Below are 286803 nucleotides of genomic sequence, written 5' to 3'. Positions count from 1 at the left end.
CCACAGGTAAGTAGATGAGTAAGTGAATGGATGAATAGTGTTCCTTTCAACATATAAACATGTAATTTCTCCCATCTTAAAAACAAAACCTCAAAAAAGAAAAATAAAGACCTCCCCCAATCCCACACCCCCTCCTTCTCATTATAGTTCCTTAGAAGAGTCGGTCACTATACCAGTCTGCATTTCCTCTCCTCCTGTGCTGTCTTGTGCCCACTCCAATCAGGCTTTCACCGCTCTACTGAAACTATGCTAGACCAAGCTGGTCACTGGTCACCGACGATCTCCACATTGCTAAATCAACAGTCGATTCCCAGTCACCAGCTTATGGACTTTTCACGGCATTTGACACACCCCTTGTCTTTGAAAGGGGTTATTGTCTCAGCAAAGTTCCTGGTGTGCATCGCCACTTGGGGCCTGGAGCTCAGTCTATGAATAAGTCTCTTGCCGGAGGCCCCTCACTAGTAAGTGGGGCCCCTGCACCCAACCTTCGAGTGGATGTTGTTTTCACCGCCCCCACGCTGTCTCAGACTAGCCTGTGGGGACGAAATGCCAAGGGGGGAAAATGCCAGGGGACTTCACACAGTAGGGACACCATGCCGGCCATCTCCATGGTGATCCCTGACACCGGTGACCTCCACGCAGGGAAGAGTCAGGGGGCAGGACAGCAGGTGGGAGGCTACACCGTGGGGAGGGAAGAGTTAATTTATTAGTCATACGGGCCAGCCAAGCTTTTCACTTAAGCCCCTTTGTCTCCTTGCAATTGCCTCCGATCAAGCAATAGAAAGCAATTTGGTTAAGTGGGGGATTGAATCAAGCTGCAGCCATTCAGAAACCACTTAACGCCTTAGACTGCAATGGTGCTCTGCTTACTTGGAAAGCACATTTCTTCAAATGCAGGGCTCTCGTGCTCTCTGCCCCTGGGTTTGTACGATGATACAGACTAAAGAACGTCAGCGCTGATAAAGGCAGCTCCAGAAACGTCTTTCTGGGTCAGTCGTTTCACCTTGAAGGGACAAGAGAGGGGGACCGTGGTGAAGTCTTGTCCGTCTCTTCCTCCCAAGGATCCCCTAAGCGCAGGCACGTCTCATCTCACAGACGGGGAAACTGCCTCTCAGAGAGGTGAACTCGCTCACTCGGGTTCAAATCCCGAGCTTGAATCAGCTCTTTCTCTTTTCTTTTGATTTTGAACCATTTCTTCATAACCGTATCTTCGCGTATTACCTTTATTTATTTTGAGAGACAGAGCAAGCGGGGAAGGGGGAGGAGAGAGAGAGAGAGAGAGAGAGAGAGAATTCCAAGCAGGGTCCGCATTGATGCGGGGCTTGAACTCACACACCATGAGATCATAACCTGAGCAGAAACCAAGGGTCATGCTTAACGGACTCAACCACCCAGGCGCCCCTTACTTCTAATTAAAAAATTTTTTCCATTACAATACTCAGCCTCCTGAGTTTTCCCCATTTTATCTCCTAATCTCTGCAACTGCAGCCACTGAGTTCAGGCCCACATAACTTTGCGCCAGGGTCACGGCCACCCCGCCCCACCCCTATGATCGCTCAGTCCCCGATCTTGATGTCGTCTGCTTCTCTGCTACACCGCTGATTGAGAGGCCTTTCTAAAGAGCAGATCTGGCCCAATCTCTCCTCTGCCGAAAACCCCGGTGGCTCCCATCACCCACCACAGCCCCGGAGCCTCAAATGGTGGAGAAGGGACGGTGACCAGGAAGGCACCAGGTCTGCCTTTCTGTCAGATTTACTCTAAAGCTCAGCTCCTCAGTTCACAGCATAGTACACAGCCCTCATCCTGCCTCTCCTCTGTGCAAAACCCTTCCTCGCTGCCCACTCCCGGCAGGATACAATCTAAGGACCTTGGTCCAACATTCAAAACCCTTCACTATTCAATCCTGCCTTGGCCCTCCCACCCGAGGGACCCACTCACCATTTCCCAAACAAAATAAGCGCTTTCAAACTTAACAAGCCTCTTTCTACCTCAGGGCCTTTGCGTATGCTCTTCCCTCTCCCCGCCCCCCCCCCCCCCCCCCCCCCCCCCGATCCAGCCCCTCGTGCTCACCCCTCTCCAGCTCTTCCCAAAACTGGCCGCTTCTCACATTTTAGGTGTCAGCTTCAGGATCATTGCCTCAGAGAGGTTGTCCTAGGTCAAGGTCACGTAAAGCCAAACCCTGAGTGGGGAGACATGGGTGAGTGATTGATTGAGGAAGTGCTGGAGTTGGGAAGGGAGACTGAAGAGGGTCAAGGAGACAGGACAGGCAAAGGGGATGTGCCAAGCAAGTGTGTGATCTCTGCTCTGACCCCCTCACCCCCACCCGGGAGCCTTGGAGAGTAAATTACAGCTTGGAGTTTTCTCTGACTCCAAGCAAGGGCTCTGCTTTTGTACTTCTGCACATGGTCAGTGGCAGGAGCCCCCAGCCCCTGGGGGGCAGAGGGGGGATAACCCCAGGCACTTCCTGTTTTTCTGGGCAGTTTCTCTGAAGAACCCGAAGAAGGTTCTCTGTGAGAAGCCTAAGAAGCAGAGCCAAGGTGGAGAATGGGCCACGGAACCAGCTGGTGGGATCTGAGGGCTGTGGGCACAATGTCTGCCCCAGAAGCCATCCTCGGAGTGCCTGGATGGCTCAGTCGGTTGAACATCTGGCTCTTGATTCTGGCTCAGGTCATGATCTCAGGGTTGTGGGCTCGAGCCCTGCATCAGGCTCTGTGCTGACAGCATGGAAACTGCTTGGGATCCTGTCTCCCTCTCTCTCTGCCCCTCTCCCGCCTGCTTTCTGTGTCTTCCTCAAAATAAATAAAAACTTAAAAAAAAAAAAAGGCAACTTATCTCTCTTCCCGTTAAAAAAAAAAAAAAAAAGAAGCCATTGTCAACTACCCGCCCAGAGAGTCTTTCCCCATATCCACAGTCTCAGCCCTTTATTTCTGTCTTACAAAAAAACCCTTGTGGGGTTTTTTTTGTTTGTTTTGTTTTTTTGTTTTTTTTTTGTTTTGTTTTTGTTTTGCCTGTCTGTGGTCTCTCTCCTCCTGGAGAACGTGAGGGCTTTGAAGGCAGGGACCCTGTCTGTCTTGTCCACCATTTTATCTCCAGTGCTCAGGGAAGTACTTGGCATTAGTTGGTGTTCATGGGCAGCTATGGAGTGAACAAATGAGTGAATGACCAGACACAGCTAGTAAATGATAAAGCCCTAATTTAGGGCTCCAAGCCCAACTCTTTCTACTTCAGAAATCGAAAACCTGTGAACCAATGCAAAGAAAGAAACGGGCAAAGTTATGACAAAAACGTCTTCATCTCAGATGTTTTAATGGATGAATTCTTTCAAACTGCCAAAGGACAAATAATTCCAGGGAACATACACACTTTGGGGGGGACATAGAAAAAGACAGACAGCTACCTAATTTATTTTACAAAGCCAACAAAAACCCTAGATAACATCTGAAGTAGACAGAGCGAAAACTATAGACAGGTCATGAATACAGACAAAATTATATTCATTTGCCCCTCTTCCCTTAATAATAGAGGCCTGAGTTTTAGCCGACCACATTGATGTCTGCAATAAACGTCTACATTTCTCAGTAGTTAGGATTCAATTGTATATTAAGAGGCTAATACGACATAACCAAGTGGGATTTATCCCAACGATGGAAATCTACAATCATGCAAGAAAAAGCACACTTTGCTTTTCTCAAAAGTTTTTTTTTAATGTTTGTTTATTTTTGAGAGAGAGAGGGAGAGAGCACAAGCAGGGGAGGGGCAGAGAGAGAGGGGGAGGCGGAGGATCTGAAGTGGGCTCTGTGCAGAGTGGAGAGTCAGCACAGGGTTCGAACTCATGAACTGTGAGATCAGGACCTGAGCCGAAGTTGGATACTTAACCGACTGAGCCGCCTGGTACCCCAGCACAGTTATCTCAGTAGATACTCCAAGCACATTCGATGAAATTTAGGTCTTCATTTTAGAAACTCTTAAAATTAAAAATACAAGGAGATTGCCTTAACGCGATAAAGAATAAGTATCCCAACTTCTATGCTTAGATCACGTTTTATGATGGAATACTGGAGGGATTCCCATGAAAATCGGGATTAAAATGAAGTGACCTCTGTCACTGTATCAAGTGTGAAGCTTATGAATGAAAGTGACCAGAAAAAAAAAAAATGACTTACATGAGATAGAAATTTTCCTCTCCGCCAATAGAAATCTGGACGTAGGACATTCAGGGCCACTCCCTTGTTATTTGGGCACAAAATGTCTTCTGTTTTCCCACCATCCTAGCGTTTTCCTTCCATTCTAGGTCTGTATTCGTTTCCTGTTGCTGCTGTAACAAGTCGCCACAAACTTCCTGGCTTAACGCAAAATGTCTTATGTGAGCAGTCCGGGGGGTGGAAATACTCGGGAGTCTCCCGGGCAAAAATCAAGATGTGGGCAGGGCTGCTGCCGCGCCTGGAGCAGGCGGGCTCAAGGGGAACATCCATTTCCTTTCCTTTCTCAGCTTCCACGGGCTGCCCGCGTACCTTGGCTTTTGGCCGTGTCATTCTAACTGGTGTTTTCGTGTCGTCTTCCTCTTCCCCCTGTGAGGACCCTTCTGATTACACTGCGTGCCTCCCGATAACCCAAGGGGGATCTCCCCATCTCAAGATCTTCTGCTTAATCACGTGTGCAAAATCCTCTTTGCCATAAAGCCAGTACACTCACAAGTCATCTCCCAACGCGAGTATTTGTTTACAGGTATCCATGTTTACCAATATATTTGATGAGGCTTTCTCTCTCTCTTTTTTTTTTTTTTATTTAAAAAAATTTTCTTTTAACATTTATTTATTTTTGAGACAGGGCATGAACAGGGGAGGGGCAGAGAGAGAGGGAGACACAGAATCCGAAGCAGGCTCCAGGCTCTGAGCTGTCAGCACAGAGCCCGACGCGGGGCTCGAACTCACGGACCGTGAGATCATGACCTGAGCAGAAGTCGGACGCTTAACCGACTGAGCCACCGGGCGGCCCAGTGAAGATTTCTTCTTAAATCTCTCAGACCGGAGAGGGAAAGCAGTTACCTGGGCCAACCTTATCTTTATAAATAATAGCACTACTGAGTGTTTCGTATGCACTGGCCTCCGTGCTAAGAGCACTGTCTTCTTTAATCCTGTGGCACAGCGACCCGCTTCTTTTGCTGGTGACGTAAGCTCAGAGAGGGAGGGCCTTAGGACCAGGGTAGGGATTTAGGACCACGCGCCTCACCCCTGGAGGCCGGAGAGAAGGAGCACAGCTGGAGGTGGCAGAGCAGCACTTGAACCCAGAGCTCCTGGCCCCTCATCTGTGTTCTGGGGGTAATGAGGCCTTGCTTATTTATGCAGCTGTGGTAACCCAGCCCTTCCCCAGGGGCCTGAGGGCGGTTGTTCCTCGTGCTGAAGGTCCCTGTGGGTTCTGTTAAATAGCAGCTCCCTCTAGTGCACTGAAAAATGACTAGGTTGATTATTAAAGAGGAGGGGGAGGAACAGAGAGAGAAGAGAGGAGGTAGGCAGAGAGAAGAAAGGAAGAAAAAAGCCCTTTGTAACCAAGTCTAGGAGCTGGGGACGGCGCAGGAGGAGGTCTGCGAGAGCCAGCTCTGGAGTTATTGGAGAAAGAAGCTAGCATCCCCTGGGGGCCTTGGGAACAAACATTCAGGTAGACGAGGAGCCAGGTGGAGGAGCCAGGAAGATCTAAACACAATCGGGAAATCTGCGAACCGGGCTGGCTTCCCAGCCCCCGCCCCTGGGTGTCACAGTCAGGGTCTGACTCAGGGAGCGCGATCTCCTGGTACTGGGAGAACCTGCGGCCTTCAGTTCCCAGAGTAGAGAAAGAGCCGAGCTCACTGCCACCCACAGGCGCCTCCTGTGCCCCCTGGAGGCCTTGTTACCTGATTCCAGAATGTCAGCACCATGGAGGAGGCCTGAGACCGCAGGTCTGGCTGCCCTGCTTCTCCCAGAGGGCCCGTGTCCCACTCGCGGGGCAGGCCAGGAACAGAGTTGGGTCTGTAATGTCCCAATCTCTTTAATCATCTCTAAACCTTTCCAAAATCATCCCTAACTTCCCTTAAAGAGTTCATAGTGATTGAGAGAGGCATCTGGAGACAGCCTGTCTTCGATTGTCAAAACACCTCCCGGTCTAACTACCAGTTTGCGGGAAATGTAGGGGGCAGAGGAGCACGAGAAGACAGCACAAAAATGCAATCAGATAAACACAAAACACAAAACCCCTGCAGGACAAGTGACCCAGTTTCTTCCACAAGTGAATTGCAAGGGGAAAAAAGAGGGAGGCCTAATACAGAGACTTTACAGACACATCAACCCAATGCAAAGTGGCAGCTTCCTTTGGGTCTTGATTTGGACAAACCGACTATAGAAAAATAGAGCCTTGAAACATTGGCATTCATGATACTTAGAAATCATTGCTATATTTTAGGTGGGATGTTAGGATGATGTTAAAAATAAAGGAACCTCGTCTTTTGCAGACACGAACTGACGTGTTTACAGAGGAAATTATACCATGTCTGAAGTCTATTCTCTACTAATCCGGGAGGGGTGTGTGGAGACCAGACATGATGATAACTGCTGGGGATTCATTATCTTATTTCCTCTAAGTTTTGTACTGAATTTTCCCTCATTAGGAAAAATTGAGACCTGAGAGAAGGAAAAAATACAGGTGATTCAGAAATAGACCCTGAATATTGAAGAAGTTCCTTTTTCTTACAGTCTCCTTTTCATGAGTGCAGAAAAGAGGGAGAACTGATGGATAAAATGACACTTATCAGTGGTACGTGTCACCGTGGCATTGGCTGTGGTTTCCCTGTTGGTGTCTCAGAGTCTGTGAGATTCAGCATTTGCTGGCTTTCCATGGTGGAAGCTGTCTTGGCTGCATTAAGGGGCTGGTCAGGTCAGGCAGGTGAAGCCGGGTTCGGGTCCAGCCCCGGCAGTACTCAGACGTCCTGGGGCTTTTCCACTGTGCCCACGCCCTTCTCCCGGGACACAAACTGGCCTCGGATGCCAGGAACCTGCTGGAGCGGACAGTGACCCATAGCCTCCGTGGGGGCCACTGACACTCAGCAGGTGGCCTCCCAGAAACAGAACCAGGGCCGGTGGGGGGGTCACATCCCCCAGGAAATGTCAAATCCAAACCCAAACGGGAATCATGTTTGTCCTCACCAGAGTTTGAAAGGATGGATGGGGAGCGGACAGCTGTGCTATTTCAAAAGCCCCGTCCGAGAGGCTGATCGGGGACGGGGCCTCGAGGAGGGTCCAGGGGACTGCGTGTCAGCTCTGTTGCCAGGCCAGGGTCTGCTTGCGAAAGGCCGTGTCTGTTCCCTAAGCTGCTGCTCTAAGTCCATGACAGAGGGAGGCCCCATCAGGCACAAGAGACAGGGGCCGGTGGCAGATGGTGTGGAAGAGGAGTTCTACACGTGAACAATCCACACAAGAAGAAACAGGCGGTGAAGACAACACCAGGCTATCACCTGGGCCCGTCAAGCCGACAAAACACATCCCGCATTTGGACCCTGGAGTGGGAGTTTGGGCGGCACCCACGACTACAGAGGACATTGTTGAAATTATCGGTAAATTTTGAATAGGAGTCGGAAAAGAGCAGTATTGGGCGCCTGGGTGGCTCCGTCGGGTAAGCGTCTGACTTCGGCTCAGGTCATGATCTCACGGTTCGTGGGCTCGAACCCCGCGTCGGGCTCCGGGCTGACAGCTCGGAGCCTGGAGCCTGCGTCCGATTCTGTGTCTCCTTAGCTCTCTGCCCCTTCCCCGCTTGTGCTGTCTCTCCCCAAAATAAATAAAGCGTTAAAAAAAAAGTTACAAATAAATTGTAAAAACCAGCAGTATTGTATCAAGGCTGAATTACTGATTTTTCATACTTGTACAGCAGTTATGCAGATGTTGTTAGGAAACACAGTGAAATATTTTGAGGTAAAGGGTCACGAAACCTGCAACTTACTCAAATTGTTCAGGAAAAAGCGTGGGGGGAGGGAAAGAGGAGGAGGAGGGGGAGGAGAAGAGGAGCAAATGGAGGAAATGTCAGCGCTTGGTAAGTCTGGGCAAAGGCGGGGTTCTTTGTACTATTCTTGCAATCTCTGTAAATGTGAAATTATAGGTACGCCTTTGCTTTTGAAAGTGCGCATTCCGCCTCTACGCTTTTACGAAAGACCTACGTTAGTACCTGTTTTTGCTAACGGAGAGAAATCTGAAAAGGATTTGCACTTTCACAAGAAATGGCGAAAAGCCAGAAGAGCGCTTGGCCTTTGTTTTGCTACAGGCCGAGCTGCTCTAGGGGCAGCGGAGCGGAGGGGCCCCGCCAAGCTCCTTCCTAGGAGCTACGGCCAGCATCTCAGCATCAGGCTGCCAGCTTTGACCCGTGTCTGGGAGCATCTGGGCTTCGTCTCGATTTATCTTGTTGCTTCCGTTAGCAAGATGCCTGAGAAAGATTATGTTCTGGGTCCGGAAAGGCTAAAAAATGTTTTCATCTATATTAATGGTAATTGCTTCTCTGCTTGACGCCATTTCTGTGAAAGTTTGCACAGCACCCCCCCCCCCCCCCCCCCGCCTTGCTTTCAGATTGCAGGATTGGGGGGCAGGGGAACTGATACATCAGAAAGGTTTTTTTTTTTTAAGTGGAAAAAAAAAAAAAAAGCTGATACCGCTCAGTGCTGCAGGGAAGCCGGGGACATGAAATGCCTTGTCCTGCCAAAGGGAGAGAAAGCCGGCATATGTAATCGGGAGGATTAAGCAATAAACATCACAACTTTTGACCCAGAAACTCTGCTTCCGGTTAGCCTAAAGAAATAGCCATAGATGTGTACGGAGATCAAACCACAAAGATTTTCACTGAAGCCCTAAACGTTCAACAATAGATTGGTTAAATAAACGATGGGCATTCACAGGATGGACCACCGTAGTCGTTTAGATGGTTCTGTGAAATAATACTTAATCACAAGGATAAGTGTTCATAATACATTGGGGGGGGGGGGCGGAAGGTTCCAGGACATTATGTTCAGTGTAATCATTATGGTGAGTAACAGTGAAAACCAAACTGAGTGTGTGTAAATGTGTGTGAGTGTATGGGTGTGTGTCTTCACATACAGCTTCTTGAGGTCAAGTATCGAGTCTTATTCATTATTGTATTCCCTGTGCCCAGGACCATGCCTGACACGCAGTAAGTTGTAGTAAGTGTTTAGTGAATGGGGGCACCTGGGTGGCTCAGTCGGTTAAGCTTCTGTCTCTTGATCTCACAGTCCTGAGATCGAGCCCCGTGTCGGGTTTCGTGCTGAGCATGGAACCCACTTAAGATTCTCTCTCTCTCTTTGCCTCTGCCCCCTCCCCTGCCTGTGCATGCTCTCTCTCTCTCTCAAAAAAAAAAAAATTTTAAAAAATTAGTCAATGAATTAAGAGCCATAGTAAAAAGAGCCAGATGATGTACTTTAAAATGTCCATAACAGTATTTCTAGGTGGTGTGAATATAGGTGATCTTCACTGTCATTTTTCTGTCTATCTGTATGGTCTAAATGTTCTGTGTAGAACATTGATCAGCTTTCCAATAAATTATTTAAAACAATAAATGCAACTATTCAAAAACGATTGTATATTCTTTCAAACAGTAAACGCAATTCTTTAAAAACAATCGTGGGGGCACCTGGATAGCTCATTCGGTTATGTGTCTGACTCTTGATCTCAGCTCAGGTCAGGATCTCACGGTTCATGGGATCGAGCCCCGAGTCTCGGCACTGACAGTGAGGAGCCTGCTTGGGATTCTCTCTCTGTCCCTCTTTCTCTCTACCCCTCTCCTGCTTGCGCTTTGTGTGTCTCTCTCAAAATAAATAAATAAACATTAAAAATAATAATAATAAGGGGCGCCTGGGTGGCTCAGTTGGTTAAGCGTCCGACTTCGGCTCAGGTCATGATCTCGAGGTTCGTGAGTTGAAGCCCCGCGTCCGGCTCTGTGCTGACAGCTCAGAGCCTGGAGCCTGTTTCAGATTCTGTGCCTCCCTCTCTCTCTCTGGCCCTCCCCCATTCATGCTCTCTCTCTGTCTCAAAAATAAATAAACGTTAAAAAAATTTTTTTTAAATAATAAATAAAAATAACTGAAAATTATTTCAAACAATATATAATTCTTTAAAACAGTAATGCAAATAGGAAAAAAGTAGCCTTAATCTCAGGGCCCTTGGATACAGGATCTCTCTGGGGAAAGGGTGAAGGTTGAGGAAGTTACTCCAGCCAATCCTCACAGGGCACGAGTGTTCCCAAAACCCAGTCACGCAGAGGTGGGAGGGGCCTGTGACCTGAAGTAAGTCATTGGACCCCTCGGTGGCCCCTGGTCTCTCCCCTGTGGAGCCGGCAAGGGTGCCTGTAGCATTCAGTGTTCAGCCATGTGGTCAGCACCCCCTCCAAGCATGCCACAGACCCAGAGAGCTTTGGCAGGGGTGGGGAGCAGATAAATATTTTTGTCCCATTGAAGACGAGAAGACTGAGGCCCAGAGCCTGGAATCCAAGGCCCGGGGGGGCTGGCTTTCATTGCATCTGCACCTACACCCCGGTGCCTGATAGCCAGGACCCCTTCTGGAGCCCTGCTCTCACCCTGCCCAATGGGACCTGCCCCAGACACTCACAAGTGCCCCGTCCTGTTTGTGCGTGTCCCTGGAGAGGGCACAGTGTCCCAGTGGAGTGACAAATGGCTGCTCTAAATTGGCTGAGACTTGTCACCTCTCTGACCCAGAAATGAGTCATCGCTAACCCTTCCCCCGGCACAAGACCCTGCCCAGATCTGTTGGGAAGACACACAGCCTGAGGTTTGCTCCTTGCAAGATGGTGGATGGCAGGCTTTGTTTTCATGAAAAGCAAGTGAGGCTTTTTAAAAACGAACACTTCTTTTTTTTATTTATTTTTTAAAAATTTGTTAGTGTTTATTTATTTTTGAGACAGAGAGAGACAGAATGTGAGCGGGGGAGGGGCAGAGAGAGAGGGAGACACAGAATCCAAAGCAGACTCCAGGCTCTGAGCCATCATCACAGACCCCAACGCAGGGCTTGAACTCACGAACCGTGAGATCATGACCTGAGCTGAAGTCTGATGCTTAACCGACTGAGCCACCCAGGCACCCTGGAAGACTTCATTTTTTAGAGCGATTTTAACTTGCAGAGAATTGAGCAGGAAGTGCAGAGAGTTCCTGCAGAGCACCCACCTCCACCCTCTCCCAGAGCCTCCCCTCTGAACATCAGTGTGGCTTATTTGGTACAGCCTATGAGCCAGTTCTGTGGCGTTATTTTCACACGAAGCCCACAGTTTACAAAGCTCCTTCTTTCTTGTAGTTGTGATAAAATACATATCACATAGAATTTACCACTTTAACCAGTTAAAAAAAATTTTTTTAAATGTTTATTTATTTTTGACAGAGAGAGAGACAGAGCATGAACAGGGAGGGGCAGAGAGAGAGAAAGAGAGAGACAGAATTTGAAACAGGCTCCAGGCTCTGAGCTGTCAGCAGAGCCCGACGCAGGACTTGAACCCATGAACCACGAGATCATGACCTGAGCCAAAGTTGTATGCTTAACTGACTGAGCCACCCAGGAGCCCCTGGATGTCACAGTTTCTTAACCATGCCTCTATTTCTCGACTCTGGGATTGTTCTCAATTTGATGCTAATGTTAGTAGGTCTATCGAATTATAGGTGCTTACATAATCGTATAGATTTTTCCCCCACTTGCAAAGAATGGAATAGCTAAGCCAGAGGGCACAAACGTCTTAAAGATATCCTAGAGATTTCTTTTTTTTTTTTAATGCATTTTTAATTGTGATTTTAAAACACAAAATTTGGGGTGCCTGGCTGGCTCAGTGGATAGAGCATGTGGCTCTTGATCTCGGGGCTGTAAGTTTGAGCCCCACGTTGGGTATAGGGATTACTTCTTAAAAAATCTTTTAAAAAAACGACATGAAATTTACCATCTTAACAATTTTTAAGTGTACAGATCAATAGAATTAAGTATAGGTTTACTGTTGTGAGAAAATCTCCAGAACCTTTCATCTTGCAAATCTAAAACCCTACGCACTGAACAACAGCTCCCCAATCCTCCCTCCCTCAGTAACCACTCACCATTCTGCTGTTTCTATGAATTTGATTACTTTACACACCTCACATAAGTGGAATCATGCACTATGCATCTTTTTGTGACTTATTTCACTTAACATAATGTCTTCAAGATTCATTCATGTGGTTCTTTTTTTCTAATATTTATTTATTTATTTTGAGAGAGACAGAGAAAGAAACAGCAAAAGAGTGCATAGGGGATGGGCAGAGAGAGAGGGAGAGAGAGAATACCAAGAATCAGGGCTTGATCTCATGAACCATGAGATCATGACCTGGGCCTAAACCAAGAGTCGGATGCGTAACCAACTGAACCATCCAGGTGCCCCCATGTTGTTCCTTTTAAAGGCTGCATAATATTCCCTTGTATGGACACACTGCATTTTGTTTAAGGCATTCATTTGTTGGTGGATATTTGGGTTGACTACACCTGTTAGCTATTGTGAACACGCTGCTATGAATATGTAACAATGAACACATGAACAATATCTGTGTTTGAGTCCCTGCTTTCGATTATTTTGGGGATATACCTAGAAGTGGGATTGCTGAGCCATATTTTTAATTTTTGGAGGACCCTCCATCCTGTTTGCCATCGTGGTCACACCGTTTTACATTCCCACCAACAGCGTACAAGCATTACGATTTCTTCACGTCCTCGTCAACACTTGCTCTTTTCTGTTTTTGTCTTAAATTTAAGAGCCCAGAGGGGTCAACTGGTGAGTGGTTCCCAAATGTCATGACTTTCATTTGAGCTCACGCTTCAAGAGTTGTTTGTCTCTCAAACACATTTACCAAGAATTCATTACTTTCCTGTCTGTACCCTTTGGTCCAGCGTGTCCAGGTCTGGGGATTTCCTGGGAACTGACCACTAGCTATCGTCCCAGGTCTGTGCCCTCTTCTTCCTGGGTCTGCTTCCAGCTGGATACTCTTCCCCACAGCCAGCTGTGGCCATGACGGTGTTCTCACCCATTGCAAGGGGTGCAGAACTGACCCACCCAACTTCTGCTCTTGGCTTGTTAAAGGCCTTGTCCACCCTGAGCTTTCTTTCTCCTTCCTGCAAACACAGCACAGGACAGTGGCCAAAGGGAGGGCAGAGCATTCTGTCTTGCCATCCAAGGTCTCCAAGCATTTGACCTGGTCCCCAACTCCTACAACCCTACAGGCACACCACCTGGGACGTCTATTGTCCCCTTAGTGTCATTCATGGGGGCATTGTTTGTAACAGCAGAAGATTGGAAGTGAGCTCAGTGTCCACCAGCAGGTGACTGGCTAAAGAAATGAGACACATCTGTCCAGTGGGACTCCATGCAGTTGTTTAAAAAATGACGAAGTTAAAAAAAAATTAATAGACAATTTTTAGAGCATCTGTAGGTTCAGAGCAAAATTGAACCAAAGACACAGAGATTTCCCACATGCCCCCCTTCCCCCACATGCACAGCTGCCCCCACTATCAACACCTCCCCAGAGTGGTACACGTGTTAACAATTCATGAACCTACGTAGGCACATTATCACCCAAAGCCCATAGTTTACGTTAGGGTTCACTCTTGGCATTGTACATTCTGTGGTTTAGACAAATTTAGACATTCATCATTATAGTATCATACAGGATAGTTTCACTGCTCTAAAGACATGCTCTCTTATTTAAAAAAGAAAAGGCAAGAATTAAAACAACGCAGTTGACCCCCTAACACGGGGGTGGGGGGCACCAATCTTTCATGCAGGTCAAAAATCCAGTATGACTTTGACTCCGCAAAAACCTAACTGCTAAAAGCCTATTGTTCGCCAGAAGCCTTACTGATAACAGTTGATTGACGCGTATTTTGGATGTTATGTGTATTATGTACTCTATTCTTACACTAAAGGAAGCCAGAGAAACACTGTTATTAAGAAAATCATAAGGAAGAGAAAACACATATGCAGTACTGTATTTATTGAAAAAGTCCATGTGTAAACGCACCCACAGTTCAAACCTGTGTTGTTCATGTATATGCTAATATTTGGTTTTTGTTTTTTTTAAGTGGGAGACAGAGTGCATATTTGGATTTGCTTGTATGTGGATAACACAATTTCTGAAAAGGACCCAAGTTGCCTGTTTCACCCTTAGGTGGGGACAGGTGGGGGTACACGGCAGATGGGAGTCAGGGTTGGGAGGTCAGTTTGTCTTTTCGTGCCTTTTTTAAAGTTTATTTATTTATTTTGAGAGAGAGAGAGAGGGGGAGGGATGGAAGCAGGGAGCAGGGGATAGGCAGAGAGGCAGAGAGAGAGAGAGAGAGAGAGAATCCCAAGCAGGCCCTGCACTATCAGAGCAGAGCCCGATTTGGAGATCCCACGAACTGTGAGATCATGACCTGAGCCAAAATCAAGAGTTGGAGGCTTAGCCAACTGAGCCACCCAGGTGCCCCTTCTCACGCATTTTGACGGTAGAACCACGTGAATGTATTACCAGTTTAGAATTTAAATAAATACAAGGTAGAATTTTTAATAATCTGCTTTTCCATTTTATTGTAGTTCAAAGTTCAAACACACTCCATCCAGGCTCCTGATAACGACTCCCTGAGCTGAAAGATGCCAGCTGAAGGCAGAACTGCTCGGGGTTCGAGCTGCCGAGGGCCTCCACGCACCAAGGGCAGCTGGGCCACAACCTCTCCCAGGACTCCTGTCCCCGTCTGTCCTACATCCGGCCCGCTATGCCCAGCTGAGCCCCAGCCCTCCATCTGCTGCCCAAACACCCAAGCTGCTCCCCCACTTGCTGCCAACTGAGCATCCTAATTACACGTTAATAGTAATTGCCCGTGACTAGAATCTTCCACAGTCATAGACGTTAACCAAAGTCACGCCTAACGAGCCTCACCGTTAATTATCTGTGCTCGCTGCTCCAGGATTTAATTAAGCCTTGTTGGCAGGAAATAGCAATCCACTAGGAGGAGCGGGGAGAGCTGGCACAGATGCCCTCTTCCCGTCAGTGGTCTGGTAAAGCTGCTCCGAGTCCCGGGGTTTCCCGGTGAGCAGGAGGGGACGCTGGGGGAGGGGGGCTGCATTCACCCAGTGCTGGCTGTTTGCCAGGCAGACCCAGACTGCATACTCCGCTCGTCCAACCCGTGCAGTCACCGTGGAAGCTGGGTCTCCATTGCGCAGATGAGGAGACAGAAGCTCAGAGAGGCCCAATGACCTGCCCAGCAGTAGACAGAGCCAGGGCTGAGTTGCAGACTCCTACATTTCCACTCCTCGCTGGAGGAATGATCGTGAGGCTGGTTTTCGCTCTAACCTTGAACTTGTGCGGTGGTGTTTCCTTTCTCCAAAGTGTTCCCAAGCATTGTTTCATCTCAGTTCCACGTTCGTTTATTAGGAAAACAAAAAGTGGGGTGCCTGGGTGGCTCCATCGGTTAAGTGTCCGACTTCGGCTCAGGTCATGATCTCGCGGTCGGTGAGTTCGAGCCCCGCGTCGGGCTCTGGGTTGATGGCTCAGAGCCTGGAGCCTGCTTCGGATTCTGTGTCTCCCTCTCTCTCTCTGCCCCTCCCCTGCTCGTGCTCTGTCTCTCTCTGTCCCAAAAATAAACGTTAAAAAAAATTTAAAAAAAAGAAAACAAAGAGCTAAAGTAGCTGAAACTGAGACAGAATGTATTGCACACACAACCACCGCCAGGGCCTCACGCTCTCAGTGTCACGGCCAGGAAGGCAATGGAGTGTATGGGTGAGAGCGGCCCTGGGCCCCGACTGCCTGGTTCCAGTCCCGGCTCTGTTACTAGTGGCCGAGCAACCTCGGTCAGATTACTTGTCCTCTCCACCAGTGGTGCCTAACTGGGCGGTTAAAAGGACTAAATGACAGACACACATACCCCTTAGCACAGGGCGTGGCACGTGGACTCTGTTTCTCGCGTGTCACTTTTCTTTCAAAGTCACTTTGATTGGAAAAACTGGGGTCAGCGATTCACGATTCCCTGCCCTGCCTTTTGCAACGTGACAAGAACATCAAGAGTGTGCATTTAGTTCCTCTTTTGATCTGTCTTCCTGCTAACATGGCCTGATTTTATAAAACATATTCAAATAGTAAATATGAAAAATGTTCTTCCTGACTATACTCAACCTGACTAGTAATCAAAGAAACGAATGTTCAGCCAACGAGACACCACGTTCTCTGTTGGACTTCTAGAAATGTTCTCTCTGTTTTTAGTTCTAACGCCTACTGCTGGTGAGAGTGCACCAGGAATTGGATTCACTTCTGGGGGGTTAGGGGGTAAGCTGGTACTCTCTCTCTCTCTGGAGGGAAATCAGGCAATTTGCAGAGAGAGTTTGAAAAGTGTCTCTGCCCTTTTACCTACTAGGTCCACCCTAGGATATATCCTTAGCCACTCATTCTCAATTAAAAAAAAAAAATATATATATATATATATATAGAGAGAGAGAGAGAGAGAGAGAGACAGAGGCAGAGAGAGAGACACGCACACAGAGAAAGACACAGAGAGGGACAGAGTTGCACACAGCTTTCCATCACTGTGTTATTTTGAATGGTGAAAATGTTCTTTCCCTCCAAAATATCCAACATTAATAGAATAGTGAAGTTATAGTCCAACCACCCAGTGGACATATTATGAAACAATTTAAAATGGTGCTTAGCAATTTTTAAAGCTTATTGCAGAAGAGTCCCATGTTGAGATCTTTGTTTCTAAATATATCATTCTCCACTGAAAGGAACCAGGGGGCTTTTTGCAGAAATGGTTGATTCCAGATCCAAGGCAGGGAAAGTTCCAGGTTAGACTGGAATGTCTTGGTGTTCCAGAAAGCAAAGAAGTGCTTCAAAATGCATGGAGACAGGTGGACAGGATGTGGGAGCTGGCTTAAAGGGGCTCCCACTAAGCCAAATCTGGGATAATTTAAACATCAAGAGGTTTAATGACGAGAGTGGAGTTTATTTTGATTTTGATTTTTAAGTGTTCATTTACCTGTTTTGAGGCAGAGCGAGAGTGAGCAGGGGAAGGGCAGAGAGAGAGGGAGAGACAATCCCAAGCAGGCTCTGCACTGACAGCACAGATCTCACGAACCGTGAGATCATGACACGAGCCAAAAGCAAGAGTCGGACGCTTAACCGACTGAGCCACCCAAGTGCCTGAAGACTGGATTTTAATACACTGAGTTAAAAAGAAACCATGAGTACAGAGTGAGCAAATTAAAAAAAAAGAGGAACAGAGGGAAAGAAAAAGGCCAGCTAACAATGGTAGAAAAACGACAGATTTAGAAAATCACCATTTTGCAATTAGCGTTATAAAAATTCAGGCCAGGATTGTCAGTGCCTTTTAAAACCACTGTTGGGAAATAGGACATTTCCATGGTCTCAAGGTATCACCCCACAAGACACTTATTCACAAAAAAGGGGGGAAAATACGCCTCTCTGATGGCGCGGTCTGGCAGGAACCATTGTAACCAAGTGGTCAAATACAGCATCACTGACACCGTGTGCCTCCCGAATTGATGTAATGACCCAACATCGCCCGCATAGTAGTCTTCCCCCAAACAGTAAGCCTGCATCTAATCATGAGGAAACAGACAAACCCACAAAGGACAAATGAAGGGAAAGGAGAGCTGTTTAGGATTAAAGGGATTGAAGAGGTAGGATGATCCAGTGCAACCTTGGATTGGATCCTGGATCAGGAAAAAAAAAACAAAAACAAAAAACACTTACAAAACAGCTCACAAAGAACATTTTTTTTGGACTCTAAGAAAAATGTTAACAGGAACTGGACATTAGGGAATATCCGTGCACAATGTTAGGTTTCTTGGGATACGTCAGTGATGTTATTAAATAGGAGACTTTATTCTTAGATCCCAGCTGAAACATCCTTGGACGAAGTGTCATGAGGTCTGCAATTTACTTTGTCATTCAGAACAAAAGAAGAAAACAGGTGGGGCAACATGTTAACAATGAGGACATCTCGATGAAGGGTCTATGGATATCTATTGTGTTATTTCTTCAACTTACCCGTGAGTTAAAAATTTTTGGAGCCTATTTTCATCAACATTGGCAAAACTTGCGTGGGGGGGGGGTATTTATGACAATACTGTCAGATGCTTGTGTCATCAGAGTAGTATAGAAACTTGCTTATACATGTGGATATACAGATATGCACACGCCCGTGGTGGTTGGCTGTGATTTTTATCACTCGGCTTCCATTCCACCTTCGTCAGCTAGCAGCACCCTTATTTCCTTCTGGAACTCATCCCTTCCTCTCTTGGTTCATGAAGTTTGGATGGGGGCGTAGGAACCACACTCATCCGTCCCCAGGGATTGGTGGGCACATGTTTTCAGTTAAGTCCAACCAGACTCGCAGAACAGTGGACATCAACCCCGGCGCTTTTGCGGGACCTATGGGGAAAAAGCAGTCCTCTTTTCCGCTGAGGTTTTCCTGTCCACCTGATGGGATGTAAACAGAAGCAGGGAAGTCATCTTTTTTGGGGAACAGCTGCCTGTGAATCAAGCCGACATTGAAGGAAACCTAAGAAGGAAGGAAAAGGTACCAGTTTACAGTATCTGATACTTGTGGGAATGCAAGCTGGTGCAGCCACTCTGGAAAACAGTATGGAGGTTCCTCAAAAAGCTAAAAATAGAACTACCCTACGACCCAGCAATTGCACTACGAGGCATTTCTCCACGGGACACAGGTGTGCTGTTTCAAAGGGGCACACGCACCCCCATGTTTATAGCAGCACCATCAACAATAGCCAAAGTATGGCAAGAGCCCAAATGTCCATCGATGGATGAATGGATAAAGAAGATGTGGTATATCTGTACAATGGAGTATTACTCAGCAATCAAAAAGAATGAAATCTGGCCATTTGCAACTACATGGACCGAACTGAAGGGTATTATGCTAAGCGAAATTAGAGAAAGACAAAAATCATATGAGGACTTTAAGAGACAAAACAGATGAACATAAGGGAAGGGAAGCAAAAATAATATAAAAACAGGAAGGGGGACAAAACAGAAGAGACTCATAAATATGGAGAACAAACTGAGGGTTACGGGAGGGGTGGTGGGAGGGGGATGAGCTAAATGGGTAAGGGGCACTAAGGAATCTACTCCTGAAATCATTGTTGCACTATATGCTAGCTAATTTGGATGTAAATTTTAAAAAATAAAAAAAAAAACAGTATCTGAATACTTGGATTTAAACGTGAAGTTAGGTGAACCTGTAGATCTCCTTTTTGCTTAAACCAGTTTGAACTGGTATCTGCTGCTTACACCCAGGGAGTCCCGACCACTATGGAAGTGCTTAGAAAAGTGTATCAGCTTTCTCTCACCGTATAACAAATTACCACAAGTCTAGGGGCTTAAAACAATACATACCATTATTATCTCATGATTTCTGTGGGTTAGGAGTCGGCACGGTTTAGCTGGGTGCTCTGTTCTGGGTCTTACAAAGCTACAATTAAGATGTTGGCCAGGGCTCCTGGGTGGCTCAGTTGCTACGCATCTGATTTCGGCTCAGGTCATGATCTCATGGTTTGTGAGTTCAAGTCCCACATCGGGTGAGCTCGAGCCTCGCTTCGGGTAAGCATGAGCCCTGCTTCGGTTGAGTCCTGCTTCTCTCTCTCTCTCGCTCTCTCTCCCGTCCCCCCTCTCTGCCCCTCACTCGTACTCTCTCTCTCTCTCCAAAAAAAAAAAAAAAAAGATGTTGGCTGGGGCAGTGGTCTCCTCTGGAGGCTTGCCTGGAGGAAGAATTTACTTCCAATATCATTCACCTTGTTAGCAGAATTCATTTCCTTGTGCTTGTAGGACTGAGGGCCCTGGGTTTTTGCTGGCTGGAGGCCGGAGGCTGCCCTCAAGTCCTGGGTGCTGCCCACAGTGGGCTTGACACATGGGCTTCCTCTAAATGCCACACATTTCATCATCAACAAGGAGAATCCAGTTCGCTAAGATAGGATCTTATGTAATGTAATGTAATGTAATGTAATGTAATGTAATCACAGGGCTGACACCCTATCCCCTTTGCCATGTAATGTAACCAAATCAAGAGGGTGACATCCCATCACATTTGCCGTGTTCTATTGGTTAGAGGCAAGTTGTCGATCCCAGCTACACTCATGAGGAGGGAATTACCCAAAGGCATAGATGCCAGGAGGTGAGAAATCACTGGGGGTCAGCTTAGGGTCTGTCTGCCACAAAGGGGGTGAGGAGAATCTACTTAACAAGTGCCACATCTCCACCTACCCACCCCTAAACATTTATTTGCTCTTTATGAGCAGTAAAGCACCATGTGTATCATCCCATTTCTTCCTAATTTCACTGTGGTTGCTACTGCAAAGAGTCTGGATGGGGAGGTGTTGAAAGGACACGAGAATGTTCTATATACCTTGTTGCTTGGAATTTTTTTTTTTCAATGAGCATGGAGTCATTTGAAACTATGACTTCAACTATACCTGTTCTGTCTCCACTTCTGGATCTTCCTGCACATACGCAAGTGGGGGGAAGAAAAGACTGGAAGGAAATAGGCCAAAATGTGGAGGCTCATTCGTTTGGAGTGGTAGGCCTATGGATGAATGATATTTTCTTCTTCACACTTTTCTGTGTTTTTCACAATTAAAGAATATTATTCTAATAATCGGGGGGGGGGGGGGGAAGTCCAAGTGATCTGAATGTTTTTCAGGTCCAATTTTACAGTTAAAAATAACGCCAACCCTCTTTGTTTACCTTCTGCAAAAAGGCAATTTCCTGCTTGGGTGGCTGATGGAGTGTCTGTTCCTAGAGTTTGGAGAAATAAATCAGATGACAGCAGGGAACACACACCTGCTTCCTCTCACACTGATAAAGAACAATTAACTCTCATCAGAACATATCTGGCTTTGCCCCAGGACTAAGTGCTATTTGAAAAAATATGGCAGGTTTTCTCCAATGACTAAAAGCTCCTGGAAGGTTCTAGCCAAGATGGGAAATAGAAGACTTGGTTACCAGAAAGATTTGGTAAGCTGACATGTTCCATAACCAAATAGTTTAACCCCATGACTATACGAAAACAAACAAGCAAAAGATATATTTGCTGTCATGTTTGTAACTAGCGGGAGAACCTTTATGGGTCTCTGAACTCGTTTGCTTGTGTGCGGAAGTAGAGAATTTAATAAGGAGGGTCTTATATCAGAGTCAATTGACCAGACCATATCTGTGTTCAAAACAAATAAAACACAAACACCCAAAGTTGAAGCTAAGCTTGCTGCAGCAAGGGAGAATGTGTCTCAGGAGCACCTCCACAGGGGAGATGAAAGGGACTTCTTAAGGGTTTAGGCTTGTGTTGAATGATGGTGAGGGCATTAAAGATTTGGAGCAGTTCTTGGGGGGATACCATCATGGGGCAGGCGCGATCTGGTGACTGAGTATCACAGTGATAGTTGTCTAGAAGGAGAGCTAAAACGGGGTTTGAATTAATATCGGTGATAGAGCAGCAGATGCTCAGAGAGGAGCAGTGCTGGTTGGAAGAAGGGGTGTTTAGTAATTTTTGTGCTCACAAGAGTGGCCTTGTCATTATCTTGCTCTAGGTACTGTTTATGTTCTGCTGGGAACACGATCAACTGATTGTCAGCAGGATTGGTCTCCACTTTCTTGGTCCATTTCAACTTTAAAACAAACATACCACAAGGGACGCCTGGGTGGCTCAGTCGATTAAGTGCCCGACTTTGGCTCAGGTCATGATCTCATGGTTTGTGAGTTCAAGCCCCGCTTGGGCTTTCTGCAGTCAGCACAGAGCCCACTTTGGATCCTCTGTCCCTCTCTCTATCTGTCCCTCCCTTGCTCTTGTGCTCTCTCTAAAATAAATAAACATTTTTTTAAAATCTTACAAAATAATAAACACGCCACCAAATAAAAAACTAATATTTGAATACATTTTCACCTTAGAAACTGCTGTTCCTTTTTTTTTCTTTTCTTTTTTCTTTTTTTTTTTTTTTTTTTTACCTAGGGGGAACTTCTTTGTGAGTCTTTCTAGTTTCCCCATTCTTAAAAATGAGGAAATGGAGGGTCAGAGATGTTTAGTGACTTTGCCACAGCTAGTTAAGCAAGTCAGAAAGTAGTAGCATCCAATTTTTGGTTAGTATTTCTTCAAGGTCACACATCACTGTTCCTCCTTAGTCCTAGTTTCTAACGTTGCATCCGTTCCAGAAATCTGTATTGAATACTCAACTGCCATGCACCCTTCCAGGCTCTGAAGATATAACTGAGACAAGATGGGGTCGCAAGCTTGGAGTCTGGTTGGGGTGATGGAAAGTGGTGAGGCAGCTCCATTCAGCATGAGTATTAAGAGTAGAGATTTCTATGTGCTATGGGAGCTCATAACCAGGGAAGGACACTATTGGTCATCTACTGTCACTGTAGCAAATTACCACAAACTTAGTGGCTTCAAACAATTTAAGTTACTTTCTATAGTTCTGGAGGTCAGAAGTCTGCAGTGGGTCTCACTGAGCTAATATCAAGAACTTGGTAGGGCTGCATTCTTCTGCGGAGACTCTAGGGGAGAATGTTTCCTTTCCTTTCCCAGCTTTGAGAGGCTGCTTGCATTCCTTGGCTCATGGCCCCTTCCCCATCTGCAAAGCCACCAGTTGAACCACTCTGACTCCTGCCCTCACATCTCCTTCCGACTCTTCTGCCTTCTTCCATCTTTTAAGGGCCGATGTAGGATTACTGGGTAATTCAGGATAATCTCCTTGTGTCATGATCCTTAATTTACCAGTGATTTGTAGTGTCCCTTTGGCTACAAAATGTTCACAGGTTCCAGGGATTAGGACACGGACATCTTTGGGGGGCCATTATCCTGCCCACTATAGATACCCAGCTTAGTATTTCTTTTCTTTTTTGGAGGGAGGGAAGGGAGGTGTTCGCCCTTCATAGAGAAAGTGGCATTTAAGCTGGAGGAGTGTGAGTGGAGGAGATACATGCCATCCTCAAGCAGGAGGGGACAGGAGGTTAGAAGGGAAGTGTCCTAAGCAGAGGGGAGGTCCGGAGGCTGAAAGGAGGCATGGTGCATGGGTGGACACTTAGTTAGCTATCGCTGGGTTACGTTGCACTAACAAGCAACCTCCCAAGTCTCAGGGTCCCACAGAAGCAAAGATTTACTGTCCATTTAAGCCACATGTCCACCTTGGATACACTCCATGTTTGACTCTGCTCCATGCCTTCACCCCATAGGACCTAGGCTGCAGGAGCAGCCACTGTCTGGAACATGCTGGGCTCACGGCGGAGGAACAAGCAGGGCCCAAACCACAAGATGATACTTAACATGCCTGCTTGGGATGGCACATCCCTCCTCCACTCACATTCCACTAGCCAAAGAAGTCAGTCTGTAAGGCTAAGGCAGACGTCAGAAGGACAGGAAGTAAAATCATCCCACAGGAAGAGGAAGTGAGTCATTGGGGAAGATCGGACTGGAACGGTACAAGAGACCGGAGTGCAGAATATGATGTGTGGAGCGGCTTGAAGCTTGGAGGTGGTGAGGACCAGACCATGCAAGGCTGCGATCTGCATCCTTTCCCCTTGTTGGAGTGCAGGCTCCACGGGGGCAGAGCCGGGTCTCTGCTCCATCATCCAGCTCGGTGTTGCCCAGCCTCTTCCATTATCACCACTCCCCTCCATGAAATCTCAATGTCAGATCGCCTGGTGCACATTAGGTGCAAACCTGTCTTTACATACGAAAACAGTAAGATATTTCTGCCCTCCTAGGAACCAATTCTTACCCCGTGGGTGGCGATATCGGCCCGTGAGGAAGCATGTTCTAGCTGCAATTACATTTAAGGTTTGAATTAATTCTTGAATTCCATTGATTTACACCGAATATTTGAGTTAAAGCAAACTGCCAGTAGCTGAAAATTTTGCATGCATAAACCTTACTTTAGGTAAACTTACCTTAACTAGCACTCCTCGAGAGGAGAGTGGTACAGTGAGCTACAGAGGAAAACATGATATGAGGAAAGAGCCTGACTATATGTGGGTGTCGCTTGGCAGAACTTCCAGAAATTGAACCTAAGCCTCTTTCTGCTTCCAGAAATCTTCTCCACTATCTTTTGGGAAAATCCATGAAGCACCACTGAACTTCCTCTGATGATTAAAGCTCTTCACTATGTACACCTCGGGTCAGCAGTGTCCTCGGGTCACCTTTTGTTTCTATATATTATTTATTTATTTTTGTATTAAAACTTCTGTAATGTCTATTTAGTTTTGAAAGAGAGAGACAGAGTGCGAGGTGGAGAGGGGCAGAGAGGGAGAGGGAGACACAGAATCCGAAGCCGGCTCCAGGCTCCGAGTCCATTGCGGGGCTCGAACCCACCCATTATGCGATCATGACCTGAGCCAAAGTCGGACGCTTAACTGACTGAGCCACCCAGGCACCCCCTGTTTCTGTATTTTACATACTCATGGCCTGTCCCTTTTTGGGAAATCCTGGCGAGTTGCCTTATCGGAGTCCTCACTATTGTCAGTGCACCTGGCCAGCTAGTTTCTCTTCTTTGCTGTGGTTTTAGGAACTAGATGCGTTGCATGAACAGGAGAGATGCTGAGTGAAGGTCTAAGGCGCACTGGAAGGGAGGACCAGAGCTTAGGGCTTTGCCGGGTAACAGTGAATGAAGCTCAGCGAACATCAACAGAAGGCCAGTTATGGGCCAGGCATGGGTCTAGGCACTGAGGATACAACAGTGGATAAAAAAAGTACTGTCTCTGCCCTCTGGGGATGACAAACGTCCGAAGACATTTGAGTCTATGAGTCTGACAGCGTGACAGCCGTAACACCGCGCAGTGAGTCATGCTACGCTTGGTTAGTCAAACATGGGATACGTTTGTCTGCAGCTGTACTCTTGGATTTCATTTCAGTTTTGTTTGTTCTTGACTTGAACAAACATGAAGAGTTAACTGTGAATGTGGAGGTTGAACAGTTATGGGGGAAATGAACAAATTCGTCGATCTGGTATTCCTTTCTTTTTTTTTTTTTAAATGTTTATTCATTCTTGAGAGAGAGCAAGCAGGGAAGGGTCAGAGAGAGGGAGACACAGAATCCGAAGCAGGCTCCAGGCTCTGAGCTGTCAGCACAGAGCCCGATGCGAGGCTCGAACTCACCAACCGGGAGATCCTGACCTGAGCCGAAGCGGGACACTTACCTGACTGAGCCACCCTGGCGCCCCCATCTGGCATTCTTTGTAACTACATAGGAAAATGTACTTCCTGCCTCGGGTTCAGCCTGCCGTCACCTCAACGAAATGAAATCTATACTATTCATCATTTGTATGTAGAGCAATGGTAGTCTGTGGATTTCTAAAATACAGATTTTTAAACGTTTTCCCTGGTTAAAGACATTGGTGATTCAGGGTCGGAGGCGCTTACTAAGGAGAAACAAAAAGGGATTTCAAATTCCAAGTCCTTCCCTTGGACTACGGGTCCCTGCCACACCGGCCCTGCGGCTCTCCCTTCCCGAATTCTGCTCCAGCCACGCTGGCTTCCAGGGGCTCACCAAGCACACTCCCCGTTCTGGAGGCTTTGGCCTTGCGTAAGGCCCACCCACCCCTGCACTCGGACCCTGTGCCAGCCAGTGGTCACTTCTGCGGAGGATTCCCCCCGCCCCTCCCGCACTTCGTGGGACCTTCACGTTGTTCTTCCCAGCATTTAACACCAAGTGTCTCGTGAAGAATGTGTTGACAGCCTGCCTTCCCACTTAAATGTGAGCCCCACCCGGCCACTCCCAGTTCCTAGAAGGGACCAAGAATACCGGGCACTCAAAATGTGAATTACTTTGTAGCCTCATTATAGCTTAAAATACAACCTTCTGTGAATAAGGCTTCTGCACGTAACACACTTGACCCTCCAATGTTCTGACAAAAGAAAAAGTCTTACCTATTTTGGGGTGTCTGTGTCTGGAAAGCAGGTCACCCATTAGAAGTGTGATGTTCATAGGGCACCCGGGTGGCTCAGTCTGTTAAGCAGCTTTCGGCTCGGGTCATGATCTTGCGGTTCGTTGAGTTCGAGCCCCACGTCGGGCTCTGTGCTGACAGCTCAGAGCCTGGAGCCTGTTTCAGATTCTGTGTCTCCCTCTCTCTCTGCCCCTCCCCCGCTCATGCTCTGTCTCCCTCTCTCAAAAATAAATAAAAGCATTAAAAAAGAAAATTAAAAAGTAAATAAAAACAAGTGTGATGTTCATTTAGTCCGTATTCTTCTCATTCAGGAGTCAACGGGAATACTAGTCAAACGTGTTCAGAATGACCTCAAAGACGTTTTTCTCAGTAATTTCTTTCTTCTGACCAATCACAGCCCGAAGTGCCTGCCTTAGGCCATCGGTCCCTGACTATGCTCTTCGGCTTTTCCAGTTCTTTCCTTCTACTTCCACCTCCCAAGGTGCCCATGTGGGCCTTTTTCCAACACAGCTGGCCTCTTGCAACAGCTAGCGGGAGCCCAAGGAGGCGACTTCGAGTAGTTTGGGTTTTTGCCCCCACAGGGTGAGTTGGATGTAAGCCTTCTTAAACTAAGGCTGGACCGCCCAGCCTGGCAGCCTCCCCCCTCCTCCACAGACCAGGCTGTTTAATACGTGTTAACAAAACCCCTGCTTTCCTTCGAAGGTTTTATTCTACAGAATAAACTTCAACAGAAGTGGTAGCTTTTGGTAAGCACAAAGTCTAGAGAAAGAGAAATATTCCTATAATAATAAAACAATCTTATTTTCCAATTGATGGCTGTAAATATAAAGCAATGCAAGCGTTCTGATAATATATGTGTATTTGCATGTATATAATGTATATATAATAATATACCCTATATATGTATTACGCACACATAATGTCTTTAAATGAATACACTGGATTGAGAGGGAAAAAGATCGACTCTCATGCAATCATTATTTTTTTATTACTTTTTTAATGTTTCTTTATTTTGAGAGAGAGAGACAGAGCGTGAGCAGGGGAGGGGCAGAGAGAAACACACACACACAGAATCCGAAGCAGGCTCTAGGCTCTGAGCTGTCAGCACAGAGCCCGATGTGGGGCTTAACCCTATGAACCGCAAGACCATGACATGAGTCAAAGTCAGATGCTTAACTGAGCCATCCAGGTGCCCCTCATGCAATCCTTTTAGTCAAGGTTTCACACTATCTGAGCATAAATGAAAGGAAACACTGTTTAGAACTCCCTAGTTTGTTAGTGGCTAAGGATGGTGAAACTGAAACTCAAATTAAAAAGTAACCGCAGAAAAATAGTCTTGGAAACACTTTGTCAAACTATTCCCAAAGCCAAGAATGTACAAAGCCTTAAAAAAGATGTCAAGGCATCCCAACAAAAGCCAGGAAGACACGCAGAGACGGGAAGTCTGGCAATACACGATGATGAAGCATGTGCTGTTTTCCATTTTAAGTATGTAACCTGGTTTTAATCATTTTCCAGAAAAATTTCCAAATTAGAAGAGAGGGAAAACCACCTTTAAAAGATATTAACAAGATTAAACCCTTACTTTATTCTGGTTGAGCTCAGACCTGACCTCACAGCTCACGCTCCGACAAGCTATTACACCCGGGTAAGAGCTATGACATAAAACCTACAGGTTTAATAATGTGTCTCCACCCCAGTACCTCATATCCACCTTTAGATGATGTGCCATTTCGGCCTTTTTCGTTCATGCTAATGTGAGAAAAAGCTCAAACACACATAAGATAACCTTTAAAACTTCATTTTCTGATGAAAAATAAGAAACATATACATCTGCTAGGGTATTAATTTTGAAGAATTTATAGGTCAATTAAAGTCATAGTACAGATGTCATTAAGAACGGAAACTCTGCTCAGGTGTTTGGTTAAGCACCAGCAGACTGCTTCGGAAACATTCCTGATAGAACTGCACCCCTGCCCAAGATCTACATGAATTAATCACATGCGAAGAGAGACCACCAGTAACCAGGGGACAAAATAAGAATTCAGGCATGTGGGGGAAAAGGAGTGCCAAAAGAGACATTATATTGAACTTCAAGCAAAGAAAATGTCTCTTTTCAAAGAATAACTCCATAATGTCTTTGCAGTGGAGTGTTTTAAAAATGCAAAGGTTGAAAAAACATATCTGATTCCTAAACACTACACGCAGGGGCTATGGACGTCCTGAGCTGACTGACCCTAGGTCCAGGCTAGAGGAAAGGAAAAGAGGACGGTGACCGAGTGCCCAAGAACCCGAGGGAGCTGGCACACTGGGACAGGAGGGAGTGGGGCGTCCCCGGAGAGGGGGCAAAGCACCAAGAATCAGTGACCGGTGACGTCACTGCTCATTTCTGCTTTTCTCACTAAAGCCTGTTCGGAAAGGTCCTATTTAATAGGGGGTGAGAAAATATTTTACAAAAGAAAAATGCACAGCAAATTTTATGTATCAATACAAAGCCTCAGACCAATCAGGCCTTTAACATGTAAGAAGCAAATCCATATTTGCAAAGCTAAATATATGAAAATACGAAAGCAGACCGAATTATCAAAAAGAAAACGTTTTATTTGTATCAGTAAATACAATTAGTTTCCCTGATTATAACCCATAATGCGTGTCACCTAAAATATAGGCTGGCCTGTACAGGGGTGAACGAGCCCAGCACGTCTGTGTGCATGCGTGCGTGTGCACACGCGCACGCGCGCGCACACACACACACACACACACACACACACTGAATCTTGGACTTCAGAGAAAGCAGAGCTGAGCTTGTTATGTTACTGTCGGTTTCAGAAACTCTTACCATTTGAAAGAAATGGGGGGAGGACTTAGGCAGCAGAGCACTTGTATAATAAGTGAACGAGTTCAAAGCTTGTAGTGATGAGATGAACTTGTACCCCGTTCTCCGCAATTTTAGGCCACTGGTCCTTCTGCAGATCCCAAGTCTGAAAACAGATGACCAGTCACCAAAACAACTGGGTTCAGTTCATTTGCCATGCGGCTGGTCATGGTGCATTTCTGGTGTGTACGTCAACAGAACGATCATGACCCAGAGGTGAAGCAAAGCCTAAAGAAAAAGAAAACAGTTTCTAGATTAGCCAAGAGATCAATCTGCACCAAAGGCCTACTGTGTAGTGCACTGAGGGCAGGAAGCATGTCGTATTTGTGTCCGTATTCCTGGGGCTGGCACCGTGTGTGCGACATCACAGGAGGTTAGTACGTGTTTACTGGGTAGAGGATGAAGAAACAAACGTGCAAGCAACTAAACTAGCTAAATGTAATGGACAGTAATAGTTGTGATGCCTGAAGAATTCTCAGTTGAGAGTTATCAATGTCCTTAACACATTCGTAATATGCGCAGGTATACATAAATAACCAGTCGGGTGATTATAACACAGAGTAGATGGCACAATGAAAATTGCAAGATATATATGAAGTTGGTTGGAAAGGCTGGCTTTATTTATTTTTTTAAAGTAGGCTTCAGGCCCAATGCAGGGCTTGAATTCACATCCCTGAGATCAAAAGTCTCACTCTACCAACTGAGCCACCCAAGTGCTCCCGGTTGGAAAGCCTTTCTGGAACAGAGTTACGGTTGGTGTTTTGAAAAGGGTGTAGCCATCATCTGGTGAAGGGGAGATGGGAAGACATTCCTGCAGGAATAACGTGCTGAGCTTCAGGAACTGATTTAGGGTCTAGCACGGGACCTACAGTGGTGAATTCCCACCAGTTCCCTCGTGGCAGCACTAAGGTTACGCGAGGCTCCCTTTGCTACGTGCCTCGCCATTCTGTCGTGTGCCATCACACCTCGTGCTGACAGAGGTGCCAGCGCTCTTCAGTCTCTGACACCAGGAATCGACTCAGTGTAGGCCTATTCTAAGCCTCTGTGATGCCATCAATTTTTTTCTCTTGTTCGCTCCATCCCTCACTTAAAAACTTTTTTAGTTAGAGACAGAGAACCAGCGGAGGAGGGGCAGAGGGACACAGAGAATCGCAAGCGGTTTCCACCACCAGCACAGAGCCTGACCCTGAGCCTCAAGACCCTGAGATCATGACCTGAGCTGAAATCGAGTCAGACACTTAACTGACTGAGCTACCCAAGTTCCGCTCCTTAAAAACTTTTTATTTAAAGGAATAACTCTTCCCTCTAGTGGATCACAGAGAAATTTCTTTACTAAGTAAGCTTTTTTTCTTTTTCAGGAAAACTGCTTGTCTTAATTACTCTTAGCCGCCCTCACTCAGAACAGTTAGAGGGCTTTTTAGGGTCACAAGACACATGAAACAGTATCCCAAACTATGGTGACCATTTTATTAGAGCTAAGAAATCTGAAAGAAATCAACCTTACGAGCCTTTCAGAAAATAAAGCAAAACACATGAAAACAATCAAAGACACTTTACATAAAATGAAATCGATTGTTTTGCATTGCATTTTTATCATCAGAGGGGCTTAGAAATGGAGGTAACTATAAGGGGCGCCTGGGTGGCTCAGTTGGTTGAACGTCTGACTTCTGCTCAGGTCATGATCTCGCGGTTCTTGAGTTCAAGCCTGGCGTTGGGTTCTGTACTGACAGAGTGGAGCCTGGAGCCTGCTTCAGATTCCATGTCCCCCTCTCTCTCCGCCCCACCCCTGCTTGTGCTCTGTTTCCCTCTGTCTTTCAAAAATGAATAAACATAAAAAAAAATTTTTTTTTTTTTAAATTTTTTTTTTCAACGTTTATTTATTTATTTATTTGGGACAGAGAGAGACAGAGTATGAACGGGGGAGGGGCAGAGAGAGAGGGAGACACAGAATCGGAAACAAGCTCCAGGCTCCGAGCCATCAGCCCAGAGCCTGACGCGGGGCTCGAACTCCCGGACCGCGAGATCGTGACCTGGCTGAAGTCGGACGCTTAACCGACTGTGCCACCCAGGCGCCCCCCAAAAAAATTTTTTTTTAAAGAAATTGAGGTAACTATCAAACTTCACTACAATTTTATTGTAGGAAAAGCCTTTGAGCAATTTATATTTTAGATGTAATGAACTGTAAGTATACTTGCACACCTGAAGAAAAAAATCTTAATTTCCAAAAATGAGTTCTATTCTCTTTCAAAACTGATTGCTAGATTTTTGGTCAAAATGATCAGCAGCTGGAAAAAACTCATTAAAAATCAAGTGCAGCATTATTTTTTCAAATAGGTTTACTTACCATATATATAATTACAAAAACTCGTGCTATGGGGTATCTTCGGAGAAAAATTCCCAGGCGGATGCTGTGCAAATGGAGGGTGGGGACGAGAGGAGAGAGTTAACACTCAAAGCACATCTTCCTGTGGTAACAGCTAATGAGGCTTTTTAGGAGTCCTCTCATTTAAACTATTTATATGGCCACCATAACAGAAAAACCATTTTACAGTAGATATGTTAAATGATTACTTGGAATAACCATAGAAACATCACAGTAAGCAAATATTTGCTTTATTGATTGTGGCTTGACTGTTAAATATATAGCACAATAGTTTCCCTTAAATCTCCAGCTACAACTACAGGAGGCAAGTTGGTCCCTCTCTAAATAATTTTTCTTTCAGAGACCAAAGAAGTTACAAAAGACAAGCCAAGTGTCAACACGTGAACAGGGAAAGAGTCTGGTTGGTTAATACCTGCAAAGAGCTAATCTGGAAGCTTCTGCACAGACGCATGCGTCTAAAAGGCAAAGAACTACAGAAACTCAAGCAAACACTCAACCACAGTAAACGCGGGAGCAGCGTGACGTTAGACCTTGTTAGGCCTCTTTGAAACTCTTTTTCCCCATCAAGATGGCACATATACAAGCACATACACCCTTCTTCTAGGCCTTTCTGTGTCTTTCACTGCCATCAGCATCACGCCTCGCATATAGTTTCTCTAAAAATTATTATGTACATTGAATAAATGAGTAGCTGAAATAAATGTGCTTAACAGCCTGGAGATAACAACTATGGCATCTTTGGCCCGTGGCCTCAGCAACCTTAGCAAATCATCCTCCTGATTTTTAACACCATAGCTCTGACACAAAAAGGTAAGAAAAGACCGCTCTATTTTGCAACAACTCATTATAATTGTGTTTAATTATAAACACTAAGAGGCAAAAGACTTTAGGGGGTTATTGAAACATGAACTTTAACAAGGCATACATAAACTGTTAAAACACTTTCTTTGTAGGGTGGATGTATGCTAGTATAAAGAAGTTATTAATATGTAATAACATGCATATAAATGGTATATTACTTATGCAGTATATATAAATATACATTAAAATGCGTACTGTTCATTCATATATAGCAGCATCTTTTATTCTCATCACACGATAAAATGAAATAAAGCATTCCAGTGGATGCATTTACATGAGACAGAAGTTTTCTCAATGGAATTTAATTAAGAGTTTTTAATAGGGTTTATTGTAAGAAGAGAAATGATCAGGGTTAATAATCTTCAATAAAATACAGGCACTGGCAGAGCACATAAAGCAATTTCATGAGACTGAATGAACTATCATGAGAGGAAGTAGGGAAATGTCACTTTAAATATCAGCTCTGCCTGATGGGACTTACTGTGACTGAAACCACCAGAAAATGGTACAAAAATAGCTGAAGATCCATCATTCGTCATTACTGTCCTTGCTTACCTAAACTGGTCAATTGAACTAGCAGCTTTTCGGACTTTTCCATACATTCCTGCCAGATTAGTTTCTGTATCATTAAAAAGAACAGGAACGTTTCGCAGCCGTGTGCCTGCTTCAACAAGAAAAGAATGAATTAAGGTACAAACGCCAAAATCAATGTCCTAACATTTATAGTTGAATATATATCGTATTAAAAACAGATCTCAAGGCTAACTTTCAAATAAGCATTACATCCAAAGAAGGCGAGTCCATAAAGAAAGGACATAAATTTGATTATATAAAATGCTTAAACTTCTATATCCACAAAAATAAAAATTAAAACCTAAAACAATTACTTCCCTATAAAACTAGCAAAAAAAATGAAGTTTACAAATACCATGTTGCTGAGAATGAGCATAATGTGTGCGGGCAAGAGAGAGGCCAGACACACCCTTTCTACAAAGCTGATGACTCCCAGCTCTGTATCTCCAGCCCAGACCATCAACTCCAGACCCATCCAATCGTCTTGTTTTGTTTCCATCTGGATATCTAACAGTCATCTCAGGCTTAGCATGCCCAAAGCCATGATTCTGACGTCCTGCCCTCCCTGCCAACCTACTCACCCTGCTGTTTTCCCCATTTCAGTACACGAGAGCATCGTTCCATCAGCTCAGGCCAAAACTCCTTTCTTTCTCTCAAACTCCACAGCCGATCTGCCCACTCACCTTTAAAATAACCCTCCGAACCCCATTCAGGTCCTCACCACCACCATCTCTCACACACGTTAATACGATGGTTCCTCCCTGGTCCCCCACCTCCACTCTCAGCTCTCTACAGTCTATTCTGGATACAGCAGCCAGAGGCATCTCACTAAAACACAGTCAGAGGACTTATCCCCTCAGGGCCCTTCAATGGCTTCCGACTTCATTCAGGCCAAAACAGTCTCCTCCAAGTTATCTGAATTCCCCTTAGACTACTCTCCCCCCCACTCAGTCTTCTCCAGCTGTACTGGCCTCCTTGCTGTTCCTGTGATATGCCAGCACCACTCCTGCCTCAGGGCCTTTGCACCTGCTCTTCTCTGCCTGGAAACTCTTCCTGTAGAGCTCCTTCTAGTCTGTCTTACCTCCTTTGGGACTTTTAATAAAGTGCCACCTTTCCAATGAGGTCTATTTAAATTACAATCCCATCTCCACACTTGGCACCTTGTCTCTCCCTTCTCTGCTTGAGTTTCTTCTGTAGCACCTATCACCATCTCACATAATTTACTGTCTAGCTCCCCCCACAGCACCAGAATGTAAGATCCACAGGGCAGAGATTTGACCTCTTTTGTCAAACACTGTATCTCCAATGCCTAGAACAGTAGCTGGTACTGAGTAGGTGCTTAATAATTACTTGATTTTGGCAACAAAAATCAAAAGCCTTTAAATGTGTATACCTAGGACTCAGCAAACTCCATTTCTAATAGCTTATGTTAAGAAAAATAAAAGATATTTACAGAGAATAGTTTCCTCAGAACTGCTTATATTAGTGACAAAATTGGCAACCTAAATCTCCAACCAGGAGGAATTTATTAAACAAATTATGCCATTTCCACAATGGATGTATATAAAGCAATAGACATAAACTACTGTAAGAAAATACATAATAAAAACTGATTTATATGAAAAAGTTAATAACCAATAAAACAGATACTACAAACATATATAGGAAAAAAGTCTGAAAGGAGATACTCCAAAATGTTATCTGAGAGTAAGATTACTGGGTGATTTAATTTCCTTTTTTTGATATTTTTAACAGTAACCATGCTGTTAAAAAACATACATACACACACACACACATATATATATATACATACAACAATGTGTTATTTTTTAAAAACTTAAAAAAACTTTTAATAAAACCAAAGAACTGTGAGGTTTGCTGAATGACTACTTTGTAGACTTTATGAAGCTCTGAGATTAAAAACCTGATCTGCTGAAGTTATACTAAAGTCTTTAACATTCTTCTTAGTTATGTATTTGGGAATCTACAGATTTCTTCATTAAAATTATAGAGCATGGATATACTTACATGACTAAGTATTAGCTTTAATATTCATAATTACAGATAAGATTAAATTTTTTTTAATGTTTATTCATTTTTGAGAAAGAGACAGAGCACGAGTGGTTAAGGGGCAGAATTTAGAAAGAGAGACACAGAAACCGAAGCAGGCTCCAGTCTCTGAGCTGTCGGCACAGAGCCCGACGTGGGGCTAGAACTCATGAACCACAAGATTGTGACCTGAGCCGAAGTCAGATGCTTAACTGACTGAGCCACCCAAGCACCCCCAGATTAGATTATTAAACTAAATCTTTCTTTAAGTCTTCATGAAAGCCCCTCTCTGCCAAATTATCTGCCTTGTCATCAAATCTTGATGAATGTCCTACATATTTCAATATGATCATCGGTCTTTGGGCCTCCCTTCTCTAAGACCCAGACTAGCGAGGGATATATATAACCAGTCCATTGTCCTGTTTGCTAAGATCATGTCAAACAGATGGCTCAGGCCTCGCATCAGAAGAAAAGTGGGTGCTTTGCTGGATCAAGGTTCTTTTCTTTCTTTTTTCAAAGTTTATTTATTTAAAAAATGTTTTTAATGTTTATTTTTGAGAGAGAGAGAGAGAGAGAGACAGAGCATGAGCGGGGGAGGGGCAGAGAGAGAGGGAGACACAGAATCTGAAGCCGGCACCAGGCTCCAGGCTCTGAGCTGTCAGCACAGAGCCTGATGTGGGGCTCGAACTCACGAACCACGAGATCATGACCTGCGCTGAAGTTGGATGCTCAACCGACTGAGCCAGCCAGGTGCCCCTCAAAGTTTGTTTATTTTTGAGAGAGAGAATGTGCACGTGCGTGAGTGTGTATGCACACACAAGCAAGGAAGGGATAGAGAGAAAAGAAGAGAGAGAATCCCAAGCAGGTTCTGTCAGCACAGAGTCCGATGTGGGGCTCGATCCCATGAAATGTTGAGATCATGACCTGAGCTGAAACCAAGAGTGGGACACTTAACTGAGCCACCCACGCTCCCCGAAGCTTCTTTACAAATAAAAATGGTCTTTCTGTAACTTTTCAAAGTCACGTCTGAATTAGCAAGGTTGGAATTAAGGCAATGAAAAGCTCTTTCGAAATTCCTGTTTTTGTTACCTTCGCCATTGTCAACTCCAGACATATTAATGGAAGACCCGTTATTGCTACTTCCGCTGGCAGAGTTCACCTGCTGCTCAAGGCGCTCCAGCTGAAAGACCAGAGAGTTCTTCTCTGTGCTGAGACTCTCCAGCATGGTCTGCTTCTGGATGAGAGTCTCTGTTAGCTGATGGAGCCGGTTTTCTAACTCGGACTGACTGCTGTTGCTCAAAGTTTTATTAGTAAGCTGAAAGGCAAAGTATTCACAAATTACATAAAACTAAGGTTATACAACATAGAATCCACATTCCCACAGGTAAAGTGTGGCATTAAATCAACATCTCAAACCTCTGTGATCCTACTTTCACTGCTACAGAAGAGATTTTCAAACTGTATTAATGGGCCACAAAATCAACTTGGTGGGTCATAATCCACATTTTATGGGACAGAGTATACAGCACATAGTATGTGAGAGGACTGTTTTGTGAAACTTCTGTTTCAGTTTTGTACTACTAAGTACATGTGAACACTGGGAAACAACGTGTTCTTTGCTTCTTGCTGTGGCCTCGTGGTCAGAAATATTCGAGAGCACTGATCCACGATCCACGACAGTTTGAACTTCCCCACCTGGATTCAAAACCCCCCATAACTCAGCAGTTGTGGTACAGCGCAAAGACCACAGCCTGAGGTTTTCACCTCTGCTCTGCAACCCCGTGGCCAGTCCGACTTCGGACGACTCACTACACTGCTCTGTACACGGTATGTACGATCGCTGATCACCGTTCTGATGGTGTAGTCACAGCTGTATCCCACTGAGGTTTTCGTTTGCATTCCCTTGATGACTGATGGTTTTGAGCACCAACTTATGTGCTTATGTGGCCGCTCATTTATGGGTGGTTGTTTTGGGGCAAGATATTAAGATGCTGATTTCTTTTTAAAGTGTATATTGATTGACTTTCTTTTAGGAGACAAAGGTTTTCCTCTGCTCCACTTAGATGAAAAACCTTTTAAGAGATGTCCTCCTACAGGACATCTGTCCTCCTCCTAATTCTTAATTAAAATAGCCCAATTATCGTAGGCTTAGTAGGCACTCAATAAACATTTAATAAATATAGGAATCTCTAAGGATTAAACCAATTGGTGGTTTCTGCTCCTCTCTTTTCTTTGACTTTCTGCTAGCAAAGTCACGTTACCGTTTAGGCACTTCACAACGGCAGGCGAGGGAAGAATAGAACACTGAAATCAGTTAGCTGTTTCCAACTTTTTTTTTTTAATTTTTAAAAATTATTTTCATGTTTATTTATTTTGAGAGAGAGAGAAAGCAAAGCAGGGGAGGGGCAGAAAGAGGGGGAGACACAGAATCTGAAGCAGGCTCTGCACTGTCAGTGTGGAGCCTGATGCAGGCTCGATCTCATGAACCTTGAGTTCATGACCTGAGCTGAAATCGAGTCAGATGCTTAACTGACTGAGCCATCCAGGCGCTCCTATTTTCAACTCATAAAAATTAAAATATTCTAAAATATCTTAAGTTACAGACTACTATGAAGTCTGAGAACTTAAAAACCAAAATTATTTGACTTTTTATGTTCAAACTAAGTCATTAACCAGCTAAATCTTTATATAAATTATTTAAATGTTCAATGGGTTCATTGCTTATTAAGTCAATAAATATAAGGGAGAAAAGGATAATGTAGTTACAGGGTAAGTGAATGCATGATTCTGTCACAGTTAATGATAAATATGGGTAAATCTGGGTGGTGGGCACATGTTATTTCCCATGTTTTACATTTTCAGGGTTGAACATAAGTCTTGGTGGCTTTATGAAAAACATATCAATTGTTAATAAGAAGATTTATCATTGGATTTTTCTCAGGAAAGAAACCGTAATTACGAAACTGGCAACTGGCACAACCATCACTGAAGTTAGAAGACATGAAATTTGAGGTAAATCACGTGTCCTCGGATGGCCTTGGCTACAAGACACTTGTAGGAGAAGCCACAGAACACAGCAAATGCAGCCTCAAATGGCATTAGAGGAATTTCTGTATCAGACTGAAAGTAACACCTCACTACTGCAACAGCAGAATTCAGGTGAAAATATGGGAAAAGAAGGCCATTCTGTAGCCTCTACAAAAAAATTAGCTTTGCAATGGTATCTCTTCCCAAGTTGTGAGCACTCATTCATACCTGATTCCTAAGTTTTTGAATTTCTTCTTCCCGATCCTTAATCCTGCTTTGCAATGTGTTCTTTGTTCGATACAGATCTTCTTCTATGTAGTGGAATTCCTACAAAGTGAAACATGAATAAACAGAAGCTCTATCAGTGTCCCCCGTTTCATCCCCAGTACCTAAAACAGTGCCTGACACACAGGAGGCCCTCAGCCAACATGCGCTGTGTCTATCCTGAATGAACAAATGAACAGACTTGGACGGGTCTGATGAACGGTACTCCACCGTGCTGTATCAATTCGTACATGATGAATAACCAAGCACGATTCTGTAAGTGATCGTGTGTCTTCATTCTTCTTGGGTAGACGTGTAGGAAGAGATCTACTTGATCACGTAAGTGTTGTCTAACTTAGAGGAACAAAACCTGCCAAATTATCTTGTGAATTGTTTTCAAAACACCTGCACCAGTCTGGATTCCCACGCAATGTGACAGAGTTCTAGTTCTTCCACATCCTTCCCAACATTTGGTACCGTTAGTTTTGGTAAGTGTAGCTACTCTATGGGTACGTACTGGCATCTCAGTGTGGTTTCTATTTGCATTTCTGTACTGATTAATGATGCTGAGCAGCTCTTCGTGGACTTATTTGGACCAGGCAATATCGTGCACCTGTTTTGCTCTATCATCGCTAAAAGGGAAAAAAAGAAATACCTCCAGGGGCACCTGGATGGCTCGGTCGGCTAAGCATCCAACTTGGGCCCAGGTCATGATCTCACAGCTTGTGGGTTTGAGCCTCACGTCAGGCTCTGTGCTGACAGCTCACAGCCTAGAGCCTGCTTCCGATTCTGTGTCTCCCCCTCTCTCTGCCCCTCCCCTGCTCACACTCTGTCTCTCTCAAAAATAAATAAATTTAAGAAAAAAAATTAAAAGAAAGAAATACCTCCAGATTCATTAACAACTGCACGAATGTGCTGCTGGTTTGTATAATGCATATGATGAGTTGGTGTCAGTTGCAATTTAAGACAAAGCACATGCCAGGGAAGACAGAGTAATGAACTAAAAACCTTCAAAAGCATTATGCTTAACCGTGCAGACGAAATAAAGGGAGCTACATGAAGAAGTAAACGTGAGACAGGATCAAGCTGCTAGACTATGTTAAAACATTTAGTTCAGCCTGCTTAGTTTACTGATTAAAAAAAACTGAGATAAGTGAGAATAAAGAAAATGAGGCAGTAATTAGGGTAGGGGAATCTCAATTTACAAGAAGGTCTGATTTCTTTTAAGCTCTTAGGCTAGCAAAAATTTAAGGCTGAAATTACTTAAATTAATAAGGAGCACCATAGGACTATTTAATCCCAAGATTAAGCACTTACACCCAGAACATCTCATGACTAAATAAACAGCCTAGAGCTACATTCAGCTGCACTTGCCTCTACTTAATTATATCATTTTAAAGACAGGCACTGGCAGTGGATGCGGTAAAACCATCTGCCATAATAAAATGAAAATTATCTAACCATCAAGGCCATCAAATTTTTGCCTTTCACTATATAATAATAGCCCCTTGAATAAATTAAAATGCAATTTCTGAAAGGGTGGCCAATTTTATAACTAAATTATCTAAGACGGACTATGATGTATCTGCAGGCTGCTACTTGGTGAATTTTTTTCCTTCCTTACTACTCAGGAGACAGCTCCGAGTGGTACGTTCATAATAAAAACAAATATTTCTCTGAGAATAGAACAAGTTTCAGAAATGATAAATCCTAATAAAAAAGATCTAAGGATATAAATGCACAAGGCTGGAAATGTTATAAGTGATGCACAGATAATTCTAAGAATAGTTTTCTGTAAAGTAAATACAGATTTTATTGTAAGGATAAAATAAGATAATGTGTACTATGTGCTTACAACAATGTCATTATTCAGTAAATTACAGATGTTATTAACATTAGATACAGCATCTTGTTCTGAAAATGTGGCTGTAAGCATGTTTAACTGTTTTAATAATGAAACTATTACGTAAGTCTATTAAAGTAAAATAATTTGGCTTGGGGAGCAAACAACTGCCGAGTAAACAAAGAAATACAATTATAAACATGACTTATAAGAACACTGTATAAATATTTCTTCTCAAACAGAAAAAACAGCTTAATATGGCAATAATGTATTTTGTATTTCTAGTAAATAATATTACTGTTGTTCCTAGAAAGTACAAATGTAATAAAACGTGAGAATCAACTGATGCTTTTTAAGCTTTCTGTACATACACACTGTGACGAGGAAATACACCAAAATACAGGTGAGGTAGAGAAAGAACTCTGGGATGGGAATTCTGGGTTCTATTCTGTTCTCTAGTTAGCTGTGTGCTAAGAGGCAAGTCCCATAACCGTTTTGTGGTTCTATTTTTCATCTGTCAAATAAACAGTGAAGGGGTGGGTAGTGACAAGGCAGGAGGGACCCAGAAGGTCGCATTTACCATCACTACTCCAAACCCATCCTACAAGAGTGTCAGTGAGGTCCTTTACTAGAAGAGTAGCCTCACGGGACCGCCAGCAAAGCGCCTTCCTTGGTAATCTCCCATCTAAAATCTTTACCTGCTTCTGTCGCTCCAATTCTGCCTCCAGTTCTTGTTTAGATGCTTTTTGTCCAGCTATTTGGTCCTGCAGATCTTGTAACTGTTCTCTTGCTGATTCTGCTTCACTAACCTGCTGAGCCTCCATATCCTAAAACGATGAGCCTTATATGTGAAAGCAATAATTAACCGTTCATTTCAACATTTATTGAGTTATCACTGTGCACCATGCCCTGGGCTCAGTGGGCACTAGAGGGATACAGATGAGAGGACATGGTCTCAGCCCAAAAGGAGTAGATAAACGGACGCTTCACTGTATAATATGGCAAATGGTGAGAGACACGAAGAGGTTACCATAGCTGCCGCAGCACATGAACCATGTGATTTAATGAGCATGCGTAAACAGTGGCTCCCTGGGAGACTTATAGCTCTAATCAAAAGCTAACAATTTCAAACGGAACAGAAGCATAACATCAAAAAGGACTTTGCTGCACTGGTCCCGTGGGAATGCAGGTTATAGTTAGTTTTTGCATGTGTGCTAAGTACTCAACAGAAACTAAGAAATAACTGTTCTCTCTTACCCTCAGGTTAGTCTATTATTTCATTTTTTTTAGCTTTATTACCATTATGTTTTTATATCTTTCTATATTTCTCACTCCTTCACTTAGCATCATTATTCTCACTTCTTCAAACTCAAAAACCACCTTCTAGATTTCCTATCAAATCTGCTAGTGGCAAAGAAGAGAACTCTAGGTTTCTCTATTTCCCCTGTATGGGTTAAGCATGCGTCCATTCATACAGGCCCACAAGAGATGAAATCAGCATCTCAATCTGCTTTTGATCTTTTGGCATACTCTGTCTTGAACTCCTCTCCACAACTCCGCACTTCACATACTGTTTGGGAGAACGGACAGATTAATGATACTTCCAGATAATAACAGATATTCCCAGATAACACAACTTTGTGTATTTAGAGGAAAACAGCAATAAGTACAATTATTTTTCCCTACCCCTGAGTTTTCGGGGTGAGTAGTAGGTAAATTAATCTTGCCATCAATTTGACTTAATCAAATGAATTCTTGAGCAGCAGGTGGGATGGGCAGTGGTTTAAGAACGTGTTCTGGGGGCGCCTGGGTGGCGCAGTTGGTTAAGCGTCCGACTTCAGCCAGGTCACGATCTCGCGGTCCGGGAGTTCGAGCCCCGCGTCAGGCTCTGGGCTGATGGCTCAGAGCCTGGAGCCTGTTTCTGATTCTGTGTCTCCCTCTCTCTCCGCCCCTCCCCCGTTCATGCTCTGTCTCTCTCTGTCCCAAAAATAAATAAACGTTGAAAAAAAAAAAAAAATTTAAAAAAAAAAAAAAAAAAAAAGAACGTGTTCTGGAATCGGACAGACTAAGGTTCTAACCCCGAATCTGCTACTTTACTAGTCACAGGGAAGCTACTCTCCTTCTCTATGACTAGATTTCTTCAAACTACAGAAAGAGAACGCACCATACCTCCCTTCCAGGTTTATGGTGAGGAACAAGTGGAAGGATGTACGCTCAGAGCTCAGCGCGATGCCTGGCACAGAAGTGCTGAGTGAAGGATAGCTATTGTAGGCCAGTAACAATTCTCTCATTCTGATGGATATACTTTAATCCTTACTATAGATTTCATCAACTTCTTGAGAATAGTCAACGTCATCAGTGATGCTGGGGTAAGGATGAGATATTAAATACAACAAGTCCTATTTTTCATAATCTCATCCAAAATACATGTATAAATAAGACAAGGTGTGAATAGAATTAGCATCCAGTCCATTTCTAAATTCATGGGACTGAATTTTTGGAATTCAAAATTACACGAAAAAAAAGTCCTACTTTACAGACTATGAGGACAACAGTCTTTATCAGCTCTTCTACTTGGCCAATATGAAAAAATCCAGAAGTAACATCAGCTAACAGTTGCTGAGGGCCTAATCCATGTTGGGAACAATGCTAGGCCCTTTTACACATATCCCTTATCCTCAAGAGCAGCTCTGTTTGCCTTCAGTTTACAGATGAGAAAACTCAGGCTCAGTGAGACCAAGTGTTTGGCACGGGTAACACATCTGCTAAGTCTGATATCCAAGCCACACGCCAGACAAGAAACCCTACCCTCACGACTTCCACACCTTCCTTTGTAGGTCATCTCACAAACCAATCACTTGCTGAGTTCGCGCACGGATGAATATTCTTTGCAAAATGTTTTTTCTTTTTTCTTTTAAAGAAGGCTTGTTAGCCAGCACTTTATGTTCTCTCGCTCTCAGAGACTCCGCCTAGGATATTTACATCAAAGACTCCATGTTGAATCTAAATGAAAGGCCCCATTTACTTGTGGATTAAAAACAGCAATTCACATAAGCCATAAATTATTAAGATTATGCCTGTAACTCTAATGAAGAGACCGTCCTGTGTCCATTCCAGTATCAGAAAACATCCCAGTTTTATAGACAAGCCCAAATCTCATGTGTGTTTTAACCACTAGATTGTAAATTCCATAAATACGAAGGTTCTGTGTGGTTCCTTGCTGTTACTCTAAGCCTACAGGATGCCCAGCACATGGGGGACGCAGGGTAAGAATTTGTTTAACAAACAAATCTAGTTACCTATGTTTGTTATTCCCAGAACTTCATGGTCAGTGGACAAGAAACCTATCGCTTTAGATTCACTTCTACCTGGTCACTGCTGGTCCCACACAAGTTCCACTCTCTGTCTCCCTCTGTCTTCCCTCAAAGCACAGACGCCCCCTCTCCTCACCTGCCGACAGCTGGGGGTGGGTGGTTGTCTGTGCAGCCGACCCGCAGTGAATCTTACCTGTAGTTCAGACCTCAGCTGATGGATGTGGCCCATCAGCTTCTGTATCTCCTCCTTTTGCAGCTCCTTTTCATGGCGAAGTTCTTCCAGCTCCACGCTGTGGGCAGTACTGCTATCGAGGCCTTCAAAGCCAGAGCCTTCCTTCAAGCTGTTAATCAATTTTTCTTTAGACTATTACAAAAAAAAGGAACCTCTTTAAGCAAAACTGAGATTAGCTTGAATACCGAACACCATCAATCTTGCACTACCTAAGCCACTGTGCAAACAGCCCAATTACATTCTCCGCCAAAGAAAGTCCACATTGGGATGAAAATGCACTAGAGCCTTGTCACAGACCGTCCTTGGGTTTTGGTCCCCAGGCCCACGTTATTGTTGAGAACTTGTTATTAACAAGATTCTTCTCATATGTTCTTCTCCTCCCTCATGCTTTTTTCCTCCATCACATGCTACTCAACAAATATTTACGGAATGCCTACAGAGGGTTTGGCACTGTGCTAAGTGTCTGTGTCATGAAGATGTCCCCCGTTGGGATGGTACCCTCAGCCTTATAAACCAGAAGGGAAGTTACAAGTATCCAGTAAAAGGCAATAAGCAAGTTGAGAGAGGCATCTGCCAAGACTACCTGCAGAGTTCCAAGAAGGAAAAACCACTTCTGGGGAAGAGAAGGCTTTACCAGAAAGCAGCAGTTATGCTGATCCTGAAAAATGGCTAGGATTTGGACAGGTATAGAGAAGACAGGGCAAAGCATAAGAATGCAACAGCATCAGGGTGAACAAGGGTATACAAGAAACAGCATCAGGGTATTGAGAGATGTGCTGAGGTACTATGTTAGGCCCAATCTGTGGGGGCTTCAGATGCCAGGCTAAAATGTTTGACTTATTTGGCGGGCCAAAACAAATGATCAAAAAGTAGACCGGGAAGTGAGATGACCAGAGCTGTATTTTAGGAGGGCTAATCTGGCAGGGGTATAAAGTAGGCATTCACAGACTATGGCTGACGGGCCAGATCTGGCCTGTGGCCTGTCGGTGGACAGCCCATAAGCTAAGGAGGGTTTCTACATGGTTATAGGATCATAAAAAAATAAAGAGTATGTGATGGTGACCACAAAGAGCCTGCGAAGCCTGCAATATGTACTATCTGGCCCTTTACAGAAAAGGTTTACCAACCCCTGGTAGAAAAGAGGAGTTGGAAAAAGCGATTTAATGTGGGAAGACTAGTTTAAAAAAAATTTTTTTTAATGTTTATTTATTTTTGAGACAGAGAGAGACAAAGCATGAATGGGGGAGGGGCAGAGAGAGAGGGAGACACAGAATCGGAAGCAGCCTCCAGGCTCCGAGCCGTCAGCCCAGAGCCCGACGTGGGGCTCGAACTCACGGACCGCGAGATCGTGACCTGAGCTGAAGTCGGACACTTAACCGACTGAGCCACCCAGGCGCCCCATGGGAAGACTAGTTTAAAAAGTGCTATTGTTCTAGGCCAGCAGTAATGACCATCACTCTTCCATCAAAAATAGTCTTTCCTTTTTATGTGGTAGAACTCTGGGCGGCTTCTTCAAACTTCTCTGTATTTTTTTCAATTTTCTATAATAAACATAATTCTCCCTCTCTCTCTGGGCTAAGGCCCAGACCTCTGTGCTGAGCTCCAGACCTGTATTTCTGATCGCCTTCCAAAAACTTTCACCCCAATGTCACATCAGTTTTGCAAACTCGTCATCGCCTGTCCTACCCTCCAGTGCTAGCCTACCGGCTTCCCTGTTTCTCTGCCACACGGCAGGGGAGTATCTCTTGTGCACTCAAACCAGAAAACCGGAGTCCTCCTTCCTTGCACTTCCATTCCCCCCCCTCCTCCAGTTAAATCTCTCCATGTCGCACAGCCCACCTCCTCCAAGTCTGCCCCGTCTGCCACCCTCACTACCACAAATTAGACCAGTCCTCACTATTCCTCACCATCCGTTCTGATACCCTCCTCTTTGCCGTCTCCATCTCGCCATCCCGTCCCCACCCCTCAACATCCGTGGCAATTCACTGAGCACCTCCTAAGAGCCGGGTCCCGTGCCAACTCTCCCCTCGCATCCTCATCACGGCCAGTCCTTCCGCTCCTTCTCTTTCTCGCCTCTTCATCCCTAACCGTCACGGTCAAGGTAACTAGCTGCCGTCCACCACATATGCCATGCCATGCTCCCTCAGGCCCCCTTTGCAAGGGCACAGGCTGTCCTATCAGAAATCTCCTCCCAAGTCTTCCTACTCCTCCTCCAATTCCTCTTTATACGGCATCTCCAGTTGCCCCTGACTCCCCCCGGCAGATTTTAAGGGCTTAATGCATCGATAACTTCATCCCGCCAATTACCTCAGGTTTTGTTTTGTTTTGTTTTGTTTACTAACTTAACTGCTCTTTTCAGAAAGAAGACATACCCTCAGCACCTACCATAATGCCTCGTGAATAGTTAAGTACTCAATAAGGACCTTTTAAATGAATTAGAGTGACATAGCAAAAATAATTGGAATGGTTTGGAGGAGACAGACATGCTGTCTCATGAAAGAGGAATCAAAAAGGTGCTCATACCCAACAGGAGGCAGGAGCTAAAGGAAAAAGGTAGAGTCAAAATGTCATTGTGGTTCAAGCTCTATTGCCTGGGAAGAAGGCATGATATTTACCGAAATAAGAGAATGAAGGAGAAGCTGGTGTGGGGGATGGGACATCCCATGTAGAGAAACACGGCAGGCACTTAGAAACAGGTCAGGAAGTTAGGCTTGGAGACAAGCTGAAGTCACATCAAGGTGGCAGGCACAGGCAGACCACGGGATATATACATGATAACGCGAAGAAAGGAGTTAGAGAGGGCTTAGGGTGGAATTTGGGAGGACTCTCCTCTTTGGAGACTGGGAAGAGGGCCCAACAGAGACAGAAAGAGCAGTGAGAGAGGATAGGGAGAGAAAAGGCAGTGCGAGTGGCACCAGAGGGCAGGAGTTTCAAGAAGGGAGGGGGGCTAACAGTGTCCAATACTCCACCAAAATCAAAGTGGGTGGAAACTAAGAAAGGAAGAAAGTACATATTCAGGTCCTTAAAGGCCTCTGGGAAGACAATTTCAGAAATGTAGCAGGGACAGAAATTATAGGAAGGAGTTAAAGTTACCAGGTCTAAAATAGAGACAGCATATTTACAAAAATTCTGGTAAGTCTGACATTGAGAGAAAGGGCAAGGAAATGGATCGAAGTGGTCAAAAAAGCCAAAAGTATGGTTTTTTTCCTTAGGCAGGAGTTCGAAGACCTTGTCTGTTCTTCTGCTAAGCAACCATGCGCTCTTGAGTTTGCTGAGCCAGAAGAAGGCAGCAGAGAGGGGAAAAACACGGAGAGGACAGACTCAGGAGGAGGAGCTTAAATGAGGTGGAGCGGGAACCAGGACAGACTCAGGAGGAGGAGCTTAAATGAGGTGGAGCAGGAACCAACGCACAGGCTGAAAATGCCTCCTGATGAAAGCAGACGTTTCCCTCCGATAGGAGGCAAAGGAAGGAGAAGCTGAAGACTACATTAGCTGGAGACTGACACAGTGTTTTTCAGCGGAGTGGAAGGGAAGGTCGGCTGAGATACCAGGTGGGGGAAGCTGCCTGAAAAACCTGACGGAGGATCAGCAAGGAAGAAGGAAGTGACTGCTTAACAACGATCATCGATATAGCAGTGGTTAAGATGACAGGTGGCGGGCCTGGCCTGGGCAGTGGCAGAATGAATTTTAAGCAAAAAGAAAGAAAGGTGGTTGGAACAAGCGACATTTTAGCCTTTTACAAAACCTCTGAGTAAGGCACCTGACGTGAGCCAACCCAGCCAAACACGAACAAATCCTCTCACAGATCAACGTGGAGTCAAAAAGTGTCTCCCAACTGGTGAATCCCAACATCCACAGTGTACATCTCAAGCTTACTTGGAGTATTCTAGTAGCTTTTTGCTTGTAGTCGATGAGTTCCTGCTTAGAGGACTCCAAGTTGGACTTAAACACTTTGACTTGTTGCTGCAGCTCGTCAACTCTCTTCTTCTCGTCCGAGTATTTTCGTTCAGCCAGAGTAACCGCTTCTGCCAAATTCTGCCGTTCCGCTTCCATGTCATTAAGGCGTGCAGCAAACTCGTTCTGTGACAAATTTTTATATCTGCTTACATCATTTCCTTTGAGATATATTTTACAACCACCTAATCAGATATCTTATGGGATTTTTTTTAGCTCAGTCCAACAACCTAACAGGGAGGTTTAAAAACAAAACAAAACAAAACATACCACCTCATTTGTTAAGAACTAAAGAATAGAGAATTTAAGGTTGCTGGCTCCCAAACGTGGCAATGCATCAGAATCAATTAGGGAGTTTTAAAAAAAAATGCAGCCACCGAGGCTTACTTCCCCAGGCTTACTGAATTGGAGCTTCTAAGACTAGGCTTGGAAATCTGATTTTTGGGTTTTTTTTTTTTAATTTTTTTTAAATGTTTTTATTTATTTTTGAGACAGAGAGAGACAGAGCATGAGCAGGGGAGGGGCAGAGAGAGAGAGAGGGAGACAGAATCTGAAGCAGGCTCCGGGCTGTCAGCCCAGAGCCTGGTGCAGGGCTCAAACTCACAGACTGTGAGATCATGACCTGAGCTGAAGTCGGACGCCCAACCGACTGAGCTGCCCAGGCGCCCCTTGGAAATCTGTTGGGTTTTTTTTTTGGTTTTTTTTTTTTTTGAGACAGAGAGAGACAGAGCATGAATGGGGGAGGGGCAGAGGCAGAGAGAGAGGGAGACACAGAATCGGAAGCAGGCTCCAGGCTCTGAGCCATCAGCCCAGAGCCCGACGCGGGGCTCGAACTCACGGACCACGAGATCATGACCTGAGCTGAAGTTGGACACTTAACTGACTGAGCCACCCAGGCACCCCAAGAAATTTGTTTTTTAAGAAACTTCCAAGGTAAATCTGGTCACTTGGATACAGGTGAATCTGGTCAGCCTGATACTAAGCTGATCAATGAATAAAAGGCCTACAGAAAACAGAAAAGTCTATCAGAAAGCAAATGAAAGACGTAAGTAAATAGCTACATCTTTTCTAGCAGTATGGCTAATGTTTTCCTTTTATTTCACATTTTTCTAATCAACTGCTCAATGTAATTTTTTAGCTTAAGAAACTTTTAAAGCCACTGAATGACTGAATTAAGTATAAAATATACCATATTTTGAAAATTAAGTATACAAAAAAGAATGTAAAATATCTCATTAATGATATTTATTGTTAACTATATGTTGAAATGATAGTACTTTGGATATACTGTATTAAATAAAATACACTCATAAGATTTTCAAAAAGCCCACACTAGCTGATAGTTACTTTCAGGACTGAACTATTTTCACCTGTTGAAAAGACAGCCTGGCCCAGTGGTTCTCAACCTCACTGCCCAATGGACACACCTGTGAATCTTATAAAACTCAAATACCACTGCTTATGCCTACCTCACACAATGTGATCAGGCTCCCTGGAAGTGGAGACCTGGCATCAGAAAGTAGTAAAAGCTACATGATCCTAATGTATAGACGGGGTTGAGAACCACAGAACTGGATGCAAAAATTAATTTAAGAGTAAAATTTGGGGCACCTGGGTGGTAGTTGGTTAAGCATCTTTTTATTTTTTAATGACTTCAAATTGAAGTCATACTATTCTTTTTTTTAATGTTTATTTATTTTTGAGACAGAGCATGGGGAAGGGGTAGAGTAAGAGGGGGAGAATCCGAAGCCAGATCCAGAGCCAGAATCCAAAGCAGGCTCCAGGCTCTGAGCTGTCAGCACAGAGCCTGACGTGGGGCTGGAACCCACAAACCTTGAGATCATGACCTGAGCTAAAGTTGGACACTTAATCAACTGAGCCACCTAAGCGCCCCTAAGCATCTGACTCTTGATCTCAGCTCAGGTCTTGAACGCAGCCCTGCGTTGGGCCCCGCACTGGGCATGAAGCTTAGTTAAAAAAAATTTTTTAGGGGCACCTAGGTGGCTCGGTCGGTTAAGCGTCCCAACTGCAGCTCAGGTCATGATCTGGCGGCTCATGAGTTTGAGCCCCATGTCAGGTTCTGTGCCGACAGCTCAGAGCCTGGAGCTTGCTTCGGATTCAGCATCTCCCTCTCTCTCTGCCCCTCCCCTGCTTGCACTCTCTCTCTTTCAAAATAAATAAACATTAAATTAAAAAAAAATTTTTAAGAAAAGGTTTTTTTAAAGAGTAAAAGTATATATTAGGTACATTTCTCTAGAAATAAATGAAATCAGATAAAATGGAATCAGAAAAGGCTTAAATAAAAACATAAACAAGATGCCCCACATCAGCAACTTTTTTCTAAGTGTTTTATTCAAAAGCTTCTCAGCACCATCTAGTTGTAAGAAAGAAGCCCCAAATCAGCTTTTAATCAGATAATGGTAATGTTGGTTGCACACCAAAATTAAGTGAGAAAATGTCTGTCTCTAATGAACATTAACTATTTTAATTGTATTTCTTTTTTTAAGGGGTGCTGAGGGGCTGCTCCCCTTTTATTATCTGACAGAGCTTTCTCTCAAGAGAGTGTAACACCCCTCCCCTCTGGGACCCTTGTCCGACCTGTGCGTCGTCCCTTCAAATACCCTCTCAGAAGAAGAGCCCCCACGTCCCCCTGCCGATGCCTTGTCAATCATAAAGGATACTGAACTTCATTTTAAATGTATTTCAATACGTAGGATTAAATTTAGCGAGGATCAAGCTAAATTTCCAAGTACTTGGATTTTGTCACAGAAAGAGAATTTTCTGAAACGCACTGCAGAATTTTATTTGGCAGAAAATGTGTTAGGAAGGCCATGCCTCCTCTCGAACCTGCATCTGTTTACAGCTCTCCTGCTCTCTCTTCCGGGCGGCGTCCGCTTCATGCAGTCTCTCCTGAAGGGTTTGCAGAGCTTGGTTCTGTAGGCTACTACCTTCGCTGTGATCCTGCATTATTCTAAAAGACAGGACATCACTCGAAGAGGCTCGTTTCCACAGTGTACAAGTGGTCAGGTAGAATAATTTTTAGAGCATTGGCTTATAAGCACAAAAAAGATGGCTTGACTAAAATATTCTTAAAGAAATCTTTCTGCCTTTTAATGGAATGTAACCTATATTTTTAGGCATCCAAATATAAGCACACAGCACATATCATCATATGTCAAAAGATTAATGACCCGACGTTCTTCAAATATTTTTAAATGCAGACTCTGCTAACAATGCATCTCAAGATTCAACTAGTAAGTCGACTTTCAATCACACACATTTCACATTAAAAAAACCATAAATTTCCCCTCTGTAAATTTCAAAAGCTAAGTTTCCACAAAGTGGGATATACTACAGTGTTTATAATTACTTGTATTGGAAAGAAACGTCCCAGCCCCCTTGTTCATGACTTCTAGAGTGAGCTACCTCGATTTTTCGCTCTGTAAGGCTTCCAGGGCTTCTGTGCGGGAGCTCAGTAGCTGGTCGGCTTCCTGCAGCCTCACTTTCAGCACACCCAGCTGCGAGTCCTTTGCGGCCACTGCTTCAGTCAGATCGTCGACCTGGGCTCGAAGTTCTCGAGTTATTCGATCACTCTTTGAGTGGTCAACATTCCACTTTTCAACTCTTGCTCTTGCTTTGTTTAATTCTAAAAAAGACAGAGAGAAATGTCTCTATTCAAGCAGACACGCCTTTCTCACAGCACACACAGATTCTCCTCTGCGCCTTTAGGACTGACTGCCAAAATTGGGGGCTTAGACGTATCTTCAGATTATTTGCTCCAAATGGGATACCCACTTCTCAAGGCCAACACTCACATCTACATTATAGTTAACAGGCTGGAACGGGGCATGATAATAGCTGCTCTTCTACAAAAAAAAATTTTTTTGAGACATAGCATAAAGTATTTGGGAGCCAAACCAGTATAGAGCAGAATTCACAACACTAAAATGGTCGGTGGATTCGTAGAGTTCTGCTAGAGACAGGACGAATGCAAATCCAAACCAAGGGCATACACTCCAGTAAGACCAAACAAACAAAATCAAAACCTGAAGATAAACACAGGAAAGAATCTGTTTCTCTCAATCATCATAGCAAAAAGATGCTGCTTTTTTTAATGTTTTATTTTTTGAGAGAGTGCAAATGGGGGAGGGGCAGAGAGAGGGAGACAGAGGATCCAAAGTGAGTTCTGTGCCGACTAGAGAGAGCCCGATGCAGGGCTCGAACCCACAAACCATGAGATCATGACCTGAGCCAAAGTCGGACGCTCAACCAACTGAGCCACCTGGGCACCCCAAAAAGATGTTTTTCAAAAAATTTTTTTTCATCCTTATTTATTTTTGAGAGAGAGAGAAAGAGAGAGACAGAGTGTGAGTGGGGGAGATGCAGAGAGATGGAGACACAGACTCCAAAGCAGGTTCCAGACTCTGAGCTGTCAGCACAGTGCCCAACACGGGGCTTGAACTCACAGACCATGAGATCGTGACCCAAGCTGAAGTCGGACGCCTAACCGACTGAGCCACCCAGGTGCCCCCTATTCTTTAAATCTAGAAAGAACAGTGCAGTAAAGATTTCCACATCCTTACATATGATCTGTAACAACAGTCTGCCGGCAAAACAAAATTAACATCAAAGCAAACTCTACATGGTCTCAGGAAAGGCTCTATTTCCATGTCCACGTTAGTTTGGTAAAGTGAAGTTTTTTCTAAAGTCAGCCCAACAAGTCTTAAACTTCCTTCTTCTTGTACTCTTCTGGGCCTCCATCCACGTCTTGGCCAAACTTTCCCACTGTCCCTACACTCCTTTCTAATCACTGCCAGGATCCAGGGCAGAGACTTCTCTTATTTTCCCTTGGCCACACTTACATTAACATTAACATACTCCCCACCACTACCTCACTTGTGGGATTTTTTTACTTTTAAATTACCTATTTCTGAGGAATCCAAGGGTTTTCTACTCTAGGGCCATTTCACTGCACATTTCGAGACAGTACTTTTCAAACTGAATTCCATGTTTGCTTTACAGCCCCAGGAGCAGTGCAATACCGTGACCTCGCCCACTGGTGCCCACTACTTTGTTTAATCACACCTTTGGCTCATGAGCAGCTCCCCCTGAATGCTCAGAATAAATCGATCAAATGAATCAGATGATTACTGATGTTCCGTTCTCAGTCCCTAAATTTCATGATTCCTAAAGAATGACCAAATAAGCCAATGTTCTGGTTCAGGTCGGTGGGAGGATGACTGGCCTAAATCTGGGCCCTATTTCTATGAAAATGCTATTTTATAAGTCTCATCTGAAATATTTCTAAGTTTTGATGTAATCAAACCTTCATTTATTTTTGAAATGTTAAATTCCTAACCCTGCACAATTGAAATAAGGCTCTACCTTCTTGAGTTTCCTTGGATCTTTGAAGTAATGAGGCCATTTCTTGATTTAAAGACTGAACCTCATTCCTCAACAGTTGGTTCTCCAACCGAAGATTAGACAGTTCGTGTGATTTGCCGTCAGGAGTAGGTGCTGGGTTGTGGTCAGTGCAGGCAGCACTTGATGATACATTTTCCTTTGAAGAATCCTCTTGAACTTCATGGCCAGAATCTGAATTATTAGAGGTTTCTGTAAAAAAAAAAAAAAAAAAAAAAGAATACACTTTTGTTACACCAGAACAGGCACTACAAAAAAAAAAAAAAAGAATACACTTTTGTTACACCAGAACAGGCACTACGTACACATTAGTAGCTTACTTTGGTAGAATGCCTTTTGGCTCAAGCTGACTGCTACAGCTAAAATGACGGCTTAAATTTAAATAAAATACAGGTTAAATTTTCAATAGACTTCCTTCTGATGAAATTTCATGCTCCTACTTGGAGGCTACAGACCTCTAAGGATCTCAAAGTCTGGATATACTGAATGAATGGTGATGCAGAACAGACACAAGAATACAGTTCTGGGAAGGAGAAAACCAGAGAGAATTTAAGTGGCTGGGTTTAGGTAAAAAGGGTTTCAGTCTCCCTTTGGGCTTTAAAGTATTTTCTTAAAAAAAGAGACAAGTCCCAACAGTGAAAATACTGGAAAGGCACGAAAGAACAGCTGTGGGTTTCAAGGCAAGGAGAGTAATAATATGTGGGAGCAATTTGTTACATACCAAACTTGAGTCTAAAAGGTCTTACTCAAGAAGATAGACATTCATAAATTCAGATTCATCCTGCTTTTGTTACAAAATGTGATGCAGATGCATTTTTAACTTGCTCTAAAAAAACTAGGTACAGTTATATAGCTAAATGATAAAATGGACTAAAATAGTAACAGTACAGGCAAAAGAGCTGACACTTCAGAAAGGAAGATAAACTACTGACCAATAATCGTATAAAAAAGTTCTCAACATCATCAGTGATCAAGGAAAAATGCAGATTAAAACCACGAGAACCAATGCACACCCACTAAAATGGCTACAATTAAGAGGACGATGCCAAATGCTGACAAAGACATGGAGCAGCCAGAGCTCTCCTAGATTTTACTGGTGGGAGCACAAAATGGTATAACCACTGTGGGAAAAGGTTTCAGTTTCTTATGAAATTAAATATGCAGCTACCATTTCGCCTAGTAATTCCCTTCCTAGCTTTCCACTTCCTAGAGACATGAAAACATTTTCCCGCAAACAGACAAGAACAAAAATGTTCATAGCAGCTTTATTTACAATAACCCCAAACTGGAAACAATCCATTGTCCATAAAAGAGACTAAAGTGTGGTATACTCAGAACAAATTACTGATATATCCATGGATCTTACTAATGTGGTGAGGAAAAAGATAAGAGAGTGGACATACTATATGATTCCATTTATATGGAAGTCTTAGGAGAAAAACTAAGGTGAAAAAAATCAGAACAGCGGTAGCTGGGGAAATGGGGTAGAAAGATGAACTGGAAAGAGACATGAGGCAAAGGGACAAAGGAAATGTTCTTTATCATAATAAAAGTGTGGGTTACATAGGCATAGCCATTTATCTGTATAGCTAAGATTTGTGCATTTCAATATACAGAAAAAAATTATGAGAAATCGAAATCTGAACAATGATTAGGTATTAGGTGATACTGAGGAATTATTAAAATTTTAGGGTGATTATGGTGTGGATGTTTGTTTTTAAAGCTTGCATTTCTCTAGGGTCATCAAATGAAATATTTCTAGAAGAAATGATAGGAGATCTGTGATTTGTTTCAAAATAATTCTGTGGCAGGTAGAGGAAGGGATGGAAAACGGGAGGGTATAAAAGAAATAAGAACGGCTGTAAAACTGTTTAGATAATGTAGCCAGATAATAGGTATTATTGGAGGGAGTCATCAAAATCTACTTTGATATATCTGAAATTTCCAAAATCAAAATTAAAAAAAAAAATTTTTTTTTAATGTTTATTTATTTTTGAGACATGAGCAGGGAAGGGGCAGAGAGAGAGGGAGACACAGAATGTGAAGCAGGCTCCAGGCTCTGAGCTGTCAGCCCAGAGCCTGACGCAGGGCTCGAACTCACGGACCGTGAGATCGTGACCTGAGCTGAAGTCAGACGCTTAACTGACTGAGCCACCCAGGTGCCCCAAAATCAAAATTTTTTTAAAGAAATAAAGTATATATCCAAAATTGTGGGATATATATAAAGCAGCATTTAAAAAGACATTTATAGGGGCACCTGGGTGGTTCAGTTGGTTGAGCATCCGATTCCTGATTTCGGCTCAGGTCATGAACCCAGGGTTGTAGGATTAAGCCCTTCATTAGGCTCTGAGCGGACAGCACAGAGCCTGCTTGGGATTTTCTCTCTCCCCATTTCTCTGCCCCTTCCCTGCCTGCTCTCTCTCAAAATAAATAAATAAATACACATTAAAAAAAAATAAATAAAAAGACATTTTTTGTATTTAATATATACATCAAAAATGAAAGGAAGAAAAATTAATGAGTTAAAGGCTATAAAAACAGAATAAACCCTGGGGCGCTTGGGTGGCTCAGTTGGTTAAGCGTCTGACTTCAGCTCAAGTCATGATCTCACGGTTCATGGGTCTGAGCCGGGCCATTGGGTTCTGTGCTGACAGCTCAGAGCCTGGAGCCTGCTTCGGATTCTGTCTCCCTCTCTCTTTGCTCCTCCCCCACTTACACTCTGTCTCTCTCTCTCTCTCAAAAATAAACACACACACACACACACACACACACACACACACACACACACAATTTTAAAACAGAATAAATCCCAAAGCAAAAATTAACAATAAAGACCAGAAATTAACAAAATAGAAATCTGCTAGAGAGAATTAAAATGGTCTTTTGAGGGACATATCACAAACATTATGCCAATAAATTTTTAAATGTATATGATGTTGAAACCTATCAAATTGTATACCTAAGTATGTGTAGTTTATTATACATCAGTTATACTTCATTAACACTGTTTAAAAAAATAGGCATTCATCACAGTGCCAGATACTGATATTCTTCTAGTAGTATCTGTGATCAAGCTTTGGTTTCTGCAGGGTTAGTATGAATGATTAGGTTGGTGTCCAACTGGGTTAAAGTTTCAGCTATGACCCTTTTACTATTTTCCTAAAATTAAGTAAAATAAACACAATCCCCCAAAGTACATATGAAATAGACAAACTCTTAGGAAAAAAAATGTAACTCACCAAAAACAGAGGAAATAGAAAACCAATAGAATCAATAGTTAAAACTCCAGACCTGATGGTTTTACCAGTGAGTTCCAGCAAAATTCAGGGAATAAATAATCGCGGTTTTACATCAAATAATTAAGACAACAGAAAAAGAGGGAACACTTTCAAATTCATTTTATAAGGCTAACATAACTGTAATACTAAAACCTAACAGTATTACAGGTCACTCTCACTTATGAAATAAATGCAAAATCCTAACTGGAATATTAGCAAACTGAAAGTCAAGTCTGGTTTTAGGTTTTAAAAAAGTCAATTGATTTGTATCCCATATTAATATTAAGGAACAAAAAGCATATTAAAAAATCACATCATATCTCATACATACAGGAAAAAACACTGTAAAAATTCAACATAAAAACTCAAATTAGAGGGATGGCTGGGTGATTCAGTAGGTTAACCGGTTTCACCAGCTGTGGGTTTGACCCCTACGTTGTGCTAACAGCTCGGAGCCTGCTTGGGATTCTCACTCTCTCCCTCTCTCTGTCCCCCTCGCCCGCTCGCTCTCACTCTCAAAATAAATAAACTTAAGAAAACACAACTCAAACTAGATACACATAGAAACAGTCTTCACCTGACAAAAAGTACCTATAAAAAAACTAACACAGACATTATATTTGGTTAAACTGTAAACCATGGTTAAGACAAAGAACAAGATACTGGTTCTCAGCCCAAGCCAATGCAGTGAGGCAAGAAAAAGATTCTTTTTAAAGATTAAAGGGTTAAGAAGGAACCAAACTGTCACTATCCACAGATACTGTGTTGTTGAAAATCTGAATGTACAGAAAAATAAAAGATGAAGAGCTATGTAGGCAGCTGTGTGTCAAAAGCCAATACATCAGGAACAGAAAGTAAAACTTTAAAAAGGATGCCATCTACAAGTTTCAAAAAATATAAACTACCAGGAATAAATCTGACAAAAAATATGCAAGACTTTCATGAAGAAAATGATAAAATCTTAAAGAAAGACACTTACAAACTAAGTTGAAATTGTACCATGTTATTATGGGTGAAAAACCTCAGTTTTGTAAAGATGCTGATTCTCACCCAAACGGAAGCAATAGACTCCCAATAAAAAGGCCAAAAGAATTTTTGTGAAACTTGGAAAGCAAATTCTAAAATGAATGTGGATGTACAAAAAAGTCCAAGAATAGCCAAAACATTCTTGAAAGACCAGATGGGAGAAATTGCTCTAGGAGATATCAAGACACTATAAAACTACATGAATTAAGACAGCGTGGCATTGGCACAAAATGCCAGGGGTGATATTGCAGATTGACAGGGAAAGGAAATATTTTCAATGACTAATGCTGAGATAACAGTATGGGGGAAAAAAATGGAACTAGATAGGCATCTACCTTACACCGTTTATCTAAAAAACCCCAAAATTTTAAATAAACATAAAATACGAAAGGCAAAACTATAAAACCTTTAGAATACAGGAAAATATCCTTATGGCCTTAGGACAGGAAAAAATTTTCTAAGACACAAAAAAAATACCACAAAGAAAAGAATGCTAAATTCATGTACATTAAGAACTCTACTGAGATACCACAGAGAGAAGTGGGGGGAAACCAAGGTAAAACAGAAGGAGGTGTAGAAAGAATCACCATCTGGAATATATAAAGAATATCTATGAATCAATAAGGAAAAAGACAAATGATCCATTGGAAAAAATTGATCAAAAGACTTGAATAGCACCTCCCAGACTGAAAAGATGCTCAACCTCATTAGTAAGGAGAAAAATAACAACACACCTGATTAACAAAACACAAACAGTCACTGAAAATATCCAATGTTGGTGAAAATGCAGAGCAGAAGCAATATTAACCATAGTTGTTCAAGTATAAATTGGTACACCTCTTGAGAAAACAATTCTGGTATACTACCGTACCTGGAACCCTGTCACACCCTACAACCCAGCAATTCCATTTATAGACGTTTCTAGGCATCCTAGGGCACTGCTTCTCAACCTAGGGTGATTTTGCTCCCAAGGGACATTTGGCTATATAGATATAGATAGATACACAGACAGACAGACAGACATAGAGAGGGGGGCAGGGAAGAGAGAGACATTTTTGGTTATCACAATTGGGGATGCTACTGGCATCGAATGGATTAAGAGGCCAGGGATGGTGCCTCCTACAACAAAGATTTATTCCACCCAATAGTCCCAAGATTGAGACCCTGCCCTAGAGAAACAAAACTTCATCTTTATAACTCCCATGTATTAACTGGTTCTAACTCATTTCCCTGTCAACAGGTTTCCTTTGACTCATCCTTTACAATCAAATGTAAGTGGTTTTCCTTAAAAGTAGAAAAATATCATCAACTTTCTTTGAAAGACCTCTATTAGCATGCCATTGCTATGGCACTTACAATTTATCTGGCCCTAGTAATCACCTGGAGAACAACAACAAAAATATCATATGCCCTGCCTCCAGCCCCGGAAAATCCGATTCAAGAAGTCTGGGGAGGCACACAATAATTCACTTTTATTAATCACACAAGTGCTTCTAACGCATGTTGTCCACGGACCACTCTTTAAAAGAGAATGATGTATACGAATAATGGGTTTAAACATGTAAACGGAGGCAAACAAGGGCCTTCACAAACAGCTCCCAACTTTCTTTGCTACCTTCATTTTCTTTTGCTGTCTCCTACACACTGTGCCCACAACAACTACTCTACCAAACGTGTACAGAATCTCTGCATTGAATGCTGTCTCCAACCCCTCTTCTTTTTCACCTGGAAAACTTCTATTCATTCTTTGAGACTCAACTCAAATCACAGAGCCCCTGTGAATCCTTACCTGAATACCTTAGTTACTTTCTCCTTAATGGCTCCACAATACTCTAACCATATTTCAATTTCTGTATTTACTATACTATATACTAATATACTATAGTTTTGTTGTTGTTGTTGTTGTTGAGAAAGGGGGGGAGGGGCAGAGGGAGAAGGGGACGGAGGATCCAAGTGGGCTCTGCACTGAGAGCAGTGAGCCTGATGCAGGGGCTCAAACTCACGAACTATAAGATCATGACCTGAGCTGAAGACAGACCCTCAACTGACTGAGCCACCCAGGTGCCCCATAAATTATGTTTACATGTCTCTCTCGCCCTCTTGACCCTGTTAAAAAGAAATTTAGGAGTGTGTGTACATAGTCAACTGTTAACTGCATGATCCTGTCTTGAAAGCCCCAAACGCTTGCCTCTTTACCACTTTATCTTGACAGATTTTATTCACCAACAGCCAGGACTACGGGAGAAGCTTTAATATTTAAGAAAATAACAAGCTTCCAATAATCATCAACTTTATAAAGAATCTCTGCAAGAACCTACCATGTTTGCTATTTTAAAATGGTTAGTAGGTACCTGAATTAGCCATATTACCACGTTAACCTCATTTTTGCAGGTGAGAAGATCTATATATACAGGTAATTTCACAGCAATGAAAACCAGAATTCTAAACTGTTACTTCACTACCAGGTCAATGCCTTCAACCCTTCAACTCGGATCGAAGTTCAGTCTCTCAGCTTTATTTCTGAGGGATGCAAGGGGTAAACACACACACACACACACACACACGCACACACGCGCGCACACACACACACACACACACACAGAAAAAGCCCTCACAATCCAGAATAAATGTGAAGTACAGCCTCCTATTTTATCATCCCAAAAAGAAATGAATTGAGATAGTTCCAAGTCCAAAATTATGTTTTCTTTCAGATTTCAAAATTGTCTTTTTTTTTTTTTTTTTTTGTAGTTTAAAACACCTTAGAGAATCATCCTGGGCAGAATTTCTTAGATGCTAGGCTGGGTAAAGGTACCCAACAGACAACATTCAAAGGTCCCTATTATAACTGTACGCTGACTAATGGCTTCCGTGTCGTCTACCACATTCATTCCACATTTTAGAAGCTGCCTTTACACCAGTGGGGAAAGGTGACATTAACAGAGGATGAGAAACACTACCAGAACACTTCAGGTTATGACACGTCCCATTTGCTTAACTCTAAAAGAAACCAGAGGGCTGATTAACTACCATCGCCTTGGCTCCTAGAAGGATTTTCCTCAACGGTTTTGACGGTGGTCACGCTGGTGTTCACAGAACCGACACTTGCTGTCCGAGAACTCTGAAGGACAGGTGTCTTGCTCCTTTCTTTTTTGATTTCCACCCTCCCGGTAGGCTCCTTCTGTGAACTATTAAGAAAGTCAAACAGCAGCTCATCATCAGGTTCTGACTTTTTTCTTCGAACAAACTGGGATGAAGGCCTAGGAACAGACGTGTTTTCAACAGAATGAGAGGTCTCCACTGATGTCCTAGATCCTACTTTTACATTTGCTGTGCCAGCTAAGAGAGTGGCTTTCTGATTTCTAATGTTATCAGCTGCTGAGGAAATATAAGCAGCTTTAGATCCAGTCTGATAAGTCAAATCTGTATTTTGCTGAAGTTCAGGATAGTCAGCATTTTTGTTATATGTGATATTGCCGGTGTTCTCTTTTCTACTGAGAGCTGTTGCAGCCCCTTGATCAACTCGATTTAAAAGATCTTCTGCCTTCCCAGCAAGATCAGCAAACCAGGACATGATGGTAGCAGAATAATCCTATTGGTGAACCTGTAAAAAGGACATAAAGTGGTCAGTATGGCATAACAGCAGAGCACAGCAGTGAAGACCAGGCTCTGGAGTCAGACGGTCCTGGACTGAAAGCCTAGCACTGCCCCTTACTAGCTATGTAACCTTGAGCAAACGACTTCACTGAAACTGAGAACCTTTACCTGGAAAATGAGGAAAATAAGTGTATTCACATTATAGGACGGCTTTAAGATGAAGTAATCTATTAAAAAAACTCTGCAAAAGGCCTGACACACAGCAGACACTCATTTTAGTAGTTGCTATTACCATAATAATTACAGCTATCTCTACTGTTATAACTCCTGTTTCAACAATAGGCAAATGTTACTGTAGCAAACATAAGTAGCAAATAATCAATATAGTAAAATTCCAGCTCAACCAAATAAAAAGAATTCCCTGAAGTTTGTTTTAAGGTGCTAAAACTTGAAGAAACTTCTGATTGATACTAAATCTCCATGTTTAAATGCAGCAGTATGATGGATAATTTAGATGTGCACATATATAATCTGTCTAAAGTACACTTACGATAATTTACATTCTCAGTACCTATTATGTGCACACTGGCTCAGTTCAGAATAAAAAAAAAATGACTGCACAGCCATTTATTTGATAAACAGATCTGAGTACTTTTTGGTGTGCCAGAATGAATCGGAATGATGAATTAGTCCTTACAGATACAGAAGTGTACTAAAAAAGTCAACAACCATTTCTCGAATGTGCACATTGTGGTGCCTGGCATGCTCTTTCGTCATTAACTCTTTCTTGTTCTTAAACTTCACCTGAATGTCATGAGCTCCAAAACACAGTTCTCTTTCTCTCCATCTAGATTAGGTTCTATCATTCTCTGTTCGCATGCTAGGCTTTACTCTCACAACCTTCCATGTTTTATATGATTTTTTTTCTGTCTCTTCCTGTTGGAAAGAGGAGGAGGGAAGTGGCTGGATGAAGGCCAGGTCTGTTTTGCTTACCACTGAATTCTCCGTAAATACTGCTGAATGTAGTTTGTATGTCAAATGCCATACAATCATTACCTTTATCACACATAATTTTCACAACCACATTACGTAGTAAGTAGCAATGTTCTTTTTTCACAAACGGGGAAAAGATTTAGAAAGATCCCAGAGTTTCGATGGCAGCTTAGCAACTCAAATCTAAGTCAGCCAAACCCAGCTTTTTTTTTAACCGCTGCCTTTCCCATCTAGCCTCTCAGTAACTGAATAACCTCAAGAAGAAACTCACCCTCTAAACCTGTTCCTTACAAAATGGGACTATTATATACCTGTATATTTCACAGCTTATGTGACCTCAAATGAAAATGGAGGTGCAATGCTCTGCAACATATAAACCTCTTTACAGATGTCAAGTATTATTCTCAAGCAGACATTGATGGCGATTGGGCGGCAAATGATCCTTACTAATTAAAGGAGTCAAAGCATACTTATTAACCCTATATCTCGCCTCTTATTTTAAAGTTAATGGGGCTTTAAAACAAAACCCCATGCCTTAATGTTGATTATCCAATTAAATACAAACAGCGGTCCTGGGCATTTGCCCCACTGACAACTCCAGCGGACTTCAGAGGTGCAGTGCCCCCAAGTAATTAACTTCTCAGGCAATGCCCCAGGAAATGGCCCACAGGGACGGAGATGAAGAGAGGGTGACAGTGCGTGGGCTGGGGATGGGTCCGCAGACAGCAGTGGCAGGGTCTGCTTCGAAGGCCAGGTGTCAACACAGAGGAAGGGAGGCTGGGGGTCAGTCGGTCGGTCCCAGGGACTTTGTCGTCCACAGATCTCAGGTAGGCGAGTACAGACCCCCGCTTCGCTCCCCACCCGCCAGGCTGAACCTCTGGAGGGGGAGGAGCTGCCACACCAGGCTGGGGGCGGGGGGCGGGGAGGGAGGAGAGGGCAGGGCACTAAACAATGCCGGCTGAAGCCCGAGGGGGCTCTCCTGCCCTCTCCCGCAGCCCCCCAAAAACGCAGAGACCAGAGTCTCCGCTTAGGGGACGCCAACCCCGCGCCTACGGCCGTTAACGCCCTAGGCGGACCCGTCCGGCCCACTGGGCTCACGCTGCCGCCTCACCTGAGGACTCTGGAGCGGCTGCACCGCGGCCTCGTCGCCCGCCAGGGCCGCCCCCCACCTCGGCAGCCGGCCGCGAGAGAGCCAGGCAGACGAAACCTGGTCCCGGGCCGGCCACGGCCCCGCGACTCTTCCGGGAGACGTGGAAGGGCGGCGAGGACCCCAAAACAGAGTGGCTTCCGAGCTGCCTGAGCGGCCCGGGACCGGCAACAGCCACCTGGAGGCGACTCAGGCGGTGGCGCCGGCGGCTGCGGGGGCCTCGCTCTTGGCCACGCCCTTCTTCCGCCTGGTGCGTGCGACGTAGCTCTCCTCCCTTGGAGGACGACGGTCTGCACGCGGCCGGCATAACATTGTAGGCCACGCCCCCAGGGGGCGGGACCCTGGGCTGCACCGCGGGGTGACTGAGGCGGTACCCCGCCCGGAAGGAATTTGAGGCCTGAGTTGGGCGGGGCGTGAGACCTAGGTGGACCCCCAGCCTTCACCTTTCCCTCTTCCCCTGCCAGTTTTTAGGGTAAGGATGCTGAGGACCCAGGGCAGGAGATGGGAATACAGAAAACAAGATCCCTGAGTTCCTGGAGATTCCTTTCTAGTGGCAGAGACGAATTTTAAATAAACCAATGACTGAACAAGACGATTTTAAGAACGCTATCAAAGTTGTACAGACAAAAAGGGAGAAGTGACTGGAGGTGGAGGAAACACTTTAAATGGTGTGATCTCTCTGAAGAGGTGACCTTTAAGCTGAGACCCAAACGATGGAAAAGACCCATAATGGGTCTTTCTATACAGCAATATTGTAGTTATGTTATGCATACAGTTCCTAGAATACTTGAAAATAGTCTAAAATCCACACTCAATAATTAAATACTCAGCTCCTGCTATGGTGCACAGGATTGGGCTAATCTGGCTCTAACTGTTGACAACCCTACAACAATAGTCCCATACATCCCCATTTTCAGGTTGAGGAAACTAAGGCTCAAAGAGGTTAAGTAGCTTGTCTAAAATCATCTGTCTTAATGAGGAGTCCACAGTTCTCGAAAGCTTATGTCCTTAGACTCAGTGTTTTATGTTCTCCAATTGAATATTGGGAGTGATTACAATTCCTGTTTCTTTTCTTCCCAAGTCAGGTTCAGCCCAGTCTAGCGAATGGAAACACTTTCAGCAGCAGCTGGAAGTGATGATAATATCTAACAGTTTCTGAGCCCTTATTAAGTGCAGAATACGGTTATGCATCGGATGTGCCTCACCTCATTTAATTCTTGGAAGGCAGCTGTGCTCACCACTATACCACCAACGCTCACCTCATTTAATTCTTACAACAACTGTAAGGAAGGTGCTGTTGTTATCCTGTGATAGGTGGTCTTGTTCTCAGGTTTTATGTAGCTTTTCCAGGTAAGGATTATACATCACTACCTGTTGCCAGGTGGTTGCAATGTTTTCTGTAGGAGGAGTGTCCTTTCTAGCCTCCCTGAGGTCAAGCCTGATCCTGTGACTTGCTTTGGCCAATGAAATGTGAACAGAAGGCCTTTCACCACATCTGGGCAAAAGTGTTAAGACCCATTATATTTCTATCAGCTCTCTTGATCCTTTTCCTCTCTCATGAGAACGGCTAGTCCAGTTAGGGCTGCTCCCTCCCCCTGGGACCTGGAAAGAAAAAGATGCGAAGCAGCCCACATCTAACACATTACAGGAGTGAAAAATAAACCTTCACTTTTATTTATTTATTTAAAAATTTTAAATGTTTATTTTTGAGAGAGAGAGAGAGAGAGAGACACAGGATGAGCATGGGAGAGGCAGAGAGAGAGAGTGGGAGACACAGAATCCGAAGCAGGCTCCAGGCTCTGAGCTGTCAGCACACAGACCGACGCAGGGCTCAAACTCATGAACCATAAGGTCATGACCTGAGCTGCAGTCAGAGACTTAACCGACTGAGCCAGCTAGGTGCCCCATCCTTTGCTTTTAGGTGGCACTGAGATTTGGCACTGTATTTTACACAGCCTTAACTAATGAGATTAAGAGAGATTAAGACAGAGAGCCTTAACTAACACATAACCCCCTCTTATAGATGGAGACACTGAGATTCAGAGAGATTTAGTTACTTTCCCACGGTCACTGTATGGTACCTGCTGGATAGCTTGTTTGTGCAAGCATACCCTGAATGTCCCTGTTAATCATTATCTTGAAAATGTAGAAATCTTTTCCTCTGTCCATATTCCTATCAAGCAGAATGTGCAGCAGAATGTGTTGTTCAGTGTTCAAGGTCAGCGGCATCGGGGGTGGCCAACCCAGAGTGTTGGCCTTATAACAAAGATTGTCCAGAACGACCCAACACTAATATCATCCTCAATGGGGAAAAACTGAGAGCTTTCCCCCCAAGGTCAGGAACAAGACAGGGATGTCCACTCTAGCCACTGTTATTCAACATAGTATTGGAAGTCTTAGCCTCTGCAATCAGACAACACAAAGAAATAAAAGGCATCCAAATTGGCCAGGAGGAGGTCAAACTTTTCCTCTTCGCAGATGATATGATATTCTATATGGAAAACCCAAAAGATTCCACCAAAAAACTGTTAGAACTGATTTCTTGAATTCAGCAAAGTTGCAGGATATAAAATCGATGCACAGAAATTGGTTGCATTCCTATACACCAACAATGAAGCAACAGAAAGAGAAATCAAGGAATTGATCCCATTTACAATTGCACCAAAAACCATAAAATACCTAGGAATAAATCTAACTAAAGAGGTGAAAAATCTATACATGGAAAACTATAGAAAGCTTATGAAAGAAATTGAAGAAGACACAAAAAAATGGAAAAAAGATTCCATGCTCCTGGATAGGAAGAACAAATCTTGTTAAAATGTCAATACTACCCAAAGCAATGTACATCAAATCCCTATCAAATCTACAATCCCTATCAAAATAACACCAGCATTCTTCACAGAGCTAGAACAAATAATCCTAAAATTTGTATGGAAAGGGCAACCGACAGAATGGGAGACATATTAGATAAAGGTTAGGATCCAAAATCTATAAAGAACTTATCAAACTCAACATCCAAAAGACAAATAATCCAGTGAAGAAATGGGCAAAAGACATGGATAGACACTTCTCCAAAGAAGGCATCCAGATGGCCAACCGACACATGAAAAAAAAGGCTAAAAATCACTTATCCTCAGGGAAATACAAATCAAAACCACAATGAGATACCACCTCACCCCTGTCAGAATGGCTAACAACAAGTCAGGCAACAACAGATGTTGGCGAGGATGCGGAGAAAGACAATCTCTTTTGCATTGTTGGTGGGAATGCAAGCTGGTGCAGTCACTCTGGAAAACAGTATGGAGGTTCCTCAAAAAATTAAAAATAGAACTACCCTATGACCCAGCAATTGCACTACTAGGCATTTATCCACGGGATACAGGTGTGCTGTTTCGAAGGGATACATGCACCCCCATGTTTATAGCAGCACTATCAACAAGAGCCAAAGTATGGAGAGAGCCCAAATGTCCATCGATGGATGAATGGATAAGAGGATGTGGTATATATATACAATGGAGTATTACTCGACAATCAAAAACAATGAAATCTTGCCATTTGCAACTACGTGGATGGAACTGGAGGGTATTATGCTAAGTGAAATTAGTCAGAGAAAGACAAACATCATATGACTTCACTCATATGAGGACTTTAAGAGACAAAACAGATGAACATAAGGGAAGGGAAACAAAAATAATATAAAAACAGGGAGGGGGATAAAACATAAGAGACTCTTAAATATGGCGAACAAACAGGGTGGCTGGAGGGGTTGTGGGAGGGGGGGATGGGCTAAATGGGTAAGGGGCACTAAGGAATCTACTCCGGAAATCATTGTTGCACTAGATGCTAAGTAATTTCAATGTAAATTAAAAAAAAAAAAGTAACAATCTTTACACACACACACACATACACACACACACAGAAAGATTGTCTAGGTGGCAGGCCTTGCTTGATCTCTTTGAGACTCTGGCCGTCCAAGGAGGGGAAGGGCCACTGATAATTGCTAAGTTAAGGTGCTGTGATGTAAAAACTTGTTGCATGTAGATCCCAGCAGCAGATGCTTTGTCCAGTCGGCTGCTCCTGGGCTCCCTATATGTAAATTACCCCAGTAAACCTGTGTCCCAATCGCTGTCTCCAGGTCTCTCCTCTGACCTCACCAGACCATCACCTACCCTAAGCTTAGAGTCTGCTGGGGTGCAGCTGCACAGTCACACAGGGAGTGAGTAGTATGTCTGGGACTCAAGCCAGGTTAGTGCTTTTAAACATTGAAGGGGGTGAGGATTAAAGAAGTTGAAGCAGAGCCAAATCTCCATGTCAAATATATTAGCAGCAGGCAGGACCCCAGAAGAATGTTTCAAGAATTTTTACATACACTCCCTGAGAGAGTCAGCATATAGAGACCTGCCACCCAAAAGTCCTTGAAACCAGGCTGGATTAGCCAGAGAAACAGCACAGCCAAGAGAGAGAGGTCACAGCCTTGTCCAGTAGGTAAGAAAATGTGCTCTTTTCTTTTCCCTTCCTCCCTGTCCTCATGCCCCCAGAGGAGCTAACTCCTCAAAACAGAAGGGAGAGAAGGCATGTGAGGACTGGACGGAGACCTCAGCCTCCACTCTAAGCCAACCAAGCTAGTCTGCTCTAGGGGGAGCAGGGAGGGTGCTCCTCCAGGGAGGAGAACTTGGAATCGAGTTTAAGAATAAAGTTTTAAATGACCAGAGCTGTATTGTGACTTGGGGAATGGTAGAGTGAGGAACTCAGCAAATCCCGTCCCCAGCATTGGCAATGATGAGATTATACAAAACTGTGACAAAAATCATTTCAATTCCCTGGAAATCAATCAAAGGCATAGCACAAATTAAGAAGTATTTATTCAAGAAAAGTCACTAAACTTTTGGTAGGAAGAGTGAGGGTGTATACCATTTTAGCCCAGAGAGATGCCCAAACTCCCACCAGAGGTCCATGGAGATTGTTCTACCAGGGCTGGGAAAGCTGGGAAACCAGCAGCTTTGTGCAGGAGAGGGCAACTTGGTTTGGAGTGGAGCCAGAAAAGCCTCATGACCCAGGGGAAGCCTCCGTTCGGAACTCCAACATTGCAGCTGCCCAAGGTTGCAATATTGATTGAGCCAACAACTGACAAGAAAGCCTCCTAGAAGTTTAGCAGGGAGATCCAGGTAATGAGGCAGCCATAACGGACTTTGATAAGCTCCCATATACTCTGGGGGTCTGGGAGGAGGCTGTTTGCAAGGCTGTGTAAGCTCAGGAGAATCTTGAGAGAGCCTGGCTCTCTTATCCTGGCTCAATACAAAGCCTTGCACAGATACAGAGGAGACACTAGAAAGCCCAGTAGAATAAAAGATGGGGCAGGCAGACTTGTAAACTGCCTGACTTTTGAGTGACTCATCACATACAGGGGATAAGAATAAAGGTTGATGCCACATCAGGAACAATAAAGGACAGAAGGCAGTGGGATGGCATATTTGATGGGCCAAAGGAGAAAAAAAACTGTCAAACAAGAATTCTTTAACAAAACTACCCTTCAAAAATGAAGTCAAATGAGGACATTCCCAGATAAACACTGAGAGAATCTGTGGCTAGTAGATCTGCCTTAGAGAAATAAATACTACATAATAATATATAATATATACTAAATATTAAAGGAAATCCTGCAACCCAAAGGGAATGATACCAGGTGATAACTCGAATCTAAGTGAAGAAATTAAACAGAGCTGAATGTTAAATACTAGGACAACTCTGTCTTAATAAGTTCTAGAATCAGGCAAGATCGTCTCAAAGAAACTATCATTCAGAAGAAAAAGTGGGATCTCCTACAAATCACAAGTGTAGTTGAAGAGAATGAATGGAAGAAATTGAATTTATTTCCTTGCGGTGCCCCAAGTGAGTTAAGATTTCCTAATAAACTGGATACGCTAACATCTCAGAGTGTTTGCCTCCCCCAGATGTAAAAATATAAGCTCCTTGTGGGGAGTGACTCCCCTTCTGTGTCTCCCACCTGACTAGCATCACACAGCTGTTTCTTCCACCCTATTCTTCTGCTTCATAGCATTTACACAAGAGTGGTTACGTGAAGGAGGGCAGGGAGTGTCCGTCTTGTCTGTGGCTGTATTGTCAAAGCATGGTGGATTGTCTGACATACTGAGTAACAAATGAGTAATAATGTACGAGTTGAGACAGCATGGGAAAGAGGCAGAAATGGGATGATCTGGATTCTTACGTGGCTATTGATTAGTTTCAAGTGTCTTAATCTCTGACTCTCAATTTTATCAGAAAATAATTGTATCAGACTATAATGAACTAGAATATGTTTAGGCTGAACGTAAGAAGACCTTTGTTCTGATCATAGTTTTATTCCTAGCTGTGTGAGCTTCAGCAGACTGTCCCACTTCCCAGGCTTCATTTCTGAGGTGAATAATTGAACCGGGATTGGTGGTCCTAAGTTTGCAACCTCAATTAATTGCTTTTGTTTTGTTTGTTCTGTTTGGGCCATAAGCCAAATGTTTAATTTAAAATCCCACAAACATACACTCATGTTGTATTAACGAGAGTGTGGAGAAATAGATATTCTTACATATTATTAACAGAAATGTAAATTGATACAACTTCTATGGGGGGAGGCAATGTGGAAATGCATGTCAAAATTGAAAATGCATGAACCACTTATAGAGTTTGATATCCACCTGGGAAAAAAAATGAATCTGGGGGCACCTGGGTGGCTCAGTTGGTTGAGCATCGACTCTTGATATCGATTCAGGTCATGATCCCAGGGTCGTGGGATGGAGCTCCACATCAAGCTCTGTGCTGAGCATGAACCTGCTTAAGATTCTCTCTCTTTCTCTCTCTCTCCCTCTGCCCCTCCCCTGCTCATGCTTGCAGGGGCACATGAGTGCACACGTGCATGCATGTACACTCTCTTCCAAAAAAAAAATAATAATGAATCTTATCCCCTTTCCTTTTTTATTTAAAAAAATTTTTTTAATGTTTATTTTGGAGAGAGACAGAGACAGAGTGTGAGCAGGGGAGGGGCAGAGAGAGAGGGAGACACAGAATCCAAAGCAGGCTCCAGGCTCTGAGCTGCCAGCACAGAGCCCGACACGGGGCTCAAACTCACAAACTGAACTGTGAGATCATAACCTGAGCCGAAGTTGGATGCTTAACTGACTGAGCCACCCAGGCACCCCATTTTTAAAAAAATTTTTAATGTTTATTTTTGAAGGAAAGAGAAAGAGACACAGTGTGAGTGGGAGAGGGGCAGACAGAGAGGGAGACACAGAATCTGAAGCAGGCTCTGAGCTATCAGCACAGAGCCTGATGAACTCACAAGCTGTGAGATCATGACCTGAGCCCAAGTCAGACGCTTAACTAACTGAGCCACCCATGCGCTCCTCTTATCCCCTTTCTATAGACCGAATGTTTGTGTACCCCCCAAATTCATATATTGAACTTATTTTTTTTAATGTTTATTTTGAGAGATAGAGCACAGCAGGGGGAGGGGCAGAGAGAGAGAGAGAGAGAGACTGAGCTGTCACCACAGAGCCTGATGCAGGGATTGAACTCAAACTGTGAGATCATGACCTGAGCAGAAATCAGAAGCTCAACGGACTGAGCCATCCAGGCCCCCATATATTGAAATTCTAATCCCTAATGTGATGGTATTTGGAGGTGGGGCCTTTAGGAGGTGATTAGGTGATGAGAGCAGAGCCCTTATGAATGGGATTATTGACCTTATAAAACAGTCCCCTTGCCCCTTCCACCATGTAAGATTATAGTAACAAGATAGCCACCTATGAACCGAGAGCAGATTCTCACCAGACACTGAATCTACTAGTGCCTGGACCTTAGACTTCCCAGCCTTCAAAACTGTCAAGAGTAAATTTCTGTTTTTTATAAGCCACCCAATCTTAGTTTCTTTGTTATAGCAGCCCAAATGGACTAAGACACTCCTACTTTTAAAATCAGTTCCAAAAGGGGCACCTGGGTGGCTCAGTTAGTTAAGCATCTGACTTCGGCTCAGGTCATGATCTTGCAGTTTGTGGTTTGGAGCCCTGCATCGGGTTCTGGTTCAGATTCTGTGTCTCCCTCTCTCTCTACCCTCCCCTGCTCGTGCTCTATCTCTCACTCTCTCTAAAAAATAAACATTAATAAATAAATAAATAAATAAATAAATAAATAAATAAATAAAAATAAATAAAAAATAAATAAAATAAAATCAGTTACAAAATAGATCAAACTGTGAAATGGAAAATAATAAAACTTCTACAAGAAAACAGAACATCTTTATGATCTTGAGGCAGACAAAAAAACCCTTTATAAGACACACACACAAAATACTAACTATGAAAGAAAATACTGATAACTTGGGCTTTGTTAAAATTAAGAATTTCTTTTCATCAAAAATTAAGAGGGCAAAAAGATAGCCAAAGATTAGGAGGAGATATTTACAACACATACATTTGAAAAGGATTTGTATCCCACAATATGTAAAGCTCTCTTACAAACCAATAAAAAGGAGCAATCGACCTAACAAAAACAGACTAATCTCTTAAATAAGCACTTCACAAGAGAAAATATATAATTGGCCAAAAGCACATGAAAAAGCTATTAGTCATCAGACAAATCACAGTGAAATATCTCTATACAGCTGCTAGAATGGTTAAAGTGTAAAAAGATGGGCAATATCAAGTACTGATGAATTAATGGAGTTGCTAGAACACGCAGGCATTTCTGACAGGAGCGTAAGTGATAGAAGCACTTTGGAAAACTTGGCCTCTGTTTATTAAAGCTAAACATAGGTCTGTCACCAGCTAGACCCCAAGACTTGACCTTTACTGCCCACCTGCTGGTACTGACCTTTGTCTTACACTTTTCCGTAGACTTCTTTCTGGCTTACTTCTAAACTCAGGCAAATGAAAGCTGAAACCACCCCTCAGGTGGTAGTGACCGCCATGATAAGACCTCCCGCTGGCCAAGACCACCCAGGCCTTTTGAGCTAAACCCCCGGCTCATGCCTACTGAGAGGGACCACGGAGTGACCCCTGGAATGATTGGCAATTACTTTCACCTTATTAGAATACTAAAATCTCCACCCAAGGAGGAAGCCTCAGTCTCATTTACATAACATGCAATGTGTGTGTAGGCATGTTTCCTTAAGTCACATGCGTGACCTTATGCCTACCTCTACATACAATGACAAGTCTTCCCTACCTAAATATTCATCCCAACCCTAAATAAAAGTCACCCATTCACTTTCTGTCAGGGAGTCAGTCACGGCTTTGGAAGCTATTCCCTATGACCCCCTTCTTTGCTGCAAATAAAGCTTACTTTGTGCGCCAACCCCACCTGGTGTATCTGTGACTCACCAAGGAGCAAACGCACGTTGGTTCGGTTACAGGTCTAGTCTATAATCTGGTGAAAAACACGTACAATGAAAACCGAGAAACTATAACTACGTGCCACAACATGGATGAATCAGACAGAGTTGTGTTAAAGACGTGGTGTTGAGTTAAAAGAAGCCAGTCCAAAGACTACCTATTTATAATTCCATTTCTATGAAGATCAAGGAGAGGCAAAGCTAACCTCCGATTACAGAAGTTATAATAATAGTTACTTTGGGCGAGGGGGCCAGGTATTGACTAGGAGTGGTGGAGATGGAGGTTCCCAGGGTGCTGATAATGTCTGCATCTGGAGTTTGGCATTGAGAATACGTGTGGATACACATGTAAATAGTCTTCATTAAAGACTGTGCATTTGTTAATTTTTCTTGCATGTATATTATATCTCAAAACAATTTAAAAAAATACACATACTTGGGGCACCTGGGTGGCTCAGTTGGTTGAGCATCCGACTTCAGCTCAGGTCATGATCTCACAGTCTATGAGTTCAAACCCCGCGTCGGGCTCTGTGCTGAGAGCTCAGAGCCTGGAGCCTGCTTCGGATTCTGTGTCTCCCTCTCTCTCTGCCCCTCCCCCACTCATGCTCTGTCTCTCTCTGTCTCTCAAAAATAAAGTTAAAAAAAAGATTACTACCTTGGACCACACATAAAGATGTCAGGGGCACCTGGGTGGCTCAGTCAGTTGAGTATCCAACTTCGACTGAGGTCATGATCTCAAGGCTCGCAAGTTTAAGCCCCACATCGGGCTCTGTGCTGACAGCCCAGAGCCTGGAGCCTACTTCAGATTCTGTCTCTCTCTCTCTCTCTGCTCCTCCCCTGCTCCCACTCTGTCTCTCTCTCAAAAATAAAAAAAGATTAAAAAAAATTTTTTTAAATACACATACTCTTCAGGAAGGTAATTCCACTTTTAGGAAATTATACCACAGATATGCTTACACACATGCAAAATGACATATACAGAGTTATTAATTACAATATTGCTTATATAATAGCAAATACTGGAAATAAGTTAAATGTCCATTGATTTAAAAATATTGGTACATTCATCTGACAGAATGTTACACACCTGTTTTGAAAAACCGCTCACATGAGGCTCCTGGGTGGCTCAGTCAGTTAAGCGTCCAACTTCAGCTCAGGTCATGATCTCACAGTTTGTGGGTTGGAGCCCCGCATTGGGCTTTGTGTTGACAGCTCAGAGCCTGGAGCCTGCTTCGGGTTCTGTCTCATTCTCTCTCTGCCCCTCCCCCACTCACGCTGTGTGTGTGTGTGTGTGTGTGTGTGTGTGTGTGTGTGTGTCTTCGTGTCTCTCAAAAATAAATAAATGTAAAAAAAAAGAAAAACCACACACACATACAAAAGCTCTTAAGGAGCTGTGAGAGCTGAACAATGTATAAAAAATCTGAAAGGAAAAAAGTGTGTTCATATATGCTATCATTTGTATAAAATATCCTTTTGTGTGTGTGTGTGTGTGTATAAAATATCTTTTAAGGGTAGAATCTATCTCTTGAAGGTCACTTTCTTTGCCTCCTGGGAGGAACTTGCCTGGGCATCAGGGGTGAAAGGGTGGTTTATTCTTTGATGAATCCTCTTTTTTTTTATTTAAAAATAATTTTTTAATGTTTATTTATTTTTGAGACAGAGAGAGACAGAGTATGAATGGAGGAGGGTCAGAGAGAGAGGGAGACACAGAATTCGAAGCAGGCTCCGAGCTGTCAGCACAGAGCCAGACGTGGGGCTCGAACTCACGGACCATGAGATCATGACCTGAGCCAAAGTCAGATGCTTAACTGACTGAGCCACCCAGGGGCCCCTCGATGAATCCTCTTTTGTATGTACCCTTTGTCCTCTGTGCCATGAGAAACCATTATTTTGTGAAAATAAATGACATTGGAAAAAAGAAAATAAATAACATTAATTTTTTTAAACTTTGAGTACTGTAGGAGGCTACATGCACTCCCCACGTCCTTGTGGTCCTGCCTCTTGGCATCACATGATATTCTTCATTTCCATCACCTGCCCAGCACCTAGGAATTTTGTGACCCTCACTTGAAAGGTCCTGTGTGCTTCAGCTCCTGGGTTCTGTGGTTCTCCGTCCTTGTCGAAAAGATCTGAAGGATAAAATCTGTGCATTTTCATCTTCCGGCAGCAGGAGGCACTGAGTACTTAAAATATACATATGTCTATTTGTACGTATTTATATTCTGTCTGGATTGACAAGTAAAGGGAGGATTGCTGTGTTCTTTTGTTTATGGAGCACAGAATATAATCTTTCTATGAACTGACCCTGAACGATGCACAGGAACTTCATGCTCCCATACTTTTTTGGGAGTTCCTTCAGATGTGACAGGCCAATTCTATTTTCCATGCCATCTGGAATGCTAAGCTGCTCCGAGCCCCTGATGAAACTTCCTAGGCCCCCGTCTGTGCCCCTCCTTAACCTGTCTCTGTCCCTGCTAAGAGGCCCCCACACCCCATATGACTCTATGTCGGCAGCTGGGCCGGGTGGAGAAAAGGCTGGAAGTTGCCCCGGAAACAGCACACGCCTGGGCATCAACAAACGGCATTTTGTGCTTTACTTTGGCATCATGGACAACTCTATCACTCAGGGCCTCAGGTTCCTTAGATGTAAAATGGGTCATTAGTGGTTTTTAAGGTATATGGGAGTGATCATTATACAGAGAATTCTTTAAGGGGAATCCTATGTCTACAACCCATATATAAGATACATCAAAGTGGAGAAGTCCTGATTAAGGAGTGTGGATGAAGAGCATCGGCATGGGAAAGAGGGTACCCAGAGCCCCACCCAGTCATTCCCTGCACTCCGTCAAGAATCTGCTGAGATAACCCAGAGGAGCCCTGAGGGAGTTAAATGTGTTTGCACTCAGCACCAAGTAATCTCCAAGTGCCTTCCAGCTCTGAGATGCTGGGATTCTGCGGACTCAGGAGAAACTTCCCCCTCCCTTAGCTAAATAGAAGAATTTCGATTGAAGGCCTTTCCAAGAATAAAGATTATTACCAGAGATAAATTTTATCTGAGTTTCCTATGTATATGGCAGGGCAAACATCTAGTTACCTAACATCTGTGTTTTTCATTGCCTCAGGAAGCACATTCCTTCCCTTGAAGTCCCGGGAACCCTGCCCTCCTCTCCTTACTTAGGATGGAAATACACACCTCATTTTGCCTGACTGTCTTTGGAATTCCCTTGTCTGCGTGGATTCCCCCATACATATGCAATGAAACTTGATTTTCTCCTGTTAATTTCTCATGGCAAGTTGAATCTTAGCCCAGCCAGAAGGGCCTTGTAAGGGACAGGAATTGCGTGCCTTCCCGACAGAACTGAATTGTGAGTCTCTCTGAATTCACATGTTGAAGCCTGACCCCACTGTGACTGTACTTGGAGACAGAGCCTAGGAGAAGGTAGTGGAGGTCAAATGAAGCCATGAGTGGGGCCTGTTAAGTAGGATTCGTGGGCTTTGAGGAGATACCAGAAGGCTTTCCCCTCCCCGCCAAGTAAGAACACAGTGAGAAGACCCTATCCTGTTTCTCGTCCATTCACCTGCTGGATTTAGCATCCGTCCATGTTTCTTGACTGAATTAATTACTGCCAGGTGATGATTTGATGATTCTATCACTCCTCCCCCATTTACCAGGTACCATTCCACCACAGGAAGTGCTTTTCTCTCTTCTCACTCGCTGGATTCCTGTTTCAGGTGATGGAATGCAATCTGTTACTCTAACTAATTGCTTTCCAAATTGCCCTAGAATCTGGCTTCTTTGTCCCTTTGAGATGTCACCCTCAGCAGAGCACGTCCTTGCTTTCTGACACCACAGCATGTTTCAGGCTCAGTATATACCTCCCGTCCCTCACTCCTAGAATCAGTAACTTCTCCAAGGGTCCCTTGTTCATGTTGCCAGGGGGAAAAGAAGGCATTTAGAAACCAAGATCTGAGTGCTGAGTTTGTTCATTGTCACTTGCTGTCTATTTCTACATCCATCTTTTGTTTTGCAAACCATGAGTTTAGCGATGCCCCCAATTCCAATCCAACACCACAAGGTTCATTCTAGATTGATCCCTCTTAAGACTGGTTAACTCTCTTTCCTGATAATGAGAAGCCTGCTTCCCATTACCCATTACCCTCAACATATTTATGTATTTGCTCAATCCCACTTCACGTACCTGATCTCCCAGTTCTGCTTTGCCACTGGCCAACTTAGCCACCTTCCCTTCTGAGGCCCCAACTGCCAGGCCACTGACCCGCTGGGCCTCTTGCCTTCTTTGAGCCCTGACTATTGCTGGGGCACCTCCAGACCTGGCTGTCTTCCTCACCTGACACTGCCCAATTACTTTTCAGTGGGATTCTTAGGGAACGGAGCAAAGAAGGAACACGGGGAGCCCATATGAATATTTCACATAAATATAAAACAAAATTAAATTAAAAATAGAAACCTCTCAAATCAGAAGTGAAAATGAAATAAAACGTGTGTATTGAGTTGTGGCATTACCACACAGAAGCTATTTCAAGTGACTTTAAAACAAAATAATTTGGGGGCGCCTGGGTGGCTCAGTCGGTTAAGCGTCCGACTTTGGCTCAGGTTTTGATCTTGTGGTTTGTGAGTTCTAGCCCCGCGTCGGGATCTGTGCTGACAGCTCAGAGCCTGGAGCCTGCTTCGGATGCAGTGTCTCGCTCTCTCTCTGCCCCTCCCCTGCTCACGCTCTGTCTCTCTCTGTCTTAAAAATAAATAAAACATTAAAAAAAATAATTTGACTGCACATTCTCATAGATACACACCCTAAGAACAAAAAAGAACTGCAAGAAAACTTAAACAGGTTTTAGTAATGATCCAGAAAGTCTACTCCTTAGTGTACCAGGAGTCACGAAAACGTGTCCACACAAAACCTGTGCACGACTGTTTATAGCAGCACTATTCCTCATAGACGAATGGAAACAACACAAATATTCACTAACTGTTGAATGGATTAAAAATGTGGCATATCCATACAATGCAATATTATTCAGCCATAACAAGTATTGATACATGCTACAATGCAGATGAACTTGAAGACATTCTGCTAAGTGCTTAACAAAATCTAGACACAAAAGAACACATACTGCCTGGAGCACCCGGGCGGCTCAGTCGGTTGAGCATCTGACTTCAGCTCAAGTCATGATCCCGTGGTTCGTGGGTTCGAGCCCTGTGTCGGGCTCTGTGCTGGCAGCTCAGAGCCTGGGGCCTGCTTCAGATTCTGTGTCTCCCTCCCTCTCTGCCACTTCCTCACTGGCACTCTGTCTTTCTCTATCAAAAATAAATAAACACTAAAAAGAACACACACACACACACACACACACACACACACACACACATACTTTCTGATTCCATTACAGCTGACCCTTGATCAACACAGGTTTGAACTGTGCAGGGCCACTTCTACACAGATACTTTTTTAATGAACAGTACAATACCATAAATTTATTTTCTCTTATGATTTTCTTTTTTTTTTTAATTTTTTTTAACGTTTATTTTTTTTATTTTTGAGACAGAGAGAGACAGAGCATGAACGGGGGAGGGGCAGAGAGAGAGGGAGACACAGAATCGGAAGCAGGCTCCAGGCTCCGAGCCATCAGCCCAGAGCCCGACGCGGGGCTCGAACTCACGGACCGTGGGATCGTGACCTGAGCTGAAGTCGGACGCTTAACCGACTGCGCCACCCAGGCGCCCCTCTTATGATTTTCTTAATAACATTTTTTTCTCTAGCTTACTTTATTATAAGAATACAGTATACAATACATATAACAATAAAATACATGTTAAGCAACTCTTTACGTTATCAGTAAGGATGCCAGTCAACAGTAGACTATTAGTAGTTGCGTTTTGGGGGAGTCAAAGCTTATACATGGAGTTTCAACCGCATGGGGGGTCAGTGCTCCTAACCTCTGCCTTGTTTCTTCAAGGGTCAAGTGTAAATGAAATGTACAGAATAGGAAAACATAGTAACAGGAAGCAGATTAGTGTTTGCAGGGCGTTGAGGTGGAGAATGGGGAGTGACTGCCAATGGGTATGGGGTTTCTTTCCCGGATGATGGAATTCTATCTAATTTTGGAATTAAATAATGGTGTTGGTTGTACAACTTTGTGAATATGGTGAAAACCATAGAATTATATACTTTAAAAAAGTAAATTTTATGGGATGTGAATTGTACATGAATAACGCTGTTACTTAAAAAAGAGAGAGAGGTAACCAGGCATGGAGTGCTTCCTGAAGAAACATTCTCATCAAAAATGAGAATCTGAATCTTATTAAGCCTCCGGGGTGGAACATGTTAACACCATGGAGATATAATCAGCAAAACCCAAAATGAGAGACATTCTATAAGACAAATTGATTTCCTCAAAACAAACACATTTAAAAAAATTTTTTTAATTTTTTTTTTCAACATTTATTTATTTTTGGGACAGAGAGAGACAGAGCATGAACGGGGGAGGGGCAGAGAGAGAGGGAGACACAGAATCGGAAACAGGCTCCAGGCTCCGAGCCATCAGCCCAGAGCCCGGCGCGGGGCTCGAACTCACGGACCGTGAGATCGTGACCTGGCTGAAGTCGGACGCTTAACCGACTGCGCCACCCAGGCGCCCCAATGTTTATTTTTGATAGAGAGAGAAAGTGAGAGTGGCGGAGGGGCTCGAACACACGAACAGCAAGATAATGACCTGAGCCGAAGTCAGATGCTGAAGCAACTGAGCCACCCAGGCATCCCCCTCAACAAACACATTTCGAAATAAAAAACAAAACTGTAACAGAAATGAGAGACACAGAGAGAGACCTATAGATTCCTATGTATCTATGTAGGGCTGTTACTTGGATATTGATTGAAACAAACAAAACCAAGAAAGTGAAAGAGAGAAAACAAGCAAGCAGGCGAGTGGGGACATTTGAATAATGACTGGATTTGGGTGATACTGAGGAATTATTTACTTAGGGTGGTAATAGTGTTAAGATTATGTTTATTTTATGTTGGTGAAATAGGTCTGTATCTTGACATTTTTTATATATGAATCCAGGCATGTGATAAGGTTACCCCTTCCCTGAAAAGAGGAAAGTAAGAGGCCCTGGGAGTTTATTCACATTAAGTATTCCTAAGAGAATGGATGTTGAATGTGTTCATATACTCTGCATGACTTTTCATTGAGTCAAGTTCTGTCTACTCATTTCTGAAAGCATGAAGGTTCTCTAAGAGTCTTCTTTTCGAATATAGTGCTTTGTTAGCCATTTATCACTTCCTGTTTTGATTTTTTATTTCTTCAGTCAGCAGTCTCACATTTAATCAAGTGCTTTGTTGTACAGGAAGAAAGAAAAAGAGGAACTCTGGCCTCCTACTAACTCTTTTCATTTTTGAGTTCATGTTAATTATTGTCTCTGTGTTTTGCTGAACATCACAAGCCAGTCTTACTATTTGTGCAATTCAGGCCGGGTTTGGGGAAGTCATGGGTCCCAGGATACCGGCCAAAGATAATAGTGGCTTTCGCCAATGTCTTTTCACGCTCATTGGGAGCTGAAGATAGGTGATATGAAAAGAGATAGTACTGAAAGAATTTCCTTGATTTACTGAACCCTAAAATTAAAAAAAAAAAAAAGCTTTATGGGGTGCCTGGGTGGCTCAGTCGGTTGAGCATCCGACTTCATCTCAGGTCATGATCTCGCGGTTTGTGAGTTTAGGCCCTGCATCGGGCTCTGTGCTGACAGCTCGGAGCCTGGAGCCTGCTTCGGATTCTGTGTCTCCCTCTCTCTGCCCCTTCCCTGCTCACGCTCTGTGTCTCTTTCTCTCAGAAAATGAATAAACATCAAAAAATTAAAAAATTGAAAATAATAAGCTTTATTTGGGAGAAGAAGTATAAGAAAATGAAACAAGGTGATATCAGGAACTTGATTCAACAAGTGATTCTGAGGGCATGACCTGAGACCACCCCATTTAGTCCAAAATCTTAGCCCCTTTCATCGGTAGCAACATCTGAGAGGCATCGGGGCCAGAGAACAGAAGAGCTGTGTTCAAGTCCTGCTTTGTGGCCAACTTGCTGGATACTCTTAGGTGGCATGTTTCCTTCAGTCTCTCAATTTTTTTTATTTGCAAAACTAGGGTCCTGTGCCATATCACCCCCAAAGTTATTCAAGTTCCCCATTTTTTATATCCATAAGTCATAAAAGGGTCTTCATCTGTTCTGGAAAGATCACTAGAAGTTTGAACTAGAGGGCTCTTCTGCTCAACTCCCTTTCATTTATTTATTTGGTATGCAGCCAACACTTGTGAGGTGCTTACAATGTTTTGAGGGACTGGATAAAAACATACACCAGATGGTTGTCCATGGACTAAGCGGTGATTTCTGAGCAAGATGTCTTGGACGGGACCAGAACTGCCAAGAGCATTTTGGGGCTCTGATGTCTTCCACAGCTAGGAGCTTAGGGAAAAGCATTCTTCTCAAAGATAATTCTCTAAGGAGGAGACTTTCTTGAAACCTTTAGCTTGAGTTCTAGGGTAAACTTGGTTTTAAGAACTTGGAAATTTTAATAAGATTGTTGGGAGGAAGAAAACATCTTTTTGAAAGGTTTGACTAGACTTTTGGTTTCATTTCTGGGACAGGCTATTACTCTTTGTTTGGGGAAGATCATGTGAATAATGATAAGGGTAAATGATTCTGTGTAGTGCTTCTCATCTAGTAGGGGTTATACGAGGTCCGATTCAACGTATTCATTTAATCCTCATAACAGAATGCAAGAAACATACTTTTATTTACCCAATTTTATAGATGGGGAAGCTGAGGAATGCACAACTTTTATTTATTTTTAAATGTTTGTTTATTTATTTTTAAAGAGATAGAGAGCAAGGGAGGGGCAGAGAGAGAAAGGGAGAGAGAGAATGCCAAGCAGGGTCCACACTGTCAGCGCAGAGCCCGACGCGGGGCTCGATCCCACAAACTGTGAGATTGTGACCTGACCTGAAATCAAGAGTTGGATGCTCAACCGGCCAAGCCACCCAGGCGCTCCAGAAATGCACAACTTCTAAAAAACCTACTCGGATGACATACAATAAATGGTAGAGCTGGATTTGAACCCATACACCTGGCAAATCGTGCTCTTAATTCCATCCATTGATGACTCTTTCAATGGGTCTGTTAGTAACGTGAAAGTAAAGCTGGGATTACCTTATAGCCCAGTGTATTTGTTTCCTGCGGCTGCTGTAACAAATTACCACTGTCTTGACAGCTTAAAATAACAAAAATGTATTCTCTGATAGTTCTGGAGGTCAGAAGTCCAAAATGGGTGTCACTGGCTTAAAATCAAGGTGTTGGCAGAGCTGTGTTCCTTCCGGAGGCCCCGGGAAGGAATTCCTTGCCTTTTCCAGAGGCTGCCTGCATTCCTTGACTCATAGCCTCTCTCCGTCTCCACACTCAGCGACAGCCAGAGTCTATCTCATGCTGCACCACCTGACACTTTCTGGCTTTTGTCTCCCCTTCCTTTCTAATAATTACACTAGTCCCACTTTGATAATCCAAAATAATTTCCTCATCTCAAAATCTTTAAAAAAGTTTATTTTGAGAGAAAGAGAGCGAGGGCGGGGAAGGGGCAGAGAGAGAAGGAGAGAGAGAGAGAGAGAGAGAGAGAGAGAGAGAGAGAATCCCAAGCAGGCTCCGCATTGTCAGCACAGAGCCCCATGTGAGGCTCAAACTCATGAACCGTGAGATCATGACCTGAGCCAAAGTCCGACGCTTAACTGACAAGGCCAGCCAGGTGCCCCTCACCTCAAGATCCTTAATCCTACCCGCAAAGTTTCTTGCCACACGAGGACATGTATGCACACGTTCTGGGGCTTGGGACGAAGACATGGTTAGGGGGCCATTATTATGCCTGCTACATCCAGCAACGCTGCTTGTAGGTATATTCGCAAGAGAATTAAAAACAATAAGAAAAAAAAAACTTGTATATGAACGTTCCATACAAAAACTTGTGGACAGATATGTTCCTAGCAGCATTATTTATAATAGCCAACAAACGGAAATGACATTAAACAAAATGTGGTATATCCGTACAGTAAAGTATCATTGAGCCAGGAAAACAAATCAGGTACTCATACATGCTACAACATGGATAGACCTTGATAATATTATGCTAAGTGAAAGAAGCCAGACCGAGGAGGCCGTATATGATCCCATCATATTAAATGTCCAGGAAAGGCAAATCTACAAAGGGAGAAAGTAGAATGGCAGTGGCCCAGCCCTGGGGTGGGGGGTGGGAGTGGGGAGGGACTGCAAATGGGCAAAAGGTATCTTTTGGGGGTGATGGCAATGTTCTAAAATTAGGTCGTGAGATGGTTGCACAGCTCTGTGCGTTTACTGTAAATATTGAATTGTGCGCTTAAAGGGAATGAATCGTATGATATGTAGATTATATCTTGATAAAGCTGTTTTTAAAAAGGAGGAAGACAGGGGCGCCTGGGTGGCGCAGTCGGTGAAGCGTCCGACTTCAGCCAGGTCATGATCTCGCGGTCGGTGAGTTCGAGCCCCGCGTCGGGCTCTGGGCTGATGGCTCGGAGCCTGGAGCCTGTTTCCGATTCTGTGTCTCCCTCTCTCTCTGCCCCTCCCCCGTTCGTGCTCTGTCTCTCTCTGTCCCAAAAATAAACAAACGTTGAAAAAAAAAATTAAAAAAAAAAAATGAGGAAGACAGAACCAGTACACGGCGTTGATGTTGCCAACCCTGTTCTTAACAAGAACTTTCACTCTGAGATTATGTCCTTCCTACTTTTTTTAATCTATCTTTCCTTTCTGAAAACGATGTGATAGAAAACTGGCAGCAATAATAGTTGTTTTTTTCATTGCCCTTCCATGTAAAGCAAAAAGAAAGCACCCCGTGTCCTCCCTCTCTCTCTGCCTCTCCCATGCTCATGCTCTGTCTCTCCCTGTCTCTCAATAATAAATAAATGTTAAAAAAATTAAAAAAAAAAAACAAAAAGAAAACACCCTGTGTCAGCTCTTGAATGTTTGTAAAAACTGTACTGATCTGAGAAATCCAAGAGTTTGGGAAGCCCTAGGCCAGGTGATCTGTTCAAGTGGGAAGAGGTCTGAGGGATCATTGAATTCAAATTTCTCATTTTCAAGATGAGAAAGGGGAGAAGGCCCCTGGTGGCGGAGCCCCTGGTGCAAGGTTGCCCAGCCAGCTTCTGGGTCGTTCATTTGTTTCCATTCTCACTGCTCATTCTCTCTTCTCATTTTGATTCCGGGAGTCTAAGAATTCTTTGTCAGTCCTCCCATCAGTACACACTAAGGTAGGACATTCTAGGCAGATCAACAGGTGGAGAGGCTTCGCCAGGGACACAGCTCAAAGGAAATGCTTGGCTCCACTGAGGGGAAATCATCTGGGTCAGTCACCTGACCCAGACCAGTCCACATCATCACATGACAGTCAAAGGTTCTCAAGTGCTTCTGCCAAATGACTAAGAAGCGTTTACTGGCCCAAGGGAGAAGATGTTGACTGTTTGTGTGGGTAACTAAGAGTACTTCCCCAAGACTCGGCAGAGTGGGACACGTGACCCCTGGGCATGGACCCCAACGTGACATTCTCGGTTTCACTCCTGCCTCTGAAAATATACTACAAAGGCACCTATGACAATGTCTAAACCCCCAAAGGTCAAGACACTTGGGGAATGCAAAGACAAATCAGGTATTTCTGTCTTTATCTTTTTTGTTTACTCCCAGTCTTGTTCCAGAAAGGATTGAAGGCAGTTTTGAAGGATGAAGTTATGTAAATATGGACGTCATTTTCTGACCTGAAACGCAACTTTTCATTAAAAATGTCTAGAGGGGAACATGACTGGCTCAGCCGGTTAAGTGTCCAACTCTTGGTTTTGGCTCAAGTCATGATCTCATGGTTTTGTGACTTCAAGTCCCAATTCGAGTTCTGCATCGCTTGGGATTCTCTTTCTCTCTCTGCCCCTTCCCCACATGCACTGTCTCTGTCTCTTTCAAAATAAATTTAAAAACAAAAAAAATAAATTGGGGGCGCCTATGTGGCTCAGTCAGTTAAGCGTCCGGCTTTGGCTCAGGCCATGATCTTGCGGTTCATGGGTTCGAGCCCTGCGTCGGGCTCTGTGCTGACAGTCTGGAGCCTGGGAGCCTGCTTCACATTCTGTGTCTCCCTCTCTCTCTCTGCCCCTCCCCTGTTTGTGCTCTGTCTCTCTCTGCCTCTCAAAAATAAATAAACATAAGAAAAATAAATAAATAAATAGTTACAAATGTCCAGAGAAAATATTCAACTAAAATTTTTTCCCGAGACTTTATTTTTAAGTAATCTCCACACCCGATGTGGGGCTCGGATTGACAACCCCGAGACTAACAGTCGCAAGCTCCAGCCAGATGCCACATAAATATTCAGCTAAAATTTTTAGACCTCTTAGCTCTATAGTACAAACTTTAAAAAATAACAATTATATTGTGATGTCATTTCCATACCACAAAAATCACTCATCGAAAGTGCAAAGTGGCAGTTAGCATATTCTCAGTTGTTGCATCCATCACCAATGTCTATTTTAGAACATTTTCATCACCCCTAAATACAACTGTACCTGTTAGCAGTCACTCCCCATTTTCTCCCAGCCCCTGGCAGCCACTATTTTGTGACTCTGTGGATTTGCGTAGTGGACGTTTCATATAAATGGAACGAGGCAATATGGCCTTTCTCTTTTTTAATGTTTATTTATTATTTTATGAGAAAGAGAGACAGAGCACGAGCAGGGGAGGGGCAGAGAGAGGGAGACACAGAATCCAAAGCAGGTTCCAGGCCCTGAGCTGTCAGCACAGAGCCCGATGCAGGCTCAAACCCACGGACAGCAGACGGCGAGATCATGACCTGAGCCGAAGTCGGATGCTCAACTGACTGAGCCACCTAGGTGCCCCGAGATTACTTCAAAAAAAAAAAAAGAAAAAAAAAAAAAGAAGTCAATCTGAGAGGGCTAAATACTGTAGGATTCCAACTATATGACATTCTGGAAAAGGCAAAAACCATAGAAACAGTAAAAAGATCAGTGGTTGCCAGGGGTTGGTGGAAAGGGATGAACAGGCAGAGAACAGAGGATTTTTAGGGCAGTGAGACTAATCTGTTTGATACTATAATGGTGGCTACGTCATACATTTGTCAAAATCCATAGAACGAACAACCCCGGAAGTAAACCCTGATGTAAACTGTGGACGTTGGGTGAAAATGATGCGTCAGCATAGGTTCTCTGATTGTCGTAAATGGACCAAGATGTTGATAGTTGGGGAGGCTCTGTGCACGTGGGTGATAGGGGACATATATGGAAACTCCCTGTACTTTCTGCTCAATGTTGCTGTGAATCTAAAACTGCTCTAAAAGGGGCGCCTGGGTGCCTCAGTCGTTTGAGCATCCGGCTCTTGATTTTGGCTCAGGACTTGATCCCAGGGTCGTGGGATCAAGCCCTCCAAGCTCAGCATGGAGCCTGCTTGGGATTCTCTCTCTCTCCCTCTGCCCCTCTACCTGGCTCACACTCTACCTCTCTAAAATAAAACAAAGCAAAATAAAAACCTGCTCTAAAAAAAAGAAAGTCTATCAAAAACAAATAACGAGAAAACTATCATATACACCTGACTTGAGCGTCACATGTAAGTTGTGATGGTTTCAGTATAAGGGATGTTCTTGGTGCCCTGCTCAGTTCCCACCCTGCCAATGGGCTAAAGGAAGCTGTCCCCTGCCAGGAGATGCCTGGGAAGTAACACTCTCTCTTCATGGCCAGTGACTGGCTGATGTGGGAATTGACAGCTCAGCCCTCTTGCCTCTGGGTAGAAACACCTCTGTGGTAAAACTGTACTTCAGAGTCTTCATGGGATCAGACTGAGGCCCACTTCTTCCTGACCCTTTTCCCTTGCCCTGTCCCCTTCCAACACTCCCCTCCAGGTCTGTACCACGAGCAAGCCCTCTGCAGCTCACTAGCGCTAGAATCATCTCTCAGGCTTTGCTTCTAGGGACCTGATCTATGACAATTCCTAGAGGACATCTGGCGCTGTCTGGAGACATTTGAAGTGTCACAGCTGGGGGAGGGGAGGCTGCTAAACATCCTGTAATACACACATGCAACAGTCTCCTACACAAAGAATTATCCAGCTGAAGATGTCAATAGTGCTGAGGCTACGTAGCCTGGCTTAGCCTTCATCGAGGAAGCACTCTAAGGCAATATGATTTGCAGGTATGAGAACTAGATTTAATCATCTCTCCACTACAATTCTCTTTTTTTGTTGTTTAATTTTTTAATGTTTATTTAATTGTTTTTATTAACTTTTGAAAAATGTTTATTTATTTTCAAGAGACAGAGAGACAGAGCATGAGCGGGAGAGGAGCAGAGTGAGAGGGAGACAGAGAATCCAAAGCAGGCTCCAGGCTCCCAGCTGTCCGCACAGAGCCTGACGTGGGGCTCGAACTCATGGACCACAAGATCATGGCCCAAGCTGAAGTTGGATGCCTAACTGACTGAGCCACCCAGCTGCCCCTAATGTTTATTATTTTTGAGAGAGAGAGAGAGAGAGAGAGAGAGAGAGAGAGAAGGTGAGTGGGGGAGGGGCAGAGAGAGACAGGGAGGCACAGAATCTGAATGAAGCAGGATCCAGACTCCGAGCTGATGCGGGGCTCCAACCCACCAGCTGTGAGATCACAACCTGAGCTGAAGTCGGCCTCCACTACAATTCTGAAGATCAATCTCAGATACCACATCCAGCCTTTAAAAAGAACTTAGAGCAGGGCTTTTCCAAGGCTAGTCAACAAGCACATATTGAGCACTTCCTGTTTACCAGGCATTATCTGAGCACCAGTGGTACTAAGATAAGCAAAACGTGCACAGCTTTTGTCTTTCTGGAGCTCACATTCTAGTGGAGAACCATACAAAAACCAGGGAACCCCTGCATTATTGCCTGGCTCTGCCACTTATCGCTGTGTGACCTTCGGCATGTTAGTTAATCTCTCCAGCCTCAGTCTCTTCATCTATAGAATGGGCTAATAATAGTATCTGCCATATAGGACTGCTCCTCATGGGATTATTGTAAGGATTAAAAGAATATATGTAAAAAAAAAAAAAAAAAGAATGCATGCAAAGCCTTTAGACCACAGCTGGTATCCATTAAGAAGAGAAATATCACTCAACCAAATAAATATAACATACAGTGTCAGAAGAAAAATAAATACAGAATACAATGTTGGAAGTTAAGAAAAAGAAAACTAGGGGCACCTGGGTGGCTCAGTCAGTTAAGCGTCCAACCTCGGCTCAGGTCATGATCTCACAGTTTGTGAGTTCAAGCCCCACATCAGGCTCTGTGCTGACAGCTCAGAGCCTGGAACCGGCTTCAGATTCTGTGTCTCCCTCTCTCTCTGCCCCTCCCCTGCTCATGCTCTGTTTCTCTCTGTCTCTCAAAAACAAAAAACATTAAAATAAAAAAACAAAGAAAAGAAAACCAGGGGCTCCTGGGTGGCCCAGTTGGTTAAAGCATCTGACTTTGGCTCCAGTTATGATCTCGTGGTTTGTGGTTCAAGCCCCCTTTGGGCTCTCTGCTGTCAGTGTGGAGCCTGCTTTGGATCCTCTCTCTCCCTCTCTCTCTGCCCCTCCCCTGTGCTAGCTCTCTCTCAAAAATAAATAAGCATTAAAATAAATACATACATACATACATACATAAAATCTTAAAAAAAAATAAAAAAGAAAAAGAAAACCAGGTAAGAGGATGGTGAGTGATAGATGGAAGGGACCCTAGAGGGAGGGTGCGGGGTAGGGGTAAGGATGTCTATGTTATTTAATATTTGGGAAGGCCTTTCTGAGAAAATGACATTTGAAACTGAATTAAGTGAGGAAATACCTCGATCAACATACAAAAATCAGTTCCAAGTGGATTAAAGATCCCAAATGAAGTGCCATCATAAACCTACGAGATTGGTAAAAAGTCTGACAGTACTAAGTGTGGGTGGGGTCGTGGCGGAAATGGGAATTGCATACATGGCTAGTGGGAATGTGAAGTGGGACAACCCACTTGGAAACAGGTTTGGGTTTGTGAAGAAAAGTTGAAATGTCACTCATCCCTCGTACTCCTAAGAGAAACTCACGCATAGTGTGCACCAGGACACGGAAATAATAATATTCATGTCAGCATCGCTCCGACTTGGAACCAGCCCAGATGTTCACTGACAGCAGAAAGATGATTCCTCGTGAAATGATACTGGGTAAGATGCTGTGATGAGAACGAACGGGCTACTTCTATAAGCGGCCGCGGGGAAGACTGTCCTCCACGTAACATTTACCAAAAGACGTAAGTCATTGCAAAAGTGAAATAAGTCAGACGGAGGGAGACAAGTACCATATGATTTTGCTTATGTGTGGAATCTAAAAAACAAAACAAATGAACAACGAAACAAAAACAACAACAAAAAACCCAAAGAGACTCTTAAAATACGAGGGATGGTTCCCAGAAGGCAGGGGAGTGGAGGGCTGGGCCCGATAGATACAGGGGATTCAGAGGTACAAACTTTCAGTTATAAAATAAATAAATCACAGAGACGAAAAGTAAGGCATAGGGAATATGGTCACTATTATTGTAATAACGTACGGTGATGACATTTATCATGGTGAGCACTGAATAATGTGGAGAATTGTTGATTCAATGTGCTGTATACCTGAAACTAACATAAAATTGTATGTTAATTATACTTCAATAAAAAAAGTTAGAGCATTATGTATCGTACAGAATTGTCAAATCTCTGTGTTGTATACCTGAAGCTAATATAACATTTTATTTCAACTGTACTTCAATAATAAACATTAAAAAAATTTTTTAATGTTTATTTTTGAGAGAGAGACAGAGACAGAGTGTGAGTGGGGGAGGAGCATAGAGGGAGGGAGATAGAGAATCCGAAGTAGGCTCCAGGACCTGAGCTGTCCGCACAGAGCCTGACGTGGGGCTTGAACTCATGAAACGCGAGATCATGACTTGAGCTGAAGTTGGATGCTTAACCGACTGAGCCACCCAGATGCCCCAGTAATAAAAATTTTTAAATAAAGGGGCGCCTGGGTGGCTCAGTCGGTTAAGCGTCTGACTCTTGGTTTTGGCTCAGGTCATGATCTCACGGTTCATGAGATTGAGCCCCGCATTGGGCTCTGTGCTGGCAGTGCAGGGCTTGCTTTGGATTCTCTCTCTCTCCCTCTCTCTCTTCTCAAACAAACATTAAAAGTATTTTTAAATAAAGAAACAAGGCATAAAAGAACAGTATGATCCCAATTGTGTAAATTCAACGACTCACCTCTCTTGGAGGGCAAGGAGGTGAAATCAAATTATATTGTTTAAAGTTACAAACTTAGATATTAACTGTAAAAAGAAATGCAAAGAAATAATGGTCATCACTGATGAGAGAGCATAAGGCAAGCTGACACCCCAGAAATGTGCCCTCCTCCCTGCAGGTGGGAAATGTATAAAATTCTTCAGGCTCTCCCAGCTGCCCAAGAACAAAGAAAAGGACAGAAAACAAATGGTTAAACTGATCGAGTCTCCATCAGTTTACAAATATCTTAGTAATATTAGGAGAAAAGGGCAATCTTATGAATAGCCTATTCTCCAGGACCTCCCTACTGTCTTAATGCTAATGCTTTGCTAGAGAGAAAAACAACCTTAGCTTGACAATAGCTAAGCCTCCAGTAATCTATGAGTCTTCTTTCGCATATGGAAATCACTTTAAGAAATTTCCTCTTGACTTTACCTCCCCCAACTCCACACTATATAACCAGTCACTCTTTGCAACCCCAGTGCAGCTCTTTCTGCCCACGGGTCCTGTCCCTGTGCCTTAATAAAATCATCTTTTTGCACCAAAGATGTCTTCAAGAATTCTTTCTTGGCTGTCAGCTCTGAGCCCCATCACTCCAAAACCCCATCCATAATGACAGGATCAGTCTCTGGAGGGTGGGGAAGGAATTTTGGCCAGGTTGGGGCATACGGTGGCGGGGGGGGGGGGGGGCTACTGAGGTGCTGGTGACGTTTTATTTCTTGACCTGGGTGGTGCATGGGTGATTTTGTTTTACAATTATTCATTCAACTACATTTTATGCACTTTTCTGTGCACTTGCTATATTTCACAATACAAATAAAAAAATAAATAAGTCTTGGAAATTCAGTGGGAAGAGCCCTTCAGGCAGAGGAAAAAGCCAATGGAAGAGTCTGTGGTAGGAATGAAATGGGCATGTCTCAGGGTCACCAAGAGGCCAATGTGGCTGGCAAGGAGGGAGGGAGGGGGCAGGTGGTAAGTTGAGGTCAGAGAGGGAGCAGGGGAGCCAGGTCACGGAGGGCCTTGTAGGCCACAGTAAGGTTTGGTTAGGACAGAGAAGAGATCTTCTTTCTAGAAGTGTAAGATCTAAAAGTGTCAGTTGTCAGGCTGCTGTGTAGGGGGCAGGTTGCAAAATGGTGGTAAGACTCATCTAGAAAGTGCAGTGGGGATGAATGAAGATGAAAATGAACAACTATTGAGTAATTACTATGATGTGGCTTCATCTCTATCAGCAATGAATCTCTACCACCAACCGGAGGCAATTGCTTTTGAAGGGCTCTCATGATTAGAGTAGGCTCACCTGCCCAGATAATCGCCCTTTGCCACATAACATAATCATGGGAGCGATATGTAATCTGTTAAAAAGGCAAAAATTCAACTGTATAAATTTGAAGATCAAATTGGCTTTATTCAACGATTCACGAATCAGACAGCACCCCGTTAGCAAGTAGAAAGAGGCTCAGAAGAGCTGCATAAAATGGAAGACTTACAGGCAGAAATGGGTGGGACAAGGAAGTTATCGGTAAAAGACAAGACAGGACTGTTTCAGGCAAGGTCGCTTTTCCTGGAGGGCAGGAGGCCATGGGGGTGGGAAGGGTAGGCATCTATCATGCAGATTATCTCCTTAGTGTAGATCAGGAAATTCCAGGCTGATTGATTTAGAATTCCACTCTTGGGAAAGGCTGAAACTGCAATTAGGTTAGGCACGAAGCCTTGGTTTGGTACGTGGGGCTTAGCATAAGCGACTCCATTTTGGATCTGCCATTTCTTTTTTAACACATCATATTGAGAGGTTTCACCCACCCTGAAGGAGGAGGAGATTATACCTGAGTAAGGGTTACTTGGGCAGGCCATTCTAAGAACACTGTCTACCACAGAGTTAAATAAATGTTTACTGATTGCTTGGAAATCTTTCAAAAACAACCAGGAATAGACGGCACCCCCCACCCCCATGTGTTCAGGACCACAGCAACCTGCATGTGCCTTTATCTTGCCATTTAATTCAACTGATATTTATTGACCGACATGGCAGCTACTATTTGGGGCACTGGGGTATAGAAATAAATAAGAGGGACTCGGCCTCTGCTCTTCAATTTTACTGGGGTACTAGGGTAGGAAATTAAGAAACGTATAAAGAGAGATGGTAAAGCAGGGTGAAAGGCTATAGAGTAAACGGGCTTTTCTGTGCTATCTTAGGTCAGCTGGCCCAGGATGTCATCTCTCAGGAGAAGGAGCCAGCTGTGAGACTGGAAGGGGAAGGGCATTCCAGGAAGAGGGAACTGCATAGGCAAAGACCGGACTCACTCACCGGAGTGAGTCCGGTGGCAAGAAACGAGGTCATGGGAACAAGCAGGAGTCAGATGATATTAGCCAGGTAGGATTTTATTCAAGGAAGAGGGGGACAGTTTTTTTTTTTTTTAATTTTTTTTAACATTTATTTATTTTTGAGACAGAGAGAGACAGAGCATGAATGGGGGAGGGGCAGAGAGAGAGGGAGACACAGAATCGGAAGCAGCCTCCAGGCTCCGGGCCGTCAGCCCAGAGCCCGACGCGGGGCTCGAACTCACGGACCCGCGAGATCGTGACCTGAGCTGAAGTCGGACGCTTAACCGACTGAGCCACCCAGGCGCCGAGGGGGGCAGTTTTTAAGCTGATGAAAAGTTTCAGAAGTGGATAGGCCACACGGCCATGTGAATGTGACTAATGCCACTGAACTGTACGTGTAAGAATGGTTTAAATGGCAAATTTTATGTTATATACATTTTACTAGGTCAGGGAGCAAGAATTCTGGCCCCCTCAAAGGTCCTTCTAGCTGGACTAAGAATCAAATTGACATAAGACAAGTTGACAGGAGAAAATCAAGTTTCATGGTGTATTATGTACTGGGAATCCACACGGACATGGAAATTCTAAACACAAGCAAAACGTAAGTCATGCTGAACTAAGGAAAGGGGATAGGGGTCTGGAATTCAGAGAAACCTATGCACTTCACGTAGCGCCTGGGTGGCTCAGTTGGTTGAGCGACCGACTTCGGCTCAGGTCATGATCTCACGGTTTGTGGGTTTGAGCCCCGCGTTGGGCTCTGGGCTGACAGCTCAGAGCCTGGAGCCTACTTCAGATTCTGTGTCTCCCTCTCTCTCTTTCCGTCTCCCACTCCCACTCTGTCTCTCTCTCTCTCAAAAATAAGTAAACGTTTAAAAAAAAAAAAGTGGCACATTCTGGGAGGGTGGGGGCTGTCCTGAACCCCTTCATTTTCAAAACTGGTCTCCATTTGAGTTTGATTCTAATTAACTTCTAGCTGAACTTTCCCCTGCCCCCAAATACAACCTACCCCAAACCCTCAATGGACTGACTCCCCAGTAGCTTGGGACAGTTTGCTTGTCTCAAATTGCAATTCCTCTGCTATTCCCAAATAAACTCATCTTTTTTGCACTTGCCTCCGTTTACCCCTTTATTTAGATCAACAATATTACATACTTCAGTTGAAATAGTTACATTTAAAAAAAGGTCAGTCTTGGGGCGCCTGGGTGGTGCAGTCGGTTAAGCGTCCAACTTCAGCTCAGGTCACCATCTCGCGGTCCGTGAGTTCGAGCCCCGCGTTGGGCTCTGGGCTGATGGCTCGGAGCCTGGAGCCTGTTTCCGATTCTGTGTCTCCCTCTCTCTCTGCCCCTCCCCCGTTCATGCTCTGTCTCTCTCTGTCCCAAAAATAAATAAATGTTGAAAAAAAAAATTAAAAAAAAAAAAAAGGTCAGTCTCTCTGCAGTGGGAACAATTGACTGTAGGAATCCTCAGGGCTCAGGCTAATGCCTGACACTTTACCATGCACTCAATAAATAGCTGGCACTTGGCTAGACTCTGTTCTGAGTTTTTTTCACTTTGCGTATCAAGTCACTTGAACTTAACGACAACCCTACAAAACACAGAGAAGTGAAGGGACGGTCCAGGACCCCCCCCCCCCCCCCCCGGCCAGGAGAAACCCAGGAAGTCTGGATCCAGAGTCCATGCCTTTAACCTTCACATCGAACAGAATGACTGACTGAGTGACTGACTGACTGAATGGTATGTTGAGCCCTCTCTCTCTCTGAACCAGTGGTTCTCAAGGTGGAGGGAGGTGTGTGTGCACAGATTTTGCCCCTCCCCTCCCCGGGGAGACTTTAGGCAACCTCTGGAGATGTTTTTGGTTGTCACAACTTGAAGGGAGGGTGCTCCGGATCGCCGATGCTGCTGAACATCATTCAAGGCGCGGGACAGCCCCCCAACCTCCCCCACAGGGCAGAGAATTACCCGGCCCCAACGTCAGTCGTGCTCAGGTGAAGGAACCTTCCTCTAAACTTAACCAATTTCTTTCATGCTCTCTCCAACTCTTATTGCTTTATAATCTTAATCTTGCACATAGTCTCCCACTAGTAGATTAAAAAAAAAAAAAAAGGACCGAATGTGAAATGGCTCCTCAATGCTCTTATTTCTGGTGACTGGGTTATCTGCCGCATTCTTGCGGTATCGTATTTATATCTGGCTTGAGCCTCGCTAAGCCCTGAGTTTCACACTGTGACTTTCCTTGTGAGAATTCTTCTGGGGACATTTGAGGGGGTGTCCCCATGCCTATATGTTTACAGGAAGCCTGCCACCCTCCTGCCACCCTGGAATTGTTTTGTGCCTCCCTCTTCCCTCCTGGTGCACCCCACTGCTGCTGCCCTTCCCACACCATCCGCTAATGCACGTACAGGTATCAGAGCACACGCGGTGCCCAAGGTCAGAGATTCCCATCTTCTTGTTCTCATCATGCTCTTCACCCGGCGGGGGGGGGGGGGGGGGAGCTAATATTCGTGGGGCATGTAATTTACAAAGAGACCTTACAAAGTAGGTGCTGTTCTTCCATTTTACAGTTGAGGAAACCCAGGCACCGAGAAGCTAAGTAACTTGCTCATGTCACACGGCTCTTAAGTGCTGGAGTTGGGATTGGAATCCAGGTAGCTGGAGGGCAGAGCGTGAACCCGGTTCTCACTCCAGGCCCCTCTCCTCTCAGCCTCCTCGCTGCGACTGGGCTCAGCTGGCCGCCTTGCAGTCTCTTCTGAGGTTCGCCCGGCCGTTACCATGGCAAACCCCAGCAGCTCATGAGTCCTCCCTCAACTTTCAGCCATCTTCTCTTGTCCCACACTCTGAGCTCAGAGTTGCTGAGGGAGACGGAGGGGACTCTCCCTGGCCCCTCATTTGCCTAAATATGCTGGCATCAGGCCACCACTTCTTTTCCCTTTCACCTGTGAAAACCTAACCGGCCAAATGTCACCATTTATTCTGGGTGACTTGAGGGAGTGGTTGAGGACACGCTCTTCCTCTTTTACTAGACAGTGAATTTCCAAGGGGGAAGGCACAGACTCCCATTTCTCTCAAGGCTCAGCTACACTTGGCACATAAGGGAAATCCACTAAATGTGCCCTTGAATAAATGATTGAATGACCTCCCAACACTCCCCTCGGAGGAAGACTGTGAAAGCATAGTGGTCTTGAGAATTGGTTTTGGACTCGGACAGAGCCAGGCTTAAAGATCATGGTCACTTTGAAGCTATGAGTGTGGAGGAGTACTTAACTCAGGGTAGGCAAACTTTTTCCGTAAATGGTCAGACAGCAAATATTTTTGATTTTGTGGGGCACGTGGTCTCTTGTGTAACTACTCAACTCTGCAGTGTTTGCAAAACCAGCCAGAGATAATACCTAAGCCAGTAGGAGTGGCTCTGTTCTCACAGACCTTTATTTACAAAAATAGGGAGCAGGCCCAGGGCCTGCTGACCCAGGACTTACAGTAAGAAAAGATTAAAAAATAAGATCAAATGAGGCAACCCATGAGTGTGGCCCTAGATCTTACACTTGATGTCCTTGGGTAGGATTGCACTTATTCCCTCCCATCAATTCCATTCAGTTCAATTTACTGTGCCACATGGCACTGGCATGCATAGTATTTCTTCTTTTTCCCATTTCCTTGTGAGATAATACCAAACATTTGAGAAACAGCATTGCATAGGGATTAAGAGGATAGGAGTCTGGAACTTAGACTGCCTGGGTGTGAGTTCTGGCCCCACCACTTCACAGCTATGTGATCACAAGATTAACTTACCTTCCGTGAGTGACCGAACTTCCCTCAGTCGTCCTACCTGCAAAGCCAGGGCCACAATAACAGTGCCTATCGCTCATAGGGTTGTCTCGAGGATTAAACGGATCTGCATATCCGAATCTCCGGGGGATCTTTAAAGATTCCAAAACCCAGGACACGTGCAGACCAAGGAACTCACAACATGTCTGGGGTGACACAGGGCCATTCAGTACTTTTGAAACTTCCCTAGATGATTCCAAAGTGCGACGAGTTTGGAAGCCACTGGGTTAAAGTGCTCCGCGTGCTGGTTTTGATCCTTTGGTGGACACTTCTGGAATTACTGCATCACCAGGAGGTCCCGCGCACCCCGGGACCCCCCAACCCTACTTCGTTGCTAACCCTGTTCCCCAGGCTTAGCGAGACCCTGGCTTAGAAGCCCCGGCCGGTGCATACTGGGACTTGTAGTCCCTTTGGTTTGCCGGCCCCGCCTCGCCCCGCCTTTTATTGGCTTTCTCAGACGCCCACCCCGAAGTTCCACCAATCACCGCAGCGCGGCTGGCCATTAAAGTCTGGAGCCGGCGGTCGCTCCGCAATCACTGCAGGGCGGACATCACGAGGTGGCTAGTCTGAGGCTGCGCGCCGCGAGGAGTTCCCACGGTCCTGCCGCCCGCCGCTGCCGCCGCCTCCGCGGTCGGTCTGCTGCAGGTAATTACAAGCCCCATCCGGGGACCCGGGCTAGGCCGCACGTCCCGGGCCAGGGTTGCGTCTCTGCTCACGTCCCGGGTCAGGGTTGCTTCTCTGCCGCGGCTCTGGGTCTCATGGCCGCGATTTTCAATTTCCCCGACCCTTTTTGAATAATCCTTTTCTCACCCCGGGAAAGAGGATTTCGGGAAGCGGTGAATCCCAAGAGAAATGCGGCGACCTCTCAGCCCGCCCTCCCGGAGGGTGGTCGTGGGCTGATGGGGGCCCTCTGTTGCGCGAGCTCTGGCTGGAAGCCCAGGCTCTTCCTAGGCGCAGGGAGAAGCGGGCGCGCGGAGAGAGTATTTTGCTCTGGTCCCACAGGCAGGGCGTGCCGGGCAGGGTCTGGGGCTTGGTTCCGACCTTCAGGATCTAGGAGCAGTTCAGCTTCTTGGTGCCTTTTTTTTTTTAATGTTTATTTTTTGAGAGAGAGATTGAGCGAGCGCGCACGAGCGGGGGAGGGGCCGTGAGGGAGGGAGACGCAGGATCCCCAGCAGGCTTCGGGCTCTGAGCTGTCAGCACCCAGCCGGAGGGCGGCTGGAACTCACCAACGGTGAGATCGTGACCTGAGCCGAAGTCGGACACTGAACCGACTGGGCCACCCAGGCGCCCCAGCTTCTTGGTGTTTTTAATGCGGAGGGTTGCATCCATTTCCACCCACTTAATTACCACAACAGAAATACCCAAACGTGTAAAAACATCCCTTCCCAGAAGTTAGAGGTGCCCTAGTTCCCAGAGGCTTGAGCTGGTGGGACTCATAGGATGATTCACTTCAAGCATGAAAGTGAAAGCTTGGTTTGGTCCCCTGCCCCTAACTATTAGAGGTGAGGTTGTACCGATATGGGTCATTCCAGGCCAAGAATTGTAGGATCCGGGAGTTGGAAAAAGGAACTTTTACCACGTGCTTCGTTTTGTAGATGCAAATAAATGCCTGGGGTTTGAGACTTGCACTGTGTACGTGGTGAGTGGCGTAGCTCAGCTCTTTTACTGTAGGGTTCCGTTAGTTAGCAAACGTTTATTGAGCCTTACTAAGCTCTTTGAGCAGGGGGCATTTGTTAAGGGGAGAGGCAGCCTATAGAGAACCAGTCCGGTGTTAAAAGGGTTTGCCCAGGGGCAGCCCATTGGCAAATCTAGCCCAAATCTAGATTTGTGGGAAGAGGTAGAACTTAGTTTGAGGGATGTGCAAGAGCTACTGTGATGGAGAAGAACGTTTCACCTGATAAACAGTGGGTGAAGGCATAGAGCAAGGATTTTGGACTCGAATCTTGAAACCTGGTTGGAACAAGGGATTTCATGCGGGTGGTGGGTTTCATGAGCTCTGTTTCCTGAGAAGATAGCGGTATATCTTGCAAGGCGTCCTGTGCTGCTGTAAGAGGTTTAGATCTTGGCCTGGAAGCTTGGGAAGCTGAATTCAGTAGGTGTGTACGTTAGGTAGTCTGTAGTGTGGACAAACATTGGAGAGAGGTCACAGCAGGGAGCACAGGCAGTAATTCCCAGGAGAATTGGTGAGGCTTTTTGAAAAACAGTTGCAGTTGGGAAGGAGAAGAAAAGGGAAAAAGTTCTGAACTGTTAAGGAGGTGAAATACACCATACCCAATATTGTTCAGTAAAAGTATATTGAAGTGAGTGCTGTTTCTTGAGTTTTCCAACCTATACACTATCTCGAGAAGAACCACCCAGCACTTCTTTTTTTAACTGCAGAAGTTGCTTTGTAGACCATAATTCACATCCCAGTTAATGATGGGGAAATTGTCACATGTATCAAAGATGTTGAAATCTGAAAGGGTAAGCTGATGATAACGCTTACATTTTCTTGTAATCCAGAAAATGCAAATTAAACCTATAATGAGATCACTTTATGTCCATCAGATTAGGAATTATAAAGCTCAGTGCAGTTAAGAAATGATAGGTATTTAAAAAAAAAAAGAAATGATAGGTATTTGAGGGAAAGATTCACTACTGATAGAAGGGTATCTTAGAACAGTATAGCTACTAGCGAAATGAGTATACCTGAAGACCTAGTGGTTCCACTTCTAGAAAGTAGCCTAAAGAAATATACATTTGTATGCAAGGAGAGGAGTATTAGGATGTTTGTTGCAACTTTGTTTATAGTGATAATGTTTTGAAACTGCCTAAAAGTCCTTTAGAAGGGAATGTTTATAAAGCGCACATATGTGTTTTTAAAGGTATAATAAAGTGAATGAAAAGAAATGCTGACTTACGATTGTGGCTATCTTGTGGTGTGGGAAGAATAGAACAGGATATGGAAACAAATTTCATCTGTAACATTTTATTAGTTTTATGGGGAAAGACTCTTCACAGACTTGCAAAATATTAACAGTTCATGGGCTTAATGATAAGTTAACAGTTGTTTTACATTATACTTTGTACATTTCTGTAATTTAACGTTTACCCTTCAGTTTCTTTTTTTACAGTTTATTTATTTGAGAGAGAGAAAGAGAGAGAGCAAGCAAGGGAGGGGGAAGATAGAGAGAATCCCAAGCAGCCTCCTCACTGCCAGTGCAGAACGCAATGAGGGGCTTGAACTCATGAACCGAAAGATCATGACCTGAGCCGAAACTAAGAGTCAGACGCTTAACTGAATGAACCAGCCAGGTGCCCCTACCCTTCAATTTCTTGAAGTATAAATTAACAAAATTTAAGTTAAGAATTAACATCTAACTGTAAAAGTCTTTCAGTCATTTTGGTAAAATTCTACAAACTAAACTGATATCAGGTTTCAAAAATAGTAATTTTGGTAAAAGGCATTCAAGTGTCAGATAGCTGTGAAAATAAAAATTTGGATAAACTTAACCATTGGGCAAATTTTACTTTGCTAAATTCCAAAATTATTCTAACCGTTAGGAGATTTTAAAAGTGTTTATCGACTGTCCATTTTGAAATGTGTTTCAATTGCTCAGACTTTTTGTAATGTTAAAAAATAATTTTTAAAAAGATAAAGTCGTCACTCTATAGATACAAGGGTGAACAAGTAGTAAAGATTACATTTAGCTTATATTGAGGAAACTTAGTGCGATGGTTACAACCAGTTCAAAGGCGACTCCATGGTATGGATATATTTGTAGATCAGAAATAATGAAAGAAATATGCAAATGGCAGGCAAAACTGGCTTCTTTCTACAACCAGAAATCAACTGAACCTCAGCTTGATAGAATTCATTTGTATATCTTTAGGTAAGAATTGTTTGGGGTGCCTGGGTGGCTCAGTCAGTTAAGGGGCTGACTTTGGCTCAGGTCGTGATCTCACGGCTCAAGAGTTGGAGCCCTGCATCAGGCTCTGTACTAACAGCTCAGAGCCTGGATCCTGCTTCTGATTCTGTGTCTTCCTCTCTCTCTGCCCCTTCCCCGCTTGTGCTCTCTCTCTCTCTCTCTCTCTCTCTCTCTCTCTCCCTCTCTCTCTCTCTCAAAAGTAAAGTCAACATTAAAAAAAAGAATTGTTTGCATTGCTGTTAATCCAGTTTACAGAGATGTGAAGAAAAAGTTCCATAGAGTCAGAATTAGGTAACCTTGAAGGACGTACTCTAATCTAGAATCCAGTTTGCCATGGACTCAGAAATTTTCCCTATAGGAAAAATATTGATTACCCTGAATAAGATACAGTTTTCAATTGAGATTTAAGATACGATCCAGTTGGGTTTGTTTTAATCTCACTCTTCAGACAGGAAGTTTAAAGGTTTGAGAGCTGAATCTGCCCTAAATAATTTAGTTCTACTATCATTGTACAGATAGACAATTCCCTAGAGACGGAAGCTTCTCCTGTGAGTTAGTAGCTGTGTGTCCTATGTTAGAACTTGGCACTACACGCTTGTTAAAAACAGCAAGACAGGTTTTATTCCAGCAGTTTTATTAGGGACAGGTGCTTGAGTGTAGATCTGAGCTCAACTCAGAATACAGCAAGGATAGCTAGGATTTATAGGTGGACGGGGTCAGTGGACGGAAAATTACTAAGTCGAACTTGATTAGATATCAAAGGGGGGGCTTTGATTCTTGCTAAACTGAGCTCACCAGGCCAAGACCTAGTGAGAAGGGGGCTCAGAGGGACTTGACTCCAGTTCGGTCAAGGATGGGTCCTTATCATCTCTCCCTGTGTCTTGCATACTGTCAGTCAGGGTCCACTGATGTTGATCTTATTGTAAGCCCCAGGAGAGTAGCGAGCAGGATCAAAGACCTTCAGGATCGGAAGGTTCTTTTCAGATGTCCTTGACTAGCTAGCTGCTTTGCTTGGCTTTGATGGTTCCCTGTTTCTAAAGAGTCAGTAGCAAATTGGGGACTGGCATTGAGGTCACACCCAGTGGTGGTTAAGGTGTGGGCTTTGGTGTCAGACGTTGGTTTGAACTTGACTGTGCTACTTGGGGTAGTTCTGTGATTGGGGCCTCCTCATTACTTGTATTGCTGGTGACAGTTTATCTAGAATGGGCACTCTGTCCCACACCTAGCAAATGAATGGAACCTTACTTGCTAGTATACTTCAAGTCAAGTGGAGTCCTTTGATGGAATTACTGACCTTGTGTAACCCTGTAGCCTGAGAGAGACGCAGGGCTAGTGGGAACAGCAGAGGACTTGTCATTGGAGGCGGGTAATATTCATTCGTAAAGGTTTGACCGATGGTCTTGACTTTGTGTGGTTCAGGTTCTCCTTTGGTAGGTTCTTTTAAGAGAAGAGCGCCTTGTACAGATGGCCCACAAGTGCCTTAAAATAGTAAGGTGGTGAGGAGCACCGGGGACGACCTGCTGGTGGAGGGGTTGGGCCCTGGGTAGGGGGTGCTGTGCACCCACCTGTGGTTACCCGGTTTTGCAGACATCCACATAAACAGCTCTTTTTTTGTGACGAGCAAGGTGACACAGCGAAAAAAGCAGTCTCTGGACCAGATCTGTGTGTCGGCCCCAGGCTTGCCGCTTACCAGCTCATTTGTCTCCTTGTCCGGCCTCGCTTTTCTCAGCTCTGAATAGAGCGATGAGACTGGCTCGCAGGCTTTCGCGAGGATTGGGTGGCGTGAACATGGCGTGGCTCATTGCAGAGACCCACAAGCATCCCACTCTGCCGCCCTGTGCAGCATGTGAACACGTGTCTCTGTAGGGGAGACCTTCTCTCCTCTGGTAGGGGTAACACGCGTCTGTGTCATTTTCTCCCCACAGATGGTTAGCAGACTAAACACATCCCCACTACAGTCCCCTTGGAGATCTTTCCACTGTTTTAAAACAGGTTAAAACAGTGCCCCATCGCAAGCGTGTGCCGTGGCTGATTTAACTCAGCAGCCCTCTGTAGAGGACACATTTTGCCATTAGAATGGCTGGGCTTCCTCACTTCCTTAAAGTCTTTCCCTTTTGACGAGATCGGGTGCGTTTAGGATGGTGTGGCCGTAGACAAGTCTTTCCCTTTTGAAAAATAATGCCTCCCACTTCTACTGGACTCTGCCTCCTGCCTTATATTTGCTCCTGATGGTCGTCCCCCCTGACAACGTGTGGATTTCAGTCGTGTGTCTTCCCACTAGAATGTCAGCTCAGTGAAGGATTCTGTCATTTGGTTCGCTGTTCTGTGCTGTGTTTGTTGGATGGATGGGTGGGTGGGTCGGACTGTAAAAATAGCCATCATGGGGGTGCCTGGGCAGCTCAATCACTTAAGTGTCTGACTCTTGGTATCGGCTCAGGTCATCATCTCACGGTTCATGAGTTCAAGCCCTGCATTGGGCCCCGTGCTGGCAGTGTGGAGCCTGCTCGGGATTCTCTCTCTCTCTCTCTCTCTCTCTCTCTCTGCCCCTCCCCAACTCACTTTCTATCTCTTTCTCAAAATAAATAAATAAACTAAAAAAATATAGCCATCCTGAAGAGCTAGTTCAGTAGGGATCATTTACTTTGCCTTCGTGAACTTTTCTCTTTGACAGAACAAGAATCACAGGCATGTTGCGAGATTATTTGTGACTTTTGCCTGATGCTTGGACTTTGTCAAGAGTATTGCTGATCAGGAAATGGCCGGGTGAGGCTGGCTGCTTTGAGACGTGTTCTTGCTGAAGGCAGTGGAAAGCTTATGTTACTCATCTTCATTCTAGACCCCAATATGTTTCCCCAAATGGTATTAACACGTGTTTTTTTAAGTGACACTTTCCATCAGTGTCATACTGTGAGGCCTTTAACTTGCCATTCTGTTCAAGGAACCGTACTGCGTGTTTATAAGAAACAGCAACAACAAAAAATCGCAGACAGGAACCGTTGCCAAATGATAGCTATGAAAATGCCACTTGCATATTAATAAAGCACTTTTCCCCACTGAGGGGTAGCATGCTAGTGTATTAGTAGAAGAATGACAAATGAATTTGAATTTGTAAAAATAACCTGGCGGTGCTTTTTCGGTGCCTGCTGTGTTGTTTGCCAATATAGGCAGTTAAGCTGGTGGTGTCCCTTCTAGGGTTCAGAGTCAGGGCAACTTCTTGATTCTGGGTTTTGTTGTTTTTTTTTAATGTATTTTGAGAGAGAGAGAGGGAGGGGCAGAGAGGGAGCAAGAGAGAGAACCCCAAGCAGGCTCCATGCTGTCCTCATAGTGCCCGACACCGGGGCTCCGTCTCACAAACCGTGAGATCATGGCCTGAGCCAAGATCAAGAGTCGGATGCTTAACCTACTGAGCCACCCAGGCGTCCCTTTATATATTCTTTTTGTCCCTAAACATGAAGGGAAAAAGTCACATGGCAGGGCCTCCAGAGGAATGAGCCTCCTTGTGATTAAGTCACGTGAACCAAACTTGGAAGAGACTGGTGTGCCCACCAGAGAGCCCGCTTAATGACTGCCGATGGAAGATGATAAGAACCAGCCGCTGTGCCCGTCGTGTCATGTGGGCTGGCTGGGAGTATATTCTCGCTCCCTGGGGCGGGTCAGAGAGACCTGGCCCTGGTTTTATTGGAACATCACCACGCCCACTGGTTTATGTATGGTTTCTGGCTGTGCGCACAGGACAGCGACAGAGCCGGACGGTTTTGAGGGAGATGGTGCGATCTGCAAGGTAAAATAGTTCTGTCCAGCTTTTTAGAGAAGAAAGGTGCCAGCTGCTGGCCCGGGGAAGGCTTCCCAGGGAGGCTTAACTGCAGTGAGGAGGCCGCCTGGCAAGCTTGGGGTCAAAGAGCTCCTGGGGGGGTCATCTCCGTCATCACTGTCACCTCTGCCATTACCTCCCAGCCCTGTGGCGAGCCCCCATCAGGTCCAGAGGACTTGGGAGAGTGTCCTCATGTGCACATTAATACATTAATAGGCCAGCTGGTTTGGGTACCAGGATGGCCGCCTGGGCAGTCTGCTGCCCTCATCTGTTCTCTGACTTCATCTGTCATATACCATCCTAAAAACCAGACCAACTATGGCATCTGGGTGGCTCGGTCAGTTGAACATCCGACTCTTGATTTCAGCTCGGTCATGATCCCAAGGTCGTGGGATTGAGCCCTACATTAGGCTCTACAGTGAGCATGGAACCTGCTTGAGATTCTCTCTCCCTCCCTCTCCCTCTCTCTCTCTCCCCCTCCCCCCGCCGTCCCCCTCCTCTGCTCCTGCCCTCTCTCACTCTAAAACAAGCACAAACAAAAAGCATGGCCATTTCTGAATAAGCTTAAACACAAATCTGGGGCACCTTATCGTGGTTCCCCGTTCATCTGCGGAAGACCTTGCATGGTGCTAAAGAAATGCGGATCTAGCACCAACTCGGGTTACACGTTAAGAATTGAGTTCCTGGAGGGGCTATCACCCTGGAGGGGGTGGCGGGGAAAGAGTAGCCTCAGGTCATGAGGCTTTGGGCCAGAGGTGAACTAGAGCCCGCCAAGGTTAATGAAGAACGCCGTTGCATCAAAATATAGTCCTAGACATCACCTGTAGCTCGTTAGAAATGCAGAGGCTCAGGTCCAGCCCAGGCCTCCTGAATCAGAATTTGCATCCTAACAAGATCTCCAGAGGATGTGGGTCACGGTCAGGTTGGAGAAGCACTGGACTAAGACACTGTTAGGTTTTTAAACTTTTATTGGATTCAGGGCTTCCTGTTTCCTCACTTTTGGGGGGAAAATCCACTACTCAATCCATTTTTGAGTTTTAGCAGTGTTAGGTACAGCATACTAAGGGTGGTTTCTTAGGCTTTTAGGTGGTTCATCCCTTAGCCGGCAGCATGCTCACCAAGGATAGAGGCTTTGTCCTTTCCTGCTGCGTTCAGAGCATCCAGCATGTTTTCTGCCAGAGTGGGTGTCCAGGAGACTCTGGCCAACTGGGTGAATGAATGAATGAGTAAGTGAATGGGTGAGTGAGCCCTATTTGACAAATGGCATAAGTGTCAGAGGTCAGCTTTGCAGACTGTTCTCCCGAATCCCTAATCTCAGAGACTGGTTTTCCTCTTCTCTCAGTGTGACGGGCTTGGTATCTGTCACAGGAAGGCTGTTATTTTAGAATAACATTCAGGACATAGGGCAGTGTCTGATCTGAGTAAGGCAAAGTGGCCGGGACTCGGCCTGGGTACTGCCTCTTATGCGTTAAAACTTTAAAGTTTTGGCCGTGCAGTATAAAATTGGGCATGTACTTCATTAAGAATAAAGTCTCAGGGCACCTGGGTGGCTCAGTTGGTTAAGTGTCCAACTTCAGCTCAGGTCATGATCTCACAGTTCGTGAGTTCGAGCCCCACATTGGGCTCTGTGCTGGCAGCTCAGAGCCTGGAGCCTGCTTCAGATTCTGTGTCTCCCCTTCTCTCTGCTCCTCTCATGTTCATGCTCTATCTCTGTCTCTCAATAATAAATAAACGTTAAAAATTAAAAAAAAAAAAAAAAAAAGAATAAAGTCTCAATGTAGAACTGTGTGGCAGAAAGCCTGAACCAGGAATTCAGAAGGCATGGGTTCTGGTCTCTGGCCAGAGCTGGCTGACTGGATATTGGACAAGTCATTTCTCTTGCTTTAATCTCCCCTTCTTATAACAAGGAATAAAATATTTGCTCTGCCTGCTTTACTGAATTCGTGTATGGTTGTAAATATTGTACAAAGGCATTGAGCTGAGCTGCCAATGTTTGACTATAGCTTATCCAGGTAACTCCCTCAAACTTATAAATTGCCCCTCAGTGTTTGAATTTTTACGAACTTTATTGCATAATAATATCTGTTAATTGTAGTAAAAAGAGAGCTAGGAGGAAATCATCCTGAATTCTACCTGCTGCCAGTCACTATCTACTGTTAAATTTCTATGTCTGCCCTCCACATTTTTCTACGCACACATTACGTATGTATTCTTTCCTTGCAAACATTTCATACAGTGTGGTAGACATTCTTCTAATACAGTGAGTTTTGTTGGTGGTGGTGGTGAGTTTTATCTGCTGTATTCCAAGTTGTGATAAAAACTTTTTAAGTTTTTTTAATGTTTATTTATTTTTGAGAGAGAGAGAGAGAGAGAGAGAGAGAGAGAGAGACAGAGCGAGGGCAGGGGAAGAGCAGAGAGAGAGGGAGACACAGAATCCGAAGCAGGCTCCAGGCTCTGAGCTGTCAGCACAGAGCCTGACACAGGGCTCGAACTCATGAACCGCGAGATCATGACCTGAGCTGAAGTCAAATGCCTAACCGACTGAGCCACCCAGGCGCCCATGACAAAAACTTTTTAAAGAGTTTTCACAGTATTCTTTGGTTTATACCCATAACTTCAACCTGTAGTGAGGGAGATATGAGTAGACCTTTTTCCCCTTAGGGAAAGGGGCCACAGAGCTAAAGATAAAATTCTGCTCAGTCATCATTTTTGACCCATTTGCTGTGATATTTCCTCAGGGGCCAACAATATTCTGTTTTTGTCATTCCTTTTTTGCTTGACTCTCTGCTTTTTTCTCCCTAGTTCCTGCCGTTGAACTCTGAGGCACAGAATGATTTGGGAAGGAGCTGTGTTGCTCAGCGTGGTCCTGGGAATCGGTGCTGTTCCCATGGATGATCCCGAGGACGGGGGCAAGCACTGGGTGGTGATTGTCGCAGGTTCAAATGGCTGGTATAATTATAGGCACCAGGTAAGACCATGACTAATGCTTTTCTTTATGACCCTGGTATTCTGTAAACAATCCTGCACATTGTCAATAGAACAGACTTTTTAAAAAGTCATTCACTCCCCCAAAGGCTGGCTAAAGGGTGTGTGTTGGCAAGGATGTGGAGACATGGGGGGCTCATAAAATGGTGCAGCCATTTTGGATCACTGGCAGTTCCCCAAAAGGTGAGACACTGAGTCACCACATGACACAGCAGTTCCATTCCTAGGTATGCATCCAGAGAAATGAACACATATGTCCACACAGATGCCTGTACATGAATGTTCATGGCAGTATTGTTCATGCTGGTGAAAAAGTGGGAACAGTCCAAATGTCCATCAACTGACGAGTGGATAAACAAATGGTGGTACGTCCATACAAGGGGTATTATTTGGCCACAAAAAGGAATGAAGTACTGAAGCAGGCTTCAGCGTGGATGAACCGTAAAAACATGCTGAGTGAAAGAAGCCAGTCATAAAGGACCACATAGGATCCCTCTGATATGAAAGGCCAGTGTAGGGAAATCTGTAGAGATGGAAAGTTGATCGGTGGTTGCCAAGGTCTGGGTGGAGGGGGGAATGGGGAGTGACTCTGGGGTAATAAGAATGTTCTGGAATTAGAGAGGGTGATGGTTACACAACTTTGTGAGTATCCTGGATACCACTGGGTTGTATATTTTGTTTTGTTTTGTTTTGTTTTAATGTTTATTTATTTTTGAGAGGGAGAGATAGAACATGATCAGGGGAGGGGCAGAGAGAGAGGGAGACACAGAATCCGAAGCAGGCTCCAGGCTCTGAACTGTGAGCACAGAGCCCAACCGCGGGGCTTGAACCGGTGAACCAGGAGATCATGACCTGAGCCCAAGTCAGATGCTTAACCGACTGTGGCTCACCATGGGTTGTGTACTTTATAAAGCTGACTTTTATGTGAATTAGAGTTCGGTAAAGTTGTTGCTTAAACCATCAGTTAATCTGTCAATTCTCAGAAACAGGATGCAGGGTGTGCTGGCTTCTCGTCTAAGAGAGCTTCCACAAGTAAACTCATCTCACCCCGTCGTCGTGGAGCAATGCACAGTAGGCCCAGTTCTTGTTTCCTCTTTGTGAACGAGAGGACTGAGGCATAGAAAGTGTCAGTCCTCCACCCAGTCCCAGTGAGGCACTGATGGCAGGTGGTTGAGCCTGGATCAAACCTGGGCTGACTAGCTCTGAACAGCGCTGTCTAGTGGGAGGGCCACGTGTGTTGTGGTAAAATTTCTAGTAGCCACATTTTTTTTTTAACGTTTATTTTTGAGAGAGAGAGAGAGCATGTGCATGCTGGAGGGCTAGAGAGACAGGGGGACAGAGGCTCAGACACGGGCCCTACACAGACAGCAGAGAGCCGATGTGGGGCTTGAACTCACGAACCGTGAGATCATGACCTGAGCCGAAGTCAGATGCTTAACCGACTGAGCCACCCGAGTGCCCCAGCCACATTTTTGAGAAATAAAAAGAAACAGATGAAAGTAACTTTGCTACATCTTATTTATCCCAATATATGCAAACTATCATTTCACTGTAATAATATAAAAAGTTAACGATGAGATATTTTGCCTTTTTTTTTTTTTTTTTTTTTTTTTTTTTTTACGCTATATCATCAAAATCTGGTATGCATTTACATTCACGATCTATGCAGTTTGGACGGGCCGTACTTGAAGTGTTCGGTTGCCCCGGGAGTTGCTGTATGGGACAGCGCAGGCCTGGAGTCTGGGCACCCACGGCCTGGGCAGTGCTGCTCGCGCGTTACCCTCTGGGGCTGTTTTCGTATCTGTTAGGCAGGGCATTGGTTTAGAAGACCTCCCTACCAGCTCCGGAACGTGATGATTATTGAATGACCTGTTTCGTGAATGTTTTTGTGTGTTTGCCGAACAAGAAATTTGGCTTGACTGAGACGTTGTTGTCATGGCAAGATGATCCCTTTTAACATCTTAGTACTTAACCACAGACCTGACCTATTTACGGAGGAGCAACCTGAGTACATGGCTGATCCGTCTCTCAATTTTCTCCTCCCTCTCCCAGGCAGGAGAAAGATACGGTGTTAAATACAGGTCACCGATGGTGAACAGGCTGATTCATCAGTCAGCCTTTTTTTTTTTTTAGTTTATTTATTTTGAGAGAGAGAGAGCGCGCACACACATGTGGGGAAGGGACAGAGAGAGAGAGAGGGAGAGAGAATCCCAGGCTCGAACTCATGCACCTTGAGATCATGACCAGAGCCGAAGTCAGACACTTAACCGACTGAGCCACCCAGGCGCCCCTTAAATGTTACTTATTTAATTTTGAGAGAGAGAAAGAGAGAGACGGAGAGGGAAATCAGAGGGAATCCCAAGCAGGCTGCATGCTATGGAGCCTGATGAGGGCCTTGAACTCCTGAACCATGAGATCATAACCTGAATCAAAATCAAGAGTCAGATGTTTAAAACCGATGGAACCACCCAAGCACCCCTTGCCACGCTGGTTTTTGTACAACCCACTTAGAAAGAATATTATTGGTTAAACATTATTAAGTATAGGGTTCCAATGACCCTTTCCTCTGAGAAAACCCTTTCTGCTTTTTGTTGTTGTTGTTGTTGAAGGGTGCTAGTTTCCCCTGGTAAAATAATATCGAAACAGAATGAAGGGAAGCGCTCGCTTCCCAAAAGAAAGAGTGAAAAACACTCATCCTTGAGTAAAGAGGACAGAGGCCGAGCGGAGGAAACCCGAGCGCTGAGTCATCGCTGAACTCAGCACTTAGCACTACTGGCCTGGTTCTGTCCTCAGCCGCTGCCAACATTGTCCTTCTTGGCTTTGGAGACTAATCATTAAAAGAGCATTTGAAAGAACTTTGCTCCTAGAACCTACACAGACTTTTCAACCTATGTTTTGATGGAGGTTCACCTTCTTGGATTGACACAGCTCTGGTTCCCGCGAATTCCTTTTGTTGCCGAAGGACGGGGACACCAGGCACAATTTAAATAACTGCTGAGTGCTTTGCTGTGTGCGTGATGATGGTTATTTAAATCATATTTTGTCTTGACAAACTGGGTTTCTCTGGTTTCCATTTTGGGGTGGGATTACTGGATGGCCTCGAGGGGGTTGGTCTGAGGCGAGGTGGGTGGAAGGTCTGCATCTGGTGCCCTCAGCCAGTTGTGGGGGAGAGCGGGGAGGTAAGGTCTCGCCAGGACAAGTGCCTGCAGTGTCCGGGCGGAGGAGAGAGGGAGAGGTCCAGAAGTGCAAACAGCACTCGGGGACAGGCTTGTCAAGGGGAATGGAATGGGCCACTACAGGAGGAACTGGGGTTGGAGGAGGGTTTCTTTCAGGACAGGTCTGAGTATGTGGAGGAGGAAGACCTCAGGTGGAACCGTGGGGGTGGCTGTTGAAATAGATTGCTGGCAAAGTTCACGGCCCCCTGGGGACTTTGGGGGTGACAGGAATTGAGAGGCACATGTGACCATGTGTCACTCAAAGGATGGGGGTTGGGAGGGTTTGAGGCCATTGCTGGCAGTGGGGCTCCAAGGTTTGCCATGTGTTGGCAGACGCCCCCCCACTCCGCTGGTCTGGTCTGGAGTTGGGTGGCGGCGGAGAGAAAGGGGGCCGCCACCTCCTCCTGGAAGCTTTAAGAGCATCTGTCCCAGGAGCTGGGAGGCAGATAGACGGGTTTCAGTTGAGGCAGAGAGGGAGAAGGAGAAGCCTAGAACTCACTCTTCTTGTTGGAACTGGGAGAAAGACGTGTGATAGAGGGCCAAGCGACAGAGTCATCACGTTTCTAAAAGACCACCTTTAGGGGCACCTGGGTAGCTCAGTTGGTTAAGCATCGACTTCGGCTCAGATCACGATTTTGCGGTTTGTGAGTTCGAGCCCCACATCGGGCTCGGTGCTGACAGCTCAGAGATTGGAGCCTGCTTCAGATTCTGTGTCTCCTCTCTCTGCCCTTCCCCTGCTCATGCTCTGGCTCTCAAAAATAAATAAACATTAAAAAGTTAAAAAAAAAAAAAGACCAGTTTTCATTTTATAGATTTTAAAAAATGTTTTTATTACTTTTGAGAGAGAGAGCAAGCTCCACACTGTCAGCACAGAGCCCGACACAGGGCTCAAACCCACGAGCCGTAAGATCATGACCTGAGCCGAAATCAGTTGGATGCTTAACTGACTGAGCCATGCAGGAGCACTTGATTTTATAGATTTTTAAAAAAAATGGGTGCAATCGCCACTTTTTAAAACAGCTCTATGGAGGCATACCTTTACATGGCCTACAGTTCATCTGTTATAATTGTATACTTTCTGTGAGTTTCAGCAAATTTATACAGCCCTGCGAGCATGGCCACAGTCCATTTTTAGGACACTTTCATTATTCTAGAAAGTTCCCTCATGCCGGTTTGCTGTCAGTCCCTGCTCCCATCCCAGCCCCATGCAACCATTGCTCTCTGTCTCTATTTTCTTTTTTTTTTTTTTTTTTTTCCAACTTTACCACCCACTCCCCTGCCATCTCATTTTAAACCTCTGATTCTCCTCTGGAAAGTTCGAGTTGGTGGTGGGCTCAGTGAGGCAACTCTGCAAAGTCCCTGACCCAGGGACTGCCTCACCCAGGCAGCACACAGTATGTACCAGGAAGTGATAATATGCATACATCCGGCAATGAGCAGACCAGGAGGCGCCTCTCTCAGATCCTTACCTGGCTCGCAAGTGGACCCCTTTACACTGACCATGACCGGAATGTGCCAATTGAGTTTAACCTTTGTTCTAAAGCGGTGGTTCTCATTTGGCTCACAGCTGGCCTGAGGTGGCAGCATCACAGGCAGGCATCGTCGGACAGTGGCTTGCATCAGGGAATCACGGGATGCTTTATAGGCCTGTCGTCAGAACTCCTAACACAAGCTGTGAACCAAGCTGAGTCATGGCAGTGTCTGCTCAGTAGCCCAGAGGGCCTTGCCTTCTTTAGAGAATCTTGCTCAATACCGTCCTCACATCCTGCTTTGTAGGCTTTTCTGGTTTTCAGGGGAAAATAACATATGGGCCAGATAGTGCAAAGGAAGTAATTCAAGTGGCTTTTAGCACCATTTCTCAAGTATTTGACTTGGTTGAACCCTACTCTTACTTGTTTTGAGTAGCAGTCAATACCGAGTCTAACAAGGAGCCCCTTTAGGTTAACAAAGTTAGAGGCAACCAAGTACCTCTGGACCTCGGAGAGACCCATGACCTGACTGTGAGACTGCTTCTTGTGGAAGAAGGGCACAAGGCATGGTCGGGGTCAAGGAGACTCGAATTGCCGAGTCTGTGCTGAGTCTGTCCCCATTTGCAAAATATGGATGAAAGCATGTGCCTGCCAAGGTGGTGGTGAGGAGTCCAAATCGTATAGGAGAAGTGCCAAAACAGGACACGCTGAAGCTGCCCTTTCTAAAATATGTAGCTTTAGGGGCGCCTGGGTGGCGCAGTCGGTTAAGCGTCCGACTTCAGCCAGGTCACGATCTCGCGGTCCGTGAGTTCGAGCCCCGCGTCAGGCTCTGGGCTGATGGCTCAGAGCCTGGAGCCTGTTTCCGATTCTGTGTCTCCCTCTCTCTCTGCCCCTCCCCCGTTCATGCTCTGTCTCTCTCTGTCCCAAAAATAAATAAACGTTGAAAAAAAAATTTTTTTTAATATGTAGCTTTATTGAGGCATGTTGTACATATCACATGTGATTCACCCATTTCAAGTATATAATTCAATGATTTTTTACAGTAAATTTACCAAGTTGTGCACACATCACCATAAATCAGTTTTCGAACATTTCCATCTACCCAGTTAGATTCCCTCCAGCCCATTTGCAGCCCCAGCCCCCAGCCTCAGGCAACCACTGAAAATATACCTTCTGTCTCTATAAATGTGCCATTTCTGGACGTTTCATATCAGTGGAGCCATTTGACATGTAGTCTTCTGTTTCTGTGAACATATGTTTTTGAGATGTATCTGTGTTGTAGCATGGCAGTACTTTGTTCCTTTTTACTGGCAAAGAATATTAAAGAGTATGTATAGACCACGTTTTATCTGTCGTCTTACCAGTTGGTGGACATTTGAGTTGTTCCCATTTTTTGCCTATTACGTGCAGTGTTGCTAAGAACATTGGTCTGTAAATCTTGGCTGGATAAATGTTTTTGTTTCTCTTGGGCAGAAAGAATTGCTCGGTCATGTGGTAACTTTAAGTTCAACCTTTGAGAAACTGTTGAATCACTTTCCAAAATGGTGGCACCATTTTACATTCCCACAAGCAGTGAATGGAGGAGGTTCCTGGTTCCCACATCCTCACCAACACTTGTTATTGTCTGTCTAGCTGTGAATTGGTGTCTTGTGCTTTCAATTTACATTTCCCTAATAATTAATGATATTGAGCATCTTTTTATGTGCTTTTTAGCCATTTGTGTATCTTAGGTGAAATGTTAATTCAAATCCTTTATCCACTTTTGATTGGGTTGATTGTCTTATCAATGTTCTTTGCATATTCTAGATGCAAATTCTCTATCAGATACGTGTTTTGTATATATTTTCTCTTACCCTGTTGCTTATCTTTTCATTTTCTTAATGGTGTCTTTTGAAGCATTCAAGTATTTAATTTTGCTGATGTCCAGCGTATCAATTTTTTTGGCTTATGGACCTTACTTTAGGTGTCATATCTACAACATCTTTGCAGTTATAGCTCAAGGTCCTGAAGATTTTGTCCTAAGTTATCTTCCAAAAGTCTTATTGTTGTAGCCCTTACATTTAAGCCTATGACCCATCTTGAGTTAATTTTTGTGAGTGGTGTGAAATGAAGGCCCAAGTTCATCTTCTTGTGTGGATTGCCATATGGTCCCAGCACCATTTGTTGAAAAGACTGTTCTGTCCCTGATGTACAGTTGATCCTTGGAACAACATAGGTTTGAACGGCACAGATCCATTTATATGCAGATCTTTTTCAATAAATATGATATAGTACTATACAGGCATTTTCTCTTCCTTATGATTTTCTCAGTAACATTTTCTTTTCTGTAGCTTACTTTCTTGTAGGAATACAGTACATAATACATATAGTATGCAAAAGGAAGTAAAAGTCCTTCAACTTTTTCAAAATTGTTTTGGCTGTTCTTAGGTTTTTGCAATTTCCTATAAATTTTAGGATCATCTTGTTCACTTCTGCAAAAAAGCCTGCTGGTCATTTAAAAACATTTTTTAAATAGAATTAACTAAGTCTTCTCAGCCATGAACATGAGGTGTTTCTCTGTTTATTTTGATCTTCTTTAATTTCCCTCAACATTTTCAGATTTTCAGTGTACCAGTCTGACACTTTTGTTAGAGTTATTCTTAAGTGTTTTTATTTTTATTTTTTTTAAATGAACCTGGCTTCTGACAAAAGGAATAAATAATAGGATGGTTGTCACCAAGGGGAATGGGTGGGTATACCTGGTCACTTTCACTTTCATCATAAGAATAAGTTAAATCTGACATAATATTGGTTTGATTTTTTTTAATGAAAAGGAAAGCAAAGAACTATCTATATGACCTGTGTGTGCAATTTAAAGAATATTAATAATAATAATAATAATGAATACCTGTATCAGACTAAAAAAACCAAAAAACAAAAAACATTTCTAAGACCCTATGCCCTGTCTGATTCAGTCCCCCTCCCTTCCTGCCTGATGGCAAGCTCCTGAATTTTTTGTCAATCATTCCTTCACTTTGCTTTCTGGTTTTACCATATGTGTATTTAACTATAAACAACAAAATGTTTACTTTCGCCTGTTTTGGCCTTTATATAACTGTAATCATAGTGAATGCATTTTTGTGTGACTTATTCTTGTTTGCATTATGTTCCTGAGATTCATCTATTTGAAACATGGGTTGTATTCCTTCCTTCCATCCACCCACCCATCCATCCATTCATCCATCCATCAGAGCTTTATGGTATTCCATTATATGAGCATATGACAGTTTATTTTTTCCTATTGATGGTCCTTTGGGTTATTTCTTTTTCCCTTTCTTTCTTTCTTCCTTTTTTTTTTTCTTTTGCTATGAATAATCCTCTACTGCACAGGTTAGAGTTTTTTTAGGGTCTCGCTAGGAGCAGAATCCCTGGGTTGGAGGGAATGTGCTTCAAGTTGATTGGGTAATGGCAAGATATTCTCCCAAGTAGAATGCCAATCACACTAAACTTCCACCATCAGTGGATTAGTTTTCTAATGTTGCTATAACAAATCACTACGAGCTTAGTGGCTTAAAACAATGCACATTTATTTTATTTTATTTTATTTTTTTAATTTTTTTTTTCAACGTTTATTTATTTTTGGGACAGAGAGAGACAGAGCATGAACGGGGGAGGGGCAGAGAGAGAGGGAGACACAGAATCGGAAACAGGCTCCAGGCTCTGAGCCATCAGCCCAGAGCCCGACGCGGGGCTTGAACTCACGGACCGCGAGATCGTGACCTGGCTGAAGTCGGACGCTTAACCGACTGCGCCACCCAGGCACCCCAAAACAATGCACATTTATTATGTTACAGTTCTGGAGGTGAGAAACTTGAATGGGGGGGGTCTTACTACATTAAATCAAGACGTCAAAAGGGCTGTGTTCCTCTCTCGTGACTCTGAAGGAGGTGCCATGTTCTTACCTTTTCCAGCTTTTACGGGCTGTCCTCATTCTTTGGCTCATGGCCCCTTCCTCCATGTTCAAAGCCAGCAATGGCGCAATTGAGTCTTTTCTGACATTGTATCCCTGCAACACTGATTCACTGCCTCCTTCTTCTACACACAAGGACCCCTGTGACCACACTGGGCCCACTGGAATAATGCAGGATAACCTCCCTATTTTAAGGTCAGCTGATGAGCCATCTTAAATCCGTCTGTTTTAATTCCCCTTTCTTAGGTAGTGCAACATGGTCACCAGTTCTGGGGATTAGGAGGTGGACATCTATGGGGGCTATTTTCTTTCCTACGACTGTTAGTATTGAAGGTCTTCCCTGTTCCACAGAAACGGGGATTTAAACATTTTAGCAATTTGTATATGTATAAAATACTTATCTTAGTAACTATCTTAAAACAATCTGTTCAGATTTTCAGCTCCTCCCCCTCTCTGGGCTTCTCTAATTTTTCTGATTTCCCTGTTGTCCCTGCATGAAGCACCGTCAAGTTCTGGAGGCAGAGTGCCTGGGATATCTCGGTATGAGCTGGGTGGCTTGAGTAGGTCACCTTACCTCCTTAAGCTCCAGATTCCTCTCCTATAAAGTAGGGATCATTACCTTAGTCACGCAGCATTGCTATGAGAGTCACATGAAGTGGCGCCTAGAAAGTCTCAGCACGGTGCCTGACACGTACTAGAAAGTCAGTAAATGTATGAGATTTGTTAGGTATTGATTCAGTCACCCATTCATGAAGCAGCTCCGGAGTGCCAGACCCTGGACTCACTCGCCCAACGTTCAGAACTGTGTATTTAACACCCATCGCTAGCTGTGAAGTCCATTTGTTGTGAGGCATTTACACCGCCGGGTTTAATGCTCGATAAGCTTTATTGCCGTGCTATGTACTGTGTAGAATGTGATGTGTACTGAAGGTCCAGTTCCTAGAGCTCCCTTCCTCAGAGAGGCAGAGAGCTGGGCTCACTATGCTCTTCACGTGTGTCTGTTTGTTCGTGAAAGACACACAGGAGCAGAAAGTGAGAGAAGTTTTTCCTCACTGGCCTCAAATGATTCCCAGGTTCCGGAGTGGACCACGTGTCATCTGAAAAAGGAAGCAAAGAATGTCTTCACCCTTTTATGGACAAGGAATCACGTTAACAGAGTTTTTCTTTAAGCCCTAATGTTGTCACTCTTGCTATTTTTTTTTTTTTTTAACTAAAGAGTACATTTCCTCCTTTCAATACCTGAGCTGACCTTCTGAGTTTTCAATTCCATGAACAGCGACGATGGCAGCCAAAATTATTTGAATTGGAAGAATCCTGTCTGATACAAAACTAAGTTTTTAATCTGTGGTTCATCATTCTGTTTTTCAGAGCTAATTCTTTGCTTTCGGGAGACTTTTATGTGGTGTGGAAAAATGAAAGTAAATTCTTCAAGACTTTTTAAGGCCCTTGTTATCCATAGTGGTGGTGCTGTGCGTGCGTGTGTGTGTGTGTGTGTGTGTGTGTAACCCACATATATGCCAGCTACCAGGTGAATGAGAGTTTGGATAATGGGTATGAGGTAGGGAGTTAAAGAAAAAAAATTTTTTTTTTAATTTTTTTTTTTCAACGTTTATTTATTTTTGGGACAGAGAGAGACAGAGCATGAACGGGGGAGGGGCAGAGAGAGAGGGAGACACAGAATCGGAAACAGGCTCCAGGCTCTGAGCCATCAGCCCAGAGCCTGACGCGGGGCTCGAACTCACAGATCGCGAGATCGTGACCTGGCTGAAGTCGGACGCTTAACCGACTGCGCCACCCAGGCGCCCCGAAAAAAATTTTTTTAATGTTTATTTATTTTTGGGAGAGAGACAGAAACAGAGACAGAGCATGGGCAGGGGAGGGGCAGAAAGAGAGGGAGTCACAGAATCTGAGGCAGGCTCCAGGCTCTGAGCTGTGAGCACAGAGCCCAACGCAGGGCTTGAACCCACAGACCGCAAGATCATGACCTGAGCCGAAGTTGGACGCTTAATGGATTGAGCCACCCAGGTGTCACCTCCCTTAAAAAAAAGTTTTTTTTTTTTAATGTTTGAGGTGGGGAGTTTTAAAAATTGAGTTAAGGGGTGCCTGGGTGGCTCAATCGGTTAAGCATCTGACTTCAGCTCAGGTCATGATCTCATGGTTTGTGGGTTCAAGTCCCACAGCAGGCTCTGTGCTGACAGCTGGGAGCCTGGAGCCTGCTTCAGATTCTGTGTCTCCCTCTCTCTCTGCCCCTCCCCTGCTCACGCTCTGTCTCTCTCAAAAATAAAAACATTTCAAAAAATTAAAAATTGAATTGAAAAAAGACTAATGTATATGGTTTGAAATAATTTATTTTTAATTTTTTTGATTTTATTTATTTTTTGAAAGAGACAGAGTGTGCGAGCAGGGAAGGGGCAGAGAGAGAGGGAGAGAATCCCAAGCAGGCTCTGTACTGTCAGTGCAGAGCCTGACCTGGGGCTCTAACTCATGAACCATAAGATCCTGGCCTGAACCAAAACCAAGAGTCAGATACTTAACCGACTGAGCTACCCAGGCTCCCCTAAAATAAGTTAAATACTCGAACAATAAGGAGTGATTTATAACACGTGTTCCATGAGAAAGAACCGTGTTGCTCCTTAGAACTCCAAAATTGACCTCCTTCTGGGCAGAATCTAAAACTTGACAAAATCCTTTCTCCCAGGCGGATGCATGCCACGCCTACCAGATTGTTCACAGAAACGGGATTCCTGATGAACAGATCATTGTGATGATGTATGATGACATTGCCAACTCTGAAGAGTAAGTAGGGAGTGTTTTTGAACTTGGTGATGAATTCGGGATTTTTTTTTTTTTTAAATGCATACCCGCTCAAAGGAATCTTTAGAATTAATATTAGAATATAAACGTTAGAACGTGCACAGACTGGCAGATGAAATCCCACAGGGCTGCATCATGTAGAGCTTTGAACACAACTGTGCGGGGGGGGCACCCCGGCAGTGTCAGTTGGCATAGGAGCTGCTGAAGGGTGTTTGGGGCTGGTGGCTTTGGGAGAGTTTAAAGTGTAAGTTCCTTCTTGGGACACCTGGGTGGCTCTGTCGATTAAGCGTCTGACTTCAGCCCAGGTCATGATCTCACGGTTTGTGGGTTCGAGCCCCATGTCGGGCGCTATGCTGACAGCTTGGAGTCCGGAGCCTGCTTCTGATTCTGTGTCTCCCTCTCTCTCTGCCCCTCCCCCGCTTGCACTTTTCTCTCTCTCTCTCTCTCTCTCTCTCAAATAAAACGTCAAGAAAAGAATTTTTAAAAAAAAGCGTAGGTTCCTTCTCAGCTTGGAGAACTCACCACTGGGCTCTGCAGTGCTCATTCCCGACCTCCGAGCAGGGGCAGGCAGCACAGAGGGGTTGCCTCGGTGGCCCTGTGCGCAGGAGACTCTTACTTGTAGGCTGGATCCTACTGCCCTTCTTTCCGTGCTAATTTGCTTTTATTGTTTGTTGAATTCAGCTTTACAAATAGCCGTCTCATGCCTGCTTATCTGCCGTCTTGAGATCAGGAGCAGCACTATGGCTACTAAGCTGCACCGGTGCTAGTCTCCCCCACTCCTTGTTTTCCCTGCTGTGGCCAAGGACGGCTGATCACACGACAGCACAGAGTCCATTCTGAGCTTTCTCGCCTGAGCTCTTGTATTAAAGTCTTGTCTTCCGTCCCATCTTTTTCTGTAAAGAGTTTTGCTCTGAGAGATCTCTCGCTCGGGTCTTGCCCCCAGAAGGCCGTACGGTTCCCGCAGGAGGCCGGCCACACCTGTCATTTTCAGGGCAGCCCTTCACTGCTCCCACCAAGAACCGGAGAACTGTGGGCTGCCTGAGATCCCCAGGCTCTAAAGTCACTAGCACGTTGGCAGCTGTGCGGGTGATGAGAAAGGTCTCTGACAAACGTGGTCACTCACTGTTTTTGTACGTAACGGGGGCATAGTTTTGAAGAGAGATTTCAGAGCCATATCACACCACGCGCTTCAAATGTGTCCCTCGGTTTCTTTGTTTTCTTCAGCAACCCCACGCCAGGAATCGTGATCAACAGACCCAATGGCTCGGACGTGTACGCGGGGGTCCTGAAGGACTACACCGGCGAGGTGAGGGGTGCGAGGTTGGAGCCAGCAGGGCTTGTGTTCATTTCAGTGACAGTACGCCCCTCGTTCTCGCATTTCTGGGATCAGAACCTCGCGACACTGATTTCTGGGCGGTGCTTCGTGTTGCTATTAAGATTTGCACTTGAGTAATTTCTGAGAGTTTTGAAAGAAAGCTGAGGAAAGGAAAGGAAAAAAGCTAGAAGTAAGTTGTAGTCTACTGATCTTTAGTTTCTAGTCTTTTTTTTTTTTTTGTAAGTTTATTTATTTTGAGAGAGAAAGAGAGCGTGCGTGCGTGAGTGGGGGAGGGGCCGAGAGAGAGGGAGAGAGAGAGAGAGAGAGAATCGCAAAGCAGACTCCACGCTGTCAGCACAGAGCCTGACGTGGGGTTTGAACTTACAAACCTTGAGATCGTGACCTGAGCCGAAATCAAGAATCAGGCGTTTAACCAACTGAGCCACCCAGGTGCCCCATCTAGTCTTCTCCTTTAAGCCTGATAATGGATTTCCTTCAACAATACCTGATTTTCTTGAGATCTTAGCAGAGATCCTTGCTGCTAATCTGATTATAGAGCTGTGCTCTTTTCTGAAAATCGATTTTCTCAGCACCAGCCCTGGTGCAAAGAAAGCATCACTGGATTTTGCTGAGATAGTTTTTCATTAATTGTAATTGTGTATCACTTATGAATTATATCGCTCCCAATTGAATTCTGTCCCTCCCAACTGATTGAGGCTTTATCAATTGACACATTTTTGAAGATACCATAATGACTGCCACCTCATGGTTTTCCAGATCGTAGAGAGATCTCTTAGGAACTAATATTCTTGGTAATAAAGGAACATCTTATCTGAAATTCAGCAATTCTTTCAATTTTTTTTTTTTAAATTCCAGCACAGTTGAATTGAACACATCATGCTTGTAACATAGATGGTCTCATTTTTATGAAATTGTTTTTATATAGTGTGATAAAGAAATACCTGGAATCTTAGTGGTAGGGGGTAGGGTTTTTGGTGGGTTTTTTTTCCCCTTTGTACTTTTCTGTATTGCTTTATTTTTATTTTTATCTTTTATTTTAGAGAGAGCATGTACAGGAGAGGGGGGCAGAGGGAGAGAGAAAGAATCTTGAGCAGGCTCCACACTCAGCACAGAGCCCGACTTGGGGCTTGATCCCATGATCGTGACCTGAGCTGAAATCAGAAGTCAGATGCTTAACCGACTGAGCCACCCAGGTGCCCCTGTATTGCTTTTTTAAACGATCAGGCATCAGCATTATAAAATCTTTAAGGACATCAAGTGTCCTTGGGATTTGACCTCCTAGGCAACAAGCTGGATGCAAAGGGAGGCCCAGTGCTGGTGCTTCTCCCTTTCTGCTGTGCCTCTGAGGTGCTTTGCTCTTCCCTGGCTGTGTGTCCCTACCTACCAGCATCTTTGGGTTTCCGCACATGGACTCTGGGATGTTTAGGAAGGAAAGGCGGGCTCGCTGAGTTGCCATCAGCCAAAGGCAAGATGATATTTGAGAAGAGGTCATGCACAGGCCCCAGAAACACTGGCCTTGCTTTGGGTCTACCTTGGTTCCAAAGTGTTTGCTCTTAAACCTTGAGCCTCGGAGATCTGTGGACCGCAGGCTCAGGTCAGCTACAGACTCAGCAAATGCTCTGATTGAGAATGACACCTATGTCTGATTTTGACTCCCAAATTCTCTGTAGGATGTGACCCCAGAAAATTTCCTTGCTGTGTTAAGAGGTGATGAAGAAGCAGTGAAGGGCAAAGGATCTGGAAAGGTCTTGAAGAGGTAATGTCTGTTTTATAAAGGCTCCCACACTATCCTAATGACTTGGCCCCCAAATAGGTGTTGTTCTTTGCTCCCGTCCTGTTTACTCATGAGAAGTAACAGAGCGGGAGCTTTGTCCTGACTTACGACAGGCCGCACGGAAGTGATGGCTTCACTGGGGAGCGTATTTCTGTACTGAATTAACCCTAGGAGCCAGGGTCCTTCATTATCATTAATGAAATGTTCTCTGTCACTTGAAGCGACTGCTTTTTGTTGTCCACGATCCTAGGGCTGGTATTTTTCACTGCCAGCACAAAACACTGAGACAGGCGGGAAGCCCTGCAGCCGGTCAGGTTGTAGGGTCTGGCCTTCCAGTTCTGTGCTGTGTTCGAGGTCAGCCCAGTGGGGGGAGAGGCGTACATGCGTGTACACAGCTCTCACCTTTGTCCTGGGGAAAACCACCCCACTGCTTGCTGCCGGCTCTGGGTGACCGTGACCGATGGCTTGTTAGCATCTCTTGATGTAGCACTTTAAGTGATGTCAGGGACTTCAGTAACATGCCCTCAGACTCTCTCAGATCCTTGGCAAATGGTGCTGTTCCTTTCATGCCAGAAGGGAACAGTGGGCACAAGGATGGGCAGGTGGGCCGGGCACACAGTGGGCAGACTGCGTGCAGGCTGAGGGGCCTGGAAGGGAAGAAGTCTGAGCTGAAGGACTGTGTTCAGCTGTGTGTGCTGACCTCCTTCCCTCATCTTAGGGCAATCTGGTTGGAGAGCATGGCCGCTGGCATGAGGCCCGATTGCCAAAGGACTTCAGTGTTTGAAAAAAAAATTTTTTTTTAATATTTATTTATTTTTGAGAGAGACACAACACACACACACACTGAGTATGAGCGGGAAAGGCACAGAGAAAGAGGGAGACACAGAATCCAAAGCAGGCTCCAGGCTCTGAGCTGTCAGCACAGAGCCTGATGTGGGGCTTGAACCCACAAACCTTGAGATCATGACTTGAGCCAAAGTCAGACGCTCAACTGACTGAGCCGCCAGGCACCCCAAGGACCTCACTGTTTGAATCATGCCTGGTCCATAAGCCAAGCCACCCGGCAGATGTCTCCTCCCGGACTGTAACTCACAGCTCTGAGGCTCTGGGATGTGCCTTGTGGTTCAGGATCACCCTCAGCAGGAGCAGAGGGCACCACCCAACAGTAGACCGTAGTCCTGGAGCATCTTCTTACTTTTTTGATGGAGCAACTTTTCAGAGAAGTCGAAGTGAAATAGTGGAAATTTTGACCTTGTGTGTCCCGCTCTCTCGGCAGCGGCCCCCGGGATCACGTGTTCGTTTACTTCACCGATCATGGAGCTACTGGAATACTGGTGTTTCCTAATGACGACGTGAGTTTTCCTTAAAATTATAAATGCAAAGTAGGAGACTCGCAAACAAAACCTTGGCATTGACATGAAACCTGGGATGTGTGTTTCTCATGTCCTACCAGGGTTGGTTTCTGTGTGTGGCAGGTGAGTGTGGGGGACACACGTAGCGGCTTGAAATCTGTCTGGCAAGTTTTGCCTACATTTGTCTTCATATCTGAGCCTTAGTAAAAGGTCTCAGACCTGGGTGCATTGCAGTAGAGGCAGTAATAGAACACGGTCTCTGAACGCTTCAGACGAAGTGATGGAGGAGAGGGCACATTCTTGGCCCCTTTTTATTTTTTTTCTTTTAATATTTATTTATTTTTGAGAGAGACAGAGAGACAGCATGAGCGGGGGAGGGGCAGAGACAGAGGGAGACACAGAATCCGAAGCAGGCTCCGAGCTGTCAGCACAGAGCCCAACATGGGGCTCGAACCCACGAAGTGTGAGATCATGACCTGAGCTGAAGTCGGATGCTTAACCGACTGAGCCACCCAGGCGCCCTTCTCTTCCCCTTTTTAAATATTTGAATAAAACACATGAGATGCCACTTTGGGATAGTGCTGTTCACCGTGATTCTTTCTAAGGGCCGGTAAATAACAATTTACAAAGCATCATTAGGACTTTTTTAGGGGGGTTCTCTGGAGATGTTGGTCTGAATGTCCGTATTCTTACGTTTCAGCTTCACGTAAAGGATCTGAATAAGACCATCCAGTACATGTACAAACACAAAATGTACCAAAAGGTAACGTCAGCGCTTGGGGCAGCCTGCGGGGAGGAATACGAGGAAGGCAGTAGACACAGAGCCTGCCGTATACCGTGACTGCCCCAGCCCCAAATGGCTGTTACCTGGGGAGTCTCCTTGGGATCGGTCTTGACCGCTGGTTTCCCGGGATTAAACTGTTGTAATTCTAGGGCTTTAGCTGTTAGATCAGGATCACTGGAGCTCTTGTTAAAACAAAGTGTGGACCCCACCTCCAGAGTCTGACTTGGAGGCCTGGGGAGAGGCTTGAGAACTTGCCTTTCTGAGTTGAGATGGATACTGATGGTCCAGGGACCACTTTGAAGACCACTGTTCTAGCACTGACCTCAGCTGGGAGCAGCCGGGGAGGAAAACGCCATCGTCTTATTTTCACGTTGGCTGTCGCTCGCCCTTGTAGCACCCTTTATAGAAACTGACCAGCTCGAGCATGCACGTGATAGAAATGTGGAAAGAGGGCCTGCCGCACCGTCTCCCTGAACTGGACGGTGGAACAGTTTTCCTGGCATTATCTATGGCACCATTCGCTCTGCACCATTTCAACTAATGGATCATTTTCGTCTGTTAGCGATGAATAGGTTTGAGTCCTTCCGGTTTGCATGACAGCAGGTTCTGTAGCCTCCAGCAGCAGCCTCTCACGGCAGAGATCTCTCCCAGAAGCAAGAGTTAAAAGACCCTTAAGGATGGGACAGGAATGTGAGCAGAGCCCGCATTTGTGAGAGGTCCATGCCTGGCCAGGGTGTGAGGTCATGTGTCTCTTTCACCTCACAGATGGTGTTCTACATCGAAGCCTGTGAGTCTGGGTCCATGATGCGCCACCTGCCCTCCGACATCAATGGTATGTGGTGGTCGTGCTGGCCTCTGAGCCAGGCTGGGTGGGCAGGTTGCTCAGTGGCGCAGTCGGTCATTGATTCTGCCGACGTGAAGAACCGGGCGGTGTGTATAAGCAGGGGCTTAGGGCAGCCTGGTGCACAGAAGCGGGGGTGAGGGGTTTACTGTGGGCAGGAATAAAGAATAAATAAAGAATGTGATGTGAGCTTCATGGTGCTCTTCCAGGTTCTAGTAAAGCTACTTAAGTCCAAGATCACATAGCCTTTGGACCAGCTTCCGTCCCTTTGTGATGCACTGCTTGCTGGCCATCTGATCTTGGGCAGTTGACTTACCCTCTTTGGCCCTCAGTTACCCCCATCTGTGAAATGGGGATGAAGATGCTGTCTGTTGGGAGAGTTGCATTTTAAGTGATACCACTTGCCCAGCACAATTTTGAGCCCATAGCAGCTGGGTAGTAAACGGTAGCTATTGTGTATATTCAAAGTGTTCGTTTGTTTGGTAAATGTTAGCTTTCTCCAGAAATGAAATTAGGTACATGTTCTTCAAGTTTCCAGAGCTATTGAAATGGTTCAGATTATTCTAGAATCACTCAATATCCTAACAAGCACGCGGGCTGCTTATTACCGCCGGCCGCGTCCGTCAGCCAGCTTCTCTGTCTTCCCCATTTCATCTTAGGCAGTTGCTGTAAACAAGTGAGCAGGGCTGGGTACGGCTGTGTCTCTCTGTCCTGCCCGTGCTGTTGGCAGGTGGCGAGCTCTGATCACATCAGACGGGAGGGAGAGGCTCACGCATCGGGTGGGAGCCACGGCAGAGAGGAGAACATAATCAAAAGATGTCTTTAACTCCTACTAGTTTACGCGACCACGGCTGCCAACCCCACCGAGTCGTCCTATGCCTGTTACTATGACGAGAAGAGGTCCACGTACCTGGGGGATTGGTACAGCGTCAACTGGATGGAGGACTCGGATGTGGTGAGTCCCTAGGGTCCGGCCGTCCAGCTGAGGCTGAGCCGTCAGCTCTGACTTGTCAGAGGACTTCAACATTTGCATCTTTGCAGGAGGACTTGACCAAAGAGACCCTCCACAAGCAGTACCAGCTGGTGAAATCCCACACCAACACCAGCCACGTCATGCAGTATGGAAACAAGGTGAGAAGGGCAGCCTGGCCCCCCCGTGGATTCCCGAGCCTCAGGCTGACTCGCCTGGAACGTCGATCTCTTGGCGAAGAGACATGGGGACCCAGGGGAGAAATGGCCGAGGCGGCGATGTCCCTGCCTCTCAGAGCCAACTGCATCCTGGGCCCCGTGCCCGGGCTCTGGAGTCGGACCTTACCAGGCTCAAACTCGCAGAGTTGTGAGATTCGGGGCGAGCTCCTTAGCTTCGCCAAATCTCCCTTTCCTCCTTGGTCAGAGCCTCAGTGTACAATTAAAGAAGGTCGTGCACCCAAAGCACTGAACAGGGCTGGCACACACTAAGAGGTCTCTGGATTGAAAGCTTCTGCCTCCTAGGACCCCACATCCTGCATGTTGCACTTGTTACTTTTCACCCTTTGGCTAGAACTTAGGGACTTCCGCTCCCCCGCCCCCCCCCCCCTCCCCGCCACTGCCCAGAAGGGACCTAGGTGGTTAAATGGGTAAGATGATCAGGGCTGCCTAGACAGAGGTCACAGCAGGTGTCTGCTGAAGGCTTGGGCCTTACGTGCCACCACGGGCGGGTGTGGGGGAGGGGGGGGCAGCCCTTGGGATGCGCAGAGGAGGAGGTGGTCTGTGTACTTCTCCATGTGACCAGACACCACTCCCCAAGCGGCCTGCCGCCATCTGAGTGCTCGCCGGCTGAGACCCGTTCCTGTGATGCAAGCATGGGCCTTCTAGAAAAACTGGTGAGCTGGTCAGGCCAGCTGCCTTCAGCTCGTCCCTGACAGAGTGTGGACTGGGGCCTGGAGGCCACGAGACAGGCCTTCAGGATGCCACGGGCCTGGTCGGGCTTCTGAGTGGGGGTTCCGGAGCGGGGAGCAGAGAGAAGGCAAGGGGGGAGGTGACTTGGACGAGGCAGGGTCAGACGTGGCACCGCCCTGGCCGTGTGGGGGGTTCACGGGGGAGAGGGCACCCAGCCACAGCTCCTTGTCCCTGGCTTCCTGTTCACTTTGTGATTTCCTCGGCGCTGGCCTTTCCTGGTCTTGGTCGAAGAGGTATGATGGATCTTTGCCAAATGTTACATGTTTCTGTATATTTATTTTTTTGTCTTAGAACTTTTTTCGAGTATTGTTGCTTGGTTTAGGAACAAGAATACTTGTAGCATTTCTCTCCCTCTGATTGGGATCCAGTCTGGAGTGACCTGTGCAGGCAAACAGAGTCTGGCCATCGTGCTTGTTTGGCCCCGACTGTCAGCCGGACCCTCTGTGGCTTTAGCTCTGTCTCTCTCAGTGGACCCAGGCCTCAGCTGCAACCTGAATGGACGCTTTGCACTTTCCTATTCCTGGTCTCTAGGGACAGGCAGGTTAACATGGATAGGGGAGCACAACCCAGGTCGTCACTGGTTGAAACGACTCTGGCCCCAGCTCTGCATGACTGTGGAGTAAGGATTGTCTATATATGAAATAATTAGCAGTTCTCCTCCAAAGGATGCTGGATATTTATTTTATTTTATTTATTTATTTATTTTTTAATGTTTATTTTTGAGAGAGAGAGTGAAAATGGGGGAGGGGCAGAGAGAGAGAGGGAGACACAGAATCCGAAGCAGGCTCTAGGCTCCGAGCTGTCAGCACAGAGCCCGACGCGGGGCTCAAACCCACAAGGCACGAGATCATGACCTGAGCCAAAGTCGGACGCTTAGCTGACTGAGCCACTCAGGTGCCCCTAGATGCTGGGTATTTTTGAAGTTCATCATCGGTGGATTTCAGGAGCTCAAATGTGTTGCGTTGCTCACTGCTGAGGGCCAAGCCTCTGTTTTCTGGCTGTGACTGTGGCTGTTCGGTGGTCCTAAAACCACGTGGTGTGAACTGTGAGCCTCCCGCGAAGAGGCAGGACCCAGGGTATGTGTGGCACATCCACTCTTCCCACTCAGACTGGTTCTCTCCCTCTCTCCTCAGTCGATCTCTTCCATGAAGGTGATGCAGTTTCAGGGTATGAAACACAAAGCCAGTTCTCCCATCTCCCTGCCTCCGGTCAAGGACCTTGACCTCACCCCAAGCCCTGAGGTGCCCCTCACCATCATGAAAAGGAAGCTGATGAGCACCAATGATCTTCAGGAGTCCAGGAAGCTCGTGGAGAAGATCCACAGGCATCTGGATGTAAGTAGTGGTTAAAGGAACCATCTCCGGATACTGCTCCCAGCCTCACCGGGCAGCATGTATGAACTTGGTCTCTGCCTCCTGACAGTTATCCAGCATTGTTGGAGCCAGGTGACAGCACTCTGGGGCCACTCCGCCTGGCACATGGGGGTATGTGGGAAAGGAGACTAGTCTGTGCTCTGTGTAACAGAGGAGTGAGCAGCGGCTGTCCTCATCTTCATTGTTCATTAGTAAGCTGACCTTGACCTCTTTTTCTGTCCTGTATCCTGCCAAGAAGTCATGGCATGTGGGTGTTTCCCTTTTATACCTAGTTGCTTAGAAGACATTTTTAGTTTGCTACTTGAACACTAGATTAAAAATTTTTTTTTAATGTTTATTTATTTTTGAGAGAGAGAGAGAGAGAGAGAGAGAGAGAGAGAGCGAGCAGGGGAGGGGCAGAGAGAGGCAGACACAGAATCCAAAGCAGGCTCCGGGCTCCGAGCTGTCAGCACAGAGCCTGATGTGGGACTCGAACTCCCGGACCATGAGATCATGACCCGAGCCAAAGTCGGATGCTCAATCCACTGAGCCACCCAGGAGCCCCTGAACACTGAGATTTTAAAAATATTAACCGATTTAGAAATAGCAGTAATAAACTCATTTCGCGCGAAGGTATTTTTTTTTATTCATCATTTGGGAAGGAAACGATGCCCTGCTCTGTGCGCCTCTATCTGTCTGGTGGTTTCTGGAAGAGGCAAAGTGCCTGTGAACACACTGCGCCGTTTGTGGGACAACAGTCTACTTTGGCACAATTTCTCCGTCCCCCTCCTTTTCTCAGAGTGGGCCATGCCTGCTCTTCAGGTATTTAGATTTAAATGTTAACGTTGTGCGAGAAGACATCGGAAAGGCAGGTATTTCTAAAGGCTTCTAGCTGTTCCAGAAGCCTCGCGTGCACAACCTCTTGCCTTCTGTAGGACGCCTCCGTTGGCATCTCTTTCGACATCCTGGGTTAGAAGTTGCACAAAGAGAAGCCTTTAAATGGGCTCCTAACCTGATCCAGGGTTCCAAGAGAGACTGCGTTAAGTACGGTACATTTTGAAAAGGTGTGTTTCTTCACAGGCTAGGCATGTCATCGAGAAGTCAGTGCAAAAGATCGTCTCCTTGATTGCGAGGTCCGGTGCTGAGGCGGAGGGGCTGCTGTCTGAGAGGGCCGAGCTCACGGCGCACGACTGCTACCAGGCAGCCGTGTCTCACTTCCGCGCACACTGCTTCAACTGGCACTCACCCATGGTAAGCCCGGACCCCCGGGGGCCGCTGGCTGCTGCACCCTGCCTCCCCTGGGTCAACTTAGCCTTTCCCTGTGTCTTCAACCCCGAAAGCTAAATTAAGGTTGTCCACTAGAAATCACGTGGGATGCGTTGCCTTGTAGAAGGTTCCATCCAGGCTGAGGAAACAATGGACTCATTCAGAGGCCTTTGATGGGGACAAGAGGAGGAAGTTCAGCCAGATTCACTGACCATAAATCCTGGCCCCAGACACACTCAGTTGTTTTGTGGGTAGGAGCTTACCAGTCATGACTCAACTCCCATTTATATTTGACTGAAGGCGCATTCCTTCTCTGTACACTCGTGCTGTCCCGGCCAAACACCGGTCACATAGGCTTTCTCCCTTTCGGGTCTGTTCTGACCCCTCCCCAAGCCTTATTGTTGGAGTCAGGTGCTGGCCCGTGGAGGACAAGGTAACAAGCCTCTGCAGGTTGTAGAACGTCAGGTGGGAAGGCGCCTGTGGTCAGCGCTACGTGATGCCGGGATCCTCCTGCGGAAGGGGGTCAGCAAACCGGCCCACGGGCCAGATCCTACCCGCAGCCCGTTTTTATAAATGGTTATATTGGAACACAGCCCTGCTCTGATTGTGGCATCGTGTCTATGGCTGCATTCACACTGCAGCAGAATCGAGTAGTTCATACGGCCCACAAAGCCTGAAATATCTCCAATCCGGCCCTGTACAGAAAAAGTTCGCCGACTTCTGCTTTAGAGCTGTGCTCTCTGGTACGGTAATTGCCAGCCTCGTATGGCTACTTACATTTCAACTTCAATGAATTAAATTAATTCAAACGCAGTAAGATGTAACGCTTAGTTTCTCAGTGGCATCGGCCACATTTCAGTTGTACAGTTGCCACAGGCGGCCAGCGGCTGCCGAACTGGAGAATTTTGTAGAACGTTTCCGTCCTCGTAGAAAGCTTTGTCGGGCCGCGACGGGCACACCTGGTCATGCTTGAATGCTTCCAGAGATAGAGTCCTTGGCACTTCGGATGTAGCTCTCCATTATTTGGAAGCTCTCGATTTTATTTTTTCATTTATTTACCTTTGTAAGGGAAGTATTTTTCTTACCTATTAAATGATTTAAAAAATGTCCCCCTCGTTTAATAAATGCACCGTCTCCTGGTGGTGTCACTCTTTTTAAAAAAAATGTTTTTATATACGTATTTTTAATGCTAATGAATTTTTATGAAAACCACAAACACGGCCAGGTGAGAAATGAGCAAAGGAGCTAAATAAAAACTTCACAAAGAGAGACACCCAAGTAGCCACACACACAACAAAGCAGGCGCAGTCCCTCATTATTCATCAGGGAAATGCAAACAAACAAACAAAACAAAACACGAAAAAGGCAAATCTAACAGAATGGCTAAAATGAAAAAGACAGAAAACGATGGCTCCCGGTCATGACGAGGTGCGAATGGAAGTCTCATTCATTGCTGTTGGGAGTGGAAATTGGTCACCGTCTGCGGAAAACTGGTACCATTTATGGTAGATTTGCAGTTAGGCCTGCTCCATAACCCAGCAGTCCCACTCCTGAGTATATGCTGAACAGAAGTGTCCACACTTCTGTACTACGAGTCAAGTACAAGTACATTCCTAATAGCACTATTCGAAATAGCCAAATACTAGAACAGACATGTCCCTCAATTGTAGCACTGATTAAAAAAAAAAAAAAAAGAAAAGAAAACAAACCAGCACTGACAAATGCGGTCTATTCATATAATGAAATACTGTACAACCGTGAAAATGAACAAGCTCCTGCAACATACCACATGGATGAACCTCACAAATACAATACTGAGCAAAAGACACGGACCCAAAAATGTATATACAGCATGACTCCATTTACATAAAATTCAAAAACAGGCAAAATGAATCTTTGGTGTTGGTAATTACTGCTTACCTTTGGGGAAGAGTACAATTAATGACTGGGAAGGACCTTCTAGGAGGTTCTGGGGTTCCTAGGATGATGGACCATCTGTGGTGGTTATACACATATATTCACTTTTTCAAATTTCACTGAGCTATGCCCTTGATTTGTACACCTTCCTGCTTACATGTAATATTTTTTAACTTTACTAAAAATAAATGTATTACAAATTTGTAGAAATTTTACTTCTCAAGATCCATTCTTAATTTTTTTTTTTTAACGTTTATTCATTATTGAGAGACAGAGAGAGACAGAGTGTGAGCAGGGGAGGGGCAGAGAGAGAGGGAGACATAGAATCTGAAACAGGCTCCAGGCTCCCAGCTGTCAGCACAGCTGTTCAGCGGGGCCTGAACCCACGAACTGTGAGATCATGACCTGAGCCGAAGTCGGACGCTTAACCAACTGAGCCCTGGCGGCGTTACTCTTTTGCGCTCTGGAATCACACAAAATGAATCTGCTCCTTCTTCCCCACGAGAGTTCTCAGATTCTCCTGGAGGTTTTTCAAGATAAACATCCCGGTTATTTCAGTCTTACCTGTTGCGTGCCATCCAGTTTGGCCACTCCCCATCCATCTCTCATCAGTGTGTCCCTCCCAGAATGAGGTCCCCAGAACCAAAAGCCAGGTGGGCGGGGTGGGGTGGGGGGGGTCCTAGGTAATAGAAGGGAGCAGGGCCATGTGGACTCTTCAGTCAGGAGGCCTGGCCCGGCACCGAGAACGCTCCGGGAGGCTCGCCAGCCCTCAGGCAGGGCTGCATTTTTCACAGGAGAGGGAGCCCATGAATCTTCTCCAGATTACCGAAAAGTGGAGGGGGGGGGGGGGGGATCCATGAGCTGAAGAAGCTCAAGAGGCACAGATCGAGGTGCTTTCCCCCCAAAACCACAACAGTGGGATATTCCCAGGTTAGAAGTTGCTTCTGTGGTGGTGATGGTGTTTGATGATGTCTTTTTTGGTGTTTTCCTCTAGTACGAGTATGCTTTGAGACATCTGTACGTGCTGGTCAACCTTTGTGAAAAACCTTATCCGATTGACAGGTGAGCCAGCCCTGGGCCTTGCGGGGTCAGTGTCAGTCCGAAAGCAGAAGCAAGCAGCATTGCTAAACCTTTTCTGCAAGTGGACACTTTGACTTCTGCCAGCCACCCCCTCTCACAGTAGAGGAATCCAAAACTGATGCATCCTCCGTGAGATAATTGTTGGGTGGGTCCGTCATAAAGGATGACCTGTTCCAGGTTGGATTAGGTTTGTGTTAATTTTCTTCAGAGTTGACATGGGTCACCAACTTCTTCTTCCTGTTTTGCACAGAATAAAATTGTCCATGGACAAGGTGTGCCTTCATTACTACTGAAACACTGCCTTCCTGACGGGTTTCCACGTGGGAACACTGCCGCTCAGAACGCGTGCTAATCCGGGCAGAAGAGGTAGAACAAGAGGGAGGCGAGCCTCCCAGGCCCTCCTGGGGAGCGCGGACATTCCCGGGCCACCCTCTAGGCCTTGCACAGAGACCTGCTCACCGCTGCCTACTTCCCCAGCCTCCTGCAGGTCCCGTGTGATGCTCCGATAAAACCACAGATTGGTGTGGGGAAAGCTCTGTGTTGAGTATAATTGCTTCTTGGGAGGTGTTTGTGCTCATTGGTTTGAAGGAGCAGAAAGTTCACTGGAGCCTCTGTAGCCAGTGAAAGTCTCTGTTCTGCGGAATTTGAAGCAGATAGGGTGATTTTATCGAAGAGGGATGTATGCCCCAAATGGAAAACTGTTTTTAGGAAATCTCATGATTTTTGATTGCTTTTGTATCTTATTTATCAATAATGGGCAAATCTCAAAAAATAAAATTTTATAATGGAATCTGAGTTTAATTTCAGGCCCCTGACTTGGTTAGTGTATCCTCTGGGCCTCAGCTCCCTCACCCCTTCCCACGGCTCTGCCCTTCCTGTCCCTCTGTACTTCTCGGATTTCTCAGCCTCCTGTGCCTTTGCTACTTACTGGTCCTCTCGCCCCAGAGTGCCTTTTCCTGTGTGTGGTAGGTTCTCTAGGTGTATCTGAAGTGCCATGTCTCCCTTGAACCTTCTTCCACTTCCTCCTGGCCCCCTGACCCCCTCATCGAAAGTCCCCTCCCCTTTCTGTGTTGATTTGTATCTCTTACAGCACCGGTCAAGATCTGCCTTTACTGGGGAGGGGGTGTCTCAGCTCCTGGAGGGCAGAGACTGCCCAACTTACTGTTGTTTTCTTGGCCCGGTGCCCCACACTGGGAGGTACTCAACACCGGGCTCGCTAAAGACACGTAAGTAACACTAACCATATCCACGCAGCGGAATATCACAGAGCATTAAAACGGAACGAGAACGAAGCTCTTTATGTGGGAACGTTAAACCAAGTTATCAGTCACCAGAGACCACGTGCTACACGATTTCATTTGTATCTATTTGTCCAGAATAAGCAAGTCTATAGAAGCAGAAAGTGGGTGAATGGCGCCAGGCAGTGGGGCGAGCAGGGAACGGGGAAGGAGCTGTAGCTGATCGCTATGCAGACTTCTTTTTAGCGGTGACTGAAAATATTTTATATTTGCACAACTCTGAAAATACAAAAAAGCCCCAGAATTGTACACATTCAGTGGAATTACGCAGTTTACTCGTTACATTTCAGTGATGCTGTTTTTAAAAACAAGCCATATAGCCAGATGCTGTGTAGCTAGCTAGCTAGAGAGAAAGCAAATGCGAAACACTAAGTAAACCCCGATATTCATGACCACCTGTCTTTATGAAGTGAGACCTGTCTTATTTAACAGGGATTGATGCCCTTAAAAAATTTTTTTAATGTTTATTTTTGAGAGAGACAGAATCTGAGCAGGGCAGGGGCAGAGAGAGAGGGAGACACAGAATCTGAAGCAGGTTCCAGGCTCTGAGCTGTCAGCATAGAGCCCAACGTGGGGTTTGAACCCACGAGCCATGAGACCTGAACCAAAATCGGACGCTTAACTGACTGAGCCACCCGGGCGCCCCTGATGGATGCCTTTAAAGTTTGGAGTTATGGATCGGACGTTGGGACACTGGCCAGAAGGGTTATGTCCGTGACAAATTCCAGGTGTTAACTTTGTTTCTAATGGGCCCACTTTCTATCAGCACAGATTACCCTTTCTCAGCGAGGTTGTCCTCCGGCTAATCAAAGGACCTCAGGATAAAGAACTCTTACCATCCTACAGATTTGGGGGAGCTCTAGGGTGTTAGGTAACAAGTACACGAAGCATACTGTGTGTGTCGTCACTAATGGTCAATGATGGGTGAAATGGAGGGCTGGCTGATGTTCAAAGAAACCTGAGCACTGAAAAGGAGAACTTTTAAAAGGAGTACTTTAAAAAGGTCTCAAGATACAGGTGGGAAGAAGCTCTGTTCTATTTCCACGAACTGTGATACTCTTGTTCTCCATTTGTCCTCTGGAGAATGAAAATATGTTTTATCTACTGAATAAATACAGAAACTCCAACAGCATTCATGGTCCTAAGGGTTAAGAACAGCTATATTTTGTTTCTGAAATAAATGGCAATTGCATAATTCACAGTGCTTTGGTTTCTTTTTTCTCCCTTCCTCTTGTGGTTCCACAGGCCCCCAGTAGATACGGGCTCTCTGTGCCTCATATTGTAATTTTCTGTTCGCTTTCTAATGAGGTTGAACTTCCCATGTGTGTCACAACTAAGATCAGCCTTTTTTATTTATTTATTTATTTTTGTAATTATAGCCAAAACGTAGAGACATGTTCTGGCATAAGAGTCATATAACGCAAAAAAAATTCAGAGCAAATTGTGGCCATCTCTTTTCCTCCCCATAAATCCCAAAGAGCAGTTTGATATTCATCAAGAATCCCCTTCCTTTCTATTAACATACCTATATGCAAATTAGACTTTTTTTTTTAACCTTTTCATTATAAAAATATATAGGAGACCATGCAAAACAAATATGTTGCTTAGTGAATTATAAGGTGACCATCCTTGTAACTATCACCAAAGTCAAGAAACTGAGGGGCGCCTGGGTGGCGCAGTCTGTTAAGCGTCCGACTTCAGCCAGGTCACGATCTCGCGGTCTGTGAGTTCGAGCCCCGCGTCAGGCTCTGGGCTGATGGCTCAGAGTCTGGAGCCTGTTTCCAATTCTGTGTCTCCCTCTCTCTCTGCCCCTCCCCCATTCATGCTCTGTCTCTCTCTGTCCCAAAAATAAATAAATGTTGAAGAAAAAAAAAAAAGAAACTGAACTTTACCAGCTGTAGTAGTCAAGGTCGTCTGCGGAAACAGAACCGATAGCAGACTGGAGACCCGGGGGGGGGAGGGGGGGGGGGGAGGGGGTTGCAGCATAAGTACAAAAGCTGTCTGCAGGCAGATTCCTTCTTGCTCCAGACTTCGCTCCAGGCAGGCCTTCCACTGATTGGATGGGACCCACCCACATTACAGAGGATGATCCCCTTTGCTCAAAGTCTTACCAATTTCCCTGCTGGTCATTACATCCAAAGAACACCTTGGCAACAAACAACCAGAATCACGTCTGACCAGATATCTGGGCGCTGTGGCTCACTCCACGTCGACGCATAAACCACACCAGCCATCCAGAAGCCCCTCCTGTTCCATCCCGGTCACGGCATTGTCCCCCCCCCCCCCCATGACCACTCTCCTGTGTTCTTTGTGGCGTTCACGCATGTGCATCCCCACTGTTCGCTCTTGCCCACTTAACAAAAACGGTAAATGTCTTTTCAGCTCCTTTAACCTACAGATTTCCTCCCCATCTCTTTCCAGCTTCTGTTGAGGAACCCAGGCTATTGAGTGGTGGAGTTTCTCAGCCTGGGTTTTGATGACTGCATGCTATGGTGTTAAGCATGTTCCCGGCTCACTCCTCCGTGTCCCCTACAAATCAGCAGCTCAAGCATGCTCAGGTTGGCTCCTTTTGGCAAAGGATGAAAGCAGGGTGTGCTCTTTGCTCAGGAGGCACACCGGCTGAGGTTTGTTCCTTTAAAAAAAAATTAAGTTTACAGACAGCAAGCAGGGGAGGGGCAGAGAGAAAGGGAGAGAGAATCCCAAGCAGACTCCTCACTGCCAGCATGGAGCCCGATGCGGGGCTCGAACCCACAAACTGTGAGATCATGACCTGAGCCGAAACCAAGAGTCGAACACTTAACCGACTGAGCCACCCAAGCGCCCCTACTCCTTTCTGATAGTAGTTGATGCTCAGTGCCTGTATCGATTAATTCATCAGAGGATTGCAAACTGGTAAAATTCTATCATTTTCTTCTCCTTTATTAGCTGCAATAACTTCTCTGCTATGTATTTGTGTTTGAATTGGTTCCCTCTCCCCCTCAAAAGGTGACCCAGTAAACTTTCTAAATATTTTGAACTCATGGATGTAAACACATCTAATGGGTTTCAATCCTCTGTACTCTGTTGAAGCTGGGGCAGTCGGGTCCCCCCTCAAGCCTGCATGCCCCTCGAGCTCAGTGGAGAGCACATCCCTCCACCACTGCATGCAAGCCGGGAATCCAGAGGCCCACCTAGGACCCTTCCTCTCCCTCACACCCTCCAGCGCATCCTGCTGCCGCTGCCTCCTCAATGCTTCTCAGGTTTAACCTGCCCGTCCCCAACCCCCTCCCAGTCCAGACCTCACCTCTGCCCTAGGTTCCTGCGGCCGGCTTCTGTAGACCCCCTGCCTCCTGCCTGGCCCCCTTCCAATGCCGCTCCAGGAGAGTGGAGACTTCCCACACTCCTTGTGATGCCAACCAGGATTACTCAGGGCTCGGCCCCGCTCCATCTCTCACTTCCCCTGGCCTCAGGCCACCTTGAAATGACCGGTTACCCTACATACAGCATTCTTCAGTCTCGTTTTTTTCTGAGGTTTTTAATTTTTTTTTTTTAAATTTTTTTTTTTCAACGTTTATTTATTTTTGGGACAGAGAGAGACAGAGCATGAACGGGGGAGGGGCAGAGAGAGAGAGGGAGACACAGAATCGGAAACAGGCTCCAGGCTCCGAGCCATCAGCCCAGAGCCTGACGCGGGGCTCGAACTCACGGACCGCGAGATCGTGACCTGAGCCGAAGTCGGTCGCTTAACCGACTGAGCCACCCAGGCGCCCCGGTTTTTAATTTTCTTATCTTTGTCAAGAACTGTCTGGGTTGGGTCACCTCAGTCTGACTTCAGCTCAGGTCATGATCTCACAGTTGGTAGGTTCGAGCCCCACATCAGGCTCTCTGGTGTTAGCACAGAGCCTGCTTCAGATCCTCTATCCCCCTCTCTCTCTGCCCCTGCCCTGCTCACATTCTCTCTCGCTCTCAATAAATAAAATACAGGGGCGCCTGGGTGGCTCAGTCGGTTAAGCGTCCGACTTCAGCTCAGGTCACGATCTCGTGGTCCGTGAGTTTGAGCCCTGCATCGGGCTCTGGGCTGATGGCTCAGAGCCTGGAGCCTGCTTCCGATTCTGTGTCTCCCTCTCTCTCTGCCCCTCCCCCGTTCATGCTCTCTGTCTCAAAAATAAATAAAATGTTAAAAAAAAATTAAAAAAAATAATAAATAAAATACATTAAAAGGAAAAAGAACTGTAGGTCTGAGATTTTACCCCACTTGCAAGCTAACAAGGTCACTTGCTGCAGTTTCATAGGTGCTGGCAGAAGATAGGAGACCCCTGGGGCAGAGACAAAGGACTTTATGTTACTCCCCACACTCAGGTTGCATGAGCTTCACATTTGCTTCCATCCTCCCTTCCCACCGTATGTACGGAGGCCGAGGTGGGCCCAGGAGGATGCTGTGTACACAGCGGGGTCTGGGTCATGGCTGAGAAATCTTGAGCTTAGGAAAACTCCCTGGTCTTTTCAAAATGCTGCTAGCAAACCTGTGCAACTCTTGCCCTGGAGGGTGACACTGTCTTCCAAGGTGAGAGAGAGTATTTCATTTTCCTGGTCAGGAAAAAAAAAAAAAAAAAAAAAAAAAGACTGCCTTCTTCCCCAGAGGGAGAAACTATATAATTCAAGGCTATTCAAATACTCTTAAAAAGATGACTAGAATAAAAGCTGGCAATGACCCGTCACTAGACATGTGGAAATGCAAGGGACATACGGACTGTCTCCTGGTGGTGGTGCAGGAGTTCTAGTCCCTCCTGCCCTCGGCCAGCTCCTTATCCTTCAAGACCCAGCTCAGATGTCCCTGTCTCCAGGGAGCCCTCTTTGCCTCTGTGCTTACTGCTGTCATCAAACTGGTCACACTAAGCTGAAAATCGGTGCATGGCTCAGCAACCCCCAGATTTGAGCTCACCTCTACCCTATAGACCATAGAGTGCCTTCGTATAGATTTGGAAAAGGCATCTCTTCTTCTGAGTGGACATGGTGCTGTTCCAAGGAGTAGCCAGTCTTGGAGTCCAGATTGAATTTCAGTACACTTAATCACCTCAGCTGTGCAACCTTGGCCGTGAATGACCTCCAGGCCCATATATGCAAGCCCTCAATTTACCTTTTCAAAAAGATCTGAGGCTTCCCTTACTTGTCCCCCCCCCCCCCCCCCCCCCCCCGGTAGGAGTTTGGTCCCTGCAACAAGCCTGGGAAATCGGGATATAAACACTCATTTTAAGAGCAGGGAAGGGTGCCTGGGTGGCTCAATCAGTTAAGCCTCCGACTTCAGCTCAGGTCATGATCTCGCAGTTCGTGAGTTCGAGCCCCGTGTCCGGCTCTGTGCTGACGGCTCGGAGCCTGGAGCCTGCTTTGGATTCTGTGTCTCCCTCTCTCTCTGCCCCTCCCCTGCTTGTGCCCTGTCTCTATCTCTCAAAAGTAAATAAACATTAAAAAAAAAAAAAAAAAAAAGGGAGCTGGAGATGTTCCGTGACTTGCTGAGGGCTCCCAGCTGGGCTGGAGCCCAGGTCTCCTGGCTGCTGCCGAGGTTCTTCCCACCCTTACTGCTCAGCAGGTTTTTCTGACTTTGAAAGCAAACAGATGTTGGAGTTTCCTTTTGGCTTAGGGTTGCGTGGGCTGAAAGGATTCCTGGAGAGCCTTCCTCAGAAAAGAATGTTTCCCGGCAAATCGCGTGACGGCTGGGGAAGAGGGGAAGCCACCCCTGTGAGCTGGCACTCTCGTCCCCAGAGCCCAGCTCTATATAGCCTTCCTGCGAAGGAAGGGCCTGGTTCCTGCCCCAGCTGCTGCCCACTTCCTCCCAGATGACACTGCCCAGCAGGAGGCAGCTCCGGTCCCGGAATCCAGGCCAACTGAGGGCATACACAGCAATCGCGTCTGCAAATGTGTGCCAAGACTTCTGGACACAGCCTCGGCCTGCCAAGTGGGAAGATGGGTGTGTCTGTAGTTGGGGACCGGGGGAGGGGGGGGGTCTGCTGCAGCCAGACGGCTCTCTCCCCCTCTCTCTGCCCCTCTTCCCTCTCAGGGCCTCTGTTCTCTGCGCATCTCTCCTGTAGGCCCGCCCCTCGTCCCTCCAGCTCATAGTTGGGCAAATCGGATACGCCACCTTAAGGTGTTGTGAGGCCATCACGGGCCAGGCATCTTCAGGGCCTGTTTGAGATTTTTTCTCGATGGGCAGGACTTTGTACCCAGCTGTCACTGGGAGGCCTGGGAGAAGTTGGAGTAGCAGGGCCCGGGCGTGACTCAGCCTCTCTGCAGAAAGCTGGGTCTCTGCAGAAAGCAGAAAGCTGCTTTCTCCAAGGCTGGCCCCAGCTCCAGCCTCAGGCTGAAGGCCAGTGAAAGCAGAAGAGGGAGCCAGCCTGCCAAGGGGAGAGGGGACACATGCCAGGGAGGAGACAGATGAGCCCCTGTCACATTCTTTGTCCCTGTCACCCTTGGACACACACACACACACACACACACACACACTGATGCACAGCTCTGGACTCCTGACCGCTTGCTCGGGGCCACCCTGTGACACTCACCATGGCTGGCTGTCTAGGCAAGTTCACCCAGAGCTGGGACCTAACAGGCAAGGTTTGATGACTGGTTTTCTACCAACAAGACACTTGTGATGCTGTGTGGGTCAGGAAGAAGAGCCTTAGATTTTGGGGGAGGTCAGCCCTGAGTTCAAACCTCTGCACAAGCTTGGGTACAACACCCTGTTATCAGCTGAATTGTGTCCCCCCAAAGTTCCTATGTGGAAGCCCTAACCCCGAGTATCTCAGAAAGTGACTGTATTTGGACACAGGGCCTTTAAGGAGGAGAGTAAGGTTGGGGCGCCTGGATGGCTCTGTCGGTTGAGCGTCCAACTTTGGCTCAGATCCTGATCTCATGGTTTGTGAGTTCGAGCCCCGCATCGGACTCACTGCTGTCAGCCTGTCGGCACAGAGCCCACTTCGGATCCTCTGTCCCCATCTCCCTGCCCCGCCCTGCTTGTGCTCTCCTAAAATATAAATATATATATACAAAAAGAGGGCATTAATGTAAATTAGGTCAGAAGGGTGGGGCCCTAATCTAATAGGACTGGTGTCCTTAGAGGAAGAGACAGAGGGGGGCTCATGCAAGAGAAAAAAGGCCACATGAGGACACGGCGAGACGCAGCCATCTGTGAGCCAAGAACTCAATCCTGCTGACCCCTCGGTCTCAGACTTACGGCCCCCAGAACTGCGAGAAAACAAATGTGTTGTTTACGCCCCCCAGTCTGTGGTATTTTGCTATGCAGCCCAAGCAGACTCATATGCCCCCTTCTTCGAGCCTCGATGTCCTCATTTGCAAATACCTCCCTGCAGGGGCTGTTTGCAGATTAAATAAAAGAATGCTGGGGAATCACTAACCAGTGCCAGGCTTCCCCTGAGGGCTCAGCGTGTGTGCCGCCCTGGATGAGGCCCGCACCCCTGTCCTTGTCCGATCACACCTCCCTGTGGGCAGAGACATCTAGACAACAGGGAGTCCGGGCAGCCCCACCCCTCCTGCCTTCTGGTCTCTCCTGGGTGAATCCCGGCATTGGCCTGAGGATGCTGGGCCCTGCACACACCCACACACACACACGCGCACTGATCTTACAGCGGCCCCGTCAGCCCAACTCTCTGGCTGCTTCTGCCCTTCCTGGGAGCTGGACATAAGACCCCAGGGCTGCGCTAGGACCCAATCCACCCTCTGAATCCCAAACCCACCCCATGTTGAGGCCCCGCCTTGGCCAAAAGACCCCCTCTACTTTCCCCAACTGCCTCGGGCCTCGTCGGAGGCGGTGGGCGCTTACCTTACAGCTGGGGGTACAAGGCCGCATCGCAAGCTCAGCTCAGGGCTGTGGGGACTGGAACCCCAGGAAGGGGACGGTGTCTGCATCCTGTAGCGGGGGGAGGAGGAGAGGGAGGGGCAACCTGGGACGGTGCCTGGCTACCCTCGGTTTCTGTACATTTGCCCACCTACGCTCACCCCCAGCCTGGAAAGTCCTCCCGGCCAGCAGCGTCCTGAAGCAATCCTGTATCTCACACCGGGCTGGCCTGGAGCCAGAGCCCAGAGCCCAACAGCTGTTTGTTGACTGGCTAAACGAGCTGGCTGATGCCCAGGGGTTTAATTCGGGCGAGTCCAGCCATCCTTCCCTGGGCACACTGCTCATTGCCGTTCACGCTGGGGCTCCGTTCGAACTTTGTTTTATTCTCTGTTTCCCAAGGCCTAGAAGAGTGCTGACAGTTAACAGGCACTCAACAGATACATATTTTTAATCAGCGTGGACGACAAAGATGTGAATGGTTGGAATCCGGAGGACAGAGCAGAAGTATCAACAGACAAGAGCAGTTTGCTATCTCTCGTGAGGAGATGAGCCTGGGGGGCTGTGCAAACGTGTATAAGGACTCTCTTGCCAGCCTAGGAGGTCAGAGGAGTCTTCCTAGAGGAGATGGGCTTTGAAGGATGAATAGGAGTTTGACCAGTGACTCCAGGAAATGGTATTCCTGGGATAAGAAGCAGAAGCAGGAAGGTGTGAGATCATTTTTGAAATGATACAGAGGTGGGAATGACGGGAACCAAGGGTGGGGTGGGGCAGGCAACAGATGACCAGGCCGAGGGGCAGACAGGGGCCACAGCCATGGGATGGTTGATAGCACACTGCAGATTCTGTCAAAAGACAGGGCCTTCGGGAGAAAGGAGGGGGAGGTCTTCTGAACCCCATCTGGGAAGGGAGTTAGGCATTCATGGGGCGGGGGGCGGTCTGGCCGGCTGAGCAGGGCTCAAGCCTCTTGAGGAAAAAAGATGCCATTTTTAAAGGGGCTTTTATTAAATTCTCCCCACACGGCGTCTCTGGCCACATTGCCACAGCCCTGGGGCGTGCCCACCAGGGAAAGGGCTCCGTCAGTGTTCTCCTGTGGCCGAAGCTGAACTTGTCCTTGTAGACGCTGAGCCGGCCTTTACTTGGTGGATCTGGTGTTTGTCTGGCTGCTTCCGGAGGGACTCAGAACCTGGGGGGCAGGAGGGCCACGGCGGGCACTGGTAGCTGAGGGCAGTCTCCGGTGTAGGGGGTGTAGGGATGGGGGGGCTCGTCTCAACGCACACCTGAGAAATGCTCCTGAGATGCTGGGAGGGGCCAAAACGTCCAGCTCCGTCCTGGGGGCGCGGTGGGCAGCTGTGGCCAGGCCGCTCCTCCTAAGGACAGTCCTGGGGAAAGTCAGCCCTTCCCACAAAAGACAGGACTGGGCGGGCCGGGGCTGGAGCAGAAGGACCGGCCTGAAGGGCTGTGAGTGAACAGGGGGCCAGGCCTGGGCTCTGTTTGCCGCAGCTGGCTGGAGAGTCCCTTCTCTCTCTGAGCCTCAGTCTCCCCTTGTGTCTAACGAAGAACTTGGCCCCTCGAGCGCTCCTCACAGGATCTTCACAGCTGTTCTGCTGTGTTGGCCTACGCATGCTCGGTATGTTGCAAATGAGTGTGCCAGGTGGGCATCCCATCCACGTTGGGAGTGTGCGCGTGTTCAGATGGGGGGCTCCTGCATGCATGTGTTGGGGGCTTGGTGAGCGAGCCGGAGCCCAGTCTGCCCGCTTCCGCGCCAGCCAGGCTTTGAACGCTGCCACTGGAGGGGCCGGGGGCGGGGGGGGGGGGGGGGGTGGGGAGCCCCGGCCTCAAAGGAAGTTGGGCTCCCGCACCACGAGGCAGGGCGGGCCCCCGCCGCCCCCGCCGCCATCCAGGGGTCGGTACACGAAGTGGAAGTCGCGCTTGGGCTCGCTGCGCAGCAGGTAGCCCTTGATGCGGTGGGGCAGCGCCTCGTCCGCCAGCTGGAAGCAGCGTCCGTCGACCAGCACGAAGAGCCGGTAGTCCTGGGGCTGCAGCACCTCGAATTTCTCCGCGCACTGAGCGCACAGCGCTTCGGCCAGCGTGTCGGTCCGCGACGCCAGCGTCCGCGACTGCCGCTCGGGCTCCAGGTACGACACGCAGATGAAGTCCTGCGGGAGGGAGACGGAGGGGTCTTGCGTCACCGGGGGGGGGGGGGCATCCCGTCTCAATCCCGTCTCACCCCCACCCCGACGCTGGGAGCTTGCAAGGCGCCGAGGGGCTGAGTGGCCTCGGACAAGTCCAATGCCCTCTCTGGACCCCCGGCTCCTCTCTACACAGAGAGGGGACTGCAGGGGCGGGTTGGAAGTCGGGGGATTGGAAGTAGGAGCATCTGCGGCTGACTCTGCCGTGTGACCTCCGCAAGGCAAGGTCCTTCTCTCTCTGAGCCTCGCCTCCCAACGGGCTGACCATTCTGGGGGAGTCAGCCGGGCGGGCGGGTCTCGGCAATGAGGAGTGAGCACGCCCCCTGGTGGCCAGTCCGCGGGCTCATCCGTCACCCACTTCCTCAACAATTCCTCCCGAGGCTCCCCCTGCATTCCCACCCCAGGCCCGACGCTGGGGCACCGAGGCTGGCATAAATAAAATCGAATGTGCAGACCCCAGCACCAGCAGCCCACGGTGCAGCTGGAGCTACTAAGGCTGGCGAAACAGTTTAGTCCTTAAGGCTGGAAACAGTTCAGCCTGGGGGGTGGAGGTTCCTCGTTGCAGGGGCAGGAGGGGGGCTTAGTGAAAGGGTAGGGGAGCTGGGCCTGAAGGCGGGTTTAGGACGGAGGGAGAGGGGCACCGCCCGAGCTAGGGGGGCAAGGGTGAGGCGATGCCTGTGCGGCTGGGTATAGGAACACACGCACAAACCTGAAGAGCATCTACACCTTCCAAGAGCCCCAGAGGGAGGACCAGGTGGTGGAAGGATGGGCCCTTGAGTTCCTGCCTGGCTTTGAATCTGCTCCCATGCACTGTGTGACCTTGACCTCTCTGCGCCTCCATTTCCTCATCTCTAAACTGGGATGACACCAGTCCCTTACAACCTTGGCTGGGAGGAAGCAGACAAACTAGCTCAGCGCCTGGAAGAGTCCCCTTTCCCCCCAGCACTTTGAGGGCAGGTAGGAAGCGGTGTGTGAGGGGCTGCCCCCTTGTGGAAGGCTGGTCGCAGTACAGCTGTCTGACCATAGGGAAGATGATGAGGACCAACAAGGCGACCGCGACTTAAGAGTGATGATAACTATGGTTACAGGGTGGTGAGTGCAGACGAGTCGCTGAGAGGAAGCAGGGGGTGGTGCCCTCCCTGGACCCCGGAAATAGTGCTGGGGGGCTTCCTCATCCCCCATCCAAGCCTCTCTCTTAAGCTTTACCTCCCCAGTGAGAGGCACTGATGCTCTGCCTGGTTTAGCACTGGGAACCTACAAAGTAGAAGCAAGAAGTGAGCAATGCCATGGTCAGACATGGGCCAGCAGAGCCCCTGTTGCCAGAGTTGGTGGAGAGACGGGTGTTCCAGGAGGGGATGGGGAGCAGTGATGTGCTGGAGGGCTCCTGTACCAACTTATGCTGGCTCACAACCAGCTTGAGAAAGCCAATTGCGTACATCTCTTTCCAATTCCAAGTTCGGCAATCCCAAGTTAGTAGATTGAAATTGGCCATGATGGGAGTATTTGCACCATGGAAATTGACAGAAGCTAAAATCAGAGCTGCCTTTTTTCTCCCCAGAAGCCAGTTGGTAAATATTATCAAGACACCATTGATAAGTGGTGGGGGGATATCATCTTGGCAGCCTAGAACACGTACTTGGGAGGCAGAGCTCATCTGATCCACTGAGTCCCAAAGAGGGGCAGGGACTGCTCCTGGCCACATAGCAAGCTAGTACAGAGCTGGGTCCAGACGTCCAGGCTTTTGCCTCCCAGGACTGGGCTCTACCTGTTACAGTGGGGCCATCTTGAAAGCCAGGGGTGGGGTTCAGGTCTAGTGTGCTCCAGGTGCCAAGGGAGTGAGACGGTGGAGTGTTTACAGCTCTGGATTGCTGCCTGGCCTGATGTTTTAATGTCTTCGTTCTGCACACACCCCTATCCCAATCTGTCCCAGGCCCTGGGCTTGGGGCCCCTCAGACATGTGAGTCACGGGCCCTCCCTTCCAGGGCAATGGCTTCATACACAGATGGTCACAACATGGTGTGATATATGCCATGGGGATATAATGGGGGAAGTAGCAGCAAGAAACACAGAGGAGGGCATCAAACCTGGGCCATAGGGAGTGGGAGATGGGTGGGGAGGTCGTTCAAAGAAGACTTCTCAGTAAAACTGAGGACAGGCTGTGGCAGCAGTGTGGGGCCAGAGGCTGAGTGCCAGGGAGTGGAGCTCCGCATGTTCAGGGTATCGGGGGCAGCTTGACTGGACGCAGCATGGAAGTGTGTGGGGTGATGAGAGTGTAGGAGGCAGGATTCCCGCCGTCCATGGCTTGAATACTGAGTGTGTCTAGAGAGAGGTGGGGAGGGATGGTGGCTGGATTGGAGGGGCAGGCTAGGCGCAGAGGCACCGTGGCAGCATTTGTCCAGAAACAAAAGGGGCAAGGCCGTGGATCAGGCCGTGGGCTCCCCAAAGTGGGACTGGCAAGACTATGTCCATATCTCCAGGCCCAGCTGGGCACTAGGACATTAGGACACTGAAGACACTAAGGAGTGTTGGACAAAAGTCTCATTCCTCCCATCCTGTCTTGCCTGCTCAACTAAAACACCGATGCTGCCTGGAGAGACTTTTCTAAAGTATCCCGTCGATGTCGGGCTCCTGGGTTGGGGGGCCACGGGATTGGCGTCCGCGGGACGGTCCCTCCGGCCCCCACCCACCCTGAGTCCCACGCATCACCTGCACGGAGGAGCGCGAGGCCCGGGCCTTGTTGAGTGTGCGCCGGCGCTCCCAGCGGTGGATGGAGTCCTGCACCTCCATGCTCAGCTGCCGGGTCACCGTGATCTTGTCGTAGTTCTTGATGTGCTCCAGGGCCCCGTACGTGGTGGTCAGGTAGTAGGAACCTGCGGAGACCAGGGTGTGGAGGCTGAGCTGGGACCCCTCCGCCTGCTTCTCCAAGCTCCGCCCACCGCCGCCGCCTGGGGCGCACCTGCAGCACCCTCCCCTGCGGAGCTGCAGCCCTGCGCTCACCCCTGCAAATGCACACGCTCCCTGAAGTCCAGCGTTCCCCCTGTCCCAGCTGTCAGGCTCTGCTCAAAGACTGTCTTTGGCTCCCCTTCCGGACGGAACTTATTTATCTTTTTAATGTTTATTTATTTTTGAGAGAGAGAAAGAGAGAGAGAGCGCGAGAGCGAGAGCGCGCGTGCCGGAGGGGGAGTGAGTGGGGAGGGGCAGAGAGAGAGAGAGGCAGAGGACCGGAAGCGGGCTTTGCCCTGGCAGCGGCGATCGGATGCAGGGCTGGAACTCAGGAACCGAGATCATGACCTGAGCTAAAGTCTGTAGCTCAACCGACAGAGCCACCCAGGAGGCCCTCCCAGGACTTCTTGATTGAAGAGAGGAACCAGCCCCTTACTCTGATTCACACCATTATTATTACACCGTGAGTCACCTGCAGCCCCAAGCATGCCTGTTGCATTGGATGGAGCTGCCAACACATGTCTACAAATTCCACACCAATATGGAAAAAGTCCACACCCTGGCTGGGGAGGTTGTGAGCTAATGTCACGGCTAACACAGAACTTGGGCTGGCATCACGTATCAGAGAAGAGCCAATAAACCACGCATGCGCATCCCTTTGTAGTTGAGCTTAAAGCCAACTGTGCCGGGCACCCTTCCCTGGGGCCCCAGCCCTTGCTGCCCTGAGAGCCCATCTCCTCTAGTTGGCATGCCTCCAAGGCACTGTCCCCACCTGTCATCATGTCTCCCTGGCTAGTAATGGAGGAGCTGAGTACAGTGCACTGACTGGGAGCGTTCAGGTTTGGAGTCAGAGAGCACAGTCCAGGTCTGAGCCCTTCAGCAGCCAGCCCTGTGATCTCGGGGGAATTACTGTCCTCTCTATGCCTCAGTTTCCTCATTTACTTTTCCCAGAATGTTGTAAAAAGTAAATGAGATGAATACTGTCGAGTGCAGGGCTTAATCGAATGTGAGTAATGCAGGTAGTTAGGTGACCTAAGGGAGATGCTCTAGAGGCTTCTCACCCTCTCCCAGACAACTTCCCCTTGACTTGGGGCCATGCCGTGCAGTGCCTGCCAGGACCACTAGGTGGCAGGCAACCCCTCCCACCGGGAGTTTGGGAGCTGGTTGTTTCCTTTGGGGAGAGTGTTGTCCTTTGATGGAGAAAACTCACTACCCCTTTAAAGATATTTGCACAGGGGCACCTTGGTGGCTCAGTTGATTAAGCGTCCAGCTTCACCTCAGGTCATGATCTCATGGTCCGTGAGATCAAGCCCTGTGCTGACGGCTCAGAGCATAGAGCCTGCTTAAGATTCTGTCTCCCTCTCTCTCTGTCCCTCCCCCACTCACACTCTGTCTCTCAAAAATGAATAAATGTTAAAATTTTTTTAAAATTAAAAAAAAGTTTAAATGTTAAAAATGTTAAAAAAAATTTTTTTAATAATAATAAAAAAAGATATTTGCACAGCATGACCAGCTGTCAATCAGTGCAGAGGGGATGTGGGCAAAGGTGACCATGGGGGTGCTTCTAGAAGAGGTTTGGATTTTGAGCTGGCTCCAGCCAGGTGCACAGCAGCTGCCAGGGTCTCCCGTCTGCCCGTATTTGCCCAGATTTGTGGGAGCTGCAGAGAGAGAGGCTAGAAGGAGGCTGGGATCCGATCAGCCCAATGTTCAGGCGCTCTCTACTTCTTATAGGAAGTCCCTGATCTCTCATGCCTGATAAGCCTGCTTCAACGAAAGCAGGACCCAATCACTGGTCTTTTTACCAAATTAGCAGCACTCAGAACCAGCTGAAAGAACATGAGGGTCTCAAAGAATGCAGTCAGACTCGCAAGGCCTCTGGTTGAGTGCAGGATGCTGGGGCACCCAGACAGTGTGAAAGCCCCACATCTAGCCCAGCACATGTGCTTTCCCAAGCCGGAGACGTTACGGGACTTGTCCAAGGTCTCCAGCCAATCAGAGGCAGAACGGGGGCCGAAATCCAGCCTGCAAACCGCTCTTTTTACTACACTGGTATTAGTTCTCCTCTTAAGATGGAGGAACTGACATTCTCTAGAGTGGGGGCTCCCTGAGAGCCTGCCCCGTCCCAGGCATCTCTGAGCTCCTCAGAGCACCCACTCCCCTGTAAGGCAGGCTCTTCTTTGTATCTGAGCCTCAGGGGCTTTGGGAACGGAGCACCCTGTGTGCCATACCAGCCAGTTAGGACAGGCGGCAAAGCTGGGGAAACGCAGGAACGCTGTCCCCCTCGCGCTCTGTCCCTCTGCCCCTCGGCCCAGTTACTTCTAGATGAAGGTCTGCTGGCTGTCAGACTTGAAGGGTGGACGCCCCGGCCCAAGCTGAAGACACCCACATCATCTCACTACCGGAGGCCTCGCCTATGAGGCCGGGCCTGTCCTGGGTGCTGGGACTTCCCACCTTGACTATCAGAGTAGGAACAGAGAGAGGTACAGGGAGGCCTCTTGGTATATGCAGCATGATGTAAAGCTGGCCCTCTGGGCCTCAGAGCTGCCACGGGCAGGCTCTGTCACCAATGTCGGTGGGGGCCGGGAAGGGATGCTGGGAGGGGCCGTATACAGTGCATGGCAAGGCTGTGTGTGCCCTGCCCGCCTCTTTACTTCCAGCAAACACCTCAAGGATTCCTTAGAAATCTTCCCACGTGGGGGTGCCTGGGTGGCTCCACTGGGTAAGCATCTGACTTCAGCTCAGGGTTCGTGGGTTCGAGCCCCGTGTTGGGCTCTGTGCTGATAGCTCAGAGCCTGGAGCCTGCCTCAGATTCTGTGTCTCCCTCTCCCTCTCTGTCTCTCCCCAGTTTGTGCTCTCTCTCTCTCAAAAATAAAAAAATAAACCTTAAAAAAAAAAGGATCTAGGTTCTAAAAAAAAAAAAAAAAAGAAATCTTCCCATGGAGCCAGAGATTGACTACTTCAGTTTGAAAGAGGGCAGGGTACAGGGTATTCAGGCAGCCTTGGGTCAGAAACTGTAAACTAAGACCTTTATGTATTTACTGGTACTTGCCTTGTCTCAAAAGCACTTAACATAGCCCAGAATAGACCAGCATTCCCGCCTGAAGGACCTTTGCTTTCCTACCCAAACCCCGGGTAGCCTCAGGAATAGAAAGAAGGATCCTAGGAGGCCATGGCAGGATTGTGGTGGGGATCGCAGGCCCATTAAGAGAGGGTAGCTGGGCCAAGGACGTCCCTGCCCTCTCCCTGTTCAGCTGCTATGCCTGGCCTGGAGCCTCCTTTGGCCATAAAGATTCAGGCTGAGAAGGGAGTAGGAGTCATAGTGGCCAAGGCTTGGCTGACCACTGCTAGAGAGCAAGCCAGGACTCAGACCATGGCAGAGCCCCATGGTCTAGCTCCATTATTCCACCCCTCAAGTGTTTTTCTCCAACACTGTCTCTAAGACACTAGAAAAACCTATGGGGTTGGGGCTAGTTCTTTAATAGGATTTGTAAGTGATTTCTTCCCAGGTACATCAGCAGCAGTGCCCTTGGTGGAAAATTTGAAAGATGGATAGGTGGGTTGGTGGATGGATGGATGGATGGATGGATGAATGGATGGATGGATGGATGAAAGAAAGGGTGGGTGGATGGGTAGGTGCATAGGTATATGGGTAGATGAATGAATGGGTGGGTGGGTAGGTATATGGGTAGATGGATGGATGGATAGATAGATAGATAGATAGATAGATAGATAGATAGAATAGATGGGTGGATGGATGATGGATGGATGGATAGACAGATGGGTGGGTGGATGATGGGTGGGTAGATGATGGATGGATGGACAGAGAGATACATGGGTGGGTGGATGATGGATGGATGGGTGGACGGGTGAGTGGATGGATAGGTGGATGGTGGATAGATGGATGGAAGGATGGATGGGTAGATTGGATAGATGGGTGGGTGGATGATGGAGGGATGGGTGGATGTACTGGACAGCAGATAAGCACTGCTTAAGGAAGCCTGGCTTCCACTGAATTCCTACACCCTCTGGAAGACAGGTTATTACAACTGCAGAACTTTTTTTGAGAGGAGAGAGAGAGAGAGAGAGGGAGAGAGAGAGAACCCATGCAAGTGCACGCACACACGAGTGGGGGAGGGGCAGAGGGAAAGGGAGAGAGAGAATCTTAAGGAGCCTCCATGCCCAGAGTGGAGCCCGACACAGGGTTAACTGCAGAACATTTTTAACTGAAGAGGAGAAAAAATAGTTCCGGAGGTCCCAGGGCCCTAGTCAAAGTTATATGGGACAGCAAACTTCAAGGCTTTACACGCTCCCCTGAGTTTCCAAGAACTCACAGAACCACCCATGTCACACTGTCACCCCAGAGGCCAACACACGCTAAAAATGCAAACAGATGTAAAGTGGGCCAGCTTATCTCAAGAACCACAAGGCCCAAAGGGGACACTCGGGCCCCGAGAATCTCACTTCGTCCTTTGGGGCTGACGTGTCAGAGCTGATATCTGGGCTGTCTGCACCTCAAGGATTGCTGGTGGAGGAGTGGCCAAGGCAAAGTGGGTGGGGGGGAAGTGGTGGGAAGGAGGAAAGGGGAAGGGAAACTGAGCATGGGGTGAGCAAACACACCTCTGCCATCATCCTACTCGGGAGTGCAGGTTCCATGTCCCAGCATCAACCTTCTCTCACGGACACAGGACCTGGCCACGGCTGAATGAGGAGGGGGCCGACAGTTCCCAGGGCCACCCCTGTCTAAGAACTGATCATTATTCCCTGCTCAGACTCCTTCCCTTGATGGGTCCACCCACTGATTCAGCCTTATCTTTTATGCTACCAGCAAATGCTGTTCCCTCTGTGAAGAATGCCTCTCCCACTTCTTTCACGGTCTGGCTCCTCTCCAGCCTTCAACACTCAGCTCAGGTATCACCTCCTCCTGGAAGCCCTCCCTGCCTGCACAGCCTGGGCACCGCGCGCCTATACACTGCGGACTTCCCATCATTCCAGCATCCGTCAAGCAGTGGTGACAGGGTCTCTTTACTGGCTCAGCTCCCCTGCTGGTCTGTGAGCTCCCGCAGGACAGGGCCCGTGTCCAGGCCCTGTGTCTTGTCCTCGGGGCTCAGTGGAATCTGGCATCCCAGAAGTTGCTTGTTGGGCTGTGCAGCGGACCCTGGCGGCCTGGAGAGGGGCCTGAGGTGGGGACTCACCCTCGCCCAGCTGCAGGGCAGGGTCCATGAGCTCCATCATGTACTCCACGTTGAGGAGCATCTCCGTGAGGTTGCTGCGGGCCAGGACGTACATGAGCACGGGCAGGAAGTCGTCTGCGCCGTAGGGCTTCCCTGGGAGGAGAAAGGGTGCAGAAAGTAGTGAGTGTGAGGTTCTCCTTGTGAGCCATTCTCTGCCCTCGGGAAGAGGACAGCGGTTCGCTGGGTGGGGGCCGGTCTCCCCTGGAAGAGGAACCTTGCAGCCTTCTCATGACTCAGGACAGGGGCAACCTGGGACCAGCCTTCTCAGGGATGTCTGAGACACAGCCCAGGGTTAGGAAGAAGGAACTGAGAGAGCCACCCTCCACTGGAGTGGTCAAGTCCCAACCCCTCCCTCTTCCCCAGCTCTTCCCCCTCAATGCCCCTGGCTGCTAACTTTTTTTTTTTTTTTTTTTTTTTTTTTAAGATTTTATCCCTAAAGTAATCTCTATACCCAACGTGGGGCTCGAACTCACAACCCTGAGAACGAGTTGCACCCTCCACCGACAGAGCCAGCCAGGTGCCTCCCACCCTCGCTGCTTGCTTGACAGCCAAGTTCATATCACACTTATTCAGGAAGCCATCCAGAAGCAGCTGTCTAACAGTGATGTATTCGGGAGGGTCCCCTGTCCCTTCTAACCACATCTCCCTCTGCATCTGCAAAACAGAAAGCCCTCCCTCAATCAGTACTACGTGGTTGGAAATCCCACCATTCAACCTTCACTCTATTGGGTTAAGCAGGGCCCTGTCCTGAGGGGTTCTTTTAACACGTAAATACCTCTGAAAGGAGTAACCCATCACTTCTGCTTTTGTGGGAGATGTTCTCATGGCTCAGAGGATCTTGACAATAATAGATGCTTTGGGGAAGAGACAAGGGTGGACAGTGGGCCTATGAGATGCCTCCCCTGTTCGGCTCCGGGATGGCCCTGGTGACTGACTGGCAATACAAAGGCACGGGCTGGTTGTGGAGGGAAGAATTCCTACAAGGACAGAATCCCCTGGAGTCCCTCAGTTGGCACATTGGCATTCCCCCCCCTCTTTTTTTTAATGTTTATATATTTTTGAAGGGAGAGAGAGAGTGTGAGTGGGGGAGGGGGAGAGAGAGGGAGACACAGAATTGGAAGCAGGCTCCAGGCTCCGAGCTGTCAGCACAGAGCCCCACGCGGGGCTCGAACCCACGAGCTGTAAGATCATGACCTGAGCCGATGTTGGATGCTTAACTGACTGAGCCCCTCAGGCGCCCCGGGAGGAGTCTTGCTCATAAGAGCCCACCTGCTCGCTCATTCATTCATTCATTCATTCACTTAAGCCCTCGTACTAACCACCCTATTCCTTGGGTGTCACCTGCCCAGGTGACAAGATCTGATTTTTTCTGGATTCCAGCAGGGACCAGAAAGATGTGAGTAAAGGAGATGGTGTGACAGAGGTTTGAGAAGAGTGGAAGCTCAGTGTTGAGTTTAGCAGCCCCTCCGGAGGCCCTGTGTCCCGCTGCCCATGCCTGCACAGGCCGCCCACCCCTGGGTGCCGGGAGGCACGATCGAGCCGCGCTTCCGTGGGCTCCGTGTGTCCACGCCTCTCCAGCACAGGCCAGCGCGCTCCTCTTCTGTCCTCCACGCTCCCCACGGTACAGTGCTGGCACCGCGGGGGCCTCTGACGACGTCTCTCCCATGGGGGCCCCTTCTGCTTACAACCCATCCTTGGTCGGTTTCCCAGAGAACAGTGTGCCCTGTGGCCGGCTTTGGCCACACTCAGTTCCTACATCTGCAAAATGGGGCCAGCAGCACGAGCCCTGATGGCCTTTCGGGGTTTTTGAGAGAATAAGGTGAGCAAAACAGCAAAGTGTTTGGTACCTGTAAAGTGCTACGGAAAAGTGAGCTATTACTGACGTCTCTGTTCTGCTGTCTCAAGGGGCCTCCGTTTTCCCACCTGTGAAATAAACAGGCTGAAGGGGTTGGTAACACACAGCACTGAAAAGCAGAGTCGGACCCAGAGCGTGAGCCTCAATGCACTTCTTACCAGCTGTGTGACCTGGGCTGACTGCTTGACCTCTCTGAGCCTGTATTTCTAGTCATGCATGATGTGCCACAGATTACACGACATCCCATAGGATTTTGGTGAGAATTCTATACAAGGATTTAAGGATTTACCCATAGCACTCCCACATGCTCCCATGGAAATGCCTTCTTCCCATTCCAGTTCTGTGTGTGTGTGTGCACGCACAGGTGTGTGTTTAATGTTTATTTACTTATTTTGAGGGGGGGAGGGGTAGAGAGAGAGGGAAAGCAAGAATCCCAAGCAGGCTCCGCACTGTCAGCACAGAGCCTGGTGCAGGGCTCAAACCCACGAACCATGAGATCATGACCTGACCTGAAATCAACAATCGGACACTTAACTGTCTGAGCCAACCCAGGCACCCCTGCAGCTCTGTGTTCCGAGGCTCTCTGGTTATTTGTTTCAAAATTCCTGTCCCGTCCCTAAACAAAATTAATCCATTTTGGAGAAAGCTCTCCCCTAAACCTTTATAAGCCAGAGACACAACCAACGAGTTCCTGGGGAAAGATTTTGTGCCAGGAGATGTTTTTCATGCTGATAATTTAATTATTAGAATCCTGGCCTACAGGAGATTCTTTTCTTGTTTGAGTTACGAGTTAGGAACTGATGTGAAACAGTCCTGTGCCTTTTGGAATGCACCTATAACTCACGCACCGGCTTAGAGCTGATTGAATTTTTACTGTGCCTCCTAGAACACTGATTTCGTCCTGGTATTGTGTTAATAGCTCACCGAGGGATACAATCAGGCAAGCAAATTTGCTTTTGAGCAGTGGTTCTCTGCCGGGGTGGTTTTGCCCTTCAGGGGCCACTTGGCAGTATCTGGAGTCCTTTTGGGTTGTCACATCAGAGTGGGGGTGCTACTGGCACCTGCGATGCCCAGGACAACCCTCTATCATAAAGATTTACTCAGCCCCAAATGTCTATAGTTCTAAGGGCCAGAAGCTCTGCTTCCGGGGGCAGTGACTTTCAGCAAGAAGGATGGTCCAGCTCTGGCCCTCAGTTTAGGCTTCAGAGGCCCTCCGGACTGCGGCTCTGTGCCTTGTGGGGGATAGAATGTGGTTCATGTGTTTCTTTGTCTCCCCATGCTCTCCCTGAGAAGCCTGGCCAACACTCAGGAAGGGCTTTGGGGCCCACTTCCTCAGTCCCCAGCACATTCTGCTTAGCCACCTACTGCAAGGGCTCCCGTGATCCCACGACTGTCCCTCCAGCTACCCGTGAACATCCCCTTTCTGTCTCCCCAGGACACAGAGCAGGGCACAGCAGCGGTGAGCAGGAAGGGGTGCCTCCCCAAGTTCCCCAGGCTCCGGTGGACCTTTACAGACACCCCACGAGTCCTTCCCCTCGCCAGGGGCCAAACCAAGTGTTTCGTCATTTCCTGGAAACCAGCCCTGGCTGCAAACTTTCCCATTTCTGTCAAGGAGCCCATGGCTCCCTGCCCCCCGTCCCAGGGTGCAAGGCCTGGGAGTCCCCTTCTTCCTCTGGGGTTCTCTGTTCCCTGTGGCCAGGCAGGTCAGAGCCCCAGACGAATCTTCCTTCTAACTGCTCCCTGCACTCACATTTTGCTTTTTCCAGCCCTACTTCCCTATGCCTGCCCTCCCAGCAGGGCCTCTGTCCTTTGATCCACTCTGTCCACTAACCCATCTCCTGCGAGTATAGCTCTGATCATGCTATTTCTCTTCTCAAGAACCATCAATGGCTCCCCCCTGCTTAGAGAATCAGGTCTGGATCTCTTACCCTGACATTCAAGGCCTTCCACAACTGGGCCCATAAACACCTGTCCAGTACGATTACTCTCTTCCAGCCACACTGTCTAGTTGATGGCCTGAGAACAAGTCACCTGCATTCCGGCCCCTTGGTATTTGCCACAGTCACCTATCGGGCATGGCTTGTCCTTACCTTCCCCCTCCCACACAGCACCAACATTTGTGGGCCATTCTAAAAGCAAAGCATATTTTATAAATATTATACCAATGGATTCCTAAAACAGCTCTGTGAGGTGGGTTAGATCCATTGTGCCCACTTTATAGATGAGGAAAGTGAGCCCCAGTGAAGTTAAGCTACTTGCCTAAGGTTGCATGGCTAGGATGTGGTGAACCAGGACTTGAACCCAACTTTTTCTTACCCACAATCCCAGGTACCTGGTACTTCGACATTCTTCCTTCAAGTTCCACCTCCTCCACGAAGCCCTCCTAGACTGCCCCCAGCCACCACTGCTTATTCTATATTCCAACTTCCAGCTCAGAACCTCATGCTGCCTTCATCACCTTCTCACACAAATTCCTCCGTGCTGAATCAGGGGCCATTCCCCGAACTCCATTCCTCGTGCCTTTGCACACCCATTTCCCTCTCCCGGGGACACCTTCCCTAGCTCTCCCGAACAAACTTCTCCTTCCTTGCCCTCTCCCACATCCTCAGGCACAGGTGAGCACTTCCTGCTCCAGCCCCCAAACACCTCGACTTCAGAGCCTGCCCTTTTCCTTGGACTATGAGCTCCTCGAAGGCCAGGACGGAGGCTGGGTGAGCTTGGGCAAGTCTCTTAACCTTTCTGAGCCTCTGCCCCATCACTGCCTTTCCAGTCGCCAGCACAGGGCTTGGGACGTTGGACATTGACAACGGACTGAATGGAGCCACACGTGTGCTCCCACTGGCCTCCGCCCTGTCCTGTCCAGGGCTGGGGCCATGGTCAAGGATACTAGGATCCTCTGTGGGTCTTAGACAGCGGTGAGCTGGGAAATGGCCAACAACTGCCTCTCCGAAGGGAAAAATAAGCTCCGATTTGCAGGGTTTGCCAATTTCTGTGGTATAAATATTTCCACAGCGGCCCATTTCAAGCTACCAACATGAATGTGGAACGGGAGAGAGGCACGTGATTAGCTCTCATGGCATGACCAGCTGACTCAGGACACCAGCGGCCCTGGATTCATCAAGCCCAATCTCACTGTGGGAGGCCGAGGTTCAGAGACCAGAGAAATTTGCTCAAAGCCCCACAGCCGGTTAGTGATGGATCTATGACTAGAATCTGGGTCTCTCTTCGCTGATGTAGGTGGGAAAGGCCCACACAGACTCTCTGACTTGATAGCTACTTGCAGACAAACATAAGCCACAAGCATTGTTTAAATCCTCCAGCTCTCTGATATTCCAGGGCTAGGTAGGGCTGCAGTCTCCTTCCCGTGAAGCCAGGAGCCCAAGGCATGAGCTCAGCCTGTGCACAGGGGGCCTCAGCCAGCAGCACTGGGATACGGAGGCACAGCTCCAAAGTTATTCTCCGTGATCAGAACATCTGGCTTGCACGGGTCAGAGACCACGTCCATCAGGCTGTGCCTCCCAGAGCCCTGCTGGGCCACAGCCTGCAGTGCCTGGTGATTTCTGCTTTCTTTTCGTGCCAAAGTCACATCTGTTTTCCATCAGTAGGTATGGGGGGTGGGGGGCGGTGGGCAATCACACGTTAAAGGGCTGGCTCGGTGCCTCGTGCATATTTCATCGGTGGGCAGGTTTTCGAGGAGAGTTCTGATAAAAAGGCGCTGAATGCGTTCGCTTCGTGCAGACCGTGTGAGTACTGCATCAGGAAGCCCCCAACTCTGTCCCTTCACTGTGTGATCTGGGGCCGCTCACTCTGAGCCTCAGTCTTCTCATGTGAAAACGGGCTGATGATAAAACTCACTCAGACTTCAGACTGGGGGCGCCTGGGTGGCTCAGTCGGTTGGGCGTCCGACTTCAGCTCAGGTCATGATCTCACGGCTCGTAGTTCAAGCCCCGCGTCGTGCTCTGTGCTGACAGCGTGGAGCCTGGAGCCTTCTCTCTGCCCTGCCTCTGCCCCTACTCACACTCTGTGTCTCTTGCTCTCTCTCAAAAATAAATAAACATTAAAAAAAAAAAATTAATTCCGATTGTCACGCCAGGTTGCTGTGAACCTCAAGTGAGTGGCTGGGTTAATAATTAGGTTTTGTCATCTGGGAAGAATGATCTAAATGAGCAGTTGGCCTATCTTTCTGTAAAGGGCCAGGTAGTAGTTATTTTTAGTTTCGAGGGCTATGTGGTCTCTATCCCAACTACTTGATTCAGGAGTTGTAACAAACGCAGCCATAGACACTGTAAATGAATGGGTGTGGCTGTTTCTATGAGTTTATTTACAAAATCAAGTAGGGGGCCAGAGTTGGCCTGCAAGGCCATAGTTTGCAGACTCCTGATCTAGATAGAGGAAGGGTGTATCATCTTACTATAACTGTCCCTCCAAATCTGTTGACCGGGCTCTTACTGAAAGTGGTGGCTGATGCAATAGTCCTGGGGCAGACAAGGTACAGGACTGTGATATGCTTTGACTCTTACTTTCCACCATGATTCCCACTTAAAGTCACTTCCTTCCTCCAGGAAGTATTAACTGAAGACCCCCACTTCCCACAAACTAGGTTAATGCCCTTATGATGGGTTTCCCCTGCCCTGTCCCTGCAGAATGGGAAAACGGATACTGTACATTAACTCAGAGAGGCCTCCCCTGACCACCCAACGCAGAGCAGCAAACGCCTCTGACATTCCCCAGACCCTTCTCCGTGTTTGATTCAGCCTGCTGGCACGTTTCAGCATCTAATGACATAGTTTATGCTTCTGGTTCCTTATTTATTACCTGCCTCGCCTCATAGAATGAAAGCTTTGTGAAGGCAAGGGTTTCATCGTGCTCACTGTTCATATCCAGTATTTCCACTGTGCCTGACCTGCACTAGGTTCTTTTTTTTTAATGTTTATTTACTTTTGAGAGAGAGAGAGACAGAGACAGAGACAGAGTGTGAGCGGGGGAGGGGCAGAGAGAGAGGGAGACACAGAATCTGAAGCAGGTTCCAGGCTCTGAGCTGTCAGCACAGAGCCCGATGCAGGGCTCAAACCCATGAACCGCGAGATCATGACCTGAGCCAAAGTCGGACGCTTAACTGACTGAGCCACCCAGATGCCCCACGCACTAGGTTCTTAATAAATATGTCTGCTAAATGAATGAATGGATACCATTTGTCACACGGTATGACTGTTGCTTGTTTAATGCTCCGTTATCCCACTTGAATTGTGACCATCTTAAAAACAGGGACTGGGTTTTCCTGTTAACATCCATATTGTCATTTCTTGTTAGTCCCACTGGTGAATGAATGAACTTATTTGATAAACACACGGGATGGTAGGAAGTAGAGAGCAGCACCTGTAACAGGAGGTTTTCAGTTTACTTTTATAGTGGAAGACTTTCATTTTTTTAATGTTTACTTATTTTTGAGGGGGGGGAGCACGTGTGTGCTGGGGAGGGGCAGAGAGAGGGGGAGAGAGAATCCCAAGCAGGCTCCCGACTGTCAGCACAGAGGCTGGCTCAGGCCTGGATCCCACCGAACCGTGAGATCACGACCTGAGTCAAAATCAAGAGTCTGACGCTTAACTGACTGAGCCACCCAGGCGCCCAGGGAAGCCTTTCATTAAGGGGTATTTTAGGCAGAACTTGGCTTCTCTGGTTGATTCACAGTGGGGGCTGGCCTGCTCTTCTCTCCCTCCACTGTCCCCTGCAAATGGCCCTCAGCTATGTCTGTGGCCTCTGGGGAGCTCTCGGCTGCCAGTTTGAAAATCACTGGTCTAGTCTGAACTACTCCCAGCTGCACGGCTGAAAGAGCGGGAGCCCAGGGAGGAGGGAAGAGGGGTGGAGGGTTCCCCGCAGTCTGTGGCTGACGTGGGATGAGAAGCCAGCCCTCCGCCCACTGAACCCCCCTCCAAAGCTGCCCCGTTGGGTCATGTGGGCTTTCTGCAGACGCCGCTTAAGCCTCAGTTCTGCTTTGAGCCACACCGCATCCCCGAGGAAATTACTCCAGCTCACCAGGTTCCTCTTCGGAGAGCTCAGCCCGCGAGCCAGTCCAGCCACACAGGCCGCGGGCTCGGACCCCTGCGGCCCAAAGTCCCAGCCTGGCTGGAAAAGGCGCGAGGCCTCCTCTGACTCGGGCCTGACTTCTCTGAGGTCCTCGCTGACCCCAGGACACCCCAGAGAGGGAGGACAGCGCACGGTTGGGCGCGGGACCTGGCTCCACTCGCCTGCTCGGGGATGACGCTGAGTGTGCTGCCCAGCCTCGCTGAGCCTCAGTTTCCTCAGCTCTACAGTGGGGGCAACAATAGTGTCTACACCTCAAGAAGTGGTTCTGAGGATTCGGTGGCAAGACAGGTGGGCAGTGATGAACACGGTGCCCGTGGGGCTACCGGCATGTGAGAAATGCCAGCCAGGAGGGCAACGTGTCTTCTGATGCTCAGAGCACGACATCTTAGAGGGCCCGAGTGCCATTTCTGTTGTGCGGTGGGGGGCGTAAAAGCAAGGTTGTGCTTTGCTTCCAGGCCTGGCCCTTGAGTTCTCTCTCTCTCTCTCTCTCTCTCTCTGTCACCTGGATGTCAATGCCCAGGAGGACTCAGACAGTCTCCCTCGGCCTGGATCCCTGAATGACTCCATGCAGCAGAGCCCCGCCCCCCCTTCTCCATCCGCTTGGACTTACATGAGTGAGAAATGCACTTTTATTGGGTAAGAGATTGCGGGGATTAGCAACATAGCTATAATACATAGCAATATATATATAACATATAGCAATATGTTAGCAAATATAGCAGCAAGTATTTTCCTTAACTAATGACCTATTTATCTACCTATCTATATCTCTTTCAAGAAGACCAAAAAGAAATCCAACAAGATGCTCATCATCTTTTTTCAACAACAAACATTATTAGTGACTTCTGTATCAGAAATCGGAGGAGACTTTTTTTTTTTTTTTAACATAGATTGAAAAAAAAAACCCAAGAGCCTGACCTCCCTCTGTGTCCCCCTGACCCCTGGTCAATGTCACAGGCTCCCCGGGGTCTGCCCTCGCAGCCTCTGTCCCCACCTGGACCAGCTATAGATTCCCAGCTGGCTCTGCGATGTCTGCGAGTAGGGTGAATGGTGAGGGGCTAGAGGGGCTCCAGGACCCTCAGACCACCACCCCTTTGGCCCTTACATCCAAACACCTGGCTGCTGGACACCCCTCCCCCAGGGTCAGGGGCCAGGTTCCATCTCGTGCGGCATGGCATCTGGGTGTTTACACGGACCACTGAAGGCACAGAAAAAAGGCAACCTCTTGGCCGTCATTGCACCCCTCCCGTTGCCTCCTCTCCATCAAAAGAAGGTTCTTTCTGTTCTTTGAGAAAGCGCCCCGCATACGTACACACCATACTCCTCCCTCCTTCCTCCCTCTTGCATTTTGGGGCGGGGCTCTCAGGCTTGAATCTATTTCTCCTCGATGGCGGGGCCAACCCTGTTCTTCGACACTGAGAAGGTTCTTAGACTTTGAGGAGGTGGGAAGAGCTTGTTTGTGGAAGCAACAGGAGAAATGATTCTAGAAGTTCTGGCTGCTCTCCCCAAGCCTCATGAAGTCCATGTGCAACCCAGTCTGCTCCTTGCTGCAGGATGGAGGGCCAAGCTTACCCAAAGCCATTTGTCTCCACGAACACCTGCTCTGCCTGACTCGGGCCCCTAAACTTGCTACCGTAGAGGAAGCACGTGACTGGGATTCAGGAACCTTGGGATCTGTCCCTAGGCTGGCTGCTGCCTATAGTCACAAAAGCACAGGCTTTGGAGTGAGGAACTGTTGGCTTCAAATCCTGGTCCTTTTGAACCCTGGGCATAAAGAACAATACCCTTCTGGGAAAGACGGCCCGGCCAGTTAACTCAGACGTCTCCAAGTTCAGTCCTTCTCTTTGAGTGCCAGCGGGCCTTGCCAGCATCCAGGCCACAGGGACACCACAGGCTACTGCCAGTGTCATGTCAGAGGTAGGCAGGTGGGGCTTCTTCCCTGGAGATGAGGGGGCTGGGGTGGGGGTGGGGTGGGAGGGAAGGGCTGTTTTCGGCTTTGAGTGGGTCAGTGGTAGAGGTAGGCGGGACCCAAGCTGGAGTGTGCCTCTCCGCGGGGTCACCGATAGCTCCCAGAGCTTCCATGCAGGGCTGCTGGTCTGCGGACCACACTTTCGAGCAGCAAGCCTCTGGAAGCATCTGGCAGGAGGGAGGTGTCGGCTGAGTGTCTGGGGGTAGGGGGCCGGGTCCTAAGATCGCAGAATGTCGACGTCAGAAGAGAATTTAAGAGTCAGTCGGGATCTGGCTGCAAGTGCATAACCTCAATCTAATCATGAGGAAACATCTGACAAACACAAAATGAGGAACTTTCATCAAAAAGAACCAACGGTGAGGGGGTGGGGTGGTGGGAGGGAAACCCGTATTCCTGCAAAACATCAATGTCATAAAAAAGCAAAGAGAGAAAGGCTGTGGAAATGTTGCAGGTTAAAGGAGGTAAGAGACACATGACAGCTAATTGTGATACCTGACTCCTGACCGGATCCCGAACGGGAGGAGGAAAAGCCAGCAAGGACCTTATTAGCTCCAGTGACAACCCGGAATACAGAGGGTGGCCGAGGTAAAAATATTGTATCAGCGTGAATTTGCAAAGCGGACAACTTTACTGTCGTTATGCAAGGCAATGTCCCTGTTCTTAGAAAAGTATCTAGGGGTAAAGGGCCAAGATGTAAGTAACTTAAGCTCAGATGATTCAGAAAGAACATTATGTATGCACAGAGAGAGTGTTTAAGTGATAAAGCCAATGAAACAAGATGTTAACAATCCACAAAGGGTATGTGGATGTTCCTATTAAAAAATGTTTATCTATTTTTGAGAGAGAGAGAGAGAGAGAGAGGGAGGGAGAGAGAGCCAGAGCGAGAGCAGGGGAGGGGCAGAGAGAGAGGGGGACATAGAATTGGAAGCAGGCTCCAGGCTCTGAGCTGACAGCACAGAGCCCGATGCGGGGCTTGAATCCACAAACCGGGAGATCATGACCTGAGCCAAATTGGGACGCTTAACTGACTGAACCACCCAGGCACCCCTGGATGTTCTTATTTTAATGTAGTATTTCTATTCTCAAGCTTTGTGAAGTCTGAACCCATTTCCAAATGGAAGTTTTAAAAGCTAAAATATTTAGCAGCAGAACTGGTTATTGCAAACAAAATCCCATGTGGGACTCCATGTGTAAAACAGGGACAAACAAGGTCGTGGCCCAGCTTGTGTTGTGTCCCCTTGGTGGCCCCTGGGGTGCCTCCTGGAACCCAGCATGGAGACCACTGGGTGTGGGGAGGCAGCAGCCATTCCCGCATCCTAACATGTCAGACACTCACACAAGTATTTGGTTGCATCTGGTCCTCGAAACAGCCCTGAGAGGCATTCCCAGACCCATTTTATGAGTGAGAAAACCAAGGTTCTAGGAGATGATTAGTCCCTAGGAGATTAGTCCCTCCTGGATCGAAAACATCCAGATGCCTTCTAGGTGTTCTCCCCACTCCTGCATGACAACCTGATTAGCAGGTCTTATCATCCTTGTTTCATATGCATGCAGAGGCCCCATGAGATTCACGTCCAAGGCTACAGCACTGAAGCTACAGTTCAAACCCAGGTCTATGAACGAGGCCAAAGCCCCCGCTCTTCTTGGCAGAAGCTGCTTCCTCCCAGGTGAAGAAGCCGGGGCTCGGAGCAGGGCAGCCCCAGCCTGCTAATGGCAGAGGTGAGATTGGAAGCCCGCGGGCTCACAGCCCAGTGCTCCCCCAGCAGCGGGAGGGGAACACACTGCTCCTTGACGAGAGACTCATTTGTTCCCAGCGGGGAAATCTTCCCACGGAGCCCCGGCCCTGGCCTGCATTTCTGGGCTCAGAGTTTCCCTGCCTGGAGCTGGCTTCTGAATCAGCAGAGAACAGTCCAGCCTCCCTCCCGCGAGGACAGGGAAACTCTGAGCGTCCTCGTTCCTCTCTGTCCGTTCATGGGCCTCGCCTGGGCACATCCTCTCCAGCGACTGCCTTTCTTTCCTTTCCTTCTCCCTCGACATTAGCTATTCCTTCCCCCATTCCCTGGTCTCTGGTAAGGTCTGAGTGAGTAAATTCACCGTCAGCAAGAATCATGGTGTTTGAAGTCACTGGCAAGAGATAGGGTGTTTAAAACAACTGCAGAAAGCCCAAGGCTTCCGAGTAAACCAGGACTTACTGGGAATGGAACTGTCCCCTTCAGGCCCCAGACCGTCTCCCCGATAGCGTCTCAGGGTCTGCAGAGTCCTTAGCTCGGATTTTACCCCGAGCCTCGGCGCGGCCCCGGGAGAAATGATTCCCCAAATGAGGAGTTCAGACAGGGAAGGTAATTGCCCTGATTAAGTGACAGCCGCTGGACTAGATGCAACTTTACAGACTTAATTACATCTCGTGATGGCCCCATAAGGTGGGTATGGCTGTGCCCATTTAACACAGGAGTAAACTAAGGCTCCAAGCACCTATGTAGCCAGGATACAGTCACATAGCTGGGAAGGAAACCTGGATCTTTCCCGACCACATGACTCTGAGGTCCCAGGCCAGCCTCTCTGTTCTCTCTCTGAGGCTGCTCCCAGCAAAGGGTCCTGCGGGGCTCTGGCTCCTCTCTGGTTCAATCCGGTTGTACTGTTGCTCCCTGCCCACACTGGGCAGGACACCCCGAGCTCCCCTCCCCAGCTGCTGCACATCTGGGGTAGCCTTGCTCTGGGAAGGACTGAGAAGGTCCTGGCCGGCCCCTTGCCACCTGACAACAGGGTCTTAACCTTCCGTTCCACATTGCTGCCGTGAGCCACACCGGATACTTTCCCAGGGCCCCACACCCTCGGGACCAAGCACGTCGAACTCTGATTGAGAGTTCAGGGTTCTGAAGGCTGCTTGCTGCCCTCACCTTATTTCCTTGGGGATTTTTAAGGAGTTGACTTGGTTGTGGAGTTCACATGCTGGACTGCTCTCTGGGGTCCGGACTGCACAGGACGCTGGGTCTCCAAGTCTGACATCCGCCCCACGATAAGAAAACCTCCACTTTGCCGTACCGTCCCCACTACCAGAGTCTCTTTTCCAGTCACATTTCCAACGTTACGCTAAATGGTGAAGGCGCGGCTCTAACGGCTCTAACTGAACATGGTATCTGCTTAGAGGGAACAGTGTTCGTTCTAATGACAGCAATGGGACACAAGTCAATTTAACCCCAAAGAGTGACTCCAACCTGGAATGGTGGCCAGTACCAGGCCTATGAGGGAGCTTTCCTAGGGGAAGGGGACCTTGCACCATCCCTCAATTGCTTTTTGCTGGCCTATGGCCAAACGGGCCTGCTCTTCTCCAAGGTAGATGGAGAGAATCCCTCCCCTAAAACAGCCACCATTTGTTGGGTCTGTTAAGTCCTGCGCATTGAGGTTGACATTTTACATGTCATTTTATATGTTGCTTCTAATATTCATAAGTGACTGAGTATGGCTTTTGAACCATTACGGGTCTGAGTTTCCCCTTTGTAAAACAGCTTCCTTGGGTGAAGAAACTGAGCTTTAAGGGGTGAAGTTAATTATTCGAGGTCACAAAGAGAGTAAGCGACAGATAAGAAATTTAAACCCACATCTGTGTGACAACAAAGGTAACAATCCTTTTGCTCTTCATTACCACGGCTGTCATGTACGGCCACACAGGTTGCTCACTGCACAAGGGCATCCAGCTGAAGAGGTGATCGGGGGATAAAATCCAGCCATCATTCTGTTCACCAAGGCATATACCATGGTGCAATAATGCCTGTTCTTGTCTGCTAGAGGAGTGCTGTGGTAAACGGATTGTAAATGGTCCCAATATTCCCTTCCCTACATCTGTACCCCCTTGCAATGTTACTTTGAAGCTCTTCCTATCAAATGAGTTTAGTCCTTTGCCCCTTGAATCTGAGCCAGCTTGTGACTAAATAGGTCAGTGAAATGTCAGAATTGTGTTGTGCCAGTCCAACCCAGATCCTAAGAGGCCCTGCAGGCTTCAATTGCTCTCTTGGACCCCAGTGACAGTGATGGGTACAGGCCCAGATTCACCTGCTGGAGAAAGAGAAGCATGGCCCAGTAACCTGCATTCCAGACCAGTCAACAGCCACTCAGCCCCCCAACATATGAGCAAGGCCGCCCTAGCCCAGCCAGCCTCCAAACAACCCCACTGACCACAGACCCATGAGCCAGCCCAGACAAGCTCAGGCACGCCCGACCAGATCAGCATTAACTGCCAAACCTCCTCGTGAGCAAACAATAAATGGTAACTGCTTGAGGTGGCTGTTGTGGGTTGAACTGAGTCCCTCCAAAATTCGTATGTTGGAGCCCTAACCCTCAGTATCTAGGAGTGTGACCTTATTTGGAAATAGGGCCGTTGCAGATGTCATCAGTTAAGATGAGGTCATACCAGAGTAGGGAGGACCCCTAATCCAATGTGACTGATGCCCTTGCAAAATGGGGAAGTTTGGACGCACACGCACGCACGCACACACAGGGAGAATGTCGTGTGAAGACTGGAGCGTGTTGCCACAAGCCAAGAACTACCAGAAGCTACCAGAAGACAGGTCTGGAACACACTCTTCTCCAGAGCCTTCAGAGGCAGCATGACCCTGCCCACAGCTTGATCTTGAACTTCCAGCCTCCAGAACCGTGAGACCATCAATTGGTGCTGTTTCAGCCACCTCATGTATGGCCCTTTGTGACGGCAGCCATAGGACACGAATATAGCACCTTCTCCTGATCAACACACACATTGAGCATGGCCTGTGTGCCGTCCTCTATCGTGGCAGCTAATCCTGGCCCTCTCCTGACCCCCAGGTAATGCTGGAGAGGTGCCCGGGGTTCCACTCCGCCATGCCTCGTCCTGCCCCAACAGGGCTCTGAACCTGGAGAGGCCTCCCCGGCGCCTGCTAAGGGCTCCGGAGTCCTTGACGGGGAGGGGGTCAGAGACGGAACAATAGTGCTGTTCCTAGAGAGAGCCCCTAGCCCGGGCTCCTCTGCCTGCCCACCTACCTGGGTTGCCGAGGGCCATGGAGTCATAGATGAGCTTACAGGTCTTGAGCAGGATGGAGATCTTCTTCTCCGGCGAGTAGGCCTTGTACATGCTGGTGAATTTCTGCAGGATCTTCTCCATGATGGGCACCTCCGGCACACTGGTGGTCACGCCCAGGTCGGTGGTGGTGGTGGCCAGGATCACCAGCTGGTTCTCCCTGAGCTGCTGCAGCGAGCCATCCTTGCTGTGGATCTCACGCAGACACGAGTTGATGGCTTCTTTCAATGGCTTTAAGACGCACTTGTACAAGGCAGACTCCACAATCGCTTCTGTGGGGGGGGCAAGAGCGGGACGGTGAGGAACCCAGCGGCCGGGATCCTACCAGTAGGCTTTAGTGTTCAACAGTGTGGTGTCCTCATCTCCTTGTCCCTGGAAGGACACACTCGATGCCCCAGCAGTTATGCCCTGCAGTTCTGACACATGGGACAGTGTAGTACCTTCAACAGAAAGCCACACTGCCAAGACACTGGTGCAGTGTCTGGGACTGAAACCTTATATCCTGACACTTTTCATAGGGCATGGTACTTATTAAACTCTCACAGGGTTGTCTACCAATGTACAACTTCAAAGGGCACTGTTTACATGGGAGTTGTGCAGTATACAACCTGTGCAGTTGTACGCGGAGGGCCTGGGTGCCCAGTAAACGTTTGGTAGAAATCTTTTTTTTTTTTTTTTTAATGTTTATTTTTGAGAGAGAGAGAGACAGAGAGGAAGGGAGAGAGAGAATGGCAGTGGGAGAGGGGCAGAAAGAGAGGGAGACACAGAATCCGAAGCAGGCTCCAGGCTCTAAGCTGTCAGCACAGAGCCTGAAGCAGGGCTTGAACCCATGAACCTTGAGATCATGACCTGAGCCAAAGCTGGATGCTTAACCGACTGAGTCACCCAGGTGCCCCTGGTAGAATTATTTTTGATGTCTCTCTTTGAATTCTCAAATCCACTTGACTCTAGTTTCAAGAATACAGTATATCCGGAATCTAACTTCTTACCACTCCCATGGCTACCACCTCAACCTGGGCTATCTTTTGCTTGAGTTATGTGAGTAGCCTCTTGCCCTGGCCCCTTTTTATCCATTCTCGGCACAGTAACCAGCACAATCCTGCTAAGGCATGTTTGATCATGATATTCCCATGCTCAGAACTCTCCAATGGCTCCCATCTCATGCACAGTAGAAGCCACAGTCTTCCCCGTGGCTTAGAAGTCTCCCCCGTGATCTGTTCTCACTCATCACCTTGCTAGGTCCCCTGTGCTTTTGCTGCTCCAGCCCCCCCGGCCTCCCTGCTTTTCTGCCAACCTGCCAGGCTTGCTCCTGCCTCAGGGCCTTAGCACCTGCGACTTCCTTTGCCTGGAGAAGTCACTCCACAGCTATCTACATGACCTATTCGTTGTTCAAATGTCATCTTATGCAAGAGGCATCCCGATCAGCTACTGGAATGGGATTTAGTCAGCTTTGCTCTCACAGCAACTCTGCAGCCTACACGTCATGACCACCCCCCTCTGCAGATGGACCAGCTCGGGCTCTGATGGTGTGGGTCACAGCTAGGTGGGGCTGAGCAAGGATCTGAACCCATGGCTACTTGCCACCGTGGCTGCTTCGGGTGACAGTAGGGAAACGTTCTTGGGAAGTCTTTTTAGCTCCACCCCATCCCCGGGGAGCGGGGAGGGTCTCAACTATTGCCTAGTAAGGGGAGGCCCCCAGGTCCTGTCTATCTAAGAACACACCTGAACTGCCCTATCCCTGGGGGATAAGGGAGGGACCCACGCTCTCGTGGTTGAGTCCCAGGAGAGATCCAGATAACGCCTTCCTTCCATGCAGGCCTGGGCCTGGCCCATGTCTGGGCTTGGTGCTGGTCCTAGCTATCTGCCCTCCTTATCACACCTCCTTCTTCCCCTTTGCTTCTCCAGCCTGTGCGACAGGACACGCGGCCACCCCGGTCCACCTCAGCCCACTGCTGCCCGTCCTTCCAGGCCCGCATCACGACCCCACTGCCCCAGAGCAGAGCAGCTAGAGAAGCGGTGACCCGAAGGCAGGGACTTGCCGGTTAGCTTCCCCCGAAGCCTCTGGCTCCCGTGGGAGCTGGGCCGAGTCCTTTCTTCATCTACATCCACAAAACGAGAGAGAGCTGTGGCCCGTGCCCTCTGGGGGCCCGGCATCTCTGAGAGCCACCAGACCTGCGGAGACTGCTCTGGCCCTCCGCAGCCACGTTTGTTTGTACCTCTTGCCTCCAACTGCTCCTCGTGACTCGTCTCCCTAAGAAAATCAGGAGCACCTGGGGGGGGGGCAGGGGGCGCGGGGAGGTCCCGCCGGCCTCGTATGTGGCTGGGGTTCTCCCACCGTCTACCTGGCCCAAGGGCAGAACTCGGAACGGCAGAGGGGTTCGTTCACGGAAAGGGTGGATTGTCTGGAATCGGCCCTCCCTGCTGCCCGCGCCCGGCCCCCCTGCCCGGGACTGACCTAGCTCCTCCTCGGAGTGCAGGGTGGGGTCCACCAGGGCCTTGAGCTCGGTGCTCTGCAACAGGTAGCTCTTGAGCTGGGTCATCATGGTGCGGATCTCCTGCAGCATCTCCGTGCTGGAGGTCTGGCGTGCCATCATCTCCAGGCTGTAAACTTTGTAGTCCTGCACCAGGTTTCCGAAGTACGAGGCCTTGTCCTGGGCCAGCTCCACCACCTTCTTGTACAGCTTGCGGTTGTTGGAGAGGAAGGCGTGGAAGACATTGGTGAAGCTCGCGAAGCTGAGGCGGTGGCGTGCCTTGCCCAGGACCGCCGAGGGCTTCTTCTTCCCGCCGGAGCTGCCGAAGTGTTCTAGCTCCTCCTCCGTGCTGCTGGTGGAGTAGGAGTCCTGGTCTGTGGCCGAGGCAGGCACTCCCAAACTGTCCGCGAGCGAGGCCAGGGAGCCCTTGAACTCTGGAGAGCTCTGGGGTCGGGCACCGGTCTGGGCGTGCAGGCTCTGAGTCCTGGTCTGGGGGTCGGGGCTTTGGCCTCCTCTGGACGTACCGGGTGTGGGTTTCTCACGGGCTTCCTCCTTCGTGGGAGGCTCCGTGCTCTCCGAGGGGCTCGCGAGGCCCGAGGCCAGCTGCTGGGAGATCCGTCTCCTCCTGGGGGGCGGGACTGGGGGTTGCCGGATCTTCCTCGGCGGCTCTGGCATGCTGCCCGGATCACTGGCCTTGGCCACCGCTTCCTGACCTTGCTCTTTGGTCCTCGGAGGCCGCTCCCCAGGACTGTCTGAAGTCCCCCGGGGAGGCAGGCTGAGTGTGGATGCCCTACAAAGACCCAGCTGGTCCCCCTCTGCTGCCATCCCCCTGTCCGCCTTCCCTGCACTCTGGTCCTCCAGGGAGACCTTCTCAGAGATGCGGCGTCTGGGAGGAGCCGCCGGGAGGTTCTTCTTCACGGGTGTCGGAGGGGCAGGGGTCTGCGGCAAGGGGCTAGGGGGCGGCCCTGGCTTCACCTCTTCCTCCCTGAGGGGGCCCAGGCCTGTGGGAGGGCGTGGAGACCTCTCACAGGCTGCCATGGGTGGCTGGCTTGGAGGGTCTGGGGGGCCTGGGGCATGGGGTGCAGGGTGGGGGGCAGAGGCTGGGGGCGTGGGAGGAAGGGGCTCTGGAGGCGGGGGAGCAGCCACTGGGGGGGAAGCGGGCAAAGGACAGGCCAGAGCAGGAGCAGGAGCAGGGGCTGGAGGAGGCCGGAGGGGGCCGGAGGGATGGAGAGGGGGTGCCGGGGGAGGGGGTGCTGGGCGGCGAGGGGCCCACTTGGAGGTGGGAGGCAACGGGCGTGAGGGACAGCTCTCAGGGGGTGGCTGGTCGGCAGGCAGGGCACCGCCACCGCAGTCCTCGATGAAAATAGGATTCACAAACCACAGGCGGTCATTTCCTATGGACAGTTCGATTTCACATGAGCAGTTTTCGTAATGGGCGCTGGACTTGAGGCTGGAGGCTGGTGGTGCTCCGGGGGCTGGGTCTCTCGGGGGCTCCGCTGGGCTCCCACCTCCTTGCCGGGGGTTCAGCGAGGAGTCCCAGAAGCCTGCAGAAACGAGAGAGGGAGAGGCTGGTCAGTCCCAAGGCCGGGCCCCCTACCTGCCCGATGGCGTCAGTGGGCGGGGTGGGGGGGCAGGGCCGGTCACAGCATTTGCTTCACTGCTCCGATGGCTGTTTCCCCTCCTGGGCTGTTTTAAACCTCTCCCACCACTTCCTGCCTCGAGAGGGGAAGCCCGGCTTGATCCTCCCAGGCGCTGCTGGGGTGGGGCCGGGACACGGTGGTGGCAGGCAGGGCTCCAGTTCTGCCCCTTGGAGTGAGACAGCCCCCCACGGAGGGCACCAATGGATCGGGGTGCAGGCATGGGTGGGGGGGACAGAGGGCAAGGAGATCTGCAGCCGACCAGCTGGGTGCCCTGGGGCAGGTGACGTGACCTTACCAGGCCTCTGCCTGGTCATCTTTAGAACGGAGGTCCCCACAGGGAAGGGGCTTTGGGCCTGTCCCGGCCACCGCGGTTGGTTGTGTGCACGGAGAACGAAGCACGCACCGTGGCCTGTGAACTCAGACCTGACCATCCAAATGGGGGACACCGGCCCACTGCAGAATGCTTCTGTCAATCTCCGTGTTAAAATAGGAAAATGGCCCACGCCCTGCATTTGTGTGTGTGTGTGTGTGTGTGTGTGTGTGTGTGGTGAAGGGGGTGGGTCAGAAAGCAGGGGATCCTCCACTGCTGGCTGGCTTCCAGCACATGCCTGTCTCCTGACCCACCCCTCACGGACAGCCCACGTCCGTGACCACCAACGCAGGCCCGGCCCGATCTAGATGTGGTTGGTCCACGCCAGGCTTGTTCTGGGTAACGGGCTTGGAACGTCCCAGCTGAAAGGGCACAGGGGGTTGGCTAGCTCAGGAGTCCTTGGGTACCAAGCCCTGTGGAGAATCTGAGAGAAGCTTGGGCTCCTTCAAAAAAGGGCACAGGGGTACGATGTTTTGAGCACAATTTCAGATGGTCTGCAGGCCACGCTAGACTCGCTCAAGCTGCTCCTCCTGGATAACAGCGGGGACTCTAGTCTGTTTATTTTCGAGAGAGAGAGAAAGCGGACGAGGGGGAGAGAGGGAGGGGGACAGGGTCCGAAGCAGCCTCTGTGCTGACAGCAGGGAGCCTGATGTGGGGCTCGAACTCACACACGGCGAGATCCTGACCTGAGCTGAGGTCAGATGCTCAACCGACTGAGCCACCCAGGCACCCCCTGTTTTCGAAAAAAAATTTTTTTTTCAGCCTGTTAATGTTAGACACTGATAGTGCACCGTCCCTTGTTAACGATGGGGCCAGGCCTCCAGCCTCCCGTCCTAGAGCTCTTACCTTCTGGGAGGGATTCATCGGTAAGAAAAGTACCAAAAATAACATCAGGAACAATAACAGGTGCGAACACGTCTTGGGTTCTGGCTGTGTGGGCCACTTGCTTTACACGGACCATCCCACTGACGCCTGACCACAGGCCTCCGGTGTGAGTCCTAATATTGTCCCCATATCACACGAAGATGAGAGACCCAGAGAGATTCAACAACTGCCCAAGGTCACAGGTTGGTGAGTGGAGGAACTGGGATTTGAACCAGGTCAGGCTAGTTCTGAAGCCTGTGTGCTCACCCCCCGTGGTGTGTGCCTTCCTTCGTAGGAACTTGCGACACTTTCCGGGGTCAGAGTGATAGGGTGGTGTGCACCCCAGAACTGGCGATGTGGTAAGAACACAACAGCCTCTTGAGGGCAAAAGAAAGAGGCCACCACAAGATGGCTGGCAGGACGATGGGGCTGCCGGGACACTGACTGAAAGCGAGTGTGTGCGTCAGGAAGGAGAGCGGGGCTCCCGGTTCAGCCCCGTCCTGGGCAGAGACCCCGTGTCGGGCATCCTGAGCGTCGCGGCCAGCTGTCTCCACAGTAACAAGGGCGACAGACTTTCACGTGACCGTTCCCCATTTGCCACGCCCTGCGTACATCACAGCCACTGCCTGAGGACATGGGGTGCCCGGGGTGGATGGGAGCCTCTGGGCTCTCTCACGTCCGGGGTGGGATGCTCCTCACGACCGTCTGGGCCCTGCACTTGGCTCTCTTGGGCAGCTACTGACCTCGCCGTGACTGATCCGCTCCCCCGGGGTGCTTCACACCAAGCACACAGATGTTCTGGCCCCGAGAGGCGAGCATCGGAAGCGCTGAGCCCTGACTACACAGGACCAGTAGAGAGTCATCTCTTCTGGAAGAATTCCCAGCAAAGAGAAGCCAGTCTGGCTCAAGGGTGAACTGGCAGCCGCCCCACATGTGAGCTGAGGTCCCTGATGCTCACCACCAAGTTCTCTGAAGACCTTCCTTTGGGTGAAGATGGTGGTCATAGGCTAGATGGTGAACACAGCTGTCACCGATGCCTGGACGTTCTCGGCATTGCTGTCTTAGATCGTGGCCATAGCCTGCCCACAGCCCCATCCAGTTTCCTCCTTGGGACACCATGCTGGGCTTGGTTGCTCTTTGTTCAGAATCACTGCCGACCCTTTACTTTTTTTTTTAATGTTGGTTTATTTTGAGAGAGAGAGCGAGAGAGCGAGAGCGAGAGCGAGAGTGCGTGAATGGGCAAGCAGGGGAGGGGCAGAGAAGGAGGGAGAGAGAGAATCCCAAGCAGGCTCTGTGCTGTCCGTGCAGAGCGCAATGTGGACTCCATCCCCCTAACCGGGAGATCATGACCTGAGCAGAAGTCAAGAGTCAGACATTAACCGAGCTCTCTGAAGAACTCACTGCCAGCCCTTCAGGCTGGCACTCGAGGCCTATGGGATCTGGCACTGTGCATCTTTTCCAACTTCACCCACTCGCTTCCTCCTGAATGTGTCACGGGCTGCCCCACCTTAAGGTCTTGGCTAATGCTGTGCCCTCTGCTTGGAATTCTTTTCCTAACCTCCCCACCTGGCAAACTCATACTATCTGTCACGACTCAGGTCGACAGCCTGCCTCAGCATAGCAAGGTGGGTCCATCATGCACAGAAGAAAAAAAAAGAAAAAAAAAAAGGACACATTTTCCACCACTCAGATGTAGATTCTGGCAGGAACAGACATTGGGGTTCAGAACGATGGGCCCCAGGCCTGGGTGACTAAGGACTGCTCCCCTGCCCCTAAGCTAGGCCTGGTGGCTACGCTCTGGCAGAGCAGAGGCCTCAGGGCCAAGGCCACTCTGGGGGTGGGGGGAAGCTGGGACCTGAGGATCTGTACCTTAGGGTCTGGGGGCCTGTTAGGGAACCACAGCAGCAGCATAGGCCTTTATGCTGGAAAAAAAAAAAGGAAGTAGGTAACTTTCTCTGTAGCCTGCAGAATGCCAAGGCCAGAGGAGAACCGGAACACTGTCGTGCAATGCCAGTGGTTGGCAAAGCTGGGGGCGCTTGTGCCCACTGGCATCCTGCCAAGCCCTGGCTCAGCGGCCGGAGATCCCCTGAGCACCCGTATCTTCACGGCCTCTGGGCTGCTGCAGACTGAGGCAGGCGCTTTGCCGGCCCTGTCGCATCCTATAGCTCGGCCGGGGACGCCTCTCACCAGGTGCCCACTCCTACGATCCTCAGAGGGGCTGGGCCAGGCCAGGCCGGGTCCTGGGCTGTAGGCTCTGAGGGCAAAGATGGTGAAGGTTTCACCCTTGGGCGGGGGGCAGGGGGCAGACTCGTGGCAGGGCAAAGAGGGGATGAGTAAATGCAGCAAAGCAGTCCAGATGTCATGGAAACAGCCTGAAAGTCCTCCGAGTTTAGCGAATCACTGTTTTTGTGGCATCCCCAAGATAGGCTGTTGGACAGTCATTCACACATGACTTTTCACTGAATTTTTAATAACTAGGAAATTTCACATTGTATAATGTAAAGGAAAAAGCAAATTACATGCAAATTTGGGAGAGCTACAGAACATGTGCTTTCTCTGAACATATTTTAAAAATATTAAGCATAGCGGGTTCCTGGGTGGCTCAGTCGGTTAAGCATCAGACTTCAGCTCAGGTCCTGATCTTGCAGTTCGTGAGTTTGAGCCCCGTGTCGGGCTCTGCACTGGCAGCTCGGAGCCTGCTTGGGATTCTCTCTCTCCTCCACTGTCTCTTTCTGCCCCTCCCCAACTTGTGCTCTCTCTCTCTCTCTCAAAATAAATAAATACACTTTAAAAAATATATTAAGCATATATAGATTGCAAGCGTGTCTGAGAACCTCTACAAATCTGACCCCTGGTTGCCATTAAGTACTTGCTCTAGGTTCCCCTTGTGCTGAGAATCAAAAGCATGCAGTTTAATCCCCACGTCAGCTTTGCGGCCCCAAGACAACCCCTCTGCAGCCTGGCTTCCTATTAAACGCCAGCCTTTCCAAGGCCAAACCTGGACTCTCTTACATCAGTTCATGAGCTACAAGCACCGGCTCTGGGCCACCACGTGGTGCGGACCCTGCAAGTAAATATCTCTGTCCTGGCAACATCACCCCTGCCTGAGCACCAGGGCTTTGCTGGGAATTGGATTTTTATCACATTCTGCTCACTGTGTAAAAAGTGACTAGAATGCCAAAAAAATTACATTTGCAGACACTTGGTGATAGGAGGAAACACACAGCCTCACAACTTCTTCCAACTGCAAGGTCAGCGGGTGGCATGAGGCTGGCACCAGGGCCCGGCCCGGGGGAGGCAGGGGGTGTTGTCGGGGAGCAGGGACCCGCGGTTAGGGAGGAAGCCAGCGAGGCAGCTGCTGCTGCCCGCAAAGCCTGGCTGGCCTTTTGCTCTGTTTCTTGGAGACTCCTCAGTGTCCCTTCACGAAGTCACCTTTCATCTCTGCCAGTTTGAGGGGGCTTCAGGTCTTTGTCATGAGAATGCCTTGCCTGGAACAATGAGATGCTGGGGGCACAGTGCCCGGCGCATCCGGGCTCTTGGCAAAGCTGCTCCCTGCATATTTGGTATCATCGTTACGGGTGAAGGTCGGGAGGCCTACGGCTGCCCATCTCAGAGGCACCTCTGGCCTATGAAGGCATGTGCACTTTGGGCTCCGGGTCTCTGTCCATTCTGGGCATGGCCTGAAAAGTTAACCCTTCCTTGGCCACAGGGAAAAGTGGATTCTGGAGGCCTTGCTTTGCATTACAGCCTCTAGGGGGCGCCAGGTCTGACCAGAACCCTCCAGTTCCCAGGCTGCCGTGCACCCGGGTTCCATTTCAATCCGCTTCTCAGGGAAGCAGGTGCTGACAGACGAATCTGAAATGCCACTGTCCTCCCAGACGGCAACCTCTCTTCTCCACTTCCGTAAGGTGCCTGAGGTCGAGCACTCCCCGGACAGAAGGGCTTGTCTCTTCCGGAAAGGAATGTGCCTCTACCCAGGGGAGAAGATTCTTTTAAACACAGTGTGTGTCTAGGGTTTAGCGGGGGCAGCCATGTTCCTCCAGGTGAGCAAAACCTTTGGGGAGCCCCTGGACACCTGCCCGTTGTGTAATCCCTACCAGTTTTTTTTTTTCTTTTCACAATCTAAGTGCCTGACTTAAGCTTTAATTGCTGAGGTATCCATTCCAAAGAGGCATCCTTCAACGGTATTTTGAATAAACACGTCGCCAGTCACAAGACTAGGTAACAGCCAGGCTGCCTTCCTCCACTGAGGCTCCTTTGTTCTAGAGATCTTGGTTGATTTAGACAGCTGACCATTTGGGCCACTTTTATTTTCTCTCTTCCTGCACATTAAATTTCCCTCTCATAGTTTGTTTGAAAGAGAGAGAGAGAGAGAGAGAGAGCGAGAGCTCAGACACCCATGCATGCATAAGCAGGTAAGGGGCAGGGGGAGAGACAGGATCTCAAGCAGGCTCCACACCCAGAGTGGGAGTGGGGCTCCATCCCGTGACCCTGGGATCATGACCTGAGCTGCAATCAAGAGTCCGAAGCTTAACCGACTGAATCACCCAGGCGCCCCATCCCCCCTCATGTTTTAAATTCACCAATTAAGAGTGAGCCTGTGAAACCCTAGGTTTCCACTGTCAACCTCCAAAAAAGCAGAACCCCCGGCCCACATGTGCTTTCTCCCCATGACCTCACTGTGGGGCCCCAGGGGTGCTATGTAGTTTCTAGGTCTTGTAAGCAATAAATCTTTCTTTTTCTTCTTTTCAAATTTTTATTTAAATTCTAGCTAGTTACCGTACAGAGCAATATTGGTTTCAGGAGTAGAATTCAGTGATTCATCACTTCCATACAACATCCAGCGTTCATCCCAACAAGGGCTGTCCTTAGTACCCATCACCCATCTAGCCCATCCCAGCCCCCTCCTTCCATCAAACCCTCAATTTGTTCTCTATCTTTAAGAGAGTCTCTTAATAAACCTTTATTTTTTTTCAAAGTCTCTTGATGGTTGTTGCTGAAGGGTGTCTTGCAAACGTAATAAGAACCACAAGGGCCGGTCCAGCCACAACACTGGTCACCTGTAGGCCGAGACCCGCACACGGCACGGCCTGAACCCCACTGTGGGGCCGAGGGCTGGAGCAGGCAGACCCCTCCCGTCAGAAGTAAACCTCTCAAGATGCAGCCCGTGCGTCTCACTTTCCCTGCTGACTTGGCCTCGGACTGGCCCCTGACTGCTTGCTGCAAACCTACTGTGAAGGCCATGGGGTGCAGGTGAGGGGCAGTGGAGAGGTCGTGCTTGGAGTCAGAAAGCCCTCGGCACATACCCCAGCTTTGTCCCTTCTGCCTGGGCCACCTTGGACAAGCTTCTCAGCTGTGCTCAGTCAGACTTGATTTTGTATTTTTTTTTTTTTTTAATTTGAGAGAGAGAGAGTGTGTGCATGAGCAGGAGAGGGCAGAGAGATGGAGACAGAAGAATCTGAAGCAGGCGCCAGGCTCTGTGCTGACAGCTCAGCCCGACACGGGGCTTGAACTCACGAACAGTGAGACCACGACCTGAGCCGAAATCAAGAGTCAGATGCTTAAATGACTGAGCCACCCAGGCGCCCCGATTTTGTGTCTTTGAAATGGGGACACAAGGATTACACGAGACAATGCCAAGCAAGTATGGAGCACCGAAAAATGTCATTATGCCACTTTAGACCTCAGAGGAGACGTCACTTGGGATGTGTGAGTTACAAACCTGTTACCCATCCCGCATTCAGCTCACAGTCATGTTCATGCTGCTCTTCTTTCTGGCGAAGCGGGGGAGGCCAGGGGGGCGGCAGGGCTGGTGCCCAGCTCTGGTCAGCGGACAAAGGCCTGGGAGTTTGGCTCGGCCTTTCCCAGAGCCACGCCCTGACTGCGGGTCAGCTTGTGCTGGTCCTGACTGGCCCCGGCTCCCCCAGACCCAATAAGGCTGCGCATCAGACCTTCTGGGTAGCTGTAAAAGGTGCCACTTTGGAAACTGGGAGAGTCTCCGGGCTACGGGGGCTCAGCAGCCAGGGGAGGGGTGGTCCCACAGGAGCTGGGTGGGACTCAGCTTCCAGCTTGGCCTCAGCCGAAGGGGCTGCCCCCGTGCATAGGTGAGCAGCAGTCCTGAGGCCCCATTTCCAAAAGCCCTGCCACCTGGCCTGAACCTCGGCGGGGACTTACCCAGGCCCAGGTTGGAGATGGTCTCGAGGTCTGTGAAGCTGTGGGCCTCAAGGATGGCCTGGGGCAGCCTCAGCGTGAAGGGCAGCAAATCTCTGTGGAGACAGGAAAGGTCGCAAGTCATGTGGGGGAGAGGGACCCATGTGTCCATTCCCTGGCCCCACAGCCCATAAAGGAAGCAACCCTGATGGCTGATGGGTCTCCATGCAGACTGGAAGCTTCCCTGGGGGCCCAGGAGCTGAGCCCTGTGGCCGAGGGAGCAACCAGTAGGCTCTAGTCCTGTGCCAGCACTGAGGGACCCAGAGAAATGGGAGACTGTGCTTGGGAGTTGGCGGGGGGGTCACGGCTTCTCCCTGGTTTTCCTGTGGGAAGCCCAGGAAGTTTCCTCTACTGGTGCTATTCTGGGTAGTGACCCACCCCTTCCTGCCTGCTAACCATTGTGGGTCCACGCTGAGATGGGCAGTGAGCACACAGTCGGGCTTCCCCTGTGAAGGTTACCAGTCGGCCCCTCCGGGCAGGCCAGGCCTAGACCCAGACTGCACCCTCAGTGCTCATTCCCAACTCAGGCCACCACTATCCCAATCTCTAACTTTGAAGGATGGCGCAATTCATCCCTGTGTTGCCTCAGTTTACCCGGTTGGCTCTCTGGCCTGCCAGCAGGGTTTCCAGCGGCTCCTCGGTCACTGTGTATGTCGTAATGGCCTGCAGAGTCCCTCAGCTCATTTGGTGCCCACCCCCGACCACCAGGACAATCTCCTATGCCCCCTCACCCCCCTTCTCTGTGTGCTGCTCAAGATGCCGTCGTGGTGGCTGCAGACCACCCCCAGCCTGGGACCCCTGCGTCCACGGCCTTCCCTGGCCTTGGCTCTGCCCCCTGCCTCTCCCGTCAGCTCCTCTCTTCTGTACCACAGACCGTTCTCTTGCACTCAGGGGCCTCCTGGCTGCCTCCCAAAAGGGCATGCTCATTTTCCTGTAGGGAGTATGCTTTGCTATGCCGCACCTCTGAGCTTTGCATAGAGGGAAGGCCCCCTCTTCCCCCCGACCACATCTACTTAGATTCTACACATCCTTTGAGGCTGTACCATGGAACCCCTCCTTCTCCATGACCCAGTGTTGTTCAAGGACTTCATCTGTCCCCACTCCCTGACACTTCATCCAATTCAACACTTCACCCAGGGGCTGCCTCTCTGATCCAAGGCAAAGCACCCACAGGATAGAGTGTTTGTTGAGTGACTATTATGTGCCAGGTACTGAGCTGGGTGTTTGCAGGCTTTGTGTCACATGATATTATTACTATTATGACGACGACGATGATGATGATGATAATGATGATGATGATGACTGTATCACAGCATGTGGGTGGGTATTAATACCTTTGTATTACTTAACGCTGGATCAGAATCCCATGGAAGGGCTGCTAAAAATGCAGATCCTCAGATCTATGTGCATGGGCTCCCAGGGTCAGGTCTGGGGGTGGGCTAGGAATCCATACACACACACACACACACACACACACACGAGACAGAGTGAGAGAGAGTGTGTGCAGGCTCATGAGCAGGGGAGGGGCAGAGAGAGAGAGAGAGAGAGAGAGAGAGAGAGAGACAGAGACAGAGAGAATCCCAAGCAGGCTCTGTGCTGTCAGTGCAGAGCCCAGTGTGGGGTTCATCCCAGTCACCCTGAGATCATGACCTGAGCTGAAGTCAAGAGTCAGACGCTTAACCAACTGAGCCACCCGGGGGCCCCAAGAATCCATATTTTTCACCAGCTCTCAAGGGGATCCTAATGGACACAGCCTGGGATGGGAATCACAGCCCCCAAAACAAAAGCTATCCATGCAAATAAAAATTGAGCGCCTCTCCGGTTGTGTGTATGTGTATGTGTGTACCATTAAGTCCCTTAAAAAGAATTCACAAAAACAGAAATTTGAAAAATGGAATAATGCTCCAATGGAATAAGCATGAATGTTCCAACATGTCCCCCCCACACGTGGGTGGGTCAGCCTGTGTACCTTCCAGGGTAGGAGATGCCCGTCCCTAAAGGCCTCTATTCTACTCAGTGGTTTTTGAACGTTTTGACCATGACCGCCAGTAAGAAACACATTTGGCATCTCGAAGCAGTGTATATTCCCATGCACACGCTCTCTCCCTCACACACACTCATACACACACATAACTAAAGCAAGAGTTTAGCAAAACAAGACTTATTCTAACTTATGTGAGACACATTCTGATATTTCCCAGTTTCATTTAAATTTTCCTTTAATTTTTTTTTTAATGTTTATTTATTTCTGAGACAGAGAGAGACAGAGCACGAGTAGGGGAGGGGCAGAGAAAGAGGGAGACACAGAATCTGAAGCAGGCTCCAGGCTCCGAGCTGTCAGCACAGAGCCCGACGCGGGGCTCGAACTCACAAACCGTGAGATCGTGACCTGAGCCGAAGTCGGTTGCTCAACTGACTGAACCACCCAGGTGCCCCTAAATTTTCCTTTAAAAGGAGAGCAGTCCTAAAAATTTAAAAAAAAAAAAAAAAAACAAAAGGGGCGCCTGGGTGGCGCAGTCGGTTAAGCGTCCGGCTTCAGCCAGGTCACGATCTCGCGGTTGGCGAGTTCGAGCCCCGCGTCGGGCTCTGGGCTGATGGCTCAGAGCCTGGAGCCTGTTTCAGATTCTGTGTCTCCCTCTCTCTCTGCCCCTCCCCCGTTCATGCTCTGTCTCTCTCTGTCCCAAAAATAAATAAACGTTGGAAAAAAAAAAATTAAAAAAAAAAAAAAAAAAAAAGGAGAGCAGTCCTGATCCACTAGATTGATTTTATGATCCCCTCCAGGGTGTTTTCTAACACTAACCACCAATTTTGCAATTTTCCACACACCAACAGGGTGTCCCACGAGTTAATTCCATTCTGGTGCTAATTACTTAGAAGTAGTGTAGCCCCCACAGGTAAGGGACTCCGCCCCACCTTCAGAAGCCTGTTGCAAGTCCCGGACCACTTGCACTTCCCGACTGACTGGCTATAACTTGCAGGTTCCCACAGCCCCCTCCTCAGGTTTGACCATTTGCCAGAATGGTGCACAGAACTCAGGGAAATGCTTTCCTTACATTTACCAGTTTATTATAAAGGATACAACTCAGGAACAGCCCAAAGAGGTGCATAGGCAAGGTATGGAGGAAGGGGCGCTGAACTTGGATGCCTCTCTGGGCGCGCCACCCTCCTGGCACCTCAGTGTGTTCAGCAAGTGGGAGGTGGGTGGGTGGGGCTGCAAGTCCCAGCCCTCTGAGCACTTAGTCTTCCTGGTGACCAGCCCATCCTGAGGCTCCCTGGGGGTCCTGCCTATGTCAGCTCTTGGCACAAACTCAGGTATCACTAAAAGGGGCTCATGATGACTAACAAAAGACACCCTGTCACTCAGGAAATCCCAAGGGTTTTAGGAGCTTTGTGTTGAGAATGGGGACAAAGACCAAAGCAAATATATTTTCGTGTTCTACTATACTCCCATAAAAACAGCGAGGGAGACAAAACAGAAGAGACTCATAAATATGGAGAACAAACTGAGGGTGGCTGGAGGGCTTGTGGGAGGCGGGATGGGCTAAACAGGTAAGGGGCACTAAGGAATCTACTCCTGAAATCATTGTTTCACTATATGCTAATTTGGATGTAAATTTTAAAAAATAAAAAATAAAATAAAGTAAATAAACAGGATGGAAAAACACCACATACCAAGCATACTATCTCATTAATGCTAATTTTCTCTTCCTCTGAGGGCTGGGCAACCCTGCCCAGTTCCTGTAAAGCCTTGGGGTGACCTGGGGAATGCTTATTTCCATGGAATGTCCTGGCTTGTGGAAACAATATGTGTCCCCTCAATGCCCCCATGGCACCCCCAGCTCCATCCCCTGAGAGCCCTTGGGTGACTTTTGTGGTTTTGAAAGTTCATCACTGTGGAGAGAAAAACATGATCTTATTTTGGTAAATTTTTTATTAAAAAAAATTTTGTTTTAATTTTTTTAATGTTTTATTTATTTTTGAGAGGGAGCACACACGAGTGGGAGAGGGGCAGAGAGAGAGGGGCAGAGAGAGAGGGAGACACAGAATCCAAAGCAGGCTCCAGGCTCCGAGCTGTCAGCACAGAGCCCGACGCGGGGCTCGAACTCACAAACCGCGAGATTCATGACCTAAGCTGAAGTCGGACGCTTAACCGACTGAGCCACCCAGGCACCCCAAAACATTTTTGCTTGTTTATTTATTTATTTGACAGAGAGAGAGAGAGAGAGAAAGTGCAAGTTGGGGAAAGGGAGAGAGAGAGAGAGAGAGAGAGAGAGAATCCTAAGCAGGCTCTGCACTGTCAGCACGGAGCCCAACACAGGGCTTGATGGTCTCACGAGCCACGAGATCGTGACCTGAGCCGAAATCAAGAGTCAGACGCTTAACTGACCGAGCCACCCAGGCACCCTACTTTGGTAAACTTTCCAAGTGAGAGAGAGGGAGAAGGTGAAAGCCAGCATGCACTTCGACAGACCCTGCGAAACCCCTAGCTCTGCCAGGCCTGGCTGGGTGTCATCTCCTTCTCAGCTTCCCGGTCTGACGGAGGGGACACGATGCCCTCCCACGGGCTTGTTTTGAGAATTCAATGAGCCGGGGCATAGAAAATGCCAGCAGCGCATGCCAGCACCTAGTGGGGGCTTGTGTGTTTCATTCCTCCTCCTAAAAGCACAGGTCACGGGTGCTTCCCCGCGTGGTCGGGCTCCTTCCCTCTCCGCCGCTCACGGGCACCACCCCCAGGTTAAGACCACGGCTCCTGAGGAAGCTGGGAAGGCGACGCCAGAAACAGCTTTCTTCAGAGGCAAAGAGGACCGGCCTACCACCCCGTCCCCCTGGGAAAGGAGGGTGGTAGCTTAGTCACAACATTGTGTAGTCAGGCCCGAGGGTCTCCACCCTTCCTTCCTCATTTCAGCTAACGGCACCCACTTCACGAGGCTAGACGCCTGGCCCCTGGGTGCGCTAAGGATTTGTCCTCGCGGTCCTTGTAAGGGGCTTGGTAGAGTGCCTGGAGCACAGTCAGTGCTCCAGAAAAGATCCAGTGTGTTCACGGCCCTGTTGCCCAGGAGAGCAGCCCCAGCGCCCCCCTGGCTCCTCTGTTCCCTGACTCCCTTCTGCAGTGGCTGTCCCCCCCCCCCCCCCAACCCCTCTCAGTTCCTCCAGCCGGCGCTGGGGCAGGGGCCTCCCCACAGGCACTGCGTGGCTGCGGTGGCCCTGGGCTGGTCTCCCCTCTCCCCTCCTCCCCTCTGCCGTCTACTGCGGCCACGCAGGTGTGCTAGAGTGCGGCCCGACTGGGAGCAGCGGTGGGGCTCACAGCAGCCGAGGAAGGATGTCCCCACAGCTCCCGGGCTTGGCGTTCGAGACCTTCCATCTCATCCCCACCCACGTGTCCAGCTCTCCCACGAAGCCATTCCCAAGCTTCCCACCGCCAGTCTTCCCCGCTGTGCGGTGTCCTCTACCTAGAATTCTCTCCCTGCTCTTCCTGGCTTGGTCTCCAGTGTCACCTGTTCCACAGGAAGGCCTGGACCCTCCCACCCGTGGAAGGGGAGGGCTGCAGGGGAACAGCACATACACTCTCTAGGCCCCAGGCCCTGCATCGTGTGCCGGGAAGAAGCAGCTGGGGTCCGGGGGTCCAGATAAGTTTGGGTTCAAATCGGCTTAGGACTGAGCTGTGTGACCTGAGCGGGCGACGGCCCCAGCCTCAGTTTCCTTGTCTGTAACAGCTGTAAGAACACCCGTGATGGCCCCTGGAGTGTTTACGTCACGCCAGGCCCTCTGGCAGGTCCCTTACAAGGAACTTTGTGTCTGATTCTTAGCACAACTTGGAGGCAGGGGGCATCAGCCTCTGAAGTGGGTCCGTAGATGAGAACACCTCCCCACAAGCCAGCTGTAGGGGTTAGAAAGAACTCTGTGGGCAGGGCGCAGACCAAGCCTGACTCTACACAGATGCCCGGTCAATCAATGGGAGCCGGTTTGCACAGTCTGCTGCTGCCCCAGCCTGACCCACGGATGCCTCTTACCAGCCCTGCCCACCCATCGCCCAGCCTCAGTGGGGTCTGCTCCCGGGGACTGGCACCTGTGACCCTCAGAGGGTTGTCCTGAATACTGGGGCCTCACTGTCTGCCCCACTGACCCCGTGGAGAGCCACAAATGCCTCCGTCATGGGGGCTGGTCGGGTGGCTTGGTGGGTACGAATGCCTAGCCCCGCTGGCTTTAAGGTGGACAACGCTGAGGTCTCTCTTCTGCTCCAGAGCAGCCCTTGCTATCCTGCTGAGGCTGGGATGGCCCCTGCAATCTCGCCTCTGCTGGACTCCTCTCCCTCCCGCGTCCTAGCTCTCCCTCCCCCTGCTGCTCTCTCCTTGGGGGCAAGTCCTTTAGCACCACCTGTATGCGTGCCTCTAGGAGAGCCCTAGCTAAGCTATGACTGCGCCCCACCCCAGACCCGCTGGGTCAGAATCTCTGGGGTAGACTCCAGGAGTCGGTATTGTTTTAAAAATTTTTGTCCTGTTTATTTGAGAGACAGAGAGAGAGAGAGAGAGAGAGGTGGGGGGAGGGGCAGAGGGAGAGGGAGACACAGAATCCAAAGCAGGCTCCAGGTTCCCAGCTGTCAGCACAGAGCCTGACGCAGGGCTCGAACTCACGAACTGTGAGATCATGACCTGAGCTGAAGTTGGATGCTTAACTGACTGAGCCACCCAGGTGCCCTCAGGAGTCTGTATTTTTAACCAGCTTCCTGGGCGACTGCAAAACCCAGGCAGGTCTGGGAAGGCTCTCTGGAGCCCTCACACCAGACGACCATCCAGCCTGGAACGTTAGGGTGAGCACTCTGAAGCGGGGCCCGTGTCTTCCCGCATGGGGACAGGGAGGGGGGAGCGTGTGCTCCCAAGGAAAGTGCTGGCTCTATGCTGTGCCACCTTGGCTACCATCCCCTTGAGAGATAAGGCATCCACAGCTAGGAGAGGCCGGGTGACAGTGAGGTAACGGGCCTCCAGCTCCTGGCCTGGGGCTCTTCCTCCCACAGCATCTCACCCCTCACAGACGGCCTTGGTGCGGACACCAAATACGGTAATGTGGACTTCGAGACATACGGGCTCTGTGCCCTGTGATCTCGTGGGTTCCCTGAGCAGCTGAGGGTGGGCAAACAGGCACTTGTTTTTCTGGAACGCAGAGAAACAGCAGCCAGAGGCGGAAAGGTCGGCAGGTGACAGCGTGCGCTTGGTGACTATGGCTCCAGATCTCTCTGGACACAAAGTCACTACTCCAGCACACCCTCCCAGGGCCCAACCCACGGAAACAGAACCAGAACGCCTACTAGCTGCTGGGTGGCTCCTTTACCCGCTTTCTTTCTCTGGCATGTGTCAGCGGGTATGAGCATTCTCATTTTACAGAAGAGGAAGTTGAGCCTCAGAGAGACGAGGAGACGAGTGCAAGTTCTGGGCTCTGCAATTATGTCATTGTTCATTTATTCATTCCAAGCACCAAACGCCATGCTGGGCACTCTCTCCTAAGACAGGAACTTCTCAGAACAAGAAAGCTCCCTGAGAGCTCGGCAGGTCATAACACATGGAGGGCCAGGGGGCCTCTGCCGCTCTGCCTCGGAAAGAACATGCCAGATCATTGAAATTATTGTGAGAGGCACACAGTGTGGGGGGCGGGGACGGTTGTAGCAAAGATCATAGACCTTGGAGATTTACCTACTTTCAATCTCCATCCCGCCGTTTACCACCTATGTGACCTGAACAAGTTACTTCTCTCAGCCTCAGCTTCCACATCTGTGAAATGGGAACTTCCCTCAGGGAACTGTTCGCAAGACTTACAAAGGTAATGGATATAAAAACTCTTAGCACAGTGCTGGGTACCGGAGAGCCCTCAACAGGTGCTGGCTGTTAGCCGCTGCTATCACCCAGCATCACATTTTTCTGCCCATCGCAGCCCAGGAGGGTTCCGGCAGGTGGGAAGGGCGTACTGGGTTGAGCATGGTTTTCACGGGAGGCAGCAACGATGGTCTCTCGGACGCATGGAGAAGCGAGCCTGGAGCCCTGGAGCTCAAGGCATCCTGTCCAGCCCTCGTCGAGGGCCTGGAGCTTAAGCCATTATGACACCAAAATACCTTTTTACATCCCTATTGGCCTGCAGCCAGTTCTGAGGAAACAGAGCAGCTCTGAGGGTGGTGATCAGTCACTCACCCCACCCGGCAGCTATTTAATAATCACAGGCTCTGTCCCACTGAGGGGTATCAGCCCTTCCTGTTGTCCCCACAGGAAGTGCCATCTATAACCCCTGCAACAGGGCGGGTCAGGTCCTCATGGGACTCCAGGCTGTCCTGGAAGCTGGAGCACAGGAAGTTGGGGTAAGGGGCTGTGAGCCAGGGGGCAGGTGGTGACGAGGGAGGGGCCCTTACCGGCCAGACTAAGATAGCATCAGAGCTAACACCTCCCTCATGGTTACCAGGGCAAAGCCAGGGACCGTCCCCTCTCTGTGCCTCCTCTGGGCCGAACCTTTCCTTCCCTCTGGGGGCTCCCCTGTGACCCTCACCCCCACCCAAGGGTGCATGAATGTCGGTTGCAACCAGATGCCCTTCTATGGGGCCAGATCTACTCACCTACTGACACAGTAGAATGCGATCAGTCTGAAGATGTCCTCAAACACAAGAACCGAGCCTTCCAGGTACAGTACTGAGGAGAGATGACAAAAGCTCTGGATGAGTGTCCCTGCCAGACGGAAGGAGACTCCCTGAGGGTTGGGGCCATATCTGCCGCCTTCACAGGGGGTCCCAGTGCCAACCACAGTGCCTGGCATCCTGCAGCCTCATACACATCAGCTCCTAACCAGACTGTAGGCAAGTGGGGACTGAACTTCTGTGGTGTTAACCCACTGAGATTTCAGGGGACTATTACAGCAGCTGGTTATCTTTGATATACAGTCATCATTTGGGGCAAAATGACACAGGAGACTCTAGATCGTAAAAGCAGAATTAAACATTGAATTGATGAGGGTCATCTCAATCTGACAAGGAACTGGGAGGGGCCAGCAGGGGGCAAGTTGCCCAGTTCTGTCTGGGTCTCCAGGAGGTGCAGGAGGGCAGGACCAGGGCCACTGGCCTTTCACCCAAGAACCCTTGGGCCTGTTAGAACCTTACTCGATTTGGCTATATGGGTAATCCAAGAGTGAGGGTGACCCTGGTATTTCCCAGCTCTGAGAACAAAAACGGATCAAAGCACTTGCCCAAGATGCCATCCCAAGGTGGATATGGCTCCTTGGAGGGGCACGGTGCTGGGATGTGCCTGAAGGTAAGTGGGGGTGGACCGACCAAAGGGGAATGTGGCACCCTGCTTTGGGTCCTCAGGACAAGGGGCCCAGAGAAGCTAAGCCATTTGGTCGAAGTCCACTGCCCATCTTGGCTGTCATGCAAGTTCACGACCCCTGACTGTCATCCCAGGGCTCCATATGCCCAATAGGTGATGCTCCCTGTGTTGGGGATCCCCCGCAGTGAACTTTCTCAGGCACCAGAGATACCAAGAAACAGAGGGCCACACTTCAGTTCCAATTTCCTAAGGTTCTTCTCCCATCTGTGTGGTGGAGGGGAAGTCAGGACCTGGGTCCCAGGCCTGGCTCCAACCATGGGTCAGGGCCACCACCTGCAAAAGGAAGGAGCCCTTCCAACCATACATCTAGATGACAGGAGGCTGTTCTGTTTTCAAAGCCTAGGACAGCATGTCACTGCATTGTGCTCTGCGACATGGGCACACACGAACCAACATGTTTTGTTCCAATAGCTTGGTATCATTTTATTTTATTTTTTATTTTTTTCACATTTATTTATTTTTGATAGACAGAGAGAGACAGAGCACAAGTGGGGGAGGGGCAGAGAGAGAAGGAGACACAGAATCCGAAGCAGGCTCCAGGCTCCGAGCTGTCAGCACAGAGCCCGACGCGGGGCTCGAACCCGCGAACTGCGAGATCGTGGCCTGAGCCAAAGCTGGATGCTTAACCAACTGAGCCACCCAGGCGCCTCTGAATAGCTTTAGTTTTATATTTGCCTTCTTTCAACGTACTAGACACTGTTCTAAACGGTTAACAGGATTTTTAAAAAGAAGTTACACTCATCATCTATTTACGACAAAGAAGTAATGGTTTCCCATAGACACTTTAAAAGGGAGTTTAAAGAAAAACGCTAAGTAAATTTTTTTTAAATGTTTATGTATTTCTGAGAAAGAGAGACAGAGAGGGACAGAGACACAAAATCCAAAGCAGGCTTTGGGCTCTGAGCTATTAGCACAGAGCCCGACACAGGGCTCAAACTCACTAGCCATGAGATCATGGTCTGAGTCCAACTGACTGAGCCGCCCAGGCGCCCCAAGAAAAAATACTAAGTAGATTAAAGTACCAGTGGTACTTGGAAGGTGCATACAAATGACTTAGTCAGAAACATCCATCCCTGGAACTGCCACCCTTTGTGAATCAGTAGCAGTTGGGGCGGGCCACAGCGCCACCTAGTGCTGGCATTTGGGGCATCACCGACTCTCTCAAGAAGCGACAGGCCAAGGGAGCCGGGGGCCAAAAAAGACAGCCTGTAGCCTCAAGAGGTAGAGAGAGCTCCATCTATCAAGCGGGGAAGTAAATAAAGACTTCCTTGCGAATCCCTCAAGGGGAGGCTAGTAGTGATGCATGCAGAAAGCCTAGCATACCTGGTGCGTGTACTCAACAGTTAGTAGCTGTCCCTAGCCACCGGGACACGGGGACATGTCTGACCTTTGCAGGACACACTTGAAACTTTTAAGATAAAGCCAGCCACTCCCTCTTCTGCGGGGACAGCATCCCTTCACACCACGGACACCCCTGAGGGAGCTCCTGCATGCCAGGGCCAGGGTGTGGCCCAAATCTGAGTCTCCTCTCCCCCAGTACCCAGCACAGTGTGTGGCACGCAATTTGGGAGATCACTATGTGTATTACGTGTCTATCTGGGAGGGAGACCCCGGAGGAATAGAGGCCTTGGGACACTTTGGATGGCTCATCGCTCTCCCCCGCAGGAGTCCAAAGGGACACCTCAGACCTGAGGGAGTCCCGACAGACAGCTTCACATCATCCTGGAGCACGGGCTAATGCAAATGGTTAAGCGTTCGACGATCCTAATGTTGGCTGGGCTTAGCTTCCAGGATCGTCCAGAGTTCTGTGCTGTACCGGCCTGGTGCCTCGTGTGTGGGTGCCCGGGCCCAACTGCCCAAATGTGAACATGCCTCCGTCACTCTGTTGCTTACCCTCTCTGTGCCTTAGTTTCTTCAGCTATAAAACAGAGATAATAAAGTATCCGCCTGTTATGGGTTGAATTGTGTCCCCCAAAAAGGTATGTTGAGGCCCTAACTCTGATTTGGAAATAGGGTCTATGTAGGTATAATCAAGTTAACGTGCAGTCAGACTGGATTGGGGTGAACCCTAAATCCCATGAATGGTGTCCTTACAAAAATGCGTAAGGACGTGGGACACAAATGCAGAGAGGAGAAGGCCACATAACGATGCAGGCAGAGATTGGAGCAAGGCCTCTATGAGTCAAGCAACACCAGAGAGTGCTAGTTTTCACCAGAAGCTAGAAGAGGGGCGTGGAACAGATTCTCCCTGATCTGCAGAAACAACGAACACGTTGATTGTTGATTTCTGACCTCCAGAACGGCGAGAAAATAAACCTGTGTTGTTTTAGGACCACAAGTAGCACAGCGGTCCTAGGACACTAATGAACCCACTCATAAGCAATGCTCATCCCCAGAAGCCGCCAGAATGGTGCACAGCACGCTCAGTCAGTGACAATACAGGATTACTAAACCGTAACTTTAAACCAGTAAGCCAATCATGGAGGTAGAGGGGTTTCTGTGGCTCTGCTTGGCATTATTTCCTATGGCTCCTCAAAAGAAAACTTGTCCCTTGGGGGCCCATTTTCCTCACTTTATCCTGTCAACACAGTCCATATTCCTACCACTGGGCCTTTGCTCGTGCTGTTGCTCTATGCATGAGAATCCATCTTTTTAAAAAATTATTATTATAATTTATTGTCAAGTTAGCTAACATACAGTATATACAGTGTGCTCTTGGCTTCAGGATTAGATTCCCATGATTCATCACTTACATGCTCATCCCAACAATGCCCTCCCCAATGCCCTTCACCCATTTTCCCTGCTCCCCTCCCCCCCGCCCCTCCACTCCCTTCCACCCTCAGTTTTTTCTCTGTATTTAAAAGTCTCTTACGGTTTGCAATCTTTGCCCTTCACCACCTTCAGGATTCAGCTCTACGTCTACCTTCCGGCCCAAAACCTTTCCGGAGTGTTCCGACCTCCCCCAGGGAAAGCTGCACACAGGAGGGACTATGCAAACCACACATTTTCCCATCAGGGAAACGTCATACATACGCTCACATTGTGATGTGAGGTCATGAGACTGTGGACCCCCTGAGAGCAGGAACAGGTCTTAACTTTCCTCATCACCTGCCCTGCACCTGACACCGTGTTGGGCACACAGGAGGACTCTGAAAGGGACAGCCGGGCTGACCAGGCCCTCTGGGGCTGGAATCGAGAGTGGACCAAATTTATAGAGACAAAAAGTAGGTTAGTGGCTGCTTAGGGCTCGGGGGTGGGGGACGTGTTGAGCTACAAAAACACACAATTTAGCATTTTAACTATTTTAGGGGTGCAGTTCAGTAGCATTAAGTACAAACGCATTGGGCAACACGGGGCTTCTTTTTTGAGGTGATAAAATGTCCTCACACTCACTAGGGTGGGGATACACTACTCTGAACCAAAAGCCGCTAAAGGAGCCCCCTAAGTGGGTGAGTTGTATGAACTAAATATATTATATGGCTATCTTTCAATAAAGCCACTACATAAAAAAAAGAAGGAGTGGACTGAATTTCACTGCCTAGATTGTGTTTTTCTGGGAGTTTTATAATGAGCATATATGACCTCAGTAAGCAGAGAAACTGTAAAGAGTCTACATTTTTCTGTAGCCTTTAAAAAAAATGTTTATTTTTGAGAAAGAGAGAGAGACAGAGTGTGAGCAGGGGAGGGGCAGAGAGAGGGGGAGACCCAGAATCCGAAGCAGGCTGTCGGCTCTGAGCTGTCAGCACAGAGCTGGACGCAGGCTGGAACTCACAGACCACGAGATCGTGACCTGAGCCAAAGTCGGATGCTTAACCGACTGAGCCACCCAGGTGCTCAGTAGATTTTTAAAAAAAATTTTTTAATGTTTATTTATTTTTGAGAGAGAGAGAGAGAGAAAGAGAGAGAGTGAGGGAGGGGCAGAGAGAGAGGGAGACACAGAATCTGAAGCAGGCTCCAGGCTCCAAGCTGTCAGCCCAGAGCCCGACGTGGGGCTCGAACTCACGAACCGTGAGATCATGACCTGAGCTGAAGTCCGATGCTTGACCGACTGAGCCACCCAGGCACCCCTCTTTGCTCATTCTGTACTCAAGTTGTTTGCTGTTTTGTTTTGAAGGGCTCAGAGTTCCTCTTTAGCTAGGACATTTTCATAACGTATTCATTTCTCCACAAATATTTATTGTGCTCATCACCTTGATAAAAAGGGCAGGTGGATATAGAAATTGAGAGGCAGCCTCACAGGCAGAAGGATGACAGGGAATTTGCCAATGGTCTGGCCATAGGACATCGCTCAAGCTGGGTCCCCGACAGGAAAGGCCACAGGCGCAGAACCTGAGAATAAAAAGCCACTGTGACAACAGGCTGGGGAATGGTTCGCAACTGGGGAGCAGGAGGGACAGGCGTCGGCAGGCCTGGCAGGTGCAGCCAGGCCCGCTGGTCCTCATGCCTCCCACCCCTCGAGGCTCCTTCCCCGCTTGGCCACCCAGCAGCACGGTTGCCATGGGAACCGCCACCTGGGCAGTTTGTGGCTCAGGTGGGAAAAGGCCTCTTTGCTACTCTCATCGGGCCTGTCCATAGGCTCGATTTTCTGCGGTAGATGAAAACTACTGCCCCTGCTCCCAAGGGTGAAAGTGGGGAGAGTAGCAGTTTCTCCGGAGTCCGGGGGACCCTGTGGGTCCAGGCCCAGCTCTGGCGCCCACTTGTTTCCAGAAGCTCCCGCAGCAGCTGCCTGACCTGTGAAATGGGAGAACAGCCATCTCCCTGCCCGAAGGAAGGGTGCTGCCAGACTAGGGCTCGTGGGATCGCTGGTCCCAGCGGAAGGAGAAGCGGCCGGGAGGGAGCACAGAGAGTCCCACGCTGGGCAGCAGGTCGGCTGTGCTCTCTGGACGGGCACAGATCCGAGCACGAGTGGAGGACACCCTTGTTCCCGCTCCAGGCAAAGCCCACGCGGGAACGGTACCGACCAGGCATGGGCTCCCGGTTCCAAGAGCCACATGCCCAGAGACCAAAGCCCTTACTCTCAGAGACTTGCTTCCTGAAACCGCCACGTGATGATAAGAGTAACCGAGGCCCTCCTTGGCCCTCTGGCTCCTCGTGCAGAGGTCAGAGTGGTACCCTGCAGAGGTGCTGAGTGAGGGCTAGCAGCGGCCCCTGCACCAGAGGGAACACAGAGGTCCGAAGGGCTGGGGAGGGAGCCCAGAGGGGCGAGTTAGGGCTCAGGGACCTGGAGAGGATGACAATTTGAAAATGTGTTGGAGACAGTTTCCTCTCTCTCTCCTTGCCTGGTACCGATGGTCCAGGTAGACACCTTGGCCTCTGGCTCATTGGCTGGTCCTGGAGCCCCTTGATTGTCTATTTACAAGCTCGCCTGAGCCTCCCTCTGTGAAACTTCCATCCCCTCTGAGCCCCGAAGCTTCTCAGTGTAAGATCATCCTTCCTTAGCTCCCCTCCCAACCCCCACCACATCTCCACGGGTCCCTGACAGGAGGGGCATGAGCTGCAGGGAGGCTGACAGGGAAAGGAACAGGGAGGAACTGCCAGTCATGGGCAGGGGTCCAAACAGGGGGCTGCTTCCAAATGCCCCTAATGCTCTGTTATAGGATCTGGCAAGGGAGCAGAAAGGTGCCTTCTCTTCCAGGTGGCTGTAGCCCTGTCCTAAACTGTACAACTTGACAAGCAGAACACCAGCTGGAGTTCATCTCCCACCAATGAGGCACTTTTGAACAGTGCACAAGCTGTGCAACTGTCCATGGCAGCCCTGGATGTGAGTCATGGCCATCTTTGCTGGTTGCAGTAGGCATAAGGAGCAATTTCCTAGTAATTTCATCTTAAGAATTTTAAGATGAAAAAGTACTGCAATGTCTTTTTACTGAGTTCTATCCCACATCCCAAATTTGCTCAGACTGGAGACTCCACCACACCCAAATGCCCCTCCCACTGGACTGAGAACCATTGAAAGCCAGAAAGGAAGGGCCTTAGGTCTGGTCCAAACTCTCTCACTGCATAGATGAGGAAACTGAGGTCCAGGGAAGGTACATCATTGTGCTGTGAGCCAGTATTAATTTGGGTGCTCCCCAGAGTTTGATTATGGTGCTCTCTGGAATCTGATTGCTATTCTGATTGTTCTGTCCCCTTCTCCCAAATTCCTGGCTTTAGGAACCATGGGCTTTAAGCCTCCTGATTAATAATGGAGGGGTACAGTTTTCAAGGTTTCAGAATAATAATAACAATAGCAATAATAATATCGACCACTTATTAAGTGCCTACTGTGTGCCAGTCTCTATTTTTAATCATCACGGCAACTCCATTATCCTCATTTCACAGGCCAGGAAGCTGAGGCTCGGAGAGGTTAAACGCATGGCCCAAAGGCCACAGTCATGATTAAGTGCCACCAGCCTGGGAGCCTGGTATATCAGGTGCCTTTTTTTTTGTCCAGAGAGGTGGCCTGGGGTGGAGGGAGGGCGTCCCAGCACTTCATGCTGGAATGCACTCATTGGGTCCCTGCTTCAAGTGAATAGGTCAGCTAGCAGAGACGCCTGCCCACGGGCCACGCATTTCCTCCCCTGTCACCAGGCAAGCCCCATGTCCCCTGGGTGACACCCTCCCAGGAAGACCCGTGGCCTCCCTCCCTCCGGCCCTGGCGCTGGGTACACACTCGGATTTAGAGCAGGATTACACCGCGTCATGCTGTGTTCCAGCTCTCGGGAGAGCTGGAGTCAGGCCTTCCTCCTTTTCCTTGTCCCAGAGCCAGGACCTTGCCGGGATGATACCGCAGCCCGGGTGGCATTTGCTGTCGCTAAAAGCATCGCCCCCGAGCCTCACGCTGGCAGCCACATCCGCCAACAGCTGCGGCTACACGGTTCGAGCTGTAACGAAAGATTCCTTTTCTTGGATGGCGCTCTTCCATAGTTAGCGACTGTGCAGACGAGGCTGTAAGTCGGGGAAAAGGAATACAGAGCAAATTGTCACGATGCAAATGGGGACTTTGCCTGGGAACTATTTATGGGTTCAGAGGCCAAAACAGAAGGGGCGACGTTAGACAGATGAGTGAACTGCCAAGTGTCAGGGAAGACTAAATCACGCGTAAGCAGACGGGGAGGAGTTTGGGGAGAAGGGGCAGGGAGGGGTGGAGGACAGCAAAGCAGAGGCATGCCGCCTGCCATCTGGGGGTCTAACTACCCACAGGGAATGAGCTGCCAGTCTGGGAAAGCCATCCACCTGCGTCTCCGCTCACATTCAGCGATCAGCAGGTGTCTTTGTCTCCATCAAGAAGAAACACTTTACTCTGTTGGGCCAAAGGAAGAAAAGGAGGTGGCCCGAGGCACCACCCTATTGGCGAGAACACCCCCAAGTCCCACGGAAGGACCCATCAAGGCACAACCCAGCTCAGGAAACAACCCGGCCTCAGGGTCTTACCCCCGGTTTGCAAACTTTAATCTGAGGTCTAGAAGAAAAGCGATGACCACTTACAAAAACCGGGAGGCCCAGAGAGGTTCAGTGGCTCAGCAGAGGTCACAGAGAGCTGGGAAGTGATCCCAGGACGTGACTCTACAGCCCGCGCACGCTCTTGGTTCTCCAGACCCCGCCATCCAGGAGAAACAACATGCAAGCTATGCGTGCAATTTTAACGTTTCCTATAGCCATGTTGGAAATGGTAAACAGAATCAGGTCAAGTGAATCCTAATCATATATTCTATTTAACCCCAAATATTGAAAATATTATCAGTCCCATAAATCATAAAGATAAAAAATTACTAGTGGGATATTTTAGATATTTAAAAAAATTTTTTTTTTAACATTTATTTATTATTGTGAGACAGAGACAGACAGAGCATGAGCGTGGGAGGGGCAGAGAGAGGGGGAGACACAGAATCCGAAGCAGGCTCCTGGCTCCAGGCTGTCAGCACAGAGCCCGACGCGGGGCTTGAACTCACGGACCGCGAGATCGTGACCTGAGCCGAAGTTGGACGCTTAAAGTATGCTGAGTTTCAGAAATCCTGCTGCGGAGGGAGAGCCGGTCTGTGCTCCCAGGACAACTGGCAGGAGCCCATGGGCGCTGCAGATGCCCACACCTAGCGTGCCGCCGGGTGCCCAACATCGGTGCTTAGAGTGGAACTGGATGGAAGACAGGAGTGCCCACCAGGACTCTGAATCACAGGGATCTCGTTCCCATCCTCCTCCCCATCAGTGCCATGCACGGAGTCATGGAATCAAGAACTAGGGACTGGCCTCGGGGCAAATGACCTTTCACTTGCTTCCAGATGCTGCTGGAACGCCAGCTTGGCAACATCCAGCCCAGGGCTCAGGACACAGCTTGCTTCTCTGCAAGCATCCTGGGGCAGGCTCAGCCCTCGCCAAAGGGGAGGCCTATGGTTCTGGGGAGCAAATTCAGCAGGGGCGATAGGGCACTGCATTGCGGCTATAGGGTCAAACGGCACTCCCAAAATCAGCCCATCAGTGGGCGAGCTTTTATCTAGCTCCTCACTGGTTCTGAATATGGGGGTGGACAAAAGGGGTGTTATTTATAGACACCCCCCCCCATGTCCCCATAGGCATAGGGCCGGGTGCTCTCTTGAATCCCCATAAATACCCCAGGTCAGGAAAGGACACACTGTTGCTGCACAGAGAAGAGACTCTGCTCACACAGGGAAGTTCCTGTGGCCGCCCAGGGGTCAGGGCCCCACATCTTCAGGCATTTCCTCCCGCCCCAGGTTCCTCCAGCCCGTCATCACCTAATCCAAATTCCCCTTTAGCTACCAGATGGCAACTCGGTGGTGCAGCAAGAACAGAGATGGAAACGGGTATCTTGACCCCAAAGGGCGTGACCACCAGGGAGGGTCACTGCAGAGTTAGCATCTCATGCCCCGGAGACTCTCAAATGGGTTGAAGAAGAAACCCATGGGTTTCTTCAAATATTTGCTGAGCACCTACTATGTGCCAGGCACTGCTCCAAGCACTGGGGTGATGGTGGTGGCTTCTTTCTCCTGGGCACGGTGGTTCCCCGTGTCCCTTGCTGTCACCCCCGCCCACCATTCTTCCCCTGGACCTAGGGTGACACTGCCACAGGTCCCTGACACCTGGTGCTTACAGGCCCCTCTTCCTTCTTCAGCCATTTCTGCCCAACTATGCTGCCCAAGTGACTCCTCTTCCTAAGTGCCTCCTCCGTTCACACCCGCTGTAGGAGCCGGTGCGGGCCCCACCATGCTCCCCTCTGGTCTCCATCCTGGGTTGTCCCCCTGCCCACCCCCACAGTGGGGGACTTCTGTGTGAAAGGCACATCAGACCACGTCCCCCATCTTTTTTTTTTTTTTTATTAAAAATTTTTTTTAATCTTTATTTATTTTTGAGAGAGACTGTGTGAACAGAGGGAGGGGCAGAGAGAGAGAGGAAGACACAGAATCGGAAGCAGGCTCCGGGCTCTGAGCTGTCAGCACAGAGCCCCACGCGGTGCTCGAACTCATGAACTGTGAGATCATGACCTGAGCCGAAGTTGGACAGTTAACCGACGGAGCCACCCAGGCGTCCCACGTCCCCCCATCTTTAATGCCCTTCTGCCGGGGGTTCTTCCCCAGGTCTTTTAGATAAAGGCCAAGCATCAGGACCTGGGAGCACGCTGCCCTGGGATCGACCCGGGCAACGGTCCCCGTCTCTGCCTGTCCCTTCCTTCCCCACACCCCATACTCCAGGCAACTAAGCTTCCCTTGCACACACCCCAGCATCCTGTGACCCCATGGCCTTTTTTGGACTGGCTGGCAGCCTCCCATGCTCCTCCTCACTCCTCCCCCTGGGGTCTCACTCACCCTCCAGCGTTGGAGCTCTTCCCGCTAATTGCGGTAAAATCCTAACACTTTCTTAATATCATCGTCTGGGTATCCCTATGGCCCAGTGTCCTTAAACTGGGTAGATGAATAAGTACACGCTTCATACAATTCTCCAGTTATGTAGTGTGCGTGATCCTTGCACCCCAAAGCAGGTAGAAGTCTCCTCGAGAGCATGACCATGTTTGGCACTCAAGAGCAGTACAGCAGAGTGTTAAGCATACATGCTGGGGAGCCAGGCTGCTGGGTCTAAACCCTGGACCCACCCCTTACTCGCTGTGACCTTCGAGCAAGCCACTTAGGCTCTGTGTGCCCCAGTTTCTTCACCTGTAAAACAAGGGTCATACTTGTCCTGGTTATCTATTGCTGAGTAACAAACCACTTGAAAAATGTGGCAACATAAAACAGCCATCTTTTTGCAGCTCATGGTTTAGTGGGTCAGGAATTTGGGCAGGACTCAGCCGGGAGATTCTTTTGCTCATGGCACTGACTAGGTCACTTGGTGGCATTCAGCTGGGGACTGTCCTGGTCCAGAGGATCCAGAAGCCTTCACTCATGCCTGGCACCTTGGCAGGAAAGGCTGGAAGGCTAGGCTCAGCCGGGCCCTCTGGGGCTTTGCTCCCTCTCTGCATGGTCTCCAGGTGGTCTTTCCGGTGTGGTGGTCTCAGTCATCAGATTTCTTACATGGCAATCCAGGGGTCCCAGAGTCCAAGAAGAAGCTGCCAGTTCTCTTAAGAGCTACACAGGGAACTGGCATACTGCCCCTTCTGCTTTCCTCTGTTGGCCAAAGCAGCCCCACGCCAGCCCAGATTCAAGGGGAGGGGTTGTAGCCCCTTGATGGGAACAGGGTCAAAGGAAGGACCGCCATCTTGAATCTGCCACACGACAGTGTTTATATCTTAGGGCCGACGTGCAGATTAAATGAGTTAATTCATACAAAGCGCTCCGCAGATGATTGCTATCAGTATCCTACATCCTTAGTCTCTCACTGTACCCAGGAAAGGCCCGGGCACGCAGCAAGTTCTCAGTAAATATTCTGTGTCATAACTCAGTAGAGGAAGAGGCATATGGAGAGCATTCCAGGTTGGGCTGTGTAGAGGGAGCTTCCTGTACCAAGCCCTGAGCCACATTCTCCACACTCGGGGTCACCTGGAGTCCTAAGACAGTGCAGTGAAAATGGGGAGAGCCCAAGAGAGCAGAATTGACACCAACCCAGCACACAGCTACGTGTGCCAAGACCCCACAGGCCCCTCTCCCAAGCATCCCCCCAAACCCGTATGTTATAGCCGAGGAAGCTGAGCTCAGATGGGCTCAGGCTCTTGTCCACATTCAACCCGGGGCTGAGTGACGGGCTTCAAATCCAGGTCTGCCTGGATCTGTTGGTTCCTTTTACTACAGCCAAGGAAACCACGGAAAATGCTCTCTTCTCAAAGACTGACAGGGCTTTGGTCCTCGTGACTCGGACACCAATAAGAAGGAGGCTTTCAGCCTCCCACTGGAAAGTACCTCATGGTCTCGAATGTGACCTTGTCTGTGACCAGCTTGCCGTGTCACGTGATCCACGTGGTGTCTCTGGGAATCTGTGTCACACCTGCTGGGCCACCCACCCTGACTCTGACGTAGTTCCTATTTCTACACACAACCAACACACACGCACCTGCCTGTTTTAGAAAAAAGATACAGCTGGGGCATACAGGTGGCTCAGTTGGTTGAGTGTCCAACTCTTGATTTTGGCTCAGGTCATGATCTCACGGTTCGTGAGTTCAAGCCCCACAGGGGGCTCTGTGCAGAAAGTGTGGAACCTGCTTGGGGCGCTCTCTCTCTCGCTCTCTCTCTCTCTGCCCCTCCCCCACTCATGCTGTCTGTGTCTCTCTCTCATAATAAGGAAATAAACTTAAAAAACATAAATAAAGGGGCGCCTGGGTGGCTCAGTCGGTTAAGCGTCCGACTTCGGCTCAGGTCACGATCTCGCGGTCCGTGAGTTCGAGCCCCGCGTCGGGCTCTGTGCTGACCGCTCAGAGCCTGGAGCCTGTTTCGGTTTCTGTGTCTCCCTCTCTCTCTGACCCTCCCCCGTTCATGCTCTGTCTCTCTCTGTCTCAAAAATAAATAAAAACGTTAAAAAATAAAAAAAAAAAACCCACATAAATAAAGATACAGTTTTTCATATAAGAATTGTTAACAGATTGCATGTAAATGCACACTTCATATCTACATGTACACACTCCAGGCTTCAGTTTGGAAAGCATGCACATAGACATCAGCTCCCAATGGTTCTAGAAGGTGGGCACCCATTTTACAGATGAGGAAACCGAGCGGCAGCCTGATGGCAAATGTGTAATGACCAGCTCTCTCGGGAAAGAAACCTCAATTTTGTGGCAGCGGCCAGCTCCCAGCACGTAAGCACCCCTAGTATCAAGCCCAGAGTCGGGGAGCAATGTGCCTGCTCACATCGCACAAGCCGGAGCGAGCTGTCTCCCGTGTGCCACCAAACCACAGCTCTGAGCCAAATCCACTTTCAGATGGTTGTTATGAGGCAGAACCATCAAAAGGCCTGGCACTCAGGTGACCCACTGACTCGAGGGACTCGTCCTCCGCACGGCTGTCCTTGTTGGAACCACCTAGTCCCCTTCTGCTGCCCTGCAGTCCAGCTCTGGTTCTGTGCCATGAACACAAAGGACTTGGGTATAATTTAGGCTTAGGCCTCAGATTCGGAGGGTGATTCCAAAGTCCTTAGACATGCTCGATGATCGCCCGCGCTGCCTCCTTCTCCTCCACCTCCTCCTGACTTGGAGAGCCTCCTGCGTAAGGACCACGGGAGATAAGACAAGAAACAACCTGGCTCGGGGGAGGCACGTTGAATGTGGAGGTGACAGCCTGGGTTCAACCCCAGCTCCGTTCATGGGCACGATTTCCTCAGTGGCAAAAGGAGGGTCCTAGCATCTGCTTCCTAGGGCTGTGGTGAAGACAAGAGGAACGGCTTCTATACAAGCCCATCCAGTGCCTGGCACACAGTGAGTCTAGTACAGTCCCTGGCACACAGTGAGTGCGTTACAGTGGCTCGCCCACAGCAAGTCCCCAGTAACTGGGGCTAGAGCCACATAAGATTTCATGGTGGGACCTAGTTACTGGGGAACTGGGTCTCACCTGGGGGCTGCTCAGGGCAGTCTTGGACTGAGAACAATGCCTACATTAAAGAACATTCCAGCAGGGGAAGTCCTACTGGGGCAAGTTCCTTAAAAGTTTCCACTATGAAAACCAAAACGAAGACAAACAAACAATCAGCACAACACAGCGTATGTGATAAGATCGGGACTGCTGACAAAGCAGTGGAAACTATTCACTGAGCCTCCACAGACAAAAGGAGATGGACACAAAGAGCCACGGAAGACACCAGTCCTTTTCTACAGAACTTTCCAGAAGGTCTCACCTCTGACTTCTTCCTTAAATAGTTTGGGCAGAAAGAAGAAGTTGGCGGGACAGGCATCATAACGTGGCTTCCCAAGAGGCCAGCCCAGCTGCCTAGACACGGAGAGGCAGGTGTCTTCCTCAGCCACGGCAAGGCTTTAGAAAAATCCAAGTGCTTGGGATGTCTGGGGTCAGGCAAACAATGAATAGCACCTTCTCTCTGTGTGGGGCTTTGTCCTTCCAAGGCACTTTGCATCTGTCTCTTGCCAGGTGAGGTCAGGGATCCCTCCCCCAAGGAGTTCCAGAAACATCAAGTGACTTGCTGAAGGTCATGCAGCAAGAGACTGGGAGAGCCAGATTAAAACCCAGTTCAATGACACCGACCCATGGCTTTGCCCAAGCTCCCACCAGCCCTAACATTGCTCACGCTTCCTAGTGGTAAGCTGTCTCGAAACTCCCAGAGTAAAGTACATCTGGGAGGTGCTCCAGAGGTGCTCAGAGGTAGCAACTGGCTTTCTCTTTCAGGAGAAAACCTAAAACTTGTAAGAACATCTCTTCACACGTCCTGAACCTGGGGAAATCCTCCTAGAGCAAGCCGAGCCTCCACACAGGGTCGCCAGGAGAGCCACAAAGCGCTTGGCTTTGTTTCTTCCACTCTTGTCCCAACCCACTCAACTTCCCCAGCGATCTTTTTAAGAGCAGCATCTGGTCTTATCACGGTCCTCAATAGATCCTAGCTACATACATATGCGAATGAATGAATGAATGAATGAATGCAGTGTCACTCTTGCATTTCTGCCTGGTTTTAGGTGTATTCACATATGTCTTCTTGTCTGTTCCTCATAACAATTCCTTACAGGCATCATTCACTCCATTTGTGGTTGAAAGTGAGGCCCAAGAGGGGTGCCTGGGTGGCTCAGTTGGTTAAGGATCTGACTCTTGACTTCAGCTCAGGTCATGATCTCATGGTTCATGAGTTGGAGCCCCGCACCAGGCTCTGTGCTGACAGTGCAGAACCTGCTTAGGATTCTCTCTCTGCCCCTCCCCAACTCACTCTCTCTCAAAATAAATAAATAAACTTAAAAAAAGGGGGGGGGAGCGCGCCTGGCTGGCTCAGTCGGTTAAGCGTCCAACTTTGGCTCAGGTCATGATCTCACAGTTCGTGGGTTCAAGCCCCGCATTAGGCTCTGTGCTGACAGCTTAGAGCCTGGAGCCTGCTTTAGATTCTGTGTCTCCTCCTCTCTCTGCTCCTCCCATGCTCACGCTCTGTCTCTCTCTGTCTCTTAATAATAAATAAATGTTTAACAAAAAAAGGAGAGTGAGTCCCAGGAGTCAAACATCTTGCTATAGTTCACAGAGCTAGTTTAGTGGGAGAAGTGAATGTAAATCTAGATTTTCTAACCCTAAGACCCAGGCCAAAGGGAAAGGCAGGAAGTCAGGGAAGGGGGAGGGCAATTCACCTTTTGTGAACACCTCCTGTGTGTAGTGTGAGTTTGCCATCACTAGGAGTCCATTTCACAGTTGAGAAAACCAAGACTTAGTGAGGCAGAGTACCGAGCAACATTGCCAAGACCTCACAGCCAATGAAAACAAAGGGATTTGAATCTGGGTCCACTGGGCATGAAAGCCCACCCTCTCAGGCCTTCTGAACCAGGCCATCTCTCTGTTCGAGCTGTGAGGTGTTTAAAGCAGCTGATCAATGGCCTGGTGTTTGCTGAACACTTGCTACAGCTCTACTCTATGAGGGCTGTGGGGACCACATCTATTGTAACACACAAACCCTCGGAAGCTTCCAGCCAGTGGGGGCAGAGGAGATAGGAAAATGTGGAACAGACAACGAAGGCCGAAGGGATTGGGCAGAGCATCCAAGCACAGGTGGAGGGGGCTGAACCTGGTGAGTACAAGGGAGGGGAAAGAAAGAGGCAGGGTGGTTCCAGATGAGGGCATAGGCATTATTACTCTCCCAGGGGGGCTTTACACTCGGGGGGGGGGGGGAACTGCTCTGAACAGGCAAGAACAGGAGAGCACACTAGGAAACTTCACTGTCCACCCAAGGAGAGGGCCCGGGTGAGCGGTGGGCCTCAGGAGGATTTTGACAGTCAGAATGAGCCTTTTCTAGAACAGGTAGGTTCCCCCTCCTCTGCTATCTCAGGACAGCCAGGACAAACCAACTCCCACTCCTTGCAGGCTGAGGCCTGACATTGCACCACTGTAGCATCACTACTATAACTTTTATTCCTATTGAGAACTGAGACGCACACCCTCACGGCTGTGAGCACAACTTTATGGTGATGTTAGTCTTTCACATGTTAGTGTAAATCTGTTTATTGGCTAGAGAATTTCCAGAGAGCAGGTTTTCCCAGGAGGTGGCAGAGGGAGGCAGAAACAGCTAGGAAGGAAGGTGAGAGTCCCAGATGCAAACGTTGAGCTAAGATAATCCACATTCCCCCGCTCTCCAGTGACAGAAAGCCCAGGACCCCTGACACTTCTGTAGTCGCCCCCAAAAGAGGGGTGGCTGCACAGAGAACCCTGGCTCTCTGAACCAGTTGGGTTGGACTGTTTTCCCTTGGACAGATTTTCGGAAGCTGCAAAGCCCCTGAAGGTGGTGGCCATTGTGCACACGGGCCACCCACTCGGGCCTGGCTGGCATGAAACCTTCACTCCCACAAACCCATTTCCCTCTCTTCCCCTTCTCTTGCCTCCCAGGCCCTGTGTTCTAGAAGTTTCTCTCATCGCTGTCAAAACTTCTTCCTGTGTCCACTTCTTCGGGGCAAAGTGAACTCCCGGCAGTCCCTGTGTTGCTGTGCCCCAGAGAGGCGGTGCAGCACCCCGCCTTCTTAGGAGGCTTCATCCACTGGAAGGGCCTCCCCTCCCACCCCCCCTGCAATGGCCACTCCAGGCCCCACCCCTTTTCTTGGCCCCGCTGCCCTGCCCAGTTCCCACCACTGCCACCGCCATCGCCACCGAGGCCCTTAACTCGGGCAGGTCTCTCAAACCCTCACTCCTCCCGCTCCTCCTGCTCCTGGCAGGGAGGGCCGTCCCATCCCCCACCCACATGGCCCAGCTCTCTTCGCAAGCCCCGATTTCGTCCACGCACTTCCTGCTCCAACTGTGTCCGTGCCTTCCCAAGGTGCTGCAGAGCGAGACCCTGACACCGGGGGCGGTTGTCAAGGCCATGGCGACCCCACCTTCCCAGCCTCATCGCCGATGTGGCTCCCCTCGTCACCTTACCCCCAACGCCGCCCACCCCTCCCTGAACCTCTTTCCTGCATCTGAGCCCTGCAGGGTGTGGCCTCAGTTTCTCCTCCTCACAGTGATTTCCCAACCTCACGGCTGGAGGAGTCCTAGAGGATATCTCCCTCAGCCAAAAGTAGTCTGTCTGGGGGCACGTGGGTGGCTCAGTTGGCTAAGTGATGGGCTCTTGGTTTCAGCTCAGGCCATGATCTCACAGTCTGTGTATTCGAGCCCCGTGTCAGGCTCCGTGACGACAGTGTGGAGCCTGCTTGGAATTCTCTCTCTCCCTCTCTCTCTGCCTTCCCCCCGCTCAATCTCTCTCTCTCTCTCTCTTAAAATAAATGAATAAACTTAAAAAAAAAAAGCAATCAATTTTGATGCCTCCAAAGTACCCATTCACATTCTGGCACTTACGACAGACAGTCTAGCCTGCACTTTTGGTTAAGTGTGTGTGTGTGTGTGTGTGTGTGTGTGTGTGTGTGTGTGTGTGTCTGCCCTATGGATCCGATGTCAGGAGCCATGTCTTACAGAGCCCATCGTAAGTGTCCTCCTTCCGAGGCCATCTAGAACATATTCAATTGGTTGTGTCGTTGTCAAAATGTTTAATAACTCACAGAAAGCTCATGGTAAAATATTTAAGTGAACAAAGGGAGGCTAAAAACTATATGCACCATCATGATTCAAAACACATTCACGGCGGGTGGCAGAGGGAGGGAAACAGGCGAAGGGGGTGAAGAGAACACTTATTGTGAGGAGCAGTGAGTGATGTACAGAAGGGGTCAATCACTCTATTGTACAACCAAAACTAATGTGACCCTGTCTGCTACCCATACTGGAATGAAACAAAAATTTTAACGCATTAAAAAAAAAAAAAAGAAATTCATCAAAGTTTTACAATAAAGTTCTTGGAGTTAAATGATCCAATGGTGTGTTTTTTTTTCCCCTGGACCAACCCCAATTTTGGAGGCTGAGAAGGGAATTGCTGAAACCAGAAAGAAACAAACTGTGGTTAGCTTTTAGCCCAAACCTCCCTGGGTAACAACCGCTGTGTGATAAAAAGAATGAGTCAGCCTCTTAGAGGAGTTCTCTGGAAACAAGGCATTGCAGGAAACAATGGTTTTGAGGTGTAAGTTGATGTTTTTCAATCCCCACAGCAAATGACGACTGGTAGTGTTTACTGAGAGTGCTTACTCCATGCGGACGCTGGGACAGCTCTTCCTCAGAAACATCCCCACGCCGTCCAGGGGACAACACGGTGATGTTGGGAAAGTTACTCCAATTCTGATGTCAGTTCCAACGGGTCTCTTTCCCCACCACACCAAGCGATTCTCCTCCACCAGCCGGGTGTCCTACGAATCAGCTCAGTTCTGATGCTGTCCCCCTGGAGGTGGCGTCAGACCCCACAGGTTAAAGGCTCAGTCCCACGAGATGGCCCCCTGCCCCACCCCTTCAGATGCTAATTACAAGTCCAGGTGCCTGTGGCCAAACAGTAACAGATGGGATGTTCCAATGACTCCCTTCTTGGGTTCAATTAATTTGCTAGAGCGGCTCACAGAATCCAGAGAAACATCTTACATATTAGATCACCAGTTTCTTATAAAATGATATAAATGACGAATAGCCAGATGGAAGAGGTTCACAGGGCAAAGTATGTTGCCCCAATCCAAAAGCTCTTTGAACCCCATCCTTTTGAGGTTTTGTGGAGGCTTCACTACATGGGGATGCATTGGCCATGCATTAAATGATTAAATTGTCGGCCGCTGGCCATTGGTGACTGATTCAACCTCCAGCCCCTCTCCCCTCCTTGGAGGTCAGGGTGTGGAACAGAAAGTTCCCACCCTCCAATCATGCAATTGGTTTCCCTGGCAACCAACACCTCACGCTCCCCAGCCCTCACTGAGGTCTTTGTACAAACTCTGGTGTGGTTGAAAGGGACTTGTCATGAATATCAAGACACCTTTATGGCTCCTAACACTCAGGAAATTCCAAGGGTTTGGGGAGCTCCGTGCCAGGAACTGGAATGGAGACCAAACATATATTACTTATTATAAATCATGATAACTTGGCTATGATGCTGTTGAGTGCTTTCCTCCCACCAGGCGATACTGTCCCCCATCCCTACATGTATTCACTCATCAACCCTCCAACAGTTGGCTCTGTTGCAGGTGCTCCCATTTTGTACGTGAGGAAACTGAAGCACAGATAAGTAGCTTGTCTGATGTCCCAAGGTGACAGAGACAGAATAAAGATGTAGAACCATCTGCCTTTCCAGAGCGCATGCTCTCAAAAGAGCTCTGCTTTGACTAGAGTGTAACTCACTACTATGGGAGTACTGCCTCCCTGATAAAATATCACGAGCTTGCCTTGTCCTTCCCAGCCCCGACGTTAACGATGATCGTTCCTTCCCTTTTTATGGACTTAATACGCTGTGGTCCAAATATGGGTTAAATCTCATTCTAGGATGGTGGGTCAGTTGGTGAAGGGCTCAAACCCAAGAGCAGCAGTGCAAATCTCCCGTGTGGACCTCAAAGGCATTCTGGTCCACACAGGGCCATCTGGATGACGCTCTGACCTGCCCATACATACAGATCTCTACTGCCCAGGAACACTTATCTAGAATTTCTCTCCTCCTTGGTTTAAAGGTTCCTCCAGGCCAGTGGCGGTAACACATCAGTGCCAATCAGCACGACATTCACCAAATTTCCCAGTGAGGTGGGCTTTGTTCCTAACCACAGGTGGATCTATCAGCTTCAACTACTTGGCCCCAAACCACAGACCTCAGAGTGGGAGATCTGTTCAGGGTAGAAGAAACCCTGCCTGAGCTCAACACGCCAGCTTTTCTAAAGCCAGGGGGTCAGCCTGGGTAGAAGGGAACAGTCAGGGAGTACCGTGGGGCTGCCCCCAAAACGGGGCCTGTGGCTCACACTGAGTGCCAGGCAGTGGCTTTCTGTAGGGGCCAGACCACATCATCCGTCCCTGTCTGATGGTTCCTCTTCTGGAGACAGGGCCAACTCATTTTCTTTTTCTTCCTTCTCCTTCTTTTGTTTTTGTTTTTGTTTGGCAGCCAGCAGAAAAAAATGCCGTCACATGAATGTGTCAGTGTCACCATCTTCAAGGGTGCGGATGAATGAAAAGGGGCTAGCCTTTCATTAATTTCAGCCATTTCAGCTGGCCTAGCCTCCGTCCATCCTGTAGCCTGCTCCTGTGTTCCCTGCGTCCCCGGCCCTACTGCCTTCTTCTGCTGGTTCTCTGCCCCCACCTGCCACGCACACACAGCTGGCCTCTGAGGGTCCCTGTGAAGCTAAGTGGTAGCTTAGCTACCCAGACACGGCAAAGCCTTCTTTTCACCTCGGAGCGGAACAGAGGTAGACTGGGGGTGCAGGAGATGGTGATGCCTGCTCGGAGTGGTCACCGCCCCTCCCTGCGTAGAGCGCAGACAGCAGCCGCTGTTGCTCAGGGCTGTTCGTCCCCACAGCATCACTAGCCTGAGCGACTGGGTCAGCGTTTTGCAAAGAACCCCCTTTTTTTTTTTTATTTTAAGCATTTATTCAGTTTTGAAAGGCAGAGAGAGACAGAGCATGAATGGGGGAGGGGCAGAGAGAGAGGGAGACTCAGAATCTGAAGCAGACCCCAGGCTCCGAGCTGCCAGCACAGAGCCCGACGCGGGGCTTGAACCCATGGACCGCGAGACCATGACCTGAGCCGAAGTCGGCCGCCCAACCGACCGAGCCACCCAGGTGCCCCGCCAAGAAACTCTTTAACAAGGAAGGAGAGGGGGATCCAAGCACACAGAACCACAGAGGTGGTCCAAGTGAGCCTTCCTCGTGGGGCCACGGGTGAGGCTGACCTCCTGTGTTCGGGGGATCCCTTCGTCTCCCTCCTTTGCCTGAGTTGCGTGGGAAATCCCAACAAAAGGCCCCAGTCCCAGGCCTGGGCCTTCCCCTTGCCCACTTCCTCCTCAGGCTGTCCCCCGCTGCGGCCACCACGGCCACAGGGGGACTCAAAAGCTTGGTGGCTCCCTCCTCCCACGAGGGACTACGAGGCAGGCGCACACGCTGGATGGGATTTACCCAGAGCCTGGAAACCTCTGTGTAAGCTCATTCCACTCTTCCTTTTAGCTTAATCTTGCAGGAGAATTAGTAATAATAATAATGAAAATAAGGCCCAACAAATATGATTATAATCTTCTATTGTGCTCTTGGTACTGTCCTAAGTTATTTATTTATTTATTTATTTATTTTTAAAGTTTCCTTATTTATTTGGAGAGAGAGAATCCCAAGCAGGGTCCACGCTGTCAGCACAGAGCCCGACTCAGGGCTCGATCCCACTAATCATGAGATCATGACCTGAACGGATACCAAGAGTCGGATGCTTAACTGACTAAGCCACCCAGGTGCCTCTGTCCTAAGTAATTTAGACACACGAATTCCTGCAAGCACCCCTATGAGGGAGACACCATTATCCTTCCCATCGTAGAAGCCTGGAGAGGCTAAGTAAGGCCTGGAGAGGTCACACAGGTAGTGAAAGACAGAACTGGGATTCAAACACAGGCGGTGGCTTCTGTAGTCTGTGCTCGATCACCATGTTAAGGAGACAGGTACTGAATGAGGAAAGAGACCAAAAAGATCAGAACGGTGAATCAAGGAAGCACAGAAACACATCACCTGGTACATTCTTGATGTTGTCTGGGTTCAGGAGTGTGAGGTTTGGGGGAGCGCCAGAGTAATATACAGAAAGAGCCAAAGAAAAACACATGCAAACTTATAGATGACATCTGTGCGGTCACAGTGAATGGACACAAATCATGATTGGAAGAGTTATGTCACAGGAAGGATTTGGGGTTTGGGTTTTGATGGTCTTTTCGGCAAAGTTGAGCACTGAGTGTTTCAGAGTGGGAAGTGAGATTCTACCACGAGGTCCTGGGAGGAAGATATGAATCTGGAAAAGGGAGCTAAGTGCCTTGGTTTGTGGCTTGGGCTCCCGATTGGAAATGAGACATTTGCAGCCAGACATGACATCCTGGTTCCATTGGGTAGGACTTGTGCATGCTTTCTGAGCAAGTCCCCAAAGGCCAGGAAGTGTAACTGGGTTGGAAAGACTTAGAAGTGATTACCCTGGAGCTAGGTCGGGGAAGTGGGAAGGAAGCGAGGGGCAAAGGAGAAAAGCAGACCTTCCAGTCTGTCAGTCCAGCCCGGTTCCCCTCTCCTCTGAGAAGCCTTCCTTATCAGCCTGCCCTTGAGCAAAGCTCCCTCCTTGCACTTCTAGAGCACGTGTGGATGGGTAACACGCTCAGCACATCGCTACTGCCCACCTTCAGCTACCTTCTCCATGCTGGTGTTGAAATTCAAGAGCACAACTGGCTATCAGGTTTCTAAAGGACTGCAGGTAACTAGTGCCTGGGCAGGCGAGTCTTTGAACTCGGCTGATGGTCAAACACGCACCCGGGGTCTGTGCACCCCCAGGCACCTGCTGAGAACATCCATGAAAGGGCCCGGGTTCTTGGAGAACAGTAGGAGCCCCAAACAACCTCCCCCTTCTGCAGTCATTAGAAGGCGCTGTATACCCTGGCTTGGGAAAACTATGACCCTCCTTCCTCTTTGAGATGCCTACACTTTCTTCCTTGCTGGACACTGCGGGACAGAGGTCACTGGTTTGCTATCTAAAGTAACAACCCCACATACTCTACCCCCTCACAGACTCTCAGCCTTTCACCAAAATCCAAGTCCTCTGCTTCTGCCTGGGCACAAGCCAGGACCACATTTCCCAGTCTCCCTTGCAGTTGGGTGTGGTCATATGATCGCACTCTAGCCAATGGAATGCAAGCACAAGTGACAGACCCATTTCCTGCACAAGACTCTGAACTGGGAGGCTGCCTGCTCCTGCTGCAGAGCACCCCGCCCCTCCTCCCCCCCTAAAGAGCCTTCCCTGCTGCTGCTGAGGAATCTTGCACAGGAGCAGACACTAGCCTCTTCTGGGCTTAAGCCCTTACACTTTTTGTTGATATTGAGGCAGCTGGCTGATCTTCCCATTTCCACATTCTACACAGCAGGGACTCTTCAGCTCAAGGTCACCCTGTATTGTTACTTGTTTACCGTCTCCTCCCTTCACCCGAACATCAGCCCGGAGAGGCTGAGGCTGTGTTTTGTCCCATGTTGTGGTCCCAGTGGTAGAACAGCTCCTGCCACAGGGGAGATACTCAATAACCATGTGCTGAACATACAGTGAGTCAGGGTCTCTGTGGAAAGGCCCCCTTGAGCAATCTGCTTCTGCTTTCTCATCCACATCCACCTCCGGAGCTAGATTAGCTTCTAAGCGCATGAACACCCACTGGTCTCCCCTTTGGGACCCAGCCTGTGTTCTCTCCTTGTTCCTGCTCTCCTGGAATCCTTCCCACCTTCTGCAGTCACCCCTGTCACACTGCACAGCAAGTGTGTGTCTGTGTCCCTCCCACCCCCACCAAGCCCCCCCAACCCCCAACTAGACTGGGAGACCCTTGAGGCCAAGAGCCTATTCATCTGTGTATCTGCTCAGTGTTGGGCACAAGTGTTTCCTGAGAACTACTCAGAATATTTAATAAATATCTCAAAATATTTATTATATTTACATGTTATATAAATATATATTTGCACAATATACTTCATACATATTTTATTGTCTTCTTTAACTCTTTTCACTCTGTTTCTAACTAAGGGTAAAAAGCTTTCCACACCCCCCGGATTTTTAAGAGGACCTAAGCTGGATGCCTGGAATATTCTATAGATTCTTCTAACTTCTAGGCTTTTTGGCTCTTACTACCTGGCATGGTCTGCGAGAGGCCCGGACCCTTTCACTGTGTATCAGTACAAACCGCCCTTGATCAGAGGCCCCAAAACATTTTCCCACGGGCCCCAGGCCTGCTCCCCACAACCCTGTGCACACACAGGATTTCCGTCTTCCAAACTGCCTGCCCATTTGACCCTCACAAAGGCCCTGTGACTCAGGCAGGACAGTGACTGTTATGTGCATCTGACAGACGAGAAAATGGGCTCAGGGAGGTTAAGTGACTTGTCCAAGATCAAGGTTGGGGTGTGTGCCGAGCTATCACTGGGACCAGGGATCCAGACAGTTCCTCTCCTTTAATTCAGTTTCTCCAGCCTGAGCTAACCAGAAGAAGCTTCACGGCGGCCAAGAGGAAGCAAAGCCAACAGGCTGTGACAGGGCTGAGCGGAAATACATCGACTGTGAGTGATAAACTGAGTTCACAACAAACCTGGCCAGATAACTCTGGGGGGCTGAAAGTCCTCCCAGCCTTCCTATTTTAAACCCTTCTGACCAGATGGGAGTGTCTGTGGTAGTGTGGTGTAGCATCTTCTGCTGCTGTGTGGTCAGGGGCCAGCACAGGAAGGTACTTACTCGATTTTTCTTCTTTAATGGTGTATTCGAGCACCTCGGACGAGCTGTCGTTCAGGGAAGGGAAGTGGACACAGAGCACCAGGTGCTTCAAGCTGCTGTCCCGGCAGACCAGGAACGTCTACAATGGAAGGAGGGGCAGCTCCATGAGTCAAAGATTTGGGTGAAGGTTAGAAGGACAGCAGTGAGCTGGAAGTCATCCAGAATGTTCCAGAAACAAGGAGGCAAGCATCCCTCAGGGGAACTGGGGATTCTGCCCCAAGAGCCACGTGTCACCTGGCCCATGTCCCCTGCTCCTGAGTCTCTATTTCTCATAGGCCCACAGAGGGGGGGCGGTCAACTAAATCAATGTTTCCTAAAGAATTCTGTATTGTAGGGGCACCTGGGTGGCGCAGTCGGTTAAGCGTCCGACTTCAGCCAGGTCACGATCTCCCGGTCCGTGAGTTCGAGCCCCGCGTCGGGCTCTGGGCTGATGGCTCAGAGCCTGGAGCCTGTTTCCGAATCTGTGTCTCCCTCTCTCTCTGCCCCTCCCCCGTTCATGCTCTGTCTCTCTCTGTCCCAAAAATAAATAAACGTTGAAAAAAAAAATTAAAAAAAAAAAAAAAAAAAAAGAATTCTGTATTGTAGACATAGAGTTTGATGGGGGTGTTTAAAATGCGGATTCCTGTGCCCCACCCCGGGGATGCCGGTTGGGTGGGAAGGCTTCAGAATGGGCTGATTCTGATATGGGTAGGGGTCCGGCATACACACACAGAAAAGCTCTAAGGTAGGGGCAGTCATGTTGATTTTCTTTTTTTTTTTTTTTTTTTTTTTTTTTTTTAAATTTTTTTTTTTCAACGTTTATTTATTTGTGGGACAGAGAGAGACAGAGCATGAACGGGGGAGGGGCAGAGAGAGCGGGAGACACAGAATCGGAAACAGGCTCCAGGCTCCGAGCCATCAGCCCAGAGCCCGACGCGGGGCTCGAACTCACGGACCGCGTGATCGTGACCTGGCTGAAGTCGGACGCTCAACCGACTGCGCCACCCAGGCGCCCCAGTCATGTTGATTTTCAAGTCACACCCCAACATGTATGCTCGCCTCCACCCCTGTCCCCACCCTGAGGTCTAAAGCCTCCCCCACTCAGGTCCCAAGCTCCTGGGCTAGAGCGTGGAAGACCAGGAGCCTGGCCAGAGATGCTGAGGGAAGGCTGGGGAACAGGGCCACCAGGGCATCCCCGAGAATGTGGCCCCAGGGATGTGGCCCCGGGCACGAGACGCTCTGGAGAAGCACGAAAATGGCACGTCCCCACCAAGGCACACTGTCCTCTCTCCCCTTTCATGATGCTCCAGATTCTCTGCTTTCGTTATTATAACTGTTAAGAAAACATTATACTCATATTGATTAATAGCAGCCCACACCTACTGCCTCCCTAGTCTGCCTCAGGCTTTAACCCCAGGTGATTAGATTCCATGATCTCGCTTAGTTCCCTTATTAAAGCTATGGGGGCGGGGGGTTGCTATTATTATTACTGTTATTTTAAAATATTTATTTATTTTTGAGGAGGGGAGGGGCAGAGAGAAAGAGAGAGGGAGACAGAGAACCTGAAGCAGCCTCGGAGCTGTGAGCACAGAGCCCGATGTGGGGTTTGAACTCACAAACCGTGAGATCATGACCGAAGCCAAAGTCAGATGCTTAACTGACTAAACCACTCAGGTGCCCCTGGAGGGTGTTATCATTATCCCCATTTTAGAGAGGAGGGAGCTGAGGTAGAGAGAGACAAGTAATGCCCTTCGACTTGGATCCTGGGCACTCAGTCACCCCTGTACCCCCTGCACCCGGCCCAGAGAAGCTGGACTCCTTTGGGAGCAGTGACACAATGAGCCCATGAGTCACTCAACTGTGGTTGGAAGTTTACCAGCCCCTCTCCTGGAGCAGGGCAGAGTGGAGAGACCATGAGAGCGTGGAGTGGATGGGAGAGGACAGGCGAGGACAGGAGGGAGGCTTCTGGGGGTGGAAATGCAGGTGACATGCTGCCTGCAAATGTGCCCCAGCCTGGAAGCTGGCCTTCCCTAGGGGACCCAGCAGAGGCTGGCTTACCTCTAGAAGCCTTCCGCAGCCCCCACCCTGCACGCAGAGAGGACGCCTGAGCCCCCTGCACGGCCTCGCCTTACGCAGAGCTGTGGCATCGCTGAACCGATGTGTTCACCTGAACCTGATCTGGCCTCAGGAACACACGGTCTTGCAGAGAAAAGGGTTTATCCGGCCTTTGCTTCAGAGGCCCAAGGTCAAGCTGTCTTCCGCCTGGGCTGGATGGGAACCAGCCGTGTGTGTGGGAATGTGAGGGTGAGTCTGTGGAGGTGTGGGGGTGGGGGGGTGGGGGAGTGTAGTATAATGAAAAGGGGATCTGGTCTTTGTCTCAGGTTCCTGGCACAGAGCTACAAAAACCCTTGGAATTTCCTGAGTGATAAGTGTCCTTTATTATTCATAATGAGCCGTTTTGACTGTACCTGAATTCACACTAACAGGTGACTCATGGCAGCCCTTGGTGTCAAAGGAGGGGCTGGCCACAGAAAAACCAGCGGGGGTGGGGGGTGGGAGGTGGGGAATGGAGGGTTGGAACTTTCAGCCCCACCTCTGCCTCTGCGGGGAGCTGCAGACTGGATGGCCAACATGTTAGTTGGCCCAGTCATGCCCAGGAGATTTCTGGTTGGTGAACACATAGATGTGTCAGGGGTGCTGTGCCTGGATTCCACCAGGGGGAGGGAACGGGAGCTCTGTGCGCCCCTCCCCACCCCAGACCTCACCCCTATTCGTCTCTGTCCCCAGCTGCTCTTGAGTTGTGTCCTTCAGAATAAAAGGGTCAGCAGAAATAGAGTCTCTGCAGTGAGTTCTCAGAGTCACTCAGTGAATGACCAACTCTGAAGGGGGGCCGTCATGTTTAAAGCCAAGTCAGAAGTCTGGGTAGCCCGGGGACCCCACTTGTGTCTGGCGTCTGAAGTAAGGGCGGTCTCGTTGGGGACCCTGCTCTTTAACCTACGGGGTCTGCACTCACTCCAGGTACTTAGTGTTGGAACCGGGTTGAAGTGTAGGACCCCCACGGGCGCTGGAGAATTGTTGCCAAAGCAGTGAGTGAGTGAGTGAGTATGTACGTGGGGGGGTGGTGAGTGCGGACTGAGTAGACTCCGGGCTGCCCCAGGGCCTCTTGCCTGGAGCTCTGGGGAACAGGGCACGGGAAGGAAGGCCAGTGTTTTCCAAACTGTGGCTCATGACCCGTGAGTGCAAATGCCACCAACCATTTTTATTTTTTCAAATAAAAGAGAAGAGAAGACAATCAGGATGCCTTTAAGAAGGATGAACGCGGTCAGAGAGTGAGAGAGAGAGAGCGAGAGACCTACAAAGGGCCAGGGCCGCAGCCCCAACATATATTTCTCCCTCTACCGGCATTGCCTTCTTCTTGGACTATTGTGACCCCACGCTGAGCTCTCTCTTGGTTGACTGCCATGACAAAGCACGGGTGCCAGCCTCAAATGGGACCTCCTCGTGCCCTGCAAGCTCCCTGGCTCTTTCACACCCAGCACGGACTTATTTCTAGATTTCTCCACTCTGCTCACACATCCGCCCTGTGCTCCACCCCCATGTTTACGGAAAGGAAGAAGATAACTTCTCCAGCTGGGAGGAGAGTCAGTCTGTCACAATCTGTATTTTTCTTGGGCCCCCGGAAGGCCCTGAGCAGCCAGTCATGAGCTCGGTGGCCCTGGGTGATTCTGTGGCTCCCCTGAGCCTCAGTGTTCTGATCGGATCTGTAAATGGGGAGAATAACACCAGACTACCCAGCAGAAACAAAAAAAGAGCCAAAGCCCCGCCCCTCCGTGTTGGAAGCCACGGAGATATTGCACAGGGAAGCACCCAGTGGGACAGTCGGGTCTCCACAGATGTTCACTAAGGATTCATTCTCCGTTTGCAACCCCCCCCCCCCCCCCCCCCCCCCCCCGCCAGCTGGGTTTTGGTCTTCTGTCTCCCGGTCTCGGGCTCCACCTAGAACTGAGGATGAGTCTGCCACACGTGTTTACTGTGCAAAGGAACCAGGAGGTGCTTCCCTGAGAGCGTGGTTCAGTCGACGGTGAGGAGCCAGAAGCTGAAACCGCGGCTGACGGCTGTGCTCTGCACCACGTTCGTCCCTTACATTTGGCCTCACTCGTTCTCCCCACAGCCCTGTGAAGTAGGTACTGTTGCCATCCTCTATGACGGGTGAAGACTCGGGCTACAGAGAGGAAAAACAAACCCAAGGCCACGCAGATGGGAAGGGCAGGAGGAAGACGCAGACCAAGGTGTCACCAGGAGCGGCTCACTTATTTATAGCCCTCCTGCCTGTGTCATCTGCTTTTTGAGGGGCAGGGGCGTGGGCAGGGGTGGAAAGTCCCCCGGGCTGGACTCTGACAAGTCCCCAGTTCTGAATGCCCAACACCCACCGTTTCTGCATGGCCACAAAGCCTCACATGGCACTTCCCTCTACCATGGCCAAGTCCTGGGGCTCTTATCTGAAAAGCCAAGGTAAGGCACTGGGGAAAGTTTGGAGGGGGGGGGGTGGTGCACAGAGAGGCTGCGGGCTAGTGGGGCCATGAGGGAGGGGGGCCACTGACAGGGGTCTGCCTGGGCCACTGTCCTTTGGACAGTGTTCTGTGTTCCCCTTTGGGAGGGTTTAGCTGCTCAGCTAGTCACAGGGTCCCTCCTGGGAAATAGCCACAGACCGCACTCCAGACACAGTGTCGCTGTGCAGCCAAGTGAGGATAGGCACGATGATGCATATTATAATATTCTAAATAACCATAGTGACTCCTGCAAGCATTCTAGGTTATGGTGAGTCTCCTATGCTTAGACTCGGCAGAGTCCGGCCAAAGTCAGCGTCGGGAGGAAGACCATCGGTGCGAGCTGTCTGTGAACCCCTCACTCCCCAGCCTCACGACTGGTGACCACGACTTCTACTCTAAGGAGGTATCGCCCACGATGGTTGTTGCAGGTGAGTACGTAGGAGGCCGCAGTGCTGGATGGGCCCCTCAGAGCTCGTTCTCCCACACCTTTGGGGGGTCCTGTGTGCAAATTCTCCAAGCCCCCTTCACTTCTCGTTCTGCCCCCGCCGCAGCTAGCTTTTTAGAGATACAGTGGGACCCAGATCCCAGCTCTGCTACTCACTAGCTGTTGGATCCACGGGCAAGTTCCTTTCCTCTTCTGAGCATGAGAATGATAACATCCACCTTTCAGGGCTGCCGTGAGAATTGCTGATGACGTACATAAAACACCTGACACCGGGTGTGCACTTAATAAATAAATAGTGCTAATAATCTTTATTATTATAGTAGACTGCTACCATTTACTGAGCACTAAACCACATGCTAAGATTGTTACAGGCATAATCTCATTTGATAAATAAATAAATATTTGAGGGGTGCCTGGGTGGCTCAGTCGGTTAAGCATCTGACTCTTAATCTTGGCTCACATCGTGATCTCTTGGTTCATGAGCTCCAGTTCTGCATCAGGCTCTGCACTGACAGTGCGGAGCCTGCTTGGGATTCTCTCCCTCCCCACCTCTCTCTCTGCCCCTCCCCTGCTCGTGCACTCCCCCCCCCAAAATAAACAAACTAATCTCTTCCCTTTCTTTTTTTTTTTTTTTAAACTTTTTTTTTCAACGTTTATTTATTTTTGGGACAGAGAGAGACAGAGCATGAATGGGGGAGGGGCAGAGAGAGAGGGAGACACAGAATTGGAAGCAGGCTCCAGGCTCTGAGCCATCAGCCCAGAGCCCGACGCGGGGCTCGAACTCACGGACCGCAAGATCGTGACCTGGCTGAAGTCGGACGCTTAACCGACTGCACCACCCAGGCGCCCCAATCTCTTCCCTTTCTTGCTAACCAACCCCAATTCTGACCTGGGTGCAACGGGTCCTGCCTCAGGAGATGAATCGTGTTTGGTCAAAGCCAATCATGGTTCTTCTGCTCCTTTCTACCATTCATCCCCTTTCCCAACCTCCCTTGCAGTTAGGGGTGACCAAAAAGGCATCTAAAAAATATGTGTTCCCTGGCAAAAAGACTGAGTCTAGGAGAAGAAAGCCGTTTGCCTGTGACCACCTGCCTTTGAATGGGTGAGATGGCTGGAGCTGCAGCTGCCCTTTTGTAACTATGAGGTGAAAAATCTGAGGACACAAAGCCAACACCTTGAAGATGGGGGAACAGAAAGGTGGAAAGACCCTGGGTTCTAAGGACATCGGTTAGCTGCTAAACTAACCCTGGGCCCCAACTTCCACATTCCTCATTACACAAACAGTCATAGCTTTATGGCTCAAGTTACCACAGGCTGGGTTTGCTGTTACTTGAAGCCAAAAGCATGCCCGGCTGACGCAGTGCCTCAAGTGATTATCAGAAGAACTGCACAGGTGCCTTCCGGAGAATGCCTGCTACATAATAAGCTCTCAGTATTTGGTGCCTCCCTTCCCCAGGGACCCTCTACCTGCCTCCGGGCCCTGAGGGCAAATGGTACAGAAACCCCTACTGTACAGAGGTAGCATTCCTATCCTCCACTGTTTGTGGATGGCTCCATGAGTCAGCAAGGAAGCATGTGAGGCCCCAGGCACTTGCAGCGAGGCCGGGTCCAGATGTCAGGCCTCGGCCCAGAGACAAGGATAAGCTCAAGGTGGGCAGTGAGGGAACAGGAGGTGACAAGTCCAGCCTTCTTTGTCCACCGGCAGGAAACCTGTGCCTGTGGGCTGCCCGGGGTCATAACGAGCGCAACAGTTCACAGTCTTGCCCTCTGTACCATCCACCGCCACTCCTGAGTCTTCCCCCGTTAACCAGGCCACCAACAAACCTTGCTGTGCCCCAGCGTCCTCACTCAACCTCTCTCCTCTGTGGGAACAAGTACAGTTTGGTGCCCCGTTGGGCCGACATCTGAATCAGCCCACTCCTTCTGTGCCCTCTTCCCACCCCCCACCCCCCCACCCCTGTCTTAAAAAGTCTGTTTATTTATTTAGAGAACCAGCGGGGGATGGGGGCAGAGAGCGACGGGGACAGAGGATCTGAAGCAGGCTCTGAGCTGTCAGCACAGAGCCCGACACGGGGCTCGAACCCATGAAGTGTGAGATCATGACCTGAGCCGAGGTCCGAGGCTCAACTGACTGAGCCACCTAGGCATCCCAGGGGGTCCGATTTTCTCTAAAGAGCTAGGGTTCTCCCGTCCCCACGCCCAAAACAACAGTGGGGTAGTGGTCAGAGCACTGGGCTGCAAGGCAGGACACTGGGTGTCCCTCCTAGTTCCGGCCCTGGTTTGCTGTGTCCTCTGGCTTTTCCAGTCTAGGGAGGGCAAGGGGGTGGGAGGGTCCCACAACTCCTTCCTTCCAGAAGATTCTCTCCCAGCATCAGTGCCCTGGGGGCTTGCCCAGATCCTGACAGGCTTGCACAGGGCGTTTCACGGGTAAATGCCTGCAGTCCACGAGGCCGCAACAGACGGCTGTAGGAGCCTCTTCCTGTCTACCCTTCGCCAGTGTGGGTTTTTGGAAAGCCCAACTGATTTCAGTAACAGCTGGACAGAATATGCTTCGGGAGAGAACTATGCAGTCACTGCAGGCCCTTCCTCCTCTCCAAATAAATATATACAAACCCAAAGCCCAAGACACAATAATGATTTTATTTTTATGATCCATTTTTGGCCTGGACAATCCAGAGCTGTCTGCTTTTCTACTTCTGTTATTTTAGGACTATTTTCCCATTGCTTGGGGAAATTTTCCAATCATGCCCATCCGTGCAGCAACAGAAGTGGCTGGTCCTTCCCAGAGGCCACAAACTCAGGGGCTGCCATGGCTCTGGGGGCCACTCTGGACACATGACCCACGTTTCCCGTTACTGATAATGAAGTGGTGTCAAGGCATGGAGTGGATGGAGTTTCTCAATCCTGGCTGCACATCAGAATCACCTAGGAGCTGTTAAAACACGTTAGTGCCTGAGCCCTTACTCCAGACCAAAAAAAAAAAAAAAAAAAAAAAAAATCCACATTTCTGGGAATGAGGCCGAGACACTGTATTTTTTTTAAGTTTATTCATTTTTGAGACACAGAGAGACAGAGCATGAGCAGGGGAGGGGTAGAGAGAGAGGGAGACACAGAATTGGAAGCAGGCTCCAGGCTCCAAGCTGTCAGCACAGAGCCCGACACGGGGCTCGAACTCACAAACCGTGAGATCATGACCTGAGCTGAAGTCGGACGCTCAACTGACTGCACCACCCAGGCGCCCCGAGACATTGTATTTTTTTAAAGCCTTTGAAGGCAGTCAGTTGGTGGCTTCCAATAGCACTTGACCATTTAGCAGCTGTTACTCAGGGCAGGCTCCTTACCATGGGCGTTGGGTTTCCTCAGGGGTAAAATAGAAAGCCCGCTCCCTGTTCTGCAGGGCTGTTGGAAAGATGACAGATGGTGTGTGGCACACAGTAGGTCTGCCCTAAGTGTTGACTGTGCCTTCCTTCCTGGACCCAGCACCCCGAAGGGGCAAGAGAGGGGCTTCCCTGATGCTTTTGCGGAACTAATCTTTTGAAGTTTTTGAATTTATTTTGAGAGAGTGCGTGAGCAGGGGAGGGGCAGAGGGAGAGGGAGAAAGACAATCCCAAGCAGGCTCCATGCTATCAGCACCAAGCTGGACACAGGGAATGATCTCACAGTTCATGAGACTATGACCTGAGCTGAAGTCAAGAGTCAGATGCTTAACCGGCTGAGCCACCAGGCACCCAACCCCTTTCCAAACTCACCTTGAACGGAATCGGTATTCCTTGACTCACACCTGGGGAAGGTGCCTTGAACCACCTGTGTGGCTGGTCTGTATCACAACTAGGCTGCTGCAACTATTGAGCTAAACCCCCACCACAAAAGCAATCTTACAAGAGATTTCTTTCATTAAAAGCTATCTTCTGTCCCCCAAGCAATGATACTCCAGTAGCAATAAACAAACATAACACCCCGATCTTGCTTTCTAATATTATTTTCTAATGAAAGGAACCAGGGCTTCTTGGAGAAACGGCTGATTCCAGGACTGGGGCAAGTGGGTGGCTCAGTCGGTTAAGTGTCCGACTTCAGCTCAGGTCATGATTTCACCGCTCATGAGTTCGAGCCCCACATCAGGCTCTGTGCTGACAGCTCAGAGCCTGGAACCTGCTTCAGATTCTGTGTCTCCAGCTCTCTCTGCCCTGCCCCTGTTCATGCTGTCTCTCAAAAGTAAATAAACATTTAAAAAATAAAAAAAAAAAAAAGAAACATACAAGAAGCATGCAGTCAGAAAGTAAGGAAGTGCTCCAAAGACCAAACACACACACACACACACACACACACACACACGCAAGCAATGATGGGCGTATATCACAGGGACTCAGGAGGCAACTGAAAGAGCTCCCGATGGCCAAAGTTGGAACAATTTGAGCAACAAAATAATTAAAATAGTATTGGATTATAACCCAAAGCATTGAAATCAATATCCATGAGTCCATATTGATACAACTAAATGACTGAATAAACAAATAAATGGCGGGGTGCCTGGGTGGCTCAGTTGGTTAAGCGTCTGACTTCGGCTCAGGTTATGATCTCACAGCCTGTAGGTTCAGGCCCCGCATCGAGCTCTGTGCTGACAGCTCAGAGCCTGGAGCCTGTTTCAGATTCTGTGTGTATGTCTCTCTCTCTGCCTCTACCCGGCTCATGCTCTGTCTCTGTCAAAAATAAATAAACATTAAAAAATAAATAAATAAATGAATAAATAAATGGAGAGGACACAAAAAAGATCTAGTGCAGAAGAGCTCCAAATAATTGACGTAGGTAGTAAGGATTCCCCACTCCCTGAGGGTGGGCCATATGCACAGTGGCTTCCTACCAAAGAGGGCAGTACAGAAGGGGGAAACAGTTAACTCTGCCAAGGGGAAACCTGAGCACAACCTCAGCCAGGTGAGCAAGGTCAATATTAACAGTGAGTGGTAAGTCATGTTGATAGTAGGTGCCTTTGACATGATGTGATGAGAACAGCCCCATAACGCTAGTCTAACCATCAGATAAATCCCAACCGAGGGCCCTCCTACAAAATACCTTAAAATACCTGTATCCCTCAACACTGTCAAGGCCATCGAACAACAAAGAAGGCCTGAGAAACTCACAGTCAAGACGAGCCTGAGAAGACACCGCGACTAAATGTAATGCGGTGCCCTGGAGGAGACGCTGGGACAGAAAATGGACACTGGGTACAAGCTGTGGGCTTTAGTTAACATGAATGTATCGATATTGTTTCATTAATTGTGACAAATGTATCCTACTAACGTTAGATGTTAACTATAGCAGAAACTGGGTGAGGAGTATTTGGGAGCTCCCTATACTATCTTTGCAACTGTTCTGCAAATCTCAAATTTCCAAAATAAGTGTGGTTTTTTTTGTTTTTGTTTTTGTTTTTAAACACAACAATGTTTGGGTCCAGATGGAATAAAGGTGGCTTTTCGATTGCCTGGTTTCTGGATACACACAAATAAAAAATGGGCCAGTATGTTCCCAACACCTTATCAGAGAAGCAGGCTGCAGGGAGGAGAGACAGGGAGGGGTGGAGGGGGTGGGTCATGGTCAAGGTCACAGAGATACTGGTGTGGGGGCAAGGGGGCAGGATGCCCAGTCTCTTGACCATTCGCATGGACAGGAGGAAGTACCCTCCACATCAGGAAGGGTGGGTCCAGGCCATCTCTGGAGACCCTTCTCTCTCTCACAGCCTGGAAGTCACCTGCAGTGGCTGCAGCTTTAAAAACAAAGAAAGCAACACTGTAGCTGAGTTTCAGGCCATCGTGTGGGATGAAGGTACCCAGAAAAGGGCCTTCGATGAAGGTCACGCCATGCAGATTCTGTGCTCACCAGTCGTGTGGCCTCAGGCAAGTGAGTGAACCTCTCGTGCCTTTGTTTCCTCATCTGGAAATGGGGACACTAGTAACACTTACTACCTGACAGAAATCGCCGTGAGAATGGATCAGGTTGTGCAAAGAGCAACTCTGGGGAAAACTCTGGGTAAAAGTTGGCCCATCGTTGTTATCAGAGTGTGAGCTTAGGGCTTGGCTTCTGCTTGAAAATATAGAAGAGGAAGAGTCCGGGGTAAAGGCAGAGGGCAGGGAAGCCGACAGAAGGTGCATCTGCTCTAATTCTGTTGTTCTCAGGGCTGGCCCTGCTCCTGCGGCCTCCGAGGGGGGCAGCGAGAGGGAACCGAGCAAGGGCCTGGCTGACCTCCTTTAGGGCAGTTGCCTTCTGTCTCAATGTTAGCTATGGTCTTACTCCCAGGATCTGATTCAGGCCTCTGGGCGTGGGGTCACTTTAGGACCTAGCCCTGGAGAAGCTTTCTATTTGCTAGACTCAGCCCCCGGATCATAGGTCCATCGCCGTGTGCCCCAGCCCAGCTCATGCCGACCTCTGGGGCTCAGCCTGTACGGTTCTCGCACCCACCAACTCTCCAATGAACCTCTCAGCTACCCCATCTCAGTCCTGCCCATCCGTGCCACATGACCCAGCTCAGCATCTGCCTCCTCCAGGAAGTCTGCCCACATCACTCCAGAGCTCAGCACCGCTTTCTGGCCAGGGTCAGGTCTTCTCATACCCAGGGCAGACAGGAGGTGCTGGAACATGAATCCTCACCTCCACAGCCTTGAACCAACAGTTCTCAGGGGTTGGTAGACAACAACTGCTTTCTCATCCCTCGAGAGTGGGGGGATGACCTTGAGATGTGGGATGACCTCAAGATGCGTGTTCTACACTGGCTCCTAGAGTGCTCCAGCAAGATTCACTCCTCTTTGCCCAGAGGTAACTTGCATGATCACATACATACCTTTTATCAGCTGCCTCCCTTCCCTTCCCTTCCCTTCCCTTCCCTTCCCTTCCCTTCCCTCCCCTCCCCTCCCCTCCCCTCCCCTTCCCTTCCCTGTCTTACTTCCCCTGCTGGTGCTCCCTGGGGTCACCTTCCAAATAAACCTCTTGAACTCTTGAACTCAAATCCTCATCTCGGGGTCTGCTTCGAGGGAAGCCCAAACTAGAAATGTTCCTCTTAGCCTCAGTTTCATCATGTGTAAACTGGGGATAATAGCAGAGTCAGTCCCACAGAATTATCCCGAGGATTCAATGAGACGACATCATATAGTACTTGACGCTAATGCCAATACAGGGCCTGGCATCAGTAAGCATTCTTCACAGAGAACCACTGTTGTTGTTGTGAGTTGGGGTTATCTTAAAGTTTTTGAAGCGAGGGCTGAACCCTTCGGGGGCAGAGCAGTCAAGACCTCGGCCCAGCCCAGCCAGCCCTGGAGACGCATCTGCCTTCTCCTGGGAAGGGTCCTTACTGTGCTATCCGCCCACATCTACACCCACGCCCGGGGCACACCTCTCCCAGTGACCAAGAAAGCTCCAGAAAATGGCCATCCCTCAGCATCAAAACATTGCACTTGGGGCTGTTTTTGAGCTGCATCGCCTCCGGGAAGGGTGGGAAGCTAATCCCCTCAGAACCTAATAGAGAAGAGTCGGGGCTCCTGGGTGCTCAGTTGGTTAAGCGTGCCATGATCTCACAGTGGCATGAGGTTGAGCCCCGCGTTGGGCTCTGTCCTGACAGCTCAGAGCCTGGAGCCTGCTTCAGTTTGTGTCTCCCTCTCTCTCTGCCCCTCCCCAGCTCTCTCTCTCTCTCTCTCTCTCTCTCTCTCTCTCTCTCTCTCTCAAAAATAAATAAACACTAAAAAAAAAAAGAACCTAATAGGGAAGAGGATGTTTCTCAGGGCCTGGGGCCTGGGAACATTGACTGGGACACTCACTGGCCTGAGCCCCCGACTCCGTTTTTCCACACGGTTTTATCATCCGCTCTGAAGCCTTCAGTTATTTCCAAACAGAAAACTTTATGGCGGGGAAGGACGAAACAACAGACCTTGTTTTCTCGAGCATGACAGTCTCACAGCCTGCCCTTCGAGCTCCCTCCCTGCTCATCCCTCCAGAGGGATCTACAGACTCCCAGGCTGCCCCTGGTGCTGCGGTGGGACTCGCCTGGCCCGCGGGGCACCTGCCACCATACCCAGAGGAGGCCTCCCTTGAGCTGGGAAGGATCCTGCTGGGCTGTCCGGCCTCACTCCCTATGAGTGAGGGTCCCCACTCCCTAGGGCAGGGGCATCTGTGACAAAGGGAAGTTGGGACGTGGTTGGAAGCCCCTAAATTCTGGTAATCCTGGAACTGCGGACTTGATGGATTCTATCTAGTCCAAGGTGAATGAGTCCACTAATCAACGGAGCCCCGTGTATTCGGGAGCTTGGAGCATTCCCTGGACACAGCGCACATAGACTGCACACTGCATCGACGCTGAACCCCGGAGGAGTGTTCAGTGGCCGAAAGGCATGATTCCACCTGCACGTGCGTGTATCACACAGCACGGCAGCAGCCAGACTGCCTGGGTTCAGCTCGGGCCCTTGCTCACTGAGTCATCTGGGGGAGGTCACTCAACTTCTTTGCCTCCCAGTTGCCTCCTCTGTGAAATGGGCATAATTGTAATGCTTACCTCAGAGGGCTGCTGTGAGCCCAAAGAGTGATGATTCACAGACAGACCTGAGACTAGTGCCTGGGACTCAGTAAGTACCTGATGAATCCTGGCCGCTATCAACATGGGGCTCTGCATAAAGGATGCCTGGAGGGACACACCATGCACTTAGAGCAAAAGAGGCTTCGGCAGCAGACTGGAGGTTGCCGGGGGCAGGGGCGGAGGTGGCGGTGGGGGGACTGGATGCAGGGCTTCACGTTGGGGCCAGGAAATGTCTGGCAGATGTCTGACAGGACCGGTGCTCGGACAACACTGTGAACGTACTAAATGGTGCCCTTGACAATGGTTAATTTTCTGTCATGGGAATTTCACCTCGATAAAAAAGAAAACCGAAAAAAAGACTCCTGGGGAGTGGAGTAGAGGCTAAAAGAGAATAGATGGCAAAAACTTTGAGAAGACTCTACTCCTTACTTTGTCACGTCTGTCCAGTTTGATTTTTTTTTTTACAGTGAATACATATGCCTATCACTTTTATAATTAAACGAATTTTTTTTTTTTAAAGGAAGTGGCATGGAACAGAAAATGCGTGGGGTGGTGGTCGGTGGCATTTGATGAGCTCTGATTCACTATCTACGGATCTTTCTTCCCCTGCAATGCCCCTATCACCTAGAGCAAAGCACTTTAATTGATGGGCCCATTTCAAAGTGAGAGAAAGGGAGGCCCACTCAACTCACAGAGCCTGACTCAAGAGCTTTTGCCTCCATCACACAGCCCCCTTATTCTCATATGTCAAATAAAGGATGTAACATGATTTCTCAGGTCCCTCCAGCTCTGATATCCTCTGGTCCCAGATGCCTGGTCCTGTCCACAAGCCAGTCTCCTAATATTGAAGGCATTCCCTTTCTTCTCCAAGTGTCAACGCAGGTGCACGAATGCCCAGAGCAGCCCATGCCAGCCACACAGTTCCCTGCTCTCCAGCAGGGACACCAGACCTCCCGCCAGTCTCTCGCTCCTGAGTTTGGGGAAAAGACACCCCAGTCGAAAAGCTGATAAACCCAAGAAAGGAATGTAGATGGCCGGTTGTGCAGAGGCCAGCTGCTTGGGTGGGAGCCCAGGCAGCTCCTTGTGGCTGTGCCCGCCCACCCGTCACAAGGTGAAGAGACCCCAACTCACCCCAGCCGCCTCCCGCTGCAGGATCCTGGCTGCCTCCACCCGGCCCAGACCCAGCTGCAGCCACACCGGGCACGTTTTGATGAGCTTCTCCAGGACGCTGATGCCCCGCCGTGGAAGGCAGTTCTTCGGGGTGACCGGCAGACAGGGCCCCATGCCACCTTCCTCCTCTTCTTCCTCTCCTTGTTTGCCAACATCTGGAACAGGACTGAGAACAGAATCAAATGATCAGCCCATCCTGCAGCCAGCCCAGAGACTGGTGTGTAACAAACGGGGATTCGGTTCAATGGGTCAGTTATTCATCTAGCATCTGTGAAGCCAGGAGTCCTTTGGGAATTAAAAAATAAGCCATGATCTTCCCCTTAGGGTGCTTACAATAAAATGGGTCGGATAGCACAGAAACAAGCAGCAGAAGCATTGGGATAAACATAACAGAAGCACAGTGTTACAGAAGTAGCTAATTCCAACCCAGGATGGCTTCAGGGAAACACAGCGGGCATTGGAGCAGAGCTCTGAAGAGAATTTTTAAAACTTTTATTATTTTTATTATTATCATTTTTTGTACCTCTCTCTAGAGGGTGCAAGTGAGCCAGGGGCAGAGAGAGAGAGAGAGAGAGAGAGAGAGAGAATCCCACAAGGGTCAGAGAGAGAGAGAGAGGGAGGGAGAGAGGGAGGGAGAGAGAGAGAGAGAGAGAGAAGTGGGGCTCTCTCACAAAGCGGGGCTGGTGTTTTACCTGAAGCGGGTCTTATGCTCACCTGAAGTGCGGCTCAAGCTCACCTGATGTGGGACTTGAACTCACGCACTGTGAGATCATGACCTGACTCGGTCAGATGCTTAAGGGCTGAGCCACCCAGGTGCCCCTTTTATTATTTTTTAGTTTATTTGTTTATTTTGAGAGAGAGAGAGAGAGAAGAGAGGGAGAGAGAGAATCCCAAGCAGGCTCTGCACTGTGGGTGTGGAGTTTGATGTGGGGTTCAAACTCACAAACCAAACTCACAAGCCAAAACCAAGAGTTGGATCCTTAACCGACTGAGCCACCCAGGAGCCCCTTAAGAACTTTTAAATTGAAGTGTAACTTACAGTGAAACATACAAGTCTTTAGTATACATCTAGACAGAATTATATATGTATATATATATATATGCTATATATATACCCGTGTTAATTATGTATATATGTATGTGTACATATATATACATACATACATATACCCATGTTAACTACCACTCAGATAGAGACCAGTGCTATTGAGCTCTTAAAAGTGGGTTGACTGAATTGAGACCTGCTAGGAGTATCAAACACACACAGGAGCTGAAGTCTTGATATGAAAAAAAAAAAAAAGACTGTAAAATTGCTCATTAATAATATTTTATGTTGACGACACGTTGAAATAATAGTTTGAGTGTATTTGGTTAAAGAAAACATTATTAAAATTAATTTCACCTGTTTCTTTCTACTTTGTTTAAAGTTTATTTATTTATTTTGGTGGGGGTGGAGGGGTGGAGACAGGGAGACAGAGAATTCCAAGCAGATTCCACACTGTCAGTGCACGGCCCGATGCGGGGCTCAGACCCATGAACCACAAGATCATGACCTGAGCCAAAGTTGGATGCTTAACTGAGGTGAACCATCCAGGCATCCCTCCTTCTATTTTTTTAAATGTGGCTACGAGAAAATTCAAAACTTCATTTGTGGCTTGCATTATAGTTCTATTGCTCTGATACAGACATTTCCAGAAGGCTCCCTTATGTCCCTCCTAGTCAACACTCTCTGCTCCCCAGGGTGAGGATGTGATAGGTCGGGGGGGAGGGGGGAGAAGGAGGCCTATCACAGGCCTAAGAAAGAGCAAAACCAAAGTAGAGGTCCAGTTTAAGAGACCTCAGACCCTCCCCCAAATGCTCTCTCCACCGGAACCCCTGCACACACAGAGTTTTGATTCTGAGGAACTAAATCTCTCGGTGTATCTGCAGGGATGGTAACCCTTATTACCTAGGAAGCTGTGGCTGGTGCCCCTCTTTTGCCTGTGTCCCTGACTAGTGGATGCTAGTAAGGAGACGCCCTGTGGAGGGACAAGGCCAGGATGAACCCCGTTACAGGCACAGAAAAGTGGAACCAGGTGGTGGGGGAGAGGGGGTCAGAGGGCAGCAAGACCCAAAAGCCCTGATGAGGGAACGGCATCTCCTAAAGGGAAGGGCAGGGTCCTGGCAGGTCTTAGGTTGGAGGGAGGCTGGGAAGTGCTGGACCAAACAGGTCCGGCAGCGCTGTGTTGTTTAAGCAGCCGGGTTTTGCAGAGACCCGGCTAGGTGGGTGTGCGGTCAGCCAATGTGGGTGTGTGCTAAAATTCCCTCCTGACGCCCCCACTCCCAAATCCCTGGAGAAGCCCTCCGTCTCAGGGATGCTGGATGTGCAGGCACGGATACTTGTGGATTTCCCCTCCGGGTCCACGCAGAGAAGTGTGCCTGGTCACCAGGGCAACAGGAGTGGGCTGGGAGGGGCTGTAGGGCCGCCCTCTGGATGTCCACAGGCCGTGGGGCTGGGGCCCAGTGGGCCTCATTTGGAGTTCAAGTCCAGGGAGGCCCAGCCGATACTGATGTAACCTCTTCCCAGGCCCTGAAGGATGAGGGTGGTCACAGCATCTCCTCTGGGACAGAAGTGAGAAGGGTGGAGGCCAGAATTACCCAGAAAAGGGCCTGTTCGTTTGCTCTAACCCCTCTCCCAACTTGGAAACACAAAACTATCTTCTGGAACCAAAAGTCTTCCTGATCATCTTTAAACCTCCTTACTTGGCCTGGGGCCTCCCCCAGGGGAAGGTTAGGGTTCTAATGGCAGCTGGGGGCGAGAGCTCCAACTTCCTCTCTGCCCCCAGCTAGGCTTAGGCCTTGAATCGGCCTTTCCCTCAGAGTCTGTTTTCTTATCTGTGCAATGGGCAGGGGGTGGCCCGGAATATTCCTCCACTTACTGGGTGGCCTGAGGCGGGGCCTGGGCTTTGGGGACAAAGGTCCTCATTTTGTCCTATGGAACCAAAGCCATGATCAAACAAACAGGCTCTGTGAGAAAGGAGGGGGTCTGTCTTGTATTCACTTGTACTGTGAACAGTCTCTGAGGGTCTGCAAGCTCCAGATGTTGTTCCAGGCACTGGGTTAGAGCAGAGAAAACAAAACCAAATGAAAACAACAAACCTCATGTCTAGGAGAGGGGCCAGGTGACAGACAAGGTGAACGAGTGACCTAGAGTGTGTCAGGTCGTGCTGAGCTGTACTGAGGACGCAGATGTCTGGGGAAGGGCGAAGGCCTTCGAGCAATCTTACCCGGAAGCCTGGGGGCTGGCAGGTGCAGGGGTTGGGATGCTGGGGGAGGAGGAGGGGAGGTCGGAGGGGGCAGGGTGGGGGTCCCTGTAAGATTCTGGAGCCACTGGCAGAGGTGGCTCTAAACCCATATATATGAACACCTTCCCTGGGCTTCTGATTAGCAACTAGCCCACTACCACGCAAGCTTCCTCAGCAAGAAATGGGCCCTCTATGACCTCATGGGGCCCACGGGGCCTCATGGGGTGGCTTCTGGGCCCATGGAGAGTCTTCGAGGATCCACAGAGATGAAGCTGTTCCCTGCCCCCAGCTCCCTGGGAGTCCCACCTGCATCCCGAGGACAGGGTGACCAAGGAGAAACTGCCCAACCTCCAATGTCATGGGTACTGTGCCACCCTTGTGATCACATCCCTTCCAGCTCTAAAACCTTCAATGGCTCCCACCGCCTGAAGGATCCAATCCAGTCCCCTAATATTGAAGGCATTCTCTTTCTGAGCCTTGCCCCCTGCCAATTCCCCTACAAAGGGCTGCCCTCCATCAGCTCAGCAGAACCCGAGCTTCCCCACCCTGCTCTGTCCACCTGCAATTCCTTCGGGTTCCCTGTTACTCCCTCCCAACATTTTCTCCAACGGGCAGCCAAAAGTTTAGTGGATTGGACCAGAAAGCAAGAATCACACGAGGAAAGATGGATAAATCACACATACCAAAATTTACACACGTGTCATCAAAACACCTCGTAAAGAAAACGAATACTCAAACCATAGGCTCAAAGAAGATATCCGCAAAGCATACACCTAACAGAGAACAACCAAGTCGATGTTAAAAACGGACACAAGATTTGAAAATACCTCAAAGAAGAAGGCATACGAATGGCTAGTAAGCAGGTGAAAGACTGCCCAACATCATTAGTCATTAGGGAAATGCAAATCAAAACCACAATGAGATGCCGCGACACAACCACCAGAATGGCTAAAATTAAAAAGACTGACGTCACAAATTGGTGAAGATGGGAAGTAATCAGAACCGTTGCATGTTATTGGAGGGAATGTGAGTTGGCACAACCACTTTGGAAAAAGGCCGGTTTTCTGTTTTTTTTTAATTTTTCATTTTAAGAGAGCATGAGTGGGGGAGAAGGGCAGAGGGAGGGAAAGAGAGAATCTTAAGTAGGCTCCATGCCCAACACAGAGCTCGACAAAGGCTTGATCCCATGACCCCGGGCTCATGACCTGAGCCTAAATCAAGAGTCGGACGCTCAACTGACTGAGTCACCCAGGCGCCCCGAAAAAGGCAGGGTTTTTGTGTGTTTTTAATAAGTCTAAACAGACACCTACCATCTGGCCAGCCATCCCACCCAAGAGAAATAAAATATGTCCACACAAAGACCTGGACATGAATATTCATAGCAGCTTTCCTCATAATAGCCTGACACTGGTCCAGGGGTCCATCGATGGCAGAATGAACGACAGACAGTGGCATCTCACTGTCTATCTCACAACAGACTAGGAAGTGCTGATCCATACAACCACGTGGATGAATCTCAAAAACATACTGAGTGAAAGAAACCAAATGCAGAAAAACATACATACTGTCTGAACCCATTTGTATGAAGTCCGAGTGGTATACTAAGATATGTGTATTTACGTTGCATCGTATGTAAATTTTACACCAAAACAATACAAAAGCACCACCAATGAATACTGAACTCGAGCTAATGATACGTATGCTAATATATCCAGGGGTGCCCGAAACTTTCTTCGAAATGGTTTAAAAAGTAAGGTGGATTCACAGGAGGATAGAGGGATAGATGGGGGTGTAATAAAGTAAATATACAAAAACATTAAGGGTATGTGGCGGGTATATGGGTGTTAACTGAAAAATTCTTTCAACTCTTCTGCAAGTTTAAAAGCTTTTAGGGGCACCTGGGTGGCTCAGCCGGTAAGCGTCCAGCTCTCAGTTTTGGCTCAGGTCATGATCTCATGGTTCTTGAGTTTGAGCCCTACGTTGGGCTCTGCACTCACAGTGGGGAGCCTGCTTGGGATTCTCTCTCTCTCCCTCTGTCTGACCCTCCCTCACTTTATCTCTCTCTCTCTCTCTCTCTCTCTGAAAATAAATACACTTAAAATATTTTACAGTAAACTACTGGGGATAAAGTTCTCCCCATCCCTTGAGACCCATGGAGAAGAAGCCTTTCTGTTATACTAGAAGCCCTGGGTTTGAATCCAGGCTGTGTGACCTCTGGCCAGTTACGTTACTTCTCTGGGCTTCAGTTGAAGCATCTATAAAAAGGTAGTAATAACCCTTACATAAAAGGGTTTTTACGAAAACTCGGTGAGACAGAGGTCTGCCGGGTGCTTAGCACAACTCAGCCGATGTTAACTCTTGTCTTTCTATCACTCCAACCCTCCAACTGGGTTCTTGTCACTACAATTCTTCCCCTTTGTAGTCTTGATTTTAGGATTTAGCACATTTGATTAGAGTGACTGGGGTAGACATCTGTGTGCTGCACTTGGCTTGTAACCCAGACAACACCTGGCCCCAGGGGTAACCCACAAGTTCCAGCACCTTGTGGCTCAGCGACGGCCCCTGGCAGTAGGAGCTGATGTGGCCAGGCTGCTCAATACCAGTCATCACAGCAGCGAAACCAAATCCGACACGGTCTCAGCTCTGGGTATTTCCACCTTCGCTATTGTGCTTGAGCCCCACAGCCCAGCCCCAAGCTCCATCACTGGCGCTGGCATTCTGCGGTCGCAAGTGGGCGCTCAGAGCGCCCAAATGACCCCAAACCCAAAGTCAGCAGGGATTCGAGGATCAGAGGGTTCGGCCCCGCTGGCCTTCTTTGGCCTGGTCAGAGCAGATGCCCTTGTGAGCTCGTTCCTTTGGGGCTCTGGTGCTTTCGTGAGTCGGAGCAAGGCCCAAAGCTCCCCAGCCTTGGCTCGCTCCTTCTCTGCTGGCAGAGCAGGTGACCCCGACACCCACATCCTCCCCCTCAGCGGCCAAACTCCAGCAGAAGGCCCTGCAAAGGCAGCCAGAGGAACCTTTGAGTAACGAGCGGCACTGTTAGCGAAAAGTAAGGAGCCTCAGAAACTTTAATGTTTTAATTTATATTTGAAAGAGAGACAGAGCTTGAGCAGGGGAGGGGCAGAGAGAGAGAGGGAGACACAGAATCTGAGGCAGGCTCCAGGCCCCGAGCTGTCAGCACAGAGCCCGATGTAGGGCTCGAACCCATGAGCAGTGGGACATGACCTGAGCTGAAGTCAGACGCTTAACCGACTGAGTCACCCAGGTGCCCCGAGGCTCAGAAACTTGAGAGCAACTCCACTGGAATGAGCAACTGTTCACGACCTGTTTCCTTCGGCTCACTGGTGGGGGCCTCCAGTCAGGGCCTGCTGTCCAAGGACACCAGGCTGCCAGCCCAGAGGCAGTCTGGTCTGACACCCGAGGAGACCCTCACCCTGCACAGCATGGACACAGCAACCTGGTGTATTTGGGGGGACTTTCTCACCAGCTTCCCTGACGGAGGGGTGAACTGGCATGTCCTCGTCTCCCTGGTCTGGTTTCTATGTCCCTGTCACGGGCCTATGAACCTGGCTTTGGAGAGCAAAGCTCTGCTCGGGGTGGACAGGCTGCCCCAGCGTGGGGTCAGGGCACTGAGGGTGACGGCTTGGGGTGTGGGGCCTGGCTCGATGCTGCCTGTTCGGAAGGAAGAAATGGAAGGTGCCCAGCTCATGAGTGCCCCAGGCCCAGGGAGGCAGTTCAGAAAGTTCAGCGATGCCTCACTGTGCGGAGAACTGAGGCTCCCTTGTGCAGACTCAGCCAGCACTCAAGTGGAATGGGGGATCGAAGGAGAGGTTCCACCCACGATCCCAACCCCAAGAAGCTTCCAGATCAAGGGGGTCTATTGGGATGCAGAAGCCTGGTCCCTGCCCTCACAGGCCCTCAGGTCTGTGGGTGTGCTCCAGTGACGGATATTATGGGATGGCCAGATAACTGTACAAGGTGCACGGGCGCGCAGATGGCATGGGGGGGGGGTGGATGGGAGGCGGCCCTGGTAATGCCAATCAGGGCAGTAGCCCACCTGTTTGGTGTACAAGCAGCCCCCAGCACAACCATGTGTGGGTCTGCTCTGAGTACTCTACACAAGCCCTTAACTTGGGCATCCTCCTACCTGCACACCTGGGCTGCACTGTGCCCCCCCCCCCAACATGGTACGTCCAAATTTTAACCCCTTGTACCTTAGAATGTGAACTTATTTAGAAAAAGGATCTTGTAGATGTAATTAAGTTAGGGATGAGATCATCCTGGGTTGAGGACGGGCCCTAAATCCAGCGGGAGGTGCTCTTACAAGAACAGGGAAAGCCCGCGAAGAGACACTGGAAAGTCACGTGAAGGCAGAGGAAGAGATTGGCTTAGGACGTCCCCAAGCCCAGGAGCACCGCGGGCTGAGGGGGCCACCACTAGAAGCTAGGAGAGAGGCATGGAAGGGATTCTCCCCCAGGGCCTACAGATGGAACCAGTTCTGCAGATACAATGCTGGCCTCCAGAATTGTGAGGGAATAAGCTTCTGTTGTTTCAAGCTGCAAAGTTTTCCAAAGCTGCCACGGTCCTGGGAAATCAATACTCGACACCTAACAGTCCCAAGTCAAGATGAGGACGCTGAGGCACAGAGAGGTTAAATAGCTCACCCAAGGTCGCACAGCCAATACGTGGCAGAGCTGGGATTCAAACCCAGGCAACGTGGCTCTAGAGTTTGTACTTAAAAGCACTACACTATTCTAGTTCTTGAAGGAATTTAAAAAATTTCCCATGTATTTGCGTCTTTGTCATACACGGCAAAGGAGGTTAGATAATGTTGTTATATCATCTGGAATGTATACAAACATACACAGAGACATGTAAAAATGTACACAGAAATAACTTCCAGAAGGCTACGTAAGACATCATTAAAGACCGTTATTTCTGAGAAGTGCAGGGGATTTGTTTCAATTTTTTTATACTGATTAGCATTACTTACATGATTAAAACGTATCTTAATTAAATAAATGTGGGAAAACACACCTGTTTGTCACATAAACGAATGCAGGGTGGAGAGCCGTTGGCTTTGGGGTCTCCCGAGCCTGGCTTGTAACCCAGTTTTGCACAGACTCTGGTGGGGCTTGGATGCCTTATCCAACCACTACGACCTCCAGTTTCCTCTTCTGCAAAGGGAGTAAGTACAACCAGCTGAGAGAATTTCTCTTGGGAGCAAAGCAGAAGCGGCAGGCAGGCACATGGCATGAAAAGGGTACTCAGCGTGTGACGATGATTATGGGGTCGCTAAGAGCGCGCCTCTAAAAGCCACAATTGAATTGCCAAATGGATGGCAGCAACCACCCTAAGCTTCAGAAGTCCAAAGTCCCCTCCTTTCCTTTTGAGGTGGCACCTGTTTCTCCAGCTGGGACAGGATTGTCTAGAGGTCCTGGAGGGGAGTGTCCCTGTCTGTGACTCTGGTGGCCGTGAGATGCAGCCATGCCTCAACACTCCCAGGGTGAGACAGGACAGTTACCCAGGACAGTTTCTTGTTCTCCACGCCGACTGCTCCTCAATGAAATGACTCCTTCTGCACAGACCGGAAGGGACCAGAAACACAAGGACCAGAGTGTGGGAGGTGTGAGACCTGGTAGGAAGGGACATCAACCTCTCAGCTGGTGCCATCTCTCTACAAACTCACCACTCGAGGGTCAGTGGACATTTCACACACTCTGCCCAGCACAAGGGCGAAGACCTGGGGCTCATTAGTCTCTGTCCCAGCCCCTGCCGCGCCCTGGCCAAGTGACCAAGGGCAAGGTATTTAACGTCTACAGGGCTCAGTTTTCTCATCTGTACAATGGAGCTGGTAACACCTGCCACATGCAACGCACACCAAGCAGCACCTGGTACATGATAACACTTCAAACAGGTCTTTATTCTGGCTGGGGCAGCCACATACACAGTCATGTTCTGTTTCTCCCAGGAACACCTGTTGCTACAGTGGCAACATACGAGATGGCCCAAGATAAGCAAGAATCTAGGAGCCGCTGGGGCACCAAGAGGGTTAAGCACCACCGAGAATGAAGACAGGTGCACCTGTTCTGAAAATGATTGTCAAAATCTAAGAGAGACGGGATGGTGTGGCCCAGGCCCAGCGGCCCCTCCCAGGATGCACACGGGCACAAGGAGACGATGAGGATGGCTGGCTGCAGGGGCGTTTGCAGTGACCAGACAATGGGAATGACCAAAGTCCATCCCTAAGAGAATGGGTCCATAATTTGTGATTCTATCCACCCGGGACCATCACGCAGCTGTAAAAGGCAGGAACCAATGCAACACAGTTAAATCTCAAAATCCTGTTAGTGTCCTGATTTTAGTCCTTGTGCTGAGGGTAGGTAAGAGAATGTCCTTCTGTCTGAGAAACACCCACTCAGATACATTGGGGTAAAGAGGCACCGTGTCTGCAACTTAGAATGAGCAGAGGTGACAAAATGTTCACTGGTGGGTCTGGGTGAAGAATGTACATACAAGAGTTCTCTGTACTATTCTCATAACTTCCCTGGGAGTCTGAAGTTACATTAAAAGAACAAATTTCAGGGGCGCCTGGGTGGCTCAGTCGGTTAAGCGTCCGACTTCAGCTCAGGTCACGATCTCACGGTCTGTGAGTTCGAGCCTCACGTCGGGCTCTGGGCTGATGGCTCAGAGCCTGGAGCCTGCTTCCAATTCTGTGTCTCCCTCTCTCTCTGCCCCTCCCCCGTTCATGCTCTGTCTCTCTCTGTCTCAAAAATAAATAAACGTTAAAAAAAAATAAAAAAAATAAAAAGAACAAATTTCAGGGGCGCCTGGGTGGCTCAGTCGGTTAAGCGTCTGACTTCGGCTCAGGTCACGATCTTGCGGTTTGTGAGTTCGAGCCCCGTGTCAGGCTCTGTGCCGACAGCTCGGAGCCTGGAACCTGCTTCGGATTCTGTGTCTCCCTCTGTCTCTGCCCCTCCCCTGCTCACACTCTGTCTCTCTCTGCCTCAAAATAAATAAATAAATAAATAAAACATTTAAAAACATTTAAAAAATTAAAAAAAGAACAAATTTCAAAATCACTCAAACCTAATGTTGAGTGAAATAAGCACATTACAGAAGGAAGGAACATAAGCAGGTGTAAACACACACATGCCACAGCTCCGTGTCTTGTTTGTGGATACGGACACACCCAGTTCAGGATGCCGGTTCCTGCCGAGGGGAGAGGAAGAAAATGGGACCGGGGAGGGGTCTGCAGGAGGCTTCGGCCAGCTCTGTGACCCCTGATTTATTTTTTAGGGGATCTGCAGCAATAAGCCAAAATGACAAGGATTTAACAAAACTGAATTATGGGTACTCAGGGCATCGATATGTTTTCCCCTGGACTTCTGTGTGCTTGAAACACTTAATTAAAAAGCAAACAAAACACCCACACACCTTCCCCCAAGATCTCAGCGTGTGTCACAGGCTGAGGAGATATAGGGTGGGAGGTCCCCAGGCAGCGAAGCTTATTATTCCCTCTGCCAGCTCAATTTCTACGGTACTCTCCAGCTTTTGTTTGTTTGTTTGTTTCCTGTCGTGAAGTCAGTTCTGGAGCGTGAGGGCTGTGCCGAAAGGCAATGAAGATAAGCCCAGCCGGGGGGTGGTTCACCAGTTCATCCAGAGAATCAAGCCCCAGGGGACTTGTGGGGAAATCCTCGGAAAACTGCCACAAGGTCACTAGAGAAGAAGCCAGAGGTCACTGGGGCCATTTTTCTGGAAGCCACAGGACTCAGGCCAGGAGCAGCAGCTGATGCCAGATGGAAAGGCACCGTAGAGGCCCTAAGGTAATGACCAAAGCCAAGCCACTCCACCTGGCTGAGCTCCAGTGCCCCCCACCGTGATCAGGGAGACCAGGCCACCTCCCGGAAGGTTGCCTGAGGATCACGTGGGACGGCAAGAACCCAGCCACGGCTGACGCATAACAGGTGGTAAGCTCTAGAGGGGATGGGGCATTTGGGACAGTTCACAGGGACGTCCAGATGTGCAGCGACTGCTGATTTCCACAGTGTAAACACTGCCGGCCTTGCTGACAATGAGCCATCAACGGTTTAACCAGCAGCTCGCAAGGCTCCTGAATAGCTACCCACAGGCCTTTGTGAGCCTCCAAGCCGGTGGCCTCTGCCTCAGATGTTCCCCTAATGCCGAGGCTCTCTCTGTGGCATCCCAATATGTACTCATTGTATCTGTTTGACGACTTCTAGTGACAGGGCGGCTGGCTCACTACCTCACTGGGCAACCCATTGTGAGAAGCAATTCTCCATGTCTATGGAGACGAAATGTGTTTCTCTCAAGCTTTCCCTCTTGTTGCTTTCTCTATACGTTATAGGGCCTTGGGGACCACTCACCCGCCCCCACAGAGCCCTTCAGCTATATGAAGATGGCTGGCACACCCCCTCCCCCACCCCAGGTCTTCTCTCCTCTTGGATGAACAGCCCTACTCTTCGACCAGGCTTCCCAGAGCTAACGTTTATCAGCTGTTTCCCTGTTGGCGGGCCTTGAGCTTGGTGTTTTACATACAGTGTCTCTATGAATTTGCAAATGAAGTGATTTTTTTTTTAAATAACATTTTAACATACACAACTCAACCATTTTTGGTATAGTCACAGAATTATGCAGCTATCAGTATAATTTTAAGACATTTCCATCACCCCAGAAGGAATCCCATACCCATAGGCAGCCATGATTTCCTCCCGACACCCCAGGCAGTGGCAACCACGAATCTACTTTCTATTTCTGTCTTGATAGATTGGCCGCTACATATTTCATATAAGGAATCAGATAATATGTGGTCTTTTATGTTTGGTTTCTTTCATATATATATATATATATATTTTTTTTTCTTTTTTTTAATGTTTATTTTTGAGAAAGAGAGAAAGAGAGAGAGAGAGACAAAGCATGAGTGGGGGAGGGGCAGAGAGAGAGGGAGATACAGAATCCAAAGCAGGCTTTAGGCTCTGAGCTGTCAGCACAGAGCCCGACACGGGGCTCCAACCCAGGAACCATGAGATCATGACCTGAGCCGAAGTCAAATGCTCCACGGAGCCACCCAGGCGCCCTGCATATATATATTTAATTCCAGTGTAGTTAACATAGCATGATATTAGTTTCAGGCATACAAAACAGCGATTCAACAATTCCATACATCACTCAGTGCTCATCAAGATACATGCACTCCTTGTTGATTGATAGGGGCATATGTACCCCAATGTTTATAGCAGTGCTTTCAACAATAGCCAAATTATGGAAAGAGCCTAAATGTCCATCAACTGACAAATGGATAAAGAAGATGTGGTTTATATATACAGCAAATACTACTTGGCAATGAGAAACAATGAAATCTGGCCATTTGCAGCAACGTGGATGGAACTGGAGGGTATTATGCCAAGTGAAACAAGTCAGGCAGAGAAAGACAGATACCGTATGTTTTTACTCACAGGTGGATCCTGAGAAACTGAACAGAAGATCAATGGGGGAGGGAAAGGGGAAAAAAATAGTTATAAACAGGGAGGGAGGCAAACCATAAGAGGTTCTTAAATAGAGAGAACAAGCTGAGGGTTGATGGGGGTGGAGGGGCGGGGGCTGGTGGGGAAAATGGGGGATGGGCATGGAGGAGGACACTTGTTGGGAAGAGCCCTGGGCGTTGTATGTAAGCGATGAATCACGAGAACCTACCCCCAAACCAAGAGCACACTGTATACCTGAGCTGAAGTCCGACCCTTAACAGAATGAGCCACCAGGCACCCCCACGGCACCCTTACTGAAAACCAATTGAATGTAAGTTACAGCGGGGTTTGGAGCTCCCTAATCGTACTGTTTCACCATCCTTCTGAGCATGCTGAGTATCCTCTTTGTATTTTCGAAACGCAGAGTCTCAAACAGGGACTCTTTTGAGTTCCCCCGATGCGCCCTGAGCAGTGAAGAAAGACACATGACCATCACTTCCCTCATCTAGATATCCTACCCCTATTAACGGGACGCGACACGGCACCAGCTTTTCCCCAGCTACATACGCAAGCGACACTCCGATAAACGGTGGGAAACTGTTGCATTCTGAGGTCGGGATTCCCACTGTCGAAAGGAAGGGAAATAACAGACCTACGGGATGAGCAGCGCTTGTGACAAACGCCGTATTCATCAGGAGAACAGGTAGGATATAAAGGCGGTGGCACTGAGCTCAGACTCAGGAGACCACGGTCTCGTTCTGTTGTTCACTATGGGACCGCGGGGCACTCACTCCTGCTCTCTAGGTTCCGCGACCTCTTGAGAAAAATGAGCAGGCTGACCTGGACCTGGGACGGCAAGTAGGTTGAACGTGCACGCGGTCGGTGGCCGCTGCTTAGACTGATGTTGAAGGCTCCGCAGGGAAAGAAGGCTAGGACACAGCGTGCTGTCTGCCACGGGCTCCGTCTGGTTCTGCCATGCACCGACATGGACCCGACCAGGGACTAAGGCTCTTTCCAGCACTATGAATTCCACGATTCTGGACCCAACTGACCCGTGGCTGGATGCCACCTAAAGGCTTCTCTCCCTAGCTGGGCTGGCTCGGCCCCAGCAGACAGCCTGCGAGAAGGCAGGCGGCCAGCCCAGCTTCTCTGTGGCCTCCTTCCTGCCAGATGCTTTTCCTCGACGTGTGGAAGCTGAGCCACAGCTGCTGCCGGATTCTACCTCTGGCCCAGCGTTTGGTGCACACGGGACCAAAAACGCGGCCCCGGGCTGACCACGGGGATGGAAGAGACGGGGCCAGTTTCAGAGTCAGAATGTCTTAAGCCTGTAACGTGCACAACCCACGGCCCGGTTTCACAGGCTAAATGCATGCCTGAGGCCCTGGTGGGTTCCCACCGACGCCTGGGGGCTCCGAGGACGGTGTTTGGAAAATCATGTTGTGAGAAAGTTCCCTGGCTTTCTCTCCACCCAGAAACCGAACGGCCTTCTGCAAGGCGGTGGGACACAGGGTGCAGCTTAAGCCGCGCCCCCGCCCCCCCACCCTCCCCCCACCCCCCCACCCAACACTTGGTGGGTTAGCCTCAGGAACCTGGGATGCGGTGCTGTGGGCCCCTGCCCACAGCTTCTCAGAGGGGAAGTCAGCTTAAGCAGGTCTTCCGGACCCCGGAAGTGCTGAGAACGGGTCAGGCTGTCTCAGTTTGCACGTCACAGCCCACATCAAGGGGTCTAGCAGGTCAAAGGCCTTCAAACTTTCCACACCTGTGTGTGCTGCCGACCTCTGTTGCTTGGCACATGCCAGGCACTGCCCGGCTCCCAGCCCTGCCTTCCAGGCTGTCTGCCGGGTCTTCCGCTGACCCCAAGGGTTCCACCTGCTTAGACTGAGCCACTCCGGGGCCCCGGTGGAGCCTGGTGGAGCCAGGCTCCAGTGCTGAGCCCTCTGGTGGCTGCTCCCACTATGCCGGGCCTGCCCCCAGACCCCATGTCTCAGGTTTGACTGCTGGCTCATAGCTTCTCTCTGCATGGCCCTTGGCCCTGGCCAATCTGTGCTCCTGAGAGCCTTGGACACCACAGCCTCCTGGGAACCTGGGTCAAGTTCCTCCACCCTCCTGATGGGTAGTAACTTTGTCTGGCTCATAGGTCACAGCCTCTGTCCCTATCCCAGCCAGCCCCTTGAACCCAGCCTTACTTGACTCAGCCTGCTGGCCCTGTCCACACACCAGTCCTAGGCTAAGACTACCCACTCCCATCAAGACCCAGCTCATAGATGATAATACCAATTCTTTCCCCAGTGCTGTGTGCAATTGGGCTCTGAGCGATGGCAAGGGCTGGGCTGATTAGTGGTTTGAGCACGGGCTCGGGAACCAGACAGCCTGGACTAGAATCCCAGCTTGGTGACCTTGACAAGTGACTAAAGCTCTCTCTGCCTCACTTTCTTTACACTTAAGATGGGAGGTATGAAAGGCACCTGGGTGGCTCAGTTGGTTAAGCGTCCGACTTTGGCTCAGGGCACGATCTCACGGTTCATGGGTTTGAGCCCCATGTCGGGCTCTGTGCTGATAGTTCAGAGCCTGAAACCTGCTTCGGATTCTGTGTCTCCTTCTCTCTCTCTCTCTCTGCCCCTCCCCAGCTCGTGCTCTGTCTCTCTCAGTCTCTCAAAAATAAAATTAAATAAATAAAATTTCAAAAATTAAAAAAAAAAAAAAGATGGGAGATATGAGCATTACTACCTTATGGGATTCTGTAAAGAGTTCGGGATAGTGCCCGGCATACAGCAAGCATCAATGATGTTACTCTCAACCATTCAGTCATCCAATGAGTATTTATTGAGCATCTACTATGGACCAGACAAAATTCTAGTCTTGCCACGATAATAATTACAAAAATAATCATACATAGTGAAAAAGCAGCTGACATTTCCCTCCTTCCTCGCGTCCCCCGCCTCTGCCCAAATCCTTAGAAACTTCACTGAACATGAAGATGGTTACTGGAAAAGAGAGCATTTGGGGGACAGATTTCCTGCCTGGGACTGAAGCTGGATGCAGTGGGGACACAAGAACCCAGGTCACCAAGGGCATTGGGCAGGCCCGTGAGCAGCTGTGACACCTGTATGTTGACATGGGCTGTGGCCACCTCTGCAAAGACACACAGGAGAGGGACCAAGTGTTGCCCTCGGTGGGGGACGGGGAGGCTGGGGCACAGGGGTGGGAGGAAGGCGTTTCACTGTATACCTTCTTTTGCACCTTTTAAATTCAACTCATGTGACTCTACCACCTGTTCCCAAAATAATTAAAACAATTTGTAACTTTGAAAAAGAAAAGTTCTCATCAAGGGGATTTCAGATGTGGAACCGAGCTGGGTTCTGCACAAGCACATCTAGAGAACGCTGCTTTCTTGTTTTGGCTAAGATGGCACATGCAGGTCATTTCGCTTCTAGAACTTATCTCAGAGAGATATTTCAGAGGTGAGATAAGGCTCCACGGACAAAGATGTTTACTGCAACGTGACTTACAGACGTCAAGAAGGAGAATCAAATGGTGAACGTCTCTTGTCACGGCCCGTCTGCTCCCGGCGCTCTGTGTCAGTCATGTCTACCGCTGTGCGCCCAGGCTCAGCACAGAATAGGTGCTCGATGAAATTTTTTTAAATGCTTGAATGACTGGGGAAGGATTAGTACGATACGAAATTGGCAACAGCCAATTATTTTTGATCTACAAAGAAAGCAACTTTAGATATTCAATCTAATACAAACCCTGGAATCACATATCTACAAAGATACAGCTGCACATGTGCAAAATGATAAACAGACAAAGATACTCGCTGGGTTCACTGCAGCATTGTCTGCAATGGGGAAGAGACTGGAAACAATCTAAACGTCCATCGGAAAGGGGCTGGGTGAATGAATGGATACCAGGCAACTGCTACAAGAAGAATCAAGAAGCCCTCTTTACACTGACATGGAAAGGCTTCTGGGACATGTGGTTACATGACAAAAACAAATTACAGAACACTATGTATACTGTGAAAAAAAAGATCATTTGCATTTGGAAAAAAGGCACTGGAAGAAGATGCAAGAAACTAATCACTAGCTGAGCAAGTATAGGAACAGACACACAGGAGACAAGGTGGGAAGAATTTTTCACTATACATCTTTGAAAAAAATATATATATGTATATTTAAAAATATATAAAAATATATAAAATATATTAAAAATATATAAAAATATACGTATATATTTTTTAATGTTTATTTATTTTGAGAGAGAGAGAGAGAGCAGGACAGGGGCAGAGAGAGAGGGAGAGAGAGAATCCCAAGCAGGCTCCAAACTGTCAGTGATGGAGAGCTCGATCTCATGAACTGTGACATCATGACCTGAGCCGAAACCAAGAGTCAGATGCTTAACTGACTGAGCCGCCCAGGCACCCCTAAAAATATATTTTTATTTTGAACCCTGTGAATGTGTTACATACTCAAAAATAAATTAATACTGTTTCCAGAGATTTCTGTGCACCAGGCATTGCTCTCTATTAACCACATTAATCCGTTAAAACAACCCTGTACCATAACTCTGGTTATCATTCCCACTTTACAGAGGGGGAAACTGAGGTACAGACGTTAAACAACTCACTAAGGCTATGGAATCGGTAAGGGCAGAGCTGGGATTTGAACTCTCTGAGTACACAGTCCATGTTCTCAACCACTCTGCCACGTCTCTCCAGGTTCCTGCTCGTGATATAAAATGAAACGCTGAAGAGTATAAACATATGAGGAGAGAATAAAGAGATGGAAAGACAGATCTGGTCTGCGGGGTGTCAAGGTATGAATTCTACACAAACCGATTTGAAGAATCCATACAATCCCAGCTGGATTCCCAAAGGTGTTCCATGAAAAGGCACGCAGAGGTGACAAGGGTCAAGGGCACCCCTGACACACTTGAAGAATGGGGGTAGGACTTGGTTTGCTGGGTACCAAGACCTGTTATAAAACTCCAGTGATTGGGGTGCCTGGTGGCTCAGTTGGTTGAGCGTCTGACTTCGGCTCAGGTCGTGATCTCGCAGCCCCGCGTCGGGCTCTGTGCTGACAGCTCGCAGCCTGGAGCCCGCTTCCAATCCTGTGTCTCCCTCTCTTTCTGCCACGCTCTGCCTCTCTCAAAAATAAACAAACATTTAAAAAATTAAAAAAAAAAAAAAAGTAAATCACTGTACAGTGATTAAGATGTTGTGGTACCGGCACAGGGACAGACAAGTCAGTGGACTAGAACAGTCCAGAAACAGACGGACACATACACAGGTCCTTGACTTATGCAGGGCCACAGCAGGACATTGAAGAAAAGAGCAGTCTCTGCAACAGAACGTGCTGAGGCAACTGGGTATCCACGTGGGAAGAAAAAAGAAACGTGACCTTTCTTCACAGCATATACAAAAATCAGTTCCAGGGAGACTCTGTCCTGACCTAAATGCGGAAAGCAAAACAAAGAGCTTCTGGAAGAAAATAAAGAATATCTTCACAATCTGGTGGAAGAGAGAGATTTCTAAGCAGCGCCCATGCGCGCGCGCGCACACACACACACACACACACACACACACACACACCAACCTTAAATAAACCGATACGTTTGACTGCATTAAAATGAAGACTTTCTGGGGCGCCTGGGTGGCTCAGTCGGTTAAGCATCCGACTTCGGCTCAGGTCATGATCTCGCGGTCCGTGAGTTCGAGCCCCGCGTCGGGCTCTGTGCTGACAGCTCAGAGCCTGGAGCCTGTTTCGGATTCTGTGTCTCCCCCTCTCTCTCTGACCCTCCCCCATTCATGCTGTCTCTCCCTGTCTCAAAGATAAATAAACGTTAAAAAAAAATATGAAGACTTTCTGTTCATCAAAACACTGTTAACAGAGTAAAGGCAAGCCCTCAGGGGGAAGGAGATCCCTGTAACTCACGTAAGCAACAACGGGCTGATTACTGCATTATGTACAGAACCTCCGCACATCAGTAAGGAAAAGACAAGACGTATATAAGCAAATAGAAATATGGGCAAGAGGCTTGAACTTCACACTGAGGACATCTCAGTGGCCAACAAGCATATGAAAAGATTCTCAACAGCATGAGGAATCCAGGAGCCTGGAATTACAACTCCAAGAGCCCACAAGAACAGCCAGCATGAAGAAGACCGGCTTTGGCAAGGACCAGAAAGGAGTGGGAGCACCGGGGCCTTCCTGTTCCATCGGCACAAATATAAACTGTTCCAGCAGCGATTGTTAATCCTGAAACGAAGGGATTGCTTTCTCCTTCTTTCACCCTTTTCTGTATATTGCAAATGTTTGCACCGAGTGTGCGTTATTCTGAAAATCAAAAAATAATAGGTGAGCATTACAGGGGAAACAATGAAAGTGGAAGAAAGTGGAAGAACAAAGAACGGATGCCTACGAGCGCATCTCCCCCGGAGACCAGTCTGCTCCTCTGGGTCTCCCCATCACATAAAATGCCACATGTGGGGATTCGGAGAGATCACCGCGGCCCCCGCCTAGCTGTGCCTCAGCCACCCTGGACAAACCAAGGGAAGGGCTTCTGTCCCTAGGGATCCAACCTGATCCAACCCTCCCCTGACCTATGGCCCCTTGTCCTTTTCAGTCTCCTCATCTGGAGAAAAAATGGGAGACATCATGCTGACACCCACAGGGCCAAGGAGCCGGGCAGATCAGATGGAATTATGTATGTGGAAAGGTGGACACCCAGACATATGTAACACAAAACAGGTCTAAAAAACCCAAACCGATTCCAAAAATTATTTTTCAGCCAGTAGAGATTTCCCAGCTTATGGTCTGGTCGGTGCTGTCCGAAGGACCGGGTGTGATAGTGGAAACGTCCTATGTCTGCCCTATCCAGTGTGGTCACTGTTAGCTGCCTATGGCTATGGGGCACTTGAATTATGGCCAGTGTGACCGTCACTTTGTTTTAATTAACTTAATTTGTAAAACAGCTATAGGTGGCCGGAGGCTAATGTATTGGACAACAGGGGTCTAGACTTTTGCACTGTTTAAATCTCCATGCGCGCGAACTCATGTACTTCGTGGGGGATTTGTTTTAATTAGAAAGAAGAAATAAGATAGAAAGGAAAATTCCACGCACGTTGAGGGTTATTACCATTAGCCGTTACTCTGTTCAGAAAGCTTTTCAAGGGGGAGATTCTGCTCTTGGCCACCTGTTCTGCTGTGTAAGGGCCCCTTCTCTTAGGAGGCCGGCTGCGGGTCCGGCTTTGCACACGGATCCTGGCCCACCCCTTCCTGAGCTTCTATAAAGTTCCCAGAGTCCATGCCCACCCTTCTGCTGCCTTGTCCTTCCCAGGGGTGGACCTGGTTAGGAAAATAGGGCTCAGATGGCTCTGGGGAGGCGTGTCCCTTGCCCCTGCCGGCCCCCTTTCCTTCAGGAGCACCCACAACATGTGGTAGCCCACATGTCCCCCGGTGACCCTGGCCTCTGGCCCCGCCTGCCGCTTACTCAGTGGTTCCCCATCATCTGGGGGAAAAAGGAAGGGGAGCAAAGTGCTCCCTTCCCCCACCTGCCACTGGGGCTGAGGAAGAAGAGGAGGCAAAGGGGGTGGGGAGAGCAGCAGCCCATGGTGGACATGACTCACCCAAGGGAGACAAGGGGCCTCAGTGCCCTTACTCAGGCCCCTCCTGCTGGATCTCTGCTGGGATTTCTTTTTTCCTTGCCCTTAGCCTCTGGGGGCCTGCCCAAATTCCACTCTGGGCCTGGCCTTTCAAGGTCTGTAGAATGAGACTGAGAACAGCACCGACCCTTCGGCGCACTGTGAGGACAAGACAGACCGCTGTGTGCGGAGCTTAACGGTGGGTCATTGATACATGGTCACTACAGACATTACTCATTCTGGACAGCGGAGTGGGGCCGAAAATGGTTTGCCCTGGAAAGAGAGCCGGGGTCTATCCTAGCCGTTCACTGCCGTCGTGTCCTGGGACGAGTCTCCCTCCGTCTCTGGACCTCAGATCTCCCAACAGTGAAGTAAGAGGAAGAATGCTTCCCCCTCCCCGCCACGACTACCTCAGGGGGTTGCTGGAAGGGTGAAACGTGACCATAGGGTGTGGGATGTGCTCTGACAAGGTGAACCCCCGTTTCTAAACCGGGGGCGAGGTCAGGCACAGAGCCGTCCCGGGGCTGATTCCCGACGGCTGCCTGCCCGCGGGCACTGCCACGGGCGTGGGTATGCGGGCTGCGGACCACCCGCCTGGCAGCACCTTGCAGGAAACTGCCTCAGCGTCACATTCCTCCTGGTGACACTGAGTCACCCTGCCACCCACCCAACACTTGTTGTGACCACATTTCCTCTGCCGGGGGATAAGCAAATCATGTGAACGACCCAGCCTAACCAGTCCCGGTGTTTCTTGGCACCTGCCACGTCCTGGGCCCGGGCCCATCTAGAAAAGCAAAAGGGATGCCCCTCTCCCTGCCTGAAATCCCACCCTTCGGGGCTGCATCTCTTGTAGGATTTGTTCCCGGCTACCAGCCACGCGCCTCTCCCTCCTCAGACCATACAGTCTGCACGGTCCCCAACGACTCAGCATGAGGGAAGTCACTAGTGGTGACTTTGCAAGAGTGGGAGGAAGCCGAGGACACTGGCTTGCAAACTCCGGGGGCTGCTGGGAGGCAGGGGGGTGGACAGAGTCGGGAGCTGTGAGGAGCGGTCCGGAGGCATGGCAGGCACGCTCCAACCCCCCCAGGTTGAAGCATCTCCCCGTGACTCCGGGGCCCGGGTCACAAGGTGGGACTCCACCAGAGGATGAAGGGGGGCGCTGGCAGGTGGGACCAGGTGTATTTTTCCGCATGTCTCAGGTTCTTCACCTGGCCCATCCGTCCAGGGCTAAATCGGGGAGGGGGGCTAGGAGGTCACCCCACCCTGCCGGAGGGGCTCAGAAGGCTGGGGAGGGTCCAGCGGCCCTCTAGCGGGGTGCGGGCTCACCCGGCAGCAGGCTCCCAGGCCCTTGGGGTGCAGGGGGTTCAGGGGCTCAGGACAGTGGCTCTGGACTCAGACAAAGCTGGGTCCAGGTCCAGGCTCTGCCATTGACGGCTGGGAGCTCCGATCAGGTCACTTGTCGGGCCTCATTTCTTTGCCTGTTAGCCGGGCACTGAAACCCCCGCCTCACGGGGCTGTGACAACTAACTGAGAACAAGCTCTCAGCGAAGGGGCCTGAAGTAAACCCTCGAGACCTAACTGCTGCCATTATAGCGACACACCTATGAGTGCCAAGAATCCTCGCTTTAAAAGAAACTTTTTTTTGGAAAATCTATTTATTTTTGAAAGAGAGAGACAGAGCACAAGCAGGGCAGGGGCAGAGAGAGAGGGAGACACAGAATCCGAAGCAGCAGGCTCCAGGCTCTGAGTTGTCAGCACAGGGCCCGACGCGGGGCTGGAACCCACCAACCGTGAAATCGTGACCTGAGCCCAAGCGGGACACTTAGCCGACTGAGCCACCCAGGCGCTCCGAGAATCCTCGCCTTTGGTCTGCCTTGACTGATATGCGGCTCCCTGTAAAGATTCTTCTATTGGAATCACAGAATATGAAATAGTAGCACTGACCACTCCCCTTCTTGGAAACTTTCCAAGTCTCGAATTTCACTGGAAGGGAGAGGACCACAGGACAGTGCCCATCCCAAGGATCTGTGCATTTTATTTTATTTTATTTTTTAATTTTTTTTTCAACGTTTATTTATTTTGGGGACAGAGAGAGACAGAGCATGAATGGGGGAGGGGCAGAGAGAGAGGGAGACACAGAATCGGAGGCAGGCTCCAGGCTCCGAGCCATCAGCCCAGAGCCTGACGCGGGGCTCGAACTCACAGACCGCGAGATAGTGACCTGGCTGAAGTCGGATGCTTAACCGACTGCGCCACCCAGGCGCCCCGGATCTGTGCATTTTAAAGACAGACTGCACATAAAACGGGCACTTGTTAATTCAGAGGAACAAAGTGCTAGCAGCAGGAGAGCAGACGGTGCAGAGACTTGGGGCCCACATACCTACACGATGTAGATACAATCGGTTCTCATTTTTTTGTGGTTGTTACGTTCTGTAAAGTCACCGTGAACACTGAATTAGCGAATACTGAACCACCGTGTCCAGGGGGAACACAGGGTGACATTCCTGTGAGCTGCTGGTCACATTTTCATCACCCAATAATATATAACCTTCCCTACGTGCATTTTAAAAAAATATTTATTTATTCCTTTTGCGGGGGGGTGGGGGGGAAGAGAGAGAGAGAGAGAGAGAAAGAGAGAGAATCCCAAGCAGGCTCCGAGCTGTCAGTGCAGAACCCTACGTGCAGCTCAATCCCACAAACCATGAGATCATGACCTGAGCCAAGATAAAGAGTTGGACGCTTAACCGACTGAGCCACCCAGGGGCCCCATGTGTATTTATTTTTAAAGACACTCTACTTAATATATATTCTTGATGCATGAATACCAAATTCACAGCCGACAGCACGTCTAACTTGCCTAAATAAAGCTTCTTTAACACACACATTTTCTTGCAAGGCCATCACAGTGCTCTTGCATTTCGAAATGCGAGAACGGGCTTCAGTTCTGTGGTCGGGGGACATTTTAAACGGTGAAATCACCAACAAAATGCATACAAATGCAAAAAAAAAAAAAAACAAAAAAAAAAAAACCACGGCACTAAACAGACCCCGGCAAGGACCCTTGTTTGAAGGGTAAGAACCCAAACAGGAAGGTAGAGTGCCTCACCTCAACTGGCTTCAGGTGGGAATGTGCGTGTCAGAAGATTCCAATTTTTCCACCGCTCTGAGCATGTCTGCAAATGATGTCTGAAGGACTATGATTTGGGGGTTACGAATACTTTTAGCAAGTAGGACAATGTGTAAATGGGGAACGTGTGCGTAATAAGGCAAGTGTCCCTCCGTTAGGCTGGCACCAGTCATGACCTGGACGTGAACCCTGGTCTCAGAGCAGAGCCCTGCAACAGACCTCGGGGCTGCGGTGGCATCTGAACAAGGACACAGCCCACCTCTCCCTGTGGAGCCCAAGCCGGTCGCCTGCTCACCTCCAGCTGAGGCTGCTGGGGGGCCGCCTCGGTCAGTTCCCGTCAGAGGTGGAGGAGGTATCTGGGAGGAAAACGGGAGGACGATATTTGTGGCAACTACAGGAGGGGTCTCTGCCAGCGCCCCCCAAACCTGGGGGCGCCCCAAAAGTCACTCGCCTCCCTACAGACTGCCGCGAGCAGGTCGCCTGCGTGTCTTGATGAAGTTCCCACTGTGCGTGGCTGCCATGCGTCACGTGCTGTCCTGCACAGAGCCTGGCGCACAGTAGGGCTTTGTACCTCCACGCGGTGTGATCAGAGAGGTAAGGAAGCCAGCTCAAGTTCTCACAGCAGGTCAGGACAGACCCGGGACGGCGCCCAGGTGAGGGTGTCATCCACGGCACCGGGGAGCCACAAGAGGGACCACAAACTGGCTTATTGCCAAAGGGATGAGTGGAGTAGATGAGACAGCGTGGGGCTAGGGCCCTTCAGGAGACCACTGACCGTGGTTCAGGGTTATTTTTTTTTCACTTATTTTCCAAAGTTTATTTTATTCGTTTGATTAGGCTCCACACCCAACGTGGGGCCCAAACTCACAAGCCCGAGATCGAGAGTCACACGCTCTGCTGACTGAGCTGGCCGGGCGTCCCTGGTTCTGGCTTCCTGAACACCTACTACGTGTCAGACTCTGTTCAAGCTCCTTGCGCGTGTTAACTCCTATGATACGGTAAGAGCTCTGCGAACTCAGAACCATTAGTATCCCTGTGTTACAGAGGAGGAAACTGAGGCAGAGGGTAGACTGTCAACCCTGACAGTTGGCTCCAGGGTTCACGACACCCATAACCATTGCACCGTGATGTTCTGCTCATCAGCTCCACGCGTCCAGCCACGCTGAGCTGCGAGGGCCACCCTCCCCTGGGGAGGTGGGGGCCGGACCCCCACGCTGCCATGGCACAGACCCAGTCCGCCACCAGGCTCCGTCCACTCTACCTCCTAGATATGCTCCAGCGGGCCCACTTCTCCCCTGCCGAGACCCTTGTCCAGGCCAGCATCACTGCTCGCCTGGAGCCCTGCGGGTGCTTCCTTTGGGTCTCCCCACACACTGCTGCCCCCACCCCGCATCCTTCTTCACACAGAAGCCCGAATGCGAGCCGGCCCTCGTGGTTCCCTACCCGAAACCTATACCCTTTGTGCAACCGTTTGTGTGACTGTATTTGCCACTGCCTGAAACTGGAAACGACCCAAATGTGCTGCCGTGGGTGAGTGGACGCACCACCTATGGTGTGTCCGATACGATGAAATATTCTCAGCCGTGAAAACGAACACCATCCTGAGACACAGCCACAGCCAGATCTCCCATGCACTCAGCTAAGTGAAAGAAGCCGGGCTCACAAGGCAGCGTGCATATGGCGTTCTCAAAAAGGCAGAACTCGAGGACCTAAGAAATGAGTGACTGCCAGGATTGGGGTGTGGGGGGCGGGGAATTCTGCACAGGGACAGGCTATTCCATATCTCGGTTGTGGTGGCAGTTACACAACCGTCTACGTTTGCCAAAGTGTGTAGAAATGAACACACAAGAAGGTGAATTTTACTCTATGTAAATTTTAGCTTGTTATGGGTTGGACCGTGTCCCCCAAAAAGATACGCTGAAGTCTTAACTGCCAGCCCCTCAGAATGTGACCTTATTTGGAAGGAGGGTTGTTGCGGATGCGACGAGTTGAGATGAGGTCATACTGGAGCAGGGTGGGCCCGGATCCAGTATGACCAGTGTCCTTATAAGAAGAGAACAGACAGAGACACACACACAGGCAGCTGACGGTCACGTAACGAACAAGGCAGAGGCTGGGGTGATGCTGCTGCAAGCCGAGGGCCCCCACGGACGGCCTGGGGCCCCCAGAAGCTGGGAAGAGGAAGGGCGAGTCTGCCCAGTCTCACAGGCCCTGATGCCATCTTGATTTCGGACCCCTGGCCTCCAGAACTGTGAGAGAATAAATTTCTCTTGCTTTAACCCCCCCTAGTCTGTGTTACGTCGTTAGAGCAGCCCTGGGAAATGGATACACAGCTGAGATTTTTAAATGCGCAACAAACCTGTCTCACTCTCCGTGGCCTCCGGGGGACTGCTGTCTGGTTCCCTCTCCGGCACAGGCCATCCTCCATCCATGCAGGGCGCTAATGTCCGGCTCGCTGAGCCTGCAGCACCCCCCACACGGCCAAGCTGGCTCACCCCACATTCATGCGGGAAACTCCCAGGCGTTGCACAGCCTGGCTCTCGCCCCCAAGAGAGCTGTCCCAGATGCACCCGCGTCTGAGCAAGATACCCTCAGCCAGCTGGCACCCCGGCACTCCAGGTGACTATCCTGCACCCCGTAGGCACAACACTGCACGTCGCTCCTATGTCCCCACAAGACGGAGGGTCCTTGCGGCCAGGGTGAGTCGTCAGGTCATTGCTGGACGAGCGCCGTGCTCCCGGACACTGGGGCTTCGGCAGTTACCCCACATCGTGCCCAGCTCAGCCCCGGCCCTGCAGAGGTGGCGCCAGGAGTCGCACCAGGGGTGCCTGCTTTCCCCAGCCACGGCCTCTGCGCTTAGGGCCTCCCACCCAGAGTCGGCCTCGACAGCTTGTCCAGGACCCCCGCCCCTGGTCTACTGGTCCCCCTGCAAGATGCAGGCCTCCCAGGCCCCTTTCCTTCTCCCACATGCCCTCTGTCCTGTCAACCTCTCCTGACCTCTCTCCTCGGCATTAACCTGCCATATATTCACTCAACAAACATTTTCCAAGCCTTGTGCTGGACGCTCCTCCCCAGCCCTCACACCTCTTGCTCAGCACGACTGTTCTGGGAGTTGAACACCACCTAGCACGGTGCTCAGTTGGCGATGACACCCTGCCAAGAGGAGCCGCTTTTTGCCCTCGGGAGCTACGGTCTACTGGGCCAGACAGTACACTGTGAGGGCGTGAGGAGCAAGGCTCTGAGGGTACTGCGGGGTCTTCTACTGTCCGGGCTTCCAGCTCGCCTGTTTGACGCCTCTGCACACGTTAGAAAAAGACACTCCTTCCTCCCCATGAATGCAGGCAATCCCCTCACCACCCTCTCACCACTTGACATCGTGCGTGGCTTGGCAGGAGAATGAATTTTCAGCCCCCACGTGTTTCTCTCTCAGCCAGGTGCCTCTGTGCAGTGAACAACCTGCACAACTGTATGCAACAGCCCTGGAGGCCTGACAGTCTCCTAGGCTTTTTACAGGAGGTGTAAGTGGGGTGCATGTGCTCAGTCTCCGAGGCAGGAAAGAGCTCACCTTTCCAGAGGCTGGAGGGAGAGGCAGTCGGTGAAGACTGATGTGCCAGTACCCCTCCCCCCGCCCCCATCTCCAATGCCTCATGCAAAGGAATGGCCTAGGCACCTTCACAGAGCCTTGGAAAGAGCCTGGGTCCAGCTGTTGAGACATCAGGACGATCACTTCCCCTCTCTGTGCCACAGACTCATCTGTAAGCAGGGGCTGGATTAGGGAGTCCCCAGAGAAAAACTGAGCTCTGGACATCTGATGATGCTAGAAGCAGGGATGGGGGCTGCTTTGGCCTATAAAAAGAAGACGACTGTCTTTCAAGCCTTTTCCAGGGACACTTGCTCAGCCTGTCAAGACAGCCCACCCCACTCAATCCCAGGCCACACATGGGACCTCTCAGACACAGGCAGCCCTGAGGGCCTCTGCATGCCCAGGGGGCAATCCTGGGCTGTGCAGGACCACTCCGAGCAGGCTCTGATAGGCTCCAAATAAGTCTGTGCTATCCTCGGAAGGGGATGTCAAGCCCTGGCCATTTCTGGACAAATCTTTCCCAAGGCCAGGCAGAGAGGTCATTCAAGACCTCCAGCGGCTGGTGTTCAGCACAAACCCACCCTGGCACCCAGCAAGCGCTCAATAAAGAGGCAATGAATGAATGAATGAATGAATGAATGAACGGGCAAATGGTGCCAGCCAGCAGGGACACAGGCGCTGCTGAGACTGGGTCCGGCTTTTCTCGTGCTTGTGTGACAGGAGACTCGATCTCAGAAGGAGCTGCAGAGGTCAGCACAGGGGGGGTTAACCTATGAGGGTTCTCCATCTAGAGCAGAGATGGGGAAACTGAGGCTGAGAGAAGAGACACAGTTGCTCAGCAGTATTTAGCCCTGTCAAGGCACAGAACTGGGGAGTCAGAACTCAAGCCAGAATAGCTAGTCTGCAGCTTCTGGTGAAATCTAAAACTCACAGACACCCAGTATGAAGAAGAAAATGTTTGCAATCTAGTCTTTGAAATAAGAGCCCTAGTCGACCCAAAACTGCCTTTTCTCTCTCTCCTCCTCTTCTTCCTTCCAACCTCCACTAGGAAATGAAGACTCGCAGGCAGCCCTGCAAAGCAGCTTTATTATTTCTGACACAATCTGCTGCTGGATGGACGAGAGAGAAAAGTTTTTATGTTAGTTAGGATCAAGTTTGTCTGTGAGTATCAGAAAATCTAAAATAACAGGGACTTAATTCATATAGAGATGTATTCTTCTGTTATAGAAAAGCCCGAGGAAGTGGTCCAGAGTCGGGATGATGCTCCAACATGTCTAGGACCCTTACTATATTGTTGCTGCCCCCTATATAGCTTCCATTCTCAAATTGACTTCAAAGTCCAAGATGGATGCTTCGACTCCCACCATCACATCTGCATTCCAGCCAACAGGGAAGAGGAAAGGAGAGAAAGCCACGCCCCTTCTCTTTAAGGACATGTCCAAGCAAACTGCACTCCTCACTTATATTTCACCATCCTGAACTTAATCACATGGCCACACCTAGCAGTGTTCAGCTAAAATTTACACCCAATTAAAATTCAGGGACCAATCAACAGGCTCTACTTCACCCTTGAGTTCAAATACTCTAGGGTGGTGATCTATCTCAAAGAATTGGGCCTCAAACCCTAGCCCCACATAAGTTTCCACCTTTCAGTTCATTTAAAACAGAAAGGACTAGAAAGAAGTTGACCAGTGTCTGTGCCAACTGCAATAATTAATCATATGAGGCCACCAAAGATGATACATGGGTAACATATGTCCACAGCACAGCATATAAAAATGCATATAGGAAACAATGAAAAAAAAAGGAACACAAATTAACATATACATGCAGATCAAAACTGCATGCAAAGACTGAAATTAACAGGCACTCAGACTGGGTGTAGCCTCAAAGAGATTAAAATGTTTGATGCTTTAAATGCCACTATTTTTGTGTGACCTTTTTCAGGTATGTAATAAATTTTGGGGAGAAAACCAATAGTGTATGAATTCGTGTGCACACACACACCCTATATACATACAGGAAAGAGCTCCCAACCCCTTGTAATGGCAACAACCTTGTAAAGCAGGGATCCTCCTTGCTCCATGTGGCACAGAAAAAAAAGAAAGGTGTCCTGGCAGGTAAGGTGCAGGGACTTGCCTAGGGTTGCCCAGCTCTGAAATAGACCTGTGGTCTTCGCCACCATGGTAAAATCCAAACTCTTCCACTTGTTACCAAGGGGGCCCTAACTCCCTTTCTAGGTTCACCCCACACAGAACTCTCCCTCCCTGTCCCCCAACCAGGCTCTTGAGGGCTTCCACATGCAACTTGTCCTTTCTCACCTTCCTGCTCTGTGCTTTTCTCCTATGAGGATGCCCTTCTCTGCATACACCTGATTTCAGCTGTTAAAAACTTACTCATCCTTCAAAACCCAGTCCAGATGCCACCTCTACCAGAATGTCATTCCTGCTTACCATAGCATAGGCATGTTTGTATGTTTTTATGTAGTGCCCTGTGAGTTAGTTATGTGCATATTTCTCGTATTTTCCCTAATAGATAAACTAGAAACTCCTCGATGTTCAGTAAATGGACAGACAGATAGATGAATGAATGGGTGGGTGGATGGATGGATGGGAGGATGGGAGGATAGATGGATGGGTGAATGGATGGAAGGATGGATGGATGGATGGATGGATGGATGGATGGATGGATGGAAGGAAGGAAGGATGGATGGATGGATGGATGGATGGATGGAAGGAAGGAAGGATGGACAGATGGATGGATGGATAGATGGATAGACGGATGGATGGATGGATGGATGGATGGATGGAAGGATGGATGGAAGGATGGATGGATGTGAAGATGGATGGATGGAAGGAAGGAAAGAAGGAAGGAAGGATAGAAGGATGGATGGATGGAAGGATGGATGGAAGGGAGGATGGATGGATGGATGGAAGGACAGATGGATGGATGTGAGGATGGATGGAAGGAAGGAAGGAAGGAAGGAAGGAAGGAAGGAAGGATGGAAGGGAGGATGGATAGATGGATGGAAGGAAGGAAGGAAGGAAGGATGGAAGGGAGGATGGATGGATGGAAGGGAGGATGGATGGATGGAAGGATGGAAGGATGGATGGATGGATGGATGGATGGATGGATGGAAGGATGGAAGGATGGACGGACAGACAGAAGGAAGGGTGGGTGGGTGGGTGGGTGGATGGATGGATGGATGGAAGCAAGGAAGGATGGATGGATGGAAGGATGGATGAATGGATGGATGGATGGATGGATGGATGGGAGGATGGGAAGATGGATGGATGGATAGATGGATAAAGAAGATATTAGTTGAGAAAAGAATCTCTGAATGTATTTTATATGGATGCTCTCTCAAAAATGACAAGAACAGAAAGAAGTAAGCATAATAAATGCCATCATCAGAGGCACCTGGGTGGCTTAGTTGGTTAGGTGTCTGACTTTGGCTCAGGTCATGGTCTTGCGGTTTGTGAGTTCAAGCCCCACGTTGGGCTCTGTGCTGACAGCTCAGAGCCTGGAACCTGCTTTGGATTCTGTGTCTCCCTCTCTCTCTGCCCCTCCCCCCCTTACGCTATGTCTCTCTCTCGCTCAAGAATAAACACTTTTTTAAAATTTTTTAAAAAATAAATAAATGCTGTCATCAGATGCCATCGGTAGAAAGCTAAGTCCTTGCTTCGAACTGCAATATCCCTAGAGAAACTTAGAGTAGCCATCTCTGACAGTGATTGAGATTAAGGAAGCTGGAGACATGGAGGCTGGGGAGAAAGGTCCCTGATGAATTCCTCCTTGATAGCTTGCTCCTTTAGCGAAAGATCATCAGACTGACAATTTCAGATGCAGAGTCCTTTATTTCTTTGGTTTCCAGGGGTGGGTGAAAAAGCACACTTACTGACCCCAGGAATAATTTCGCTCTGGGGAAACCTGTGCCCAAGAAGAAGTCTTCTCTGCAACTGTCGTGGCCCCCTTTCCTCCTTCCAGGCTGTCCCTCTCCACATCCCTCTCTCCTCTATCTTCAGAAAACAGGCTTTTTCATCAGCCCTGATATCTCCTGTCAAATGTGAGTCAAGGAGCTGGGGTGGTGTTGACGTTTGAAGTCCCATCTCTTAACTAGGGGATAAAAAGTTCTTGGCTTTGACTAAGATCCCAGAGTCAGTGGTGAAGCGGGGGCCACCTTCATGGGGGAAGGGTCGCACAGGATGGTCCCTCTAAGGCAGATCTTACCATCAGGATCCAAAGGTCCCCAACCCTAGCCTCCCCCGCCTAGAATCCTTATGTCCCCCACCCCAGGCTCCAGGCTTGTGGGTGGAGCCAGGTTCGGTCGGGGTAGGGCGGGGGCGGGGCAGGGGGGGAACCGTCACTCTGCCTGGTCCTAGGACAGAGCGTGCAGGGGGGGCCTGGCCCTGAGGCTGGTGCCATGAGCCCATAGGATGTGGCCTGAGTGTGCACTGTTACCACAGTGCACACGACACAACAGCCCTTGACCACAACCGCTCTCTAGCCCATTTCTTTTAAAAAGGAACTAACATTTTTCATAGCAGGCTGGTTCGTTCTCTCAAATGAGTACAAATTGGAGTGGGAACACTCCCAGGAACTCCCAGAAATTACTGGCGAGATGGGGGCAAGGCACTCTGATGACCCCCCAGAGTTGTTTCTGACCCCCAGAAGTTTTGACCCCCAGAATGGTTTTAGCCACTGGGGCGGCCTCCTCAAGCTCCACCCCCCTGGGCAGAAGAGCTGCCTGGGGCAGCAGAGGACTTACTGGCAGGTGGAGAGAGCCTGAGGTGGCGGCCATGATGGTGGCTTCCAGATGCTTCTATCAAAGGCCAAGGCTGACAGCCACATAGGTATGGAGTCCGTAAGGCCCTCCCCACCGTCCTGTGGACACCGAGTCAGAGGGAAGGATTCCTCTGTACCCACCATCGCTTTTCTCTCTTTCCAAGCCACGCAGGCAGGAGGGAAGGTTCTGGGTTCACTGGGTAGCTCTGTGGGGGGTGGGCAGGGGAGGCACGAGGTGCCATCTGCGGCCTGCAGGCACAGGGACAGCTGTCTACTTCAGGACGGTACCGGGTGTGCTGTGGGGAGGCCCCGGGGGTTACCTGGCAGAGAAACGCTCCCTCGGATGTCATCCCTCCCAAGCCCAGATGGGACAGCCTTCCCACCAGAAACTCCGTGACGTGAGGCTGCCTGTGATCTCCTCGGTGTCTCCTCAGCAACCACCCAAAACGGCCAGCGCGGGAATCCAGTCACACTCAGAGACGCCACTCCAATGCCGTCCAGTCGGCACATTCTAGCAGGACACCAGAGGCCTATCCCCAGAGTGGGCTTCCACAACCCATGCACTTTTTCTTTAAAAATGGTTTTTCAAAAATAAACCCACAGCAGCGAGAAAACATTTCCTTCCAGGTACTCGGTCAGAGTGATGACCCAGAAGTCTCCCTTCTGAGTCTTTGTTTCATATGAAAGTGTACCCGTATATTCTAGACTGTTCCACAGGCTGCCCTTCCAGCCATCAGAAGGAAGAAAGGCTAGGTCATCTCCAGCTGGCACATCAATCCCCTGAGCTCTGATATTACTCCAGGACACCAGCTTCTGCTGCCCGTTGGCCAGTATTCGGGGAATCACTGAATGTCAGACCAAGGGGGAACCTAGAGATCACTGAGTTCGTTGAAAAATGGGGCCCAGCGACAGACACTTGCTTCCTAGTATTCTCCCAAATCACCACAGGGACAGGACTCTGGAGACATCCTACATCCTCAGCAAGCCCCTAGCATCTTCCAGATGAGCAAAGGATGATACAATTAGGGGGACTCCGACCCCCAGGTGTAGCTGGCTCTGGCGTGGGCATGAAGGGGGTGCAGGACGGACGAATCCTCCTGAAGCAACTACAGTGGCGTTTCTCAGACTTTCCTTCAGCAATTTTTATTTTGCAAAAAAAAGACACCAAAAACTAACAACCACCATCAATTTACCCAATCGTTTCATAGAAAAAAGGAGGCTTAACATGGCAAACAAAACAAAACTCCCATCTCAGAATAAAAGACAGTTCTGCCCTGGGGGCGCCTGGGTGGCTCAGTCGGTTGAGCGACTTCAGCTCAGATCATGATCTCACGGTTCTTGAGTTCGAGCCCTACCTCGGGCTCTGTGCTGACAGCTGGGAGCCTGGAGCCTGCTTCGGATGCTGTGCCTCCCTCTCTCTCTGCCCCTTCCCTGCTCCCACTCTGTCTCTTGCTCTCTCAAAAATAAATAAACAGTTAAAAAAAAAAAAAAAAAGACAGTTCTGCCCAGGAAAAGATGTTGGCAGCCTTGGCTGATACACATCACTCACACACACACACACACACACACACACACACACATCTTCCTAGTTTTTCAGTGGACCACAGACCTGCCCTCGGGACACAATGACCCAGGCTGGGCTCACCCAGAACCTGTACAGCCAGCTAACTCTGCTCTCTCAGCTGAGGACGAAGTTATCTATTGGTAATCCAGAGCTGGCTTCACCGTCTCCCACCCTCTCTCTCGGAGAAGTGAGGGAGCACAGCTAGAATTAGGGGACCCCGCTGAGGAGGATAAAACGAAGTGACTGGTGCCTATACAGGGTCCCTACCCAATTTCCTGGGTGGCCAGCCGCCTTGTTGTCCCACAAGGGAAGGCTGCGAGGCAATTTTTAGAATCCTGTTCAGTATGTCATTGTTCTCAAGTGTTTACTGAGTGCCAGCTGTGTGCAGGACAAAAAGCTATGGATGTGAAGATCTGATCCCTTTTATTTGGAAGTTCATAATCTAAACAGGAAGACATGATATTAATGGGGTTTTGGTTTCTTGCTAGGTAAATAAGTAGCTTGTGCATAAAGTTTTTTGAGGATTCAAAAAGAGCTGGTGTGGATGGAAGGCTTCATGGAGGAGGTGACGGCATTCCAGTTGGAAGGAACTTTGTGGGCAAAGGCAAGGGAGGTTATGGCAGCTGTGCGTGCCAAGGGGAACAGAAAAAGTAAGGCTGTACATTGGCTTCGTGAAGGACTGACTGGAATGGGGTATGGAAGACAGGGAGTCCTTAAGGGGTTCTTAAATAGGAGATCATGGCACCTAAGGTGACCAGGGGTTATGGGAGTCATGCTGTTTTCTCCACCCCTCCTGGGGGACCTCGATGTGGCTGTCTGTCTGTCTTCTGTCTCTAGCAGCAAGAACCATTTCACCAGAAGGGCTTATTTTGGGGTGGGTGGGGGGAGCGGGTCGTGGTAGGATGAGGTGAAGGGGAGATCTACAGTTTAGAAAAGTCATTAACATCGTGATTTTCATCTTTAGTTCCAGCGCTGAAGAAAACATCCATGTTTTGGCCGCCCCTGGGGCATGGGATAAACGGCAGGTTCAGGGTAACAGTTACGTAGCCAAAAGTTCTAGAGCTGGCTGCCAGAGCAGCACTCACTGTCTCCAAGCCAACTTGCCAAGAACAAGATGACTCCTGGGCCCTCACTCCCTTCTGAAGGTGACTCCCGGATGGGGGTGGGGGGGGTGGGCAGAGAGCCACGGGGGCAAACAGGAAGTCTGGAACTTTTCTGAGGCACTTCCCCCCGGTTGGGGCTCTTTCTGGGCACCCAGACGCTGAGGATGGGCCCTCTTCCTACGCCAGGCCTTTCTGTTAGTGTCTCCCAACCAAGATGTGCCTCTCTCGTTCTGATAAGGGAGGGGTAGACCCTCCACTTTCCCCCTTCCAAGTTTGCTCAGACACTTCTCCCCTCCAAACCTGCCCTCCCTCCTCATTGCTCCCTACCCAGTTCTGCTCATTTGTCATGGCCTGCATAGGCATGAACTGGCGACAACCCTCACTCAAGGGACAGATGGACTCTGGGAAGTGATGTAAGGGACCGAGTGTGTGGCTGCCAATCAGCATTCCTTCCTCCCCTCTGCTCTGGCCCCTTCCTGAGAGGCACTGCAGGTCAGCTCAGATTCCTGTCTATAAAGTGGAGCTCCAGGAAGGCCTGAGAGGGCAGTGAGGGGCCTGGGCGGGTCCCCCCGCCCTCAACCATCATACCTATTTTTGGTTGGGTTCCCTCTTTTATTTCCCGATCCCCTGGATTAAAATGCAGGTGCCTTTATAGGATTTGTAGTTTTTAATGTTTTCAGTCTCAGTAAAGATCACTAAACAGGGACCCAGGCCCAGGATGGGTCTTATCAAGTGGTAGGGGAGATTGGGAAGAGGTCCTCAGGGACAAATGTGCTGAGACTCCCCTGTCCCAAGCAGACCCTGAGCCTTCACTCCCTAATGCTTCCCAGGGGAGGCACGGGGGCTTCTCAGGGTTCAGAAGTACAGGCCTGAGCTGGTTAGGTAACCCTTTGCTGCCTGTGGGCCACAGCCTCTCTTCTGGTCTGGAAGGGGGTGGGTCTCCCAGCTGAGTGCCAGCCAGGACCACCCAGAGGCATTAGCCCCTGCAAGCAAGGAGGCCCAGGTCGGCGGGCAGAGCTGGAGTTGGTATCTGGGACCCTGAATTCATCACTGCTCTGGGTGGGCCCCACCCCAGAAGAGTCCCCTGTCTTAGAGCTGGGAGTGAATGAGGGACTTCTCTCAAGGAGTTCAGCGGGATCCCCGCATTAAGTTAGGCACGAGGCAGAAAGCCAGGGGTCTCCCAAACCCTGGGGCTTTGCCCAGGCAGCCCCTTCAAGGCCCAAGGCTCAGGAGACCCAATTTCTAGGCCCAGCCCCACCTCCAGCGCCTAAGACCTTGGGTAAATCACTTCCTCTTTCTGGGTCTCCTTTCTCTTGTCGTTAAATTAGGGGATTGGAGGGGCCCCTGGGTGGCTCAGTCGGTTGGGCGTTCGACTTCAGCTCAGGTCACGATCTCGCGGTCCGTGAGTTCGAGCCCCGCGTCAGACTCTGGGCTGATGGCTCAGAGCCTGGAGCCTGCTTCCGATTCTGCGTCTCCCTCTCTCTCTGCCCCTCCCCCGTTCATGCTCTGTCTCTCTCTGTCTCAAAAATAAATAAACGTTAAAATTTTTTTTTTTTTTAATTAGGAGATTGGATTAGATGCAAGAGTGGAATCCTTTTTCAAATAAAATCTTTTTTTTTTCAACGTTTATTTATTTTTGGGACAGAGAGACAGAGCATGAACGGGGGAGGGGCAGAGAGAGAGGGAGACACAGAATCGGAAACAGGCTCCAGGCTCCGAGACATCAGCCCAGAGCCCGACGCGGGGCTCGAACTCACGGACCGCGAGATCGCGACCTGGCTGAAGCCGGACGCTTAACCGACTGCGCCACCCAGGCGCCCCTCAAATAAAATCTTAAGCAGACTCTCAATTCATCAAACATAAAAGTGTGGGCTTTGAGTATACGCGTCCTCAGTGACCCCTGCACACAGGTTGGCGTCCGGCCCCTCCACAGGTCACGGCTTCACCGGGGTCATCTCTGCACCTCCCCACTCCCTCCTCACCTCCAGTTCATCCCTTCAGAGGCTAGCCCCTCCTCTGTCTCCCTGGTCACTACCCGCCCTCCTGCCTGCTGAAGAACTTCCTTCCCAGCAGATTTCTCTGCTTCGGCCTTCTCTGCTACAGTCTGTCTGCGATACAGCCCCAATCCGAATCAGATCACCTCTGTGTGCGAACCCCATCTGCAGCCCCCAGCACCCCCCAAGCCTTAACCCCACCAGACCACCTTCTGTCATCGTCTCCCACATCAGCTGCAAGTGGGAAGGGGCTTGGTTTAATGCTGGGCACCCACCCCCACCTAATGTAAACACTATTTGTTGAACCGAAGGAGAAAAAGTGTCTACACCTAGGATACTGGGCAGTCTGTCTTTTCTTTCTCCCCAGCCGACATCTGCACCAAGGAGGAGACAGACCTTGCTTGCCAAGGTCCTCACACTCCTATTCCAGGGGGCTCTCTGAGCTCTGGGGGGGTCAGAGTAGGAGACATTCTTCCCAGCTGTCTGAACATCACAGCGAGAAGGAGAGGACTTTTGGAAGCCCAATGGAAAAAGGAGTCCTCCTCTGAGGACTCAGAACCCAGCCCCAAGTGGTCGGTGGGGTCTGGGGGTGGCATGGGGGTGAGGAGTCACAGATGATTGCTCCTCCTCATCTTTGGACTGTAACACAGGTGGACATGCGGCCCGGGGAACAGGCGGTGCCTGGGGTGCACCCGAAAACTGCCTTGTAGTACTTGAGAGTCAAGGTCTGGGCTCCCCAGGGCAGAACAGGGTCTGATATGGTGAGAAGTTAGAGGGAGGCACCTGCAACTCAAGTTCAGGAATTCCTGTCTTAGGACTGCCACAGTGGTGGCAAGTTCTCCGTCCCTGGAGGTATGCAAGTACCTACCAGGTATGAGTTTCGGTGAGATACTATTTAGGAACCCTTCCAGCACAAAAGGTCCTCTTAAATAAAGTGATATTTTTAGCAGCAAACCAATATTCCTTAGAATGTGCCAGGCACATCTAAGCAGGCCTGAGCTGGTGTGTTAACCCTCGGCTGCCTGTAGGCAGTTGCTTGAATATTAACTCATCCAAACCTCATAACAATCCTATGAAGTTGGTGTTATTATTACCCCCAATTTACAGAGGAGGCAAGACCAGGTCTCTTGTCCGAGGTTAAATAACTGGTACTATTATCAACAAGTGGGAATAATAATAATAATAATTATTATTATTAAGAGTTTACCCTATAGGCCAATGTGCAAAACTCTTTATGCATTATCTCATTTAACCCTCAAAACAACCCTGTGAGGATAGTTACTGCTACTTATCTTCATTTTATAGATAGGTAAACTCAGGCACAGAGAGGTTAAGTAACGGGTCCAGTAATGAACAAAGAAAAGCAAGAGGAAGTAGGTGAGGGGGGGGTCACTCCTGGGGAGGGGTGGGGAAAGGGAAGCTGGACAGGTCAGGACCCTGGCCCCTCACCACCCCTTCTTCCATGGGAAACTCCTCCTAGCTCCACCCTGTAATATTGGGTGTGGCAGAGACTTGCCCCTGAGGGGCCCCCTCCCCAACATAATTTCCAATTCTTCCCACCGGATGGCATTTGTCTTTCCAGAGGTTACTTCCAAGAGAAAGCATACAGGCAGAACTTCTGGGGAAGGGCGGCGATGGGGCAAAAGGGAGGGGGAAGTCATTCAGATCCAGAAGAGTTTAAGCCCCCAGCCCGCCAGAGTGGGAACCAGTCACCTCCAGCTGTCCCCCAGTCCAGAACTGCACAAGATCGGCCCATCCCTCTTGTTTTTTACAGAGCAGAGAACTGAGGCCCTGGGAGCTGGAGCTAGGGGTCATGGAGCTCCTGGGGTCATGGAGCTCCTGGGGTCATGGAGCTAGGCCAGGCAGCAGCTGGGTGTCCATCACAGAAACAGGCCCGGGAGTTTTAAACCGAAAAGCCAGGAATGGCAGCCTCGGGGCAGGGGTGGGCACCCGTCAACCTTGACACCCCGAAAGGTTCTAAGAGGCTTTCCCAAGAATCCACCACTGGAACTGAAGCCTCTTCAACCCCCTGAAGCTTCGCGAGACGCCCGCTGGGCTGGGCGGCGGGGAGGGAACCTTCTCCCCGGAGCGCAGCCCTGAGCAATGTCCAAAAGCAACTTCGGTGGGGGTGGGGGACATAAGACGAGGCACACGAGACCCCTCCCGAAAGTCAGTTCCCAAACAAGTTCGGCTTCACGCATGCCCAGCTGTGCCTTCTCCCCGGGACCCCCCCAGACCCCAGCGCAACCCGTGCGCCCCGGACCCTCCCCAGGGCTTGATAAGGCAGGTCCAAAGGTCACCGTCCCCGGACCCGCCTGAGGGACGGGGGAAGGGGATCTCGGTGGGTCCGCGGTCTAGGCGGACTCGTCAGCTGTCGGGGCCGCTGGCGCCCGAACTTACGGGGACCCCGGCCCCCACCCCACGGCCCGCCTGGTCGTCAGCGTCCCAGGACGCGCGCGGGGACGCAAGCGGAGCGGCGGGTGCAGGAGCCTGGCGCGACCCGGACCCCGCGTGATTGCTTCTGAAGTTCAGGCGAGACAGGAGCTGGGGGAAGGGGCCGCATCCACGCAGCCCCTCCGCCCCGGCTCTGACAGGTAGAGACGCTTTTCTCGCACCCGGCCGCTTAGCTGGTTTTCCAGCGAGCGGTGACGTCTGAGCTTCGAACTTTGGCCAAGTCCCCGGGTCCTGCAGCCACCAGCGCGGCCCCCTTCCGCGCAGAAGCGGAGTCCGGCCCCGGCCGTGGCCGCGGGGCTCGGACTCACCCGACGCCCCGAGGGCCGGACGGCCGGGGCTCCCTCGCGAGTTCCGAGCACTCCCGGGGGGGGGGGGGGAGGCAAGACTTACCCCGCGGGGTCCCCGCGCTCGGGCGCCCCGGCCCGTCGGATCATGCCGCCGGCAGCTCCGGGACCGCGGACGGAGGGGCTCAGGCGCCGGGCGGCGCGGACCGCCGTGCCTCGGGCGCCCGCATGGCCCTGGCGCTGGCCCTCGGGAAGGGCCCGGCCGGGCGCCGCCGCCAGCCCCGCGCCGAGTGGGAAGCCGCCGCCGCCGCCGCCGCGCTCTGGGGCGCTCGCTGGCTTCCACTTCCTGTATCCGAGCGCGCGGGGCTTTCAGGAAGAGGCTGGCCTTGGTGGTCAAGGGGTTTTTGTCAAAAGCCTCTCGCCGGCGGCGGGCGGCCCGGAGCCCCCCTGGGGCACGCGGAAGCCCGGCGGCCGCGCCCCTCCCCCCTCCCCCCCTCACCGCCCCCCCCCCGCCCGGGGCCGGGCCTGGCGGCGGGCGGCGGGGGGACCGCGGCTCCGGGCGCGGACGTCCAGCCGCCGGGAGCTGCCTCCGCTGGCAGGGGCTGCGGCCCGGGCGGCTCCCGAGAGCGCCGCGAGGGAAACTTACAGCAAAGTCTCCCACATGGCGAAGAGTCGCGTGGGAAGAAGGAAGGCGCTCCCGGCTCCTGCGGACCGGCAGGTGGGGAACTCGGGCCGCGCTCGCCAGACAGGGAGGCGCAGCCTTGCCTCCCGCCCCAAGGAGCCCGAGACTGGCCCAGGGGCAGCCCCGGGCCAGAGGCAGGTGGCCTCTTGGATGCCTCCGCTAACGGTGAGCTCACTACTTCACAAGGTGGTCTGTTCATCCACGGGCACGTGATTCACTTATCCTGGGTACCACCCCTAGGTGGGATCGGAGTGGGAAAGCCGGTGAGCTCACACAAATACCACAGCCACAGCAACTCCCGTGGGACCAGGAGGCCTCTCTTCTCGAAGCGCCGGCAGCACTCAACACTGCCTCCTGAGCCCAAACTGCCCTCAGAGCATTTCACGTGACTGGGCACGACTGGACCTTGCAAGGCCACCTCAGTCTAACGCAGGGTTTCTCGGCCTTGGCACCACTGACATTTGGGACCAGGTAATTCTTGGTCGTGGGGGCGGCCGTGCATATCGTAGGATGTCTGGCAAGCATCTCTGACCTCTATGCACTAGATACCTGGAGCATCGCCCGTCCCCTGTAACAACCCCAAACGTCTCCAGCGTTTGCCAGATAGATGTCCCCCGTTGAGACCCATTGGTCTAATGCCTTCATTTTATAGATAAGGAAACTGAGACATAAAGAGAGGGGGAGACTCACCCGAGGCCACCCAGCAAGTTGGGCGCAGGCAGGACTGAGACCCGGGGCTCTGGTACAAGCATCACGAGGCGTCTTTGCCCTCCATGCCTCTGCCCTGCCACTCCCCTCACACCCTCCTCCCCGCCTTTCATGACATTTCCACCAAATCAGCCTGGCAGAAACTAGAGAGGAAAGAATCCCCATCCCTAAATAGAAGTGCATGCAGCCTCCTGGTGGGACGTAACGTAGTGCAGCCACTTGGGAAAACGGTCTGACAGTTCCTCCAAAGGTGAGACCTGGAGTCACCGCATGACCCTGCAGTGCCACCCCCCACGTGGGCATCCAGAGAAATGAACACACGTGTTCGCACAGATGCTTGTACATGAATGTTCATCGCAGTATTGGCCATATCAGTGAAAAAGTGGAAACAGTCCAAACGTCTATCAACTGATGAGTGGATAAACAAAATGTGGTACGTCCATACGACGGCATAATGTGAGGCCATAACAAGGAATGGCGTACTGATACAGGCTTCAACATGAACTTGGCAAAGAGCTCAACGGAAGAAAGCCAGTTACAGAGGATCACATACTGTGGGATCCCATTTACATAAAATGTCCGGAATGGGCAAATCCATATAGAAAGAGAGTAAACTGGTGGTTGCTAGAGGCTGGGGGGAAGGGAGCATGGGGAATGACTGCTCGTGGCTCCGGGATTTTTTTTTTAGGGGGGTGGATGGTGAAGAAAATGGTCTGATATTGACTGTGAGGATGTTGCACAACTTTGTGGTCAAACTAAAAACCTTTGAACTACACTTTAAGTGGGTGAATTGTATGGTACGTGAATTCTATCTCAATTAAACTGTTATTTTGTCGTAAAACTGCAGTGTCCAAGAGGCTACGCTGACTCCTCCAGCCATATCACTTCCTCCTCTGTCTGCATCCCTCCAGACTCCCTCATTAGATCATAGCCAAGCTCCCACTCACTTTTCCTCTCCTCCGGAGGCTCAACCGTCTGCTCCCTGGACCAGAATCTTTTCTACATCTCCCTGGATAGGACTGTAGCTCCTGTTTGAATGCATGAGCTTTGAGGACAGACTTGTGTTCACGTCCAACCCCAGGACCTTCCAGCGGGGGTAGCCCCAGGAACATCACTTCCTGATGTCTCAACTTGCTGGGCTGTAATAGTGATGAGTGTCAGTGGGCACCTGCCCCAGGTGGCATTATTAGTCTCTTGTTGTTGCTGGAACCAGCCTGTTGGCCTCCCTGGCCCCCAGGGAAGAGGTCTATCCGACTGTCATATCTACAACGATCACTCAGGCCCTACCATGCTGATGCCGACTGTGACTAACCCCCCACTTCCCCCCGCCCCCGCCCCAAATAAAGGTTTCCTTCAGCTTCCTAGGCTGCCGCTGAGAAACAGGACAAGCCCCTCGAAGCCTGGGTTCCATGGGACCAGCCCCAAGGTTCTCACCACATCCCGACAGAAGCCTCCACGAGGCCTGTTTCTCACCTGCTCTGTGAAGACCGAATTCCTCAGGTAGACACCAGATGAGGTCCACCCTGCCCCTGTTGCTGGTAACTGACCAAAAAGGAAGTTGCCGAGATTCCAGCAATCCAAGCAGCTTCTCTTAGTGGTGGCCTCTGAGAAGTTGGCCCTGAGTGTCCTTCCTGGGTCCCTGTTTGACTTGCTCAAGCCTTCACACACCCCACTCCTCTCCCCAGACAGATCTCAGGACGCCTGCTGGGGGAGTGAGCATCTGCTGCTGTTTGGGCCCGCAGGTTCACTTCCCCCTGCCCCTAGCCTCTGTTTCTTTGTTAATACTGGTACCGGGGTACCTGGTTTCCCTTTAAGGAGCTACTCCTCCCGGCTGGGTTCAGGTGGAGATGACAACTACCCCCAACTGACCGGGAACACATATTCTAATCTAGCCAATCAGAGCCCTACACTTAACTGGGCACAGTGATTGGCTGGTTCACGGATCAACACGTGACCCAATTGGGCCAATAAGATCCCTCCCTGGGACTTTTCCTTGGCACTGTTCAGGAAAGCCTAGCAGTCTTCCCCCCACCTCAAGCTGGCTAAGCTGGCAAAGTATGAACTTGGGGTAGCACAATAGCTCTCTGAGCCACCATGTGGTAAAATGTACTCAGGAAGAAAGCCAAGATGGAAAAAAGCAGTGCAAGGAGAGATGGGGCCCTGGTGTCACCGGTGAGGTCTAGACTCTGATGTGTCTACAGCCAGCTGCACCATTCGACATCTCCGTTACAAGAATGAATACGGTCCTTTTTCTTTTTTCCTTTTTTAAAAACTCAAATACAATTGGAGTCGGGCTTCTGTTAGTCGTCGCCAGGGAGTCCAGGCTCGCCATGATTGCAGCCCCTTCTCTGTCTTCACTTCTTGCTGGGCCTGGAGGACGTCCAGTTGTGGCGGGGCTATGGGAATAAACAGATAAACACTTCACCTTATTACCCCAAAATATAAGAGGCTCGTTTGCATCTCTGGGGTCCTCATGGGGCCGCTCTCACCTCTACCAGCTCCTCAGCCTCCTCCTCCCTCCACACAGCTGAGGGCAAACAGACTCAGTCCTGAGGAGCACCCTGGGATTTTTCGGGGAAAGGTCACCCCCAGGAGGTCAACTTTAAGCCTTGCTGGAGTTTCTGGGGACGATTAGCCAAGAAAAAAAGTCTCACGGCACAGTCTTGCTTTTTAAAACTTCCCCAAACCTTTCTCTGAGTTGGATAAGAGACTTTAAGGAAACAGAGTGTGTTCTTTCCCCAGATATTTTCCTTCTATCTAGAGTAGTCATTGAGAGCAGGGGCTTGAGTCGGGCTGCCAGGGTTCAAATCCCAGCTTTGTCACTTAGTGGCTGTGTAACCTCAGGCAAACGACTTTGCCTCTCTGTGCTTCAGCTTCCTCATCTGTGAGATGGGATAATAACAGTGCCTACCTCACAGGGTTGCTGCGAGTGTTGCATGAGCTCATGTAGGTAAGGGGCTTAGAACAGAGCCTGGCATATAATAAGTACTCAGTAAGTATTAGCTATTATTCGTACCACGACTAAGGTCTTTAATGTATCAGTCAGATCTCACAGCAAACAAATGGCACATCTGATTAGGATAATTTGAAGAGGGTTTTGGTTTTATTTTTATTTTTGAGAGAGAGAGAGCCAGGGAGGGACAGAGAGAGAGAGGGGGACAGGATCCGAAGCAGTCTCTGCACTGACAGCAGAGAACCCGACGTGGGGCTCGAACTCACAAAGCGTGAGATCATGACCTGAGCCAAAGTCGGATGCTTAACCAACTGAGCCACCCAGGCGCCCCTTGAGGAGGGTTTAATAAATTTGTAGGTGGGGAAATGCAAGAGAGAGTGCTGTCAACCTCAGATCTGTTACCTTCCTCAGCCCAAAGATGGGGAGAAGGGGTAGTTTCCAGACCCAGAAACAGAGAGTCCTGTCCTCCCCTTGCCAGGGGAGTGGAGCAGGGTCCCTCAGTCTAGGAACACAGCCAGCTCACAGTGACCCTGAGGGAGGCAGCCAGGAAAAGAAATGCTCCGAGTCTTTTCCCTCCCACCAATCTCCTGCAGCGAGGGTATCCCCAAGTAGCCCAAGCCTGCTGGAAGCCAGAGGGCTTAGGAGCCCCTCGGTCAGTCCCTGTGGGTGAGGGGTCCCTATGGATCAGCCTGCTGGAGTGCGGAGAAGGGCTGGGGGCAGGGGCGGGGGCGGGAGGGCAAAGCTGGGGAATCAGACACACTGGCTCAAATCCCCCTCAGTCTCTGGCCGGGAAGCCTGGCAAATCAGTCAAGGCAGCAGACATGTGAGCGAGGCCGTTTGGATTCTCCAGACCAGCCCATCTGCCAGCTAAATCCACGCAGTGACCTCTGTCACTGTTCCGTGGAACAGGAGGATCACTAGGCCAGACCTGCCTGAACTCCCGGCTGGTAAATTGGTGACATAGAATAAAATGGTTGCTATTTGGGATATTTTATTTTGCAAAGATAGATACAGAAAACAGCTCTTTCTGTGGCTTTTTCCATTGTTGGGCCCCCAGTAAGCCCCCTCGTCTTCATTCCCTGTTACTTTAGAGAAATCTTAAAAGACGTGGCGGGCGGTGGGGCACCTGGGAGGCTCAGTTGGTTAAGCCTCTGCCTCTTGATTTCGGCTCAGGTCATGATCTCACGGTTGGTGAGATCAAGCCCCACATCAGGTTCTGTGCTGCCAGCGTGGAGCCAGCTTGGGATTCTCTTTCTCCCTTGCCCTCTGCCCTCCCTCCACCCCTGCAAAATAAATAAACTTTAAAAAATTAAAAAATAAAAGTGGGAGGGAAACCACTTTATTATTGCAAAGTCAATCTGTATCCTCAGGGGTCAGCCAGGAAAAAAAGTGTCTGCACCGGCTGCATAGGGGCTGAGGTGGCTTGGGGACTAGACTCTGGGGAAAGCAACAGCGTCTTCTCAGTTCTTGTGACGTCTGCTCAGCAGGAATGAGGGCTGGGCATACAAGGCCTTACAGTTAAAAAAAAAAAACAAATCCTGGAAATCTGGAATTTTATAGGACTGTTTCAGATTTCTAGAGTACCGTACTGGCTAAAGAAACACTTCCGAGGGCCCAGGCACCCTCAGGGGCTGGTTTGAGATCTTACTTCTGTCTTCTCTGAGGCTCTATCTGTCCGCAAGGTGCATCTGACACTGGCGTGGGTGTGCCTCGTGAAACCCAGGGGGCACTCGGGGATTCCCCAGGTTCTGGAAAGGACAGAGCCCTGACAGACATATCCTGCGTGTCTCATCGGAGACCATGCAGGCTGTCTCCGGCACTGGTCTCTGCAGAGAGAGGATGTTCCCGAGACACCCCCAAAAGTTTGTTTTTTTTTAATTTTTTTTTTCAACGTTTATTTATTTTTGGGACAGAGAGAGGCAGAGCATGAATGGGGGAGGGGCAGAGAGAGAGGGAGACACAGAATCGGAAACAGGCTCCAGGCTCTGAGCCATCAGCCCAGAGCCTGACGCGGGGCTCGAACTCACGGACCGCGAGATCGTGACCTGGCTGAAGTCGGACGCTTAACCGACTGCGCCACCCAGGCGCCCCCCAAAAGTTTTTAAAGCAGCCCTCGGCCTGGATTATTGAGGCAGCAGATTCTTGTCTGCTCTCCCACTCCCGCTTGGCCAACACCATTCATCCCTGAGGCAGGAACTACAGGCTCTGAAGATCTGCCTCAGGGAACTCCTCTCCCCGCCAAGACGACCAGCTGCATCTGTTCATCTGACTCCAAGATCTGTCCCTGAAGCCTGTCTGTTCCCAACCGAGGTGCCCTCTTAACCTGCACTTGTTACATATTTCCAGACACTCTAATATTCTCATGCTTCAATTATCCTTAGTGTGAGTACAGGCTCCTTAGGAGCGGGGAATACACCTCCTTTTAAATTCTTTTCTACACCCCACCCAGCAATAACCAGTGGAGAACTCTGTAAACAGTAAACACTTAAGAAGCTCTTATTGGCTAAATAAAAACAATTTGTTACCAAGGAGGAAAGCTGCTCTATTTCTGAGTTCTGTGCCATTGTGAGGATTATCTCTGCTTTGTGCTGTCCGAAGATGAGCTAAAACTGGGGCCAGGAATATCCTCAGTTCATACAGTGACACCAGTGGGGTACCGGGAGCTCATGGAAGTCCTGTGCTGAGGACTTTTTAGGTTAGTGAATGAGCCAAGCCACAGGAAGATGCTCTTGGGTTTAAGTGACAGAAAGCTCTGAATCTAAGTGGATTGAGTACAAAGGAAATGGATTGTCTCTTACAACTTGAAGCCCAGAGACAGGAAGTACATCAGGTATCTATTGCTGTGTAACAAATTACCCCCAAGGTTAGTGGCTTAAAACAACACAAATTTGCTATCTCACAGACTCTGTGAGGGGGCGGGGGGGTCTTGGCAAAATTTTGATGGTTGCCTTTGCTTCAGGGTCCCTCACAAGGCTGCACTCAAGTTGTTGGGCTGGGCTGGGGTCTCATCTGAAGGCTCGACTAGGGAAGGGTCTGCTTCCAAACTCAGATGGCTGTTGGCAGGATTTAGTTCCTTCAGGGGACCCAGTTTCTTGCTGGCTGTTGGCTGGAGGCCATCTTCAGTGCCCTGTGGCATTGAACATGGGCTTTGATTCATCAAAGTGTGGAGCTGAGAAGGCAACAGAGAGAGTATGATGGAAATCACAGCTTTACAGAGCCTAATCGTGGAACTGACAACCCATCATTCTGGTCCTATTCTTTTTTTTTTTTTTTTTTTTTTTTAAGTTCTAAAATTTATTTTGAGAGAGAGAGAGAGAGTGAGAGCAGGGGAGGGGCAGAGAGAGAGGGAGAGAGAGAGAATCCCAAGCAGGCTCTGTGCTGTCAGGAGGATCCCAGAGCTTGATCTCACAAACTATGAGATCATGACCTGAGCCAAAGTCAAGAGTCAGGAGCTTAACCGACTGAGCCACTTAGGTGCCCCTGGACCTATTCTATTAGAAAGTCACAGGTCCTGTCTACACTCAAAGGCAGGGGATTAAATAAAGGTGTGGAGACCAGAAGGCAGGGATCATCAAGGCCATTTTAGAAGATAAGTAGTACAGGCAGCTCCATGTGCAAAAGAGTCAGGGACTCAATGCTGCCATCAGTCACTCTTTTGGTCCCTTTCTCTGCTTTGCCCTCCTTGGCACTGACTCCATCCTTGGACTAGTTCTCGTAAGCTTCCAAGAGAGCTGTCCATGGCAGTGAGGGTCATGCTCTCTAGGTCCATCCTGCAGGAAAGGGGAAAAGCCTCTCTCCGAAGCCTAGGACAGAAGTCCAGGTAGTGTGATGGGCCATATTAAGCCACATACCTGCCCCAGTCACCCGGAGAATGTCATGCCATGGTGGCTTATGTTACTTAGGACCCATACTTGGTCCTGGGCTTGGAAGTGATCTTCCCCCAGATCATGGTGGGGTGGGGTTGAGACCCAATCAAAGCTAAGGTTCTGCTGGGAAGGAAGGAGAGAATAGGTATTGGGTAGATAATCAACCTTGTCCACTACATTTGTATGGAAATGACCAGAAAAACAAGACCATGCATGAGGAAACATTTGGAGTTGATTGATATATTCATTATTTTGACTGCGGTGGTTATTTCATGGATATTTACATATATATAAACATTGGGGCACCTGGGTGGCTCAGTCGGTTAAGCATCCGACCTCGCCTCAGGTCATGATCTCACGGTTCATGGGTTTGAGCCCCACGTTGGGCTCTGTGCTGACAGCTCAGAGCCTGGACCCTGCTTCAGATTATATGTCTCCCTCTCTCTCTGCCCCTCCCCAACTCTCATTCTGTCTCTCTCGTCAAAAATAAATAAACATTAAAAAAAATTAAACATCAAATTGTATACTTTAATATGCACAACTCTTGTATGTCAATTATACTTCAAAAAAGGCTGTTTTATTTTATTTTTTTATTTTTTTTTCAACGTTTATTTATTTTGGGGACAGAGAGAGACAGAGCATGAACAGGGGAGGGGCAGAGAGAGAGGGAGACACAGAATCGGAAACAGGCTCCAGGCTCTGAGCCATCAGCCCAGAGCCTGACGCGGGGCTCGAACTCACGGACCGCGAGACCGCGACCCGGCTGAAGTCGGACGCTTAACTGACTGCGCCACCCAGGCGCCCCAAAAAAGGCTGTTTTAAAAAGCATGTCATATCTTTAGTCATTATGTTATGAACAACACAAAAAAATCAAGCAAATATTCTTCCAGTTTTCAAAAACTACTGTCTGATTCTGCAGAGAATTTATTCATGTCATTGATGAAGGAGTAAATTCTGAGGTATGCTTTTGTTGATTTGCTTTGGTTGTACACGTTAGTGTAAACAAAAATGTGATAATCTGTAGCATTCCTATAGTTCATCAGTTGCAACCATAGGTGTGTTAGAGGTACAAGAGTTTGGCAGCCCTTCGTGAAAACATTTGCATATGTGGGATTTATAGTAGAGCATTATATAGTTTATTATGTAAGGAAACAAGGCCACAAGTTATAGGTATAGTTCAAGTTGCTCTAACAATATGGTTTCTAAAGATTCGGCACGAGGGAGTCATTTTTCAGGATCATCTTCTTTGCCCCCTTCTCCCCCCAGTGAAGGATGGCCAGGGAGGCGTAGAGGAGGAGGTGGCCCTTGGCGGGCCTGAAAGGACTCAGCCCTTCACATGGATGCAGGCAGTGGGGGCGCAGCTGGCTCGGGAGAGACTCACTTGCCCTGTTAACATGGCCCTCTCGGCAGCACCTGGAGTGAGGGACTGGAAAGCCTTTGAAACAGTGACTTCTGGGAAACAAATCCATTTTTGACAAGAGGCCAGATGACTGAACATTAGCAGCTCATCAGATCTGAGTTGGCTCATCCGACCAGAAGGCAAGCCAGGAGGCCCGAGGCTCTTCTCCGGGACGCGAACTCCTACTGTGTGCCAGGTACTATGACCCTACGTGTCAAGGTGGGGAGACAGCTCCGAGGGCGAGGACACTTATAATTTCTGTCCCCCTCCCCTGGGAATTCTTCGTATTCTGGTACGCAGTCTTTAACCATGTGTGATTCATTCATGTGTGCCCAGATTAGGGGTTCAGGATGGTTAAATAAATGAGATAAAACCTGTGTACAGAGTATATTACCTACCCACTGATGTATAAAATATTACCCCAAGTGTAACAGCTTTAAGCACAGTAAACACTTTTTTTTTTTTTTTTTTTTTAAATAATCTTACCATTTCCATGGCTCAGGAATCCTGGAGCGGCTTAACTAGTTGGGTCTGACTCAGAATCTCTCATGAGGTTGCAGTCAAGATGAAGGTTGGCAGCCATTTTGTACTATGAGGCTATATGCCTCACGTGGGAAGATAGGACAAAAACGGAGAAGGAGGCTGGGTCGCCGCCACCATGGAGTGCCACACCAGTCTGGACTGAACACCTTTGTCTTTTTCGATGTGACAGAGAATAAAATCCTATCCTGTTCAAGCCACTGTTCTTTGGCATTCTTCTGGAGTAGGATTTCAACAGGTAGAAATAAGGGAAGGGCACCTTTGGGGAGGAACGTGACTGTGTGAGTCAAGGGTTGGAGGCAGGACCCTATTTACCTCTCAAGACAGGGATGAGGGAAAAATTAATTACCGCCTACGAAAGCGTAAGTGCCCATCTTTGAGGGGTGCCATATTGATAACGACTAATCCTCCTTGTTTGTTTTTGTCTCGCGGGTAAGGACTGTATCTAACATTCTTTGTATAGCAGGCTTGGCAAAAAAGATGTTCCTTAACTACTTGGTGGTCATGCCGTGATTTATTTCTATCTCACTTCTCCCTTTAGGGGATACTCACTTCCTCTGAAAATCAAGCGTGGTGTCCTCAAACCTTCCTGGCGAGAAAAGCCAGCGTGGTTTGTTTAAAATCATGGGGTGGCAACAGGCTGGTCAGTTTGATCCCGAGGAATCTGCAGATCCCGAGGCTCTGCAATGCCTTCCACCTTGTGCCCTGCCCCTGACAGGGGTGCCAAGAGGTGTGTTTGGGGAAGTTTGGGGTTCAGTTCAGCTGCTACTAATTAATGCTGCCTCAGGCAAGGCGATGTTGGGGAAAGGAAGGAGCAGCACCCACGCTTCCCAGGGGTCTCGTCTGCAGATGTCTCAGATCCTGAAACTGTGGGCTGTGGTCCTCACAGGGATCTTGGTCTAGGGCAGGGCAGGCTACGTGGTTCGTGGGACCCACTGCCGCATGAAAATGTGTGACCCCGTGCTCAAAAAGTATTGCAGATTCCAAGGCAGCAACAGCAGAACATGAAACCAGGCACGAGAGCCTTCTACGGGTGGGGCTTTCTAAACATGGGCTCCGTGACTGCACGGGTGACCTGGGGTGACCAATATCTCAGTTTGTGGCAGCCCGATGGGTTTCCCAGGACACGGGACTTTCAGGGCTACCCTGGACAGTCTCCACTTGGTCCCAGCACTCTGCCTGGCTCAGCATCACAGGGAGCCTCCCCGGATCTCCTCAGCCGAATCCCCAGCCCAGAGGCTTGGGTCAGTCCCGCTTGGAGCCCCGCAGGAATGCTCTGGGTCCTGCATCCGGGAGCAGCCTCTCTGCCTGCCTGACAGTGCAGCCCACCCTGGACTCTGCTGGCTGGCCCCGCTGGCTCCTCCCAGAGGCCCCAAGGGCGGAGTGTGGCAAGCTTTTTTATCTGGCAAGCTTTAATTCGTGACCCTTGCTAAAGAAGGAGGCTAAAGAACAAGGAAGGTTATCGCCTCGGGGGCAGGGACCCCTGCAGTGGGAGAGAGAGATTGGGCTGGAATCCTCAGACAGCAAGGAAACAGTGGGGGTTTCTATCCAAGGAGCAGGGTGGGGTCCGTGGATGGAAAATTACTGAGAGGAAACATCAGGGGTACAGGGATTCTGGCTAAATGTCAGGGGTACGACGGATTGTGGGTTCTTGCCGAAGGCGGGCCAGGGTGGTCAGCGTCCCCTGGAGTTAGTGGGGGACAAGGAGCCAGATGGCAAGTCGAGGGTGACCAGTGTGGAGGATTGGGGCTTCTGGCTAGACCGACTTAGCAGGATTTCTCCTGAAAGTGGACAGGGTGGGGACAAACACGGAGCCAGAGGTCATGGGCCTCATGGAGAAGAGAGATCACAGGGGCCTGACCAAAGCTTGGCCAGAGAGGGGCTGTCTCAAAAGCCCTTGGCCCTCTTTGTTCGCCATGGCTCTTTTTTTTTTTTTTTTAAATGTTTATTTATTTGTTTTGGGGGAGATAGAAAGCGAGTGGGGGAGGGGCAGAGAGAGAAGGAGACAGAGAGAGAATCCCAAGCAAGCTCCTCACCATCTGCGCAGAGTCCGATGCGGGCCTTAAACTCACAAACTATGAGATCGTGACCTGAACCGAAACCAAGAGTCGGACGCTTAACCGACCGAGCCACCCAGGCGCCCCCGTTGCCCACAGCTTTTATCTTGGGTGCTCTCCCTCCCAGCGCAGAGATCCCCAAGAAGGCAGCCTGAGACCCGCCCACCACACCCCCCTCTCCATCTCCTTCTTTTCCTGCCGCTCCTGGGTCCCAGGGCTGAGTCTCAAGGCAGACAGGTGGTCTCCTCTTTGTGGGAGAAGCTGTCATTCCTGCCCCGCAGGCTTGGTTCTTGATGTCCTACCTGAACCCCCCCAAATCCTCACCACTCAAAAGCCCATGTTCCCCCTTCAAGCGGTCAAGTGCGTGCTCTCCCTCGCCCTGCTGGAGAGAGAGCAGTGGGGAGCAGCTCTGGACGAGCAAGGTGTCTGTTTCGCCCACACCAGTGCTGCCTGTCTCGGGTGCTCGCCAGACTGGAGGCCCTGGGTGTGGGGTCGGATCCGTTATCTCACACAATGGGCCGCATAGCCCTGTGTGATAGGCTTTACGACCCTCGTTTTGCAGAGGAGGGAGTGTTCTCTGAGAGGCTAAGTCACTTAGCCAATGTGGGTCCCACAGGCTTCCTGGACTCCAACCTGCTCCTCCCCAGGGCTTCCTGTGGGGAAGCTGGTAGCCCTCCTCTCTGGACCTTCTCCTTTATCTCGATAATCAGTTCCTGGGTCCTGTGGGCGACGGCACCAAACAGAAGCCCACCCGTCACTCGGTGAGCATCGAGCACCTGCGCTTAGCCAGCCTCCCCTCTCCGCCAGTGTCCTCACTTCTTTTCTGGGTTTTGGACTCCTGGCCGATCGCTCCGTTCTAGCCCGGCCACCGCGCCCGGGGCCCAGCGCTTCTCCATCTGCAGCCCAAGAGATCATTCGGACACTGGAAGGCAAAGCGGCCACTGTCCTGTTTGGTAGCCTTCAGTGGCTCCCCACTGCCTGACCCCCAGGGGCCCTGGCAGCCTCGGCCTCCCTCCATGTCCCCCTCCTCGTCCCACTCATAATCTCTGCACGAGCGTCCCGTGGCCACTGTAACAAATTACCCAACGTTAGTGGCTTCCAACACCTCGGTTGTATTAACCTGCAGTCCCGGAGGTCAGGAATCGAAAATGGGTCTCAGTGGACTAAAATCAAGGTACCAGCAGCCTGTTTTCCTTCTGGGGACGCCAGGGGAGAATGTTTCCTGCCTTTCTAGCTTCTGGAAGCTGCTGAAAATCCCTGGATCGTGGCCCCACATCCCCCTGGCCTCTGCTTCTGTCATCACATCCCCGCTTCCCTCTGATACCTGGCATCCTTCTGATGAGGATCCTTGTGAATAAATACATCAGGGCGGCTGGGACAATCCAGGAGAGTCTCCCATCTCAGAACCCGTAACTTCATCCCATCTGCAAAGTCCGCTTTGTCCCATAAGGTGCCACATTCACAGGTTCCGGGCATTTGGGACACGCGCTTCTTTCGGGGGCCATTGTTCTGCCTCCCAGAGACCCCATAAATTTCCCAGCTGGAATCCCTTGGGGATATCTGAATATCCCCATGTCCTATTTTTCCTTTACGCGTTGCCTCTTTTTAAATCTGAACGACTTGACTTCTGCATGGCTCCTGTCTTGTGCGTCAGCTACTTGCCATCACCGCTCCTCACTCCCCTTGTCCACTGAGCTTCAGCTGGGGTCAGTGTCTGCCCTGTCAGTACGACTGGGTGCCCTTTCTCTGGGCTCCTGCCTCTGAGCGCACTCCTCCTGAGAACTTGGGGACTCCCTGAACCGGTTGGAAGTGGGCCTTCCATCTCTGCAACCAGCAGTTGGCTTGATGGTTGGCACAGAGCAGGCCTATTGAATAAATCAGGGGGTGACAAAATGTCTTCTTTTTTAGCTTCAAGGGCGCATCTGAGAGAGGTAGTTTAGACATCCCCGAACTGGTGCCCTTCTATAGTTGGCGGGGGCCATGGGTAAGTATATATCAAGTTGAAACTCTTCTAGAAAATTCCAGATGCATACTTGCTAAGGAATAATCAAAGCAGTCTCACCAGCAACAGATAATAAGAAACCAGAGGCAGGTGATTCGTTCTGGGCTAGAGGTCTAGGAAGGCCTTGAAGTCAGAAGGGCAGGTTCCTGCAGGACAAGGGGTGGGGGACCTCTTTCAAGCAGAGGAAACAGCATGAGGACAGGCAAAGAGGGAGGTGACGATGGTTGATGGTCACGGAGGGTCTAATGTGGCCCGTTGAGGCAACTGGGAATCACTCAATGTTTCCAAGCAGGAGAAGAACAAATCGATTCCTGCTTTAGAAGATCCCTCTTTGCACTCTTTCGAGTGTTTGGCTGTGTTGACTAAAGCTGCTGTGAACACTTGCCCACGTTAAAAAATTGGATTATTTTTGGTCACCCTGACTTTGAGGCACTTGGGAGGCTGAAGAGTCCAACAGGAGGTTAGACGTGCAGGTAAGGGGGCACCTGGGGCGCTCAGTCAGTTAAGTGCCTGACTCTTGATTTTGGCTCAGGTCAGGATCTCCCGGTTTGTGAGTTGAAGCCCTGTGTTGGGTTCCGTGCTCACAGTGTGGAGCCTGCTTGGGATTCTCTCTCTCTGCCCCTCCCTTGCTCATGCACTCTCTCAAAATAAATAAATAAACTTAAAAAACAGGAAGTGCAGGGGCCCCAGAGGGACTAAGCCTCTTGGGGCGGGTGCTTTGGGGGACGGTTGTGAAGGTTGCTATCACTGCTGTATCTAGAGAGGCTGAGCCGGACCAGTGGTTCTTGATGTTGTTGCACATTAGAATCACCCCTGAGGTGGCTCAGCTGGTGAGCATCCGACTTTGGCTCAGGTCACGGTCTCACAGTTAGTGAGTTCGAGCCCTGTATTGGGCTCTGTGCTGACAGCTCAGAGCCCGGAGCCTGCTTCCGATTCTGTGTCTCCCTCTCTCTCTGCCCCTCCCCTGCTCACACTCTGTTTCATTCTCTGTCTCAAAAATAAACATTAAAAAAAATAAAAGATGGGTGTTGTATGGAAACCAATTTGACAATAAATTTCATATATTAAAAAAAATAATAAAAAAAGCAATAAAAGAAAACCATGGTGTCCAGGCCAACCTGGTCACCTCTGGGGTGGGGCTCAGGGAAGCTGTGTGTGTCAAAGCTCCCAAGATAACTCCAATGGGCAGCCAGGATTGAGAACCATCGGACAGAAGAAAGACGCTCCAGGATAGTATGCAGACGAACACTTTCATTTAAGGGGCAGGTAGAAGGGAAGCCAGGAGACGGAATAAAGCCAGGCAGGAATAAAGAAGTGGAGGCCCAGAGGAGCGAGTTAGCTTATTAGAGAGGCTAGAAATCCACAGTATTAAAACCTGCAGAAAGATTAGGAGAATGACAGGCCAGGGGTATCGTGGTCTGATGACACAGGCAGGGCAGAGGGTGGGACACGAGACCTCAGAGGCAGCGAGTGTAAGCAGAGTTTCAGAAGACAGTGCCTTTCGTGGGGACAGAGGGAGGTCAGAATCCACTCCTCCCCTCTGCGCTGCCTGGTGGACTCCAGCTAGCACAGGCCCATTCAGTGGACTATCAGACCACCTGCACCAGGACCAGGGTGAACTTGGAATCGCCTGGAGCAACTTCTAGCAACATCAAAAGCAAGTTGACAGAGCCTGAGGTGTGAAATCAACTAGGAGGTGAGCCCCCGGGAGGGGATAGATTCAGCCAAACGCCTGCTACCTTTTCTTGCGTGGGCAGCTGTGGGCAGTGGAAGGAAACAGCTTCTCAGCCAGCTCGGTGAGGAGCGGAGTTCCTGTGCACAGCAAGCTTGCTCTCTCTACCCCATTTCCCCATCTGTGGCATGGAGACCATACCTGCCCTGTGTTTCACTGGCTTTGTAAGTCACAAAGCACCAGACGGACTGAGGGATGCTGAGATGCTCAGAACCAAGAGCATGTGGCTTGGGCTCTGGTCGTTAACTTGCGGTTTGTGAGTTCGAGCCCCACATTGGACTCTGTGCGGACAGTGTAGAGAGCCTGCTTGGGATCCGCTCTCTCTCTCTCTGTCCCTCCCCTGTTCGTGTGTGTGCACATGCTCTCTCCCCGCCCCCCCCCCCCAAAAAAAGAGCACAGGGCTGCAGGACCCACAGAGATTACTGGACTGGAATTACCAAAACTATCATGGATTGCCTTTCAACAGGAAAGAGTTAAAACAAAAGGGGTTTCTGTCTGTCTTTGAAAGTAGAATTTCTACCTGTGGAAAGATTTTTAAAATATATGTTTAGATCTTAACTCACTGTGGGTGCATATTTTAATAAAATACAGTAAATTACTATAGGGGCATCTGAGTGGCTCTGTCGATTAAGCGTCCAACCCTTGGCTTCGGCTCAGGTCATGATCTCAGGTTGGTGAGTTGGAGCCCCACACTGGGCTCTGTGCTGACAGTGCAGAGCCTGCTTGGGGTTCTCTCTCTCCCCTCTCTCCCTGCCCCTACCCCATTTGCACTCTCTCTCTCTCAAAAGAAAATTTTTAAATAAATTACTAGAAAATGCAATGAAAAAAAAAACCAGATTCAGACATAAAATTACCCATCATAGTGCCATAGATGTTTATATTCTGTTTCTCTCCTCGTCTTGTTGCAGATTGGGAACAGCCTGTGAGTCTGCAGAGGTGCCCCCGTCGTGCTCCGAGTAGGGCTGATCTAGCTCCTCACTACTCAAAGTAGACCAGCAGCACTGGCACCACCTGAGAACTTGCTAGAAATGTAGCATCTCTGTCTCCATCCCATTCCTGCTGAACCAGGATCTGCTTTTTAACAAGCTGCCCAGGTGATTCACGAGCCTGTTAAAGTTTGTGGTGGCGGCTGAGGCAGGTGGGTCTCAGGACACTTGCAGAATAAAGGAATTAACTAGAAGCTCTCCTCCTAATCTCAGTGTCGCCTAACACCACAGCTGATGATGGCCTAACCTGTTCCAGATGAACAGAACCAGACATCACTGGAAGGGCCCAGTGCCAAAGTGAGAATGTGGGCCCCCTTTTCAAAAAAATCATGAATTCTAGATGGCGACAACCAAGACTGGGGCCCTTCTGAGTGTGAGGGGCCCTTGGTGACTACGTGGGTCGTCCCCTGCTCATCAAGCTGGCCTTGCTGACGAGGTAGCAAATGGTTGGCTCATTCCGAACTCACACGTGCTGGTCAAGATAGGTTACAAAATTTCTGCTTTCTTTTTTTCATTACCAGTCATCGTCAGTAAAAAGCTCCAAGCCTCAACCTTTTTGAATTTTCTCAATATGCAACTAGAATGGTTTTAAATGGTCGTTATTCCAATGCAAATGATTCTTTCACAACGTACGGAGATGTAGGTCTGTTAAAACGTGAATGGGAGCTCTATATAGGGAAAGACAACTTGTGCTCATTTATTTTATTGACAGTGTACAGATCTTGATATATTGCATTACAATACTGACTGCTAGGTTTCTCATAAAGATTTAGTTCATATTTACTCTAGATTTTTCTTCACAACAAAAATAAACTCATGCCAGTGTTTAGTAACCAATGATATCAATTCATTCAAATTTAATGACAGTTTTATTAAACTAAGAATCTCATATCACAGAGCATTCACAGTGCAGGAGGTCACAGTTATTGAAAAAATAAATAGTGAGATAAATATATTTATTATTTACAAGTTTTCAACTCATTGCTCCTGCTTTGCCTGTTAGAATGAACAAGGATGGTGGGCACTGAGCCCCACATGCCAGAAAGATCTTGTGGGGGACTCAAGTGATGTGGAACAGCCCCAGAAGTTCTTAGGTTTGGTCGTTTTTTAAGCGAGTTCTGTCTGGACACGAGAGCCCCGATTCTCTCTACCTGCTGCTTGGTAAGTCATGGCTAGCCTCCAGGAAAATCCCATGGCCCTGCAGAAACCGTGCCCGGCCTACTTCCTGGGCATCTGCAGTGTGCCCGGCCTCTCCTTGCTTGGCCTTTCTCTTGGCAGCTCGTGCCTCTGCCCACAGGCCTGGCCCCATCTGGCCGGCAGCCCTCTTTCCTCTCTAGGTAATCAAGGCTCTTTTTGTCTTCACCCAGCAACTACTCTGGCTTGGCAGCTGCTGGCCAGAAGACACACGCAGAAGGCACTTTGCTCTGAACTGGACATCCAGCCTCCCAGACTAACAGCCCCCTTAAGACGTTCCCCAAGGTCCGGCCACAGAAGCTCAGCCACAGCCTCTGTCCGCTGGGTCCCCAAATATCCTTGATCTAAGCCACGTGGAGGAAGCTTCAGGAAGTCTTTCACAGCTCCAAAGGGCACCTCTGGAGGGAAGGGCAGGGATGCCCCAGTGGACAGAAAAAAACCAAACAAACCCAAAACCCACTGGAACATTTGATTTGGAAAAACACAGCTGCCTTGCCCACACCCTAGTCATTTCTGGTGTAAGGAAAAGCCTTGCTCCTTCTTTTGAAAGGAGACTATCCGTCTGGATAACTGGGAATTCCTATCTTGGGAATTCCGGAGCGGGAGCAGGGAGGGAGCTGTTGTCTGAGACCTTCCCTTTACGCACAAAGGCTGATCATACCAGACCACGCCACTAGAAACCCAACTGCACGTACTTTTTCTTGATAGCTTTAAAAAAATTGTGTTTTCCAGTGGTGGGGTAGGGAGAGCACATACTTTCTCCAGGATTAAGGGTTTTATTGGCCTTGACCATGGAAAAGTCCCAACCAACATGTTACATAAAAAGCAACTGTTTAAATTCTGGCAACAGTGGGAATAGGTGTGGATTGTGTCCCCGTTGGTCATCAGGCTTTTAACCAAGGAGTGGCCAATCCCAGGCCCAGAAATCGAATACACGGATAAGCTACACGAAATAGGGCTGGACTTTCACGGGATCCAGGGGGCATTTTCAGCTCTCAGAGATGCCTCCCCTCGCCCCCAGTTCTATCTCGGGGTATTCGGGCCTCAGACGTTTCCGCAGACTCGAAGCATGTTCTTGGCCCCTGGTGCAAAGTGGAGGGCACCTGACCCTGACAAATGGGCACTGATGCCTGTAAGAGGCGAGGAAAAATCTTGAACACACGAAGATAAAAGGTGACAGAAAGCAGGGCTACCGGCCCCTGCTCCTGTGTGTATGTTTCCCGGGTGCCATTTGTCACTGAAAAATGAGAAAAAAAAAAAAAATCTCCATAAAATATCAAAGCTCTAATACCAGCCAGCTGGCTTCCTTGTTGTGATGGAAAAAATAGCCCCACCTGGGTGGGGGGGGGGGGGCGAAATGGGAGAACAGCGCTTTTTGTCCCAATTTTACGCAGACGCCCACTTCCTCGAGGTCGGGCAGCATGGTGACAGGGCGGATAGTCTCCCGTTGGCTACCAGGCTTGAGTGACGGCCTGACCACAAAACCAGTATCCCAATTTGCTTTCCTTATTGAGGAGCAAATACACTAACCTAAAGGTCTTTAAAAAAACATCTGTACCCCGGTGGTCTGTGCCCTTTGGGAAACGTTTTCAACAGCACGGCAACCCCGATGAGTCAGGTTGGCAAGAGGCTGGGCTCAAAGCGAGGAACCAAACAAAATCTGTGTCCCACCCGTGTTCTCTGCCTCGTGGGATGGGTCCATGGGAATGATCTCTTGTTCTGCCGCTCACATGACTGATGCAGTGGGGAAGGTTCACCCAGTGAGGGAAGAGTCCCCTTCCTCTGTGCTTTGAGAAGGCCCGGAAGGAGCCTTCATGCTTGAGGGGCTCACGTGATCAGCTAGAGAGACCAGAAAAGCCCAAGTAGGTGTCCACACCCGGTGGGGGTGTCCAGACACTTGGGCGAATCCACCAAGAGGGCAGGGGTCAGCGAGACAGCATTTGGGTGTGTATGTCGGGGTGGGGTGGGGAGACGACAGATTTCCTGCCACCCAAGAGCTGCCCAGAGAGCATTTTCAGAAACTTCTGGAAGTTTCTATGGGTGTGATGTGGCAACAAAGCTGCCAGGACACGAACCATCTCGGGTGGCCTGGACACATCTGCTAACTGCCCCAAGGGGAGAAAGACCTACAGAATTGTGTTCAGAGGGCATTAGAGAGACCCAGCAATATTTAAATCACGGCACAGGGGAAGAACATCCTGAAGATTTTCACCCTAACACGCAAGTTCCTCGTTTATTGAAGTAACAAGCACTTGCTGAGAGCCTGTCACATACGCAGCACAACCATCTTTTCCAGGCAGGGAGGAACATGGCCTGCAGGGGGAAGGAGAGACGGGGGTGGGAGCAAATGGGCCACCCCCTCCCTAAGTGCCCACTCAGTGTCAGGGTCACAGCCCCATCAGAACATCAAGGCCACTGAGGAGCACCGGCCCAAGCTGCTTCCCTCCTGCTGGCCCCCAGGGGAAAGTCCCCAAACACTGTTCCAGTGCCTGAACCCCACTGGCCCATCTCATGCCTGGGGAGGGAGGGCAGGGCATGGAAGCAGCTTCAGCCGCTGGTGCTGGGATTCTCCCCCACTTTTCCGCGGAGTGGGGGTTCAGAACTGACCCTCTCCCAGCCTATCACGCCTCTGTCCACCCCTACCTTAAGGAGAGGGAGGACCCTAGGACTCAGGTAGGAGAAACGCCAGGGGGACGGAAGGGGGTCGGCAAGGAGCCACCCTCACTCTTCCTGGATTCCCAGCACTTGTGTGGAGTCCGGCATTCCCTGAGTACCTGGCTCCTGCTGCTGTGGTCAGGCTTGCAGTTCCTCGTCTAAAGGGAAAGAGTGACAGTTTCTTTCTCGAGGACCTAGACCCCTGGGCAGCCCAGGAGGGGGGTCTTTGGTTGGGGACTGCAGGACTGCCCTAGAGTCACGTGCACTCCTCACCTGGTTTAATCTGGCTCTGGGAGGGTTCTGCCTTATCAACCGCTTGGGTCTGTAAAAGGAGGGGACGGACAGAAGCAAGAAACAGCCCTAACAGGTGCGGGGAGCGGTGGCGATGGGCAGGTGAAAACCCACAAGGGCGGCGAGGTCTGCGCACAGGGGCGAGAATCACAGAGACCGGCACACTGCAGGTCACGGGAAGGATAACGACTAACCTGTCTACAGCGCCCTTAACCATTAGTCTCTCCCTGCAGCTGACCCAGAACCTTCCTCCGGGGCCAGGTTTTCACCCACCTGTCCACGCCTGAGCCGGTAAAGGGGAAATTCCAAACCAGAAATTGACAGGAGTCTCCTGCTCCTGATTCTACAGACATTTTCAGTCTCAGTTGCAACGGTTCGTTTTTCTTTTCTGCTCCCAATTAGAAGAGCTAAATTTAATTTTTTTGTATTGCCTACTTGTGACGCAGAGTAATTACCCCATGCTAATTAGCTTCGGGGATAAAATAAAAGGAAGTAATCCCGCGGAGTGATAAAAACATTATTTTAAGATGAAGGCCTACTTAATCAAGCAATTCTTTAAACCTGTGATGGAAAAATATTTAAGTAAGAGACTTTTTCACTTACAGCACATGGCTTCCTAGTTACAATAAATGCACAGATCCTTTAAGGAAGCTACATTGGCACATTAGAGTCCAAAGAGAATTAGCCAGCAGGAGTGCTCTACGTACTAAAAACACTATTTTAGCCTCAAACTGCCAACAGCAGTATACTTTGTCATCTCAGATGGACTCCGCTGAGGAAGAGGCAGGTCATTGGGATGTATTCTCTAAAAGCTACACAAGGATTCAGAGAAGTGAACACCAGCAGGGACACCCTCGGGGGCCATGTGGCCTGTGCCTTGCAGGGAAAAAGATCTTTTGGTCTTTATCAGGGGAAAAAAATGTACACTGGATAGAGACAGATATTAGGATACGAGCTGGGGCACCAGGAGCCAATTAAATATTTGCTGAAGTCTTAACTTCAACAATAAGAACC

At 49.1% G+C, this 286803-nt stretch overlaps 3 protein-coding genes across 5 annotated transcripts; 1 reads left to right on the top strand and 2 right to left on the bottom strand.

Annotated features, from left to right (window-relative positions):
- Positions 1–28551: 28551 nt before the first annotated feature.
- GOLGA5 (golgin A5) lies at positions 28552–62984 on the bottom strand. Of its 2 annotated transcripts, none has more exons than XM_047863130.1 (13): positions 62770–62984; positions 60099–60672; positions 52732–52959; positions 50773–50992; positions 50194–50317; positions 47269–47472; positions 43354–43524; positions 40545–40673; positions 37968–38066; positions 35802–36027; positions 32646–32751; positions 31191–31254; positions 28552–29074 (listed from the first exon to the last, which is right to left on the bottom strand). In XM_047863130.1, the coding sequence occupies exons 2-13, from the start codon at positions 60640–60642 to the stop codon at positions 28994–28996; spliced, it is 2196 nt and encodes a 731-aa protein (XP_047719086.1). In that variant the 5' UTR covers positions 60643–60672; positions 62770–62984; the 3' UTR covers positions 28552–28993. The 2 variants fall into 2 exon arrangements, with proteins under 2 accessions (XP_047719086.1, XP_047719084.1); XM_047863128.1 differs by having other exon boundaries at positions 32646–32754; positions 62770–62983.
- A 33201-nt stretch (positions 62985–96185) lies between these two features.
- Positions 96186–132282, top strand: LGMN (legumain). Its single transcript, XM_047863212.1, has 14 exons — positions 96186–96341; positions 106218–106383; positions 117732–117829; positions 119072–119153; positions 120854–120939; positions 122234–122309; positions 123010–123072; positions 123859–123925; positions 124771–124889; positions 124976–125065; positions 127006–127206; positions 128305–128475; positions 131402–131469; positions 131738–132282. The coding sequence occupies exons 2-14, from the start codon at positions 106246–106248 to the stop codon at positions 131778–131780; spliced, it is 1302 nt and encodes a 433-aa protein (XP_047719168.1). The 5' UTR covers positions 96186–96341; positions 106218–106245; the 3' UTR covers positions 131781–132282.
- A 9308-nt stretch (positions 132283–141590) lies between these two features.
- Positions 141591–265724, bottom strand: RIN3 (Ras and Rab interactor 3). 2 transcript variants are annotated; one of them, XM_047862362.1, is made up of 10 exons: positions 265371–265724; positions 225384–225588; positions 210689–210806; positions 186080–186152; positions 177451–177542; positions 168387–169946; positions 165895–166203; positions 150935–151066; positions 145506–145669; positions 141591–142766 (listed from the first exon to the last, which is right to left on the bottom strand). In XM_047862362.1, the coding sequence occupies exons 1-10, from the start codon at positions 265385–265387 to the stop codon at positions 142446–142448; spliced, it is 2991 nt and encodes a 996-aa protein (XP_047718318.1). In that variant the 5' UTR covers positions 265388–265724; the 3' UTR covers positions 141591–142445. The 2 variants fall into 2 exon arrangements, with proteins under 2 accessions (XP_047718318.1, XP_047718317.1); XM_047862361.1 differs by lacking the exon at positions 265371–265724 and adding an exon at positions 264831–265191.
- Positions 265725–286803: the final 21079 nt, after the last annotated feature.

Source organism: Prionailurus viverrinus, chromosome B3 (assembly GCF_022837055.1).
Source record: "Prionailurus viverrinus isolate Anna chromosome B3, UM_Priviv_1.0, whole genome shotgun sequence".
Taxonomy (NCBI): Eukaryota; Metazoa; Chordata; class Mammalia; order Carnivora; family Felidae; genus Prionailurus; species Prionailurus viverrinus.
The sequence above is the reverse complement of the archived record's forward strand: the minus strand, read 5'-3'. Positions and strand labels throughout refer to the sequence as shown.

Excerpts from the sequence above, each read along its gene's own strand:
- GOLGA5 (XM_047863128.1), bottom strand. The coding sequence starts at position 60,642 with ATGTCCTGGTTTGCTGATCTTGCTGGGAAGGCAGAAGATCTTTTAAAT. Across the intron at positions 40,674-43,353 it reads AGCTGAGGTCTGAACTACAG|GATATGGAGGCTCAGCAGGT; the intron begins GTAAGATTCACT and ends TCATCGTTTTAG. Across the intron at positions 31,255-32,645 it reads AGTTCAATTGACCAGTTTAG|CATCCGCCTGGGAATTTTTC; the intron begins GTAAGCAAGGAC and ends CCATTTGCACAG.
- LGMN (XM_047863212.1), top strand. The coding sequence starts at position 106,246 with ATGATTTGGGAAGGAGCTGTGTTGCTCAGCGTGGTCCTGGGAATCGGT. Across the intron at positions 127,207-128,304 it reads AGATCCACAGGCATCTGGAT|GCTAGGCATGTCATCGAGAA; the intron begins GTAAGTAGTGGT and ends GTTTCTTCACAG. Across the intron at positions 128,476-131,401 it reads TCAACTGGCACTCACCCATG|TACGAGTATGCTTTGAGACA; the intron begins GTAAGCCCGGAC and ends GTTTTCCTCTAG.
- RIN3 (XM_047862361.1), bottom strand. The coding sequence starts at position 264,874 with ATGATCCGACGGGCCGGGGCGCCCGAGCGCGGGGACCCCGCGGG. Across the intron at positions 225,589-264,830 it reads GAGCGCGGGGACCCCGCGGG|TCCTGTTCCAGATGTTGGCA; the intron begins GTAAGTCTTGCC and ends TTCTGTTCTCAG. Across the intron at positions 169,947-177,450 it reads CATCTCCAACCTGGGCCTGG|GCTTCTGGGACTCCTCGCTG; the intron begins GTAAGTCCCCGC and ends TCGTTTCTGCAG.